We start from the raw sequence: 245,294 nt of genomic DNA on the forward strand, positions 1-245,294 counted from the left end.
GCTTATTTAACTTATATGCAGAGTACATCATGCAAAATGCTGGGCTGGATGAAGCACAAGCTGGAATCAAGATTTCTGGGAGAAATATCAATAACCTCAGATATGCAGATGACAGCAACCTTATGGCAGAGAGTGAAGAAGAACTAAAGAGCCTCTTGATGAAAGTGAAAGAGGAGAGTGAAAAAGTTGGCTTAAAACTCAACATTCAAAAAATTGAAATCATTGCATCCAGTCTCATCACTGCATGGATAATAGATTGGTAAAGAGTGGAAAAAGTGAAAGACTTTATTTTCTTGGGGTCCCAGATCACTTCAGATGATGACTGCAGCCATGAAATTAAAAGGCGATTGCTCCCTGTAAGAAAAGCTATGACAAACATAGACAGCTTATTAAAAGGCTGAGACATTACTTTGCCAACAAAGATCCATCTAGTCAAGGCTAGATGGTTTTTCCAGTAGTCATGTATGGATGTGAGAGTTGGACTATAATGAAAGCTGAGTGCCAAAGAATTGATGCTTTTGAACTGTGGTGTTGGAGAAGACTCTTGAGAGACCCTTGGACTGCAAGGATATAAAAAACCAGTCAATCCTAAAGGAAATTAGTCCTGAATATTTATTGGAAGAACTGATGCTGAAGCTGAAACTCCAATACTTTGGCCATCTGATGCGAAGCAGTGACTCATTTGAAAAGACCCTGCTGCTGGGAAAGATTGAAGGCAGGAGGAGAAGGGGACGACAGAGGATGAGATGGTTGGATGGCAAAACTGACTCAATGGACATGAGTTTGAGTAAACTCTGGGAGTTGGCGATGCCAAGAAAGCCTGGCATGTTGCAGTCCATGCGGTCACAAAGATTCAGACACTACTGAGCAACTGAACTGAATTGTGTGTGTGTGTGTGTGTGTGTGCGCGCGCACTAAGCTGCCTCAGTTGTGTCCAACTCTGTGCAACCCTATGGACTATAGCCCACCAGGCTCCTCTCTCCCTCGAATTCTCCAGTCAAGAATACTGGAGTGGGTAGTCATTTCCTCCTCCAATCTTCTCGACCCAGGGGTTGAACCCGTGTCTCGTATGTTTCCTGCATTGACAGACAGGTTCTTTACCACTAGCACCACCTGGGGAGCCATGGGTGTGTATATACATGTTTAACTCAGAACATTTAGGACTGTAAATTCAGATCTTAATCGAATGGAAACCCACAAAGACTCCTTTAGCTGAAAGTGTTATATATTGGTCAAAAGCACTTAAACATGCCCTAGGAGATACATATCGTTCCTTCTTGTAGCAGCCTTCAGTCTGATTTTAAGGAAAAACAATTAAAAATGGCTCAGTAAACTCGGAAAGAATTCCATTTTATGGATGATTGCACCACTAAATAAGAAACCATTGCCTGTGAAATAGTCTAATTGAATTTCTGATGCCATGGATTAGGTTTATTATTTTTCAAAAGAAAACTACATTTAAGATAAACTGAAGCTTTAAAATGGTTATTAAGCTACCAAATATTTTTGCTTTTTTGTATAGTGAACATAAAATATTTGGAAAACTAATAAAATGGTTGGGAACTCAATCTAATAAGAAAATACATTAAAATATTTTAAATGATAGATTAGTAGATTCTTAAACCACTTGTATTATGACAGACTGGAAACCTTATCCCTAACCCTTTTCAGTATTTCAATAGAATCTACTTTAAAAATTATTATTGGTTCACTTCCACTGCTATCATTTTTCTGATTTTATTCTTGACTACTATGAGACATAAAAGATATGAATTTCTTAAAGTATCAATTCTCAAACTTTTAAAGAAAATTGTTAGCATTTTCCAATGGAAATTGAACTCATTGATAACAAGGAATCAGTGATGAACAAAATGGTACAAAAGTTCATACACAATGGATTTATTAAAGGGTTTGTCCTTTGGTAGGATTTGTGGTATATAAAATCAAAATATTTGGAATTATAGATTATTCTCTTATAGTGACAAAGAAAGCACTTTCATTTTTAGATTAGTTTTCAGTTCAAAAGAAAGACCCTCATCTCTTCCTAGCAGGTTGTAGGCTGTGATTTTTCAAGTCACTAAAGGAACAGAAGTAATTCCAGTGTCAGACTTGTTCAGTTCAGTTCAGTTCAGTTCAGTTCAGTCACTCAGTCATGTCCGACTCTTTGCGACCCCATGAATCGTAGCATGCCAGGCCTCCCTGTCCATCACCAACTCCCGGAGTTCGCTCAGACTCACGTCCATCAAGTCAGTGATGCCATCCAGCCATCTCATCCTCTGTCGTCCCCTTCTCCTCCTGCCCCCAATCCCTCCCAGCATCAGAGTCTTTTCCAATGAGTCAACTCTTCGCATGAGGTGGCCAAAGTACTGGAGTTTCAGCTTTAGCATCATTCCTTCCAAAGAAATCCCAGGGCTGATCTCCTTCAGAATGGACTGGCTGGATCTCCTTGCAGTCCAAGGGACTCTCAAGAGTCTTCTCCAACACCACAGTTCAAAAGCATCAATTCTTCAGCACTCAGCCTTCTTCACAGTCCAACTCTCACATCCATACATGACCACAGGAAAAACCATAGCCTTGACTAGATGAACCTTTGTTGGCAAAGTAATGTCTCTGCTTTTGAATATGCTATCTAGGTTGGTCATAACTTTTCTTCCAAGGAGTAAGTGTCTTTTAATTTCATGGCTGCAGTCACCATCTGCAGTGATTTTGGAGCCCCCCAAAATAAAGTCTGATGCTGTTTCCACTGCTTCCCCATCTATTTCCCATGAAGTGATGGGACCAGATGCCATGATCTTCGTTTTCTGAATGTTGAGCTTTAAGCCAACTTTTTCACTCTCCTCTTTCACTTTCATCAAGAGGCTTTTTAGTTCCGCTTCACTTTCTGCCATAAGGGTGGTGTCATCTGCATATCTGAGGTTACTGATATTTCTGATATTTCTGATATTTCTGATATTTGATAAATATACTGATATTTCTGATAGTTCTGATATTTCTCCCAGCAATCCTGATTCCAGCTTGTGCTTGTGCTTCTTCCAGCCCAGCGTTTCTCATGATGCACTCATGATGCAGGGTGGCAATATACAGCCCTGACGTACTCCTTTTCCTATTTGGAACCAGTCTGTTGTTCCATGTCCAGTTCTAACTGTTGCTTCCTGACCTGCATACAGGTTTCTCAAGAGGCAGGTCAGGTGGTCTGGTATTCCCATCTCTTTCAGAATTTTCCACAGTTTATTGTGATCCACACAGTCAAAGGCTTTGGCATAGTCAATAAAGCAGAAATAGATGTTTTTCTGGAACTCTCTTGCTTTTTCCATGATCCAGAGGATGTTTGCAATTTGATCTCTGGTTCCTCTGCCTTTTCTAAAACCAGCTTGAACATCTGGAAGTTCACGGTTCACGTATTGCTGAAGCCTGGCTTGGAGAATTTTGAGCATTCCTTTACTTACGTGTGAGATGAGTGCAATTGTGCGGTAGTTTGAGCATTCTTTGGCACTGCCAAAAGACTTGCTCAGTACTTAAAAAAAGAACAACAGGACTGAGATGGGAAGGCATGCTTCTGTTCCAGAAGGACCGTGGCAGTTTGGGGAACATGACTGGTAAGCCCAGGATGTAAGACTGCAAGTGAGTACATTATTAAATGGTCTTTAAACATTGACGGCCAAGAATGGTTTCCCTTCTATCCTGTGCTGATTTATTTATGCGTGTGGGTTTGGGGAAGAAGGGGGAGGCATTGAGCAGAGGAAGATGGAAGAGATGAGGAGAGGATAAGGAATCTCCAGGGAGACAATCAGATCATTTGTCAATAATATTATCTTCTCTTTTTAAAATTATCATTTATATCTTTCATTTTTTAACTTATTTCAGAGGTAAATAACAGCAGAGTAAGCATTTTCCTCTAATCCCTGATTGGGAAATGCCTCTTAGTTTTCACCATAAAGTGAAGAAACAATTGCTCTTGCTTTAAGGTAAATATTCTGTATCAAATGACAGAATCATTGTTTATGCAATCATATTATAACTTATTGGATGCTTATATTGTAGGCACTCTGCTAAGTGCTTGAAATAGCCTTTGGGGTCCAGTTTACTAACAGTTTTTAATGTACATATTTTTAATACCATCAGTGAATGCTGTTTTATTAAATATATTTACTTGTTTCAAAAGATTTAAAGCTTTATTTCAAGTTCCAGTATGTAATAACTTACATGAATGCATCTCATATTAGAAGTAATTAAAAGGTGTGTATCAATGCAAATATACATGAGTAATGTACAATTTCCACACAGAGAATATAGCTAATAACACTATCACAGCTTTGCATAGTGATGAGTGATTAACTGGTCTTATGGTAGTCTTTTATGGTGATCATTTATCCTTATTCTTATTTTATAATGTATAATTATTGAATCACTGTTATACATCTGAAACTAATATAATAGTGTATGTTAATTATAACTTAATTAAAAAGATACCAAAATATATCTCATATTAAACAACAGACTGGTTCCAAATCAGGAAAGGAGTATGTCAAGGCTGTGTATTGTCACCCTGCTTATTTAACTTATATGCAGAGTACATCATGAGAAATGCTGGGCTGGATGAAGCACAAGCTGGAGTCAAGATTGCCGGGAGAAATATCAGTAACCTCAGATATGCAGATGACACCACCCTTATGGCAGAAAGCAAAGAAGAACTAAAGAGCCTCTTTATGAAAGTGAAAGAGGAAAGTGAAAAAGTTGGCTTAAAACTCAATATTCAGAAAACAAAGATCATGGCTTCCAGTCCTATCTCTTCATGGCAAGTAGATGGGAAAACAATGGAAACAGTGAGAGACTTTAGTTTTTTGGGCTCCACAATCACTGCAGCCATGCAATTAAAAGATGCTTGCTCTTTGGAAGAAAAGCTGTGACTAACCTAGACAGCATATTAAAAAGCAGAGACATTACTTTGCCAACAAAGGTCTGTCTAATCAAAGGTAGGGTTTTTCTAGTAGTCATGTATGGATGTGAGAGTTGGACTATAAAGAAAGCAGTCCATGGGGTTGCAAAGAGTCAGACATGACTGAGCGATGGAACTGAACTGAACTGAAACACTCTAACATTTCTGCAATACATTGATTTGACTAGTTTTTAAAAAACATTGTCCTAGATTTGGCTTGATATATTTTTATTTCAACTTGATGAATTTTGTGAATTATTGAACTGTAAGTATGGAACTGTATTTTATTTTTATTGAGATATAATTGACATATAACATTATATTCATTTCAGATGTACAACATAATGGTTTGCAAAATGATGACCACTGTCAGTTTAGTTAGCTTCTATCACCACACAGTTACAAATTTTTCTCTTATGATTAGAACCTTTAAGATCTCCTCTTCTAGTAGAGTAGTCTACTACTCTTTACTAGACTTTAAAATGTACTGTACATTATTAACTATAGTCATAATGCTGTACATCACATTCTCATGACTTATTTATTTTATAACTAGAAGTTGTAACTTTTGACTTCTTCACCAATTTCTCACCATGGCTTCCCCGGTGGCTCAGACAGTTAAGAGTCTGCCTGCAATGTGGGTGATTCCTGGGTCAGGAAGTTCCCCTGGAGAAGGAAATGGCAACCCAGTCCAGTATTCTTGCCTGGAAAATCCCATGGGTGGAGAAGCCTGGTGGACTGTAGTTGGGGTCACAAGGAGCGGGACACAGCTGAGTGACTGCCATGTACACACCCATTTCACACACATTTCAACCCCACCTCTGACAAGCACCAGTTTGTTCTCTGTGAATTGCATTTTTGTTTGTTTGTTTATATTATCAATATAACTGAGATAATAAGGTATTTGTCATTCTCTGACTCATTTCACTTAGCATAATTCCCTCAAGGTCCATTCATGTTGTTGCAAATGGCAGCATTTCCTTCTTTCTCATGGCCTCATAATATTTCATTGAATATATATGCCACATTTTCTTTATCCACTTTCCATTGATGGACACTTGTTTCCATGTCTTGGCTTTTGTAAATAATGTTTCTTGAACACCAACTTTATTTTAAATGATTGAACTCATATTTATAGGGGAGAGAGATATAATTTTCTTTTTCATGCAATTTTGTCAGATTTTTCCATCAGGGATTTTCTACTTTTGTATAGTTCACTGGGGAGTTTTTCATCTTTCCTGTGTTCTGAAGTAATTTATATGGCAAGAGCATTATTTGCTCTTTGAAGGAATAAAGAGCTTACCTATAAAACCGGGTCTAGTGGCTCTTTGTGGAGACAGTATTAGAACATCATTTTAATATTTTTGTCTTGTTTGCAAGAAAGCAAAGTGGTTTTTGTTTGAGGAGGCTTTATGAATAGGGGAGGAAAGAAGAGTGGCAAAGGCAAGGGAGAAAGGGGAAGGTATTCCCAACTGAATGCAGAGTTCCAGAGAATAGCAAGGAGAGGTAAGAAGGCCTTCTCAAATGACCAATGTAAAGAAATAGAGGGAAACAATAAAATGGGAAAGACTAGAGCACTCTTCAAGAAAAGTAGAGATATCAGGGGAATATTTCATGGAAGGATGGGCATGATAAAGGACCGAAATAGTAAGGAGCTGACAGAAGCAGAAGAGATTAAGAAGAGGTGGCAAGAATATACAAAAAAAAAGGTCTTAATAACCTGGATAATCATGGTGGTATAGTCACTCACCTAGAGCCAGACACCCTGGAGTGTAAAGTCAAGTGGGCCTTAGGAAGTATAACTATGAACAAAGTTAGTGGGCGGGAGGAGTGATGGAATTTTAGCTGAGCTATTTAACACCCTAAAAGATGAGACTGTTAAAGTGCTGCACTCAATATGCTAGCAAATTTGGAAAATGGAACAGTGGCCACAGGACTAGAAAAGGTCAGTTTTCATTCCAGTCCCAAATAAAGGCAATGCCAGAGAATGTTCACATTACTGCATAATTGCACTCATTTCATATGCTAGCAAGGTTATGCTCACAATCGATCAAGTTAGGCTTCAGCAATATGTGAACTGAAAACTTTTCAGTACAAGGTGGATTTTGAAGAGTCAGAGGAACAAGAGATCAAATTTCCAGCATTTGTTGAATTGTGGAGAAAGCAAGGGAATTCTACTTCTGCTTCATTGATTACGTTAAAGCCTTTGACTGCATGGATCACAACAAACTGTAAAAAAATTCTTAGAGGGTGTGGAGAAAAGGGAACCCTCTTACACTGTTGGTGGGAATGCAAACTAGTACAGCCACTATGGAGAACAGTGTGGAGATTCCTTAAAAAACTGGAAATAGAACTGCCTTATGATCCAGCAATCCCACTGCTGGGCATACACACTGAGGAAGCCAGAATTCAAAGAGACATGTGTACCCCAATGTTCATCGCAGCACTGTTTATAATAGCCAGGACATGGAAGCAACCTAGATGTCCATCAGCAGATGAATGGACAAGAAAGCTGTGGTACATATACACAATGGAGTATTACTCAGCCATTAAAAAGAATACATTTGAATCAGTTCTAATGAGGTGGATGAAACTGGAGCCTATTATACAGAGTGAAGTAAGCCAGAAAGAAAAATACCAATACAGTATACTAATGCATATATATGGAATTTAGAAAGATGGTAACAATAACCCTGTATACGAGACAGCAAAAGAGAGAGTGATATATAGAACAGTCTTTTGGACTCTGTGGGAGAGGGAGAGGGTGGGATGATTTGGGAGAATGGCATTGAAATACATATAATATCATATATGGAATGAGTCGCCAGTCCAGGTTTGATGCATGATACTGGATGTGTGGGGCTGGTGCACTGGGACAACCCAGAGGGATGGTATGGGGAGGGAGGAGGGAGGAGGGTTCAGGATGGGGAACACATGTATACCTGTGGTGGATTCATTTCGATATTTGGCAAAATCAATACAATATTGTAAAGTTTAAAAATAAAATAAAAGTTAAAAAAAATAAAATTCATTGCAAAACAAAAAAATTCTTAAAGAGATGGGAGTACTAGACCACCTTACCTGTCTCCTGAGAAACCTGTATTCAGGTCAAGAAGCAACAGTTAAAACCAGGCATGGAACAACTGACTGGTTCAAAATTGGGAAAGAAGTACGTCAAGGCTGTATATTGTCATCCTGTTTATTTAACTTAACATGCAGAGTACATCATACAAACTGCTGGGATCAATGAAGCACATGCAAGAATCAAGATTGTCCGGGAAAGTATCAACAACTTCAGATGTGAAGATGATACCACTCTGATGGCAAAAAGCAAAGAGGAACTAAAGAGCCTCTTGAGGGAGAAAGAGGGGAGTAAAAAAGTGGCTTGAAATTCAGTGTGTAAAAAACTAAGATCATGGCATCTGGTCACATCACCTCATGGCAAATAGAAGGGGAAACAGTGGAAGCAGTAACAGATTTTCTTTTCTTGAGCTCCAAAATCACTGAGGGTGGTGACTGCAGACTTGAAATTAAAGGATGCTTGCTCCTTGGAAGAAAAGCTAAGACAGACCTGGACAATGTATTAAAAAGCAGAGACATCGTTTTGCTGACAAAGGTCTATCTAGTCAAACATACAGTTTTTCCAGTAGTCATGTACAGATGTAAGAGTTGGACCATAAAGAAGGTTGAGTGCCGAAGAATGGATGCTTTCCAGTTGTGGTGCTGGAGAAGATTCTTGCGCTTCCCTTGAACAGCAAGGAAATCAAACCAGTCAATCCTAAAGGAAATCAACCCTGAATATTCATTGGAAGGACTGATGCTGAAGCCCCCATACTTTGGCCACCTGAAGTCAATAGCCAACTCATTGGAAAAGCCCCCAGTGATGGGAAAGATTGAAGGTGAAAGGAGAAGGGGAAAACAGAGGATGAGATGGTTAGATACTGTCACCGACTCAGTGGACATTTATTTGAGCAAACTCTGGGAGATAGTGAAGGACAGAAGAGCCTGGCATGCTGCAGTCCATGGGGTTACAATGAATCAGACACAACTTAGCGAATGAACAACAATAACATTATTACTGATACATGTTCTTGAAACAATTTTGGCAATTTCTGTTTTTCTAGAAAATTGTTCTGTTCAATGAAAAATTTCAAATTTTTATTCTGTATTTGGCCAGAGACAGAGAAGAGGGAATTTTTAGAGTAAAAATGATAAGCCTGACTTAGAATTTGAATATATTGCTTTTGCCAGTTGAGTTAAATATTATATGAGACTTTCTTTAAATTTAATACTCAATAAATTATTATCACCTCTGATTGATCAAAATTTGTAAAAATTTTTGTACTACAATATATATCATACCATTGTGCAACTTGGCTTCCCTTCCCTCTCTTACTATATCAAGGGAATCTTTCTTTGATAGTCCATGTAGAGCATGATTTCTTAAACTTGAACATTTGGGGCTTGATAATTCTTTGATGCAGGAGGCTATTTGGTGATTATAGGATGTTTATTTGTATCTCTATCTTCTACCTACTAGATGTCTGTAGCCCACTGGTTCAATGAACATGAGTTTGAGAAAGCTCTGGGAGATGGAGAAGGACAGGGAACCTGGCGTGCTGAAGTCCATGGAGTTGCAAGAGTCAGAACGATTCTGTGATTAGTTAATACCTACTGATGAAGCTTAATTTCTTTTCAGTTTTCTACTATTACAAATATGTCAATATTCTTTCACTATTTTCTAAGTATTTTTATGGGATAAATCCTAGAACTGGAATTTTGCACACAATTTTCACCTTAATATTGCCAAATACCACCCAAAGAGGTTATTCCAATAACTCTGACAACATTGTTATCAACCAAGTATTACATTATTTTTTCCCTTATATTCTCTGTGAAATAAATCATTAATCTTTCCAATTTAAATTAATTTTACTGCTTTAATTTGCATTTCTTTGCTTAATGTACATTTATCAAACTTCTGCATCATTTCCTGTAATGTATCTGTTGTGTTTTTTGCCCCTTTTTATACTAGATTCTTAATCCATTTATTTTACTTTATACAAGTGTTAATATGCTCATTTGTTGAATTTTCCTTCAGTTCATTGTCTTTTATTCTTATCAAATTTATTTTTGCATAAATAATTTTGCTTTTTATGTAGTCAAATTGATGTCAGTCTTTAATTACTTCCCTGCCATGCTAGGAAAGACTATCTACATCCTAAGATGATTAAAATATTTACTCTTTTTCTTCTAACACATTTATTTTCCTATTACTTATATTTAAATTTTTGATCCCTCTGGAATTTGTGCTACAAACTGTTATATAAAATAAACTTATTTTTTTCCACAAGTGGTTACTCCATTTTTTCCATAGTATTTATTTACTAGTTTGTCCTTTTCTTTCTATTTAAAATATTACCTTTCAGATCAGATCAGATCAGTCACTCAGTTGTGTCCAACTCTTTGCGACCCCATGAATCGCAGCACGCCAGGCCTCCCTGTCCATCACCAACTCCCGGAGTTCACTGAGACCCACGTCCATCGAGTCAGTGATGCCATCCAGCCATCTCATCCTCTGTCATCCCCTTCTCCTCCTGCCCCCAATCCCTCCCAGCATCAGAATCTTTTCCAATGAGTCAACCCTTCACATGAGGTGGCCAAGTACTGGAGTTTCAGCTTTAGCATCATTCCTTCAAAGAAATCCCAGGGCTGATCTCCTTCAGAATGGACTGGCTGGATCTCCTTGCAGTCCAAGGGACTCTCAAGAGTCTTCTCCAACACCACAGTTCAAAAGCATCAATTCTTCGGCGCTCAGCCTTCTTCACAGTCCAACTCTCACATCCATACATGACCACAGGAAAAACCATAGCCTTGACTAGACGAACCTTTGTTGGCAAAGTAATGTCTCTGCTTTTGAATATGCTATCTAGGTTGGTCATAACTTTCCTTCCAAGGAGTAAGTGTCTTATAATTTCATGGCTGCAGTCACCATCTGTAGTGATTTTGGAGCCCAGAAAAATAAAATCTCTCACTGTTTCCACTGTTTCCCCATAAGTGGTGGGACCAGATGCCATGATCTTAGTTTTCTGAATGTTGAGCTTTAAGCCAACTTTTTCACTCTCCTCTTTCAGTTTCATCAAGAGGCTCTTTAGTTCCGCTTCACTTTCTGCCATAAGGGTGGTGTCATCTGCATATCTGAGGTTATTTATTATCTTCCACTTATTTGTGTATTTCAAATACCATACTGTTTTAATTCCTGAATCTTTAGAGTAAAATTTGGAATTTGGTAGAAAATTGGTCTTTTGTTTTTTTTCCCCTAAATTGTTAGGTAAGAATATTTTTGCATATTTATTCTTCTAAGAATTTTGTGATCAATTTTTTATATTCCATGAAAAATCTTGCTGGAATTTTATTTGGATTATATATATTGTTTGGGGGAGAATTGAAAGGTTGCAATATCCCCTGCCCTTCCATTATCATGGTTTATCTCCCCATTTGTTGAGCTCTTTAAAAAAACCTTTAGTAGAATTTTTCTTCAGTAGTTTTGTTTAGTTGGTATCTCTCTCAGGTTACTTTCTCTAAATGACTGGTTATTTTCCGTTTTACATTTATTTTTGTGATGATTATAATAGGCAGCTGATATTTGTATGCTCACCTCAAATGCTGACCCTTTGCTCGAGCATGCACACTAGGTACCCTTGTAGTTGGTTAAGTGCTGCTTCTAGGTGAGCATCCCTCTAGTGTGTGCAGAAGGTCCCCTGTACAGGTCCTGTACAGTTGGGTGTGTTTCACTCCTGGGGCAGCTGGCTTAGGCTCTAACTAGAAGTAGACTAGCCAGGTGCCCCTTCCCTTTGTTTAGACTTGGGCAGTATCAACAGTGCTCAGCATTCTGGCCTAGGGCAGGTGCTGTAGGCCGCTTCTGTATCCACTGGGCAGAGAATGGACTGCGGGATCCAGCTGTCAAAGGCAGTCTGTACTTAATTACCTTTAATGGTGCTTCACTGCCCATCTGGCTTCTGTTCCTGCCAATTCTGAGCCTAGAGCTTTCCTGGAAGGAATAACCTCTACTTCTGCTGAAGGCTTGCCCTGTGCTTACTTTGCATTTTGGTTTTCTCTGCTCTGGTTTATCTGTAACTATAATCTGTTGTGCTTTTTATCTTTCAGAAAGCCATCCATATTTCTGATAAAAGCAATTCTTACTTTCATAATTATTATGTTTTATCTTTATTAGTATGGATTTACTGCTTTTTAAATGGAAATTTTGTGTGTATGTATAGTTGGGGAGGGAGTATTCAAATCAGAAATTTGGAATTAAAAAAATATGTTTTCTAATAAGCTACATTTCCTAACAGGAAAGTGATTTGAGTAGATTATGTAAGTAACTAGGCACATTTCCGGATGTTATTTTTATTTCTAATGACTTTATTAGTTCATTCTTTTGTAGTTTTGGAGTTGCTTTCTGTTAATTTAGTCATCTTGATCTATAGACTCCAGACTGTCTTCTTCTCCAAAGCAGTTTCTTCTGACACTGCTCGTGCCTCATCTATTATGTTGCCCCTGTCTGGGGGAAAAAAATACACATACACACACACACACACACATATAAATGCATACCTATATTTTATATCTTTTATTCTCTTATTATTTTGAACTCTTTTCATATTCTGCATTCTGGGTACACAGCAGACATTTATTGAAAAGAATATATGTAGTAGCTACCACAGCAATTTTTCTAAGCAGCAACTCATGCAAAATCTTGACTATTTTCCAAAATCAATAAAATCCTAAACATGTAGGTAATTGATTGCTAGGTAATTTGAAAATATCACAGTAATACTTTCTAATATCATTGTTTCATTTCTCTTTTCCATCATAGTCACTTAAAAATCATTTGTTGTTTCAATTATTCAGTCTTCTAGGTTTTCTCAAAAGGATTCAAGAGGATAATTTATTAAATGGTCACTCATAACGTTTTCCAGAAGAGGAAAAATAGGGCAGAGCAAACCCGTCTCTCCTTCAGTCCCACCATTGCATTAATTTCTGCCAGACCAAACTGTGTATATATAAAGTATTTTACTGAAGGGTTCGACATACTCAAAGACATACTCAAAAGGGTATTGCATGGTAGGAGAGTCTACAGTTGATGTATTAGCTGGATAAATGTTTCTTTTTGGAAAATGTTATGTGCTTACTTTTAGCCTGTGCCGTGTCTTCGCTGCACACGGGCCTTCTCTAGCTATGGTGAGTGGGGCTACACGCTCGTTGTGGTGCATAAGCTACTCAGTACAGTGGCTTCTCTTGTTGCACAGCGTGAACTTCAGGGTGTGTGGGCTTCAGTAGTTGGGCACATTGTCATTGTTGCTCTGCGGCATGTGGAATCTTTCCAGATCAGGGATCTAACCCATGTCCCCTCCATTTTGCAGATGAATTATTAACCACAAGCCACCAGAGAAATCCCCAAATGTTTCCTTTTTTATAAAAGGGAACATATTTTTAGACTTTTGGCTTTCATATGCTCAGTGTTGCTTGTATATTTTTACTACCACTGACCTCACTTCTTTTGTATGTGACCCTCTGCTGTAATACACAGGTTTCTCAGTTAAACAACTTTAACATCCCTGAGGAAATACTAAGCTTTTCCAAGGAAGCCTTTATGCTTTGATCTTTCCCGGCTGAGAGGAGCTACCCCATGCCCGAGGTCAGGGGCTGCGGCCGAGAGGAGCAACCCCATGTCCAAGGAGTGGTGGAAAAACATCTATTTCTGCTTTATTGACTATGCCAAAGCCTTTGACTGTGTGGATCACAATAAATTGTGGAAAATTCTTCAAAAGATGGGAATACCAGACCACCTGACCTGCCTCTTGAGAAACCTGTATGCAGGTCAGGAAGCAGCAGTCAGAACTGGACATGGAACAACAGACTGGTTCCAAATAGGAAAAGGAGTACGTCAAGGTTGTAGATTGTCACCCTGCTTATTTAACTTATATGTAGAGTACATCATGAGAAATGCTGGGCTGGAAGAAGCACAAGCTGGAATCAAGATTGCCAGGAGAAATCTCAATAACCTCAGATATGCAGATGACACAACCCTTATGGCAGAAAGTGAAGAGGAACTCAAAAGCCTCTTGATGAAAGTGAAAGTGGAGAGTGAAAAAGTTGGCTTAAAGCTCAACATTCAGAAAACGAAGATCATGGCACCTGGTCCCATCACTTCATGGGAAATAGATGGGGAAACAGTGAAAACAGTGGCTGACTATTTTTTTGGGCTCCAAAATCACTGCAGATGGTGACTGCAGCCATGAAATTAAAAGACGCTTACTCCTTGGAAGGAAAGTTATGACCAACCTAGATATCATATTCAAAAGCAGAGACATTACTTTGCCAACAAAGGTCCATCTAGTCAAGGCTATAGTTTTTCCAGTGGTCAAGTATGGATGTAAGAGTTGGACTGTGAAGAAAGCTGAGCACCGAAGAATTGATCCTTTTGAGCTGTGGTGTTGGAGAAGACTCTTGAGAGTCCCTTGGACTGCAAGGAGATCCAATCAGTCCATTTTGAAGGAGATCAGTCCTGGGTATTCATTGGAAGGATTGATGTTAAAGCTGAAACTCTAATACTTTGGCCACCTCATGCGAAGAGTTGACTCATTGGAAAAGACTCTGATGCTGGGAGGGATTGGAGGCAGGAGAAGACGGGGACGACAGAGGATGAGATGGCTGGATGGCATCACTGACTCGATGGACATGAGTTTGAGTAAACTCCAGGGGCTGGTGATGGACAAGGAGGCCTGGCGTGCTGCCATTCATGGGGTCGTGAAGAGTTGGGCACGACTGAGTGACTGAACTGAAAGTGCACAGCGTAAGCATAGGTGTTCATCTCTGGGGCTTGTGACCAGGGGCTCTAGTTCCAGGAGGAAGAGTATGTTCTCTCATTCTACTCAGTTCTACTTTATTCTCTTTGTTAATGAGTGTGTTAGTCCAAGTCCAGTTAGGCAAATGGCATGACATCATACATTTTAACAGAATCAAAAAGTACCGGGAACTGGTATTGGAGAATTGAAGGGTGATATGGGATGTTGTTGTTGTTTTTCAGTTGCTCAGTTGTATATGACTCTTTGCGACCCCATGGGCTGAAGCATGCTAGGCTTCCCTGTCTTTCACTATCTCTTGGAGTTGTTCAAACTCATGTTGATTGAGTTGATGATGCCATCCAACCATCTCATTCTCTGTCACAACCCTTTTCTCCTGCCCTCAATCTTTCCCAGCATCAGGGTCTTTTCTAGTGAGTGGCTCTTCAGATCAGGTGGCCAAAGTATTAGAGCTTCAGCATTAGTCCTTCCAATAAATATTTAGGGTTGATTTCTTTAGAATTGACTGGTTTGATCTCCTTGCTGTTCATGGGATTCTCAAGAGTCTTCTTTAGCACCACAGCTTGAAAGCATCAATTCTTCAGCACTCAGCCTTTTTTATGATCCAATTCTCACATCCACACATGACTACAGGAAAAACCACAGCTTTGACTAGATGGACCTTTGTCACCAAAGAGATGTCTTTGCTTTTTAATATGTTGTCTAGGTTTGTCATAGCTTTTCTTCCAAGCTTTTCTTTTAATTTCATGGCTTCAGTCAATGTCCACAGTGATTTCTGAGCCCAAGAAAATAAAGTCTGTCACTCTTTCCATTTTTTTCCCATCTATTTTTCATGAAGAGATGGGACTGGATGCCATGATATTCATTTATTGAATGTTGAGTTTTAAGTCAGCTTTTTCACTCTCTTTCACCTTCATCAAGAGGCTCTTTAATTCTTTGCTTTCTTCCTTTAGAGTGGTGTCATCTGCATATCTGAGATTATTGATATTTCTCCTGGCAATCTTGATTCCAGCTTGTGCTTCATCCAGCTTGCCATATTGCATGATTTGTAAGTTCAATAAGCAGGGTGACAATATACAGCCTTGATGTACTCCTTTCCCAATTTTGAACCAGTTCATTGTTCTATGTCTGTTTCTAACTGTAACTTCTTGATTTACATACAAGTTTCTCAGGAGATAGGGAGGGTGGTTGGGTATTCTAATCTCTTTAAGAATTTTCCTCAGTTTTTTGTGATCTACACAGACAAAGGCTAAGCATAGTCAATGAAGCAGAAGTAGGTATTTTTCTGGAATTCCCTTGATTTTTCTATGATCCATTAATGTTGGCAATTTGACCTCTGGTTCCTGTGCCTTTTCTAAATCCAGCCTGTTCATCTGGAAGTTCTTGGTTCACACATGGTTGTAGTCTAGCTTGGGGGATTTTGAGCATTACCTTGCTAGCATGAGAAATGAGCACAATTGTGGATGTGAATGTTGGAACATTCTTTGGCATTTCCCTTTTTTGGGATTGGAATGAAAACTGACCTTTTCCAGTCTTGTGGCTACTGCTGAATTTCCCAAATTTGCTGACATATTGGTGTAGCAGTTTCACATCATCAACTATTAGAATGTTAAATAGCTCAGCTGGAATTCCATCACCTCCACTAGCTTTGTTGGTGGTCATGCTTCCTAGGGCCCACTTGACTTCACACTCCAGGATGTCTGGCTCTAGGTGAGTAATCACACTGTCGTGATTATACAGGTCATTAAGACCTTTTTTTTGTACAGTTCTTATGTGTATTATTGCCACCTCTTCTTAATATCTTCTTCCTCTGTTAGGTCCACACCTTTCTGTCCTTTATTGTGTCCATTTTTGCATGAAATCTTCCCTTGGTATCTCTAATTTTCTTGAAGAGATCTCTAGACTTTCCCATTCTATTGTTTTCCTCTGTTCTTTGCATTGTTCACTTTAGAAGGCTTTCTTATATGGGATGAATGAGGTAATGCAGAGATAGGAACTTCATGAAGCGACTGTTATCCTAAAGCAGAGGAAGTAGAAGAGTGTGAGGTTAATGGGACTCTGAAGGTTGATGTTGGGGTCCCCAGAGCTGACACCCAGGCCTACAGATGGCAGCTTCTGCCTGGTGCTGGCATCTCTGAGGGATTGCACTGAAGCCAGCTCTGGGAGTGAGGAGATAAAGGTGAAACTTGAACCAGCAGTTAACCGCTGCTGCTGCTAATAGGAACCATGGCTGGGCAATGCTGATGGGAATGTAGATGGCAGGTATGAAGAAGAAAGTTCTTTGTTCTTCCTCCAGCTCACAGTCTCCCTGTAGTGACCTCTATTGGCAGAAACTAACAGGAAGCTGCTGGGATAGGAGAGCTGTCTATGGAGTCCCAGTCCCAGCATCACATAACTGGGCAGAGAAGGGAGGGTTTGGAGGTGGAACAACAGTGAGTCAGTGAGGGTTTATCATGATGTGAGGTACCTTGCGTTCATCAGAGACGCACAAGCTAGTCTTGGCTTGTGGAAATCACATTTTGGTGCAAGGATGGTTGACAAATAGAGCAGTGGAGAAGATAGAGGCCTGAAATGGAAGGGTGGTACATACATGGTAACATGATTTGATAAAAGTACCTTGCCTTCAGTGGACAAATGATTACTTTTCAATAAATGGTGCTGGAGAAAGTAGTATCTATTTGGGGAAAAATGAATCTTGAATTAACCTCACCATAAAAATTAATTCAAGTGGGCCATAGATCTGAATGTGACTGGTAAAACAAGAAAGCCTTTAGAATGTAACAAAGGAAAATTACCATGGATTAGGCAAGATTACTTCAATAAGACTCCCAAAACACATTAAGGTATAAAAGAAGAGAAAAGAAGATATATTAAACTTCATTAAAAGTAAGAACTTCTGTTCATCAGAAGATATCATTAAGAAACTGGGCAAACCTCACATTGAATAAAGACATTCATTGTGTGTGTGTGTGTGTGTGTGTGTGTGTGTGTGTGTGTATAAATATATATATATATGAAGTCACTCAGTAGTGTTCAACTCTTGGTGACCCCATGGACTGTAGCCTACCAGGCTCCTTTGTCCATGGGATTTTCCAGGCAAGAGTACTGGAGTGGATTGCTATTTCCTTCTCCAATACACACACACACACACACACACACACACACACACACACCTGACAAAGGACTCATATCCAGCATGTATAGATATTGAGCATCAGTAAATCAATACAGGTAAAGCATATAACTCAAGTGAATGCCACAATGAGAGAATAGAACAAAACCATAGAATGTCTGTAATTAAAATACTGAAAACATTAGGGGGTAACAGAGCAGCTGGAGTTGCTGAGGGGAGTATAAACTGGTTCAGTTACTTTGGAAAACTTAGTTGGCATCTGTTAAAGCCAAACATACTCTGATCTTGTGACGCAGCAATTCTATTTCCACGTATATTTCCAAGAAAAATGAGCATCTGTATTTACCAAAAGGCATATAAAATGCTTTTTGAGGCTTTGCTGCTGCTGCTGCTAAGTCACTTCAGTCGTGTCCAACTCTGTGTGACCCCATAGATGGCAGCCCACCAGGCTCCCCCGTCCCTGGGATTCTCCAGGCAAGAACACTGGAGTGGGTTGCCATTTCCTTCTCCAATGCATGAAAGTCAAAAGTGAAAGTGAAGTTGCTCAGTTCTGTCCCACTCTTTGCGACCCCATGGACTGCAGCCCACCAGGCTCCTCTGTCCATGGGATTCTTAGTTAGCCCCAAACTGGAAAGAGTACAAATGTCAAATGGTAGGAGAATGTAGGAGCAAGCTGTAGTATAATGTATTATTGGAGTGGACTACTGCTATGCAGCCGTGGAAAGAAGGGGTGCATAAACACAGAAACATGGCTCAATCTCAAAAGCATTCTTTCAGACAAGCGAAACCAGGCCAGACTGTGTACACCCTGTGTGATTCCATATATGTGAAGTTAAAGGCAGATAAAAATAATCGATGATGATTCAAGTCAGTGTAGAGGGTGTCTTTGAGGTGAGTATTGCACTGGGAAGAGGTGAAGGGAATTTTCTGGAGTGACATAAATGCCTATATCTTGATCTGGGTGATGCATACACAGGTAAAAAGTAAATAAAAATTTACTTAGCTGCTGAGTTAATAATGTACACTTAGCAGTATGAAAATCATACATCAAAAAAAGAAAGACTCTAAAAAGGGAAAAAATATTTCTTTTGTTAGCACATTCCTGGCTTTGCGTATTTGGAGTGGTAGATTTCCGTGATCGTGCTTTGGAGTATTTGGCTCTTTTCTGTCCTAAGGAAAGCCTAGCATCACACAACAAAACAGAAATCGTAACAGCTCTTAGGTTGACCTTTTTGTATCCTGCTAGGAGTGGCATCATTTTCAAATTGAATTCTTTGATTTTTGGACACTTTCTGAGAGAGACCAAGGGGATGGGGAGTTTGTTCATCACACCCTGTATAGAAGGATGTAAAAGGCTCACTTACAAAGGCTTCACAGCACATGGAGAATCAAGTGCAGAGAGCACCCTGGAGACGTAAAGGGAAAGCCGTGAAGCGATACAGAGAGCAGTGCTAAAGGGCTCAGGTGTGTCGTGAGATAACCTTGCGCAGAAAGCTCTTGACAAGTATTAGCTATTGATGCAAATCTTAGGCTTTTAATAAAGCCAATAAATGCCATATCTGGCAACTGGTGAAGAGTTGTCTGCCTTTTTAAAAATCTTTGAGTGTGTGTATAGAATGTGTGAGTGTGTGCATGTGTATGTACTCAAATGTACACTGTGGGAAGAGAACTCTCTTTGTATTAAGTCATTGACCCTTCCCTATGAGAGATCACTTCTGTTGCAATAAATAGCCTGTTTGTATGTATACCTAACGCTTGTCAGCAAGTAGCCCAGTGGAGAGTCAAGCCCTTTTGTTGAGGAAGTCATGGGCATTCTGCCAGAGAAAGTCAGGCGCTCTGGGGAAAAGGTGACTGTAACTGAAGTGTAATTAAAGAAGCAAGAAGACCGGAATGACCATCATTTGGAAATGAGGGGAAAATCCAAGAAGGAGCGAATGAAGACTAATGGTGTAGTGCTAACCCAAAGCTAAGTTTCTAGCATTGCCTGAATAATACATAAACTTGTAATTAAGATTTAAGATGATCCCCTGTGGGAAATGTACTTTTGGGCCAGAAGAATTCAATATTTCTTGTACCCATTAAAGGCAAAATGATAAATCATCTTTTTTCTTTCTCTGTTGGAAGTAGGAGCATGGTAACTTAAATCACAAAGAAAGTGCTGATGTGTTTAGAAGGAAGAACAAGTCTGGGGTGGTGCCAGGAGGATGGAAATTCAGAGGAGTCTTGGTGAGTCTCATCAGCTAAATGTGGCAAAACTCAGAAGAGTTATGACTTTTTGGTGTAGGCATGGGGTGCAAGATAAGGGTAGAATTGGCTTGAAATTTGAAATTTTAGGAGTTTTTCTTTTGAGAAGTTGATATGAAGTTAAGTGAAGTAAAAGATGTTTAGTCATGTCCGACTCTCTGTTACCCCATGGACTGTACTGCTAGGCTCCTCTGTCCGTGGAATTCTCCAGGCCAGAATACTGGAGTGGGTTGCCAACTCCAGGGCAGAAGTTGATATAAAGAGTTTCTAGTCTGCCACTCTGTTGGTGAAGGAAATGGCAAACTACTCTAGTATTCTTGCATAGAGAATCCTGTGGACAGAAGGGCCTGCTGGGCTGCTGTCCATGGAGTTGCACAGAGTCAGACACGACTGAAGCGACTTAGCATGCATGCATGCATTGAAGAAGGAAATGGCAACCCACTCCAGTATTCTTGCCTGGAGAATCCCAGATACAGAGGAGCCTGGTGGGCTGCCATCTATGGGGTCGCACAGATCTGGACATGACCGAAGTGACTTAGCAGCAGAAGCAGTCTGCCACTCTGTATTTGTTGGCCTGAGATTTTCAGTTTGATATTTTTGCAGTGAAAGTGTGAAACCCATCTTGATGGTTGGATGACATCGCCAACTAAATGAGAATGAGTTTGCACAAACTCAGGGAGCTGATGGACAGGGAGGCCTGGCATACTGTAGTCCATGGGTTTGCAAAGAATTGGACATTACTGAGCAACTGAACAACAACAATCTTGATTACATTTTGTGAAATAATCGTGTGTGGTCCTTGGGTAGATGCCAATTCACATCAATCAGGAAGGTGCAGGGAGAAATACAGAGAAATAGAAACTGGAGTTGTAAAGGTAAAGAGCTCACTTGCTTCTTTTTATACACAAGAAACCAGAGTAAATTGTCCAAAATCCCATGGCCACTTTTCAGTAGGGCTAGAACTTGGATGCAAATTTCCTGACTCAGCACCTAAGATCCTGTTCATCTTCCACAAAGCTCCACAAAGGGGTGATTTCCACCAGAGACACTGCTCAGTGTAGGAGTCATCATTTTGTCATCAGAAGGCATTTTCTGGTATCTTGTTGCCTTCTAATCAGTGCTGATACTGTTCACGGATGGAGAGAATCATAGACACTTTTTAAACTTTTAGGTTACAGGATTAAGGGATAGATCTCCAGGCAAGAATACTGGAGTGGGTTGCCATGCCCTCCTCCAGGGGATCTTCACAACCCAGAGGATGATGCCAGGGGATGATCCCAGGGCTCGAACCCCCATCTCTCATGTCTGCCTGCATTGGCAGGTGGGGTTTTTACCATCAGCGCCTCCTGGGAAGCCCTGAAAGTGAATTTCACTCTTTTGAAATTATGGTTTGGCTGCATTTAAAATTTTGGAATGATGGCTCATTTTCCTGAGTACTTGGAAGATGTTGAATTGTTTTCTTCTGTTGTTATTATTGGGAAGTCTGTTGTCAGTCTAATAATTAGTGTCCCTTGATAAATAATTGATCATTTTACTCTAGCCTTTTCACTTTTTGTTGTTGTTTTCTTGTGGTTTCAGGCTGAGGGCTGATGTATATAGATTTAGCTGTATTAATTCTACTTGAGACTCATTAGGGTTCCTGTAACTAAGGATTCTTTAATCACCTGTGAAAAAAGTCACAGCTATTATCTTTTTCAATATTGCCTCTTTCCTGTTTCCTCCTTTCCCTCCTGCCACCCTCTTTAAAGATACATGCTGGACCTTCTCATTATCTCTTCTGCTCTCCTGAAGCTCACTTTCCTGGTTTGCATCTCTATTTATATTGGTTTCATCCTTAGTCCTTTCTTCACATCTGTCTTCCTCTTCAGATTTTGAATCTGCCTCTCTACCTATGCATTATGTATCCATTCCCTAAAGTTCTAAACTTCAACAAATAGGTTTGTCCTTTAGATGGTTAAAATGTTCTCTTCCTGATCCAGTCTTTCTCAAAAGTGGATCCCTTTGAGGATACCCTCTTTGTGTGGAGTCTGTTTCAGCACCCTGACTTTCCCAAGCTAAAGTTCATCACTGTATGGCTCTTAATATGCTAATCCTTCTAGAACCACCCCTCATTCTCTATTTCCTGATATCAACAAAGCTTTAGCTCCATTTACCATTTCAGCATCTACTGAATTTCAGTTTTTTAGTTTTCCTCTTCATTTTGGAGCTTTTCTTTTACTTTAGGTCCTCGGTCATGTGTGTAAATGGAATGTTGTTACCATGCTACTCTGGATGCTTTGGATGGAAGGGCTTTTAAGGTTATTCAGATCAGGGTTTCTTAAATTTAATATTCATATATATCACCTGGCAAGCATATTAAAATGCCAGCTCTATTTCAGTAGATCTGGGAGAGGGCCTGAGATTTTGCATTTCTCACAGGCTCTCAGCTGATGCCATTGTTTCTGCTACATGGACACCATCTCAGTAGAAGTATCCTAAATCATATGTTTTTGTAAACAGAAACCCATGAAAATTTTATCTCTTTTCCAAAGAGGCAAAGGACTAGAAGATAGAGAAAAAAAATTCTAATTGTTTTGTTAGTCAGACTTGTTTGCCTGCAAGTTATATCATACAAACACTAGAGAATTTCTTGGGATCCTAAAACAGAAACTTTTTTTTTTGTCTGCAGAATGACTAGAAACAGGAACTTAAATGTGATCTACTTTGTCTGTTTCCTGCATTATTATGTTTTCTCTCTCTCTTATGTTCCTTGTTACATGCAGCACATCAGCCATCGAAGAACTCTCTCCTCTTCTGTCTCTCTCAAGATCAAAGAAGTAGTATACCAGGCTGGACAAAGGAATGGCTTATTAAACCATCTGGTTTGAGTTATGACTTTGCCATTTACTAGCTGTTTAAGTTTGGGCAAGTAACTTAACCTCTGTGACTCTTAGTACTCTTATATGTAAAATGGGAGTATTAACAGCTCCTACAGAATGGGATTAAATGAGTTATTATATAGACAATTCTTAGAATAGCCATTGAAATAGAGTAAACATGCAACAAATGTTGTAATTTTTATATTTTCTTCTATTTTACTTCTTGTTTGTCTTCTGAAAAATGACTCATTGGTTCAACTTGGTTTCGATACACAGACTTGGACCTATCAGAGATGGCCAGGAGTTATGATATGTGTTATATTGTATGAAATAGCTTATCTTGTAGTAGTCACGTGATTGAAAGTGGTGGCCATTCTTTGTAAAGAGCAGGGTTTGATCTCATGGACTATTAGTAGAGCTCAGTCAGGGGTTCACAATACAGTGCTTGTGAACTAATGTAAACAAGTATTTTATTTCTTCTAGGTAAATTATATTAATTACATAAACCATCATTTTTAAAAGCAATTAGGAGCTAGTTACTAGAAACTGAGAATCATTATTGATTTGTTGTTGTTATTCAGATACTCAGTAGTGTCCAGCTCTTTCTAACCCCATGGACTACAGCATGCCAGGCTTCCCTGTTCTTCACTATCTCCCAGAGCTTGCTCAAACTCATGTCCATTGAGTAGGTAATGCCATCCAACCATCTTGTGTTCTGTCGTCCCCTTCTTCTCCAGCCTTCTGTCTTTCCTAGCATCAGGGTCTTTTCTAAAGAGCCATCTCTTTGCATCAGGTGGCCAAAGTATTGGAGCTTCAGCTTCAATATCAGTCTTCCAATGAATATTCAGGATTGATTTACTTTAGGATTGACTTGTTTGATCTCCTTGCAGTTCAAGGGACTTTCAAGAGTCTTCTCCAACACCACAGTTCAAAAGCATCAATTCTTTGGTGCTCGGCCTTCTTTATGGTCCAACTCTTATATCTATATGTGACTTCTGGGAAAACCATAGCTTTGATTATATGGAATTTTGTTGACAAAGTAATGTCTCTGCCTTTTAATATGCTGTCTAGGTTGGTCACAGATTTTCTTCCAAGGAGCAAGCATCTTTTAATTTCATGGCTTCAGTCACCATCTGCAGTGATTTTGGAGCCCCCAGAAATAAAGTCTCTCACTCTTTCCATTGTTTCCCCATCTATTTGCCATGAAGTGATGGGACTGGATGCCATGATCTTCGTTTTCTGAATACTGAGCTTTAAGCCAGCTTTTTCACTCTCCTCTCTCATTTTCATCAGAAGGCTCTTTAGTTCTTCTTCACTTTCTGCCATAATGATGGTGTCATCTGCATATCTGAGATTATTGGTATTTCTCCTGCCAATCTTGATTCCAGCTTGTGCTTCATCCAGCCTGGCATTTTGCATGATGTACTCTGCATATAAATTAAATAAGCAGAGTGACAATATAAAGCCTTGATGTATTCCTTTCCCAATTTTGAACCAGTCTGTCCTTCCATGTCCAGTTCTAACTGTTGCTTCTTGACCTGCATACAGGTTTCTCAGCAGGCAGTAAGGTGGTCCAGTATTCCCACCTCTTGAAGAATTTTCCACAGTTTGTTGTGACCCACACAGTCAAAACCTTTAGTGTAGTCAATGAAGCAGAAATGATGTATTTCTGGAATTCTCTTGCTTTTCTATGATCCAACGGATGTTGGCAATTTGATCTCTGGTTCCTCTGCCTTTTCTAAATCCAGCTTAAACATTCAAAAGTTCTTGGTTCATGTACTGTTAAAGCCTGGCTTGGAGAATTTTGAACATTACTTTGCTAGCATGTGAAATGAGTGCAATTTTGTGGTAGTTTGAACATTCTTTGGCATTGCCTTTCTTTGGCATTAGAATGAAAATATTGTGTTTGTATAATTTAAACTGGCGTGTTTCTCAGGGCTAGTTTATATGACATCATAGTTGTGGTCCATGTATATTTCCAGAGGGTGTTATTTATATGACTCCGGTATGGATGGTCACCTGGATGTCTGCAAAAACTCTGGCATTTCTACAGTTGACTCAGCATGATTTTCCAATATTCTTTAAGAAACTTGGGTCCCATAAGGTTTAGCACAGTTGCAAAGGTCCTGTTGCAGAGTGCAAATGCAAACATTTGGATTTTTAAATGTTTTCAGGAAGGACTGTCTTATCAAGGCGGCTATCAGTCACCAGTGTGGTCTTGAGTGGCCCACTGCTTTGTATCTCTCTTACTCTAGTTTTTTAATTATAAATCATGTTTAGCTTATCTTTGTACATCTGTTAAAATTTTATGTGGATTTATTGGTTAACCTTGTTTGTGTTGATGCAATAATTTTCTAAAAACTAGGTATTTAAATATGAATATAATTCAGATACAAATCACCCACAGTCCTATTGCTAATGTAAATTTGTGTGTAATTTTCCTAAACTCTATATTCACTCTTATTACTGGCTTCATTTGCCACTTATATATGGGAATAAATGAAGCCAAGGGGCTGTGGTTTCTCTTTAACCTGCTAACATGGGGCTTGATGAGAAAAGTTGGAGAACCTTGCATTGGACAGAGTGTCTCCCCAAAAATGTTAAAGTCTTAATCCCCAGTGCTTGTGAATGTGACCTTATTTGGAAATAGGGACTTTACAGATGATCAGGTTAAGACAAAGTCATTAGACTGGACCCTAAACCAATGTCCTTATGAAAAGGAAAAATTTAGACACAGAGACAGACACATACAGGGAGAATGTCATGTGTAGGTGAAATAAGAGATCAAAGTGCTGTGTCCATAGGTAAAGATGTCAGTGATTGTCAGCCAGCCAGAAGCTAGGAGAGAGGCAGGTCAGATTCTCTTTCATAGCCCTCAGTGGGCTATAGCCCTGCTGAAACCTTGATTTCATACATCTAGCCTCTAGGACTGTGAAAAAATGTGTTTATTCTAAGCCACTTAGTCCGTGGTATGTGTTACAGCATCCCTAGGAAACCAATACAGAAAGGAAGTTGTATAAACAGGAATATAGATAGATAGGAGATATGTAGATACGTGCATGGGGAGATGGGCGAATGGATGGACGGATGGATAAATTGATAGGTAGTTAGGCAGATAGGTAGATGATACACAGATAGGTAGATGAAGAAGAAATCAGGAGATGAAGAAGGTGAGGCCATGTTCTATAGGATAAAAATGAATGCTAAGGCTGTATCATTAGCTATGAGCTGTGGACTTGTTTGCAAAGTCTGTTGCAAGTCATCCAACTTGCACACAAAGCAGGAAAATCACAGTGGCCCTTGATACCAAAAAGACATCTTGTCTGACTTCATTCTGTTAGGGAGCTCGTGTCTGGTGGTCCAGAAGTTCAGTCAGACCATTTGGACATGTAGAGTGGCAGTTTCTGGCTGGGTGTGAGAACAGCAGATGGTTTCCATTTTCTCAGCAGTATTAAGAGTTTGCTACTAAAACATGCTGAACTGGGCTGTCGCTGGTTCTGGTTGCTGGTGAGACTGACGGTTCAAGTGCTGCCTTTTGGTATGTGCTCAAGAGCAGGAATGGCCAGTGTTGGAGTATCAGTGGGAAAGAACGGGTTGTGAGGATGGAAACATTCTTTCCAAGGAGGTTGGCTGTCACAAGACTTTATAAAGCTGGCAGCTCCTGGGGTTGGGATTGCTGCTCTCGTATGAGGGGGAGGAGGCAGTGCTGGGACTCTCTCTGTTGTTTAGCTTATGGAAATCTCTGGGGGCTTCTTGCAATTTCTAGAGAATTTGGTTGAGTGTACCTTAAGCAGAGAGCTAACTTGCTTTAGGAAATTAAATAGAGAAAAAAAGTGCAAGGTCTCTGGCATAGGTTTTCCATCTCACTTAGGTACTGGAATGCCTCACTGAAATTGTTCCAAATCTCATTGATCCCTAAGTTGCTCCTGTCCCAACGTTGGTCCAGATTCTGAATCCTGATTCTGTTTCCCATTTCATCATGCCACTCCTGCCTTGTGCCTTGCTCACTATATGCTGTCTTAATTTTCTGACTTTTTGACTTGGGCCCTTTCAACACAAGGCCCTTTTGTATCTTTGGCTCATTCTGCTTCAGCATCCTTTGTATAGGACCCCTGACTCTCAGGGGACCAAGCCCTGGCCCTCTGACTGGAGACCCAGCTGGCCTTGCCCAGTCTTTTATGTAACTGCATCAAAAAGGATGATCCCACTGAACCCTGAGATAGGGTAAACATGAAATTCCAGACTGTGCTACCACATCACCCTCGAGCAGACTTTCAGAGGAAATGTCTTGAAGTGACTCTGTGGCTCTGGAGTCCCTGACCCACTTCAAGAATCGAGAAAGTAGAGGAGGTAGTGGTGGTATGGAGGTTTCTTTGGAAAACACCATTGCTGTGAATGCTCCTTTTTGCACAAAGCCCCATGAGCATGGATGGCCTCCACAGACGCTCTCTTATCCCAGGACCTGGCTGCCCCAGACCTGGTGCCAAGCTGTGGTGTGGAGGAGGTGGAGGAGGGGTGTGCTCATGGAGAGGTGACTGCTGCACGCTCCTGCACACTGCCTGACTGTGCTGCCTTTGGGCTCATGGTGTTTAAAGTTTCACTTCTGCCTTAGTGAAGATATCTCTATGAATCCATGTATGATGCTGTCAGTGGACACTATCTCGAGTCATAAGTACTCTCTTGTGTAACAGTAAAAAATATTTTTAAAATTTATTTTCAGTGTGTAGATGAGATCAGTACAATGTAACTAATCATTGGGTTGCTTTCAAATTATCTTTAAAAGTTTGTTTACAAAAATTTTTTAAATTTGAACTTGTGTTAAATTTATTATTTTCCCTTTTAAAACACAGGCTGTCAGCTGACCACTATTTCACTTTCCAAACAAAGACTGACATAGGTTATGTCAAGTTAATGGAGCAGAGACTATAAAGCTCACCAAATATTGCATTCCTTTCTTATACTTCCCAGCCCCCTTGCAAGTAGGTGAATTTAAGTGGAGAGTTTGGCCAATGCAATATGGGGTAGCATTTGGGTCTCTTCCTACCTAAGGTAGGGAACAATCTGTGCACGAGTTTGTAGTACTGTCTATTGTTGACGAGACATATTCCACATGGCGCGATTACAATACAGTGGAGATGCAAGCATCCTGGATTCCTGGGTGACCACATGGAGCTGAGGTCTGTGAACCTGTGAGGGACAGGTCGTGTGAGAGAAATAAGCGAGTTGTGTCAAGTCACATGGACTTCGGAGCTAATTTATCATCACAGCATGGCCTTGCCCTCCCTGGCTAATTATATGTCTTCTCTAAATGAGTAAAATAAAACAATAGAGAGTTTCACTATCATATAAGTCATTGTCTAGACTTGGCTATACAGTCACCCCCATTTTAATAAGGAATAGTTTGAGAATATACCTCACTTTATATTTGACATGTATTGTATGTCTCTTGCTGAAACAGATTGACTGTTTCCTTAAGGTCATGTCTTTGAAGAGCCCCAAATTACTGTCTTTTGTCATTATTCATTTTACTCTAAAATTTATATTGACACTGATAACATTTTCAGCGTGTGCACCATTTCTCGTGTGGCAAATAGTATCAACAGCTGGTTAATATTGTCACTTAGAGCAGATTTAGTATAGAACTCTGAAAAATAATAATCTCTCTATTGTTGGCAGTGGAAACCCAGAGTTTCTTCAGTTCAATTCAGTTTAGTTCAGTCACTCAGTCATGTCTGATTCTTTGTGACCCCACAAATCACAGCACACCAGGCCTCCCTGCCCATCACCAACTCCTGGAGTTCACTCAAACTCACATCGATCGAGTCAGTGATGACATCCAGTCATCTCATCCTCTGCTGTCCCCTTCTCCTCTTGCCCCCAATCCCTCCCAGCATCAGAGTCTTTTCCAATGAGTCAACTCTTCGCATGAGGTGGCCAAAGTACTGGAGTTTCAGCTTTAGCATAATTCCTTCCAAAGAAATCCCAGGGCTGATCTCCTTTAGATTGGTTGGATCTCCTTGCAGTCCAAGGGACTCTCAAGAGTCTTCTCCAACACCACAGTTCAAAAGCATCAATTCTTCAGAGCTCAGCTTTCTTTGTAGTCCAACTCTCACATCCATACATGACTACTGGAAAAACCATAGCCTTGACTAGATGGACCTTTGTTGGAAAAGTAATGTCTCTGGTTTTCAATATGCTATCTAGGTTGGCCATAACTTTCTTTGCAAGGAGTAAGCGTCTTTTAATTTCATGGCTGCAATCACTATCTGCCAAGAGAACACACTGGTTATAGCAAGCACCCTCTTCCAACAACACAAGATAAGACTCTACACATGGACATCACCAAATGGTCAACACCGAAATCAGATTGATTATATTCTTTGCAGCCAAAGATGGAAAAGCTCTATATAGTCAGCAAAAACAAGACCGGGAGCTGACTGTGGCTCAGATCATGAACTCCTTATTGCCAAATTCAGACTTAAATTGAAAAAAGTAGGGAAATCCACTAGACCATTCAGGTATGACCTAAATCAAATCCCTTATGATTATACAGTGGAAGTGAGAAGTAGATTTAAGGGCCTAGATCTGATAGATAGAGTGCCTGATGAACTATGGACTGAGGTTTGTGACATTGTACAGGAGACAGGGATCAAGACCATCCCTATGGAAAAGAAATGCAGAAAAGCAAAATGGCTGTCTGGGGAGGCCTTGCAAATAGCTGTGAAAGAAGAGAAGCAAAAAGCAGAAAAAAGGAAGGATATAAGCATCTGAATGCAGAGTTCCAAAGAATAGCAAGAAGAGATAAGAAAGCCTTCCTCAGCAATCAATGCAAAGAAATAGAGGAAAACAACAGAATGGGAAAGACTAGAGATCTCTTCAAGAAAATTAGAGATACCAAGGGAACATTTCATGCAAAATGGGCTCGATAAAGGACAGAAATGGTATGGACCTAACAGAAGCAGAAGATATTAAGAAGAGGTGGCAAGAATACACAGAAGAACTGTACAAAAAAGATCTTTATGACCCAGATAATCACAATGGTGTGATCACTGACCTAGAGCCAGACATCCTGGAATGTGAAGTCAAGTGGGCCTTAGAAAGCATCACTACGAACAAAGCTAGTGGAGGTGATGGAATTCCAGTTGAGCTATTTCAAATCCTGAAAGATGATTCTGTGAAAGTGCTGCACTCAATATGCCAGCAAATTTGGAAAACTCAGCAGTGGCCACAGGACTGGAAAAGGTCAGTTTTCATTCCAATCCCAAAGAAAGGCAATGCCAAAGAGTTTCTTAGGAGGTGTCTATAACATATACTCAGGTTCATGTAGACTTAGAATTTGATGGTTCAAAAGCTAGAATCAGGCTTACAATAGGCCTGGAAGCAGGCCTGTATATACCAAGGGCTTCCCTGGTGGCTCAGTAATAAAAAACCCGCCTGACAATGCGGAAGATGAGGGTTTGATCCCCGGGTTGGGAAGGTCCCCTGGAGAAGGAAATGCCGACCCACTCCAGTATTCATGCCTGGGAAATCCTGTGGACAGAGGAGCCTGGTAGGATACAGTCCATGGAGTTGCAAAAGAGTTGGACTTGACTTAGCAACTAAACAACAACAACATATATTCCAAAGACATTGTAGCATCAGATAATACTCCCGCCACACATTAGCAGAATCTCATTTCTCCTAAAAGTATTTACCAATATTTCCCCAGAAGATGCCTCATGTGTATCCCCACAGCAGTTTGTCACCTGTGAGCACCGTGTCACATCTGGGTTCTTTTCCTGCTCTTGTTCTAGCCCTGTCTATTCCTCAGAGCTGCTAGCAGAAGGAAGAAGGCCACCCCTGTGACTGCCCATCAGGAAGACAGTTCTGTCTGTGCTTGCTAATGGTCTTTGGTCTCTGAAATCCTTAATGCTGGATTTGTTTCAGAAGCTCTGAGGCATATGGTCACTTAAGCCTTGATGCAACTCTGCTTATCTTGAAAATGTCACCAAAAAATCTCTAAAGAATATTCTATATTATAATCCTTAGTCTTCCAGTAGGGGGGTCAAACCTAGAAGATCTGAAGAGAAATAGGGAGCATACCATCTTCTTCGTACTCCTTGGCAAATTTTGTTATAAGATCCAATGAAAAATATGTTCCTTCTTTAAATATAAAATAGAACCTAACACGCCTTTCACCAGACATCAACACAGGGTATGTGTGTGTAGTGTGCATGCATGTAGCAGATGGAAGTGTGCATACCAGCAGAAGAAGCTGTGCCTTGGTAAAGCTGAGGCCCACTCTACACACGATTTTACTTCTCTGTGACTTGCTTTTCATTGTATAGAGCATTGTATCCATATCAAAGAGGCTGAGGACACTTGAAAAAGACTGATCTGGGTTTCTCAAACTAAACCAAATATAGAGATTGTAGAAATATAAAAAAGATTCCCTTAATAAGAAAAAAAAAAGTCAAAAGTTACAATGACTCATGTCCATCAACAGATGAAAAAAATAAATAAATAATGCATATGAAGGAATATTACTTGGCTTTAAGAAGGAATGGAATGACAATATATGCTGTAACATAGGTAAACCTTGAAAATGATATGCTAAATGAAAGAAGACAGACACAAGGGACAAGTACCATATGATTGCTCTTAGATACCTAAGATAGACAAATTCATAGAGACAGAAAGCAGATGCTGGGGGTGGGGGTTGGGAATTCATCATTTAATGGGTACAGAATTTTCTATTTGGAATGATGAAAAAGTTCTGGAAATGGATAGTGGTGATGGTTGCACAATTCTGTGACTGTGCTTAATGCCACTGAATTGTACACTTAAAAATAATTAAAATGGTAAATTTTATGCTATATTTGTTTTACTGCAATAGAAAAGGAAAAAAAAAATTCTGCAAAGATTCTAAAAGTACATACAATAATATTATAAAATACCAGGTAAGCTGTGAAATTAAAGGATGATGATTTAGTTTTGGTAGATTGTAAACTTCTTGAGGACAGAAACATTATATTATTGTAGATGTTACAGTATCTATTTGAATGTCTTACACATCTCAAGACTCAATGAATCCTAGATGAATAGAATTAGATGATGGCCTACAGGACTTTTTAAATTTAATTTGTCCTCAGAGGAGAGGAATAAGTGGGTTTCCTGATCAAACACAGGGAAATGCTTTTAAAGGCTTGTTCTCTTAGAACAGTTTATTTAGACCTCCTGGTGTAGGCTGGCTGCTCAGAAAGCTTGGCAAAGAACCAAGCAAAGCAATAAGAGAGGACTGATAGGTTGAGGGGAGAGTGATCAGAGTTCAGTCTGATGTGCAGCTCTAGCAAAGGGATGCTCAAAGGTTAATAGCACAAGATACTGGCTTTGAAAAAAGAACATTCTTTGAAAGAATCCAAAAGGACACAGGAACAAACTTGACTGGAACTGATTGTACAGAATCTCTACTATGCAGAAGGAGGGGTTGAGTAAAAAGCACTTAGGATGGATCATATTCCTCTTTCATGGCAGCAGAATACAGGTGACGAAAGGAGCCAGTGTCTATAGCCACTGAACTTTTCTAAGCATTTATTTAAAAAAAAAAAACAAAAACTCTTTTCTTAGATTATTCCATTTGATACCAATTATATCTCTACATCCAAAAAAAAGTTTTTCTGAGAGGTTATATTCTTAGGGGAGTACAATTAAGCATCTAAATTTTGCGGTGTAGACTGAAATTTTATTTTATAATTTAAATTTAATCAGTAAGTTTTATTTTAGATCATTTCTTATAAGTAATATATAAATACATTATCACTTCATTAAATATTTGAAATGAAAAATATCTCTCCCTTCCAATTATCTCATTTCTTTTAACAGAGGGAAATACTGTCAAGTTTCCAGACAGTTCTCTTCTGTTTACATACATATATGTAAATATATACATAGCTTTTATTTCCATTAATTTATTTAACATAAATTGAATCAAATTTTCCTGAAATCTGCTTTTTGCTGCAGTGGAATGGCTGAAGTTAAGGAAGAGACTAAGACCATGTCATCTACATACCAAAAAAAAAACCAATGTTTGTATGATGAGGAACTGCCCATATTAATTAGATATTTAAAGGAACAAAACCCTACAAGGTGATCATCAAGCTATTTGTATGAAAGGTGTGGAAGTTTATGTGACCATAAAGTAATAGGAAAAGTTTCACACACCACATATAAAAAAGTCTCACAACTTCAAAGTCACATCTTTATATTCATGTACGAAGAGTGCAGGCAACTTATTTGTTTTATCTTTGGTTGGATGAAACTTTAAGAAATTAACAACTTTTGTATATGTGTTAAATTCTGCATTTCCCTTCGTCTTCTGTTCACCAAAGTGAAGAATCACAGCTAGTTGAATTAATTATCCAGACTAGAACACGTATACTATTAGGCCAGATGTTTTGGAGGTCTAAAACCTGGAGCAATATAATTTAGCTACAGAATCCTCATTGAAGTCATAACCCTCAAATTAGAACTTGGCACTATGTCTGGCTTAGTGGGTAAGGAAAAGAGAAGACGTTTTGCCTCCTGATTTTTCTCTAATTACTATGTATTGGATTAAAAAGCATTTTGTTAGTTGTGTAGGTGTTTGTGTTTCATTTGCAATAAATGAGGTCCTTTAGGTTGCTGCTCGTTGTGTTGTTAGCACAAGACAATCTCTCTTTTTGAGTATTTGATCTATAGATAGGCAGGCCTCTGTGCCTGCCTCTGCCATGAGATGCCTTCCCCACTTCAGTCATGGAACACCTCTTCATCTTCTGTGTCTCCCTGCATGTCAGTCCTACTCAGGGTTCAAAGGGCTCATTGGAGACTTTGCTGTGGTCTAGTGGTTACGACTCCACACTTCCACTGCAGGGGCCATGGGGTCGATCCCTGGGGAGCTGAGATCTCACATACTGCACAGTGCAGCCCAAACAGCAGCAATAACAACAAACAGAGGGCTTACTGGGGACGCTCAAATGCATTTGGGGCCTCCACTCCAACTGGGACCTTTGGAGTCTGGCGAATCAGTCACCAGACAATCCTCTTGCCTTCCTTTTCCCTCCTCCCTGTAATTCTAGTACAGGTGGTTGCCCCAGCTGGAGATGCCCCATTTTTTAAACAAATGTTCATTGCTAATAGTGAGGTGTATGGTCTTTTTAAATTGTTTTAAGGACAGACCTTATTACCAGCTAACATTTTCTAAATGCCTCCTCTATGTAAAACACTCAGTATTTATTTCTAGTTCTTTTGGATCCAGGAGAAATGCATGCTTTGTACCTTTAACTTTGGACTTAGCAGAATCAGATAATCAAAGATGTTTGGATATGGCAGGAGACCGGGTGTTTTATGGCCTTTTGGGTCCTTTAGCCAAATTATTATCAAGGGAGTTGATTCTTGATGAACTGATCTAAAACAGCCAAGGTTTGGGAGGCCAGACAGAGGCAGATCAAGCAAACAAATAAGCCTGTTAATGATCTGTGCATATGGGGTTTTACAACTTCCAAAATTAATGTAGTGGCTTTAATTTTTGTGAGCTAAAGGATGATGCCAAACTAACCTGGATGGCAGGAGATGGAGACTGTATTAAACCAAGTAGGTTCTTAAAGTCTGAAAATGCAAATTACTACTGCATTTGTTAATGAGGTTGCTATTTTTAAAGACACACACTAATACAGCCAATCTGTCTCATAGCACAAGGTGACTCTTATGTTATTGCCCCTTCATGGATTTTTTTCCTTATCTTCCACTAAGCATTTTTTTCCCTCTTTTCCTTCCGGTGGGATCCACTTTGTTATTTCAACTGGGTTAGGAGGTGCAGATTAGGGAATGCCCTTGGGCTTCCCAAATTGGACATTAATCAAGAGATTTCGGAGATCACCCAGTTGTATTCTTGGAGATCAGCACTGGCCAACCTCATATTCTGAAAAATTCAGGAAAATAGGAACCTTGGAGTGGGATTTATGAGATTTGGGTGTTAGAGCCTCACGTTCATTAACAGATTGGGTGAACTAAGCAGGTGATTTGATCTTTCTGGGCTGCAGTCTGAGTGTATGAAATGGGAGCTGGTAGGGAGGTGAATTGGTATAAGCCCTAGGGAAGTCAACTGAAAATATTTGTCAGAAATTACACATTTAGATACATTTAGATCAATCCCATTTCCACAGTTTAATCCTTCAGATTGTGAATGAGAGATTCACCAAAGACATCCATTGCTGCGTTGTTGTATTATTGTAAGTTTGGCAGCAACCCGGTAGGGGATTGGTCAGATAATGTTGGTACCTCTGTATGTTGCACAGCTGTACTCCATTATTGATATGGAAAGTTGTCCAGTATATATTAAATCAAAAAAGCAAGATTCAGAAGAATGTGTCTAATGTGCAATTTTGTTTAAAAGAAGAGGAGATGAACAAGAATGCATACTAATTCTTAAGCTTATTTGCATGCAGAAACTTTGGAAGGAGACACAAGAAACTAATTGAAAACCAAGCCCATCTTTTCCCATACTCAGCCTGGACCCTGAGGTGGGAACCACATTTTATATCTACACTAATATGCCTTTGCTTTTCCACTGTTTCCAATAGCATTTCCTTCCTCCTCTGGGACAGTTATGCTCAAGCAGATGTCTTGGTTGTTCATTACAGGAACTTGCCCAAAGACTTGCCTACTCTTCACTGGAAAACATCAACCATTTGTGCCTTAAGATTCTTTGAATTATTAGTTCTTAAAATCCTCATGATGATTTCATTAATCCTGGACTGTTGTGTGGAGATTCTTTTTTTTTTTTTTAATATATTTAATTTTATTTTTAAACTTTACATAATTGTATTAGTTTTGCCAAATATCAAAATGAATCCACCACAGGTATACATGTGTTCCCCATCCTGAACCCTCCTCCCTCCTCCCTCCCCATACCATCCCTCTGGGTCGTCCCAGTGCACTAGCCCCAAGCATCCAGTATCGTGCATCAAACCTGGACTGGCAACTCATTTCTTACATGATATTTTACATGTTTCAATGTCATTCTCCCAAATCTTCCCACCCTCTCCCTCTCCCACAGAGTCCATAAGACTGTTCTATACATCAGTGTCTCTTTTGCTGTCTCGTACACCGGGTTATAGTTACCATCTTTCTAAATTCCATATATATGCGTTAGTATACTGTATTGATGTTTTTCCTTCTGGCTTACTTCACTCTGTATAATAGGCTCCAGTTTCATCCACCTCATTAGAACTGATTCAAATGTATTCTTTTTAATGGCTGAATAATACTCCATTGTGTATATGTACCACAGCTTTCTTATCCATTCATCTGCTGATGGACATCTAGGTTGCTTCCATGTCCTGGCTATTATAAACAGTGCTGCGATGAACATTGGGGTACACGTGTCTCTTTCAATTCTGGTTTCCTCAGTGTGTATGCCCAGCAGTGGGATTGCTGGATCATAAGGCAGTTCTATTTCCAGTTTTTTAAGGAATCTCCACACTGTTCTCCATAGTGGCTGTACTAGTTTGCATTCCCACCAACAGTGTAAGAGGGTTCCCTTTTCTCTGTGTGGAGATTCTTAGGCAATTCCAATCAAGTCATTGTGTTAAAAGACAAGCCTTAAACTAAGTTTCCAATTTTCATTAAATTTTGACCTAATACTACAAACTTTTGCAATGTAGTATCCTCTTTTACTGCAGTAAAGAGTATACTCAGCTTTGTCTTATCAATAGCTTGTGTTGGTGAATTTAGGGGAACCAGTGTTTGATAGAATAAAAAGTCATTACTTAATGGGGCAGGCATAGTGTGTAAGGAAACTGGAGAGATGATGAAAGGGAGGCAAGACTCTTTCCAGATTTTTTTCATACGGTAAACTCATATGAATTCATTATCCATTTAAAATTAAATGGAGTAAAAGTAGATCTTATTTTGGATAAATAAAAATGTAAAATAAAGTCAGGGCTTAACTATTAAATCACTAAGCTTTCTTTCAGTGTTCTGTTTCTATTAAAATTTCATAAATTGGTGTGTTATTGAAGAAGGCTGCTCAGTTTATATACCCATTATAATGGGGTAGCTTCCAAACACCCAGTCCGATGATTCACCGGTATTTCCAATGCTGATTTCAATTAACATTTGTCACAGCTAAAAATACGTTTTTTTTCCTAGAGCCCAGGTCTATTTTGACAGAGTGATTTTCAACATTGTGACTTTTTAGCATAGGACACTGTGGTTTTAATTGGAAAACCAATTACTTTAAAAACTATTCAGCTCCTGCTCTTTACCATGATTTATATCAAAAGAGGCCTATATTTTTGGCAGCAATAATGATTATTAAGATTAGTGACTGGCAGAAAATCCAGTGTCCCAGAGTGAACTGGATCTAACTTCAGAGAACTCTGAAAGTATTCTCAGAGCCTCAGCTGACTGGGGTTTAAAGACTTGTTGTTTTTGAGGAGTCAAAGTAACATTAAAAGGAAAGAAAGAAAGAAAACTGGCAGAAAAGAAAAAAGAAATTTTAAAAGCAGTAAGAATGAGTAGCAAAACTAACTTTGGCAGGCTTTTGTGGGATTATAGTTTGTTTCATCTTTTTATTCCCTTTAAATAATATATGGAAGGAACAAGGTAAATTAAAAGAAGATGAAGACAAAGGAGAAGAAGGAGGAAGAGAGAAGGAGAAAGAGGAAGAAGGAGGAGAAGGGAAAAGGGAATAGGAAGAAACGGAAATAATACTCTGTGAAGATGTGCTAGGGTTAAGCTTTATGAAAAGTAAATCTAAGTGCTAAAAGAAGGAATGATTAGGCAGAGATAATTAAAAATGACACTGGAGCACTTACATTTATTCCTGAGCAGCCACATTCTTTAGGTACTTCCTTTTTACTTTATTAAATCTGAATATAGAAAGAAGTCATTAATTTTCAAAGTATTATACCATAGCTTTTACATTTGCATAATAATATGTTTTGTTTGAATGGAATTTACAATTTAACAGAGACTCTCAAATATGTTCTTATTCTTGATATCATGTAGTATTCACTATTCTCTATGTATGGCACATTGAACAAAGAATATGTTCTTTCTTTCTATCAATGGTATTTTTTTATTCTATTAATGTTACATGATGTTTACTTGCATCTTTCAGACATAAGTTATGATATTTATCACTCAATATTAAAACAAATTACATATTCAAGAGAGTTTTTTGAAGCTGGTGTCCATCTGTTAAATATAGCCTCAGTTGACTGCACCAGCTTGATTATTTGCTTGAGCCTTTTTCTTCACTCATAATCATTTTGTTTTTTTCTCTGTCAGTTGACAAAGGCTGACATTTTTGTGTTGGCATATGGGACTGAAATTTCTAAAACTTGGGTAACAAATTTTTCTTTGTGGTTAGAGAAGAGGTTGGATTGAAATTCTGTTTATCCTGTCACTTCTTCTGACGAAAACGTGGAGCACTGCCCCAACTTTAGATGAGAGAATACCCACTGCTGGTTGGCTGTAAGCATGCCTGGGAACAGGTAGGGCAGCCTGCCAGGACAGCATCTGCATGAAGGACTCAGGTTTACTCTTGGGAGAGACTCATACTAAGGTGGACTTGAATACTCCCTACCATCTGTCTACCAACTCTGTTTCCTCCCTATCCCCATGAATATATAGCTGTGTCTTTGTTAATAGGAGAAAGGTTGGTAAAAGCACAGAAAGAGATACGTGGTACAGATCAACACTGCAGCTCTGCTCCTTGGTGGACTTGTGGGAGACAGTGGAAGTGACTTGAGAATACCCCAGGTTTCACATACTTAGGTGGCACTGCCTGGGGGCTACCATGGTCTTGACTAGAAGCTGAAGTAGTGTTTGTAGGGCACTTGAGACTCAATCTTGAGCCTTGGGAGAAGGCTCACCAGACCCAGAGCAGACTCCATAGCATATGGGATTTCCACTGTATAGAACTACAGTGAGCAGTCACTGAGATTCTTTAATGAGAGACACTGATTCTAACTAACTTTAGCAAAACTATATACTTCAAATACTACAAAAATAGCTGCTCACTTTTTAGATTGAAAGAACATAGCATCTCTTTACTATAGACCTTTCTCACGTCACAACTGAAATTTTCAGCTCTTAAAAAAGGCACTTAGCTTTTATATTCATGAGAAAAAGTATTCAGAGCTCCCAATATTTGATGAGTAAATGAATGGCTGTTGATCCCTGAGGGTCTCTTCCAACTTTGTCTGACACAAAATTGTAAATAGAGGCTTATCTTTGCTGGCCTTCTTGTATTAAGTTGCTTTTCCTTAGACTCAAGGTTCTGTATTGGCTGAGTTAAGTGTTTCTGTGTTTGAAGCTAGGAGGTGAGCTAGATAACACTGAGATTTATTCTGGTGCTGTAAGTCTATTGTTTCTAATAAAACCCAATTTCCATGCAACTCTTAATCCCCAGGGTCCAGAGGCTCCTTCCTTTTTAGTAGTTGTGGAATTTTGGCCAATTTTGGGTTCTTTTATTCATGTCTTACTATGGCTGGGAAAAAATAACTCCAGCTTTCCTTATGTATATATTGAAAACCAATAGAAGTATGGGAGCTGAAAAATTATCATCAAAATAAAAAATAAGAATGGCTAACCAAAGATTTATTTATGGTTTCTTAGTCTTTCTACCCCGGAGAAGGCAATGGCACCCCACTCCAGTACTCTTGCCTGGAAAATCCCATGGATGGAGAAGCCCGGTAGGCTGCAGTCCATGGGGTCACTAAGAATCGGACATGACTGAGCGACTTCACTTTCACTTTTCACTTTCCTGCATTGGAGAAGGAAATGGCAATCCACTCCAGTGTTCTTGCCTGGAGAATCCCAGGAACGGGGGAGCCTGATGGACTGCTGTCTATGGGGTTGCAGAGTCGGACACAACTGAAGCGACTCAGCAGCAGCAGCAGCAGCAGTCTATCTACTTTCAAGATAATCTTTTTTCCCCTTTTTCTTCTGTTTAGTCCTTCAGCAGGTATTAACTGGACATCTACTGTGTGTCAAGAACTGTGCTGTGTGTGTGTTTACTAAAGGTCATGTTTATAACTGGAAACAATGGGGAAGTGGTCTCTGATCTCATGGAGTGTTCAGCCTAACAGGTCAGACAATTAAGGACCTCTCTGCTATCTATTAACCTAAGCTTGTGCTTTGGTTTCATTTAGTGCACAACAGATGAAATAATGCTTAACTTATACTGTTTAGATTACTGTAGCTTTGTAGTATAGTCCAAGCCAAGCTTCAACAGGACATAAACCATGAACTTCCAGATGTTCAAGCTGGATTTAGAAAAGGCAGAGGAACCAGAGATCAAATTGCCAACATCCGTTGAATCATAGAAAGGCAAGAGAGTTCCAGAAAAACATCTAATTCTTCTTTATTGACTATGCCAAAGCCTTGACTGTGTGGATCACAACAAACTGTGGAAAATTCTTCAAGAGATGGGAATACCAGACCACCATACCTGTCTCCTGAGAAATCTGTATGCAGGTCAAGAAGTAACAGTTAGAACTATATATGGAACAGCAGACTGGTTCCAAATTGGGAAAGGAGTATGTCAAGGCTATATATTGTCACCCTGCTTATTTAACTTATATGCAGATTACATCATGTGAAATGATGGGTTGAATGAAGCACAAGCTAGAATCAAGATTTCTGGAAGAAATATCAATAACCTCAGATATGCAGATAACACCATCCTTATGGCAGAAAGCAAAGAGGAACTAAAGAGCCTCTTGATGAAAGTGAAAGAGGAGAGGGAAAACTCTGGCTTAAAACTCAACATTCAGAAAATGAAGATCATGGCATCTGGTCCCATCACTTCATGGCAAATAGATGGGAAAACAATGGAAACAGTGACAGACTTTATTTTCTTGGTGCAGATGGTGACTGCAGCCATGAAGTTAAGACAGTTGCTCCTTGGAAGAAAAGCTGTGACCAACCTAGACAGCATATTAAAAAGCAGAGATATTAGTTTGCCAACAAACGTCCATCTAGTCAAAGCTATGGTTTTCCCAGAAGTCACATATAGATATAAGAGTTGGACCATAAAGAAGGCTGAGCACCAAAGAATTAATGCTTTTGAACTGTGGTGTTGGAGAAGACTCTTGAGAGTCCCTTGAACTGCAAGGAGATCCAACCAGTCCATTCTGAAGGAGATCAGTCCTGAATATTCATTGGAAGGACTGATACTGAAGCTGAAACTCCAATACTTTGGCCACCTGATGTGAAGAACTGACTCATTGGAAAAGACCCTGATGCTGAGAAAGATTGAAGACAGGAGTAGAAGGGCACGACAGAGGATGAGATAGTTGGGTGGCGTCACCGGATCTATGGACATGAGTTTGAGTAAACTCCGGGGGTTGGTGATGGTCAGGGAAGCCTGGTGTGCTGCAGTCCCTGGGGTCACAGAGAGTTGGACACAAGTCAGCAACTGAACTGACTGTTGTCTAGTCTGAAGTTAGTGAACGTGATGAGAAAAAGTGTGTTAGTAGCTCAGTTGTGCCTGACTCTTTGTGACCACATGGATCTGCCAGGCTACTCTGTCCATGGAATTCTAGGCAAAATTACTGGAGTGAGTAGCCATTTCCTTCTTCAGGGGATCTTCCCAACCCAGGGATCGAACCTGAGTCTCCCATATTGTGGGCAGATTCTTTACCATCTGAACCACTAGGGAAGCCCCATACTTCTTCCTTATTTTTTTTTTTTTTAAATAATGCCCAACTCATAGAACTGGTAGATGTATAAAAATGAGACAAAATATATAAAGTACCTAGCAAAATGTCAGCGAGAAAGCTCAATAAATGGGGGAAGATCTGTGTATGGTCCCTTTTCTATGTCCTTTGAACTAAAACAAGTTGGATAGAACAATAACATTATAAATAAATCTGAAGATAAATTACTTGGAAATGTTAATAAAGTAGCCCCATTTTCCAGTCATCGTCTTGCAGAAGACTGTCTGTATATTTCTTAAAAAGCCATGATAGTTGGGGTGAAGGAATGAGGAATGACACATACCCAAGTCTTCCATTGTACTGTTTTACTTCACTTGTTCAGTAATTGCAGGCCCCCCCCTGCAGGGCTAAGGAATGAATTAATAATAATAATAATACAGTCTGGCCTCCTACTCATCACACGTCTCAGAAGGGCTATTTCTCCCCCATGTAGCACTTGCTTTTTGTTGTTTTCATTTCCTGGGAAGTTGGTCATCAATGATGACTAGTTTAGTTTAGTTTCTGGTACACAGCAAAGTGGTTCAATTTTATATATGTACGTGTGTATACATATGTATGTATATGTATATGAAGTGAAGTGTTATTTGGTCAGTTGTGTTTGACTCTTCGTGACCCCGTGGACTGTAGCCCGCCAGGCTCCTCGGTCCATGGAATTCTCCAAGCAAGAATACTGGAGTGAGTAGCCGTTTCCTTCTCCAGGAGATCTTCCCTACCCAAAGATCAAACCTGAGTCTCCTGCACTGCAGACAGATTCTTTACCATCTGAGCCACCGGGAAAGCCCATGTATATGTATATATATTCATATATACATACATTGTTTTTCATATTCCCTTCAATTATGGTTTATTGTAGGATATTGAATGTGGTTCCCTGGGCTATACAGTAGGACCTTGTTCTTGTCCATCCTATATATAATAGTTTCCCTCTGCTAATCCCAAATTCTCAATCCATCCCTCCCCTAAAACATTGTTCTTTGGACTTCTCAACTCAAACACTTTCTCCCAGTTTTGAAAATGTAACGTGCTTTGTGCCGAAGAGCACTAGGACGTGGGGGTTGACTTGCCTACTTATACAAAAATATATTGTACCTGCAATGATGGAGCTGAAATTTTAAGTTTGTAGAAGAAGGAATTCTATTCTTAGTTTCCTTCAGTAGCATAGAAGGCTGTGTCTATACAGAATCAAATGAAGATCTGCCCATTATACAACTGTTCCGATCTGTGTAGATAATCAAAATACTGAAAACCAAAAGGCCAAAAATCCACTTGTAGTTTTATTACTGGAATATCCTGATTGTTGCTTGAATCAATTATCTTCAACAGATCAGTAAAAACTCTCCTCCTCTTGTTTTGTGATACTTATAAAGTGGGTTACACGACTTCTTTCTTTCTGCATTTCAGATGGATGTGGGCAAAAGTTTCATTTAGGCACTAACAAAAGGACGGTCGTTTATCCATCCAGGATTTCCTTCGGTTTCTCTCTTGCAGTTCTGCCAGCTTGAGAATGGTGGTGCTACTGCGCTATTCTTGTTTCCCTGTTGAAAATGACTTCGCTTAGGGCTTTCCCTCCCCAGATCATTAACAGCAATTGGCAGTGAGGTAAAGAAGAAAGCAGCGCTCAGCACTGTGACTCAGAGCACAAGCCAGGGACTTCTGAAGGTCAGGAACAGCCTGCCAGCATCCTCCTGGCTCCCGTGCCTGGTGTCCCACAGGTTGCCAGGTGCCTTGGCTGGGTCACTGTCAATTTTACAGAGAAGCATCACATACAGGCGTTGGCTGAGGAGGCAGAGCTGATTGCAACAGACTGACAATCTGATCTGTGGAGGCAAACCCGAGGCTGATGGTGTGTGTTTCAGAAAGCTCTCCAGTATTCCCCAAAGCACAAATCAGGTCAGAGAAAACTTGAATTAACTCTTGAAGCAAAGCACAAAGAAAGCAGCGCTTTGCTGGTGGGTGGAGAGATTTCTGTATCCCCAAAGCCAAGCAGTAGGGAAGCTAATAGGTGTTTTGCACAGAAGCCTTCCAAAGCAGGCTAGAGATACATATGCCTGCCTCTAGGTGATGACCAAATGTGTCTTGGGTGCCCCAACCCTGAGACAATTCTGCATTTGTCCCCCTCCAAGGACTCTGGCTCCCTCTCCTCCTTCTTTCTGGAGCCCGAGGGAGGGGGGAGTCCTCCCTGCTCAGGTGCCCAGGGCTGTCACTTCAGCTCTAGGTCCTTGCAACCTGGCCCTCAGCAAGACAGGTGACTGTGTCAGCAGTCTAGCCAGCAGCCATAGGGGTGCTGTTTCTATGCAGTTCACTTGTCTCAGTGATCTTTGGAGGGTCTCTGCTTAAGCATGGACACAGCTTTGATGAGCTTCCCCCTCCCGTGAGCTTGTCCACAAGATGCCATTCTTAGCCATATGTATCTCTGAATCGAGGCAATCATTGCCATTCTAGGGTTAAAATAATAAGAAAAATTCTTGACAACTTTGAAGGCAGACCCTCCTGCTACTTTTAAATCACAGGCGCTGTTCTCTGGAGCAATAAAAAGGAAAATTACAAAAAGGCAGGCTGGGAAGAAGCGTGCGCTCCTGCGCGTGGGCAGAATCGTCTGGGGAGTGTTTCCAGGGATCTCTGGCAGGAGGCTTCTAGTTCGTGAAGGATTTCCCCGGCACTGTGCCGGGGCAGGATAACAGATGGGCTGCTTGCTGCTGCGGGAGGGAAAATACCTTTTGTCATCGCCAATGCCCTTCACTGCAGGCCAGCAAATAGCAGAGCTATGCAGGCACCTCTTCTGCTCCTGGATGCAGTCATGAGGCTTTGGAGTTTGCTGTGTAAGAATAGAAATTGTATTTTCACACTGTTTGACTCCTGAAAACTGTCAGCTCTGAGGAGCGCCTTGTTCTTCTTCAGAGGCGCAGCTTCTGGAATGCTCCAGCGAGTAGCTAAAGGCGTTTTTATTTTTAGAGATTATGAGACATTTTCAAAGGCTTCCTGTTTATGACCCCCCACTCCCACCCCATGCTTTCCCAGGTTGCTGATCTCATTTTTCTCTGTCTTCAGGCTTGTACCATATGTGGAGACCAGAAGCCCCAGGATTCCAGATCACAATTTGAAAAGGTTTCCCTAGTTAGAACTAGACTCTTAGCACCCTGAGCATACAAATTAAGAAAAACTCAGCTACTGCTGCAATTCTCTAAAGTAGCCTGCATTTGGCTGGCCATTCTGTTATCATCTTGGGTTGTTTTGTTTGTGACCCCCAACACAGTGTACAGGAAAGAGTAAACCCATCCAGAATTCTTCATTGACTTCTCACAATAACCCAATGAGGTAGACGTTGTGAGTTTCCTAATTGTTTCCCCAAAAGGCCAAATCAAAGAGGAATTAGTATAGTTCAGATAATGCAGACCCTGTTTGTCTTCTGCTGGGTGAGGCCCGAGGGGAGTGTTGGTTCCACTTCCTTCTCATCTCCAGCCGCCTCCAGCCTGGCACAGTGCCTTTCCTTCCCGGGGAGGTGGCTCTTGCTCCTCTGATGCTCCTGTGCAGACTCCAGTGAAGAATTCCAGCTGAACCTAGTTGTTCTGAGTGCAGATTTTGGACCTGTAAGTGTGCTGTGTACACACACCTTTTGTCACTACTATTTCATTTTGAGAGTTGTGATCCTTTCATACCTACTCTTCTTCCTTTTCCTCTTTTCTTTCTCTACTTCTGGCTCCTTCTCTTTCTCGTCTATTTCTTTGAGGACAATGGACTATTTTTAATCTATCATATGGGTTTTAAAATCAATGTTGACTCACTTTTATCTCTTGTTGCTATTTCTGAGAGATGTTTATGCAAATTGGGCCCCCAAATGCTAGGCTTCATTCTCAAACTACCTGATCTTGCTGCTGCTGCTAAGTCGCTTCAGTCGTGTTTGACTCTATGCGACCCCATAGATGGCAGCCCACCGGGCTCCCCTGTCCCTGGGATTCTCCAGGCAAGAACACTGGAGTGGGTTGCCATTTCCTTCTTCAATGCGTGAAAGTGAAAAATAAAAGTGAAGTCACTCAGTTGTGTCCGACTCTTAGCAACCCCATGGACTGCAGCCCACCAGGCTCCTCCGTCCATGGGATTTTCAAGGCAAGAGTACTGGAGTGGGGTGCCATCGCCTTCTCATCTGATCTTGAGAGTCTTCTAATCTCTAGTGTGAAAAGCAATTTTGGCCCTAAAACAGGTGATGAAAAACAGCTTCCCTGTGTTGTCATTTGTTACCAATGACTTAATGTGCTTATGCCTTTCTGATTGCTGGGCAAACCGCTGAGTTACTGTCCTCTCCTATCCTGCATGCTTCTTGGTGGCAAGGATGATGTCACTCATTCATGGTGCCTAGAAGACAGATTGGGATTTCAGCTAATTTAATTTAATCCTTGTAAAAAGTCTGTATGTGTCAGAGAGCTGGAGGAAATGATTCATGTACAGCTGAGAAGGGCAAAGCCTTTTCATTATGGATGTCTAACTACTAAACTATTGATTGAAAAAAATTAATCTTTCCAGATACTTATAAACTAGATAACTAGATACAGAACATGATCCAGAAAATATATCCAAAATTCTGTTATTTCCACAATGCTGCCAGGCATATTTGGAGAATTTTTAAAATCTCTTGGAAACCTACTAGCTTGTGAAAGGAAAAGCCCAGAAAAAAATGTTTTAAACATTTAAAAACTTTTTCTTAACTCTTGTAAAGCCTAAATAGAAAATAATGTGTTTGCTCCAGAAATGTTTACTAGGAACCATGATAACATAAAAGCAATCAAGTTAGTTTTTGAGAAGGACAGAAATAAGAATTCATCTTTGTGAAATTCTATAATTTATATGGAGTCTTTTGATGAAGTGGGGGATTTGTTTTTTCCAGCTTCTTCAGAGGACAATACAGGGCTTCCCTTGTGGCTCAGATGGTAAAGCGTCTGCCTACACTGCGGGAGACCCTGGTTCGAGCCCTGGGTCAGAAAGATCCTCTGGAGAAGGCAATGGCACCCCACTCCAGTATTCTTGCCTGGAAAATCCCATGGACGGAGGAGCCCAGTAGGCTATAGTCCATGGGGTTGCAAAGAGTCGGACATGACTGAACGACTTCACTTCACTTCACTTCACTTCACTTCACTTCAGAGGACAAGTTGTTCAGGACCGTGAAGAGAGGTAGAAACAATGATTCATTCACCGTCAGGATTTTATTATGAACATTGTTATTTTATTTAGTAGCAGATTCCTTTTTAGGAAGAGCTGTGTTGGTCAAGTGAACAAGCTGATACACAGTTGGAGCTAAGACAGCAGAGGGCTTGCTCAAGATCGGATGGCTTTTTTTCAAATTACTTTGAGGGTGGCAGGATTAGATAACTGCAGGGATTTTGCTTTGCTGACTGAAATTTGCAAGCTTGGTGCAAGAATTGAGTTGCTTGTGACAAGAAGATTTTCGAAGAATAAAGGAGACAAGGATGGTGAAAGGCTTAGTGACTATAGCGGCAACTGCAGGAGGGGAAAAACGTTGCCTTGGGAGGAATTGTTTAAAATGAAAATGTGCTGTGTGTTGCTAGTTATGTTTTCCACTCTCCTTCTACTTTCCCCTCCCCTCTTCAGTTTTCAGTAAATTTTCTGTTATTCATTGATGAAATTGGCTGGGAGTGTGACAGAAGCTTGGGTGTAACCTCATAGTGGGGTCATGAGCCAAGGCTGCTCAGGGGGGATGAGATGTATCTGTATATTCAAGGAAATCAGTACTTTTAATCCCCTGACATGTATCAGAGATCAGGAGAAAACCAACTTTGATCTATAGTCAGCTGCTATTGGATTCCAGTACGCATCCATTACTTGAACCATTCAAAGTTGTCTTAGTTTATCTATACTTTTGCAGAGATGTGGTAAGCTGAATAATGACTCCCCAGAAGTACCAGGTAATGCCTGGAATCTGTAAATGTTGCCTCATATGGAAACACCGTTCTTACAGATGTGATTAAGTTAAGAATCTTGGCGTGGGAATGTTATCCTGGGTTCTAAATTCTATCACACATATGGTTGTAAGAGGGAGCAGAGAGGGATGTTACAGAAACACAGAGAAGAAGGTGTAATGGAAACAAGGTAGAGAGATCTGGCTGGGAGATGTGGTCATGAGCCAAAGAATGCCAGCAGCCACAGCAAACTGGAAGAGACAAGAAATAGATTCTCCCCTAGAAACTCTAGAAGGAGCACAGTCCTGCTAACATCTTAAATTGGCCTGATTTCACACTCCTGGCCTCCAGGACTGCGAGAAAATAAATTTCTGTTATTTTAAGCCACTAAATTTGGAGTAATTGTCACTGCAGCCAGACCTTGGTATTTTGATGGTTGGCCTGAATTTAGTGACTTCTTATAATTTTTTACATCTAAATATGCACGACTCAGAATAGTGTCAATAATATTAAGTACTAAGAACCAAACATATGCTCTCCCACCAGTGTGGACCGTGTGCTGACTGCAGATGGCTTCAGTTCAGTTCAGTTCAGTTGCTCAGTCATCTCCGACTCTTTGCGACCCCATGAATCGCAGCATGCCAGGCCTCCCTGTCCATCACCAACTCCCGGAGTTCACTCAAACTCATATCCATCAAGTCGGTGATGCCATCCAGCCATCTCATCCTCCGTCGTCCCCTTTTCCTCCTGCCCACAATCCCTCCCAGCATCAGAGTCTTTTCCAATGAGTCAACTCTTCACATGAGGTGGCCAAAGTACTGGAGTTTCAGCTTTAGCATCATTCCTTCCAAAGAAATCCCAGGGCTGATCTCCTTCAGAATGGACTGGTTGGATCTCCTTGCAGTCCAAGGGACTCTCAAGAGTCTTCTCCAACACCACAGTTCAAAAGCATCAATTCTTCGGCACTCGGCTTTCATCACAGTCCAACTCTCACATCCACACAGGACCACTGGAAAAACCATAGCCTTGACTAGATGGACCTTTGTTGGCAAAGTAATGTCTCTGCTTTTGAATATGCTATCTAGGTTGGTCATAACTTTTCTTCCAAGGAGTAAGCGTCTTTTAATTTCATGTAGATGGCTGCAGTCACCATCTGTAGTGATTTTGGAGCCCCCCAATATAAAGTCTGACACTGTTTCCACTGTTTCCCCATCTAGTTCCCATGAAGTGGTGGGACCAGATGCCATGATCTTCGTTTTCTGAATGTTGAGCTTTAAGCCAACTTTTTCACTCTCCACTTTCACTTTCATCAAGAGGCTTTTTAGTTCCTCTTCACTTTCTGCCATAAGGGTAGTGTCATCTGCATATCTGAGGTTATTGATATTTCTCCCGGCAATCTTGATTCCTGCTTGTGCTTCTTCCAGCCCAGCGTTTCTCATGAGGTACTCTGCATATAAGTTAAATAAGCAGGGTGACAATATACAGCCTTGATGTACTCCTTTTCCTATTTGGAACCAGTCTGTTGTTCCATGTCTGGTTCTGACTGTTGCTTCCTGACCTGCATATAGGTTTCTCAAGAGGTAGGTCAGGTGGTCTGGTATTCCCATCTCTTGAAGAATTTTCCACAGTTTATTGTGATCCACACATTCAAAGGCTTTGGCATAGCCAATAAAGCAGAAATAGATGTTTTTCTGGAACTCTCTTGCTTTTTTGACGATCCAGCAGATGTTGGCAATTTGATCTCTGGTTCCTCTGCCTTTTCTAAAACCAGCTTGAACATCTGGAAGTTCACGGTTCACGTATTGCTGAAGCCTGGCTTGGAGAATTTTAAGTTCAGTTCAAATGTTTAGAAGTATTGTGTTAGTTGAAAGTGGCTCCCCTGTGGAGTATAAAGTGTATAAAGTGAGAGGCAGGCAGGAAAAAAAAAGGGTCAATTAAAGGGGAGAATTTGAGGCTATACTACCTCAGTTAGTTCAGTTCAGTTGCTCAGTCATGTCCGACTCTTTGAGACCCCATGGACTGCAGCACACCAGGCCTCCCTGTCCATCACCAACTCCCAGAGATTACTCAAACTCATGTCCATCGAGTTGGTGATGCCATTCAACTATTTCATCCTCTGTCATCCCCTTCTCCTCCTGCCTTCAATCTTTCCCAGCATCAGGGTCTTTTCCAGTGAGTCAGTTCTTCACATCAGGTGGCCAAAGTATTGGAGTTTCAGCTTCAGCATCAGTCCTTGCACTGAATATTCAGGACTGATTGCCTTTAGGATGGACTGATCTCCTTGCAGTCCAAGGGACTAGCTGTTTGGTATTTAAAAAGTATGGTAGCAAATTTACAGCTCTATTGCATATTAATCAAAACATGTATCATTTTAGGCAAAAGGAGTTTCAGAATTCTTTCTTGAGTCTGAAGAGATATTTGGCTTACATTTAGGCACCATCATAAAATTATACTTTTTAACTTTTAGGATCATAGCTGGTAAGAATTGAAGTAATGGAGATAGGTAGGAAGATCAGGGTAACCTATCTAATGTTATGTTTGCTTGTAGGATGTGCTCATTGTGTGAATGATGGCTGGGATCTCATGCCATATGTGCATTGTGGTCTCTGTCTTGACTTTTTGGCAGGTGTGTCTGGTGAATCTGAGTTAAATGCTATGAGTTGGGATGCCACATTTTGCCATTTATTTGTTCATTCCTTCAACATTTACTAACAGCTAGTGGAAAGGGCTTCCCTGGTGGCTCAGATGGTAAAGAATCTGTCTGCAATGCAGGAGACCTGGGTTTGATCCCTGGGTTGGGAAGGTCCCCTGGAGAAGGGAGTGGCTACCCACTCCAGTATTCTTAACCTGGGAAATCCCATGGTCAGAGGAGCCTTGTGGGCTACAGTCCCTGGGATTGCAACAGAGTCAGACACGACATCGAGACTAAACGACAGCAACCTTAAGGGTAGGAGTCGAAGTTGTGGGGAAAGGTGGTGAAAGGTTGTTGTTGAATCATGCAAAGATGCCGGGATTCATGGCCCCCGGAGGAGAAGAATTCAATCCGGGGACAGAGATGAGGCTTGATTGCTCAGAGCTTTTGTGTAATAAAGTTTTATTAAAGGAGATAGAGATCGCTCAGAGCTTTTGTGTAATAAAGTTTTATAAAGGAGATAGAGAAAGCTTCTGACATAGGCATCAGAAGGGGGCAGAAAGAGTACCCCACTGCTAGTCTTCAGCTGGATGTTATATAGTCACTAGCAGTCTGTTAATGAAAGAAAGGAATGTCTTAAAATTCAGAATGGCACCAGGCCCCTCACCCATAAGATGCATTTTGGGATAATCTTGGCACCAAATGGTTTATCCTGGGCCATAAAATGATTAACTTGAATCTTGAAGAAGGGTAGACCACCATACAAATAGTTTCACTTACATAGATTAGGGGAACAATATCTGAGTATAACATACTGGTTTGTCAAGTAGATTCTGAGCCAAGAGGAGGGACAACTTGAAGAAAGAGTTTGGGGTAAATGCATAGCACATTAGCATAGCTTAAGACAAACATTTCCATAAGAACATTGGTTATCTCTAGGTTAGAGAATAGTTAACTTCAGGTGAAACCAGGTGTCATTATGGCAACACAGTATTTTAAGAGAAACCTCCTTTTGAATTTGTATAGAGAAGGAAAAAATATCACTAGTTTCTTTCCTTCTGGTGCTTAAGAGAGATAAAAAATGTCTGACACTTGCAGGCTATTTCCTCCTTTTGGAGACCCCTGGCCTTCCTGCCTGTTACCCTGCCATTGGGAAATAACTTTCTAAACAGAGATACATTGTGAGGAAGGCACAGAATGCCTGTAAACTTCAGGCTTTCTTAGGAGATAGCAGTTTTTAAGAGAGAAGGAAAAGTGTTCACCTCTGTTCAAGGTTCAGTAACAGATTACTTGTGTGGTGGACATGTTTCCTTGTTAATGAAATGGATTAACGTTCCCTTCATTTATTCTTGGCTTCTGCTTCTCTGCAGAATTTTATAAGAAACTGGCCAATGGAGGTGCACTCCAAAAAAGGAACATTTAATTTACTAATTTATCAGTCCTGGGGATGATGGTATAGCATTCTCATTTTCTTTTATTATTCCAACTTTACAAGCATGCAAACCATCTGTCTTCACAAGCAAAACTTAATGTAGAAGCCTGAACAATTAGGAAGTAATGAAGATCTTGTAAAACAGCTATCAGTAAAACACAGGAGAGGCAGCACTTGTAAAATTGGAATGAATATGAATCAACAAGCCTGCAGATGCGGGCTCGTCAGGCCTGAAGATGCTACTTAGCTAATTTACAGACTTGTTGCCAGTTCATTTTGAAAATATTATGGAAGAGAGAGCAGTTTGAAGTAGTTTTAAGTAGAATGGTTCTTGACAGTAGGTTCTAATAAATCTAACTCCATTGACTCTGGAAACACATGAACAGACATTGAGATAAAAAAGAGGTGAGATACAGAAGAGTTAGTTAGAACACAGTTAATCATGAGTCCAGTCTGGCTTTGAGTCCTTCTACTGTCCTTTACTGTGTGATCTTGGTCAATTTATTTAATCCTGCTAAGCCTCAGTTTCCTCCTCTGTAAAATGAAGGCAATAGTATCTATCTCAGAGTATTATTATTGTAAAGACTCAAGTGATACTACAAATAAAGCACTTAGCAGAAGCCCTTTAATAAATGTGATCTAATGATTAATTATGGAGAAATCATATAAATCCATATTAACTGATATTTTTGCATGAAATTATAAAAATAAAAGATAAAGGGCCTCAAATAGTGTCTCATGTAATTTACTGACATTGAACAATTCACATTCTCTTGGTATCTGGCTTTGTTACACACACCATTATAAGCAGCCTGGAATGGGTAAATCTGTTGGAAATGCTTTCCTTAAATCTTCATTGATTTGTTTTAAAAATTTCATCTTAAAATGCACCCTGTTGGTGAGTAAAGCAGGTGAATGGTCCATGTTTTTGGCCAGTAGAGGTCCAGGATATGCTTGTTTGGGCTTGTTTTATTCAAGAGAAATACTTGTATCTGAGGAAGATGAGCCGTCACAGGTGCCAGAGTGATATTTCACCAGTAAATTCTACCCAGGCCATGACTACAGAGAAGTGATAATATGAGATTTTACTGAACAAACAAATCTAGACTACCGCCTCTACAAAGATTCAGAATCTACACTTTCATGAGCAAGAACTGAAAAAAGAAAACCAGATAGGCCAGAGGACTTGACCTGAGGGGTAGCAGGTAAGTCATCGGCTGCAAATGTCCTGTGGCATGGAAATAGCTAAGTTAGATCTGGTTGGATCTCAATATGATTTTTGGAAGCTGGTGTAAAAGCTTCTAAAAATTAGGCTAATTAATTACTTGATATTCCTGGTTATACTTTCTTTGTTCTTTAATATGAAATGACATACCTGGCAGTTGAGGGAAGGTGACCTTTGACCTTTCCCTATTAGTAATTAAAGAAGGTTCCAATGTATCACCTTGAATGGAATCAAAAGTGACTGCTTGGCAGCTTGCTTCCAATACTTCAACGTGACTGAAAAGAGCTTCTGAGAAAAGCAATGGGACTCTGGGAAATTAGGAAATTAGAAAGATTGGCTTGTAAGGACAAAGGAAAAAGATGATCTATTTATAAGTTGTTAACAAAAGATTTATAACTTCTCAAAGTAAGGGAGAGACATGATTTATCTTGCCAAACTCTGAAAAGTAGGAGTTTTCAGGAGAAAGCGTGGATTAGCAGACCCGAGGCTGATGAGAGAGCCTTGGAAATCCGTGACCCAGAGTACGATTGTGCACTTTCAGGAAACCACTGAATTGGTAACAGAACAGGTTTGGCCAGATGGGCTTTGTCAGCTGTTTAGTGATGCAGAGAAGTTCATTTTGTCTGAGAGAAGCAGGCATAGTAAGTCTGTAGTATTGAGGACTAGAGACTAGGGGTCAGAGAGATTTGAAAAGAGCAGCACAGGGACAGCCGACACTGAAATAAAGACCTGCTCTGAAAGCAGAGGCTGTGTCCTCCCTGGGTCCTGTTTACTGCTTCCTATTGGTCACGGGAACTCTGGGCCCACACTGTTAACCATGGCCAGGCCTGGGTCGGGACCCCCAGAAGAACTTCACGCTTCGTCAGTACAGAGGGACAGAGCCGCATCGCTGCCGTCACCCACAATCCCGGAACTTGTAAACAGCTTTTGCTTCAAGACCCAGTTAAGGTGTAAGAGTTTAAAGTTCATTCTCCTGTGCTTGTACCTAACTTGAAACCAACTGACCGTTTTTATTTATTTATTTTTTTTAAATTTTATTTTATTTTTAAACTTTACATAATTATATTAGTTTTGCCAAATATCAAAATGAATCCACCACAGGTATACATGTGTTATTTTTAGATCTGGATTTTGGTGTTTGTAGGGGAAGTGGTAAGAAGTATATATTTGTTTTGAGTTCTAAGTTCTCCCTTCTCTGCTTATTAAGGTTTTAGGACCAGAACATTTCGGGTCCACGTATGTCACTCATGTTTTCCTATTGCTGCTATTGATTGTTGAAAAACTCACCCTTTCCTTCTAATTTCTAGGGATCTTTAGGTGGGAAACAAAGTGCGTGCCATTTAATCCAATCTGGCCTAACTACTTAAAGACTTGTTTTATTTAGAAATAATTTCAAACTTCAAAAGTTATAGACATAGTACAAAGAAATGCAGTACACCCTGTACCCAGATTTTAGCCCCATTTGGACCTATTTCTGAAGCAACTTAGCAGCAGCAGCAGCAGCAGCAGCAGCTCAATAATTTCTTCTCTCTTTCATATATTCTTTCATGGGAACCATTTGAAAGTTGAAAACAATATAATTGTGTACCCCTAAATACTTCAGTGTAAATTTCCAAAGAAGCAGACTATTTTCTTCATGACTTTAATACATTGATCAACGTCAGTAAAGTTAGCATAGGTATAACACTTTTACCTAATCTACTTCATTATAGACCCGTTTTAGACCAATTTACTCTATACAGCCTTTTATAATATTTCTGTACATGTGTGTGGATTTTTCTCCTGTATTGCAGGATCCATTTAGGATCAAGTACGGCATTAACTATTAGGAGTTTTAGTCTCCCTAAGATGAAATAATTCTCCAGATTAGGGAATTGTTCCAGATTAGGAAAAAAAAATTCTTTATCTTTTATGCCGTTGACATTTTTGAACAATGTAATTTCTTTTTCTTTCTTTTTTTTAATTTAATTTTATTTTTAAACTTTACATAATTGTATTAGTTTTGCCAAATATCAAAATGAATCCACAACAGGCATACATGTGTTCCCCATCCTGAACCCTCCTCCCTCCTCCCTCCCCATACCATCCCTCTGGGTCGTCCCAGTGCACTAGCCCCAAGCATCCAGTATCGTGCATCAAACCTGGACTGGCAACTCGTTTAATACATGATATTTTACATGTTTCAATGCCATTCTCCCAAATCTTCCCACCCTTTCCCTCTCCCATAGAGTCCATAAGACTGTTCTATACATCAGTGTCTCTTTTGCTGTCTCATACACAGGGTTATAGTTACCATCTTTCTAAATTCCATATATATGCGTTATTATACTGTATTGGTGGTTTTCCTTCTGGCTTACTTCTTTTTAAAAGAAGAATGTTCTTCATTTTTGGTCTATGTATGTTTCGTGATGATTTGTTTTTTAGTCGTTAGGTTGTGTCTGACTCTTTTGTGACCAAGTGGACTATAGCTCACCAGGCTCCTCTGCCCATGGGGTTTTACAGGCAAGAGTACTGGGAGTGGGTTGCCATTTCCTTCTCCAGGGCATCTTCCCAACCCAGGGATTGAACCTGAATTTCCTAAGTTGGCTGACAGTTTCTTTACCACTGAGCCACCAAGGAAGCCCCTCTGTGATGATTCCTATATACCCTCAGTCAGAATGGTACTATACATAAGTGACATTGTATTCTTCTTAGTGTGTGTTGTTTGGAGGTATATGATTTCCACTTGCCTGCCATCTGTGATGTTAATTTTGCCAGATTTCTCCACTGTGTGGATGCTGTCATTTTCTCTCGCTACTAATAAACAGCCTGTGGTGAGATGTTTTAAGACCTTGCAAATATCCCGCTCCTTATCAAAGCTTATTCTTCGAATGAAAGTTAAAACTACCATGAGATGTACTACCATCCACCCACTAGAATGGCTAAAATTATGAAGACTGATCATAACAAGCATGTGAAGCAACTGTAATTCTCATGCTTACTATGGGAATGGAAAGTGGTGCAGCTGCCTTGAACAATATCCGACAGTTTCTTATGAAGTTAAACATGCACTTCTCATATGACCTAGGAGTTTTGCGCTTAGTTGTTAACCCAAGAGAAATGAAAGCACAAGTCCACACAAAGACTTGTGCATGAATGTACACATCATCCTTATTCACAATAGTCCCAAACCAAAAACAACTCAAATGCCCATCAAGAGGGAACCACATACAAGTTATAGCATGCTGATATACCATGGAATACTACTCAGTAGTTAAAAAAAAAGAGTGGCATTCTTATACATGCAACAGAATGGATGAATCTCAAAAATGTTATGTTCTGAGAAGGAAACCAGGCAAAGAATAGGTACTGTATGATTCCATTTATGTGAGATTCTGGAAAAGGTAAAACTAATATCTAGTAAAAGAAGGCATTATTGGTTGCTAGAGACTAAGGATGGTGGGGATGTGTTGACTGAAGGGGGGCACGTAGGAATTTTGAGGAGAGAGAAATGTTTCTAATCTTGATTTTAGTGGTGGATACAACAGTGAAAAAATCTGTTGAAACTTCTAACTGTACAAATAAAGGGTACCTCTTATTAATACTATGTGTAAATTTTGCCTCCCTATAGTTGGTAATTTCCCTCCTATATTTAGTATCTGTTTATGATTCTACCCTGAACCAGTCCTTATTATAATGGTTGCAAAATGATGATTTGCCAACTCCAGCATTCAGTCCACTTTAGCAGTTGGTACTTGACATTCTCTTGCATCAAATGTGTACCCTTATCTTGTATCTTTCTTTCCCTATTTGTTTTCATTACAGACTCACAGAGTCCCAGTTTTTCCTCAAAGCCTTATACTTTACTAATCCTTTAATTGTTTGGCATTTAAATTGTTTGGTATTTGTCTTGGGTAGCCATCTCATGTAACCTGGTAGCTGTGACCTTGTGACACGCCTCATCATTTATTTTTGAGCACTTCCTTGCTCTGAAGCAAACTGAAGTTCCAGGCGAATCTTGCATCTTCTCTGTCCCCACCCTAGAACAGCCATTTCTCAAGATGTCCTGGTTTCTATTAATATTAGCAGGAAATCTTAATAGATCCTTTCAGAGCTGATTAGTTTGGTTTTTGCCAGAGTCACTCGAATGAAAGGAATAGGGATTCAATTTTTGGAACTGTCTTCAGAGAGTTTGAGGAAGAGGAGTGAGGCTGAGAGGGGAGAAAACTATCCTTTAAAAAACTTGTTTTTTTTTCTTATAAAATAATGCTTTCATTCTTTTTTTTTTTTTTTTTTTATTGGCTCCTTTATCTTTATTTATTTTTTTTTCCTCTAATTTTATTTTATTTTTAAACTTTACATAATTGTATTAGTTTTGCTTTCATTCTTAAGACATGGAAAAATCAGAACTGGAAGTCATCCAAAATCTAAACTGAGAGCAGTAGTCATGTTGTTATTTGTGGGTCTAGATTTGATTTAGCCCATTTCACTAGCTGTCACCACCTTGCATTCCTCATTTACATTGTAGAATTTTATGTCTATTCTCTTAACCATAAAAAATAGCATATTCCCACTGGAGCTCTGTCGGTTACTATGCTTCTCAGGAAGGCAGCCCCACGAGTGGGATGTGTATGTGGGTCTGTGGGTATGTGTGTGTGTGTACGGGCTTGTGTGTATGCTTAGGAAGGAGAAGCAAAGTAAGTTCAAAACTGAGTAGACTTCAGAATTCTATTTCCACATAAAGTTGGGCAGGGCTAGAATCTCCTTTTCTTAAATGACCATTTATAATTTCACAAGCTTTGACATAGGGTTAGCAAGGCATCGTGGCCAAGAATATACGAATACTCAAAAGCGGGCCTCAGGTTTTCTTCTTGTTACTGAAAATACCCATAATAAGTCTAATTTATAGTGTCATAGCTGCTTAATCAGAATCTAGTGCCTGTGGCGTGACTAGAAGGTCCTCAGGCAGGGCCCTGTTAGAACTCAATAATGAGGTGTAGTCTTCCCTCACATTTTTAGGAGCCGTTGTCATCTTGTGGATGTAAGAGAACAGTTGGTTTCTGTAATGGGAAATAGATGAAACCCTGACACTTGAGTCATTTAATATGAAACTAAAAGAACCCAAGAAAATACACCACAGGAAACACAGGAGACGGGAAGGCCTTATCCAGCTCTAATTTCTATTATTGAATAAGAGAAAGGTAGGGATGCCCATTAAGTGTTTGGAATGGCTGTCTCATCTCATGTTTCCTGTTGTAAAGTTTGATTTACAGAATTGAAACTCCGTTATACTATTTTCTTTGACTCATTCAGCAGATACACCAAAACATTATGGTTATATGATTTTTTTTCTCCTTTTTTCTTATTTCCCCCTATTTTTATTTTGTAAACAAAGAACTGTATGGGCTTTATAGAAAAGGATATAAAATTCCTTTGTAGAAAAGGATATAAGAGATTCAAGTAATAAAAGAAACTAGAATCACTCAAAAGTTCATTCAGAAATAACATTCTTAATATTTGATGAACTCTATTCTATAGGTATTTTAATCTATACATTCAAACAGGATAGGTAAAAATAATTTAGAAAACTGAGCTCTTATGAAACATGCTAATTTAAATAAAATATATTAAATAGAACCTTCCTTGACTTTCACTTGATTTTTGAAAAAAAAAGATACTGAAAAAATTTTAAAGTTATAATTGATTTATAATGTGTTGGTTTCAGGTATATGGAAAAGTGATGTAGCTATATATATATATATATATATATATATATATATTCTTTTTCAGATTCTTTCCCTGTTTATGTTATTACAGAATATTGAGTAGAGTTCTATGTGCTATACGTAGGCCTTTCTTGATTATTTTATACATAGAAGCCCTTATATATAGTAGTGTGTGTGTATTAATCTCAAGCTTCTAATTTATCCCACCCCCCTTTCTCCTTTGTTGTGGCAGTTCAGTCACCCAGTCGTGTGTGTTAGACTCTTTGCAGCCCCATGGACTGCAGCGTGCCAGACCTCCTTTCCCTCACCATCTCCCGCCCCTTTCTCTTTTGGTAACCTTTTATTTGTTTTCTATGTCTATGAATCTATTTCTATTTAAAAGACCCTAAAATTAAACTGAAGGAGTTGCTGAAATACAGTAAATAATTTTCACTGTATGCTGCTAAGTCACTTCAGTCGTGTCCGACTCTGTGCCACCCCATAGACAGCAGCTCACCAGCTCCCCCGTCCCTGGGATTCTCCAGGCAAGAACACTGGAGTGGGTTGCCATTTCCTTCTCCAATGCATGAAAATGAAAAGTGAAAGTGAAGTCGCTCAGTCCTGTCTGACTCTTAGTGACCCCATGGACTGCAGCCTACCAAGCTCCTCTGTCCATGGGATTCTCCAGGCAAGGGTACTGGAGTGGGGTGCCATTGCCTTCTCCGTTTCACTGTATATTTGTACTTAAAAATCCCCCTACAGTTAAGAAAAAGGATTTAGAAAACAAAATGTGCACATGTGCATGTCTGTGTGCATGCCTGTGGTGTGATGTATTTGCTTAAATGCCTATTTTGTATGTGTGCACATCTGTGTGCCAGTGTGTAAGTGTATTTCTTTGTATGTTGTGTGTGCAGGTATACACACGTGTGTATTTGTAAAAAATGAGTTTTGGGGATTGCAATCCTTAAATTCTTACTTCAGCTGAGAATGTCAGTCTTGCAAGAGGAAGTCTTGAATCAAACTTTTTTTCCTTTGGAAATGTGGAGACACCACTGCACTTTTCTGCCTTGAGGTATTATACAACTATTGGTTGTGAGTTCCCCAACATGAACTCAGAGATGGGAGTAGCAGATTCTTCTATAAGTAGTCCTGGTGGCTTAGATGCTGAAGAATCTGCCCTCGATGCAGGAAACCCGGATTTGATTCCTGAGTTGGGAAGATCCCCTGTAGAAGAGAAAGGCTACCTGCTCCCTATTCTTGCCTGGAGAATTCCATGGACAGAGGAGCCTGGTGAGCTACAATCTGTGGGGTCTCAAGGAGTTGGACATGACTGAGCAACTTAACATTTTCACTTTCATTCACTTTCACTTCATTGTTATAAAGAAATCTAAGAAAACTGATTTTTTTGCCCCATATGACATGCTTTATTGGTGTAAATGTCTATATTTTTAAAATATACTCAAAGCTCAGTAACTTCTTTAATATACGTTTTGGGGTTAATCAGTCTTTTTCGTATCATAATGGCATTCATTGCCTTTTGAGTTTCCTAAAAGAACTGCCTACATTCCTCTAAAGAAATACTTCTTGGTCATGGTGTGTTATTTTTTCAATATACTGTGCACTTAATTTGCTAATATTTTATTTTGAATTTTTGTATCTATATTCATGAATGGAATTTGCATACTTTAATTAATATTGGTGTTAAGGTAATATTAACTTTGTAAATAACTCTCTCTCTTTTTGTTTTTGCTGTGGTCTGCAGCAGTTTAACTATCATGTGACTTGGAACTATCTGTTTTATATTGACTTGTCTGTAAAGCCCACAATAAAAATGTCTGGGGAAAGTGTCTTTTTAAGACGGCAGATTTTAAAAATTGGTTTTTTAATATTTACTACCAATTTTTTACCTGTTGGTATTTTAAATTTTTCTCCCTTTTCTTGGACCAGCTTTGGCATCTATTTTGTTAGAAAACCATCCATTTCCTCTAGTTTTTCAAAAATGTTGATATGGAATTGAAGATGATATTCCCTTAAGTCCTTTGATCTCTTCTGTATTTAAATCTTTGATTTTATTTGTAATATTATTAACTTTTGTTTTTTCCCTTCTCCAGGGCTTCATCTATTTAAAATTTTTAGAAGCAGCTTTTGTTTTATTCCTTTTTTCCTTTTTATTATTTGTAATTTTTTTATTAAGTTTATCTTTTAAAAACTGTATTAATTTCTTCTTATTTATTTATACTTTTTTGCTTATTTTGTTGATCTATTTTCCAGTATATTATTTTCCATACTTAAATTATGCTTATTGTTTTTTAAAATTTTTCCCATATATTCTAACTGATGCCTTGATTAATGAACACAAGTTTGGCTTCTATTGGATATGGTTTATGTGTGGCTTATCCTTTACCTATTTTATCTTTTTTCTTTTATTTTTTAAATTCTGCCTGTTTAATTTTCATTCATTCATTCATAATAACTCATAATCTCTCCTTTGAACCATTGAATCTCTTTGAGATTTTTTAAAATAATTAATAAGCTTTATGCAATTTCTTTGAGGCTACAGTTGACTATGACTGTGAATTCTTTCTGTGTTTCTTTTTGATGATTCCCCTTTGCAATGTGTTGTCTATTTGCCCATTGCTCGTATTTTATTATACGTCCCTCTTTTTGTTGGTAGATTTTTGTGCATACGTTCTAAATTGTTGCTTATCTTGGAGTTTGCTTGGCCACCTTATAGAATGTGGGATGGAATGAATTGGTGGAAAAGAGAAGAAAGAGTGATCATGATCATCCTAAACTTCTGCTTTGGTTTTCTGTCTTAAATCTCTTCCCTTAGATTTGTTAGTTCCTTTTTCTCGTGAGTCCTGTAGGTATAGACTTCCTGAGTCATGATTTGCAGCTCCTGACTGGTGCCCGTCTTCCCCCAGCCTTACCAGTGGGAGCTTCCTTGGTTCAGATGCTCATCACAGGTAGCAGGAGCAGCCTGGCAACATGGTCCTCCTACAGCCCCACCTCCCCTGCCTTGTTTTGCGTTGTTGGGACGATCTGTAGAGGAACACTCCAAGTTCCCCAGGATACTGCATGACCCTACATCTTAGCAGGCAGTCATAGGGTAAGTAGCAACACATCTGATGTCTGTAAACTTTTGAGGAAGTCTGTGTCCTGCCCAAGGCATGAGGCAAGGGCTCTGCATACCCCCAGACTTCACAGAATCTGGCTGCAGGGCCTCAGAGTTTGTTGCATGGTTCTATGTTCTTTCCCATTGAAACTCTGAAAAAGCAGTGGAGAGAGCAGCTGAATGAGTTCACTGGAAATTCACTGAGTGGATTCATTGGAAGTTCACTGCTGCATTTCCTTTCTAGAAGAAGTGCTGAAGAGAAAGGTACCAGTGAGAAGAAAGGAAAAAACACAAAAATCTATCAACAAGCCTGTCAGTCCTTGGCTTACTGAGAAATCCACATTCACTTTAGAATAGAGAGGAGAAGCAGACCTGCGTATTCGGGTAAAATGACTTATGAGGATTGATTTTGTTATTCTGAGAGATTTGGGGCCAATTTGTATTTATATTTCACCAGTTAAGATGCTTCACACAATCAAGGTTGCGTTTATTCATCTCTGGCGTCAGTTTCATTGCTTCTGTTAGTGGAGATTTAGTGGGTGACTTGTGTGCTCTGTTTCAACATTAATAACAAAAACCCGTATCTGTTTCTGGAGGAGACAAGTTGGATTTTTCAAATGAACAGCCCCGAGTTGTTGCCAAGAGGCGGGTGAAGTGAACACACTACTGAGCCCTGAGGTCAGGTGGGATCCCTGAGGTCAGGGATGTGCTGCTGGTTTTCAGTTTCAGATCCACCTGTCTGTACTCAGTTTGTAATGCTGGGACTGGGACTGTGCAAAACACGTTTCTCTTTTGCCTGCTGGGTTTCAGTGAGGATACCTGTAGGAAGCACTGGAGAGTGCCTCAGAAGGCTGGAAGGAGAAGAGACACACTCTGTCCAGTCTGCACCCTGCTCCTGCCAGCAATACCTCTTTATCCTGGCAGTGCATTTGGTTCAGGTCTCCAGATTTGACTTCCACATTCTATGAACCAACCTCATTATGCCTTCTTGAATGCAGTAGTACCAGCGAGGCAACCCTCTTGCCTCAGAGGTCTAAGTAAACTTGACATTGTGTGTACACAGGAAATACTTGTCTTAACCACAATTTATCATTGTTTAAGAAAGTCAATCAAAGGCCGGTAATTTATCTTAAGCAGTTATGTGTAGAGAACTCTAAAATAGAATTAAATTAGTAAATATTAAGGGAAAGAGGCAACCTACTCCAGTATTCTCACCTGGAAGACTCTATGGACAGAGGAGCCTGGTGGGAGAAGGGGGAAGAGGGTTGTAAGATTCTGTATTAAAATTCCTCTCTTTGGATGCTCTTCACCTGGTTGTGATACAAATGTGCTGAATACAAGTTTTTAATATATGTATTTAATTAATATATTTGCTGATAGCTACCAACAATTGTATGGCCGGCTTCTTGGCTTATATTTAATTATGTGTGTGTGTGCTGTGTGCTCACTTGCTCAGTCATGTCTGACTCTCTGTGGCCCCATGGGCTGTAGCCCACCAGGCTCCATTGTCCATGAAATTTTCCAGGCAAGAATACTGCAGTGGGTTGCCATTTCCTACTCCAGGGGATCTTCCGAACCCAGGGATCGAAACCAGGTCTCTCGTGTCTCCTGCATTGGTAGTCAGATTCTTTACCACTGCACCACCTGGGAAGCTGTTAATTCAGTTCAGGCATTTAGTCACGTCCAACTCTTTGCGACCCCATGGACTGTAGCACGCCAGGCCTCCATGTCCATCACCAACTCCTGGAGCTTACTCAAACTCATGTCCACTAAGTCGGTAATGCCATCCAACCATCTCATCCTCTGTTGTCCACTTCTTCTCCTGCTTTCAATCTTTCCCAGCATCAGTGTCTTTTCCAGTGAATCAGTTCTTCGCATCAGGTGGCCAAAGTGTTGGAGCTTCACCTTCAGCATCAGACCTTCCATTGAATATTCAGGAATATTTAGGATTGACTGGTTTGATCTCCTTGAAGTCCAAGGGACTCTCAAGAGTCTTCTCCAACACCACAGTTCAAAAGCATCAATTCTTTGGCGCTCAGTTTTCTTTAATGTCCAACTCTCACATCCATACATGACTATTGGAAAAACCATAGCTTTAACTAGACAGACCATTGTTGGCAAAGTAATGTCTCTTTTTAATATGCGTCTAGTTTGGTCATAGCTTTTCTTCCAAGGAGCAAGTCTCTTTTAATTTCTTGGCTGCAGTCACCATCTGCAGTGATTTTGGAGCCAAAGAAAATAAAAAGTTGGTCACTGTTTCCATTATTTTCCCATCTATTTGCCATGAAGTGATGGAACTGGATGCCATGATCTTCGTTTTTTGAATGTTGAGCTTTAAGGCAGCTTTTTCACTCTCCTCTTTCACTTTCATCAAGAGGCTCTTTAGTTCTTCTTCACTTTCTGCCATAAGGGTGGTGTCATCTGCATATCTGAGATTATTGATATTTCTTCCAGCAATTTTGATTCCAGCTTGTGCTTCATCCAGCCTGGCATTTCGCATGATGTACTCTGCATATAAGTTAAATAACCAGAGTGACAATATACAGCTTTCAGGTACTTCCCCCCCGCCCCGGACAATTTTGAACCAGTCCATTGTTCCATGTCCAGTTCTATTGCTTCTTGACATGCATACAAATTTCTTAGGAGGCAGGTAAAGTGATCTGCTATTTCCATCTCCTTAAAAATGGTCCACAGTTTGTTGTGATCCACACAGTCAAAGGCTTTAGCATGGTCAATAAAGCAGAAGTAGATGTTTTTCTGGAACTCTTTTGCTTTTTCAATGATCCAACGGATGTGGCAATTTTATCTCTGGTTCCTCTGCCTTTTGTAAATCCAGCTTGAACATCTGGAAGTTCACAGGTCACATACTGTTGAAGCCTGGCTTGGAGGATTTTTAAAGTTTCTTTACTAGCATATGAGATGAGTACAATAGTATGTTAGTTTGAATATTCTTTGGCATTGCCTTTTTTGGGATTGGAATTAAAACTGGCTTTTTCCAGTCCTGTGGCCACTGCTGAGTTTTCCAAATTTGCTAGCATATTGAGTGAAGCACTTTAACAGCATCATCTTTTAGGATTTGAAACAGCTCATCTGAAATCACCTCCACTGGCTTTGGAGGAAGCTATTATATTTGATTATACTCTGAAACACATGCAGCATTACAGCTGAAGGTGAGTGCAAACTGACTGAGAGGAAGAGGATCAAGATTTGGAAACAGAACCCTCATGTCCTAAAAATACGAAAAGCATCAGTGATTTCACAGGTTGACCCCCATGTATGAAAGACTTAACTAAGACTCTAGGGTCCTCGATCATGCTTCCCTGGGAAGCACCTGTGTGGCAAAGGTCATCGCTTTGCTGTGGGTCTGACCACCCTGAGACTCACATCCATGATGCCGGCGGCAGAAACCGAGGCAGGTGAGCAGAAGGACCTTATGTGCCTTAGAGTTTAAATTATTATTTATACTTTTTAAAACATTTTAAGCATTATTTTTTATAAGCCAGTTCTTTTTTTTTTTTTTTTTTCAACTTCCAACTTTTGTGAATTTGACAACTTTGTAAACCTAGACTTTGTTTTGTGCTTTTCTCTAATAACTGGAATATACAGCTTTTTATTTTAAATATTGAAGTTTATCAGATGATAGGGTAAGGTTTTCATATAATTGGTGTATCTTTTCTTTCAGTATCTAGACTGCAGTTGTACTACAGTGTTGTGTAATAACCTGGAAATGCTTTAGTCTTGTACATATATAGGTACATATATATGTTTATTTAATGTTCAGTTAATGAGTTTTCCAATTGCCTTCCTTTGTCAATACATTGTTATTATTTAACTTTCCCACAAGATGTGTTGTTTACAGAAGTCTTTAGAATAGTTTCCACTTTATTTCTTTATAATTTCCACTTGGTGGAAGTGATTTATAAGATGTTCACTTTTGCAAAGAGCATACAAATTCAATTTATGCTGATACAGAAAGGGGACTGTTTTATGTTATTTTGCTGGATCAACTTGTAAAACACAGACACACTACCTTTCTCTGGCAAACTAGGTCATTTGTATGGTGTATTCAATAATGTCAGTGTATCTGCTAATTTCTATGTCCTGCTCCTTTCAGAGTTTAGGAACTGATACTTTGGCTTCTGTATATTGACTCAGGTCATGTGATACTTTGGCTTCTGCATACTGGCTCAGGTCATGTGATTTCACATTTGAAATTTCTGGAAGAAATAGTTTGAATGATCTCTGCTTGTGGAAAATGTCTTGCTCATATGGACTTCTTTTTTTTAATTAATTATTTTTTAATTGAATGATAATTGCTTTACAGAATTTTGTTGTTTTCTGTCAAACCTCAACATGAATCAGCCATAGGTACACATGTATCCCCTCCCTTTTGAACCTCCCTCATCTCCCTCCCCATCCCACCCCTCTAGGTTGATGCAGACCCCCTGTTTGAGTTTCCTGAGCCATACAGCAAATTCCCATTGGCTATCTATTTTACATATGGTAATGTAAGTTTCCATGATACTCTTTCTATACATCTCACCCTCTCCTCCCCTCTCCCCATGTCCATAAGTCTGTTCTCTGTCTGTTTCTCTATTGCTGCCCTGCAAATAAATTCTTCAGTGCCATTTTTTTAGATTCTTCCTTCATTAATGCAACAAATGTGGTCAGTCACTGTCACATGCCAGGTACTGTGAGGCTCTGGCAGCAGTCAACAACTGCAGGTAAGATTCCTGTGCTCAGGGAGCTAGCCTTCTGGTGGTGAAAGACAGGCAATATGTAAAAAGCATCCTGAAAAGATTAATGATAATTGTAAAGGGTGCACAGAGGGAAAGGAAATGGGCTCATGTGAAAATAACTGGTGTGCAGGTGAGAAGTGGTCTAGGGAGGTTTCTTTAAAGAGGTGGCACTTGAGCTGAGGCCTGAGAATAAGAGTCAGCCATGCTGCAAAAACTTAAGGAAGAGTGCTCTAGTGCAGGCTGAAGAGTGAGTTCCAAGGCACTGCAGCAAGAAAGAGGTTGGAATGTTTGAATGACAGACAGGAAGTTAGGGACAGGGAGCCCAGGGTGCCAGGAGGAGCAGGGGAAATAACAACCATCACGGAGGGACTTTTATTATTAATTTTTACTTTATATGAATATTTTATTGAGTGAGAGAGAAGCTGTTTGCAAAAAGGAATACTTCAAACTTAAAATATTGAAAGTGGTAAAAAGATCAGAGGCATGATGTCACAAGATGGCATATAAAGTGAAAATGAAGAAGCTGTTTAACCTTGACAGGGGGTTGGGGATAGTTGTCTAGACAGCCAGGGAATATATGTGATTTTCTTATACAATTTTAGGTGGATGACTTAACTTTAATTTATGACTATCAGAGGCATTTACAAGAAACAACCTAAGTTAAGTTTTGCTTACATAGTTTAACTGATTTTGTATACTCAGAGGATTCATCTCCATTTTATTTTATTTTAACAATTTTGACACATTTATTATCTCAGATATGGAGGGGCAAGATTTACTCACATTATTGGTCTTTAAAAAATAATTATTTTGCCTAGATGGATCTTTAGAAATTTAAATTTTATTCATAGTGCAGTAAGATGCCAATAAAGGAGTTTAAGCTGATAAAAGACTAAATCTAATATATAGTAGTTGTTACATTCTTAATCAAAGTAGAAATGGTATAAGGTGGATATTTGTCTCTTTTTTACATAATCTAGTAACATAAGTCTTTAAATTTCTATTTCCTAGAAAGTGTTTAAGATTATTGTCATTTCATTTAAAACCTAAAATTAAAAATAAAATAAAATAAAATAAAACCTAAAATTAGATTAAATGCCATCTTGGACAATTTAGGTTTGCAGGTAATACATGAATTGATTTTTTTTTCACCTCTTATATTCTGTCTTTTATAAAGAAAAATATATTTATTATAGAGCAATCATTTCTAATGCTTAATAATCATGAATCTGATCAGGACCTCAGGGACTCATATATTTGAAGCCTTGGAAGAATCTAGAATAATCTAGTTTACCTGTGGGTTGAGTGGGAAGGTGGGAAATGACAAACTTATCTTCTCACTGGCAGCTGTCCTGGCCTCAGAGTGTCCCATTGAAGTGTCCCACTGACGTGACTTGTAGGACTTTGGATCAGGATGTTATATCATTATATCAGCACCCCCTTTCTTTCTTCCTTTTTCTTCTACTAGGTGATACCCCCGCCTTGGACTGCAACCCTTGAACTGATGTTGCAGTGTGGAATGTCAGGCAAGAGAGACATGATATTGTCCCTAAACAGTCTCCCAAGAATCTTATAAAAAAGGAAGCTTATTCCCTGTTCATAGTTGTCAGGCACATAAATAAGGACATTGGGGCTAGGTTGTATTAGAGAATTAGATTGTACTGGGGAGTTAGGAAAAGAAAGAATGTGCCTAGTAGTCTACCACCCAACTTTGGCAATAGGAAAGCATAATGCTTTGTGGAATATATTTTCATTTTGAAAAACCTAAAAGGTAAACATTTCCAACATATTAAGGGGATGCTGAAGAGACAGGAACAGCATACTGATTGTTTTAGAACAGGGTTTCTCAGCCTTGACACTATTCTTTGGGGCCGTATCATTCTTTATGGGGGTGAGGCTGTCTCATGCATTGGAGCATATTCGGCAGCATCTTTGGCTTGTACCCACTAGATGGCTGTAGCATTCACTTCACTTGTGACAATCAGAAATGTCTCCAGGCACTGTCGAATGTCCTCTGGAAGCCCACATCCCAGTTCATGGAGAACCACTGCTTTCCATTCTCAGCCAGATTATCCTTAGGCCCACCCTTCTTTACTCCTTTACTCTTTACTTGCTTCTTTACTCCTTAAGTCATCACTTTTATGTCGGTAAACATCTGGAATCTTTCAACTGTTTTCATCTATCCCTTTCCTATCTTCAGTTAAAATTTTAAAATGTGAAATGTGTATGTGCACTCGAATTTCTTCCTATTTAGTTTGTTTTAGATGTTCAAAGACCTGAATTTGCTCTGATTATCAGCTCAGAGGACTTAGGAGAGATTGCTTAGAAAGATGTTGAGTGTTATCAGTGGTAAACACAAGGGGAGAGCAAAGATACCATCAAGAAAATAGGTAGGGATGAGTCCTTTTCATCTTATCATATAGCGCTAACATTTGGTCAAATAATTTCTCAGTGTGAATAGAACCAAAATTTTATTCTTGTAGACTTAAGTTCAACAAGGGAGAGAGGAAACAAACAAATTAAAAGACATAGTATTTGAAAGTTCTAAACTATGTTGATAAAATGTCCTAATTTAATAGCAACAACAAAAATTAGTCTATGAATATGTTTAGAAATTTATGGTATTCAACTGATGACCTTAAATTTGTGATTTGAGCTTAGTAGCTGAGTGGCCTTGGGCTTTCATTCTTTGATTTAGGGGAAAAATTACATATACACATAGCACTTTCAATTTGGATAACCATCAGTCCTCAATGGAAATCGTATATATGACCCAAATGAACTCTTTGGCCAACCTGGTAATAAGATGGAGACAAATATACCACCTCTGGCCACCCCGGTAATAAGATGGACAGAAATATACCTCCTTTGTGTTTCAGAAGAAGTCCAAGGATTTAGTATCCCAACAGATTTAACCAAAATCAAACATTCCTAGTATCATAGACACAAGTCTTATTGGATCAATTCAATCAGATCAAACTAGTTTTTCAACCACATAATGTTTTAACTTAGTATCTTAACAGGTGTATAGATTTGACTGATAAGCAACTCAGGTGAAAGTGATGAATTTTTGCTGGTTTTAAACTAGATAAAGAAAGTGAAAGTTGCTCAGTTGTGTCCAACTCTTTGTGACCCCATGGACTATATAGTCCATGGAATTCTCCAGACCAGACTACTGGAGTGGGTAGCCATTCCCTTCTCCAGGGGTCTTCCCAACCCAAAGATTGAACCCAGGTCTCCCTCATTGCAGGCAAATTCTTTACCAGCCAAGCTATTATCAAACTAGATAACAAATTTTAAATAAAGTCACTAGGTTGCTCTTACTTCATTCAAATATTTAATTTCTCCTTTCTTAAGAGGATAATTAGCTTTGTAAATATGGAAAGTGAGGCATTTTTGACTCATGTCCAATTCTTTGCATTTCTAGTTGTCTTAAGAAACTTAGTTTTCCTGTAGGGTCACACTGCTTTGTGAAGCCAGTGAAATCAAATGGAAGTTTGAGCTCTTGTTAACTTGTCAGCACTAGTGCTGTTAAAATAGCCCCACTTGGCACTGTTAAGAAGTGACCATTGGGTATGTGAAGCTTGCCTTACCTCAAGCATTCTGCACTGTATACTATTCCCTCTCAAGATGCTTGGCTTCCCAGTCATGGCTTGTTAAATGTTTGCATCAGAGCTGTTCCAGTGCCCCATTACCTTGACAGATGATTTAGTCTCTTAGCTATCACTTTTACACTCTTACTGCCTCCCTCCTCCACCTCTTCTCCCTCTCCTTCCTTAGTCAGCTCTGATGCTACCTTTCATCCATGTCCTATTCTGGTGATTGTGTGAAAGGAATGAGAATTCTCACCACAGTGGCCTAGCTAGTCATTCATTTATTAAATATTCATGGGTTTGTACCTGTTTTAAGCCCTGCAGGTTATTTAGTGGTGAATAAAACTGAGTTTATACCTGCCCTCCTGCACCCTATAGGTAGTGGCGGGGGGTGGAAGTCAAATGAGCAAAAATAACATATATAATTAGAAAATATGTGGGAAGAGCAGGGGAAAGAGCACAAAAATGGCCTTGAGGTGGGGTAGAGTATGGCTTGACTTAGGATAAGGACAAAGGGCAACTTGTATGTTGTAGCCAATGGGGGAAAGAGAGCCCTGCTCTACTGTAGACTGCTCCCCCCCCCCCCCCCCCACCACCACCCATTTTCCCTTGCTGTCAGTCAAACAAACCCAATCAACAAAGCAAGGAGGTTTTAAAGCTTGGACCAGTACCTTATGAGATGTGGCATATTTGGGGAGCTTTCTTGATCTTTACTGGGCTCTGCTTTGTCAGGTTTAATATAATCTTAAAACTCAACATTCAAAAAACTAAAATCATGGCATCTGGTCCCATCACTTCATGGCAAATAGATGGGAAAACAATGGAAACAGTGACAGACTTTATTTTCCTGGGCTCCAAAATCACTGTGGATAGTGACTGCAGTCATGAAATTAAAAGATGCTTGCTCCTTGAAAGAAAAGCTATGACAAACCTAGATAGTGTATTAAAAAGCAGAGGCATCATTTACCAGCAAAGGTCCATCTAGTCAAAGCTGTGGTTTTTCCAGTAGTCATGTACAGATGTGAGAGTTGGACCATAAAGAAGGCTAAGCACCAAAGAATTGATGCTTACGAATTGTGGTGTTGGAGAAGACTCTCGAGAGTTACCTGAACTATAAGGAGATCAAAGAAGTCAATCTTAAAAGAAATCAACCCTAAATATCCATTGGGAGGACTGATGCTGAAGCTGAAGCCCCAATACTTTGGCCACCTAATGTGAAGAGCTGACTCATTGGAAAAGATCTGACTCATTGGAAAAGACCTTGGTGCTAGGAAAGACTGGAGGCAAAAGGAGAAGGGATTGACAGAGGATGAGATGGTTGAATGGCATCACTGACTCAATGGACATGAGTTTGAGCAAATTCTGGGCATAATGAAAGACAGAGAAGCCTGGCATCCTGCAGTCCATGTGGTCGCAAAGAATCATACACGACTTAGCAGCTGAACAGCAACAATGTGATCTTGGCTACATCTTCTCAATGATATGTTTTGTACACTTTGTACTACACATGTCATTTCCATTCCTCTACTTTGCCCTCTAACTTGATTGTCCATTCTGCAGGTATTGTTTGCTCAGCTCAGCATGCTTTCTAGGTCCCTAGATGTGACCTTGCTTTTCTGGACTCTTCCCTACACATTTGTGTCTCTCCTCTCTAGTGTGGTACTCTAATGGACTTCCCGGGAGAGTACGACTCTCCCCCACACTGTTCCAAGGTGTCATCTTGACATTATCCAAACTCTGACGGTAACCTGGTTCTAACATTCTTGAGATGTTACACAGACATGTGCTCTGTCTTTCTTTTCCTCCTTTTCCTTCCTGCCTCCTTTCCTTCCTGCCTCCCTCCATATTTCTTTCTTTCATTCTTTCTTGTGACAATAGCTGAGCATTTTCTAAAATTAATGGCAGAAACCAAACCACAGATCCAAGAAGTTCAGAGATCAAAGGGAATAAATACTAAAAAAAATAAATATGCCTAGACATATTTTCAAACTTCAGAAAACCAAAGACAAAGAGAGAATCTTGAATAAGGTTAGAGAGGAAGGAACCTATGGAGGAACAAAGTTAAGAATTTCATGAGACCTCTAATCAGAATCTATTCAAAGATGACAGAGGAGTGAAGTATTTAAAGTGTTAAAAGAAAACCCCCCGAACTAGAATTTAGTATCCAGCAAAATTATCCTATAAGAGTGAAAGAGAAATAGAGGCTTTCTCAGACAAGCAAAACCTGGGGGAATTTGTCTCTGACAGACTTGCCTTACAAGAAATGTTAAAAGAAGTTCTTCAGGGAGAAGGAAAATGATATAGGTCATAAATTAGGATCAACATGATGAAAGGAAGCACATCAGAGAAAAAATAAGTGCCAGTAAAGTGTGGGTTCTTTTACATTTACAGCTTGTTGGGAGCTGAAAGTGATGCACCTGGTTGTGGACAGAATAGACTCCTGTCTGAAAATTTCTTTTTGTATGCTGTTCATTGTCACTTCACCTCTCTGAGCCCTGTTTCCTCATTTCCAGTGTGGACATAAAATTACGTACTTCACAAAGCTGTTGCCAGCTTCGATGAAAGAACAGATATTTAAAATTTTGGGAATCTCGAAGACTTATTTCAATTCCTTAATTTATAAATTTAATTTTATAAGTCCATAATTCCTTTTTTTTTTTAGTTTTTTTTTTTTTTCAAGCAATGGGAAACCCTCCACAAATAAGCACCAAGCTTTGTAATTTTTATGGATGCTAAACAAATATCAGTTATTACCCTTAGAATGCTAAATATGGAAGCAATTTTAATGGAGGAAATGAAGTATTTTGCCTCAGTGTTTTTGCCACCCATTAGTCCCTCAGGTTAAAGGTCTGACACTCAGGGTCCTAAGGTCTAACATTCAAGTTATTGACTTATCGTAAAAAGTTTTGCTCCCATTGGCTTTTTAGTGAAATATGTAATAAGAATTCAAATGGGATCTAAAATATCTTAACTGTCCAGTGAGATTTCAAAGACAAATTTCTCACCTGACAAAGTGAATCAGGAGTAACTACTCTCATTGTTTGCAAGGGAAATAAAACATTTAGGGAGGACATGTTAGTCATCAACACACAGCCACCTCCACCCCATTAGAAATGTACTTTGTTTCTTGACTATTGTCATAACATCACAAAGATGATTAGGTCCTCAAAGAGTTTAAATCAGCCTTTCTAAGCAGATGAGGCCATTGAGAATTTCACAGGCTCTGCACCTTGCAGTTGAAGGGAGGACAAAGTAAGGTAGGCAAATCAGTTAAGCCTTTTGCTTAAGTGAGTGAAAGTCATTCAGTCGTGTCTGACTCTTTGCAACACCATGGACTATTTAGTCCATGGAATTCTCCAGGCCAGAATACTGGACTGAGTAGCCTTTCCATTCTTCAGGGGATCTTCCCAACCCAGGGTTCGAACCCAGGTCTCCCGCATTGCAGGCGGATTCCTTACCAGCTGAGCCACGAGGGAAGCCCTTAGGCAGCTTTAAAGTCAGAACTTGTGGGCCTCCAGCCACTACGTTAGTCCCATCTCCATATTCCAGTGAACAAAGTGAAGTGGACAGTGACCCTGAGCAGGGCAGAGCTGCTCTGCTGCTTTCCCCTGCTATAGGCAGGCAGAGAACTGCCGGTGGAGGGGCGCCCAGAGATACCTGGAGACGCCAAGTGCAACTGGAGGTCATGGTCTCCAGGAGGGAGTCTGACATTCCACAAAGGAAATGGATATATAAAACTGCCCCATTCAGAAGCCCTGGGGATATCAAGGTATCCTGAGGGGAGGAATGTGAAGAGTTGGGGAATGTCTGAGGCCAATCTCGTAAAACAGAGCTCAGGTGAGAAGAGCTGTGGGGTCTCAGACAATGCACAGGGAACAGAGATAGGACTCTAATTATTTCTTATTTCCTAGTTTTGAGTTGTACATGTTAAAAAAAACTGTTTCATTAACTAAATATACACCTCATTTTATAAAATGCTGAAGTGACTTAAGTAAGCCCATGATTTTTAATGTTCAGTGTTGGAAGAAGTTCAAGTTAACAGGCCTTCATTATAGGAGAAATTACAGCTACAGTCAGAGACCTAGGACGTAAATACAAATTCTGTCCATGATATTTCCTGAAATCAATGGGAAAACATAGTGTCTGCGTGATGCATTCAACTTCATTAACAGAGAAACCATTCTTTGTTATGAACACAGACCTGAGTGTCACAGCATGAAATAACTACAGCTTGCCCAACCCTCGTAGTGACTACAAGGATTACATAATCCCCAGAGCTCTAGTCCATGATCCTAAACATTAGGTGACTCATGAGATAAGCTGCACAGTTTTTAAAACAATCTCCCATATACCTGGAGAACTGTCTGGACATAGGACATAAGCAGGCTCATGACACAGTGCCCTTACTGACAGTACTTTAAATTCATAGGTGCATGAGTGTGGCCTGAATACAGTACCCCAGAAAACGCAATGATGAGATTCTCCCTTGGAGGCAAAGAAAAGTTCAAAGTCAGCTGATAGGTTTGGTCTTTCATTTCCTTTTTGCATCTGAGTACTTGAAATTTAAAATGGGCAGCTGGTGCTGGCCCTCGTCCTCACCATCTCCTCCTTGCTCAGCCCTGATTTTGGGGGGAGAGGGCAGCTGGCCCACTGGCTTCTCTGGACTTTTACTTGAGCATTGCTCCTTTTCTGACTCCTCCTTGGAGCGAGAAGTCCCAGTCTCTTGGGAATCAAAATAATTCAAAATCTTCTCTGTACCTCTTTTCTTTTGTTCCCCAGGGCCCAATCAACCTCCAGTTGTCTAGCTGACCGGTGCTGTGCTCTGTGGTCCTCATTCCCTGCACCTTCTTGCTTTCCTGTTCCCTCTCCTATTTTAACCTCCTGTCAAAACTCAGGTCTGCCAGTCAAGTCCTTTCCAGCTTATTCTATCAGTCAGCTATTCTCTTCTGTAGTCTGGATGAAATCTAATTTGTGTCTGAATGCAGATCTTGTAGAACGTGTATTTTAAGGACCCTCCTCTTTCTTTCTATAAACCAGATCCTGGAAACGCCAATTATCTATAGGCACTCATTTAGCTATTTACAGTCGAACCAATAGGAGCCAATGTGCCTATCATAGTTGTTTTCAAGAAAATGATGTATCAGTAGCTTGGTGGAAAAGTTTTTTCCCATCTTGTTAGTTCAGTTTTCTGATGAAGGTTTGGATTTATATTTCCTGAACTCCTATTTACAGATTTAATTGCAAATAAACCCTGTATTATTTTCTTTGTCTTGCTTGTAGGAGAGTGATGTTTGCTGTATGCAGCCATAAAATCACAGAATTTTTCTCTGCTTTGAACAGCAGCCAGATTAGGAAAGGAACCCACAGGTTTCTCCTATCTCAGGAAAGAGAAAGAGGGAAATTTTACCAGATGAAGCTTTTAAATCAATGTTGGTATGGAATTCATTAGAAAAAAGGGGGTTTTAGTGGCGTTTTTGAAGTTATTTTCCTCTTAGTATGATGTTGAGGAAGGTATCGTGCACACAGGAACCTGGCTTCTTTCTCCTCAGGGTTTTAAGCTATGCTAGTTGCTGTGATAGTGATCTTAACAACACTTCCCAATATGTAGACTATTAGATGATGTCATGTGGGAAATCAGCTGTCAAGAGACTATTTTTGGCATAGCTTTTTAGGCCATAGTGTAGAAAGAGCAAATGACAGAGAAGATCGGAAAAGCAGTCTCTTTCTTACATCTGTCACTAAAATGCTATGTAACCTTGGGCAAGATATTGATCTTATTTAAGACACAGGTTTTGTATATGTATGAAATTCAAGGTTCCCAAGAATTCCAAAATTGCTATGACATTTGAAAGAGTTAAATTTGTTCTTCATATCATTTATGGAGTCTCATTTGTTCAGCAGACTTCAAGATGGAAACTACCTTCAAATAAAAATGCCTATCTAAATATATATGATGCTCAAATTTGGGGGAACCCCTCTCCCTTCCCTGGTGGCTCAGATGGTAAAGAATCTGCCTGCAGTGTGGGAGATCCAGATTCGATCCCTGGTCAGGAAGATCCCCCGGAGAAGGAAATGGCAACCCACTCCAGGATTCTTGCCTGGAGAATCCTATGGACAGAAGAGCCATGGGGTACAGTCCATGGGGTCACAGAGTCGAACACAACTGAGCAACTGACACACCTCTCCCTGTGTCAGACTGCTCCAGTTTTTAAAAATTCCATTGGAGATTGACAGAGGGAGGAGCCAAGATGGTGGAGGAGTAGGACGGGGAGAACACTTTCTCCCCCACAAATTCATCAAAAGAGCATTTAAACATCGAGTAAATTCCACAAAACAACTTCTGAATGCCGGCAGAGGACATCAGGCACCCAGAAAAGCAATCCAACTCTTCGAAAGGAGGTAGGAAAAAATATAAAAGACAAAAAAAGAGACAAAAGAGGGAGGGACAGAGTTCCGTCCCGGGAAGGGTCTTAAAAAGAGAGAAGTTTCCAAACACCAGGAAACCTTCTCACTGCCGAATCTGTGCCGAGCTTTGGAAGCACAGAGGGCAACATAACAGGGAGAAAAAAATAAATAAACAATTAAAACTCGAAGATTGCGAGTCCTACGGTAACTCCCCCAGCGGAGAAGCAGCGCAGACGCCTGCACTCGCCATTAGCAAGCGGGGGCTGGGCAGGGAGGCACAGCGCGGGCTGCATTGCTCAGAGTAAGAATCTGGCCTGAATACCCTGAGCACTATCTGAGCGAAATAATTTGGGCTAGCAAACCAGACTGTGGGATATCTACCATGCAAAAAGCCATCCCCAACCTAAGACATCGCCAGGCCCGCGCATGGAACAAAGGACTGAACAGAGATAGCCAGCTGCAGACCTTCCCCCTCCGGTGACAGGCAGCCAGAGCCGGAAGGGGGCAATCGCAGCCCCAGAGAGACATTATCTATAAAACTGTAAGCAGGCTTCTTTGCTAACTAAAACTTCTTGGGGGTCTGGATGGTCAACATCTGCTTGAGAAGGTGCGCCAGTTTTACACCCAGATAACCGAGTGCCAGGGAGGCGATAAGTCACAGCATTGGCGCTCGCCAAACACCTCATCACTTGAGCTGCTCGGACCTGGGAAGAGCACAAAACTCAGGCCCAACTGAGTCTGTGCCTCTGAGGACTACCCGAGTGCCTGAACCTGAACGGCTTGGACCTGGGAGGTACATGCAACCCAGGGCCAGCCTCGGATTGTTCTCGGCGGAACAACCTAGAGCCCGAGCAGTGTGGGCAGGGAGGCTACACGCGCCGTGAGCGGGGGCAGACCCAGTGTGGCTGAGGCACTGCGAGCGCACACCAGTGTTATTTGTTTGCAGCATCCCTCCCTCCCTCCCCACAGCGCGACTGAACAAAGAGAAGAAATACAGCTCCACCCATCAGAACACAGACACAAGCTTCCCTAACCAGGAAACCTTGACAAGCCATCTGTACAAACCCACATACAGCGAGGAAAAGCCACAATAAAGAGAACTCCACAAACTGCCAGAATACAGAAAGGACACCCCAAACTCAGCAATTTAAACAAGATGAAGAGACAGAGGAATAGCCAGCAGATAAAGGAACAGGATAAATGCCCACCAAACCAAACAAAAGAGGAAGAGATAGGGAATCTACCTGATAAAGAATTCCGAATAATGATAGTGAAATTGATCCAAAATCTTGAAATTAAAATGGAATCACAGATAAATAGCTTGGAGACTAAGATTGAGAAGATGCAAGAAAGGTTTAACAAGGACCTAGAAGAAATAAAAAAGAGTCAATATATAATGAATAATGAAATTAAAAACACTCTGGAGGCAACAAATAGTAGAATAACAGAGGCAGAAGATAGAATTAGTGAATTAGAAGATAGAATGGTAGAAATAAATGAATCAGAGAGGATAAAAGAAAAACGAATTAAAAGAAATGAGGACAATCTCAGAGACCTCCAGGACAATATTAAACGCTACAACATTCGAATCATAGGGGTTCCAGAAGAAGAAGACAAAAAGAAAGACCATGAGAAAATACTTGAGGAGATAATAGTTGAAAACTTCCCTAAACTGGGGAAGGAAATAATCACTCAAGTCCAAGAAACCCAGAGAGTCCCAAACAAGATAAACCCAAGGCGAAACACCCCAAGACACATGTTAATCAAATTAACAAAGATCAAACACAAAGAACAAATATTAAAAGCAGCAAGGGAAAAACAACAAATAACACACAAGGGAATTCCCATAAGGATAACAGCTGATCTTTCAATAGAAACTCTTCAAGCCAGGAGGGAATGGCAAGACATACTTAAAATGATGAAAGAAAATAACCTACAGCCCAGATTATTGTACCCAGCAAGGATTTCATTCAAGTATGAAGGAGAAATCAAAAGCTTCTCAGACAAGCAAAAGCTGAGAGAATTCTGCACCACCAAACCAGCTCTCCAACAAATACTAAAGGATATTCTCTAGACAGGAAACACAAAAACAGTGTATAAACTCGAACCCCAAACAATAAAGTAAATGGCAACGGGATCATACTTATCAGTAATTACCTTAAACGTAAATGGGTTGAATGCCCCAACCAAAAGACAAAGACTGGCTGAATGGATACAAAAACAAGACCCCTACATATGTTGTCTACAGGAGACCCACCTCAAAACAGGGGACACATACAGACTGAAAGTGAAGGGCTGGAAAAAGATTTTCCATGCAAATAGGAACCAAAAGAAAGCAGGAGTAGCAATACTCATATCAGATAAAATAGACTTTAAAACAAAGGCTGTGAAAAGAGACAAAGAAGGTCACTACATAATGATCAAAGGATCAATCCAAGAAGAAGATATAACAATTATAAATATATATGCACCCAACACGGGAGCACCGCAGTATGTAAGACAAATGCTAACAAGTATGAAAGGAGAAATTAACAATAGCACAATAATAGTGGGAGACTTTAATACCCCCCTCACACCTATGGATAGATCAACTAAACAGAAAATTAACAAGGAAACACAAACTTTAAACAATACAATAGACCAGTTAGACCTAATTGATATCTATAGGACATTTCATCCCAAAACAATGAATTTCACCTTTTTCTCAAGCGCACATGGAACCTTCTCCAGGATAGATCACATCCTGGGCCATAAAGCTAGCCTTGGTAAATTCAAAAATATAGAAATCATTCCAAGCATCTTTTCTGACCACAATGCAGTAAGATTAGATCTCAATTACAGGAGAAAAACTATTAAAAATTCCAACATATGGAGGCTGAGAAAACACGCTGCTGAATAACCAACAAATCACAGAAGAAATCAAAAAAGAAATCAAAATTTGCATAGAAACGAATGAAAATGAAAACACAACAACCCAAAACCTGTGGGACACGGTAAAAGCAGTCCTAAGGGGAAAGTTCATAGCAATACAGGCACACCTCAAGAAACAAGAAAAAAGTCAAATAAATAACCTAACTCTACACCTAAAGCAACTAGAAAAGGAAGAAATGAAGAACCCCAGGGTTAGTAGAAGGAAAGAAATCTTAAAAATTAGAGCAGAAATAAATGCAAAAGAAACAAAAGAGACCATAGCAAAAATCAACAAAGCCAAAAGCTGGTTCTTTGAAAGGATAAATAAAATTGACAAACCATTAGCCAGACTCATCAAGAAACAAAGGGAGAAAAATCAAATCAATAAAATTAGAAACGAAAATGGAGAGATCACAACAGACAACACAGAAATACAAAGGATCATAAGAGACTATTATCAACAATTATATGCCAATAAAATGGACAACGAGGAAGAAATGGACAAATTCTTAGAAAAGTACAACTTTCCAAAACTTGACCAGGAAGAAATAGAAAACCTTAACAGACCCATCACAAGCACGGAAATTGAAACTGTAATCAAAAATCTTCCAGCAAACAAAAGCCCAGGTCCAGACGGCTTCACAGCTGAATTCTACCAAAAATTTAGAGACGAGCTAACACCTATCCTGCTCAAACTCTTCCAGAAAATTGCAGAGGAAGGTAAACTTCCAAACTCATTCTATGAGGCCACCATCACCCTAATACCAAAACCTGACAAAGATCCCACAAAAAAAGAAAACTACAGGCCAATATCACTGGTGAACATAGATGCAAAAATCCTAAACAAAATTCTAGCAATCAGAATCCAACAACACATTAAAAAGATCATACACCATGACCAAGTGGGCTTTATCCCAGGGATGCAAGGATTTTTCAATATCCGCAAATCAATCAATGTAATACACCACATTAACAAATTGAAAAATAAAAACCATATGATTATCTCAATAGATGCAGAGAAAGCCTTTGACAAAATTCAACACCCATTTATGATAAAAACTCTCCAGAAAGCAGGAATAGAAGGAACATACCTCAACATAATAAAAGCTATATATGACAAACCCACAGCAAACATTATCCTCAATGGTGAAAAATTGAAAGCATTTCCTCTAAAGTCAGGAACAAGACAAGGGTGCCCACTTTCACCATTACTATTCAACATAGTTTTGGAAGTTTTGGCCACAGCAGTCAGAGCAGAAAAAGAAACAAAAGGAATCCAAATTGGAAAAGAAGAAGTAAAACTCTCACTATTTGCAGATGACATGATCCTCTACATAGAAAACCCTAAAGACTCCACCAGAAAATTACTAGAACTAATCAATGATTATAGTAAAGTTGCAGGATATAAAATCAACACACAGAAATCCCTTGCATTCATATACACTAATAATGATAAAATAGAAAGAGAAATTAAGGAAACAATTCCATTCACCATTGCAACGAAAAGAATAAAATACTTAGAATATATCTACCTAAAGAAACTAAAGACCAATCCCACTGCTGGGCATACACACTGAGGAAACCAGAAGGGAAAGAGACACGTGTACCCCAATGTTCATCGCAGCACTGTTTATAATAGCCAGGACATGGAAGCAACCTAGATGTCCATCAACAGATGAATGGATAAGAAAGCTATGGTACATATACACAATGGAGTATTACTCAGCCATTAAAAAGAATACATTTGAATCAGTTCTAATGAGGTGGATGAAACTGGAGCCTATTATACAGAGTGAAGTAAGCCAGAAGGAAAAACACCAATACAGTATACTAATGCATATATATGGAATTTAGAAAGATGGTAATGATAACCCTGTATACGAGACAGCAAAAGAGACACTGATATATAGAACAGTCTTATGGACTCTGTGGGAGAGGGAGAGGGTGGGAAGATTTGGGAGAATGGCATTGAAACATGTAAAATATCATGTATGAAACGAGATGCCAGTCCAGGTTCAATGTACGATACTGGATGCTTGGGGCTGGTGCACTGGGACGACCCAGAGGGATGGTATGGGGAGGGAGGAGGGAGGAGGGTTCAGGATGGGGAACACATGTATACCTGTGGTGGATTCATTTTGATATTTGGCAAAACTAATACAATTATGTAAAGTTTAAAAATAAAATTAATTAAAAAAAATTCCATTGGAAATAAACTTTCTTCTTTAGTAGTGGAACAGCTAAACAGTACTTAGATATTATTCCTTTGCTTTCAGTCCTTATCTGAAGTGGGAAGTTTGAATGCTCTCAGCTTCTAGCTGAGCCTCTGCAGAGTATCTCTCTCTCTCCTTTTATTTATTTATTTTTCCTTTTATTTATTTACTTTTTCCATGGAAAGGCATTTTATTTTAAGTAATAGCAGTGTGTACATGTTAATCCCAAGTGAAAGTGAAAATCACTGTCGTGTCTTTTTGTGACCCCATGGACTGTACAGTTCAGAATACTGGACTGGGTGGCCATTCTCTTTTCCAGGGGATCTTCTCAACTCAGGGATCAAACCCAGGTCTGCCACATTGCAGGTGAATTCTTTACCAGCTGAGCCTCCAGGGAAGCCCAAACTCCCAATCTATCCCTCCACCCAACCCTTCCCCCCAATAACAATAAGTTTGTTCTCTAAGTCTGTGAGTTGGTTTCTTTTTTGTCAATAAGTTCATTTGTATCATTTTTTTATTCCATTTTTTAAAGATTCTATTATAAGCTATACCATATAATATTTGACTTTCTCTCTCTGACTTACTTCACTTAGTATGATAATTTCCAGGACCATCCATGTTGCTGTAAATGGGATGATTTCATTTTTGATGGCTGAGTAATATTCCATTGTATATATGTACCGTTATCTTCTTTATCTGAGTGTTTCTGATCATGGATCCTCGTGTCTTCTCATGATCTTTCTGGGCATCAGAAGGCAGGGTTGGCAGTTTAAAGCTGAAATCTATTACTGTTCTCTTGGGCTTAAATCTGTTAGACAAACATTATTCAAGGCAATCTTATGTGAGAAATAAAGGAACATACCTTTTCCTAAATAGTGTAGTTAGCAATGTTCACTAGGGCATTAGTTTCAAATTTTTATTCTCCCATACCTACTCAAGGAATTTTGAAAATTGTGTAACTCACCCCCCCCAAAATTAAAAGTGGGTAACTATGTTTCAATGTAAGTTAAAAATATTTGCAAAGAATGATAATTTCTGTTGCACTTAATTGTGTATATTGGTCTCTCAAATGTTTCAAGGGAAATCCAAATGCCATTTAGATTTGATACCCTACTTCATCAGCTTACAAGATAAATAAGTTTTTTGAACAGAAATTTTATGTCACTCCATTTATTCTTGGACTTAAATTTGCATGCCAGATAACTATGCTTAGAATTCTTTTTCTGATCATGACCATATGTCTCTGCAACAGAAATATTTAGGTAAATTGAAATTTATCTTTTCTAAGTTTGGCCTTACCATGAAACTCTTTCTAAATTATTTTTGAAAGAAACTATTTTCCAGATTGAGTTATCATCATAATGACTTTTTTCTGCACAATTAATTAAAATATAATAGATAATTAAAATTCTTGATGAGTGACTTTTAAACATGATGTAAAATTTTAAGGAAATTTATCTCCTAATAAAACTAATGGATTTTTTTCTGTTCAGTTAATTTGTGAGTCCATGAATTAATGTTGCTCATGCTAGAGTAAAATAGGACTGACATCACTTTAGGGCTTCCCTGTTGGTGGCTCAGGGGGAAAGAATCCACCTGCAATGCAGGAGCCACAGGAGACATGGGTTCGTTCAGTGGGTTGGGAAGATCTCCTAGAGGAGGGCATGGCAACCCACTCCAGTGTTCTTGCCTGGAGAATCCCCACGGACAGAGGAGCTTAGTGGGCTACAGTCCATGGGGTTGCAAAGAATCTGACCCAACTGAAGTAACTTAGCATGCATACATGCATGAGCATCACTTTTATTTATATTTTTATTTTCTAGATATAAGCACCCAAAGTCATGTCCCCATATAAATATGTAAGAATGGAAGGAGTTTTGTTATATGAATTTTTGAACTTCTTCCAAGTTATACCTCCAAATCGTACCCTTGTCAAATATTTGATAACATAGTTTTGTGTTATCACAAATGATTTTTAATAACATCTTTTAAGCTAATAACTTCAATTATGTTGAAATTAAGGAATGGAAAACTACCTGATTACCAAATAAATGTATTATCTAGTCAGTAGAGCAATTTTCTTTCCCAGTTTCTGGAATGTATTTTAAAAAAGCTTTATCAAAACTTGCCAATGGATAATTAATTATTCCCATCACTTTTTACTTTTGTGGATTTTGTTGAATATGATATATTCAGAAAGGGTTGGAAAACAGAAATATCGTTAATTTTAAAGTTTTTTTTTTTTGTCAACTCAGTACTTTTTATTAAAATGCTTTAATTTCTTCCCCTCACATTTGTGTGTACAGATAGAGAGAGATGGATATGGATATGGATATAGATATAGATGTGTATGTCACAACCTTGAGGCTTTAGATTTAGCTCCTGCTATTTATGGAAAATGTGTTGGCTGTCAAATTTGCAAAGCCAGCGTTGACTGTTAAACCTGTCCAATGAGGCTTTTTCTCAATAAAAATCTTTGGTTCAAGTACACTTTTCATTCAGATACCCATCCTAGGGACAACTGTCTTCTTTTCTACCTTCTAATTGTAAAACATATATGTGTTTAAGGCATGAAGTCTTGCCAAAGGTTAGTGCTCAGATGAAATAAGGCTCTGGGCTTTGCCATCTTCTGTACCATTATGCTCCTGGCTTTGATCTCTAGGGATTCTCATTTAGGAGTGATGATTATGCAGAATGGAAATGATGATGTCCTTTGGCATCCTGGAGCTTTATAAATCCTGAGACAGTGCACCATAGTAGGACTAGGGTAAGTGAAAGTTGATCTTTCTTTCTTTAAAAATTTTATTTTATATTGGAGCATAGTTGATTAAAAATGGGTTAGTTTCAGATGTACAGTAAGGTGATTCAGTTTTACATATATGTGTATCTTATTTTTTTTTCAAATTATTTCCCCCTTTAGATTATTACATAATATTGAGCAGAGTTTCTTGTGCTATACAGTAGGTCCTTGTTGATAATTCTAAATATAGCAATGTGTACATGTCATTCCTAAAGTCCCAATCTATCTCTCCCACCCACCTGTTTCCCCTGGTAACCATGAATTTGTTGTTTAAGGCCTGTGAGTTTCTTTCTATTTTGTAAATAAGTTCATTTGTATCATATTTTTTAGCTTCTATAAATAAATAATATTATATATTTGTCTTTCTCTGTTTGACTCACTTTACTTAGTATCAGTTCAGTTCAGTCACTCAGTCATATCTGACTCTTTGCAATCCCATGGACTGCAGGATGCCAGGTTTCCCTGTCCATCAACAAACAAGCCCCAGAGCTTGCTCAAATTCATGTCCATAGAGTCGGTGATGCCAGCCAACCATCTCATCCTGTGTTGTCCCCTTCTCCTCTTCCTTCAATCTTTCCCAGTATCAAGGTCTTTTCAAATGAGTCAGCTCTTCACATCAGGTGGCCAAAGTATTGGAGTTTCAGCTTCAGCATCAGTCCTTCCAATGAACACCCAGGACTGATCTCCTTTAGGATGGACTGGTTGGATCTTCTTGCAGTCCATGGGACTCTCAAGAGTCTTCTCCAAATACCAGAGGTCAAAAGCATCAATTCTTCGGCACTCAGCTTTGTTTATAGTCCAACTCTCTCATCCATACATGACTACTGGAAAAATCATAGCTTTGACTAGACGGACCTTTGTCGGCAAAGTAATGGCTCTGCTTTTTAATATGCTGTCTAGGTTGGTCATAACTTTTCCAAGGGGCAAGTGTCTTTTATTTTCATGGCTACAGTCACCATGTGCAGTGATTTTGGAGCCCCCCAAAATAAAGTCTGTCACTGTTTCCCTTGTTTCCCAATCTATTTGCCGTGAAGTGATGGGGCCAGATGCCATGATCTTCGTTTTCTGAATGTTGAGTTTTAAGCCAACTTTTACTTAGCATGGCAATCTCCAAATTCATCCATGTTGGAGTAAATGGCATTATTTCATTCTTTTTAATGTCTGAGTAATATTCCAATGTATATGTACCACATCTTCTTTATCAGCTCATCTGTTTAGGTTGCTTCCACATCTTGGCTGTTGTAAACAGCACTACACTGGAGAAGAGAACAAAAGGAGAATCAGCATAATGTCTCTATGTCAGTGACATTCTCAACTGGCGTATATTTTTTTATTGAGATATAATTGACATATAATGTATTAGTTTCAGGTATTCAACATAATTCTTTATTTGTATATGATGTGGTCAGCTGGTCCATTTTTGAAGAAAGAGTTGAGTCTCAAATTGATTCCCTCAAAACCAACCAAGCTTTTATTCTTTTGGAAAACTTGGTAGACCCTCAGGAAGTATGCATTTTTAAATTTGGAGGCTACTGCCCTAAACCAAGCCACCAATATCCTTAGTGTCTTTATTTATCATGTGTTTTCCTCAGTGTAAATATGTAATTGTCTTTCATAAAATGTTTTGCATGACCTTGGGCATACTTTGCTTTGGAAAAATGACCAGTGCTTACAGAGTTTGTTTTATGGGAAGGAAAAATGGTCATATTCCTGATACCAGAGGGATTTAAGGTTTCCAGCGGGGAATTCACCCTGAAAATGCCCCCATAACAACATCTGAACCTGCCTCCTGGGTGAATGACCACAGTTCTAAACATGAATCTCTAACCAGTCCCTTTTCAACAGCTCTGATCCTCAACTTTATTAGCTCCTCAGAAGAACTGTACAAAAAAGATCTTCACGACCCAGATAATCATAATGGTGTGATCACTCATCTAGAGCCAGACATTGTGGAATATGAAGTCAAGTGGGCCTTAGAAAGCATCACTATGAACAAAGCTAGTGGAGGTGATGGAATTCCAGTTGAGCTCTTTAAAATCCTGAAAGATAATGCTGTGAAAGTGCTGCACTCAATATGCCAGCAAATTTGGAAAACTCAGCAGTGGCCACAGGACTGGAAAAGGTCTGTTTTCATTCCAATTCCAAAGAAAGGCAATGCCAAAGAATGCTCAAACTACCGCACAATTGCACTCATCTCACACGCTAGTAAAGGAATGCTCAAAATTCTCCAAGCCAGGCTTCAGCAATACGTGAACCGTGAAGTGCCTGATGTTCAAGCTGGTTTTAGAAAAGGCAGAGGAACCAGAGATCAAATTTCCAATATCCGCTGGATCATTGAAAAAGCAAGAGAGTTCCAGAAAAATATCTATTTCTGCTTTATTGACTATGCCAAAGCCTTTGAATGTGTGGATCACAATAAACTGTGGGAAATTCTGAAAGAGATGGGAATACCAGACCACCTGACCTGCCTCTTGAGAAATCTGTATGCAGGTCAGGAAGCAACAGTTAGATCTGGACATGGAACAACGGACTGGTTCCAAATAGGAAAAGGAGTACGTCAAGGCTGTATATTATCACCCTGTTTATTTAACTTATATGCAGAGTACATCATAAGAAACACTGGACTGGAAGAAACACAAGCTGGAATCAAGATTGCTGGGAGAAATATCAATAACCTCAGATATGCAGATGACACTACCCTTATGGCAGAAAGTGAAGAGGAACTAAAAAGCCTCTTGATGAAACTGAAAGTGGAGAGTGAAAAAGTTGGCTTAAAGCTCAACATTCAGAAAACGAAGATCATGGCATCCGGTCCCATCACTTCATGGGAAATAGATAGGGAAACAGTGGAAAGAGTGTCAGACTTTATTTTGGGGGGCTCCAAAATCACTGCAGATGGTGATTGCAGCCATGAAATTAAAAGACACTTACTCCTTGGAAAGAAAGTTATGTCCAACTTAGATAGCATATTGAAAAGCAGAGACATTACTTTGCCAACAAAGGTCCATCTAATCAAGGCTATGGTTTTTCCTGTGGTCATGTATGGATGTGAGAGTTGGACTGTGAAGAAGGCTGAGCACTGAAGAATTGATGCTTTTGAACTGTGGTGTTGGAGAAGACTCTTGAGAGTCCCTTGGACTGCAAGGACATCCAACCAGTCCATTCTGAAGGAGATCAGCCCTGGGATTTCTTTGGAAGGATTGATGTTAAAGCTGAAACTCCAATACTTTGGCCACCTCACGTGAAGAGTTGACTCATTGGAAAAGACTCTGATGCTGGGAGGGATTGGGGGCAGGAGGAGAAGGGGACGACAGAGGATGAGATGGCTGGATGGCATCACTGACTCGATGGATGTGAGTCTGGGTGAGCTCCGGGAGTTGGTGATGGATGGAGAGGCCTGGTGTGCTGCGATTCATGGGGTCGCAAAGAGTCGGACACGACTGAGCGACTGAACTGAACTGAACTGAACTGAGCCTTTCTCAAATGCTCCTGACAATATCTTAGCCAAGTTTATTTCAATAAACTCCTGACTTAGGACTGTCAAAACTGTTCATTTTAGAGCAGTGAAACCCTTTTCTTTCTTTTTAAATGACTATCTGAAAAGATAAAAGCATAGCTGCTTTATTGTAATTATGGAAGTAAGAGTCTTGCCTCCTTGTCGGTCCCTGAGTTCTGGGAAACCAGGTTTGAGAATCACCATCTCAACTAGCCTCTCACTTGCCTCCAACACTGTCATCACAGATCACCAAATGGATACCTTTTGAAACCACCTATCAGTTTTAAAAAATGCTAATACCCAGGTCTACCCTCAAGAGTTTTTGTTTACTTACTCTGATGTCTTCACACCTAGGTCATTTCAGTGTGCAGCCAAAGTGGAAAACCACTGCACCAGGTTTCCTTTAGTGTAAATTTGATTGTGTTACATTTAATCTTAACATTTTTAAGCTTCTCAGTGGTTCTCCAAGTGTGTACCCCAGACCAGCAATTTCAGCAGCACCTAGAAACTTGTTGGAAATACAACTGACCTAGCTTACACCCAGACCTATTAACTCAGAAATGCTGGGAGTAGGACTCAGCAATCTGTATTTTAACACATCTTCCAGGGGACTCTGATTCATGCTTACGTTTGAGAAACACTGACCTACAGAATAAAGTCCAAACTTGGGAGCCTAGTAAGAATTTTCCCTGTCTGAACTTTACCTGTTCTCACTTTACCCTACTCATACTAATACAGTACCTACTCTCTAGTCTCTGTGTTATGTTAATGATTTCATGTTTATTATAAAAATATTTAAAATCAGATAATTTTATGTAAGGACATTTCAATATATCCACTGACTAGGAATTCTAATACAGTGTTAAGTAGGAGTGGTGAGAGCAGGCATCATCCTCTTTCTGCCCTTATGGGAAGAGTATTCAGTCTTTCACCATTAAGTATATTAGCTATAAGTTTGTGTGTGTGTGTTTCTGAAAGTTTTTTTTTTTTTTTTTTTATCAGATTGAGATAGTTCCCTTCTGTTCCTACTATGTTGAGTGATTTTTACCACTAATGGATATTGAAGTTTGTCAAATGCTTTTTCTGCATCTTTTGAGATGATCATATATTTTTCAGTGTATGTATATTTACTGCTGGTATTGATCTAGCAACTTTATTTGGGTAATGTGGGGAAATTTTAAAGCCTAAACTATCATTTATGATTCTAAAAAACACCCTCTGTGTCTTAGGGTATTTCCCTCTCATATGTGTCATGGCATTAGACTATTGCAATGAGTAGAGAAATAGTTGATTTTTCCTTTCATCCATGCTAATCCTTGAGCTTCCCAGGTGGCTTAGTGGTAAAGAATCCACCTCTCAGTGAAGGAGATGCAGGAGACATAGGTTCGATCCCTGGGTTAGGAAGATTCCCTAGGAGGAAGAAATGGCAACCCACTCCAGTATTCTTGCCTGTAAAATCTCATGAACAGAGAAGCCTGGCGGGCTACAGTCCATGGGATTGCAAAGAGTCAGACGTGGCTGAGCACATACATACACATGCTAATGCTTTCCATTAGGTATCAATGCGTTTGGATTATACAATTCAGTACTTGACATTTTTTCTAGGCAAAATTATGACATGTCATCTTTCTTAGGAAAGGAAAAGATCATTAATGTTGATTAAGAATTCACTGTCCTTAGACTGTGTGCAGTTTATTATTTAACATTTTTCTTACACATATCTCATTGCTAAGAGTCTTCATTTTTCAAATGAGATAGACTCAGAATTTAGTTATTTACTTCTACAATGAATCTTATTCATGCATTGTTAGTTTCAAAAACAATATTTCAACATTACAGAATGAGAAAATGGAGGTGTGAATCTCTCATCATCCCAGCACTCTATGCAATAAGTATTTTGGAGAATTAGATGTTGGCTATTTTTGTCAAAACGTCTATGACATCATTATGAAGAGCCATTATATTAAGTGCTTTTATATACTCTTTTAATAGTTACTACTTGCCTTAGTGAGCATAGAGGAGAATGTAGATAAATAACTGCTACAATACCTAACACTTCATATGCACCAATAAATGCATATGCATTTAGCTGTTGCTAAATGCAAATAGCTGTTGTTATCATTATTGCGTTGCCATTTGTGTCCTGACCACAGTATTAGATTACGTTCTCAATACTTTCTGTAATCCCCAATGCTAGTCATCAGAGTGGTGAACATGAGCAAGGATTTTAAGAAAACTTAGGGGTTGATGGCCTAACCCAGGACCTTAGTTTGGTACAGTGGGAACTTAGTCTGTCCAGATTAAGCATTAAGGAAGAGGAGCAAGAAGGGGCGGGGGTTAAGAAAGAATGATGATGGCAACAAACAGAATTTTGGAGCACACAGCATCACCTCTTTTTCCAAATGTCAAATTCAGGACAAGGGAAATGCTCAGCTGGAGTAGGAACAGAGCATTAGAGTGTGGCTTCACACTCTCACCTCGTTCTGAGACCTTAAATTCTCCCACACCACAGGCATCGTCCCCGCTCTGCTTCAGATTAAGTTCACAATCTTGACCTATCAGTGAGAGTCTGATTTGTTCCCAGGAGAAAGAAGAGTAACGTTGGTCAGTAGGAAACCAAGTGGAACCCAAAATCCGAAGGCTTGTATTTGAATTACAGTTCTGTGTTTCAGGGTACTTTTAGGATGCTTTTAGTGATAAGTCAAAATAAAAACCAGAACACACCTGAACCCTCTTAATTGGTTCTACCAACAAGTTAACTCCATATCTCACATGATGGAGCTTTTAGAATAAGACGGGCTTCTGAAGTGATTATTAGCTCCTCAGAGATGCGTAGAAGAATAGATGGCAGGCTCTTTCTGACTGCATCTTTGAGGAGCTAACAACCACCTAGGAATCACAAACCCTTTTTCAGGAGTCCCGTAATAGGCATCACAACACAACTGGATCAAATTGGGTAAAGAGTCTGTTCCTAATTTAACTGCCAGCAAGAGAAATGGGTTTCCTGCAAACCTCTGGTCTACTTTGCACCTGGGGTGAGGCTGGATTTCCGTAAGGCCCATCTATGTACAGAATCCTGGTTTTAAACAAAAAGTGGGCGATGGATGCTCGATAGGAATTCTGTGTGTTTACCATATATTTCCTCTTCTGATCTAGGTGTACTCAGGCTACATTCAGAGTCCTGAGGGCTTTTGAGTTTCAGTTTATCACCTCACTGCGGATAATGATACACTTCTCACAGGATCTCGTGTAGGTTAACTGAGGCTACATATGTAAAAGAGCTAGGATTAGAATTTTTATTACTGTCTGATCTCTTTAGCTCACACTGACTTCCTATGGAGTTTAATAATTCAGTAATGGTTTTATGTGCATTAGTCATATCTCCAAGTAATCTGTAAACATTTTGTAGGTAAGAACCATGATGCTTCTTTGGTTTTTTATATTCTCTAGAACATTGGGCACATACTGTGTTCTATATATTTAATTGACTATAGTGCTCTATTTGAAAAACGTGTTGCAGATTTTTTTGAAGTTATTCTTGTTTTAAAAAATCACTTATTCTAGAGTATATTTTTTTCTTTTTTCCTTATGTTTCATAGCATATTGATTCATTTATTAGCACTTTTGCAAATAAATTTAAAATACATTTCATTTTTCCATGATTTTAATGGCTCTGTATAATTTCTACTATGATCAGCAATAAAGTCCTAGATGGAAGTGGCAATCTATAAAGGCCTGATATGTTATCCAGCCTCTTCTCTAACATTTTAATCCTGGTAAAATTAATGATAAATATGATTAATGGTAAACCTGATATGTAGCAGTGGAGGGAAAGTGAGCTTATATGGAAACCCACCTGGTAGGGGAATGTATGTGGTAACTGAGTTGGTTGTGAAACTCAATTTATTTCTTGTAGTCAAGAAGTAAATTTTACTTCTTGAGTAAAATTTTTAGGCCTTATCTCTTAAGCTTTTTGTATCAGTGGAAGCATTTCTCCTCCCTACCCTCAGAGTTACTATCCTAGTCCAGAGTCACCACCTCATTTCAGTTTATCTAATATCTTCTCAACTTTGGATCCTTTAAAAATATCTGAATTATTTTAATCTAATATTATACTTATTTTTCATGGCTACTTCATGATACCTAGTGAGTTACTAGGCACATGTAATAATAACTGCCATCATAATTAGTGGAGATCCTGTGCCAGGCTCGAGGTTTAATGTTTACATATACTTTAAAATGCCTTTCAAGTTGACTTCTATTAAGCCCGTCTTATAGGTGAGGAAACTGAAGCTGAAAGCTTTTAAGTAACTTGCTTAGGTTAAGTGTTAGGTGAAGGATTTGAATCCATGTACTTTTGGGTTTAAAGCTTCTGCTTTCATTTAACTATATCTCAGATGAGATCTTCCAAATCTCTCCATGTCCTTTTATGTTAAACTAAAGTTGGACAACATGATACCAAGATTTTTCATGCCTTAAGTTTTTGTAAATGTTATGAATCCTAAGATCAGTTAAAATCTTATAGGGAATTATAGTTCTTGATATTCATATTCTCAATTCAAATACACTGATCAATGTAGATATCTTTGGAAGACAAAAGGCTTTATTTACACATGTTTTGTGCATAGATGTGTATATGAATATAGATAAATATGATCTCTTCTTTAGTATTTAATATTTAGAAAATTAACAAAGATTTTAGAAGTTGTGAGATAACAGAAAACCCCTCAAATGTGCCATTAATAGTAGCTTTCCTTGAAAATAAAATATTTTGACTCTTGTTTGATAATTGACCTTACAAATATTAGGTACATTTTCTAAGTGCTAGGACTCTCATTAATGATTATTTCTATTAATTGAGTTGATGGAATTTCCTAAGGGCCAAAATTTAAATTCTCATAATTAAAATATTTTTTTCAATATACCACTATTAAATGAATCTCAGTTTTTCTCTAGTTTGCATAAAACATTATCATGAGCTGTTGCATTTACTTTGGTGGCAGAAGGCAGTGTATCCTGCTAACCCAAAACCTTATCTTTAATTTTGAAAAGTAAGTTGGTGAGTAAAGCCAAATTTAAGCTGGAATAACTTCTGTAGTCAATGAAGAAGAAAATACAAATCCTATCTAGGAGGAAAGTATATTTAGTGATGACTCAGACGAATGCTGGGGCCTGATAAGAGCACTCCTTCAGGTTTTTAATTGAAATGTGACTACAACAAGGGATTGACAGAAATCACCTCTGATTTCCAGATAAATGCACAAATCCAATGTCACTGAAAGCTGATAAGACAGATTTCCAGAAAAACGATTTTAAAAGTACCTCCCGCCCTGCTTATTTCAAAATAGGACAACTCTAATGCAACTTCGTTTATCTGACAACTGAATTTTTAATGGCTGTCCGGGTGTCACTGGCAGTAAAGTAGGATTATTTCCATTTTCTCAGACTTTTTAAAGCCTCTTTGCTCCCTGTAGCTATCTAAATGCCAAGTAATAAGATAATATCAATAGCTGGCATAAGGGTTTTACATTTTAGTTATTACAGCAGAAAGCTCACCTCTAAGGTTGTTAGTTTCCTAGTGTGCTAAGAATGTATCTTTCTGAGCAAGATATTTCCATGCATCTCACCCTAACCCCTACACCTCAGGGCAAATGTTGCACAGCATGACACACACATTAAGAAGGAAATAGAATGGGTTTCTCTACTTACTAATTTATTCCGCATGAAAGAAGCTTCTGGTTCTTGCTGCAAATCAGTACTAAGTGTATCCATGGTATTCTGCCACTTCCTCTATTTATTGTGGCCACTGAGACTACTTTGTTTGCAGCTGCAGGAAGGAAAATACCCAGTGGGATTTAGTGGGAGGCTCTAATTAACTATGGAGGCCTCAGAAGAGGATCTTATATTGGGAAAAGAAGGCCCAATGGCTGCAGAGCCATCTTCTACTATAAACTGGGTTCTTCGCCCATATCTCAGCAGATTCTCAAATCAGTATTGTTATGTGGGAGTTTCTTAGGGAATACTCTCAGGATCAACATCTGGGGAAGGGAAGGGAAAGGAAAAGAGGGAACCAGGACTGATCAGAGGAAGTTGGGTAGTCTCGAGGATATTCTCAAATAACTTGATGGAAAGTTCTGAAACTGGTATTACCCCACATTGCAACAAGGGAACTTGATTTTTATGTTCTTGTGTTGATTGTCACTGGATGCAGGCTGCCCCCAGGAACGAGGTGCAGCCTGGGGTAAGAAGCTGTCTTCAGCTGAAACAATTTCTGGAGAGAGGTGACAATTGAGAGCTGTCAGCCATGGTGATCCCCAGAGGATCAGATCCTTCAGTCCTGGAGGAATACCTGTGGAGCACACCACAGTCTTTAGTTCTCTAGGTGATGGTGAGACCCCAGAGCCATGAGTTTTGGACTGAGCCTCAATGTGGGAGCAGTGGGTAAGAAGAATATATTTTTTCCAGAAGATTCTGCAATAAAAATCTGGAGATAAGTATATATATGTGTGTGTGTGTGTGTGTGTGTGTACAATTATATATATATATTACTCCTTGGAGAAGGCAATGGCACCCCACTCCAGTACTCTTGCCTGGAAAATCCCATGGACGGAGGAACCTGGTGGGCTATAGTCCATGAGGTCGCTGAGTCGGACACGACTGAGCGACTTCCTTTTCACTCTCATGCATTGGAAAAGGAAATGGCAACCCACTCCAGTGTTCTTGCCTGGAGAATCCCAGGGACGGGGGAGCCTGGTAGGAGGCCATCTATGGTGTCCCAGAGAGTCGGACACGACTGAAGTGACTTAACAGCAGCAGCAGCATATGTTACTCCTAATTGTATTCTATATTGAAATGAAATTACAGAACTGCTTTTCCTTGTTTCCTACCTATTTGATGGCATATTATTATCCTTTTATGACTTCTTTACTTTTTCAAGTCTAAGCTTGATGTTTTTTTTTTTACCCTAGCTTTACCTTTATGAAAATATTGAGAAAATAGAGAGGTTTCTATTGGGCTTCCCTCCAATCCTTAGAGATGTTCTGAGGCCCCTTTGAAGACACTTAGAAGATCTTGGAATAGTTTCTCAAAAATTTATCGTTAAATCACCAGAATCAGAAATGGTAGTCAATAATGCTAGGAGCTTGTGCATATTATTGGCTTGTGATTTAACACATTTTGTAGGGAAATCTTATATGTGGTAAAGTTTTTAAGCCTAAAAGAATATTGTGTCCTTATGCATGTAATGTCTGATTTTGTTTCAACTTGGGTATGCAAAGGTACACAGATATTTGGTTGAACATTTCTCTAGATGTTTCTGTGGAGATAATTTTTTGATATGATTAAATAAGTGAGCTTTCACTGGAGCAGATTACCATTCATAATATGGGCAGAACTCATTTAGTCTATCAAAGGCCCTAATAGAGAAAAAACTGGCCTCCCCAATGAAAAGTGAATTCTGCCAGCAGACTGCCTTTAGGCTGGAACTCTAATTCCTCTCTCATGTGTGTTTCTGTACCTCATGTCTTTGTCCATTCGTCTGTTGATGGGCAATTATATAGCTGACATATTTTGGGCCATTGATATTTTCTGTTGTGTTTTTTTTCCCCCTATTTTGTCTGTTCTTTATTATTTCCTTCCTCCTACTGACTTTGGACTTGGTTTCTTCTAGTTCCTTTACATGGTAGGTTAGTTGTCTATTTGAAGTTTTTATTTGTTAAAATAGTCCTATGTCACTATAAACTTCCAGTTTAGAACTGCTTTCACTGTGTCCCATCGATTTTAGACAGTTGTGCTTTCATCTTTATTTATCTCAAAGTTTTATGATTTGCTTTTGATTTCTTTATTGACCCTTTAGTGTTTTAGTAGCATGTTGTTTACTCTCTGCATGTTTGTGTTTTTCCCATTTTTCTTCCATAGTTGATTGCTAGTTTCACTCCATCTTAGGTGGAAAATGGCTTGATACAATTTCTATCCTTTAAATTTTGTTCAAACTTGCTTTGTGGCCTAGAATGTGATCTATTCTGGACAACTTTCCATGTACAGCTGTAAAGAATGTTTTCTGCTGTTTTGGATAGAATGTCCTGTATCTGAACTTAATGTCTCTTAAGTTCAGCTCACCTAGTGTGTCATTTAAGACAACTGTTTCCTTGTTGATTTTCTGTCTGGCTGACCTGTCCATTGATGCAAATGGGTGTTAAAGTTCCCTACTTTTATTGTATTATGTCAAGTTCTTATTTTATGTCTGTTACTATCTCTGTGTTATATTTAGGTACTTCTATATTATATGCTTCTATATCATGCATATGTACATATGTTATAATACATTGAGTTGGTCAAAAAGTTCATTTGGATTTTTCTGTAGCATCTTATGGAACCCAATATACCAATATATATTAAGCACATATATGTTATAATATATTATGTTATGTATATTATGTAATAACAGATAACAGATGTTAATGAATGTTATATTCTCCCAGTATTCAATCCTACATCTCTTGATTGGGGCATTTAGTCCATTATTATTTTGGGGGACAGAGGTAGTTTTTCTTTTTTTTTTTTTTGGAGGATTATTGCTTTACAATATTGTGAGGTTTCTGCCATACATCATCATGAACCAACCACAAGTATACACATGTCCTGCTCCTCTTGAACCTCTCTCCCATCTCCCATCCCATCCCACCCCTCTAGGTTGTCACAGAGCACTGGGCTGAGCTCCCTGCATTACACAGCAAACTCCTACTGGCCATCTGCTTTACACATGGTAATGTTTATATTTCCAGGCTACTCTCTCAATTAGTCCCTCCCTCTCTTTCCCACCCTGTGTCCACAAGTCTATTTTTTATGTCTGCATTTCCATTGCTGCCCTGCAGATAGGTTCATCAACACCACCTTTCTAGATTCCATACACATGCGTTACTATGCAATGTTCATTTCTCTTTCTGACTTACTTCACTCTATATAATAGGCTCTTGGGCTCTTTTTTTATAGCTCAGTAATATTCCATTGTATATATGTGGCAAAATTTCTGTATCCATTCATCTGTCCATGGACATCTAAGTTGCTTGCATGTCCCACATACTGTAAAAAGTGCTGCAACAAACACTGGGGCGCAGGCATCTCTTTCAGTTATGGTTTTCTCGGGGTATATGCCCAGTAGTGGGTTTATTGGGTCATATAGTAATTCTATTCTTAGTTTTTTAAAGAATCTCCATACTGTCTTCCATAGTGGTTATGACAATTTACATTCCTCCCAGCAGTGCAAGAGAGTTCCCCTTTCTTCCACATCCTCTCCAGCATTTATTGTATGTAGATATTTTAATGATGACCATTCAGACCGGTGTGAGGTGACACCTCATTGTAGTTTTGATTTGCATTTCTCTGGTAGTGAGCGATGTTGAGCATCTTTTCATGTCTTTGTTGGCCATCTGCATGTCTTCTTTGGAGAAATGTCTGTTTATGTCTTCAGCCCATTTCTGATTGGATCATTTGTTTTTCTGCTATTGAGCTGCTTGTATATTTTGGAGATTAACCCTTTTTCAGTTGTTTCATCTTCAACTATTTTCTCCCATTCTGAGGGTTGTCTCTTAATCTTATTTATTGTTTCCTTTGCTGTGCAAAACCTTTTAAGTTTAATTTAGTCCCATTTGCTTACTTTTGTTTTTATTTCCATTACTGTAGGAGGTGGGTCAAAGAGGATCTTGCTCTGATGTATGTCAAAGTATGTACTGCCTATATTTTTCTCTAAGAGCTTTATAGTTTCTGGCCTTACATTTAAATCTTTAATCCATTTTTTTGGATTTAAAAAAAGTTTATTTTTTGTGTGATGTTAGAAAGTGTTTTAGTTTCATTCTTTTACATGTAGCTGTGAAGTTTTCCCAGCACCACTTATTAACAAGTCTGTCTTTTCTCCATTGTATATTCTTGCCTCCTTTGTCAAAAATAAAGTGTCCATAGATGTGTGGGTTTAGTCCATTGATTTTTTAAGTGATAATTGATAGGTACATAGGTACATACTCACTGCTGTTTTGTTTCTGGTTGTTTTTGTAGTTCTCTGTCTGTTTCTTCTGTTTGCTTTTTCTTTTGTGGTTTGATTATTTTATTTAGCAGTACCCTTGTGTTCCTTTCTCTCTAGTTATTGTGTATCTGTTTTAGGTCTTTGACCTGTGCCTACCATGTGTTTCATATATGTTAACTTACAACTATATCCAGTTTTAAAAACTGTCATTAAATTCAAACACACCCTAAAAGGTCTGCATTTTGAAATCTTCTCCCCTGTGTTTTTTTTTTTTTTTTTTTTTCTATCATTACTTATGTCTCCTACATGTCTATTTCTTAACTGGTAAGAACATACAATGCAGTGTATTTTATAATTTTCTTCATTTACTCTTCATTTTCAATTATTTAAGTGTTTGATCCAGACTTTACTATATACTTGCCTTTACTAGTGGAAGTTTTCATTTCCTGTAAATTCTTGCTTCTTGTTGTAGCCTTTTCCACTTGGAGAAGACTCTTTATCAATTCATGTAGGGGTGGTTTATTATTGATGGAGTCTTTTGTTGTTTCCTTGTCTGAAAAGTTCTTTATCTCTCTTTCATTCTCCTTCTAAATGACAACCTTGCTGAGTAGATTTCCCTAGGTTGTAGGATTTTCCCTATTATCACTTTAAATATATCATGCCAGTCCATTTTGACCTAAATTCTAAATTTTTTTCTGCAAAAAATCAACTAACAGTCTTATGGGGAATCTCTTCTATATGACTCTGTGTTTTTCTTTTGCTTCCTTTAGAATTCTCTCTTCATCATACATTTTCCATCTTATGATAATTGTATATCTTAGTGTGTATTTCTTTGGCTTCATGTTTTTTGGAACTCTCTTTTCTTTCTATACCTGTATATCTGTTTCCTTCTTTATGTTTGGGAAGTTTTCAGGCATAATTTCATCAAATACATTTTTATCATTTTCCACTTCTCTTCTTCTGGAACTCCTGTAATACAAATGTTAATACGCTTGATGTTTTCTTCAGATCAGATCAGATCAGTCGCTCAGTCGTGTCTGACTCTTTGCGACCGCATGAATCACAGCACGCCAGGCCTCCCTGTCCATCACCAACTCCCGGAGTTCACTCAGACTCACGTCCATCGAGTCAGTGATGCCATCCAGTCATCTCATCCTCTGTCGTCCCCTTCTCCTCCTGCCCTCAATCCCTCCCATCATCAGAGTCTTTTCCAATGAGTCAACTCTCCGCATGAGGTGCCCAAAGTACTGGAGTTTCAGCTTTAGCATCATTCCTTCCAAAGAAATCCCAGGGCTGATCTCCTTCAGAATGGACTCGTTGGATCTCCTTGCAGTCCAAGGGACTCTCAAGAGTCTTCTCCAACACCACAGTTCAAAAGCATCAATACGACTGTGTGGATCACAATAAACTGTGGAAAATTCTTCAAGATATGGGAATACCAGACCATCTGATCTGCCTCTTGAGAAATTTGTATGCAGGTCAGGAAGCAACAGTTAGAACTGGACATGGAACAACGGACTGGTTCCAAATAGGAAAAGGAGTTCGTCAAGGCTGTATATTGTCACCCTGCTTATTTAACTTATATGCAGAGTACATAATGAGAAATGCTGCACTGGAAGAAACACAAGCTGGAATCAAGATTGCCAGGAGAAATATCAATAACCTCAGATATGCAGATGACACCACCCTTATGGCAGAAAGTGAAGAGGAACTCAAAAGCCTTTCTTAGAGGACCCTTAATCTGTTCTCATTTTTAAATTTTATTTTTCCTCTTGGCTTTCTGATTAGGTGATTTCTATTATTCTGTCTTCCAGATCACTTATGTGTTCTTGTCTATCACTAAATCTGCTTTTAATTTCTTCTAGTGTGTTTTTCATTTCAGTTATTGTATTCTTCACATCTGACTGATTCTTTTTTATGTTTTCTAGTTCCTTGATAAAAATGTCACTGTATGCATCTTTTCTTTCCCCTAGTTCAGTTAGCATTCCTTTTACTAATGATTTGAACTCTTTTTCTGGTAACTTATTTATCTCTGTCTCATTAATTGCTTTTTCAGATATTTTTCTTGTTCTTTCATTTGAAACAAGCTCCTCTATTCAGCTTGCTTGCCTTTCTCTATGAAATAAGGTAAAATAGTTCGCTATCCCATTCTTGAAGGGATGTCCTTATATGGGAGCATTCATATGCAGTCTCTGTGTGCCCAGTGGCTTTGGTGGGAGAGGTGGATCTGAGATGAACACAGGTCATGTCTTCCCCAGGCTGTGCTGGAAGCTATTTTCTTGGTGAGAAGTGGAGTTGGAGATGGAGGTTCTAAGTCATGAACCAGTTGTGAATTGGGGCCTCTCTGATGCTCAGTGACCAACATTGCCCTATTGATGGGTAGAATTGTGTTACAAGGTTCTAGAGTAGAAGCCCTGAGGATTGGGTCCAAGTTTCTCCTGTTCCGTTTAAGTGTGCACTCTCCCCCATCCCAGAAATGGCACATTCACCCCAAAGGGGAACAGCAGTTCAGCCAGAGTGGCTGGAACAGGTGCTTGGTGTGGGCCAGGCTGCATTCTGGGACGGTCCTGGCACACAAGCCAGAGCTCCAGACCTCTCTCAGTCAGCTGACCCTGCAAGCACCAGCAATGGTTGCTTCTCCACATTCAGACTCAGTATCAGGTCTGAGAGCCTTGGAACTGAGCACCCTCCTTGGCAGTGGCAGGCTTTCACCCTAGTGAGGAGCCTACTTGCACAGCAAGAGGGGAGTTGTTTGGTGTGGGCCAGTGTGCATGCTTGGTAGGTTGCAGGAAATTAGCCAGAGTCCCAGGTAGTTTCAATTTACTTTTTTTGCTTTGCCCCAGGAGTAAGTAAGTGAGTGCACAATCTTCATGAGTGAAACTTTTGATTTTCCCCAGCCCTCCTATTAGTCCCACTGGTTTCCAAACCAGCTAAGGGGCTTGTCTTGCCAGTAGTTTTCTCCAGGCTAGGGGGCCCAGTGTGTAGTTTGAACTGCTCAGTCTCCAGGGAGAATCTCTGTGCCTATGTAATCCCCTCCTCTTCTGGGTCCCCTTCAGGTGTACAAGTCCCAAAGCCATCACTTCTGTTTTCTTCCTAACTGCATCCAGGTGAATCTTTACTTACAGCCTTGGGTGTATAAATCTGTCTGCCAGTTTCCTATTTGTTTTTAGTGAGAATTTTTCCACACTGTAGATGCATTGGAGAAGGAAATGGCAACGCACTCTAGTGTTCTTGCCTGGAGAATCCCAGTGATGGGGGAGCCTGGTGGGCTGCCGTCTATGGGGTCACACAGAGTCGGACACGACTGAAGTGACTTAGCAGTAGCAGCAGCAGTAGATGTATTTTTGATGTCTTTGGGGGTGGGGGAAGTGAACTCAATTTTCTTCTACTCTGCCATGTTGATCCCTAAGTAGTTGTAAACTTTTAACAAAAAAGAAAGAATAGGAATAAATTAAGCATTAAATTCAAGAAATTTGGGGAAATATACCATGAGTATCTAAATCCCTTGTGTCCTTGAAGTTGTGGATGGTTAAATCTGGCATGGCAGCCCTGTTGTTGTGTGTGGTAATTGCTACATTTTTCCTAATCATAATTCTCTTAATTATATTTTCTGGGTCCTCATTGACTATGACATTAGCTGTCATTTTGTCACCTTAATTTTGAAGATTTTATCTTCAGAGCATTGCTTCTGTGGTTTCCTGGTGCTTTTCCAGAAGGCTGAATGGAGCCTGGGTGGTGTAGGTGCAGAGCCAGGCTTTAGCCCTCCTAGAGATTTGGTGGGTGGCCTCCTACGTGTAGGGGAGGTTGCTCCTATCTTTGTACTTAGAAATACTTAATTTTTAAATGAATAAAATTAAATGTACCCAACTTAAAATTAGCCAAGATGATTCTTTTAGAGTAACACGTCACAGAAATGAAATTCTGAGAGACAATTATAACTTGCACCATGCTCCAGCCAAAAACAGATTTTTATTTTTTCTAATATTTGTTATTGCTTATTTATTATTAAGATTAAAGTTATTTTATTATTATGCTAATATCTTAAGTGAATTAATAAAATGATCAATTATTTCAATCATAGCCTTTTATATTTGTGTATGTATCTGAAAAGGGAAGCTAGTAGGCTTTTTGTTTCTTCACCCATGAAATCTCTTTTAGCATTGTGTTTATCTAGCTAGGTTTCTGGGCAAAGCAGGCATAAGAAATAATCCTTCTGATACACATCTACTCTGTCTTCCAGAAAGGGACTGTGTCAGGGTATTTTACCTACATATGTCTTTGCTATTCATCGTCTGTTCCTCCGGAAGATGAGTAAAGTCCTCAGGATCATATTAGAGGTGACCATAAATCTCCAGAGTCTTCTGTGAATCCTAACGAAGAATTTTACTCTGTTGTCTTAAATCCTTTTTAACCTCTTTGAAGGGAAATCATTCTCAATCTGTACAGTCGGGTATTTTACTCATTTGTTTACTTATTTAACATATATTTTCCAGAGCTTATTAAATGTCAAAACTGTGCTGGATGCCAAGTTTTTATTAATAATAATACAAGGTGATATGAGACTGGATACTGTGGGATCTAACAGACTGTTCTTGAGCTAAACTATGTTGTGGTGAAAAAAATCTCAAGGTTTCAGTGGCTTAATTCCACAAAGTTTCATTTCTCACTCATGTTATAATCTTACAAGTCTACCATCATGAAATTCTCTGCTTTCAGCTGCATAAGCAAGTGAGAGAATTTGGAGATGTTCTACTCAGTTGTAAATCCTTCAGATGAGAGTGATGTCATTATCCCCAGCAAGTGGACTGAAGCTAGTCACAAAACCCTGTCTAACAGCAGGAAATTCTGGAAAAATATTGATGAGCACCGGGAGTATGTGGTGGTTACTCTTGTCTTTGCCACACTCAGTGCAGGGATCAAGAGATATTTTTTTGAGGAAGAGACATTTATTCCAGCTAACACATTAGACAAGAGTAACAGTAATCAGAAAAATAGGTGGGAAAGCATTTTAGGTAGAGGGAGCTATGCATATGGAGACTATGAGATGGGAAAGAGCCTGATACATTTGAGAAATTGAAAGATGACCAGTGTGGCTGTAATGTAGAAAGAAGAAGGGCTGTGAGACCTCATGTTAGAAAACAGGCAGAAGGTAGATCAGGCAGGATCAGGGCTTGCAGACACTGTTAAACATTTCTGATCCTTCATACTAAATAGAAATCCACTGCAGAATGTTAAGCAAGGCAGTGACATTGTGACCTTTGTATTTTAAAACATCACCCTGACTGCAAAGTGAAGATATTATTGGAGAGGATAAGAATAGGGCTGGGAGACCATTTAGGGGTTTTTCAGAAGTCCAGGAGAGAGGTGGTAGTGACTGGAATAAAGAAGGGAGCCATGAAAGTTAAAACACATGCATTTGAGAAGTCTAGGAAGTCGAGGTGGTTGATTGAATGTGGAGGATGAAAAAGGTCTTAGTGATGGCAGTAGGTTTCTTTCAAGAGCAACTATTGAGCCAGGAAATGTAGGGAGCACAGCAAGCAGATTTTTCAGGTGTAGGAGTAAGCAGTGGGAAGTGAGTAATTATATATTCAGTCCTAGACACAAGGAGTTGGAGTTGCTTGTTAGATGTTTAAAAGGAGATATTGATGAGTAAATTAGATATATTTTTATGAAGTTTCAAATAAAGGCCTGGACTGGAATTACACATTGGAAGTCCTTGATTTATAAGTGGTAATTAAAACTATAAAGGATGCTATGAATGCTTCAAAGGAGACAAGATGTCTTGAGATGACTCTGAGAAACTTTAGGAGTTAAACTTTAGGAAGAGGAGGAGTAGGCCAAAGAGAATGAGAAGCAATAGTAGAGAGGGAAGAGGAAAACCAGAGGGTGAGGCTGCAGAAAGAAAGGGGAGAACACTTTTCAAAGGAGGATTCCTTTGTGAGGACGGTGATCAAGGCTCAAGTCTGATGTCAGGAAATGTGATTTGATCAGGCAGATAGAGGTCCTTAATGACCTGATCAGAGAAAGAATGGCTTTGACCGAAAAAAACTGTTTTCAGTGTCAAGGTGAACTTTCAGGTGTGCCTGGTAGATTCCCTGAGCAACTCCTCTAATAACTGGATTTTTCTTAAATATAAATTTATTTATTTTAATTGGAGCCTAATTACTTTACAATATTGTATTGGGTTTGCCATACATCGACATGAATCTGCCACAGGTATACACGTGTTCCCCATCCCGAACCTCCCACCCTCTCCTCCCTCCCTGTACCATCCCTCTGGGTTGTCCCTTTAAACTAAATGTTTTAGAAATCTTTCAGTAGAGCAAAGCATTGTTTAACAGAATTGAAAATGTCACTGCTTCAGCACACAGCAGATTGACACAATGGATACAGGTTTCCAAAGTTGAGTGCATAATGACATTTTAGAGAAAGTTTCAAAATGACTATGCCATCAGTACAATTATGCTATGAAAGTGAAGTCATCTATCTTCTTAGTCTGCTTTTTATTGGTCTTAAATGTACTGTTTCTGATTTGCTTTTCAATTTAACATGAAGATGCAGAAAGCCAGAGAAGCTAAAACAGTAGAAACTGTGAAGGGGATGCATTGGAGAAATGGTCCGGGAGGCAAAATTAGCGTTGTCTAGCCTGTGTGAGAAAATGAGAAGGGGTCACGCTGTGACTCTTTAGTCACAGCTGTAGAGAAGTTCAGAGAGTGCTGGCTAGTGGCTCTTCTTTTCCATGGAGAGTCAGAGGAAGATGGATTGAGCTAGGATTGCTGTACGAGATAATTGGTTTGATGATAAGAGCTCTTTGACTGTAAGTGATTTAAAAACTGGAGAAGGCTATGAAGAGAAGTACCAGATTTCCCATCTTGCACGACATTTAGCAGAAAAGTTGACAATCCTTTGGGTTTCTGTCATGAATCTTCTCTGGGAATGGGAGGTCTTCATGCATCTCTGAGGACATCCCTGATATGAGAAATAAACAGGAGAATGAAGCTCCTGACTAGGATTGTTGAACTTTGCTGATTTCCTTCTCATAGCATCTTTCAACCATGTCTTTATGAAGGTTGAAGACCCTTAGAAACTCTCTTTGGGGAGGGAGGCCTGGGATTTGTGACCTTTTGAGTTTTTGCTTATGCCCTATTGAATGAAGTAGATTCAGTATGCAGTAGGTTGCATTCTGACCTTCTCTTATAAACCTGGCTCATTTTCTTCTGTAAGAACTTTCCTTGTGTGCAAGTTTCCCCAAGATCGCTAGCATTTCTCAGTTACTTCTTTACTTTAACATCCAAAAAACAATCATCTGAGCCTGTAGCTTTTGTGAGCCTAGGAAGTCGACTCCTCCTTGCAAGGATGGCACTGCCGAGTCTCTTTGTTGGCCACACTTCCCTTTGAATCACTGCTCTGGGCTTCTCTGCCTTTTCTTTTTTGCCTGCCTGCAGGAAGCTTTTCCACATTATTGAGATGCTTCCCTACCCCTCTTCATTCACCTAATGGGTGCAAACGGTTTTAAATAGACTTTACTGAGTTTTAGGGAGGCAAAGAGGGTGAGAAACGTGGATTATACTGCAGAAAAGGCAAACAACTCTGGAAGCACATGTTGCTGCCTCTGGGGTCTATCCATATGCAACATATGTACCACATACCCACCCTGTTTTCTTCTTGGCTCTGGGCTGCAGCCATGTTACTAGGAGGCACTGATCTTCCAGTATAAACATTTCCTTTCCTATCTTTACTTTCTCATCCCTATTTTCCCGGATCTCACAACCCCATCCCCTTTCCTTATGTGCCTTATAAGGACACAGTAAGCAAGTCATCTCCTAGCTGTTAACCTTTTATATTATTTTTGCAGAGCAATTTTAAGTTTAGTTGCTTGTTGACTCAACTGTGCAGTTCCAGAATAGCCTTTGCTTTCCTTTGCAGAGTGAAGCACATTCAGTGAGGCTATTTTGTATTTTTCATCAGTAGAGCCCTGGCTCTTAAAAGACCTTCACAACTTTGAGATGAAAAATTATTCTTAAAGACTCTGAAGGTCCCAAACCATCTTATTAATCTTGTATTTATGTACCTAAGTTTTGCTTTCCATGAGTCAGTTTCTGCCTATTTCAGCTAGAAAATTTTTTTCTAAAAAAAAAAAAACAAAAAAATTTTTTTTCCATGAAAATACATGTGTGTGTGTGTCTGTGTATTTTCAGAAGCTAAAAGTGTCTCCCCATTATGTTAATACTCCTTATAGTGGTGCTTGGTAGAGAGAATATTCAGACAAAAGCATATTCATACACAACCTCTTAAAGGAACTTGGGGAGGAATTTAAGAGTGAACTTTGCTCCTAGCCTGCCACATCCATCAGTCTCAAGTCCTGTTGATTTTGACTCCTTAATGTCTTTCAAATGTGTCTCTTGGATCCATCCTGCAGTTACCTGTTTGAAGGCAGTTTCTGCTATTTTTGTATTCCCAGCTCTTAACCAAGATTGGCAAATAAGAGATGCTCATTCGAAGATTATTGCATAATTGGAGGCACAGAGGAATGAATGAGAAGTAACTAATGATGCTAGAAATTTGAGGGTGGACTCCTAGGAAAGTAGAACTCAAGGGACTGCCTTTTTTTCCTCTACAGAAAGATTGGACAGAATAAGGGAAGTACATGCAGGACTCAAGAGAACAAAGTAAAATTGAAAAAGGTAGAATATAAAGACTGTAATGGATTTTTATAAATCAGTTGAGCAGGAGAAGGGAAATGTGGTTCAAGTTCCTGTGTAAAGATAGATTTATGTATCTATCTATTGAGCTATTAGCAGAATGAGGGACTAAATATAACCAGAGCCATACTCTTTGCAAACTCATAGACTGTAGTCCACCAGGCTCCTCTATTTATGAAATTCTCCAGTAAAGAATACTGGAGTGAGTAGCCATTCCCTTCTCAAGGGGATCTTCCCCACCCAGGGATCAAACCCGGGTCTTCCACATTGCAGACAGATTCTCTACCATCTGAACTACCAGAGAAGCCCATTAGATGCTCACTTTAACATAATACTAACCATGTCATGAACATTTTAGTCTTTACCTCAACTCTGTACAGGTAGTTATTAGCATTATCCCCATTTTATAGATGGAGAATTTGAGACATAAAGAAATGAATTAACTTGCCTAGGGTCATGTTACTAGAGAAGGATGGAATCAGGATTTGAACCCAGATCTGTCTGAATCTAGATATTGTGCTCTCAGCTTCTATAGCATGTTGAGTATAAATACTGCTAATACTCTGTATTTCCCTAATCTTAGTGTGGCTAAATTATGCTTGGGAGAAGGAAATAGCATAAAGGAAGGGGTGTAAGTTTAAATAAAAGTAAAAAAAATGTGGGGAGAGAAGGGGTTCTAGGCAGTCTCAACTCATTTCACAACCTTGCCTAGGGATGTCTTAATTTTTGTGTGTAGGCTAAGTGTTTTACAATTGACTGTATACCAGGTAAACACTTAATCCTCCCCTCTTGTCACCAAATTCATTTTATAGATGAAGAAGCTATGGTTCAGAGAGCTAGAACCTTGTAAAAGACTCATGCAGCTAATACCTTAAAGCTGAAATTCAACCCCTGACCTAAGACTACATTCTTGCCTTAACTTGTGTGTAATAGCAAACATTTATCATAGGTATGATGATCTTAGATCTAGTCAAAGCTATTCTAGGAGCCACTGTTCTTGAGTTTCTTTGAGTATTCTTTTTGCCACCAGAATTAACTGCCTTTTTACATTTCGGGGACATTCTTTGAGCAAGTCTCTCTCCATACCTGTATACCATTCAAGGGTGAGCCTTAGGGCTGCTCTGTCTTCTGGGGAAAGAGCATCACAAAGTTCCCCACCTTGGACTCTGATCCATTTTCTTTGGTGGTGCCAGGTGTGTGGACTTGGCCACTGTTGACTTGCCTGCAGGCTTTCTATGAGACTTTTGGAAAAACTGCCTGTCAACTGCATTAAAATGAAGTCTAATTATTCTCCATTCTGCTGTGACAGACATCACAGTGATGGTATATTTGCATTTAAATACTGCAAATATTTAACATGAATTACATACTAAATATTTGAATTTGTGCATGCAAAATGTCTGTCTCTGGGATAGCTCATATCTGCTGAATTGTAGAATTCTGGGGTTTTATGAAACACAGGGAACACTGACGAAATTAAACTAACTTAGGAACAACAGTCAGACTGTCTAAATTATATATATATTATTGTCCCTCATTTGCATGACCAATTATAGGGAAGTTCCTTATTGTGAGATGTAATAATTTTATATAATTGCAGCAGCTTCAGCAGTTTTGAAGGAGGTTTCCCTAGCAGAACACAGTCTCAGGGAAAACAAATTATGTTGATTTACTAGCAATTCTGCAAATGGGTTGTCTGGGGGAATCAGGGGGAGTCTTTATGGAGCACAGAGAAATGGCTCACTATTTGACATTTTAAATTGCTTGCTTGGAATATGCAAAACTGCAGACCTCTAATTGCATGTTGTCGCCTCTGAGGAGCCACTGTTTTTGCACTTGGATTTGGAGACTTGCTGTGTGATGATTAAGAGGGGAAAATAATACCCATTTACCCAAGTTGTAGAGGGCAGGGCTCTCTATGAACATCCAGGAAAAGCGAAGAAGAATGAGTCTGTAGTAAATTCCTATTTAAGACAGCACTAGCAGCTCTACAGTTTTGCTGAGATTAGCTTATGTGAATGTTCTCATTAAATGAGCAGTGTGGCACTTGGCAGTTTAGAAATCTCTTAGTCTCATAAAATCCAGGACGAGATGGGCTTTAGAGATAATCTCTGCTGTGCTGCTGTTCACTGTGCAGGCAGGAACCCTGAGAAGTGAAATTCCTGTCCAGGAGGCCTCAGCTGTGTGCTGGAAGAGCCGAGGCTGAATCTCCCTGGCCAGGGCGTCAGGTCCCATCAAGGGGGTGATTCCTGGCTGTTGGATGATGTTGAATGGGGCTTTGTAGCTCTGGATAGCATTTTGTTTCTTTTCTATTAGATCCAAGAAACTGAGATTGGCATTTTAGGGGTGGCCAGCTGTGACCAGCTGCTGAAGCAGATCAGGGAGCTGCTTCCTTGACAGAGCATCGTATGCTGAAGCTGCCCATGAGGAGGTGTGGCCTCTCAGACGGTCTTGTGTTCCTGACACTGAGAGTGCCCTTCTTCTGTTTTACGCTGAAGACGTAAATGGGGATGACAGGCTTGGGGCTGCTTTTTCTCTGACTAAACATTTGAGAAAACTTGAGCGTCTTCAGGGAATTCCTGGCCTGGAGTCAGGAAGTGCTAGTGCTCTCGGGTAGTCTCAGCCTGCAACAGCTTGAAGCGTGATTTTGGTCTCTGGTCAGAGACTGAGGTCGGGCCATGTCAGTGAGACCGCTGAACCCTAGTTGCTAGACTACGGCGAGGTGTGGACCAGTGACAAGGACCAGTGGGCAGTGACAAGGCTCTTCCTGCCAGCTATGTGATAAATCTCCACATTGAGATGGCAAGTTAGTGTGAAACAAGGAAAGTGCTTATTAGGAGGGAAAAGGGCTCATGTGGATAGACCCGTGGGAGGGATCAGAGAGAGCCGTGCCCACCTAGCAGTTTGAATCACTTCTGTGGACATTTCCTGGGTTTCTGGTTCTGAAGCTATATTTGGTTTATCTCAGGATCCTCCCATGTGTGTGTGTGCATCTCGTAGCCAAGGTGGATTCTAGTGAAAAGGTCTGAGGGTAGGTTGGCATCACTTACTCCGGGGGGGATGCCCCCTCTCTTTTTGACTTCCAGCAGGTCTTTCTGTTTATGTGTAGTCAGGAGGGTCTTCTTGACTTTGAGAAAGAGAAATACGTGGTCTTTTTACCTTTTATTTGGGCAGGGTCCAGCTCCTTTCTCGATCCTGCTGTTACGGGGTTTCTGTCCACAGGGAACATGCTCCAGGGGCTCACTCTAGGGCCCACCCATCTCCTGCCTAACTGGTAATAAACTTTTACTTATTTATTTAACCAGAAGTAGGTTTTTAAAAACTGAAAAAAAAATTTTTTTTCTATCTCCTGGATGTGTTTAACTTTTTACTGTATTACTCATGTGGGACTTTGATGTGACATTTTATCCTATTTTTGTTTTATACCAGATTAGAAAATTTTAGAGGATAGAGGATTCATCTGAAATAGCTTTCATCTCCTTCCCTGCTCAGCACAGCAGTGCCGTCCATGAAGACGGTTCTCATGGATTATTGCTAAATGAGTGGATACAACGCTAACCATCTCTACCCCTGCACTCCCTCCATGTTTCCCAGTATGTGTGGCTATGGGAGTAGGTTTCTGCGCCCAGTTTCTCTCCCTCATGGATGTTGTGGGTAATGGCATGGAGATCTCTGCTTTGTCCCTACCATCCCTTTACTAGCTGATTTCATTTTCCAAGACTTGTATAATAAAGAGAAATTTCAAAGATATCCTCTAGAACTGTGTGCACATCAATTTTCTCATTTCTAAATTCAGAAACTCAGTTTAAAAAAAAAAACTTTTTTTTTTCGCTGTTCACATAGAGCTATTTCTAGTGAGTTTACTTAATGGGAAATACAGTTACCATTAATTTTAGAGAATTAGGCCCCTTTTTTTTGACCCTGCAATTTTTTTTATTGATACTGTTTTATCAAGAATCTTGTCAGAAAAATGAACCATTTTTAGTTTCTCTGGAACTACACCTTTTTTGGGGGGCTTCCAAGGTGGTGCCAGTGGTAAAGAACCTGCCTGTCAATGCAGGAGATGAAAGAGAAGCAGATTGGATCCCTGAGTTGGGAAGATCCCCTAAAGGATGAAAATGACAACTCACTCCAGAATTCCTGCCTGGAAAATTCCCTGGGCAAGAGCAACCTGGGGGCCTATATTCCATGGGGTCACATGACTGAGTGACTGAGCCCACCATTCTTCTACCCCAAGTTTAAATGTTTGTTGAACCATTATTGTTGGTTTTTGGCAATTCTTCTGTTAGGTAGATTTAAGGCCAATATTCTGAAGGCCAATTTTGTTATTTTTATTCTTCATAAAACTTAGTCTCAGATTCATGAATAAATTTTATAATGTGAAAAATCCTCCCAAATGCTGTGTATAAACTGTGTGTGCTCCCATTTGAGATCAGAGTCATTTGAGCACACCCTTACTTTGTAACTCAAAACAGGATTGTAGTAAGTCATTCCAGTGCACATGGAGGAGGAGGAATTTGAGGAGGTAGAGCCAGAGACCAAATTGGATTAACATGTTACCAAAAGGAGGGGAGTGAAGGGCAAAAGCTTAAGATGGAGAAGAAGAGAGAACAGAAAGAAAGATGACTATGTAGAGACTGATTCTGACTGTGTGCTTAGGATACATTAGGAATTACAGCTACTATAAGACACGTTATCTGGGAGAGGGGAGGAGCAAGTTTGTCTTAGTTAGATAACTACGGAGGGGTGCAGTTGGACTGGAACCTGGGCTTCTGTCCAGAGGTAGCCAAAAAGGACGTGGCATCCTATCAGGTCCTTAAAAATGGTGCCGAACTGTTGAATCTCCTTATTCTCTAGGCATCGAAAAGGCTGAAATCATTTCATGCTAATAATTTTACAAACTAGAAAACATAGGAATCCCAAGGAACAAATATTTAACCTTGAAGATGAACTCATGTTTAAAAACTACATATTATATATCAAGATTGAGCAGATACAACCAACAGAATACTTAGTATTCTAAGATCTAAGCATTATATATCAGAAAGAAACTATAAAATAAGAAAATTTAAAGTAATTGGAAAGATAAAGAATAAATACATAGCACAATGAAAAAATAAAATTGTATAAAAATATTAGATAGAATACAAAAGAGCAAAGCAGACATCTGTGAATAAAGAACATAATCCTTGAAATTATAAGCATGAGAGATGAGTGCAATAGATTATTAGGCATAGAAGAGAGAATTCGTTGAACTACTATCATTAAAGTAAAATTCCTAGGGGGTCTAACAGATAAGATAATTGGAAAGATTCAGTTTAGTTCAGTCACTCAGTCATGTCCGACTCTTTGTGACCCCATGAATCACAGCACACCAGGCCTCCCTGTCCATCACCAACTCCCGGAGTTCACTCAAACTCATGTCCATCAAATTGGTGATGCCATCCAACCATCTCATTCTCTGTCATCCCCTTCTCCTCCTGCCCTCAGTCCCTCCCAGCATCAGGGTCTTTTCCAATGAGTCAACTCTTCGCATGAGATGGCCAAAGTAGTGGAGTTTCAGCTTCAGCATCAGTCCTTGCAATGAACACCCAGGACTGATCTCCTTTAGGATGGACTGGTTGGGTCTCCTTGCAGTCCAAGGGACTCTCAAGAGTCTTCTCCAACACCACAGTTCAAAAGCATCAATTCTTCGGCTCTCAGCCTTCTTCACAGTCCAACTCTCACATCCATACATGACCACTGGAAAAATCATAGCCTTGACTAGACAGACCTTTGTTGGCAAAGTAATATCTCTGCTTTTCAATATGCAATCTAGGTTGGTCGTAACTTTCCTTCCAAGGAGTAAGCGTCTTTTAATTTCATGGCTGCAATCACCATCTACAGTGATTTTGGAGCCCAAAAAAATAAAGTCTGACACTGTTTCCACTGTTTCCCCATCTATTTCCCGATGAAGTGATGGGACCAGATGCCATGATCTTAATTTTCTGAATGTTGAGCTTTAAGCCAACTTCTTCACTCTCCTCTTTCAGTTTCATCAAGAGGCTTTTTAGTTCCTCTTCACTTTCTGCCATAAGGGTGGTGTCATCTGCATATCTGAGGTTATTGATATTTCTCCTGGAAATCTTGATTCCAGCTTGTGCTTCATACAGCCCAGCATTTCTCATGATGTACTCTGCATATAAGTTGAATAAACAGGGTGACAATATACAGCCTTGACATACTTCTTTCCCTATTTGGAGTCAGTCTGTTGTTCCATATCCAGTTCTAACTGTTGCTTCTTGACCTGCATACAGATTTCTCAGGAGGCAGGTCAGGGGGTCTGGTATTCCCATCTCTTAAAGAATTCTCCATAGTTTGTTGTGATCCACAGTCAAAGTCTCTGGCATAGTCAATAAAGCAGAAATAGATGTTTTTGTGGAACTCTCATGCTTTTTTCAATGATCCAACAGATGTTGGCAATTTGATCTCTGGTTCCTCTGTCTTTCTAAATCCAGCTTGAACATCTGGGAGTTCATGGTTCACACACTGTTGAAGCCTGGCTTGGAGAATTTTGAGCATTACTTTGCTGCATGTGAGATGAGTGCAATTGTGTGGTAGTTTGAGCATTCTTTGTCATTGTCTTTCTTTGGGACTGGAATGAAAACTGACCTTTTCCAGTCCTGTGGCCACTTCTGAATTTTCCAAATTTGCTGGCATAATGAGTGCAGCACTTTCACAGCATCATCTTTTAGGATTTGAAAATCCTCCCTGCTCTACTCATTATCTAATATTATCATCCTCGTCATAATGAACCTCACCTTCAAAATATATCCATGATATTGTAAATAATGTACCATGAATAAAATATGGACTAAAATAGCCCCATCCTCGAGAAGTTTACAGTCATCATCAGTATTCAAAGCCATCCTCATTGTTATTGGTTACATAACACATATCAAGGGTCAGAAACCAAACTAAGTATTACAGGTCAATTACTTCCTTTACTATTAAAGTTTACTTTGTGACTTTACTTGACTAACTAGAAGATGGCATCCTATATGTCTTCTTTTGAATAAATAAAGGCCAAATTAATTTTTCTGTGAAACCTTTTATCTTTTCTGATATTCTGTTAGAAAAGCTTTTTACAAATATACAATTCAAATGGATGACCAGCACAATTAGATTTATTTAATTTAATTTATTAAATAATTCACTAAACATTTATTGGTCATCTACTGTGTAGGCTAAGGTGTGTAGTTGTTCTAAAGTCTTAAGAGTTATGCCAATTATAGTTTATTATCTACCAATGTAGCTCAAGAATTAGTGCCTCAAAACAACATCCATTTATTTGCTCATAATTCTTTATCATGGCAGTATGGGTTGAGCTCAATTTGGTAAATTTCATTTCTGCTTCACACGGTGCTGGTGGGACTCATATGTGCATTTGGGCTTTGGCTGCTGCTGCTGCTAAGTCAGCTTCAGTCGTGTCTGACTCTGTGCGACCCCATAGATGGCAGCCCACCAGGCTCCCCCGTCCCTGGTATTCTCCAAGCAAGAATTCTGGATTGGGTTGCCATTTCCTCCTCCAATGCATGAAAGTGAAAAGTGAAAGTGAAGTCGCTCAGTCGTGTCCAACTTGTAGCGACCCCATGGACTGCAGCCTACCCTGATCCTCCGTCCATGGGATTTTCCAGGCAATAGTACTGGAGGGGGGTGCCATCGCATTCTCCGTCAGTTGTGTCCAAGGATGTCTTAAATAGCTGGGGTGGCTGAAACAGCAGGGACTTGACTCCATAAGCTCTTATATCCTCCCAGAGCTTTTCCACATAAAGGTGGAATAGTTCCCATTAGGCTAGTGCTTTACAAGCCTTTGTTGTGATGTTTGATAATGTTCCATCGCCCAAAGCAAGTCATATGGCCAAGCTCAGAATCTGTGTGTGTGTGTGTGTGTGTGGGTGGGTGTGGTGGTGGTGGTGGTGCTTTAGTTGTTAAGTCATTAAGTTGCTAAGTCTGACTCTAGTGACCCCAGGGGCTGTATTTAGCCTTCCAGGCTCCTCTGCTCATGGGATTTCTCAGGCAAGAAATTGGAGCGGGTTGCCATTTCCTTCTCCAGGACATCTGGCTGACACAGTGATCCAACCCAGGACTCCTGCATTTCAGGCAGACTCCTGTAACACAGGTGGATTCTTTACTAACTGAGCCACCAGGTAAGCACAGTGTGTGTGTGTGTGTGTGTGTGTGTGTGTGTAATACCCAGTGTGTGTGGATATGGAAAGATGTAATTCCCTGGGGTCATTACTATAGCAGTTTACTTCAAGGGTAATTAAAAATCTAACTGGAGTTGAAATCTGAGTTAACTAAAAATTCTATGACAAAATTTTAGTCTTATTATCCCTTTAAGATAAGAAACCTTTAGTCATTTCTTAGATCATAATACTCCATCTGATTTAGTCCATAGGGGAATTTAGTCTAAATGGCTAGCTAATCTGAATTCTTCAGGTAAAAGCAGATGATCATTAAAACAGCTTCTAAGAATCTGTCCATTTTAGATGAGAAGACTGGTTTTATATAGTCCCTCAAATGTGCTTCCTTGGAAAGCTCTTCTTGGAGGCAGTGAATTATTGCTTCTGTGGAAAGATCAAGTGACTAACCTTCCATTCATATCTCACTGCCACAGGCAAAGAATCTTTTGGCCTCTTTAGAAACTAGAAGAAAGATGATGCCCTCTAGTATTAATACATTGGACAGTTCAGCCTGAAAGAATATAATTAATCATTACTTTCTGGGTCAGCTCTTGAAACAGCTCCTTTATCATCATCCATCTTTTTTCTAGAAGAGGTCTTTAAATTCTACTTTGTTAAAGAAAGAATAATGTGACTGCTTTTTGTGGGGGTGGGATAAGAGTTTGGGGAAGGTATCATTTTCTTTAAGAGAGAGAAAGATTTTAAAATAATCATATTTGTGAAAGTCCTAATGTTTTGAGAATACTTATATCTTCAGAAAAGGATCACTTGTACAGAACGTAATGGACATTTGTGCCAACAACTGCTACCGCTCTATTTCTTTGCAGCAACCCTATGGTTCCATGTGGGAATTTACATGTTTCCTGGAAAGTGGACTCTGTCTCTGTGTTCTAGCTTCAGTGTTAGAACTTAAGATTGTAATTAGTCTTTCCATTTTATTCCACTAGCCTCGGTTCAGATGTGATCAGGTAACCTAAACTATTATTAGATTGAATTTGTGGGAATGAAGGGAAAATTATATTCTTTTTTGAAATATGAGGAATAAAAAGTATATAGTGTGTGGAGATGCTGATAGCTCTTTTTCTCAAGACCATGAAAGGAACCAGTGCTGCATGAATAAAACCACACTGAAGGCAGAAGGACAAAATAAGGAGAAACTAGGTTCAAAATGGCATCAGTGAACTATTGAGTCAAGCTTTAGCCGAGAAACTTTTCAGTTACATAAATCAATGAATTACTTTTTTGTTTAATTGAGTTTGGGTTGCACTCCTATTATTTATAACCTAAGCCATCCTAACTAATGACCACAAAAAGCAGGTGAAATGCTCATTTTGTAAAAATCCCTGGAAGGTTACACAGAAGAGGACACCTTTAAATTGTGCCTTGTCACTCAGTGGTGTCCAGCCCTTTGAGACCCCATGGGCTGTAGCCCACCAGGCTCTTCTGTCCACAGGGATTCTCCAGGTAAGAATACTGGAGTGGATTGCCATGCCCACCTCCAGGGGATCTTCCCAACCCAGGAATTGATCCCAGGTCTGCTGCCTTGCAGGAGGATTCTTTACCATCTGAGCCACCAGGGAAGCCCATGCCTTTAAAGGATGGTGATAAAGGAGAAGATGATTATAACCTATGGGAACATTGCTTGACATTTTGTTTAGCACCTTGTGTGAGAGTGTCTCACAGATGACATTACATGGTGCAGGAAATATCAATAATAAGAAACATCTGGAAATGGAACTATGCTTGTGCTCAGTTGTGTCCAACTCTTTGTGGTCCCATGGACTGTAGCCCACCAGGCTCCTCTGTCCATGGGATTTTCCAGAATACTTGAGTGGGGTTGCCATTTCCTACTCCAGGAAATCTTTCTGACCCAGGGATTCAAACTGCACCTCTTGTGTCTCATGCAGTGGCAGTTGATTCTTTAACCAGAATGACAAGGAAGATTTTGGGGACTGGTCTGCCTTGGCATACCTTCTACATGCAGAGCCACTGTATGAATATTAATTTAGCAGATATTCATAGAGCACCTATGATGTACCAGATGCTTAGAATATGGAGAATAATAATGATAATCCCTATACTCAAAAATTCAAAACTCAATGAGAAGAGAGTAAAAGAGATTCAGTAAAATTTCAACTCAGTATAGCAAATCAGTATGAAGTATTGGGTTGGCCAAAATATTCGCTAGGGTTTTTCATAAGGTGTTATGGAAAAAACTGAAGAAACTTTTTGATCAGTCATTGGACATTGGACATCAGACATTAGAAGACAATTAATGAAATAATTCTATCCACAGTCTCGGACAGTTCCCAAATGTAAGTCCATGGCTTATTTGTTGGTTTGTTTGCCTGTGGCAAATGAGAAAATTAAGAAAAACCTAATGAGTGAGATTTTTATAAAAACAAAATTTATTAACTTGAAAAGGTCATTTATTCTGAGATTATATGCTTCCTTTTTGTTTCTAACTTGCCCTATATATTATGATAGGTGTGTGTGTGTGTATTTTTACTTGACAAAGTAAAACTGAGCAATCCAATATTAAGACTCCCTTATTTATGTTTGTATTTCAAAACTTGGTAGTCACTTGTCTAGGTTGGAAAAGGCTTTAGTGTATAGATTATTCTGAAATGCATCTTCAAGAATAAATACAATTTTGAGGCATAATGAACAAGACAGGGACCTCAGTGTAAGCCCTTGATGTGACAAGGTGAGGCCTGTTTGGGGCATGGCACCTCTTTTGGCCTATTTTAAAGGATAGATCATGCAGGAAATGGCAAGCACTGAAGATGAAGTAATTGGCCTGATTCAGATATTAAAAGACCTCGAATGTCATCTTGAGAACTTAGATTTGATCTACTAGGTGGTTGGAACTACTGAAGCATTTTATTTTTATTATTATTATTTTTTAATATAAATTTATTTATTATAATTGGAGGCTAATTACTTTATAATATTGTATTGGTTTTGCCATACATCAACATGAATCTGCCACAGGTGTACACGTGTTTCCCATTCTGAGCCCCCCTCCCGCCTCCCTCCCCATACCATCCCTCTGGGTCATCCCAGTGCACCAGCCCCAAGCATCCTGTATCATGCATCAAACCTGGACTGGCGATTCATTTCACATATGATATTATACATGTTTCAATGCCAGTCTCCCATATCATCCCACCCTCGCCCCCTGAAGCATTTTAAAGTAGGGGAATAACATGACCAGATATGTGATTTTGAAAGATAATTAAAGTATTAGGGAAATGGATCCACTTCTTTGACAGTTACATTTTTCAGTGGAGCTAAAAGTAAAAAGAAGCTACTTTTAAAATATGAAGAATAAAACTCTTAAAAAGGTTCTGATATTTGTCAGCAGAAGGAATTTGTTCACAAGCTTGGCTGTTGCTGGTGGTCTTTGAACAGTAAAAGGAGTGCCTCTCTCTCTCTCTCTCACACACACACACACACACACACACACATGACTTCAGAATACAACTCCCTATCCAGCAGTTTGCTTTTCCTCCACTTTATCTTCGAGTAAGGAACAGTTTTGTCCTCCTGATTTGCAGCACTGAGACTATCTGTTGGTACTCCTAGAAGCCAAAGGAGCTTCCAAGGAGCACCTTGGGATCCTTGGGAAAGCATCTCATTACTATTACAAGGAACTTGGAAAAGACATGCTCGTAGAGTCTGGGTCTCTCCAGGAGACACTGCTTGGACAAGGAGGCAGTTGTTGGTTCATTTTCCCCATTCTAAATGAAAACGAAAGCGAAGAGCAGCTAAGCTGCCATTTTACCTGCATCAACACTGGATTAAACTGAGGCATAACTAGTAGAAAGAAAATGCTTTGCGGTTGGAAAGATTTTGTTGGAGTTCCAGGCCTTTGCTTATTAGCTATGTGATCCTGGCCAAAGATGTTAACTTTTCTGATCCTCAGTTTGTTCATATATCTGTTGAACCTCATAAAATCGCTGGGAGATTTAAGTAAAATGACAATTTAGAGTCAGTTTCTGGCCCATCATGGATGCTCACACATTGGCACTTGACTTCTTACACAGGAGAACACCTGGATATTCTCATTTTATATTTTCAGGGTCCAGGCAAGAGTGCAAATGGAGGCCTATGTACCATATGTCTAAATGCTTATTATTAATATAAATCAGACCAACAAACTTTCAAATAAATATTCTTCTGGATTAGCAAATATACCTTCATAGTGGAAAGTTCAAAACTATGTGTAAAGCAACAATTCATAACAAGTAACTGTGGATCGGGCATGATCAAATTCACATATCTGCCAGAGATCATTGTTCTCTCCATAAATGCTCACTGGCAGTGGCCACTGGTCTGGGCAGGAGGAGACAGTGTCTTTTCTGAAGGCACAGCCTGGGCTTTGCCATTTTCTTGCCTGAAAAAGTCAGCTTATCTAATTCTATAAGATGTCAAGAGAAAATTAGAAATGACTATTAACTTTTTACCTTATCCTTAAATTTTAAGTTTTCTTTGTTTTTAACAGAAATCATAATACTTTAATGGGCTTCCCCGGTGGCTCAGTAGTAAAGAACCCACCTGCCTGTGCAGGAGCCATGAGTTGAGGGTTCGATCCCTGAGTCAGAAAGGTCCCCTGGAGGAGGGCATGACAACCCACCCCAGTGTTCTTGTCTGTAAAATCCCATGGACAGAGAAGCCTGGTAGGCTACAGTCCAAAGGGTCGCAAAGAATCAGATATGACTGACTGAGCATGCACACACATATAGTACATTAAATATGACAAACAAAGGTACAGGTTTTTTTGAGGTGACCACTGATTTAAGGAGACATTTGTTGGCCTGAACCCTTAGAATCCTTTAATTGGTAATTCAGCATTGGCCTACCACAGAGGAAAATCTTACAGTTTTCCACAAACTTTTTGGAAATAATTTATACCTATTCGGGAGGTGAGTGGGAAAGAGTTATCTGTCTGTTCCAAAACATTTAATGGCTTGCTTGTTATTGTTTAAAATATAAACCTTTACTCCTGAAACATTTTCTTATGATTCTGTAATGTTTCTGAACTGAGAGGGACTGGTGGAGTGCTTGGGGGAACAGTTCTCCCTGGCATGGCACTTCCTGGGTATCACAGTGAGGTTAGCGTCCCCAACCTCTACCCGTTGAAAGGCAGGAGGGCACACCCATTTTGGGGGATAACCCAAGTTCCCCCAAGTATTTTCTCAGGCTCCTGGGGACCATCATTATCTGCCCTTTTAAGAACAACCTTCCCTGATGCTTTGTCTGCCCTTTCTGGATGTTTTGCAACCATCTGAATTTCCCAAATCTCCACCATGATCTTCCCTCCCGCTACCACCATATTCCAACCCACAAAGACCTCTCCCTCCTGTGAATGTACAATACCATATTATTTGCCCATATATATAATCTTGTGATATATATTATATTGTTGCTTTATGTCATTATTTAATATGCATATGCTTTATAAACTTTTATAGTTCTATATATTACTTTCCCAATTAGCTTATAGGCTGGGAGACCTGAAAGGTGGGAGAGGGGGAAGAAAAATCCTCTACAATATTCCCTGTGCTGATCAATGCCTCTCTTTAATTGGGTTCCAATAAAAAGCCTGGAATATTGTCCCTAAGCAATTTAAGAATGACAGTAGACATTTCATCATGAATTATGAGCTTTACATGTCTACTGGGGACTTGAGTTTAGCTTTGGACCATTTTGGTAATATGACCTTCAGTGAATATGCTTTGGATAAATGAATTAAAAGTTAGAGCGACCAATGACTTGTGAGAACTTGGTCAGAACAGCTTCCTTTTCTCACTAGGGTAATTGGAAATTTTCCATTCTCATGACAAGAGAGAAAAGACTGTTCTCTCCATTTAAGAATGGCTGTCTTACCACTGAAAATCACCCAGGATTTTGGTAGCATTTTGCTACCAACAAAAGCTCTTTGTCCTACTTTGATAAGTGAAGAGAAATACAGTGATAATTCAGATGTACCCTCTCCACCTCCTCTCCCCAAAAGGAGCATCTTGGAGGAACCTGGCCTTGCTTTGAATGACCTTTCTACAATTTCATGCTTGTTACTTCGTCTAACACCTGGCCTTGCTTTGAATGACCTTTCTACAATTTCATGCTTGTTACTTCGTCTAACAGCCAATTAAATTTGCATGGGGAAAGAGTCTATGGAGATCTTCTGGTTGAAAGAACAGAAATGCTAGGGAATATTTTAAGCTGTCAGTATATAAATCATTACAGACCCGGCCTTAAGAGCTTGTTAAGCTTAAAGCAGAATCAGCAAGATTCTGCAGGACTTAGCACCTGTATGTATGTGAAAGGCAAGGATCTGAATTGATAAAGGTATAGCAACAAAGTGGTAGGATTTTGTTTTCCATTCTGCTTGTATAAGGAACCAGAAATGTGCTACCCTCAAATATGCTATTTGACATGAAGGTTATTTTGAGCTGGAGGCAAATGAAAATCAACAAACACAGAAAGGCATCTTCCTGGAACTTCCTTTATCTGACTAAAGGCAAAAACTTCTGAAAAATGAGAACTGATGACTGCTCCAATAACACTTCATTTTTGCTGTTTCTCAGTGTCACAGTCATACTGTACCTCAGGGCCTTTGCACTCTTTGTTTTCTCTGCTTTGATGCTATTTCCCCAGATAATGATATGCCCCACCTATTTGCTTCTTTCTGATCTTTACTAAAATGGCACTTGCTTAGTGAGGGCACTTCTGGACACTGAATCTAAAATTGCTATCTTCTCTATTTTTCTACTAACTACATTGATTACTTAACAGATGTGTTAATAAATGTGCCCATTATTCTCCTTTTTACCACTCTGCACTCCAATCCACAACATTAGCAGCCTAAAAGGGAAGTTTTTGTCTGCTTTGTTCACTGCTCTACTCTCCATGCCTAGAATGGCACTGTGTGCATGGTAGGGTCTCAGTAAATGCTGGTGGAAGGAGCCGAGTGACTGGAGCTCCGTGCGGTCCCCACTGGCCCACTGTTCATGCTGCAGGCCTGAAGTTCAGCCTCCACCCTCTCCTCACATCCTCCTTGCCCCCTCTATCACCTGGGTTTTCAGCTCATCACATTGACCTCTTTGACTTGAGATGCATGTTCCCCAGCTCTCCTACCTGTTTGTCCACTTTAAAGAAACTTTGCTGCAGGTAACTACATAGAAGCAGACAGGGTTAGCTAAAGTAACAGTGAAGTCACCAGTTACAGCAAATCTCATAGAGAATAAACAAATATTACCCCTGGTTTCTAGCAAAATTTAGAGGATCAAGGTTTGCATCTGTTTTTCTATCTTCCTGTATTTCCTTATTAGAGGAGCCTATAAAAAATCTGGCATCCAGTCCCATCACTTCATGGCAAATAGGGAAACAATGGAAACAGTGACACATTTTACTTTCTTGGGCTCCAAAATCACTGCAGATGGTGACTTCAGCCATGAAATTTAAAGACACTTGCTCCTTGGAAGAAAAGTTATGACCAACCTAGACAGCATATTACAAAGCAGAGACATTACTTTGCTGACAAGTTCCATCTAGTCAAAGCTATGGTTTTTCTAGTAGTCATGTACAGATGTGAGAGTTGGACTATAAAGCTGAGGGCAGAAGAATTGATGCTTTTGAACTGCAGTGTTGGAGAAGACTCTTCAGGGTCCCTTGGACTGTGAGGAGATCCAACCAGTCAATTCTAAAGGCAATCAGTCCTGAATATTCATTGGAAGGACTGATGCTGAAGCTGAAACTCCAATACTTTGGCCACCTGATGCGAAGAACTGAGTCGTTAGAAAAGACCCTGATGCTGGGAAAGATTGAGGGCAGGAGGAGAAGGGGAAGACAGAAGATGAGATGGTTGAATGGCATCACTGACTCGATGGACATGAGTTTGAGTAAGCTCTGGGAGTTGGTGATGGACAGGGAAGCCTGGAGTGTTGCAGTCCATGGAGTCACAAGGAGTCAGACATGACTGAATGACTGAACTAAACTGATGAAAAATCTCTGTCCTTTTAATTTATTTTGGTTTTATATTTTATTACCTGAAATATTCCTAATTTGGTTTCCCATTCTCCCTTCTTCTACACAATCCCTGATAGATTTCTGATTATCTTGTCAGGTGAGAATACTAGATGAAAACAGCTCAGCGAAACATTCCTAGTAGTCATCTCTAATGTGAACCCCCGTATCTTATCCACCTTCTTGGAGCCAGCAATTTGACTTCTTGGAATTTGACCTGAGAAAGAAATACCACAAGGACATGGTTGAATGCACAAAGATGTTTATGGCAGAATTACTTACAGTTGCAAAAACCTAGAAATAATCTAAATGTCCATTAAGAGGAACTGATGAAATAAATGATGCCACATTATAGAATTCTATATGCCTGGTTAAACAATGAAGCAAATTTTCAAGGAATAGTTAGATATCTAGTCTCATAGACCTGTATCTGTAGAGAATAGGTCTGGAAAGTTGGGGGGTGGGGTGGGGCTTTGCCTCTGAGGAAGAGTGCTAACTGTGCATTTCTTTTGTTCATCTTCTTTTGTATCCTTTGAGATACTTTTGCAAATTTCTTAAAAGTTTGTGGCTCAGGCAGTAAAGAGCCTGTCTGCAATGTGGGAGACCTGGGTTCTATCCCTAGGTTGGGAAGATCCCCTGTAGAAGGAAATGGCAACCCATTCAAATATTCTTACCTGGAGAATTCTGTGGATGGAGGAAACTGGTGGGCTATAGTCCATGTGGTCGCAAAGAGTCGGATACGACTGAGTGACTAACACTAATAAAAGTTTGTGCATGGATGCTTATGTTTATGTTTAAGTTCCTAAGATTTTTTTTTATTATTTTGTTAATATCATTTATTTTCTTTTTATCTTTTATTATCGGTGGGCTGTTATATAAGAATGTTATCATATAAATTTGGTTGGTCTTTAATTCAGCACCTTTGCTGAACCTGGTTCTTAATTCTAATAGATTAGCTATAATGGAATACATGATATTCTTGTAGTCAGAGTCTGTTAAATTTTGAATGTAGCCAATCATATTGTATGTAAGTGATAATTTAACCACTTTTTTCTCAATCCTTCTTTTTCTTTAGTACATTTTTATTTTCTATTTTGCAGCTGAATTAATCAAGTCTTCCATAGCCCCTATACATTTTCCCTTTCTTGGCCTGGAAATAGTTATTGCTAAGGTTTTAATCTGTATACTTTATTACAAAATTTCCTTAAAAAAAAAAAGAAACCCAAATATATTTAATATTTTCTTTACAATCACTCAACAAGAGATTTACTTTTATTTTTTATTTTTTTAATATAAATTTATTTATTTTAATTAGAGGCTAATTACTTTACAATATTGTATTGGTTTTGCCATACATCAACATGAATCCACCACGGGTATACACGTGTTCCCCATCCTGAACCCGCCTCCCACCTCCCTCCCTGTATCATCCCTCTGGGTCATCTCATTGCACCAGCCCCAAGCATCCTGTATCATGCATTGAACCTGGACTGGCAATTCGTTTCATATATGATATTATACATGTTTCAATGCCATTCTCCCAAATATAATTTAATTTTAAAACAGAAACAAATAAAAATGGCAGTACACCTTAAGATAGAGGATCCTATACAGAAATCAAGGAAAGGATGGACCAAAGAGAAAATGATAAAACAACATAGTGAGAGAGGCTGGACAGCTGGTGCCAGGGCTCTTGGAGAATCTGCTTCAGCTGGACTTTGTTGCAGGTAGTTAAAGGTTTTATGGGTGTTTCTAGAACTTAGCAGTGTGTGTGTCTGTTCAGAGGGCTATTGCTGGATGTTGATTTCTAGCAGGCAGTGCATGGAGAGCATGTGGCCCTGATGTCACATGGGTGAGCCCACTCGCCCTCCAAGATGTCCAGGCCGACAAGCTGCAGTGCCCACGTGCTGCTGGGGAGTCACAGGGACCTGAGACCTCAGATCTTCACAGGCTGTTCCCACCGCACTGTGGATGAGCTCCACCCATTAGGCAAGGTCTGATGCAAGCTATGCAGAAACTCCCTTGTCTCCAGGTATCCTGGGGTCAACAGGCCCTGCTCAAGCCCTTGACTGTGGGCCGTCAGCACCCCCTCTAGGTCTTACTCCCTTAAGGGTGGGAGCCAGTCATGGTTGTGGGAGGCCCTGATGGATGCTGGCAATCTAAAATTATTTTGTTCAAAATAATAGAGATTCAGAGGCAACAGTGGAAGGAAGGGAGCCTCCATTAAAGAGATAGGCTTTAAAGAATAAAAAAAAAAAATTGGTTTGTGCACATTGCAGACTCTTACATCATTTAGGAGGGTAATGTCTCTCTTTAGGAAATATATTACTAAGGAGGAAGTAAGTCCATGAACAAACTCATCTGGATGGGTCAATGAAAGTGGGGAAACCAGATGAAGTAACTGAGGCAGGACACAGCTCAAACCCGTCTTTTCCACCTCTTCTAGCCAGAAGAATCCCTTTATTCTGATGTCCTATTTTACTCAGGGCTCCACAGTTAAATCCTTAGCTGACTTCTCATTGTCTTAAATATATTAGTTTGTTTGTTTTTTTCCAGAGCTTATTAAGGTTAGGGAACAAATCCTGAGCCAGTATCTGTCTGGGACACAGAATCAGAATCTGTGGAATCAGAAAGTGGATTGTCCTTTGTTTCAGAAGAAAACTGGGAAATGAAATTGTATATAAATCTCTTCTTACTTAGCCTTGATTAGACGCCAATATAGGTATTGCGATTTGCAAAGAAAGCAATGGCCTTGGGCTCCATCACTTTGTGTATTCAGATCGTGGGCTTTCAATTACCTTTCTGTGCACTGATAAGGATGCGGAAGGTTGAAGGGTGTCTTTGACTTAGTAAGCTAAACCCAGAATCATATTAATTAATTAGACTGACAAAGACTTAGATAAGATTAAATTTGTCTTCTCTGTGGTGTTTTCCTGACATTCAGTGCAAAGACATAAAGACTCTTAAGGTCAAATTGAGATCCTGTCTCAGCTAGAGAATCTAGCTCTTAATCCCAAGGTTTGTTTTAAAGCTAAAAGCTTATAGAACATATGAGGTTAACTTGGATTAATAATGTCACGCGAGTGTATGTTCCTTGGTTCTTTGTTTCGTCACAACAAAGATTTGGAGTGATGGACCATTAAAGCCCTCTGCACATCACAGCTCTTGGGTCTTGGACAAACTGTGCTACAGCTCTTAGGCAAATCAGTGTTACAGCTCTATTTTATTTAGAAGATAGCAGGAGAATCCAAGACTTGACGAGAAGAGAGTGGAGGAGTGCGTGGGGAGGGAGAGAGAGAGAGTGAGAGAGAGAAGGAGAGAGAGATAGAGCGCATGCACGTGGGAGAGAGAGTCCGAGAGAACGCGCTTTGGCTCCTCCTTTTATATGTTTTTTCCTCCACCTGGGCCTGCCGTATGCAAATTGGCCTTAGCCAGGAGTGCTGTTTGTTCTGTTTGTTCTGCCTGAAGTCTTCACTCTGGTCCTCGGACCTTCCTTATCTTCTAGCCACCGCCATTTTGGGCTCCTTTTCCCTATTCTACCTACCTAACAGTAATATATGTTTTTTATAAGAAATAGTATGATAGTATAATAATACAGATGCCATATTACACGTAAGCTGTAAACAACCTACCTCTCCAGCTTTTTCCCCTTTCCCTTTGTTCTCCTAATATAAAACTATATTCCATAAAACTTTGGGAGGAAAGAAATCAGTTCTGCTTGCTCTTTTCCCCTGCAGCTGCTGGTATTGGAATAAAGATGCCCCTGGCTGTTTCTGATTCAAGTCCAACTCAATGCTTTGTTTCTTCCAAATCCTCAAGTTCAATACATAGCAGATGTACAGTTCATACCTGTTGACTGACTGCATGGAAATTGATTAACTCTAATAAGAAACATGGGGACCTGTAGGCATATTCCTCTGTGTTTTACATGAGAATGTGCCTACCCCTGCATTTGGGATCATCACTCTGCTGGATGGAAACTCTGAAGCATGTAGTGAAGATACAGTTTCTTGGCCCCCTCCCCCACCATAGTATATGCTAGATAAGGTTCCATGTTCTCATTAAACTCTTTTATGAGTTGAAATTAAAGCAAATTAAATTCAGGTGGTTAAAAAAATTAAAAGCAATTACCTTACAGGCTTTTTTTTTTTTTTTACATGAAGTTTTAGCCAATAATCTTATGAGAAAGAATGCCACTGAAATGGAGGCAGCTGCCACCTCTGCTCTCCAGATTCTTGTTTGTTTCCTTAGGGGTGACATTTGGTATGGCCCGGAGTCACTCCTGACAGCAGGATCCTTCAGGGTGGCAGGGGATTGTCTGACTTGTTTTGTCCTAAAATTATTCTATACCCCTGAAGACTGACAGCAAATAGACTTCTGGCTGAATAACAAGCGAGGGTTGGATGACAGGCTGACATTCTTCAGAATTTCTGCAGTAACCAGTCAATCTGCTGTACCTTGGGCACTGCTCAGCCTGCGCTGAAACATTTAGGAAAACCGCAGATGCCTCTATCCATGCCCAAATGAAGCAGAAAATCTTGCTTTCAGGACTGGCAGACAGTTAAAAATTCTCCCCCAAAGAGGTACTTTTGTGAAGTGTGTATACAAAAGCAGCTAATGTCCATTACTGAAATGACTATGTGAAGGAACCAATTTGTTTCCGTTTAGAAAACACTTTCTCTTTAGAGTTTTAAAATTAAGCCTGGGAAGTGAAAGAGTTTTTTTTTTTTTTTTTTCTCTCTCTCTCTCTTTTTAAGAGCTAGATGTGTCAATGGAGAAGGCAATGGCACCCCACTCCAGTACTCTTGCCTGGAAAATCCCATGGAGGGAGGAGCCTGGTAGGCTGCAGTCCATGAGGTCGCTAAGAGTCAGACACGACTGAGAGACTTCACTTTGACTTTTCACTTTCACGCATTGGAGAAGGAAATGGCAACCCACTCCAGTGTTCTTGCTTGGAGAATCCCAGGGACGGGGGAGCCTGGTGGGCTGCCGTCTGTGGGGTCGCACAGAGTCGGACACGACTGAAGTGACTTAGCAGCAGCAGATGTGTCAGTTTTTGGTTATAAACCCAAGAAAAGGTAATTCATTGATTTGAAAGTGAAAGTGAAGTCGCTCAAGTCGTGTCCGACTCTTTGCGACCCCGTGGACTGCAGCCCACCAGGCTCTTCTGTCTATGGGATTCTCCAGGCAAGAATACTGGAGCGGGTTGCCATTTCCTTCTCCAGGGGATCTTCCCGACCCAGGGTTCGAACCTAAGTCTCCCTCATTGCAGGCAGACACTTTAACCTTTGAGCCACCAGGGAAGCAATGATTCATTAATTTGGATGGAGTTAAATAGAATTTATTTGAAATTGCTAAGATGTAAATTAGTTGAATCAATCATGTATCATATATTCAGTCATATAGTTAAATTAGTGCTCATGGTAAAGAATCTGCCTTTCAATACAGGAGACGTAAGAGACACGGGTTTGATCCCTGTGTGGGGAAGATCGCCTGGAAGGGCACAGTAGCCCACTCCAGTATTCTTGCCTGGAGAATCCCATCAACAGAGGAGCCTGGAGGGGTACAGCCCATAGGGTTGCCCAGAGTTGAACATGACTGAATTGACTTAGCATGCACCCATATATATATGAATGAAATCATATACGTAGTTTTGATGGTGGAGGGGTAGAAAAGAAAGGCACCAGGTGAAGAGAGTGTGCCCCTGGTTTCAAGAAGAATCACCTGTTGATGAATATCACCTGGATTACATTGTGGCAAAGGCACCCCACTCCAGTACTCTTGCCTGGGAAATCCCATGGACGGAGGAGCCTGGTAGGCTGCAGTCCATGGAGTCTCTAAGAGTCGGACACGACTGAGCAACTTCAGTTTCACTTTTCACTTTCATGACTTGGAGAAAGAAATGGCAACCCACTCCAGTGTTCTCGCCTGGAGAATCCCAGGGACGGCGGAGCCTGGTAGGCTGCCGTCTATGGGGTCACACAGAGTCGGACACGACTGAAGTGACTTAGCAGCAACAGCGTCAGGGAATACTAGCTCTCAGAAAGGAAGGAGCTGCCCTGTGTCTCTTTCCATTTCCTGACATTCTTTGTGTATGCTCAAAGAATGGAGAGACTGCAGCAAGAAGGTTCTGAGAGTCAGGCTCCAGGAACACTGATGAATGAATGGAGGAGACCCAGGGAATGCCCAGCGTGGGAAAAAGGAAATCACTGGTAATGCCATGAATTTCAAAGAACTTCTCCAGAGGTGATAGCATTTTTTTTTCCAGTTTTTGTTTGTTTTTTAGTATTTAGTGAGAATTTATTGCACATACAAAACAGTTCACAAACTGAGAGCTCGCAAACCAATAGTTAATGAAGTACAGAGGTCTATTGTTATAAAACAGCTTATATAGTGAAAATGCAGAGACTATTAATTCTTTACAACGATTGGTTATAGGATTAGAGTTCCTGATGATACAGGATTGGTTACAAGTCATTACTTTATGCCATTTTAGGGGAGCAACTTAAGTTTTGATTATGATTTTCAATGACCAAGTTAAGTTCCACTTGTTTTAAAGAGTAGGCTAAATTGTTTCACCTATTTGCTTTAAACGGTTTTGTCTGCCTAGGGAATTTTGAGATTTGGTCAGTTTGCATTTAACATGAACAGTGTGTATATACTGTCGGAGAAGGCAATGGCACCCCACTCCAGTGCTCTTGCCTGGAAAATCCCATGGATGGGGGAGCCTGGTAGGCTGCAGTCCATGGGGTCGCTAAGAGTCAGACACGACTGAGCGACTTCACTTTCACTTTTCACTTTCATACATTGGAGAAGGAAATGGCAACCTACTCCAGTGTTCTTGCCTGGAGAGTCCCAGGGACGGGGGAGCCTGGTGGGCTGCCGTCTCTGGGGTCGCACAGAGTCGGACACGACTGAATCGACTTAGCAGCAGCAGTGTGTATATACTGTATTTTGCTTAGCCATTCATCTGTCAATGGACATTTGAACACTTGGGTTGTTTTTCCCTTTTGACTGTTGTGAACAGTGCGGCTATTAACATGGGTCTGCAAATATCTTCTTGTGATCCTTCTTTCAATTCTTTTGGGTATATACCTAGAAGTCAAATTGTTGGATCATATGGTAATTTTATGTTTAGTTTTTTGAGGAACTGCTATACTGTTTCCATAGTGGCTGCACCATTTTACATTCCTTCCAACAGTGTACCAGGGTTGCAGTTTCTCCGCATCCTTGCCAATACTTATTTTCCATTTTTATTTTTATTCTGATAGTAGCCATCCTAATAGTTGTAAAGTGTTTCTTGTAAAATGGATTCATTTAAGCAATTCAGGGCAAAGAAAGCAAAAAGTAAAAATTTATTTTAAAAGTCTCATCACCTAGATAAAAGCACTAATTTGTCATTGTTAGAGATGGGAGATATCAGAGCATGTTTATATGCTAGGATTGACCTAGTAGAGGGTAAGAAATTGGGCAGTTCATCTGCAAAGACAGAGGTATAGTAGTCAGCCTATAAGATACTGTAAAATAATCAGCAGTGTATTTCTTGTTCATACCACAGTCCTCTGAGGACAGACCTCTGTCCTGGGCCGCACTCTTCCAAGTGGTGATTCTGGAATTGGAGTTTCTCCCGTCGTGTGGCTCTGCAGTCCTGGACTCCAGCACTTCCAATCATGCAAGGGTCAGAAACAGTGTGAGCTAAGAATCTCAAGGAAGACTTTAGGGGCCAAATGGAGAAATGGCCTTCATTAATTTCACCCCTATTCCTTTCATTTCCATTCGTGCTGTAACCCAGTGAGAAGGAAGGCTGAGAAATGCAGTTTTGTGCTTTTAGGAAGGAAAAAGAATGGATGAACTTCTAGCCAATCTTTGTCATAGAAAGGAAGGCAGAACATTTGGGTGATCTTTTATTAGATATAGTTATGTGGACTTGTGGAAGTTCTCTCACTTCTCAGTGAAACAGGAAGTGATGGGGTAGAGAGGCAGGAGAGTTCAGGGTTTGAGGGAAGAGGGAGTGGTGTAGAATGGTCATCTAAGCGGGTGGAGAGTAAAAATGCTCAGGGGTAGTAGCAGAATGCCTCCCAGGGCATTGTGGTGCAGTGCTGGGGCTTGGGTCATGGCTGCTGTCTGTCTGCAGGTCCAGTAGAGGGGTGACAAGCCAGAAGCTGCAGCCTACGGGTGTATGTGTATCTGCCAGTCACTGTGGCGGCCATGGCCCTTGGAGAGCACTAGCTGCTGCTTCATTTCTGCCTCCTAAACATCATTCAGGTTCCCTTTTAGGTCTGCTATTAACCAGCGGCCCTAGAGGGGAAGGAATTCTGGGAAATGTAATTCTTAGCCTCAGTCAAGGTGGCAAGAGTGCAACCCAGCATACTTGGCTTTATTTCTCATCAAAGCACCTGTTCACCACTATTTGAAATATTTGCTGTGTGCTTCCTTTATTTGTTTTTTTGTTTTCTTGCTAGTATAAAATTTAACTTCATGAAGATGCTGATTTGGTTTGTCCTCTGTAATTATTGTCAGCACGTAGAACAGTGTCTGGCATAGAAAGTATTTGTTGAATGAATGAGTTTTTGGACATCCTTCTGGATGTCTTTCTATATACGTGTACACACAGCCACATACAAACAAGTGAAATTTTATAAGAATGGGGTCATACTCTCCAATTACAGCTCTATACCTTTATTTTTTAACATTGGAAAACCATAGGCAATACTTCAGTGGCAATAATTGTTGGTCACTATCACACTTTAAAATTGTTGAAGAATAAGAATATGCCTATCTTTATATAGGCATATAAATATATGCCTATCACAATATAATTAATAAATTGAATTAATGTAATTAATTGGTCACTGATTGGTAGGCATTGTGCTTGCCTGGCTCTGGATTAGTAAGGCAGGCTTGATGAAAATCACAGAAGGGATTCTTTGAAATAAAATCAATACAGTATGACTTTTTCAGTATAATTTCAGACTCATTGATCTATACTCATTTATCTATAACTTGAACTTTTTCCCAACCATGGGGTGCTCTTCAAGGGGTACCTGTGGGCTAGTGTCTAGGGTGGGTAGAATATGGAATATATTTTCCAGAAGGTCCTTTTCAAATGCTAGACTAGGCAGAGAGAGTGAGACAACTTGTGCTTACTTAGCAATATGATCCATGAAACTTAAAACTTGGTATGCTCAGACTCACAAATCCTCAGAGGTCTGTGTGCTTTATTCTTATACATTTTCTCCATTCCTTTAGTACTAGGATATAAAAGCAGTAGAACAATAAATAAAAAGCAGGAGAACAAAACATGCTTATGGTATGTTTTGGAGTAACCATTTGGAGCCCAACCATACCCAGTCCCCTATTGGGGCTCCAGGCTGGTGGTCTAATTTGGGGAAGTGATGATATATGTAAGCTCAAGGAGGGTTTATGTGAGATGCTCTGAATCCAGGCCTGGGAAAATGCAGAATGTCTTTGTAACTTATGAAAATATCATGAACATTCTTCAAAATCAAGGATTTTTTCTTATAACCCTTAACATGTATATGAACCAGCTAGTCCTCACCATAGACCAGTTAAAACAAGTCTTTGGGAAGAGAACCCAGACGTTGGCCTTTGCAGAATCTGAATAAAGTGAGCATGAAATTCACAAGTGGATACATTGCTCCGATTTCCATCTGTGCTTATAATCAGGGGGCCTGGGTACCTGTGACCATGTGAGGCAGAGGAGAGCTGTTTAAACACACAGTCAAAAGTGATGTAAGTAGCAGCCCGGCCAGAGGGTCTAGTTATCGCCTACCAATGGGGACCTGCTGTCACTCACAGTGGGCAAAGAGTGAACCCCACAGTGTGGTGTGGCCTGAGAGCTTGTGATTGTGGTGCCATCCACTTAGACTCTGAAGAGTCTCATATTTCCACTGTCACAGATGGCAACTGAGACTTAAATTTGCAAACATTTCTAGCAGATAATACATTACAGGTATGGTGCTTATTCTCTAGCTGGAAGCCACTGAGAGATTTTGTGAAGCTCATCTTGTAATGAGTTTACAGGAATATAATTATTTGTATGTTTCTTTGTAATTGTTCTAAGTCTTCTTTTTATTATTTTGTTCCCTTAAGTGAGAAAAATACATTGTAGTAAATATATATAGTGTAAGTGAAATTTGCTCAGTCGTGTCCAGCTGTTTGCAACACCACGGACTATACAGTCCATGGAATTTTCCAGGCCAGAATACTGGAGTGGTTGGCCTTTCCCTTCTCCAGGGGATCTTCCCAACCCAGGGATCGAGCCCAGGTCTCCCGCATTGCAGGTGGATTCTTTACCAACTGAGCCACAAGGGAAGACCAATATATATAGTATGATCTTATTTTTTAAAAACTAAGATTACCAATGCTTAGAAAATTACTAACTCCCTGCATTTTCATAGGGAAAAGATGGCATAAGACACATCACTTTTAAACTTTGATGTCTTGAGTTAGGGGTGTGAAGTAAGAGTGAGATTGGAGAGGGATAACATTAATTTTTTTTAAATTATATTATTCACAAAGAGCACATTAATGTTGTAATTTTAGAAAAGGAATTTCAGACCAAAGTGTTTAAATATACAATCAGAGAGATTTTTTTAAATCCCTTTGTGCTGAATGAAAAACTTAAATGGGAGGAAGTCTCAAAGAAAAAGATGATGGAATCTTGCTACTGATGTTACTGCAAAACCAGAAGCTATCCATTTGTCCATTCATTCATTGAATGTTAACTGAGCCACCACCACATCACAGGTACTGTTCTGGCATTATTCTATGTACAGCAACTAATGGAGCATTTTGTTACCTTCTCTCGCAGAAGAGACATAAACAAATGATACATAAGTTTTCTAGTGAAAAGTGGTGGTGAGGATAGCTAATGAACGATATAGAGGTAGGGTGGGATGTGGATGGTGTGCCAGGGAAGATTTTACTGAGAGGTGGCACTTCAGTAGAAATGTAAGTCAAGCAAGGAAGCAAGCCATAGAAAGATTGGAGTGGGGGTAATACATTTCCAGAAAAAGGGAACAACATATTCAAAAAAAAAAAAACAGCAAGAAGGCACGGGTGACTCAGGAGGAATGAAGGAGAAAGATAAGGTCAGGAAGCTGATCATGGCCCAGATGAAACAGGTCTTATTGGCCAGTGGTAAGCACTTGAGGTTTTATTTAGAAGTAGCGGGGACCAGTCATTAGAGGCTTGTGAGTGAGGCAGCGTGGTCTGATACACACTTGAAAATGATCATTTTGGATGTTGTGTGAATAGATTATTGAGGCATGAAAGTAGAAGTCATGAGACAAGTAGGAGATTGTTTCATTAGACTAAACAAGGGGATCTGGGAGAACGTTGACCTCTTTAACTTTCTGGTGCATACTATCATTTGTTTAGGTTCCTTCTGTTGTTGTTGCTCTTGGATATAAGGAAAACAAATTCAAAGGAAAGCCCCTTTGAGGTCCTAAGTGTGGACTGAGTGAAGCTATTGCAACTGAAATAGATTGCTTAAGAGTCTGAGCCACTCAATCATGTAATTGATCCTTGCCTTCTTGCCGGGATCCAGACCCGGTGGATCCAGGGAAATCGAAGCGGGGACGGCGTCGGCAAGGATCAGGAAACAATTGCTTAATTAAACATTAATTAAGGATATAAAGAGTAATATAATAAGGATAGCTCAGCAGGAAAATTCAGTGGAGAAAAGAGGCTGAATAACTTGGTTTACGTGGAAAGCTAATAAAATTCCAAAGCAAGGAATTTACGTCACCTACGTAGGCCACAGGCGTCCTCCCATTCTCCCGAAGGAGAGGAGACACTAAAGCCTCCCTGGTCAGATCTTAGAAGCCCAGGCATAATTAGTAGGCTTGACGAGCCTCCATGCTCCAATTCAGCCAGAAGGTGAGAGAAAGAACGACATGGGGAGACCAAGTTTTGGTGAACTTGAAGCCCACACTTTATTTTCCAAAGTAGTTTTTATACCTTAAATTATGCATAGAGGATAATGGGGGAAGGGGTAGAGTCATGCAGTAAGCCAGGCTTTCTTCCTGCAAACTTATCATATGCAAAAGTTTAGGTGATTTGCATCATCTTCTGGCCTGGAGGCCTGTTAACATTTTAAGACCCTTTCTTCAGAAAACTTATTTTTCTCTAAAGGTGATTGGTCAAGCGCCACCCTCCAAAAGCATTAGATAAAGTTGCATTCCTATAGGACAAAGGTGTGGTGGGCTATAACAAGAAAAAGAATTAACTCAAGGGTCCAAGGTTACAAACATTAAAGCTACTACTTACACCAATTATATTAATCAATACACTGCCAGGGACACAGCAGGTAAGGGATATGGAAATTTAGCAGCAAACATTGGCCCAACAAGTGAAAAACCCTTCACCAATACAATTTCTAATCAATCTTTTAACTGCTCAAAGGAACTTGTATTCAGACAGTTTAGAACATCTCATGCCTCTCATGGTTGTGAACTAAAACACTCTTGTCATGCCCAGGAACTTTATTAACTGGAGCTGTAATTTAACTCTTTTTCAGAGAGAGGTGGTGGGGGACAGCCCCCCGTAAAGTCAGAGGTGTAGGTGAGAGCACAAAACAGTAAAGTAGGAAGATTTTGGTTTTGGGGATAGATGCTCGAGAATTTCCAGGGGGACTCCTGAGGCTCGATCCCGCCTTTGCGTATGCTGAGCCTCCTTCCTCATGACCTTTGCCACGGGTGGAGTTCCTCACGCTGGCTCCCAGCACCTTCTAAACACGTTTAGTTCCGAATGCATCACTTCTCTGGTACTTTGGAATGCTACTGACCTTATGACTTGATGTAGCAGATAACACAAAACATTTAGTGAACAGCTCAAGTTGTGTACTTAGTGATGTCCAGTGTTCAGGACCACAATCTCTATTGGGGCCTGTTAGCTCTTCAGGAGCTTTTGTTGAGTGGTGAGTAGTCCTTTGCTGTAAGGGCAAGCCCCTGCTCTAAAATCCCAGGAACTGTACTGTAAGTCTTCTAGGCTTCCCTGGTGGCTCAGACAGTAAAGTGTCTGCCTGCAATGCGGGAGACCCGGGTTCAATACCTGGGTCGGGAAGATCCCCTGGAGAAGGAAATGGCAATCCACTCCAGCGCTCTTGCCTAGAAAATCCCATGGACGGAGGAGCCTGATAGACTACAGTCCATGGAGTCGCAAAGAGTCGGACACAACTGAGCGACTTCACTTCACTTTTTAGAGACTATATAGCAACTTCATCATTCACAGAGAACTCTGATATAGCCATACCTGCTGGGTCAAACAGCCCAAGAAAATAAAGCCCTTGTATTCAGTTTGGATCTGCTGCAGAGCTTTCTTTTGAATTGGACCCCACAAGGAACTGGTAGCCTTTAGTTGCTTACTTGATTGATATGTGGGATCAGTTTTCCAAAGTCCAACATATCTTGCCTCCAAAATCCAAAGAGCCCTACTAAGTGCTGAGCATTGTGCTTAGTGGTAGGAGGTATAAGGTACAATAAGTTTTATCTTTTAATTTAGAGGGAGTACCCTAGGCTTTTGGATCCCTGAAAACTTTACAGAAGTGGCAGTTCCCTGCTGTCAGGCTTGTTGACAATCCTCTGGCATACATCTCTTACTAGAGCATCTCGGGTACATGACATGTCTGCCCATCAAGTTCAGATAGCATGACATTGTCAGTACAGTGAACCAGCATGATGACACGTAGGCTGTGAGGATGCTGAAATTCTTTAGAGACTATACCTTAGAGGGTTAATATAGCCCTGAAGAAAGAAATGCATTCTTGCTTGAAAAAGTTGATTTTTATGCCTTCAGAATATTAGAGAATGGGTATCTTTGGGGAAACATTATTCTTCCTTTTACAATCCTAATCCAGAGACTTCTAGCTAAGAGCATTTTACAGATAAGGAATGTCTTCCTCATCAGTTCAGGTCCGTTCTGTCACTCAGTCATGCCTGACTCTTTGTGACCCCATGGACTGCAGCACACCAGAATTCCTTGTCCATCACCAACTCCCAGAGCTTGCTCAAACTCATGTCCATTGAGTGGGTAATGCCATCCAACCATCTCATCCTCTGTCATCCCCTTTTCCTCCTGTCTTCAATCTTTCCCAGAATCAGGGTTTTTTCCAATGAGTCAGCTCTTTGCATCAGCTGGCCACAGTAGTGGAGCTTCAGCTTTGGCATCAGTCCTTCCAATGAATAGTCAGGATTGATTTCCTTTAGGAGTGGCAGGTTTGATCTCCTTGCAATCCAAGCAATTCTCAAGAATCTTCTCCAACACCACAGTTCAAAAGCATCAGTTCTTCAGGACTCAGCCTTCTTCATGATCCAACTCTCACAAGTGTCCATGACTACTGGAAAAACCATAGCTTTGACTACATGGAATTTTGTTTGCAAAGTAATGCCTCTGCTTTTTAATATGCTGTCTAGGTTGGTCATAACCTTCCTTCCAAGGAGCAAGCATCTTTTAATTTCATGGCTGCAATCACCATCTGCAGTGATTTTGGAGCCCAAGAAAATAAAATCTGTCAGTGTTTCCATTGTTTCCCCATCTATTTGCCATGAAGTGATGGAACCAGATGCCATGATGTTAATATTTGAATGCTGAGTTTTAAGCCATATTTTTCACTCTCCCCTTTCACTTTCATCAATAGGTTCTTTAGTTCTTCTTTGCTTTCTGCCATAAGGGTGGTGTCATCTGCATATCTGAGGTTATTGATATTTTTCCTGGAAGTCTTGATTCCACCTTGTGTTTCATCTAGCCCAGCATTTCTCATGATGTACTCTGCATGTAAGTTAAATAAGCAGGGTGACAATATACAGCCTTGACATACTCCTTTCTCAATTTTGAGCCATTCTGTTGTTCCATGTCTGGTTCTAACTGTTGCTTCTTGACCTGCATATGGGTTTCCCAGGAGGAAGGTAAGCTTGTCTGGTATTCCCATGTCTTGAAGAATTTTCCAGTTTGTTGGTGATCTACACAGTCAAAGGCTTTAGCATAGTCAATGAAGCAGAAGTAGATGCTTTTCTGGAATTCTCTTGCTTTTTCTATGATACAACTGAGGTTGGCAATTTAATCTCTGCTTCCCTTTCCTTTTCTAAATCCAGCTTGAACATCTGGAAGTTCACGATTCATACTATGGAAGCCTGACTTGGAGAATTTTCATCATTACTTTGCTAGTGTGTGAGATAGAGCAATTGTGCAGTAGTTTGAACATTCTTTGGCATTGCCCTTCTTTGGGATTGGAATGAAAGCTGACCTTTTCCAATCTTGTGACCACTGCTGAGTTTTCCAACTTTGCTGGAATATTGAGTGAAGCACTCTCACTGCATCATCTTTTAGGATTTGAAATAGCTTAACTGAAATTCCATCTCATCCACTATCCTTGTGGTGATGCTCCCTAAGGCCCACTTGACTTCACATTCTAGGATGTCTGACTCTAGGTGAGTGATCACACCATCATGTTTATCTGGGTCATGAAGATCTTTTTTGTATAGTTCTTCTGTGTATTCTTGCCACCTCTTCTTAATATCTCCTGTTTCTGTTAGATCCATACCATTTCTGTCCTTTATTGTGCCCATCTTTGCATGAAATGTTCCTTTGGTATCTCTAATTTTTTGAAGAGATCTCTAGTCTTTCCCATTGTATTGTTTTTCTCTATTTCTTTGCATTGATCATTTAAGAAGCCTTTCTTATCTTTCCTTGCTATTCTTTGAAACTCTGCATTCAGATGGGTATATCATTCCTTTTCTCCTTTGCCTTTAGCTTCTCTTTTCTCAGATACATGTAAGGCCTCCTCAGAGAACCATTTTGTCTTTTTGCATTTCTTCTTGAGGATGGTTTTGATCACTGCCTCATATACAATATTACGAACCTCCTTCCATAGTTCTTCAGGCTCTTTGTCAGTTCTAATCTCTTGAATCTATTTGTCACTTCCATTGTGTAATCATAAGGGATTTGATTTAAGTAATTACTGAATGGTCTAGTGGTTTTCCCTACTTTCTTCAATTTAAGTCTGAATTTGGCAATAAGAAGTTCATGATCTGAGTCACAGTCTGCCCCTGGTTTTGTTTTTGCTGACTGTATAGAGGTTCTCCATCTTTGGCCGCAAAGAATATAATCAATCTGATTTCGGTGTTGACCATCTGATGGTGTTCATGTATAGAGTTATCTCTTGTGTTGTTGGAAGAGGCTGTATTCTATGACCAGTGCATTCTCTTGGCAAAACTTTGTTAGCTTTGCCCTGTTTCATTTTGTACTCCAAAGCCAAACTTGCCTGTTACTCCAGGTATCTCTTACTTCTTACTTTTGCATTCCAGTCCCCTATGATGAAAAGGACATCATTTTGTTGTTGTTGTTAAGTTTTCAGTATCATATATGTTTGCCTTTTCATACTGTTCATGGGGTTCTCAAGACAAGAATACTGAAGTGGTTTCCCATTCCCTTTGCTAGTGGACCACATTTTGTACAACTGTCCACCATAACCCATCCATTTTGGGTGGCCCTGCACAGCACGGCTCATAGTTTCATTGAGTTAGACAAGGCTGTGATCCATATAGTCTTCCTCATAGCAGATAATATTCATCTCTCTACCAGAAAGATGGTCATCAGCATGATTACAGTTATTCTGGGTCACCTGTCTTCTTGCATTTCAGTAACTAGGATGAAGCGAGCTGCTGTAACTCCTTCTTTCCCTAGATTGGTTAGCTGTACTTCATAGAAACCAGAAACTGGGGACTTAGCTCTCAGCTGAGGCATCTAATGTCTTTCTGTTGCATTCGTTACTTCTCTTCTCTATAAATCTATTAACCCATCCATCATCTCTTCATCCATCCATCCACCCACCCATTCTGTGCTGTGCTTAGTCGCTCGGTTGTGGATGCCTCTTTGCCTGCTGGGCTCCTCTTGTCCATCCATCCATACATCTACATAAACTTGCACTTGAAAATTATACAGATGCAAAATATACCAAAAATAGAATTAAAATATACAAAAAAATTTAGCTCAAATATGGCATAAAATATCCATAAAGTTAAGTAAAACCTGTCAAGAGAGGCAAGATGGTGTGCAGAGAAGTTCAGAAGGGATGAGGGAGCAGTGAGGAGCTCCATCCTGGGAGAGACTCTGAGGGCTGGGACTGGCGGGGCCTGGTCTGTCCCCTGTGGTCAGAGTGCGCCTCATGGGGGGATGAAAGCAAGGCTTCTAACGAGGGGTGCTCACCGCCCACTTCCGTGACGAGCATCTGTGCTGCTTTGCTGTACCCCTGCGGATGTGAGGTGCTCTTGCCGTTTAGGAGTCTCCATCTTTCCATCTGAGAACCATGCAAGCCGGGCTTTGCCTTCCTCTTTCTTTCTTCATCTTTTATTATTTCTGTTGCTTGCCAGGTAAACATAGATGTAGGAAGGATGAATAAATCAACTTTGTTAAAGGCCTTTCCTTTGTGTTTATTTTTGTTCTTTTGGCAATTTTATTTGGGAAATTCGTTTATTAAAAATAAAATAATTAAGAACTTCAATAATAAAATTTGAAATTAAAACTTTATATATTGATTCCAGGCTCCTTTAAACATTAATTTCAATTATGGAAAATTTCAAATATATGAAAGTCAAAAGAAATACGGTACATACAATATGCTTAGTTGCTTAGTCATGTGCAACTCTGCTACCCTTTGGACTATAGCCTGCCAGGATCCTCTGTCCATTGGATTTTTCAGTCAAAAATACTACAGTGCGTTGCCATTTCCTTCTCCAAGGGATCTTCCTGACCCAGAAATCATATTCATGTCTCTCGTGTCCCCTGCATTGCAGGCAGATTCTTAACCCACTGAGCCAAAGGATGCCCGTCTATACCATATACCCATCACTAAAATTAAACAAATATTAAACTCTTGCTGTTTTCCTTCAAGTTTCTCTTTCTCTTTTAGTTCTTACTTTGTAGAAAATAAAGCATTATGAATGGATAAAAAATCTACCCCTTCACTTTCCATCTTCCTCTTACTCCAGAAGTGTATTTTTATTATTCCTAAGCATGTTTTTGTGCTTTTATTATACCTTACATATTTATGAATACTGATTTTTTGTTACTTTTTTATGCATCTCACATCGTGCTTTTTAACTCTGTTCTTGTTGACTCATGGAGTTCTCTTTTAAACGTTTTTAGCTATTAGAATTTATTCTACCCTTGAATTAGTTTGTCACCCTGCTTATTTAACTTATATGCAGAATACATCATGAGAAATGCTTGGCTGGAAGAAGCACAAGCTGGAATCAAGATTGCCAGGAGAAATATCAATAACCTCAGACATGAAGATGACACCACCCTTATGGCAGAAAGTGAAGAGGAACTAAAAAGCTTCTTGATGAAAATGAAAGAGGAGAGTGGAAAAGTTGGCTTAAAGCTCAACATTCAGAAAACGAAGATCATGGCATCTGGTTCCATCACTTCATGGGAAATAGATGGGAAAACAGTGGGAACAGTGTCCGACTTTATTTTTTGGGGCTCCAAAATCACTGCAGATGGTGACTGTAGCCATGAAATTAAAAGATACTTACTCCCTGGGAGGAAAACTATGACCAACCTAGACAGCATATTCAAAAGCAGAGACATTACTTTGCCAACAAAGGTTCATCTAGTCAAGGCTATGGTTTCTCCAGTGGTCATGTATGGATGTGAGAGTTGGACTGTGAAGAAAGCTGAGAGCCGAAGCATTGATGCTTTTGAATTGTGGTGTTGGAGAAGACTCTTGAGAGTCCCTTGGACTGCAAGGAGGTCCAACCTGTCCATCCTAAAGGAGATCAGTCCTGGGTGCTCATTGGAAGGACTGATGCTAAAGCTGAAACTCCAGTACTTTGGCCACCTGATGTAAAGAACTGACTCACTTGAAAAGACCCTGATGCTGAGAAAGTTTGAAGACAGGAGGAGAAGGGGACAACAGAGGATAAGATGGCTGGATGGCATCACCGACTCGATGGACATGAGCTTGACTGAACTCCGGGAGTTGGTGATGGACAGGGAGGCCTGGTGTGCTGTGATTCATGGGGTCGCAAAGAGTCGGACATGACTGAGCGACTGAACTGAACTGAATTAATTTATCTGTTCTTTGGTTTATTGACATTTAGATTTTTCCAGTTTTTCTATTATAAGCAGTACTGTGATGAGTATAAACAGCCCGTTTCTTTGTGAATATTTGTAAACAGTTTTCTAGGATAGGCAACAGGAGTATATTTCTGCTCATTGTGGATCATAATCTATTTATCAATCTATCACCTATCTATCTAGACATACATATTCAGCTTTGTTAAATATTATCCAGTTCTTTTTCAAGGCGGTTTTTACCAATTTACACTTCACTGATAGCATAAAAGAGTTGTTCTTATGAGCCTGGTAAGTAGTTTGTATCAAACCATATAGAATGTGTGATAGGCCAAATTTGTCTGCCAGTGGCCATTCTTTGGAGAATTTCCATTTTCTCAGCAATCACACTTTTTGAAGTGTTTAAAACCCTCTGTATATGCTAAGTTATTTCAGTCGAGTCTGACTCTGTGAGATCTCATGGACTGCAGCCCTCCAGAGTCCTCTGTCCATGGGGATTCTCCAGGCAAGAATACTGGAGTGGGTTGCCATGCCCTCCTCTAGGGGATCTTCCCAATCTAGGGATTGAACCAACATCTCTTATGTCTACCCTTCATTGGCAGTTGGGTCTTTAACCCTAGTGCCACCTGGGAAGCCTCTAAAACACTCAGGGAATGACATGAAGTTATATCTCATAAAAAATGTCCTGCCTTCTTATACATCAATCACTAGATTTATTCAGCATTTTAATATTTTGCCACTCTGATGCATATAAATTGTATTTCATATTGCCATTTAATTCATTTCAATAACTATATGGAATTTTCAGTGAATAAAATTTCTCATTAATGAGGTTAATCATTGTTGTATACATTCATTGGCCATTTGGATGTTTGTGATTTCTCAGTTCTTATCAATTATACGTCTTTCTTTTGGATTGTGTGTCTTTTTTCACAAACGTTTATTTGATTTATGCGTTATTTAAGTCTTCTTACAGCCTGTTATTAGTCTTTTTACTTTGTTGTGCCTTTTGTAATAGCTTTAATTTTAATGTAATCAAATAATAATTTCTCTTATGGTTTTGGGGTTTTGTGTCATGTTTCAGAAATTAATTTTTATCCTGAAATCAGAAATTAATTTTTGTACTGAAGTTATAAAAATATTTCCCCAAATTTTAGAGATTTGCTTCTTTCACTAAAGATATTAATTTTTTATTCACGGGTTGGAGACCTGCTTTTGTGTTTTGCTATATGGATTACCAAAATGTTCGGCACCAATTATTAAAGTGTATTTTTTTCACCATTTGATTAGTTGTATCTTCTCTGTCATATACTAGCTCCCCTATATATATATATATATATATATATATATATGGGCTTGGTGAGCCAATATAGCACTGTTTATTATAGTCTCAAAGTAAGTCTATACCTATGAAAAGAACCCTTATTTTTAGAAATAGCTTTGGCCATTCCTGGTCTACTGAGTGAATTCGAGTATCAACATGACAAGTTGCTTAAGAAGCTGTTGAGTTTTTGATTAAAACTGTACTAAATGAATTAATAGATGGTCTAAATTAGATAACTTTTTTTTAATATAAATTTATTTATTTTATTTTATTTTTTATTTTTTTTCTAATTTTATTTTATTTTTAAACTTTACATAATTGTATTAGTTTTGCCAAATATCAAAATGAATCCGCCACAGGTATACATGTGTTTCCCATCCTGAACCCTCCTCCCTCCTCCCTCCCCACACCGTCCCTCTGGGTCGTCCCAGTGCACTAGCCCCAAGCATCCAGTATCGTGCATCGAACCTGGACTGATAACTTTTTAACTCCTGGGACAGTCCTTATTTCATCATGTTGCATTATCACCTTTCTGTATTGTTATATTCAGTTTAGTAATGTTTTAGGTAGGATTTTTACTTCTGTATTCACAAGTAGCATTGACCTTTCTTTTTCTTTCTTTTCCATGTGTGATTTTGGTACTAAGGTAATAGTAGTCTCACTAAATTAATTGAAGAGATTTTCCTCTTTTTTTCTATTGTCTAGAATAGGCATTGGCAAACTATGGCCTGTTTGCTGAATTTGATCCATTGCCTATTTTTGTAGGTATAGTTTTGTTGAAATATAGTTTTGCCCATTTGTCTGTGTATTGTCTGCTTTTATGCTACAAAACAGAAGTGCATCAGAGATCATATAGCCTATATATAAAAATAGAAAAACGGATTAAATCCCAAATAAGTAGGAGGAAGGATATAAAATTGAAAGCCAAAATCCATGAAATAAGAAAGAGAAAATAGAGAATTCCAGAAGAGCCAAGAGCTAATTCTTGAAAAATATTAATAAAAAACAAACTTTTAGTAAAATTAACCATGAAAATGAGGGGGAAATAAACATCTTTAAATAGGGAACAGGGGACATAAAAGTCAATGCTACAGTTCAGGGATATAAAATTATAGTAGAATATAAACAACAGAATTCTATTCAAATCTGAAAACTTGAACTAAATATATATTTTATTTAGAGAGTAAAAATTAACTGAAAATATTGGTTTTGACTCAAGAATGAATTTATTGTTGTTGTTCAGTCACTCAGTCATGTCCAACTCTTTGAGACTCCATGGAGTGCAACATGCCAGGCCTCTCTGTCCTCAGCAATCCCAGAACTTGCTCAAACTCACCCATTGAATCGGTGATGCCATCCAACAGTGTCATCCTCCATTGTCCCCTTCTCCTTCTGCCTTCAGTCTTTCCCAGTGTCAGGGTCTTTTCCAATGAGTCAGCTCTTCACATCAGGTGGCCAAGGTGTTGGAGCTTCAGCTTCAGCATCAGTCCTTCCAATGAATATTCAGGAATGATTTCCTTTAGGATTGATTGGTTTGATCTTGCAGTCCAAGGAACACTCAAGGGTCTTCTCCAACACCACAGTTCAAAAGTTCCAATCTTTGGAGCTCAGCCTTCTTCTTTTCCAACTACCACATCCATACATGACTACTGGAAAAACCATAGCTTTGACTAGATGGACTTTGGTGGCAAAGTAGTATCTCTGCTTTTCAATACGCTATCTAGGTTGGTCATAACTTTTCTTCTAAGGAGCAAACGTCTTTTAATTAGATGGCTGCAGTCACCATCTGAAGTGATTTTGGAGCCCAAGAAAATCAAGTCTGTCAGTGTTTCCATTGTTTCCCCATCTATTTGCCATGAAGTGATGGGACCAGATGCCATGATTTTAGTGTTTTGAATGCTGAGTTTTAAACCAGCTTTTTCACTTTCCTCTTTCACTTTCATCAAGAGGCTGTTTAGTTCCTCTTCACTTTCTGCCATTAAGGTAGTATCATCTGCATATCTGAGGTTATTGATATTTCTTCCGGCAATCTTGATTCCAGCTTGTCTTCATCCAGCCAGGCATTTCACATGATGTACTCTGAATAGGTGCTGAATAAGCAGGGTGACAGTATACAGCCTTGACATACTCCTTTCCCAATTTTGACCAGTCCATTGTTTCATGTCCTGTTCTGACTGTTGCTTTTTGATCTGCACAGAGATTTCTCAGGAGACAGGTAAGGTGGTCTGGTATTTCCATCTCTTGAAGAATTTTACACAGTTTGTTGTGATTCACACAGTTGAAGGCTTTAGTGTAGTCAATGAAGCAGAAGTAGATGTTTTTCTGGACATCTAATAGATATATATAGCCATTAATGAAATTGAAACTGTAAAACTGTACCCAACCCATGCGTGCACGTGCGCACACACACACACACACGGACCAGATGATTTTATAAGCAAGATCTTCCTCATTTAAGGAACAATCTTATATAATGTGTTCTGGACAATGTGTGTTAGTCACTCAGTCATGCCTGACTCCTGGGACCCCATGGACTATGTCTAGGCTTCTCTGTCCATGAAATTCTCCTGGCAAGAATACTGGAGTGGGTAACCATTCCCTTTTGCAGGGGAGCTTCCCAACCCAAGGACAGAACGCAGGTCTCCTGCATTGCAGGCAGATTCTTTATATCTGAGCCATCAGGGAAGACCTGTGTTCTAGACTAGAGGTTGACAAATTAAAGGTATTCATTATCCAATCACTTTTCAAAACATTATTATTATTAATCTTTAAGTTATCTGCTTTTATGCTACAGCACGAATATGAATAGCTCAATTCCGAAGCTCAAAGCTTCTCAGGTCATACTGGCATTATCAAATTTCTCTCCACACCAGTCTGAGGTTCTGGGTTTCCCTGGTGGCTCAGGTGGTGAAGAAATCACATGCCAGCGCAGGAGACACAAGAGATCAGGGTTCAATCCCTGGGTCAGGAAGATGCCCTGGAGAAGGAAATGGCAACCTGCTCCAGTATTCTCGCCTGGGTAATCCTACACAGAGAAGCCTGGTGGGCTACAGTCCATGCAGGTAGCATAGTCAGACACGACTGAGCACACATGCACACATGCATAGTTTGAGGTATAGACAGACTCCTGGCTACACGTCCTTATGAAGCCATCCCTCCCCTTAGCCCCCCCAAAATCCAGGTTGAGCTGAGCTTCCTTGTCTCCGAGTGATAGTGAGTGGATCATTTCGAGCCCCTGTTCTCACTGAGGGTGCAGGCATTTGAAGACATTGGTTCTAACACTTTGTCTTGCTGAGGCTCAAAACCTTATCTCTTGTCTCCAGTGGGGGCTCAAGTACTTTGTTACTGAGACAGTCGTTCCTCCAGCCTGCTCAAGGCATCCACCACAATAGCTCAAACACACTAACAATTATCAGTTCATCTCTAGTTAGTTTTGGAAACAAGTAAATCACTGTTTGGGGCTGCATTTCATCTCCCCCTGTAGCCCGCCCACCACCTGCACATCTCACAGTCATGTTGAAGTCCTAGTCCTCTAGTCTTCAGACTGTGATTGTATTTGGGTTTAGAGTCGTCAACAAAGTGATTAAGTTAAAATGATAGGATCCATTGGGCTGAACCCTTTCCAGTAGAGCTGGTGTCCTTGTACGATGAAGAAATTTGGACATGGATACCTACAGAGCAAAGGCCATGTGAGGACGTGGTCATTCATGAACCAAGGAGAGGGGCCTCAGAAGAAACCAACCCTAGCAACACATTGGTTTTGACTGCCTTCAGAACTGTGAGAAAATGAATTTCTATTACTTAAGCCACCCAGCCTGTGTTACCTTGTTGTGGCAGCCCTAACAAACTAAAGATTTCACTGTTTCTTGTGAGCTCAACTTTGCACTTAAAACATTTGCTATATCCTACCCAGCATTTCTAGTTGTAGCTGGAGGGGTGTTTAGATTAGCTAGAAAACATATTATGGGAACTCAATTCCCAGGCTCATTTTAAAGAGCCAGACTGTGCCTTCTGAAGTCTGCCAATCTTCATTAAAACCGTCACCGGGTGTCTAACAATGATCGTTAGACCAGAGGTCAATGGCCCTATGTTCGTCACAGGTTTCCATTAACTAGCTGCAAGCCAATTAATTACTCCCTCTCAGCTTCAGGGCTGTCATCTGTAAAAGAGTGGTTTCCAAATGGTTCTAAATCTCCACCTCCTCAAAGCCCCCTCAGGAGCTCCTGAGGCGTGAACGAGGAGGAGGAGGACAGGTGGGTTCTGTGCTGTCAGCCCATTTACTCTGTGTGTTTTTGCTTTTGCATTCTGAAAAATACCTCATGAACAAAGCATTGTGGGACCAAAACAAGCTTAAACCAGCTTTTTAAAAGATAAAATCTTCAGTTCCTATAGCATCCTGGCAGCCTGTTATTTTCCAACAGTAGCCTCACGTCCACTGTCTGTAGATAAAACAAGGAATCAAGCCCCAGAGGTCAAATGATTTTTCTGGGTCTTGCCGGGAGTCGGTGGCAGACTTGACACAAGATGCCGACCCCTGATTCCTGGGCTTTGCCTCTCGGCTACAGAACAGCGGGCACGTGTGGCTGAGGGCATTGTCTGCGAGACAGTGATGGACATAACACTCACGACCTGTTCAGGGCTTCCGTGAGAACTGTGGAGGGTATGATACTGATTCTTTTAAAAGTGCTGCATGTTTTTCATCCATTCACTTTTCTCCCACTTGCCTGCACTGGTGTCGGCTGGCAGGGTATCTGTCAATGGCTTAACAAGTCACTGGAAAAAGAAATGGTATCTGGCCACCCACAGGGAAAGGAGGCTGCATGATCACAGTGGATCAGAATCACAGTGGACATTCATTGTCCATCATAGAAGTCATGGTGCAGGCATTTCACTGACCACATCTCCAGCTGTGCCCTCTACAGAAGATACCCACCTCCCCACCCGCCCTCCCCCGACCCACTTCTCAAGCCCCGTGTGTAGCCCTTTGGTGTTCCTGGGTCCTAGGAGCCCCTGGGGATCAGCGTCCAGCAGAGGCACAAGCTGCAGACAACAAATGCTTATCTTAGCAATTTCTGTTGAAGCAAAGGTTTTTTTTGTGTTTGTACAGGATCCAAAAGCAAACAACAACAAACAGATAAAATGAATGCCATGGACCACTTTTGATTTCTGAACATGTAAAAAATATATTGGTCTCCTTCCTTTAATATTAATACATGCCTCAATTCTTTTTTTAATTACCCTGTTTTCCTCCCCAGTAACAATCAGTACCTACTTGCTTTTGACAGCTTTCCTACTAGAAAGTTTCATGTTATCTTAAGTTTGTTGCAACTGTTTCCACAATAGTAAGAGGGGATATTCCCTTACATCTTTGTACGTCATGGAGTTGGCCTCTCGGTATCACAGTAGCACTAAGAATTTTGCCTGATTTGTTTTTCCTAGAAGAATAGATACATTTGCTGTGAAGTTTTTCTGGAGTTAGACTATTTGTAGCCATGCTTTCATACCTTATCTCTATTCATCAATCACAAAGCATTACTTTAAACTGTTTTTCCCATGATTAAGAATCCGAATTTATTTCAATGAGATTTATAATGCCAAACAAAATATTCAACTTTATTTCTGATTTTTAAGGAATTTTTCATGGAGCCAAGCAAATTTGGAACCAGAAGTAACCTTAGCTGTCATAGTCTGCTTGGAATATTTCTTGTTTGTTTTTGAGTTTCCATTTGGGGATTCATCTTGCCCCAACTCTCAACCCTTGTGATTTGAGTGAAGTTGACTTTCATTCTCCCTTGCTCTGGGGAGATTAGGGGGTGGAGGGAATGACTTGGGCCTGGCTGATTAACATGTTCTATTTCTCTGATCTCATTGATTGGCCCAAGGATAGGTTCAATAATCATGCTTTCACTGTTTTAGTAGAGAAAGTTCTTTTTGGCTTTTGACTTGAACCTGGGAGGATGGGATAGGGTTGAAGCTGCTAGCAGTCATCCTGCCCCAAGTTGGAAACTGACAATGAAGCCCCTGTGAGTAGAAGTGAGCCAAGGAATGGGAAGAGACCAGGTCCTGGTAATTAATACAGGGTAAGCTGAGCCTAGACATGTGTGCTCCTGGACATTTTAGTTACACAGGACAAGAAACTACCCTTCTCCCTCCCCAACACACACTCATATACTGTTATTTTTTCTGAATCACCTTGATTTGGATTTTCCTCCATCTACAACTGGATGATTCTAGGAGCCAAGGTCAATTTGGAGTTCTCAAACTCTTAATGCTGAAAGTTCAGCTTCTCTATATATCTGTGCCATGTCAAATCTTGGAGACCAAGTTTGGGGTGAGGTTGAAAAGAACAGTTTTATTGTTTTGCCAGGCAAAGTGGAGTACAGCAGGCTAATGCCTTCAAAACCAAGTGTCCCCACTTGGGGAAGATAGTGCCAAGTTTTATAGTAATGGTTCAGAGAGGACTTGACTGGCTCATGGACTTCCCTCTGATGGGTTGGTGGTGAGGTTAGTGGGAGTCTGCGTCATCAACCTTCAGGTCCAGCTGGTCTGGAGTCTACATGCTTGCGGGCAGCACACCACTGTTAATCATTAACTTCTCCCACTTTGGGGAGGGGCTCACTATCTACAGATGGCTCAAAATCTGTTGGTAAGGAAAAAGGACCTTGCCCCAAGGCTGCTCTTGACTGCTTCTCCTTGGTCTTTCATGTGCCCCCTTCCCTAATTAACAATTGCTTGAATCTGCCCTTTGGAAGTCAGGGAGGGTCATGGAGGCTGAATGAAGGCTATTCCCATAATCCAGGAAATGGACACAAAGGCCTCGTGCCCAGGAGGCCCACAGGGCCCTGCATGGTATCACCCTTGGAAATTCCATGCCAGAATGTGGTATCATGCGGCCCCTGGTTCCCCAGATTTTAGCATCCCCCAGCCAATACTGCATGCTGGATATCGTCATATCCCCAGTTCTCACACTGGAGGATCTGCTTGCATGCATATATGGACACCCAGTCTGTGAATCTAAGCTCTGTCCTAAAAATCCCTGGAGTCACCCTCAGTCTGATGCTTGGGCTGAGAGATATGCCCTTTGGTGGTGTGGTTGCTTCTTAGGTGACAGATCTGAAGAATATGTCTATATAGTCCCTGCGGGGCTTCCTTGGTGAACCAGACAGTAATGAATCTGCCTACAACAATACAGGAGACCCGAGTTCGATCTCTGGGTCAGAAAGATCCCCTGGTGAAGGGAATGGCTACCTACTCCAGTATTCTTGCCTGGAGAATCCCATGGATGGAGGAGGTCTCAGAGTCTGACACGACTGAGTCTCACACACACACTCACTCACTCACTTCCTGCAAACAGGCTCAGCAAGAAAGATTTCTGGATCCAGGAACATAGTCTTGAAGGAAGAAGGCCCAGAGCCTGGGGCACTCACCCTGACTCCTGGTTTCTCAGCCCTGTGGAGATAAGGTTGGCCAGAGCTTGGGGTCCCTCTTGCTTGGGCCTCAGGGCGATGCTGGCTTTGCTTCCTCTTCTCCACTGTCTAGTTTTATAAGAGCTGGTTCTTAGGGAGATGGGGAACAATTGGCGGCTGTGAGTTGTGTGGCAATTATGGCAATGCTGACAGCCTCCCGATGTCACTAAATCTTTCTCCTGTGTCTGAGGGCTACCAAAGAGGGTGAAAAGGAGTGAGAAAACAGACACGTTACTTTGATACTTCTGCTGCTTTTTGTTTGCATAATATCTTCTGTTTCTAAAAATAGGTATTTGTAATTAAATCACAGCAGTAGGCAGTATCCTTCTAGGATTTCCCTCACTAATTACCCTGACCATTGACTTCATGTGGCTGCACCATCCTCACCTTTGGGCTCTTCTCTCTTTCCCCACCCTGGCTCCAGTGTCTGGGCATCTGCATTTTCTATGACCTTTGACTGCCTTGTGATAACCTTGAAATCCGCCTTTGTATTACAGCAGTAACTGTGGTCTTCTTTGAGCTACTTACTCTTCTACCTTGGCCAACCACCTTATTATATGCAAAGAAGTCCCTGAATACCTTTCTGCATCCCCAAGCTCCTGCCCACACCCACCAGCCCAGCAGCCCCAGGACAGCTAACCTGTTTTTAGCTCAATTCAGTCTCCTCGCTGAAGAATAAAATATGGATTTATAGATATAGACACATACATATACTTGTAGAAAAAAGCATTAGAAGTCATCTCTAAGATTACACAAACATTCTTTGGCCCACGTATTATATTTTATACAACAGGATTCTGTGCCCTATTAAGGTCTTGTGAAAAGTCACACAGCCTACCAAGGGCTCAGCTGGAACATTACCCAGGCCTCTTAACCCTCACTCCATGGCCCTCCCCATCCCCTCATGGTGACACCCTCTGTCACATACAAGATTTTTCCTTCTTTCTGCCATGCTGAAATTATTGGAGCTAACAAAATGTAAGAAATTTTTATTTCAAACATTATATTTTTGTTTTATTTCTTATTTATTAGCTCAGGTTTCTCTTATGTTTATCATTATAATACCTTTTAGTCTATGAATATTAATACAGATCTCTGAGTTGGTTTGTATTTCTCTTTCCTCTTTTTTAAAAAAATTATTTATTTTTTAATTGAATGATAATTGCTTTACAGAATTTTGTTGTTTTCTGTCAAACCTCAATATGAATCAGCCATAGGTATACATATATCCCCTCCCTTTTGAACCTCCCTCATCTCCCTCCCCAGCCCACCCTTCTAGGTTGAAACAGAGCCCCTGTTTGAGTTTCCTGAGCCACACAGCAAATTCTCATTGGCTATCTATTTTACACATGGTAATGTAAGTTTCCTTGTTACTCTCTCCATACATCTCACCCTCTCCTCCCCTCTCCCCATGTCCATAAGTCTGTTCTCTATGTCTGTTTCTCCATTGCTGCCCTGCAAATAAATTCTTCAGTACCATATTTTTAGATTCCATATATATGCATTAGTATATGATATTTATCTTTCTCTTTCTGACTTACTTCGCTCTGTATAATAGGCTCTAGGTTCATTCACCTCATTAGAATGAACTCAAATGTGTTCCTTTTTATGGCTGAGTAATATTCTATTGTGTATATGTGCCAAAATTGTGTTCATGTCGATGGACATCTAGGTTGCTTCCACGTTCTAGCTATTGTAAACAGTGCTGCAGTGAACAATGATATACATGTGGCTTTTTCAGTTTTGGTTTCCTCAGGGTATATGCCTAGGAGTGGGATTGCTGGGTCATTTGGTGGTTTTATTCCTAGTTTTTAAGGAATCTCCATACTGTCTTCCATAATGACTGTATAAATTTACATTCCCACCAACAGTGCAAGAGCATCCCCTTTTTTCCACACCCTCTCCAACATTTACTGTTTGTAGACTTTTTGATGATGGTCATTCTGGCAATTATGAGGTGATATCTCATTGTAGTTTTGATTTGGATTTATCTAATAATGAGCAGTGTTGAGCATCTTTTCATGTGTTTGTTAGCCACGTCTACGTCTTCTTTGGAGAAATGAGGTTTTTTCCCCACTCTTTGATTGGGTTGTTTGTTTTTTTGGCATTGAGTTGTATGAGCTGCTTACATCTTTTGGAAATTAATCCTTTGTCAGTTGTTTCATTTGCTATTATTTTCTCCCATTCTGAGGGTTGTCTTTTCACCTTGCTTATAGTTTCCTTTGCTGTGCAAAAGCTTTTAAGTTTAATCAGGTCCCACTTGTGTACTTTTGTTTCTATTTCCATTACTTTAGGAGGTGGGTCATAGAGGATCGTGCTTTGATTTATGCCATCGAGTGTTCTGCCTGTGTTTTCCTCTAAGAGTTTTATAGTTTCTGGTCTTACATTTAGGTCTTGAATTTTGAGTTTATCGCTGTGTATCCTGTTCCACTCAGTTCAGCTGCTCAGTCATATCCGACTCTTTCCAACCCCAAGGATGGCAGCACATCAGGCTTCCCTGTCCATCACTAACTCCCGGAGCTTACACAAACTCATATCCACCAAATTAGTGATGCCATGAAACCAACTTATCCTCTGTTATCCCCTTCTCCTCCCACCTTCAGTCTTTCCTAGCATCAGGGTCTATTCCAATGAGTCCGTTCTTTGCATCAGGTGGCCAAAGTATTGGAGTTTCAGCATCAGCATCAGTCCTTTCAATGAATATTCAGGACTGATTTCCTTTAGTATGGACTGGGACCCTCAAGAGTCTTCTCCAATACCACAGTTCAGAAACATCAATCCTTCAGCACTCAGCTTTCTTTATAGTCCAACTCTCACATCCATACATGGCTAATGGAAAAACCATAGTTTTAACAAGATGGACTTTTGTCAGCAAAGTAATGTCTCTGCTTTTTAATATGCTGTCTAGGTTGGTCATAACTTTTCTTCCAAGGAACAAGGGTCTTTCAATATCATGGCTGCAGTCACCATCTGCCGTGATTTTGGAGCCCCCAAAATAAAGTCTGTCACTGTTTCCATTATTTCCCCATCTATTTGCCATGATGTGATGAGACTGGATGCCATAATCTTAGTTTTCTGAATGTTGAGTTTTAAGCCAACTTTTTCACTTTTCTCCTTTGCTTTATCAACAGGCTGTTTAATTCTTCGCTTTCTTCCGTAAGGGTGGTGTCATCTTCATATCTGAGATTATTGATATTTCTCCCAGCAATCTTGATTCCAGCTTGTGCTTCATTCAGCCTAGCATTTCTCATGATGTACTCTGTATATAAGTTAAATAAGCAGGGTGACAATACACAGCCTTGATGTACTCCTTTCCTGATTTGGAACCAGTCTGTTGTTCCATGTTTGGTTCTAACTGTTGCTTCTTTAGGAGAAGGCAATGGCACCCCACTCCAGTACTCTTGCCTGGAAAACCCCATGGATGGAGGAGTCTGGAAGGCTGCGGTCCATGGGGTCCCTAAGAGTCGGACATGACTGAGCAACTTCACTTTCATTTTCACTTTCCACTTTCATGAATTGGAGAAGGAAATGGCAACCCACTCCAGTGTTCTTGCCTGGAGAATCCCAGGGACAGGAGAGCCTGGTGGGCTGACATCTATGGGGTCGCACAGAGTCGGACATGACTGAAGCAACTTAGCAGCAGCAGTAGCAGCAGTTGCTTCTTTACCTGCACACTGATTTTTCAGGAGGCAGGTCAGGTGGTCTGGTATTCCCATCTCTTTAAGAATTTTCCAGTTTGTTGTAATCCACAGTTAGGAAGTGTTCTAATTTCATTCTTTAACATGTAGCTGTCCAGTTTTCCCAGCACCATTTATTGAAGACGCTGTCTTTGCCCCATTGTATATTCTTGCCTCCTTTGTCAAAAATAAGGCACCCATAGGTGCATGGGTTTATGTCTGAGCTTTCTATCTTGTTCTATTGGTCTATATTTCTGTTTTTGTGCCAGTACCATACGGTTTTGATGACTGTTGCTCATCAAGTCAAAAAGGTTGATTCCTCCAGCTCCATTCTTCTTCTCAAGATTGCTTTGGCTATTTGGGGTCTTTTGTGTTTACATAATGAATTGTGAAATTTTTTGTCCTAGTTCTGTGAAAAAATGCCATTGTTAATTTGCTGGGGATTGCATTGAATCTGTAGATTGAGTTTGGTAATATAGTCATTTTCACAATATTGATTCTTTCTACCCAGGAACATAGAATATCTCTCCATCTGTTTATGTTATCTTTGATTTCTTTCATCAGTGGCTTATAATTTTCTTTGTACAGTCCTTTTGTCTCCTTTGGTGAGTTTATTCCTAGATATTTTATTCTTTTTGTTGCAATGGTAAATGGGATTGATTCCTTAATTTCTCTTTCTGATTTTTCATTGTTAGTATATGGAAATGCAAGTGATTTCTATGTATTGATTTTGTATCCTGCGACTTTGCTAAATTCACTGATTAGCTTTAGTAATTTTCTGATAGTATTTTTAGGGTTTTCTATGTACAGTTTCATGTCATCAGCAAACAGTGAGAGCTTTACTTCTTTTCTGATCTGGATTCCTTTTATTTATTTTTCTTTTCTGATTGCTGTAGTTAGAACTTCCAAAACTACATTGAATAATAGTGAAAGTGGGCACCCTTGTCTTGTTCCTGATTTTAGGGGAATGGTTTCAGTTTCTCACCATTGAGAATAATGTTTGCTGAAGGCTTATCATATATGGCCTTTACTGTGTTGAGGTAGATTCCTTCTATGTCCCTTTTTTGAAGAGTTTTAATCGTAAATAGGTGCTGAATTTTGTCAAAGCCTTTTTCTGCATCTATTGAAATTATCATATGGTTTTTATCTTTCAATTTGTTAGCATGGTGTATCACAGTGATTGATTTGAGTATATTGAAGAATCCTTGCATCCCTGGAATAAACCCAACTTGATCATGGTGTATGAGTTTTTGATGTGTTGTTGAATTCTGTTTGATAAAATTTTGTTGAGGATTTTTGCATCTGTGTTCACCAGTGATATTGGCTTGTAGTTTTCTTTTTTTATGTTGTCTTTGTCTAGTTTTGGTATCAGAGTGATGGTGGCCTCATAGAATGAATTTGGAAGTGTTCCTTCCTCTGCAGTTTTTGGAAAGAGTTTTAGAAGGATAGGCACTAGCTCTTCTCTAATTGTTTGATAGAATTCTCCTGTGAGGTCTTCTGGTCCTAGGCTTTTGGTTTGGGGGAGATTTTTGATCACAGCTTTGATTTCAGTGCTTGTCGTTAGGTTATTCATAGTATCTATTTCTTCCTGGTTCAGTCTTGGAAAAGTGAACTTCTCTAAGAATCGGTCCATTTCTTCCAGGTTATCCATTTTTTTGCCATATAGTTATTCATAATAGTCTCTTATAATCCTTTGCATTTCTGTATTGTCTGTTCAGCAGCGGCCACAGGACTGGAAAAGGTCAGTTTTCATCCCAATCCCAAAGAAAGGCAATGCAAAAGAATGCTCAAACTACTGCACAATTGCACTAATCTCACACGCTAGTAAAGTAATGCTCAAAATTCTCCAAGCCAGGCTTCAGCAATACGTGAACCATGAACTTCCTGATGTTCAAGCTGGTTTTAGAAAAGGCAGAGGAACCAGAGATCAAATTGCCAACATCCGCTGGATCATGGAAAAAGCAAGAGAGTTCCAGAAAAGCATCTATTTCTACTTTATTGACTATGCCAAAGCCTTTGACTGTGTGGATCACAATAAACTGTGGAAAATTCTGAAAGAGATGGGAATACCAGACCACCTGATCTGCCTCTTGAGAAATTTGTGTGCAGGTCAGGAAGCAACAGTTAGAACTGGACAAGGAACAACAGACTGGTTCCACATAGGAAAAGGAGTACGTCAAGGCTGTATATTGTCACCCTGTTCATTTAACTTATATGCAGAGTACATCATGAGAAATGCTGGACTGGAAGAAGCACAAGCTGGAATCAAGATTGCTGGGAGAAATATCAATAATCTCAGATATGCAGATGACACCACCCTTATGGCAGAAAGTGAAGAGGAACTCAAAAGCCTCTTGATGAAAGTGAAAGTGGAGAGTAAAAAAGTTGGCTTAAAACTCAACATTCAGAAAATGAAGATCATGGCATCTGGTCCCATCACTTCTTGGGAAATAGATGGGGAAACAGTGGAAACAGTGTCAGACTTTATTTTTCTGGGCTCCAAAATCACTGCAGATGGTAACTGCAGCCATGAAATTAAAAGACGCTTACTCCTTGGAAGGAAAGTTATGACCAACCTAGATAGCATATTCAAAAGCAGAGACATTACTTTGCCAACAAAGGTTCATGTAGTCAAGGCTATGGTTTTTCCTGTGGTCATGTATGGATGTGAGAGTTCAACTGTGAAGAAGGCTGAGCGCCGAAGAATTGATGCTTTCGAACTGTGGTGTTGAAGAAGACTCTTGAGAGTCCCTTGGACTGCAAGGAGATCCAACCAGTCCATTCTGAAGGAGATCAGCCCTGGGATTTCTTTGGAAGGAATGATGCTAAAGCTGAAACTCCATTACTTTGGCCACCTCATGCAAAGAGTTGACTCATTGGAAAAGACTCTGATGCTGGGAGGGATTGGGGGCAGGAGGAGAAGGGGACGACAGAGGATGAGATGGCTGGATGGCATCACTGACTCGACGGACGTGAGTCTGAGTGAACTCCGGGAGTTGGTGATGGACAGGGACGCCTGGCGTGCTGCGATTCATGGGGTCGCAAAGAGTCGGACACGACTGAGCGACTGATCTGGTCTGATCTGATCTGATTGTCTGTTGTAACCTCTCCTTTTTCATTTCTAATTTTCTTGATTTGATTCTTGTCTCTTTTTTTCTTTGTGAGTCTGGCTAAAGGCTTGTCAATTTTATCTTCTCAGAGAACCATCTTTTAGTTTTATTAATCTTTACTATTGTTTCTTTCATTTCTTTTTCAGTTATTTCTGCTTGGATCCTTATGGTTTCTTTCCTTTTGCTAATTTTGGGGTTTTTTGGGTCTTATTTTTCCAGCTGTTTTTGGTGTAAAGTTAGGTTGTCTATACAATTTTTTTTTAATGTTTCTTGAGGTAGGATTGTATTGCTATAAACTCCCTCTTAGGACTGCTTTTTCTGCATCCCATAGGTTTTGAATTGTCGTGTTCTCATTGCCATTTGTTTCTAGAAATTTTTTTATTTCCCTTTTGATTTCTTCAGTAACTGGTTGATTATTTGGAAATGTATTGTTTATTCTCCACGTGTTTGTGTTATTTACAGTGTCAGGAGCCGCATTAGGCATTACTGACAAAATAGAGGCACTGCCCTAAACCCCCTCCCTTTGTTCTGTAGGCACAGACCCAGAATGAAGGAGTTAGGCTTTGTGATTCTGACTTGTTTTCCCCTTTCCTCGGGCTAAGTTGACTGAAGAGAATATTAAGGTGCTTATTGTTTTTGAGAGGATCATGAGAAGGCATAAAGCCTTCTGCAGCTGTGCTCAAAGAATAATTCATAAAGTTAATCACTGACATTTGTTCAAGGACTTTTACAAAAAAGTGTTCTAGGGTGAGCACACAGGCTGCAACTTGAGACCATGGGAGGGATTGCTATCTGAAGCCCATTTGTGAGAAAAGTTTATGGCAAAGAGTTTGCTGAATTTAGGGCTTAGGAATAATTAAAATAGTTAGAAGCTAAAGATTTAAGGATTGCTGTAATGTTAGCATATTCTACTATAGCTTATAGAAATTAGGGACTTTAGAGATATTATTAGGTAGAAGCCCTTTCTAAGAAATAGTGAGCTTAGGATACTAGGGGCAAACAGGACTTAGAAAGATAAGAATTAAACTGAGGAATGTGGTATGCAGCCCAGACATTAGCATGAGTTACAGTGTATTCACAAGGACACATGAGAAAAAGTAGATAAGAGAATCGCTGAGGAAGGAACTCCTTTTGAGGGGCAACAATGATTTTTGGAGAAAAATAAATCTGGGTCCATGGGAACTAAAAATATCAAACCTCTGACTAATGCTTTTGTAAATGTATAAAAGAGAATCATAAGCTTGAAATAAACAGGCAGTCCAAGTAAAATGAGAGGCTGCCTCAGTTTCTCACTGACACCACTCACCCCTTCAGGTTGAATCCCTGGATGCTGGAGCTGGACTCCGGAATTACAGTTTGTTTCTGTGATTTATATCTAGTCCCATAGCATTGTGGTTGGAAAAGATGCTTGATATGATTTCATTTTTCTTAAATTTACTGAGGTATGATTTGTGACCCAAGATGTGGTCTATCCTGGAGAATGTTCCATGTGCACTTGAGAAGAAGGTGTATTCTTCTGCATTTGGATGAAATGCCCTGAGGATATCAATGAGATCCATCTCATCTAGTGTATCATTTAATACTTGTGTTTCCTTATTAATTTTCTGTTTTGATGATCTGTCCATTACTGTGAGTAAGGTGTTAAAGTCTCCTACTATTATTGTGTTACTTTTAACTTCTCCTTTTATGTCTGTTAGTGTTTGTCTTATGTATTGAGGTGCTCCTATGTTGGGTGCATAGATATTTACAATTGTTATGTCTTCCTCTTCGATTGACCCCTTGATCATTATGTAGTGTCCTTCGTTATCTCTTGTAATCTTCTTTATTTTAAGGTCTATTTTGTCTGATCTGAGGATTGTTACTCCAGTTTTCTTTTGCTCCCCATTTGCATGGAATATATTTTTCCATCCTCTCACTTTCAGTCTATATGTATCTTGAGGTCTGAAGTGGGTTTCTTGTAGACAGTATATATATATATATATATATATATAGAGAGAGAGAGAGAGAGAGAGAGAGAGAGAGAGAGAGAGAGGAAGAGAGACAGTATATATACAATTTTTGTATCCATTCAGCCAGTCTGTGTCGTTTGGTTGGAGCATTTAATCTGTTTACATTTAAAGTAATTATTGTTATATATGTTCCTATTGCCATTTTCTTAATTGTTTGGTGTTTGATTTTATATATCTTTTTCTTCTCTTGTATTTCTAGACTATATAAGTCCCTTTAACATTTGTTGTAAAGCTAGTTTGGTGGTACTGAATTCTCTTAATTTTTGCTTGTCTGAAAAGCTTTTGATTTCGCCATCGATTTTGAATGAGATCCTTGCTGGGTACAGTAATCTTGGTTGTAGATTTTTCCCTTTCTGTACTTTAAATATATACTGCCATTCCCTTCTGGCCTGCAGAGTTACTGCTGAAAGATCATCTGTTAAGCTTATGGGGTTTCTCTTGTATATTATTTGTTGCTTTTCCCTTCCTGCTTTTAATATTCTTTATTTGTATTTTATCTTTGTTAGTTTGATTAGTATGTGTTTTGGCATGCTTCTCCTTGGGTTTATCTTGTATGGAACTCTTTGCATCTCTTGGACTTGATTGACTATTTTCTTTTCCATGTTGGGAAAAGTTTCAACTATAATCTCTTCAAAAATATTCTCATCCCCTTACTTTTTCTCTTCTTGTTCTAGAACCCCTATAATTTGAATGTTGGTGCATTTGATATTGTCCCAGAGGTCTCTGAGGTTCTTTTCATTCTTTTTTACTTTATTCTGCTCTTCAGAAGTTATTTCCACCAATTTATCTTCCAGCTCACTGATTCAGTCTTCTGCTTCAGATATTCTGCTATTGATTCCCTCTAGAGAATTTTTAATTTCAGTACTTGTGTTGCTTGTCTCTGTATGTTTATTCTTTAATTCTTCTAGGTCTTTGTTAATTTATTCTTGCATTTTCTCCATTATGTTTTCAAAGTTATTGATCATCTTTACTATAATTATTCTGATTTCTTTTTCAGGTGGTTTGCCTTCATTTATTTGGACTTCTGTGTTTCTAGTTTGTTGCTTCATTTGTTCAGTATTTCTTTGCCTTTTCGTTATTTATTATTATTTTTTAAATTTATTGTGTTTGAGGTCCCCTTTTCCAAGCCTTCAGGGTTGAATTCTTTCTTCCTTTTGGTTTCTGTCCTCCTAAGATTGGTGCAGTGACTTTTATAAGCTTCATATAGGGTGAGATTTCTGCTGAGTTTTTTGTTGTTGTTGTTGTTGTTGTTTTGTTTTTCCTCTGATGGGCAAGGCTGAGTGAGGTGATAATCCTGTATGCTGATGATTGGGTTTGTATTTTTGTTTTTTTTTGTTGTTGCTTGGATGAGGCATCCTGTAACAGGGTGCTACTGGTGGTTGGGTGATGGTGGGTCTTGTATTCAAGTGGTTTCCTTTGTGGGAGTTCTCACTATTTGATACTCCCTGGGGTTAGTTCTCTTAGTCTAGGGTCGTGGAGTTAGTGCTCCCACTCCAAAGGCATAGGGCTTGATCTTGAGTTTTGTGTGGTTCTATATATTCTTTTCCGCTGGGCAGGTACTCCTGTCTGCTCTCAGCTGGTGTTCTGCATGTACTTCTGTGTCTGATGGTATGTTCCTGATGTATCTGTGAAGAGAGATGTACTCCATGTCCGCCTACTACTCTGCCATCTTGTCAGCTTCTCTTTCTCTTTTCAAAAAAGGTGACTTAAAATTTTAAATTTCAGAAGCTAGTGTGTCTAGGATATAGACATTCAGTTCAGTTCAGTAGCTCAGTTGTGTCCGACTCTTTGTGACTCCATGAATCGCAGCACACCAGGCCTCCCTGTCCATCACCAACTCCCGGAGTTCACTCAGACTCATGTCCATCAAGTCAGTGATGCCATCCGGCCATCTCATCCTCTGCCGTCCCCTTCTCCTCCTGCCCCCAATCCCTCCCAGCATCAGAGTCTTCTCCAGTGAGTCAACTCTTCACATGAGGTGGCCAAAGTACTGGAGTTTCAGCTTTAGCATCATTCTTTCCAAAGAAATCCCAGGGCTGATCTCCTTCAGAATGGACTGGTTGGATCTCCTTGCAGTCCAAGGGACTCTCAAGAGTCTTCTCCAACACCACAGTTAGAGTAACCCTAGAAAGTTTAAGCTGTTTACCCCTCATTAGCCTCAGGAATTGGGAACATGGTTAAAAAAAAAGAAAAAGAAAAGGTGTATAGATGTTTTCCTCTAGTTCATCCACTAGCAGTGTAATTAATCACATCCTGAGACCATCTGAGGTCAAGGATATTTTCTATGTTCCTCTACCCAACATGAAACACATACACATGCACACTAAAAATGACTAAAATCTTTTTCTGAATAATCAACCATCTTTGCAAAGAATTATGTTTTCTGAGAATGAGAGAAATTCATAACATATAAGATAATAGTTTCTAGCATAATTCAGTTCCTGTGTGTGTGTATTGTACTATTGGGGAGGGTACACATTTCATATGTAAAGATTTATTCATATCAGCAATTAGGAAGGAATTTTTTCTTTGCCAGCTATGTGACTCAGTGGTTACCCATATTCTGTGGACTTTATTAGATTTGGTTTTGCTCTCATGGGATTTGCAGTCTGGTTCATTTATATTTTAGTCTTTTCTTCAGATATATAATATGGATTGAATAGATGAAATCAGTAAATAAACACATGATAAATTCAGTTAATAAACCTAGTAAGTGAATAAGATGAAATATTTACAGGCAACATAGTATATCAGTTGGTAAACTCATTAGTGAGGTAGTCATTGTAAGAAGAATTAATGTGATTTCCAAATTTAGATAATGTAAAAATGGAAGAATTTATACATGGTAATTTTTTCTTTATTATTTGTATAATTCTGGGATAATTGGTTAGAAAAATCTTTACTGCTCTATATCTCATTTCAAAATTTCTTAGCTACATTTGGTCATAATTTGTGTCTTTGTAGAATCTTATTAAATGTTAGAGCACAAATGGGTATGCAATCTGTTCTTGATCGTAACATCTGTTCAATAGTAAATCTTTGTGTTCTGCTGCCCTCACCAAAGGGAATATTGACATTTACTGAGCACCTGTGTTTCACATACATTATTTAACAAAATCATCACAGTTACCCTGCGGGGCATGCATGTGTGTCTTATTTTAGAGATGTGAAAACTTTGATGTGAATGGTTCAGAAAAGATGTGTTGAGTCACAAAACTAAAGGATGATAGAATTAGGAGTTGGAACTTGATCTGACTGCTAACAACATGCTTCACAGCACAAAATAATACAACCACTCTAAAAGGCTGAAGTTGGTGATACTCTCAGTTAATGGCCTAATAATTCTTTTTACTTCTCTATTGATACTCGCTTTAACCACTGTAGAATCCTCTATTGCATCTTCATTGAGAAAGAGAAAAAAAACCAAAATGGTCTAAATTAGGTGTAATATTTCCATAGAGTGTTCAAGCTCCCAGAAATGTTCTTTAAACTGACAACTTTTCATTAAAGTCCATCTTCTGGAACTTTGGTGAAAGCTCCATGATTGAAAAAAGAGCTCCACAATAGAAATAAGACTTCATCTTGCATTATTATTTGAACAGAGGCCCTTAAGTGCCTGGCACTTATAAATATAGCTGATAATATCAAAGAGAATACCTACTTTGTACCAGGCATCATACTTTGCATTTGTTTCATAATATTAGTCATAATAGTACCTACTTATTAGGTACTAATAAAAATAAATTTATTATTTAGGTAAAAATAAATCATCTTTTATTTATTTCAATATTTCAATGATGTAGAAACATTATCTCCATTTTACATATGAGGAAACATCTTCAGTGAGGTTGTCTAAACTCACATAGCTAGTTAATAGCAGAACCTAGAATTGATTTTCCAGCTAGGTGACTTATCAAAACTGGAATATTATAACTGACAGACTTTAATTGTCATCTAAAAGGAAGGGAATGGGGATAGTCCTGTTGAATGCTTTTTACCAGATGGAATCTCACAGGCATTATTCCCCGTCCTTCCAAAGTAATTTCTGAGCATCCCTTCTATGTGAAAAGCTCTCTGCCAGTGAAGGACTTTGGAAGATAGACAGTAACCTTGCTGTAAAGGAACTTACAGCCTGCACAGTAGAGATTGGACAAGCACACAATAGCTACATTACAACCTAGACAATACCCAGGGAAGGACACAGTGGCAGTCCAAGGAGAGGGTCCTTCTTTCTCTCACTGGCATCTAGCCAATAAAAAAAAAGGAACTAAAAAAAATTTTTTTTGGATGAATAAAACAAAATGGCAAAAGCTTTTGAAAACCAGTTTAAGATTCTTATTAAGTATTTTTTCTGGATTAAAAAAAAAAAAAGCCAAATGCTTTACAAGCTAGTGTTCCAAAAAAATGGAAATGTGAGAGGTTCTGAATAAGACAGAAAAGGAAAAGAAAATAAGAAAAGGTGGGAGAAGAGGAGATAGGTTGGTGACAATAATAGGAAAGATCACAACTATTGTCCCTAGTTTTAGAAGCAGTAGAGATAGAAACAGTTTGGCGTTCTGAAGGGCATACTCTCAGAATGGCTAGTTTCCTGTGAGCAGTAGGCGGCAGTCTTAATATCTTCTGCCTTAACTCTAAAGCACGGTTCAAGAGATGGACTGTAGCCTTGGAGAAAAGGTCATGATATTTGGAAACTGGAAACCGACCATGTTAACAACTGACCTGCAAGATCCATTGCTACTTTTCCTTTCATTCAACTGTCAAATAACAACTGATGTCTGTCTTATTTTGTTCTCAATCTTGTGTGTTTCATTACTTAAGGATGGTAATAAGACAGAAACAGAGTTCTGAGTTGAGCTTTCTGCCATAGCTTCTGTGACATGTGGAAAGACAGCAGGTTGTTTTGGGTAGAGTCATCCAAGTACACTTGGAATTTGGATTGACATAATTAAAATCACATGTGTATGCAGAAACATGTATGTAAATATGTTTATATTTTATATATCTATCAATATACTCCATAGATAGTTAGAATTGGAGAATTCCCAAGGCTTATTGATTCCAAATTCCCTAACATCCCAGTTAGTGTTATGAATTGCTTTATCTCATCTTCACATGAAAATTTCCATTTCAGAAAGCTAGTGTGTTATATACTTCTCTACCAAAGTTGCTTTGCTAATGATGTTCAGAGCCTTCAGAAGATGGCCAGTCCTTCCAGTAGCTTCAGTGATGAGTGATTGAGCTTTAACTATTTACTTAATTGACTTTTGTCTTGATTTCATGTTGAAAAAAAAATGATCATTTTTGAGGTCTTTGCATTATCATGGTTGAGGTCTTTGCTAATAGCAGCAGTGTCGTAGTGGTGTGGACTTATTATTTGTGTTATACATGTCTATGTGCTGGTTTAGAGGGTGGATTTCTAACTCCTTAACAGTCAAAATCCATTGAACCCTGTAAATACGTGAGGGTATAGCATCAGGACAGATGTCTAATAGCATAGGACCTGGAGCATGAACAGTTTGGGCAGCCATTCTTAAGAAAAAGTGTGCACAAATATTTAAATTTTGTCACCCACAAAAGCTTATGTTCATGGGAACATGTTGCTAAGATCCTCCCTTCTCAGAAGGGCCTGTGGATACAGAAGCCTGGGTTTCATCACCATCGCAGTAAATTTGCCTCTGATCAGTACTCTCCACACTACCTTCAAAATGCCTTTTCCCATTTCTCTTGCTTTCACTTAACTCAAGTCTTTGGGGGCAAGACCTTGGGTCTTTTTAATCAGCATATATTTAAGTTGTTGTAAAAAATGCTTGTTAAAATGAGCAGAACTAGAAATTGCATTAGAAACTGGTGTCCTTGATATGTTCACACCTCGTCCTGCAGAAACTAGATCAAAAGATCTTAGTTATGTGAAGAATCCTCACTCATTAGCCTTTCTGTGTTTCTTCCCTCGACAACACAGGGCATGATCTTTTTCTGTGAGGTGTTGTGGGTAAAAATATAACAGTGATTATTGTCATAGCAGTGGTTAACATTCATGTAGAAGTCAAATTGTGAGGATGCTAGCAGAGTAATTATTTTACACATAAGAAGTAACTGTTAGTTGGCATTTGCTGGTGAAACTATTAGGAGGAGTAGAATAGAGAAGGAAGAAGGAAATGATTTATGAAGAGCTGGGGCTTGCTCGTGTGTAGTCATCTCTAGCTAAAGCCTGAAAACCCGATGGGCTTTTAGAGAATCAGGCCACCAGTCCAGGATGAAGCAGATGTTCAGTTAGGCTACACGTAAAGGCCTTTTCTTCCTCCCCACGGGTTTTATGTTGATCTCACTTTCTGGGCCTTTTGGATTTTGATCCGTGGAAGGGTAACCTGGGTATGAAGTTCTAAAGGTAAAAAGTACTGTTTACTTTAGAAAAATCATATGGACTATATCCCAAGATTAAAAGCCCCCAAACCTTATTAGACTTGCACATCTCTGCTTATTGATTGGTTAACAAGTTATTAAAGGAAGATAGGAAGCAAATCAAGTGTACAATCAAACTTGCTTAGCTGTTTAAAAGGATTCTGAATCTGGAATCTCCTGAAGATACTTTGGTAAAACCACAGAATGTGAAGATGCTTTCTGTAAATAATACCAGTGTGGACTCCGCTGAATAGATTTAGCTGAACTATGAATTTTTAAGAAGGTTTGTGGATGTAGATGAGTATATGCAAGTAAAAGCTTACATTAATTAATGCATATGTTGGAAAGTACAGCCTCATGTCCTATGATATTTAGTCTTTGTCCATAATCAGTCAGTTCAGTTGAGTCGCTCAGTCCTGTCTGACTCTTTGCAACCCCATGGACTGCCGCTTACCAGGCCTCCCTGTCTATCACCAACTACTGGAGCTTACTCAAATTCATGTCTGTCGCATCAGTGATGCCATCCAACCATCTCATCCTCTTTCATCCCGTTCTCCTCCTACCTTCAATCTTTCCTAGGATCTGGGGCTTTGCAAATTCATCAGTTCTTAGCATCAGGTGGCCAAAGTATTGAAGTTTTGGTTTCAGCATCAGTCCTTCCAATGAATATTTAGGACTGATTTCTTTAGGATGGACTGCTTTGATCTCCTTGCAGTCCAAGGGACTCTCAAGATTCTTCTCCAACACCACAGTTCAAAAGCATCAATTCTTTGGTGCTCAGTTTTCTTTATGGTCCAAGTCTCACATCCATACATGACTACTCAAAAAACTATAGCTTTGTCAAGATGGACATTTGTTGGCAAAGTAAGGTCTCTGCTTTTTAATATGCTATCTAGGTTGCTCATAACTTTTCTTCCAAGGGGCAAGTGTCTTTTAATTTCATGGATGTGGTCACCATCTGCAGTGATTTTGAAGCCCCCCAAAATAAAGTCTGTTACTGTTTCCATTGTTTCCCCTTCTATTTGCCATGAAGTGATGGGACCAGATGCCATGATCTTAGTTTTCTGAATGTTGAGTTTTAGGCCAGCTTTTTCACTCTCCTCTTTCATTTTCATCAAGAGGCTCTTTGTTTCTTCTTCATTTTCTACCATAATGGTGGTGTCATCTGTATACAGATGTGAGGTTATTGATATTTCTCCTGGAAATCTTGATTCCAGCTTATGCTTCATCCAGCCCAGCATTTGTCCATAATACTTATTCCTTTTAATTCGGCACACCATTTTTGAGCTTTGCTCTCTCTTTTTCTGCTTTGATCTGATTTAATGATCTAAGCACACATAAGATATATTAGAGGTGGTTTTTCAAAGTCAAGTTGGAGGGTACAAGGTAGGAAACATTGTTCTTCCTCTACTGTCTTTTGTTCAGTCATTAGGACCTGCTAATTAAATTGATGAAAACCAGATTAACAAGAGAAAGGGCATATAGTTTTTGTGATGTTTATATTTTAATGTTTATGTGCACAGAGGTCTTCATAGATAAGAAATGAAGACCCTCAAAGAGGTGGTTAGTTTCAGGGGCTTATATACCATTCTAACAAATTTATGAAGAAGTAACAAGAAAAAAGAAAAGGATATAGACTTCGAAGGGTGGTCAGTTGTGGGAAGGTAGATATTTGGGAGAAACTAATGAAAGATAAGGGTAATTTTAGTAAAGTCTATTCTTGCATATCTACCTTAGTACTGATTTTCTATGACATAAAGTAAGGAGCCTTGTCTGGAAATCTAGAGGTGTAAGTTCTGGCCATCATTCTTCCTTCAGCCATGTGAAAAGAAAAATTGCTTTATTTGGCTTGTGTGTTGGTGGTGGGGTGGAGATCAGGATAGACTGCTGCTGCTGCTGCTAAGTCACATCAGTTGTGTCCAACTCTATGCGACCCCATAGACAGCAGCCCACCCAGCTCCCCCATCCCTGGGATTCTCCAGGCAAGAACACTGGAGTGGGTTGCCATTTCCTTCTCCAATGCATGAAAGTGAAAAGTGAAAGTGAAGTCGCTTAGTCATGCCCGACTCTTAGTGACCCCATGGACTGCAGCTCCCCATCCATGGGATTTTCTAGGCAAGAGTACTAGAGTGGGTCACCAGTGCCACCTCTGCAGGATAGATTATCATTCTCTAATATATATTCCATGGAACACTAGTCTTGGAAACAGTTACTTCCCAATGATTCCATGGACAATTCAGGAAGCAACATCTCCTTATCAGAGATTCACAAAGTACATGAACTGTGAGAATTGCTACATTAAAGAAATCTGCCAAATACCATTTTATCTAGCATTGCCAAAAATTATCTGACCAGAAGAACTTTCCATTTTGCTTTTAAAAAATAGCAACTTTTAAATACTCCTGGAAATATAGGTCTGTAAAAAATACTCAAGTAAAAACTTGAGCTTAATGCTCTTTAGGATACCTTACTGGTCTTATCCTTTATAATTTTAATATTTAATTCATTGTAAGAATCCATTTGTAATATATTGAGTGCTGTACAGAAGGTGTCAAAATTCATTTGCTTTTTTAAGACATATATACTTACACACAAAAGTAAAAAACACACCTGACAATATACAGGAAAGACATGGTAATATAGACAGAAAAGTAAATTCAGCTTATAAGCAAGATATATGCATATGTGTGCAATTGGCATGAAATGTGTACTTCAAAGGGAAGAAGCACAAGAGAAGTATAGTTGTGAGGCATGTGGAATGTCAGTGGAAATATGCAGCGTTATGTGGGAGAAACTAATGGACGATGAAAATGTGCAAGGGAACTAAGGAGCATATTAAAGAGGCTGGGAGGACGGTCATTGAAGGGATGAGTCCAGGGAGTACAATGGGCAAGAGGCATGGGAGTCTGCTTGAAGATGTGTAGTAAAGGGAGAGGTCATTTATGTCACTTAGGACTTCCCTGTCCTGAGATAGGGACTTTTGTGGAGATGGATGCAGGCAACATGGTAGGATAGGGTATGTGTTAGAAATAATGGATCAAGAGGAGTTGGAATGGTCCAAAAGCTAAGTTCCCTGATGCCAGCCAGAGGACTTCCTACCAAGGTGTCTCTTCTAAAGAGAACAACCTTGGTCCTACTAGGTTAACCATTTTCCCCAGTGGAATCTCTCATTCTATTTGGCTGATGGTTAAAATTAGTTCATGGGAAATAGATGGGGAAATAGTGGAAACAGTGTCAGACTTTATTTTGGGGGGTTCCAAAATCACTGCAGATGGTGGTTGCAGCCATGAAATTAAAGATGTTTACTCCTTGGAAGGAAAGTTATGACCAACCTAGATAGCATATTCAAAAGCAGAGACATTACTTTGCCAACAAAGATCTGTCTAGTCAAGGCTATGGTTTTTCCAGTGGTCATGTATGGATGTGAGAGTTGGACTGTGATGAAAGCTGAGCGCTGAAGAATTGATGCTTTTGAACTGTGGTGTTGGAGAAGACTCTTGAGAGTCCCTTGGACTGCAAGGAGGTCTAACCAGTCCATCCTAAAGGAAATCAGTCCTGGGTGTTCATTGGAAGGACTGATGCTAAAGCTGAAACTCCACTACTTTGGCCACCTCATGAGAAGAGCTGACTCATTGGAAAAGACCCTGATGCTGGGAGGGATTGGGGGCAGGAAGAGAAGGGGACAACAGAGGATGAGATGGCTGGATGGCATCACCGATTTGATGGACATGAGTTTGAGTGAACTCCAGGAGGTGGTGATGGACAGGCAGGCCTGGTGTGCTGCAATTCATAGGGACACAAAGAGTTGGACACGACTGAGCAACTGAACTGAACTGAACTAAAATTAGAAGCCCTTGGTAGTTATGGAAATTCTTCATATACTTTTTTTTTGGCAGAAGTCATGCATAAAAGAGAGCAAAAACACAATTAAGCATACTGAACATGTGAAAACTGCTTTCCTAGGAGTTCTTGCTTTTTGGAGTGTGTGTTCTTTTTTTTTTTTTTTTAATGTGGTAATTTGTCTGGTACAGAGAAATTTAGGACTGATTATCTACCAAAATCAACTTTGCACTTCCCTGCTTTCTCAGTTGTTTCCAGGCAGGAATAATGATCTGTGGCTTTTCTCTTCCTGGCCTTTCTCTTCTCTATTGAATATACAGGTCCTGTTATTTTGCAAATCTGTGTCTCATGAGACTTAACTTCTCTTAGGGCAAAAGGTATGCCTCAGTTATTCTCATATTCCTCCAGCACTTTGTAGCGTGATAGCCAGAAGTTATTCATGTATGGATGTGACAGTTGGACTATGAAAAAAGCTGAGTGCTGAAGAATTGATACTTTTGAACTGTGGTGTTGGAGAAAACTCTTGAGAGTCCCTTGGACTGCAAAGAGGTCCAACCAGTCCATCCTAAAGGAGATCAGTCCTGGGTGTTCATTGGGAGGACTGATGCTGAAGCTGAAGCTCCAAAACTTTGGTCACCTGATGAGAAGAACTGACTCATTTGAAAAGACCCGGATGCTAAGAAAGACTGAAGGCAGGAGAAGAAGGGGCTGACAGAGGATGAGATGGTTGGATGGCAGCACTGATTTGATGAACATGAGTTTGATCAAGCTCCAGGAGTTGGTGATGGACAGGGAAGCCTGGTGTGCTGCAGTCCATGGGGTTGCAGAGTTGGACATGACTGAGCAACTGAACTGAACTGAACTGATAGAAATATTTAAGTGAATTAAATGAAATTAACATAAATTTTACTGGACATATTTTATAAAAATTGAAAATTTGATTTTTATTTATGTAACAACATGGAAGTTATTCAGTAAGCCTTTGGGATATTAGACATCTGACAAAATTTTATGCACAGGCAGGAATAATTGCTATTACTGAATTGATTAATGACATTGTTAAAAATATTTGATCATTAATTAAACTGTAATACATTTAAACTCACAAACCTTATGTATCTAATTTCCTTAAACCTCGAACACCGATTCATTGAAATTTTCTTAAACATTTCAATAAAGTTACAAATCCAAGAAGATGATTTTTCTTAAATGTTTTATTCACCTTTAAAACACATATCATTATGGCAATAATTACAGAAGGTATGATTAAAATAATTAACAACTGTTTTAAAATATCCACATCGTGAGTGTTGTTCATTGCTTCATTACTTGTATATCTATTTCTGTGGCTAACATTAGCAAGTCACATTTGCTCTCAAGGGAAGCCATCCACATACCAAAGCGGAAAATGCCCTTTCTGGATTGATGCTCTGTGGGGTACCGGACCTGGTTGTGGTCATTTGAATGAGCATATTTTGGAGTAGGTTCTCTCTGTGTTAAGGTTCCCCTGCTGTGAGGCTTGTGAAGCCATACTTTTCCATGCAACCTGGCACTACCCGCTTTTGCTCCCGTGTTCATCGTGCCTTAGTTTCAGGGCGTTACTCCTGGTTCCCTGTTTACTTCATTATGTGGTATTAGTATTAGACTTTTTATTTTTCTGTGATTGGTGTGCAGAATTGCCTGTTTCTACGTACCATCACCCTCTTTCTGAAACCCCTTCACATGGAGAGATGACTAGGGTTTCAGAATATGCTCCAGATCACTGGTAACTCTTATTTCTGGGACAACCGTATTTATTCTTCTAACTTCAGAGAGACAGGTGTTTTTTTTTTTTTTTTTCCAGAGCCTCAGGAGATTAAAAACTGTGAGTTGCACAAGCTGTTTTGTTTCCTATTACATGCAGCTTCTAGACATAACCTGCACAGCCTTCAGCCCTCCTAAAGTGGGAAGTATCTCATTCCAAGGTCCTGCATCTGTGTTGGCAGAGTGACAGCAAGGACACAGGAGATCCTGTTGGCTCTTCTCAACAAGCTGTCTTGGTTACTTTCTGTAAATTAAGTGTAAAGTTTGTAGCTGAATGGTGAAATCTACTCACAGCCTCCTTAGGTTTAACATACTAGACCTGGCTGGCAAAGTGCATACCAGGATGATACCTTTCTCTTTAAATGAAGAAATGATGTGAAAAGTCAAGGCAGCAGGATCCTTAAACAAGTCTTGGTGTTTGCAGGTGTCATGTCCTCCCCAAAAAATAAAAAATAAAAACATGTAGAAGTGATTTATTCAAAAGGCTGTTACTACCTTTGCTGTATCTCTCTTAGAAACATTTATAAGAACTACTAACATTCTCTATCACAATAAAAAGGGAATGTGTTACATGGCTAGTTTCAGGGGAATTCCAGACCTTGCTGGGTGCAGAAGAGTGGGAGCTTCCTGAGATTCCCCACAACATCCGATATTCTGTATGTTTGTCCCTTACTTGCCTTTTTAAAAGGATTTCTGTTAGAGACTTCCAGAGGCTTCTCTTAACTTCCTATCTCACTCAGTCATTTATCCTTTTGTTCATTTATTCATTGATTCAGTCTATCAGTATGTAACTGATAGACTCTGTACATTTACAGAGTGGAATCTAGATACTAGATACAGTACTAACAAAAGAACAAAATGTAATCAGTTTAAAACAAAACTTTTCCTTACAAAAGTTTCCTCTGTTATCCGAGAGAGGGGATTACAAAGCTTGGCCTCAGTATTACTGATCTCGGGACCAAAAGGAAACTCAGAATGGCCTCTAGGTTTAGGAGACAGAAAAGAGCCTGAGGTTAAACACAAGAGCTATTTGCCATTAGCAACAGGGCAGCAGGCACCAGTCATCCTACGATTGTTTCAACTAGACTCTAATTACAAAAACTTTGAGGACTGCCTTCGATGGGGTCACACGGAGTCAGACGCGACTGAAGCAACTTAGCCGCAGCAGCAGCAGTGTTGGGCTGACTTTATGACAATAAAAGCATTTAAAGTTAAAATGCTTTTATCAATTTGTATGTTGTCAGCTTGGCAAGCTTGTTTTCTTTTCTTTTTAAGAAGATTCTTCTCGCAAATACATAAGCAAAGAGTTAAGGAAACTCAAGAATAAACTAGCACAGAAAGATTGTCGTGTTTTACTGCCTTCTCTGGAGAATATCTGTAATGTACACATTACTTAGTCTTTAATAAGTCAAGTAAGCCTAAGAATGAATTGTCCTGTATTCATAATTAATGATGTTAACAGTAGATGTGTCACATGGGTGATGTGTGGGAATGCAGGGGGATGACATACTGTCTTTATCAGATAATCAGTTTAATAAGAGTATAATCTGCCTTGGAGTATGTCTTTGAGCTTTCATGGAGAACCATCTTGAGTCCAGGCCTAACTACATCATTTGTGGGACTTTTTTTTCATTTTGCACCAGTGCAAAATAAAGATGTGGGATCTCTTTTCCAAAAAAAAAAAAAAAAAAACAAGAAAAATATACAATTAAAAGTGCTAAAATGTAATGAAATATATAGATAAAATGCCTAGTTAAAAAAATTAAATTTTAAATTATTAGCTTGAATTTTAACATTCATTTTATATCATACAAAATGCCAGGTTTAAATAGAAGCCTTTAACTTTTATGCAGAATCACTGAAGTTACACAATTTGTATTTTGCATTTTAATCCTGCATATGTATAAAAATAATTGCTTCTGACACTTGGATGAGGTCTGACATTTTTTTAAGAAATTTCATGTATATAACTTTATATACAAATTAAGATACTAGCTGCTATCATCATTTTATGGGCAACTCTGCAGGGGCTCAGAGGCTTTGTTGATGTTGTCCAGTTACTAAATCACCTTTGACTCTGCAACCCCATGGACTATAGCACACCAGGCTCCTCTGTCCTCCAGTGTCTCCAGTTTGCTCAAATTCATGTCAGTTGAGTCAGTGATGCTCTCTAACCATCTTATCCTCTGCTGCCTCCTTCTCCTCCTGCCTTTCCCAGCATTTTCCCCAGCATCAGGGTCTTTTCCAATGAGTTGGTTCTTTGAATCAGGTGGCCAAAGTATTGTAACTTTAGCTTTAGAATCAGTCCTTCCAATAACATTTAGGGTTGATTTCCTTTAGGAATGACTGGTTTGATCCCCTTGCAGTGCAAGGGACTCTCAAGAGTCTTCTCCAACACCACAGTACCAAAGCATCAATTCTTCGACACTCAGCCTTCTTTATGGTCCAACTCTCACATCTGTACATGACCACTGAAAAAGTGATAGCTTTGTCTGTACTAACCCTTTGTCATAAGCTATATCACATGTTTAATGAGTCTATCAAAATAGAGAGTCTTTGTTAAGATAATCTATTCTATTTATGTTATATTTCTACCTCTTAAATTATGTTGCTATTATAAAAATTTTGAAATCTGTAAACAGCAGTTTTCCTTTATTTAGCACTCACCCAGATCTTCTTTTCTTGTGAGGTATCATAAAGGATGGGAGTTTTTCTGATGAGGAGTAGTAGCATGGTAAGAGCGTTGAGCACTCCAGTTTTCAGCTCTGCTGTTTACTATCTGCAAAGCTTGGACAAATCATTGAACATGGGGATAATGAAAACGCCTAACTCTCTTCATGAAGATGAAATGAAGCACTGCATGTCAAGCACTTAGAACAGTGCCTGACTGTGTTATGCAGTCAGTGCAGAAAACCTGTTGTTATTACTGTGTGTGTGTGTGTGTGTGTGTGTGTTAGTCACTCAGTCATGTCTGACTCTTTGCAATCCCATGGCCTGTAGCCCACCAGGCTTCTCTCTCCATGGAATTCTCTAGGCAAGAATACTGGAGTGAGTTGCCATTCCCTTCTCCAGGTATTACTGTTTAGGGGAATCATTTTGTTGCTCATTAGCACTTGTGTGGCAGAAGGAAGAGGAGGCAAAGGAAATATATCCCGTGTTTGTTAGTTTTTACACTTTCCTGAAATGTGGTGAAAGATTTAATTTGGGGTCTGATTGAAATAAAAGAATATAAGACCTTGTATCAGTAATTAAAAACTGCATCTTCCTGGTGAAACATCACAGGTTAGCCAGATTCATCTGTTGCAATGTCCCCAACTATACCCCAGTTCATCCAGTAGTTAATGTACCTCTAAGTAGAAGCGTTAGCTGCCTGTGAACTCTGAGTGTCAGAGAGATCAAAAAAGAGCCCATTAGTGAAAATCTCTCCTCCCTGGCAAAGAGACAGTGACTTTGAGTGTTTATAGCCCTAGAGTGAATGGTTAAGCTGTCCCTGTGCAGTTTGGGAAATTTAGAAAGAGACCCAGCTCTACTTCCAAGCCCCACCCAAGTCCCTTAACCTGGAATCATAAATTCTAAAATCTGCCTTCGTGCTTCAAAGCTCCTGTTTTATAATGCAGACACCCGGGGGAGCTGTGCCACTTTTAGCTGCTAATTTATCCTTCAAAGAAATGAGTTCCTGAGCTGCTTTTCTTTCAAGCTGAAGGGGTTCTGCACTTGATCATGGAGAAGGGCTTGGAGCACGGGGTAGGGTCCAAAATAGGAAATGTACAGTTTGAGGGAGAGCAGAAGACAGGTTTTAGTCTGCTTGAGGAGAGTCGGTTCAGGGGAAGATCAGCTGGCCGAGTCCGGAGACCTGGATCTGCTCTTGTATTGCCTCTGGGTTGCTGAGCAGCCTCGGAAGGTCAGAGGGCAAGCTCTTTGAGCATAAGCCCTGCTCTGATACTCTGTGATTCCCTGTCCCTTCTGTATTTGTTCTGCTAGCTGGTTTGTCTCAGTCCTTAAGTGAAGAACAAAAGATAGATCTCAAGAGATGAACAGTTTCAAACCTTCCCAAATGTTCTGGAAGGTTTCCTTTGCATGCTGTCTATTCATTTAAGCCCTCAGTGTTTTCATCATAGTTTATTTCTAAATTCTCAGTCTGATAATTCCAGCATCTCTACCTTGTATGGCTCTGATACTTGCTCTGTCTTTTCACAGTGTTTTCCTTTTGATATGCCTTGTAATTTTATTAATAGCCAGACATGATGACTGGGTAAAGGTACTCCTGTACACAGGCCTGCAGTGATGTGGTAGTGAGCCCCACGAGCAGGTCTCTATTAGGGAGCCTGTGCCTCTTGACTGTGAATTTCACAGTGTTTCTCAGTTATATGTCTCCTATTTTAGGTGGGACAGGATGGTTATAGGGGGCTGGAATTGGTAGGTGGATTCTGAAAATACCCCAGCAGCTTAGGCTCTGGTTCACTCGTTTCTCCTGAGGACAGGCCTTACTCAGAACAGAATGCTCTGGTGCGTTTATTAATTTAGTTTTTGACCGTGCCAAGGTTTAGTTGCAGTACACAGGATCTTAAGTTGCAGCATGTGGGATCTAGTTTCCTGGTCAGGGATTGAGCCTGGTCCTCCTGCTTTGGGAGTGCAGAGTCTCAGCCACTGCACCATCAGGGCAGTCCTGCTCTTCAGCTTGAAAAAAAAGAGGGGCATTAAGAATGCTTCCTTTCCCTCTCCTCCTATTGGAGGAGGCATAAGGAGATTTTTCTCCAGCATTCACCGTGAGAACCAGGTCGAGCTTCTAGAGGTAAAACTCACAAAGGTGTGCTTCTCTCTGACTGGACCCTCCTGGAATTTTTAGCTCTCAGACTTGTCCACACTGAGCCTCCAGCAGCTAGTTAATTACAGTTCAGGTTTTCCTGCCCCAACACTGGTTCCCATGGAGTCTTCTGCTCTGGTGTGTTGTGATTCTTTGTATTTATTTGCCTGTCTGTTTCTTCAGTGTAGGGTCAGAAGTTTGCCCTGTGACCTTAGTTCTCTAACAGGTCTAAGAAGAGTTGATGATTTTTCAGTTTGTTTAGCATTTTACTTGTTAAGATGAGGTGGTGACTTCTAAGCGCCTTACATGTGGAACCAAAGACCAGAAGTCTGAAAAGTTTACTTTTACATACCTTGTGTCTGAAAGTGTTAGTTGCTCAGTCGTGTCTGACTCTTTGCAACCCCATGGATTGTAGCCCTCCAGGCTCCTGTGTCTGTGGAATTCTCCAGGCAAGAATACTGGAGTGGGTAACCTTTCTTCTCCAAGAGGATCTTTCACCCAGGTCTTCTGCATTGCGGACAGATTCTTTACTGTCTGAGCCACCAAGGTGTTGTATTTACAGAAGAATCTGCCACTCCCATCTCTGGGTTGTTGTTGGAAAACTCACAATTTTTAGTTTTACAGTATCTCGGGGAATCTCTAGTTTCTTGAGGGGCTATAACTAATTTTTCAAATTCTCTAAACAAATACAATAATATTCAGTTTCATGTTTTGAAAATAGTATTTGTGGGTATTACTAACCACAGCTTTGTTCTAGGTCTTAAACTAACTTGCTTCAGCCCCTCAAGAGCAGATATAGGGCTGTCCTTTGATGATCTCTAGGCTTACAGCTATTTGGGGGCATTTAGGGATATTTTCCTGACATCTAATAGGTTCAGGACAGACCCAGGACTTGTGAGTAGATGAAAAATTGCTACCTCCAAGTGTGAGCTGCTGATGTACTGGTGCAGATGAGCAGAAGCAGAGTAGACAGTCAGTCTTCTGGAGGCCTGTGGATGGCTGTACGAAAGTGTTCGGTGTGACAGCTCAGTGGTTGGCAGTCCAGGGCTGGGGTAGTTTGGCTTTTGCTGCTCACCAGGATTTCCCAGGCGTGCTCCAACCTTATTCTCAGTGCCAGGCAGGGAAGGGCTGGTACAGGTACAAGACCTCACAAAGCCATTGCTTGGGTGAATTCCTCTCAGTCTTCCCAAGATCCTGTAACACAGCCTGCCTCCCCAGAAGACTTCTTCATTCTTTCCCCCAAAAACATTGATGTTTTACAATAGAGCTTAGCAGTCCATTAAAACTGGAGCTGAGATCATCAGTAAAGAAAAACCAGTCATCCTTTCCCTTTCTTGAAGATAGAAAGGGCACAGACTCTTCAATCATTCCTAAAGGGGAGTATGGGTGATTTATTTATATTTTAGGTCTCTTCTCCATGATTTCAGGTCTCCCAATAAAGAAGGGGAGGGAAATTAACTATTTGTAGTGAAGTGATTAAAATTAAAAACTCTTGTCACTCACTGCCTCAAGGAGTCATAAAAGTCAAGAAGAACTAATATGTGGTTAGAATATTTTAAATATTGAGAATTATTGCTCAAAGACCCGCTTATCTGTTTTGTACTTTTGGTACTCCCCTACTTACCCGTGGGGTGATTTCTGCCTTCCAAGAATTGGTAGCAGGAAAATGAGGCTGCATTTTCAGCTATCCAGTATATTTTACGTATGTTTAGTTCAATAAATATCTATTAAGCATCACTAAAGCTAGATTTTATTGGATAATTGGAAAATGGAGAGATAAATAGAACATAGTTCTTGTCCTGAGGCTTATAGGCTAAAAGATAAAATAGATTCTAAAAATACATGCAGCATGAAAAGTATAGAACAGAGGTGGGAAACATTATACTTTACTTAGTGAATAAGAAAAGACTCTGTGAAAAGAGGTAGCATCTGAAGGAGTAAACAATGAAAAACATTTTTTGACAGCTATTGATACAGTCCATGGGGATGCAAAGAGTCTGAGCACACACACACACACACTTAGTAGATGTTATGATTTTCTCCTCAGCATCAAGCCAATATGTTGGTTAGGTCACAGCAATGTAGTTTGAATGATATTGACCCTATGGCTTCTCCATGGAGAATTTTGAGCATTATTTTGCTAACATGTAAGATGAGTATAATTGTGCGGTAGTTTGAGCATTCTTTGGCATTGCCTTTCTTTGGGATCAGGATGAAAACTGACCTTTTCCATTCCTGTGGCCACTGCTAAGTTTTCCAAATTTGCTGGCATATTGAGTGCAGCACTTTCACAGCATCATCTTTCAGGATTTGAAATAGCTCAACTGGAATTCCATCACCTCCACCAGCTTTGTTCGTAGTGATGCTTTCTAAGGACCACTTGACTTCACATTCCAGGATGTCTGGCTCTAGATAAGTGATCACACCATCATGATTATCTGGGTCGTGAAGATCTTTTTTGTACAGTTCTTCTGTGCATTCTTGCCACCTCTTCTTAATATCTTCTGCTTCTGTTAGGTCCATACTATTTCTGTCCTTTATTGTACCCATCTTTGCATGAAATGTTCCCTTGGTGTCTCTAATATTCTTGAAGAGATCTCTAATCTTTTCCATTCTATTGTTTTCCTCTATTTCTTTGCAAGAAATAATTCTTCAAGCCAGGCTTCAACAGTACATGATCTGTGAACTTCCAGATGCTCAAGCTGGATTTACAAAAGGCAGAGGAACCAGAAATCCAGTTGCCAGCATCCACTGGATTATCAAAAAAGCAAGAGAGTTCCAGAAAAATATCTACTTCTGCTTTATTGACTACTCCAAAGTCTTTAGCAGAGTGGATCACAACAAACTGTGGAAAATTCTGAAAAAGATGGGAATATGAGACCACCTTACCTGCCTCCTAAGAAATGTGTATGCAGGTCAAGAAGCAACAGTTAGAACTGGACATGGAACAACAGACTGGTTCCAAATCAGGAAAGGAGTACGTCAAGGCTGTATATTGTCACCCTGCTTGTGTAAGTTATATGCAGAATATATCTTGCAAAATGCCAGGCTGAATAAAGCACAGGCTGGAATCAAGATTGCTGGGAGAAATATCAATAACCTCAGATATTCAGATGACACCACCCTTATGGCAGAAATCAAAAAAGAAATAAAGAGCCTCTTCATGAAAGTGAAAGAGGAGAGTGGAAAATTTGGCTTAAAACTCAACATTCAGAAAACTAAGATCATGGCATCCGGTCCCATCACTTCATGACAAATAGATGGGGAAACAGTGGAAACAGTGACAGACTTTATTTTGGGGGCTCCAAAAATGACTGCATATGGTGACTGCAGCCATGAAACTAAAAGATGCTTGCCCCTTGGAAGAAAAGCCGTGACCAACCTAGACAGCATATTAAAAAGCTGAGACATTACTTTGCCATCAAAGGTCCATCTAGTCAAAGCTATGGTTTTTCTAGTAGTCATGTATGGATGTGAGAGTTGGACTATAAAGAAAGCTGAGCGCTGAAGAATTGATGCTTTTGAACTGTGGTGTCAGAGAAGACTCTTGAGAGTCCCTTGGACTGCAAGGAGATCAAATCAGTCCATCCCAAAGGAAACCAGTCCTGAATATTCATTGGAAGGATTGATGCTGAATCTGAAACTACAATACTTTGGCCACTTGATGCGAACAACTGACTCATTGGAAAAGACCCTGATGTTGGGAAAGATTGAAGGCAGGAGAAGGGAAGGACAGAAGATGAGATGGTTGGATGGCATCACTGACTCAATGGACATGAATTTTAGCAAGCTGCACGAGTTGGTGATGGACAGGGAAGCCTCGTGTGCTCCAGTCCATGGGGTGGCAGAGTCAGACACGACTGAGCGACTGAACTGAATTGAACTAATCTTCTCACTGGATATGCCTTAATTGGTCCAGTCTATTTAGGGAATCCTGCTTCCTTTCCATTGTAATTAATTCAGGTAATCCAAGCTTAATTCATTTTGCCAGACCACAGACATCTGTCAAATTTTCTGGGAATTGCATGACATTTGTACTGTCTTTCCTTCTGGTTGCTAGTTTCTGTAGTGTATAGATATGAAACGGTGAACTATAGTCTCAGCGAGGGAAGAAAGCCTAACATTGATCCAGGCAAGGGGCACAGAACAGAGAGAAAGGCAGAAAAATGGAACCTCAGTACTCAGCTAACCTATACATGAAACTTGAAATCCTTCAAGCGTTTCCTTTCACAAACTGACAGCTTTACTTAACCATTTAGGCTAATTCAAATTAAGATTTTTGTACTCGGAAACAAAAGTGTTATAAATGATACAAGATGAGGGACTGTTGGGGGACTGGTGATACAAGATCAGGGAAGCATAGTTCAGACTTAACGGACAGAATAATCAACAAAGATGAAATGTATCATAATTTGGGAGCACAAGGGTCATGAGTGGTAGGTGAAATTTGAGGATTAGAATTTTACAGCTGAACAGAAATGCAAGGATTGTACATTTAGTACCTTCCTTTGTCATGTGAAGAAAAGCCAGATTGGAGACCTCCTGACATTTCTGGGGTAGAAATGGGCAGTGGCAAGATTGGTAGTGAATGCCACCAACCTGTTCCTTAGATCCCATCTGCCTCTTCACTTCTTGTTTGGTCACAGTACATCATTTTCAGACAAGTCTAATTGCCTACTGAATAGCTCTTCCCCACAGTGTATTCAGATTCAATTAGGATAAGACAGAGCTCATGATTTTTTCCCCAACTCTTGTTATTTCCCCTATATTTCCAGGCTTCAGTTGTTCAAGATACATATCTTATTTTTTCCTTTTTATCTAAATGTTCTTTTTGTATGATCCACCCACTTTCCATTACACCTGTATCTCTTCTTCGAGGATGGATTCTCCTGCTATCTTCTAAATAAAATAGAGCAGTAACACTGATTTGTCTAAGAGCTATGACACGGTTTGTTCAAGACCTGAGAGCTGTGATGCACCGAGGGCTTTAATGTCCATCGCTCCAAATCATTGTTGTGATGAGACAAGAACCGAGAAGCATACACTCGCCTGACAATTTGCTTGACTATGATGACTCAGCCAAAGTCCCACACAGTGCACAGCCTCTGATGGCTATGCACAGACTTGCCCCCTTGTTTTTATCTTCTAGTTTGGCTACCCAGAGTTCAGTATGTTGGTCAATGTCCCTTAGCCAGTTGAATTTTGAGCCTTTACTAGTGTGTAAGGCTTGCTGCTATCCAGTTGAGGGAATTTATGCTGTTGCTTTTGTTTGTTTTGCCCCATGTTTGGATTAGAACCAGTAGCTCGGAGTTTCCTTCTCCGATGGCTCCTGAGAGGGCACAGCTTGGACACACACACAGTCTTTTGTCTGCAGTGGAAGGAATGGCTGTGTTTAGAAATAATATATAAGCCTGGCTTCCTAGGAGTCATCTCTGGGGCAGAGCGGCTCTTTGTTCAGATGGTATTTAGTCACAGGCTGTGCTCAAGCCTCTTGTGCCAGTGCATTCTGACCTGTGTGTTGATGGGTCTATGTGTGGATTGGGGTTTCTTTCAAGTTTGCCTCCATCCACTATGACCACTCATGAGTGGGTTCAGCTTAGCAGAATTGCACAGCCTTTCCAAAACCCAGTGTTAGCCCTGGTGCAGTAGGGCTGCTCTTCTTGGCTGTCTCTTTCCCTTGTTCTCAGTGTTAAACTGGCTGCTCTGATATTTAGTTTGTGGAACTACCATACATTCTCTTATCCAAGATATCTATTGCTTTGGACAATGGCCTTAGGCATGGAGTTTGCCACTTCCTATTCCAGATAAATTAGTCGCTTCAGGCATATTGCAGGACTTTTTATTCTCATGGCCTTCTTCTATATCAGGAAAGTCCCCTGGGCACCCAGTGTGAGCTGGGAGAAATGATCTTCTTTCTAGGCGTAATACTCTGTGAGTGAGTACTGGAGAAGGGATGCAGTCCCTGGTCTTCTCAGGTTCCCCTCCTTCCAGAGTACTTCTACTCTGGGACATCTGCAAATGGTGGACACAGTGGAGAAGGAAGATGTGAATGAAGCCATAGGGTAATGGTGGTGTCAAAGAGCTCTCTTCTAGGTGACAAAAGGCAAATAGTTAGTGAGAGAGTCAATTCCTAGGCAGATTGATAAGAAGTCTGGGGGTCCCCAAAGGGGACCTAAAATTCTAAAAGGGTCTAAAATTCTCAAGGAGGAGGAAAGGACAAACGGTTTTTCCCTTCTATATGCCTTAATATTATATAACAATATGGGCTTCCCTGGTGGCTCAGATGGTAAAGCGTTTGTCTGCAATGTGGGAGACATCCACTGGAACATTGAAAAAGCAAGAGAGATCCAGAAAAACATCCATTTCTGCTTTATTGACTATGCCGAAGCCTTTGACTGTGTGGATCACAGTAAACTGTGGAAAATTCTGAAAGAGATGGGAACCAGACCACCTGACCTGCCTCTTGAGAAACCTGTATGCAGGTCAGGAAGCAACAGTTAGAACTGGACATGGAACAACAGACTGGTTCCAAATAGGAAAAGGAGTACGTCAAGGCTGTATATTGTCACCCTGCTTATTTAACTTCTATGCAGAGTACATCATGAGAAACACTGGGCTGGAAGAATCACAAGCTGGAGTCAAGATTGCTGGGAGAAATATCAATAACCTCAGATATGCACCCCACTCCAGTACTCTTGCCTGGAAAATCCCATAGATGGAGGAGCCTGGAAGGCTGCAGTCCATGGGGTCGCTGAGGGTCGGACACGACTGAGCGACTTCCCTTTCACTTTTCACTTTCATGCATTGGAGAAGGAAATGGCAACCCACTCCAGTGTTCTTGCCTGGAGAATCCCAGGGATGGGGGAGCCTGGTGGGCTGCCGTCTATGGGGTCTCACAGAGTCGGACACGACTGGAGCAACTTAGCAGTAACATGCAGGTGACACCACCGTTATGGTAGAAAGTGAAGAGGAACTAAAAAGCCTCTTGATGAAAGTGAAAGAGGAGAGTGAAAAAGTTGGCTTAAAGCTCAACATTCAGAAAACTAAGATCATGGCATCTGGTCCCATCATTTCATGGCAAATAGATGGGGAAACAGTGGAAACAGTGTCAGACTTTATTTTGGGGGCCTCCAAAATCACTGCAGATGGTGATTGCAGCCATGAAATTAAAAGATGCTTATGCCTTGGAAGGAAAGTTATGACCAACCTAGGTAGCATATTCAAAAGCAGAGACATTACTTTGCCAACAAAGGTCTGTCTAGTCAAGGCTATGGTTTTTCCAGTGGTCATGTATGGATGTGAGAGTTGGACTGTGATGAAAGCAGAGCACCAAAGAATTGATGCTTTTGAACTGTGGTGTTGGAGAAGACTCTTGAGAGTCCCTTGGACTGCAAGGAGACCCAACCAGTCCATTTTAAAGGAGATCAGTCCTGGGTGTTCATTGGAAGGACTGATGCTAAAGCTGAATCTCCAATACTTTGGCCACCTCATGTGAAGAGTTGACTCATTGGAAAAGACTCTGATGCTGGAAGGGACTGGGGGCAGGAGAAGGGGACGACAGAGGATGAGATGGCTGGATGGCATCACCATTTTGATGGACATGAGTTTGGGTGAACTTCAGGAGTTGGTGATGGACAGGGAGGTCTGGCGTGCTGCGATTCATGGGGGTCACAAAGAGTTGGACATGACTGAGCTACTGAACTGAACTGAACTGATATAACATTAATGTATCCTGCTTGAGGACAGTTTCTGGAAAAAACTTCTGGCTAATCCTGTTATCTTAAAATGTAAATTATGGGAGTGGGTCTAGTAAGGTCTTTACAACCTCCAGACATTCTTTTGATTCACTGTAATAAGTAATTAAAAAGTATATAACTCCATTGCTAATACTAGCGAGGGAGCACTCTTTCTGCCTCTTCTGATGTCTATGTCAGAAGCATTCTCTATCCCTTTTATACTTTAATAAAACTTTGTTACACAAAAGCTCTGAGCGATCAAGCCTTGTTTCTGGCTCCAGATTGAATTCTTCTCCTGCGGAGGCCAAGAATCCCAGCGTCTTGCGTGGTTCAGCAACAACCTTTCATCTTGGGGGCTCGTCCAGGATTCTTCAGGACAAGGTAAGGATGCTTGGAGCTCTGATTCTTTGTTCTCCTAGTGAACAAGTTTTCTGCTGTACTTTACTAACTCTACAGTGTTCTTGTATGAATGAATGACACGCCCTAAATGAAGAAAGTGAGGAGCCCTGCTCTACAGTTCCATGGTGACCTCATACGGCTTATGGCAGAAACCTGCCAATGCCAAGAGGCACTCAATGTCTCCCTCAGGGACCAACCAGAAATGGGCAAAGTGTGTGGACCAAACTCTCCGTTCTCGGTCAAACTTTCTGGTCTCTTTGACCATTTCATAACTTCTTGGGAATTCGAACTGCTAACCTATCTGCCGGATCATAGAGTTTCAAGGGACTTGTGATCTATGCTGTTACTGTGTACTGTTACTTAGGTCCCAAACTTGCATTGGTAGTCAGGAAGCACCTAGCCTCGCCAGGAGTCAGAAGTTCTGAAGCTAGATGGAGCTCTAGCTCCAAGAACATCTCTGAGGTTAAAGGTTACTCAGATTGGAAGTACAATGAGTTTCTTCCTTTGGTAAAGCTAGCTCTTAGTGGGCCAGAGGAGGCTTTCCAGTGGCTTTTGTCCCAACTCCTTAGATATTCTTTCTGTGGAATCTGTGGGAATGAACTGGAAGGACTGGCCCTAATAACTCGAGGACAAAAATCACTTTTTCCTCACTGGCCAGCCCTTCACCGTCTCTTTCTATGGCTTACTGGTGTGGTGATGGTTGGAAGGAACATCTTAGTTTTATGTTCTTATTATGGTCAGGAATATACTCAGGGTCATGCACAGGCACTCAGCTGATGAATGTTTCCCCCAGCAGTCTTAGATTGGGAGGCATTCTGGAAGGTTACTCTGATTGCACCCTAGGTGGCATCAGAGGCAAGCGAGGTTTTAATGGTGAAGAACTGGACATCAGTCTGGGATGCCATCAAGTCTACCCCTGGTACATCTCCACCTGTCTCAGTGGTAGAACAGGGAGGCACAAGTTCGGTGCCTGTGTCAGTAAGAGACAGACTAAGTCCAACCAGGAAAGGAAAGCTTTGGTGTAAAGTCTGTCTACACCCCCATTTGGAGCAGGGAGGGACGCCTCTGGTAGAAAGATGGTGCTTGTCACTTTTTCTCTCTCTTACAGATGGTAGCTAACAATTCCAGCCTTACTCCTTTGAACTATATCCTGAAAGACTGGGATGGATTTGATCCCCAGGGCTTAAAGAAGACACACCTAGTCTTCCTATGTGATACTGCATGGCCAGGGTATCCATTGGAGGATGGCAAACGGTGGCTGGTTGAAGGATCTCAATTATTACTGTTTTACAATTGGACCAGTTCTGTGGAAAACAAGGGAAATGGATAGAAGTAGCATATGGGAATTCCCCATTGGGAATTAGGCGGTCCCAACTATAGAACCAGACTGGGACTATAATACAGCTAAAGGAAGATGGAATCAGAGTCATTTTGTCAGATGTATTCTTGAAGGACGTATTCTTAGCAAGCGCGTGTTAAGACTTTAAACTATGCCAAATTGGCAAACATAGAACAGGAGGAGAAGAAAACTTCTGGTAAATTCCTAGATAGACTGAGGAAAGCCCTTTACAGATTCACCGAGATTGATCCTAAAAGTGGAGAGGGAAGAGTGATCCTAAAAGATAGATTTCTCACTCAGTCGGCTCCAGATATCCGCTGTAAGCTATTGAAACAGGCATACGGGCCAAATCAGTCTTTAGATAATCTGTTGCAACTGGCTCAAACAATCTATTATGGTAGGGAATATGAGGAAAAGAAAGAAAGGCAGAAAAAGACAAAGGAACAGGCAGAAGCCCTTGTAATGGCTGTCAGAATCGTTCTTAAACAGCCTGAGAAAAATGCCCAGAGAGACCCAGGTGAAAAAGGATGGGCTTGCTATTACTGTGGAAAGGAGGGGAACTTCAAGCAGGATTCCCTCAGGCATCTAAGCCGCCCCTGGCTCCAGAACTGGTCTCCAAGAGACCGCCCTAGAGGAGAGACTGCCCTCAGAAGTGTAGGTCTCAGGGGTTGGACTCTCAAAACAATCAGGACTGAAGGTGCCCCGGGGTACCCACACAAGCTCCCATCCTAATTACACCCGAGGAACCCCAGGTATTAATAACTGTGGGGGACCAATCCGTTGATTTCCTTTTAGATATTGGGACAACTTACTCTGGGCTTACTGAAGCCCCTGGCCCACTTTCTTCCCGATCTGCTTCCGTAGTGAACTGTCTGGACAAGCTGAAAGGTATTACTTTAGTTGTTCTTTAAGCTGTAACTGGGGCTCTGTTCTATTTTTACATGACTTTCTAATCGTACCAGAGTCTCCCTCACCCGTTTTGGGGAGTGATATACTGAGCAAGGTCCATGCCTCTGTTTTAATGAATATGGAGCCCTCCCTTTCTCTCCCTTTAATTGAACAAAATGTAAGTTAGAGTGTGGGCTGATGGAAGATCTGTGGACCAAGCAAAAAATGTTATTCCTATAGTTTTCAAGCTCAAAGACCCAAACTTATTTCCACATAAGAAGCAGTATCCACTGAAACCTGAGATTTAGGACAGGTTAAAGCCCATCATTGAGAATTTAAAGGAGCAGGGGCTATTAATTCCCTGTAACAGTCCATGCAACACTCCTATTTTGGGTATAAAGAAATCAAATGGTAAAGGGAGACTAGTTCAAAATTTACAAATAATAAATGAAGACTTGGACTGCCCCCCAAAAAGGAGGGACTGTCCCCCTTTGAATGTATTTATGGAAGGCCTTTCTTATGCACAGACATAAGACCTGGAGCCTTAGAATTAGCTAATTATGTAACTCAGCTCTCAGCCTTTCAATAGGCATTAATGGAACTCCAGGAGGTGACTCCTGACCCAGCCTCTAAATCAAGCAAGTCTCTGTTTGAGCCAGGAACTGAGGTCCTGACAAAAACATTGGGATCTGGGGGCCAATCTCTCGAGACCCTCTGGGATGGCCCTTGCCAGGTTATTCTTTCTTCTCCCACAGCTGTCAAAGTACCAGGAATTGATTCGTGGGTGCATCTCACTCGAGTTAAGAGGTGGCACCCTGACCAGAACTAAGCAACGTCATTTTATGTCTTTACTTTCTATGCTCTGACTTTGTACTTTTCAGATGGGCATGATAATCTATGTGAGCCTACTTCTGCTGACTCCAAAAATCCTGAGTCTACTGTTTGACCCACAAGACAATGCCTTCCTGTCCTGGCCTCATTCCTATGCCACATTTCACGATCAGTCTAATCGCTGGGTTTGTGGAGCACTCCCCTCCTCAAGTGGAAGACTCCCTCTGGTGGGTTTCTCCACTTCAAGGAAAGGACTCTCTTCAACTCTGTGATGACATCTAACAACTCTAAGATGGACTAGTGCAACACTTTGTACTTTAACTATGGACATAATGTGACTTTTAATTTTGATTATACATTGTCTTGGTTTAATGACTGTTTTGCCTTACATCTGTAACTGTAAAACAGGGTTTGTTTCTAACCGTCTGAAAGCTTTTAAGTTACAAATAGTTGTCCAAGCTCCTAGGAGTGGCACAGCCCCCTCCAACCCTGATCAGAGACCAGGGTTAGGAGAATATGTTGCCTCAGTAATTTAGGGACCATGTCCCTAAACAGCAGGAAGTAGTTATGGAATGAAAACAATGTCTCTTTCCCTTGGCAACATAATTCTCCTAAAAGAAAAGGGGGGAATGAGAGAGTCAATTCCTAGGCAGGTTGATAAGAAGTCCGGGGGTCCCCAAGGAAAGAGGGATCTGGAATTCTCAAAAAGACAAATGGTTTTTTTCCTCTACATTCCTTAGAATGTATTCTGCTTGAGGACAGTTTCTGGAAAAAAAATTCTGGCTAATACTGTTATCTTAAAATGCTAATTATGGGAGTGGGTCTATTAAGGTCTTTACAAACTCCAGACATTCTTTTGATTCACTGTACTAAGTAATTAAAAAGTATACAACTCCATTGCTAATACTAGTGAAGGGGCACTCTTTCTGCCCCCTTCTGATGTCTATGTCAGAAGGGTTCATTATCCCTTTTATACTTTAATAAAACTTTATTACACAAAAGCTCTGAGCGATCAAGCCTCATCTCTGGCCCCGGATTGAATTCTTCTCCTCTGGAGGCCAAGAAACCTGGTGTCTTGCGTAGTTCAGCAACAACCTTTCAGTAGGACCTAGAGACCAGCAGATGTGATTTTTGCTACTATCTGTTGGTCTCAGAGGACCAAAGTTTTCACTTTTTCAAAGCAGAGCTTCTCTGCATATTCTGTGACTTTATACCTTCCCAATTCCAGGCAGCTCTAGATGAGCAGGAGGAGTTAAACATCTGGCAGGTCAATACTGCCTGTACATGGATCACTTTTGTTGAATTCCAGCCCCTGTGAGACTCTGGTGTCTACTCCGCATGCTCTGGTAATCCTCCTTTTTCTTTAGAGGTCTAATGCTGCCCTTGAAGGGAAAGGAAGAGATCTTCTTTTTCCCATGTTGCATTTTTTATTCCTTTTGCTAATAAAGTGTTTGTGGATCCTTTTCATCCCAACACACACCCAAAAAGCCTCTTACAAATGAGCTGAAGTGGGGGTGATGATTGGGGTGCAGCATTTTGTTTCTGTTGTGCCTGGGGTATGGTATCTACCCCAGAGATGGGGCTGGATGGGGGAGGAGAGACCTCATTTTCTTGGCCTAAAATAGAGTTTCTGCATCAAGGGGTTGGGGTTGAAGACAAACCACCAGTAGACTATTCCTTCCAGGATAAAAGCATAGCCACAGACTACTACGAGCTGGAGGAAGGAGTAGATCCAAACTTGTCCCCCATCTTGGCTGCACAGATCTGGGGTAGAACTCTCATGACAGAAACTGATTGGGGATAGGTGGGAATGGATTGGCCTTGGCTCAAATGCCACAGTTCCTACTGAAACACAGTTCTTAGTTGATTTTTTTAATGAATATTTTTTTTATTTGTTGTATCTCCATAGGACAGTTTTCAAAACCTCTAAAAGATTTTTTAAATTTTATTTTATTTTTAAACTTTACAATATTGTATTAGTTTTGCCAAATATCAAAATGAATCTGCCACAGGTATACCTGTGTTCCCCATCCTGAACCCTCCTCCCTCCTCCCTCCCCTACCCTCCCTCTGGATCGTCCCAGTGCACCAGCCCCAAGCATCCAGTATCGTGCATCGAACCTGGACTGGCGACTCATTTCATACATGATATTATACATGTTTCAATGCCATTCTCCTAAATCTCCCCACCCTCTCCCTCTCCCACAGCGTCCATAAGACTGATCTATACCTCAGTGTCTCTTTTGCTGTCTCGTACACAGGGTTATTGTTACCATCTTTCTAAATTCCATATATATGCGTTAGTATACTGTATTGGTGTTTTTCTTTCTGGCTTACTTCACTCTGTATAATAGGCTCCAGTTTCATCCACCTCATTAGAACTGATTCAAATGTATTCTTTTTAATGGCTGAGTAATACTCCATTGTGTATGTGTACCACAGCTTTCTTATTCATTCATCTGCTGATGGGCATCTAGTTTGCTTCCATGTCCTGGCTATTATAAACAGTGTTGCGATGAACATTGGGGTACACGTGTCTCTTTCCCTTCTGGTTTCCTCAGTGTGTATGCCCAGCAGTGGGATTGCTGGGTCATAAGGCAGTTCTATTTCCAGTTTTTTAAGGAATCTCCACACTGTTCTCCATAGTGGCTGTACTACTTTGCATTCCCACCAACAGTGTAAAAGAGTTCCGTTTTCTCCATACCCTCTCCAGCATTTATTGCTTGTAGACTTTTGGATCGCAGCCATTCTGACTGGCGTGAAATGGTACCTCATAGTGGTTTTGATTTGCATTTCTGTGATAATGAGTGATGTTGAGCATCTTTTCATGTGTTTGTTAGCCATCTGTATGTCTTCTTTGGAGAAATGTCTATTTAGTTCTTTGGCCCATTTTTTGATTGGGTCATTTATTTTTCTGGAATTGAGCTGTAGGATTTGCTTGTATATTTTTGAGATTAGTTGTTTGTCAGTTGCTTCATTTGCTATTATTTTCTCCCATTCTAAAGGCTGCCTTTTCACCTTGCTAATAGTTTCCTTTGTTGTGCAGAAGCTTTTAAGTTTAATTAGGTCCCATTTGTTTATTTTTGCTTTTATTTCCAATATTCTGGGAGGTGGGTCATAGAGGATCCTGCTGTGATGTATGTCTGAGAGTGTTTTGCCTATGTTCTCCTCTAGGAGTTTTATAGTTTCTGGTCTTACGTTGAGATCTTTAAACTCTCACTATTTGCATATGACATGATCCTCTACATAGAAAACTCTAAAGACTCCACCAGAAAATTACTAGAACTAATCAATGGTTATAGTAAAGTTGCAGGATATAAAATCAATGCACAGAAATCGCTTGCATTCCTATACACTAATAATGAGAAAACAGAAAGAGAAATTAAGGAAACAATTCCATTCATCATTGCAACGGAAAGAATAAAATACTTAGGAATATATCTACCTAAAGAAACTAAAGACCTATATATAGAAAACTATAAAACACTGGTGAAAGAAATCAAAGAGGACACTAATAGATGGAGAAGTATACCATGTTCATGGATTGGAAGAATCAATATAGTGAAAATGAGTATACTACCCAAAGCAATTTATAGATTCAGTGCAATCCCTATCAAGCTACCAACGGTATTCTTCACAGAGCTAGAATAAATAATTTCACAATTTGTACGGAAATACAAAAAAACGTCGAATAGCCAAAGCTATCTTGAGAAAGAAGAATGGAACTGGAGGAATCAACCTACCTGACTTCAGGCCACAGTTATCAAGACAGTATGGTACTGGCACAAAGACAGAAATATAGGTCAATGGAACAAAATAGAAAGCCCAGAGATAAATCCACGCACATATGGACACCTTATCTTTGACAAAGGAGGCAAGAATATACAATGGATTAAAGACAATCTCTTTAACAAGTGGTGCTGGGAAAACTGGTCAACCACTTGTAAAAGAATGAAACTAGAACACTTTCTAACACCATACACAAAAATAAACTCAAAATGGATTAAAAGATTTTTAACATATATATTTTTTCAATAGTTAATTGTCTGTGTGTGAGTAGGCTCACTACATTCCTTATTCTATCATTCCAGAAACTTCACTATTCACTTTTAACATCCCAAAATTTTAAAAATATGAAACTAATTTAGTTCTCTCTCAACTTTTGAGAGACCCTGGTTGCTACCATATAGAAACTCAATTTTTAATTAATGAGCAAATGAATAAGTGGGAACTGATGGTATTACGAAAGATGGATAGAAGTGGAAATTTAAGAGACTGTTGCAGTAGTTGAGTGTACAGTGCCCTCATTTTCTGCTTACTTCTCCTCCATTTTCTTTTCAACCAGAGAATTTAGAAATTTAGACAATTTAGGAATACAGGATTTTCAAAATCTTAAATCTCCAGGCACTAAAAGCAGTAGCTTTTCTCCCAAAGGGGCCAAGATTAAAAGAATAGGAAGTGTAAATCTAATCTACCTCTGCACCAACTTCTACTTCAATCCATTGTTCACACACTTTTTTCAGTATAACTGCAATGATTTAGTGTCTTTGTATTAACCCTGTGTCCCATAAGAAGGCAACAAGATTGGAAATGTGTGGAATGAGAACAAGCAAAAATACCTCTACCAAATCTGAAAATCACAGGTCTTTGTAGGTACTTGAAACTGAAAATGAAGTCACTCAGTTGTGTCTGACTCCTTGCAACCCCATGGACTGTAACTTATGAGGCTCCTCCATCCATGGAATTTTCCAGGAAAGAGTACTGGAGTGGGTTGCCATTTCCTTCTATTAATTTCTGTCCTGGCATGGATGGAGGAAAAGATGGATGGCAAAAGGATCCCATTGAACTTTATAGAAACTCTATTGCAGAAAAATATACAGTTGATATGTATGTCTATTTAATATGGCTTGATCCTATCCAAGTTGTCCTTGATTGATGCACAAGGTAAGTGTGTGACATATGCATCACTTTCCCTAACTAAAACCACCAAATTAATTAATCATCACATAGCAATCTGTTACAAATCTAGTGGTTTGTTCATTTCCATTTTATACCAGTTATAGATGTTGAGAGACATTTATATGTGAAAATAATGGACTAACATTACTATTGGAAAACATTCAAAACTCTTCCTTCCTCTCTCCCCTCCTCTTTCATTGTTGCTTATTGAATAGTGAGGATGAACAGTGAATGTATGAGATCCACATATGGAAATTATTGTCAGAATTGAAAATGGTCATTTACTCATGACTGAAAAATTACACAACTTATTTTTTCAGTTATTTACCTCCTGTGTAAATCTGGGCCTACCAGTTGCCTTTTAATATCTATTCTCCCTCTCTTTCTCACTAATGACACATCAGATTTTAGCTGGCCCTAGTGGCATCTAGAGTAAAGACTACATTTCCCAGCCTCCCTTGCAGGTATATGTGGCCTTGTGACTTACTTTGGGTCTATCAAGTGCAGGTAAAAGTGTCCAGTTTTATTTGTGGGAAATGTCCTTAAAGGGAAAAGCATGTATATCTTTGTCCCTGTGTATTTCCTGCTACTTCTTGTTCAGTCACTCAGTCGTTTCTGACACTTTGAGACCCCATGGACTGCAGCATGCTAGGCTTTCCTGTCCATCACCATCTCCCAGAGCTTGCTCAAACTCATGTCCATTGAATCTGTGATGCCATCCAACCATCTCATCCTCTGTCATCCCCTTCTCCTCCTGCCTTGAATCTTTACTAGCATCAGGATCTTTTCTAATGAGTTGCCATTTCACATCAGGTGGCCAAAGTATTGGAGCTTCAGTATCAGTCCTGGCAATGAATATTCAGGGTTGATTTCCTTTAGAACTGACTGATTTGATCTTGTAGTCCAAGGGACTCTCAAGAGTCTTCTCCAACACCATAGTTCAAAATTATCAATTCTTTACCATTCAGTCTTTTTTATGGTCCAACTCTCACATCCTTACATGACTCCTGGAAAAAACTATAGATTTGAGTATATGGATCTTTGTCAGCAAAGTAATGTCTCTGCTTTTTAATATGCTGTCTAGATTTGTCATAGTTTTTTTTTTTCCCCAAGGAGCAAGTGTCTTTTAATTTCATGGCTGCAGTTACCATCTGCAGATGAGTGCAATTGTGCAGTAGTTTGAACATTCTTTGGCATTGCCCTTCTTTGGGATTGGAATGAAAACTGATCTTTTCCAGTCCTGTGGCCACTGTTTTCCAAATTTTGCTGGCATAATAAGTGCAGCACTTTCACAGCATCATCTTTTAGGATTTGAAATAAATCAGCTGAAATTCCATCACCTCCACTAGCTTTGTTCGTAGTGGTGCTTCTTAAGGCTCACTTCATACTCCAGGATGTCTGGCTGTAGGTGAGTGATTACACCATTATGGTTATCTGAGTCATTAAGATCTTTTTTGTATTGTCTTCTGTGTATTCTTGCCTGGAGAATTCCATGGATAGAAGAGCCTGGCAAGCTACAGTCCATGGGGTCACAAAGAGTGAGACACGACTGAGCAACTAACGCTTTCTGTGTATTCTTGCCACCTCTTCTTAATATCTTCTGCTTCTGTTAGATCCATACCATTTTGGTCTTTTATTGTGCCCATCTTTGCATGAAATCTTCATATCTCTCATTTTCTGGGAGAGATCTCTAGTCTTTCCCATTCTATTGTTTATTTCTTTGCATTGATCACATAGGAAGGTTTTCTTATCTCTCCTTGCTATTCTCTGGAACTCTGCATTCAGATGGGTATGTCTTTCCCTTTCTCCTTTGCCTTTCACTTCTCTTCTTTTCTAAGCGATTTGTAAGACCTTCTCAGAGAAACATTTTGCTTTTTTGCATTTCTTTTTCTTGGGGATGGTTTTGATCATCCTATACAGTGTTACGAAATTCCATCTATAGCTGTTCATGCACTCTATCAGATCCTAGTTCCTTGACTCTGTCACTTCCACTGTGTAATTGTAAGGGTTTTGATTCCTGCTACTGGAATGGCTTTAATAATGCTTATTCTTAAAGAGCTACCTTAACTTATGATGCAGTCAAAGTTTTAGAATCCTGGGTTCCTGACAACTCTATAAAACTGCTATTCTTCCCTGGACTGCCCACTTGTGAGCACTTTAAATGAGAACATAAAATCGTATTTTTAAGCCAATATTATTTTGCCTTTACTTTTATGAGTTTCTGAATCTATTACAAATCTAATCTCATCTATGCATCAGTAAATCAGTTTTTAGTTAGAAAGTGATAAATGTAGTATTAGCTGATGTTTGTAAAAGCACTATGCATATCTGTGATGAGAGTGGATAATCAAAAATCACTGATATACTGCCTAATAAAAGAGATTTGAGGTATAATTGACATAGAATTTAAAACTTCATGTATTTAAGTTGTTCAGTTTGTTGAAGTTTGACATATGTGCACACCTTTGAAACTATGATCTCAATTAAGATATTAAATATCTCCATCACATCCAGATTTCCTCTTGCTCCTTAAAAAATTCCTCTTTCTCCTGCTTCTTCCTGTCCATACCTAACTCCAACCCCAGGCAGTTGTTGATCTGCTTTCTTACACCATGGAATACTGATGACTTATATTTATTGCTGAGTACTATTGCATTGTAAAGGCGAATCTATCATAATTTGTTTATCCATTCACTGGTTAATATATATTTAGGTGGTTTTCAGTTTGGGGTATTATCAGTTCAGTTCAGTTCAGTCACTCAGTCATGTCCGACTCTTTGCGACCCCATGAATTGCAGCACGCCAGGCCTCCCTGTCCATCACCAACTCCTGGAGTTCACTCAAACTCACGTCCATCCAGTCAGTGATGCTGTCCAGCCATCTGATCTTCTGTCGTCCCCTTCTCCTCCTGCCCCCAATCCCTCCCAGCATCACAGTCTTTTCCAATGAGTCAACTCTTCACATGAGGTGGCCAAAGTACTGGAGTTTCAGCTTCAGCATCATTCCTTCCAAAGAACACCCAGGACTGATCTCCTCTAGAATGGACTGGTTGGATCTCCTTGCAGTCCAAGGGACTCTCAAGAGTCTTCAACACCACAGTTCAAAGGCATCAATTCTTCGGTGCTCAGCTTTCTTCAGAGTCTAACTCTCACATCCATACATGACTCCTGGAAAAACCATAGCCTTGACTAGATGGACCTTTGTTGGCAAAGTAATTTCTCTGCTTTTGAATATGCTATCTAGGTTGGTCATAACTTTCCTTCCAAGGAGTAAGCGTCTTTTAATTTCATGGCTGCAATCACAATCTGCAGTGATTTTGGAGGCTCCAAAAATAAAGTCAGCCACTGTTTCCACTGTTTCCCCATCTATTTGCCATGAAGTGATGAGACCAGATGCCATGATCTTAGTTTTCTGAATGTTGAGCTTTAAGCCAACTTTTTCACTCTCCTCTTTCACTTTCATCAAAAGGCTTTTGAGTTCTTCTTCACTTTCTGCCATAAGGGTGGTGTCATCTATGGCAGAAATACTAACTCTTGTGTATAAAATTTTTGTGAACATCTACTTTCACTTCTCATAAGTAAATAACTAGGAGTAGAGTGGCTGGTCATGGTAGGTTTATGTTTAATATTTTAAGAAACTGCCAAACAATATTCCAGAGTTTTGCCATTTTGTCTTCCCATTAGAAGTATAGAAGAGTTCAGCTCCTCCACATCCTAGCACTTAATATGGTTAGTTTTTTAAAATTTTAGGCACTGTAATAGATTCTAATAGATTTTTATTTGTATCTCACTGTGGTTTCTGTTTGCATCTCCTTCATAGTAATAATGTTGAGAATCTTTTCATACTTTTCCTTGATACATGTTTCTTTGATGAAATTTATGTTCAGATTTCTTGCCTGTTTTTTGTTTGATTTGCTTTTTTCCTACTATTGAGTTTTAGAGTTCTTTTGAGATTTTGTTTACAATTCCTTTGTCAGGTATGTGAGTTGCAGATTATTTTCTCAGGTCTGTGACTTGTTTTATTCTTCTCTTAACAGCATCTTTCAAAAAATAGAAGTTACTGATTTTGATGAAGTTCATCTTATCAATTTTTTAAAAGAGATCTTTGTCTAACAAAAGGTCACAAAGATTTTCTCCTATACTTTTAAAGTGATTTTAATGGCTTTAGAGTTGTTTACTTAGGTCTTTGGTTCATATAGACTTAATTTTTATATTATATAAGGTTTGTATATGATCAATTGAAGTTCTTTTTCCTTTTCTTTTTTTTTTTAAATTTTTTCAAGTACTTCTGTATCACATGTAGACCTAAAAAACTCTCAATCTGTTCACCAGGAAGCTCTATCCCAAAGACTGCTTGATAGAGTAGTCTTGGAAATAGCCAGATCTGCTTTCATGGTATGAGGGCTGCTTGGGAAGAACATGGCCTTGGTAGAAAACTTAAGGCAGATCCTGGAGATTCTAGGCATTATAGGTTTTGAAGATAAGAAGGAAGTTCTTTTTCTAAGGGAGATCAAAACAGCACACCTCTATATGACTGTCAGTTATATTCTGCACAGGTAACTACAACCTTTATTAGTGAATAGTTAATTTAATAATTATCATAACATATAAACTGAGTTTTAGTGGTAACATAACGTATGTTCTTTGTTGATTAAACCAAATAACACTTATCCAGTAAAGATTTACTTAGTGCCTATAACATGTTCAACACTGTTTTAGGCCGTGGGGATACTGTGTTGAATAGATATTGTACCTCTTTTCATGGACTTGACATTCCTGTGGGGACATATTCAGTTGAGCTGTGAAGTTATTGACTTTAGATAGACACAACCTAACAAATTACACACACTAAATCGGGCATTCAGCAAACTTGATGTCATTCACCCTACGGATAGGCAGGCTAGCAAAGACTGCTGGCAGCAAATACGCATTACTTCTTTCTCCCTCATTTTACTGCTCTCAACCCCAGAGCTGAAGAGTTGACTCTGAAAAAATAAAACCTACCAGCAACTGGAGGCTTCCATTCCTGGATCATGAAGAAAGGCATTCTGGCATTTGCTAATGTAAGCTTGGCCCCTCTGAGAATCTATATTTTTGGTCTTAGAACAAATCCTAGGTCCTGTCCCATAGGCTAGGATAAGATTTCTTAACAAGTACCAGATGCCAATATCTTAAGAGGTCAGCCTGGGCCCACACTCCTCACATTCTCTGGTATATATTGCTTTACAATGTCAAGCTGCCTCTAATTCCATTCCAAAAGGCAAATATTTAATGATTTCTTATATTCCTGACCCAATCATATACACACAAAATCTGTGGTTTAATCAAATTGTTTCTATTTGTTAAAAAAACAGTATGACTAGAAATTATAGATGATAAAAACTTATAAAAAGGTATATGAAAGCATGAAAAAGGGCTTTGTAGTTTCATATTGCTATTAATTGTCCAACTCACTATAAAGTAAGGCACAAAAGGAATTGCCTATCTGAGAAGACAAAATTCTTTAAGAATGGGAAGCTATTTTCAGTAACTATGTAAAATCATTACCATGAAAATCAGCTTTTGAGGGATAGGATAACTTGGGGACTAATTTCTAATGGTAACAGCTAGTAAAGCCTAAGGGATGTGTTCCTCTCCTTAAGTCTTGAGACTTCTCTCAGTCCCTCACCTCCTAGAAAGAGGTGTCAGTGGATGATAAAAGCTCTAGCAATGCAATTTTCTACCAAAATCTAGTTGCACACCATTCACAGCAGAGACAATATAACATCACCGGAGGACTGGAGATAGTCTGGGCTCTGTGGAGAGGCAGGTGCTCTAAGATGCTGATCTACAGCAGAATCAAGAATAACTCAGGATCTGGAATATTCAAGTGGAAAGATCTCTACCTCACCTGGGCGTTCATCTCCCACTCCTCCCCCACACCCCAGACAATAATGCGAATATTGATTTGCCCCATTCTTCATGCAGGTTGGGGGCACTTCTACTGAACCACAGTTTAGTATTCAAAAGAAGGCTGAACCCCTTGAGTAGCAAACCTATGAGGAAATTTTAGTCTCCAAACAAACTGCTGAGGCAGAAGAATTTATTCTCTGTCCTCTGGAACTCTCCTTGTAGTTTGACATGATTTGTATTATTTTAAAGCATATTCATTTATGAGGATAACAGATTTCAGGTTATTTTTGGGTCTTTAGCAGGAAGATAACCTTCTATTACATTAATATAATAAAACACAGCAGATCCTGACAGATTTATGAATTCCATTAGCCAGAGCATATAATAGGGAAACCTAACCTCGTATGGCTTGTGTGAGTGGGTTTGGAAGGTTTCACTGAAGAATAGATAATTTATTTTATTTTGTAATTGAAGCAAAGTTGATTTATAATGTTGTGTTAATTTCTGCTACAGCAAAGTGATTCAGTTATACATACACATACATTCCTTTTTAATGCTCTTTTCCACTGTGCTTTTTGATAGGGTATTGAATATAGAGGGTCTGTATGTACAGATCCTCTACTACACAGTAGGATCTTGTTGTTTATCCATTCTCTATATAAAAGCATACACCTGCTAACCCCAGACTCCTACTTCTTCCCTCTCCCAACCTTTTGCCCCTTGGCAACCACAAGTCTGAAGAAGAGATACTATAAATACAAGTTATGGTAGTGGTGCCTTGTACTGAGAGCAGTTCAGGTGGAAGGAAAACTTTGTGGAAGGCTCTCAAGCTACAGAAACCTTGACATTTTTGAAGAACTAACTAAAGAGCAACATAACTGTGAATGAAGAGAACAGGACAAGGTGAAGGTGAAGGGTGAAAGTGAAGAGGTCATTCAGATATGACCTAAATCAAATCCCTTATAATTAAACAGTGGAAGTGACAAATAGATTCAGGGGACTAGATCTGATAGACAGAGTGCCTGAAGAACTATGGATGGAGGTTCATGACATTGTACAGGAGGCAGTGATCAAGACCATCCCCAAGAAAAAGAAATGCAAAAAAGCAAAATGGCTGTCTGGGGAGGCCTTACAAATAGCTGTGAAAAGAAGAGAAGCAAAAGACAAAGGAAAAAAGGAAATATATACCCATTTGAATGCAGAGTTTCAAAGAATAGCAAGGAGAGATAAGAAAGCCTTCCTCAGTGACCAGTGCAAAGAAAAAGAGGAAAACAATAAAATGAGAAAGACTAGAGATCTCTTCAAGAAAATTAGAGATACCAAGGGAATATTTCATGTGAAGATGGGCTCAATAAAGGACAGAAATGATATGGACCAAGACTTCCTTGTCTCTCAAACAGTAAAGAATCTGCCTGCGATGCAGGAGACCAGGGTTCAATCTCTGGGTTGGGAATTTCCTCTGGAAAATGGAAGGGCAACCCACTCCAGTATTCTTGCCTGGAGAATCCCATGGACAGAGGAGCCTGGCAGGCTACAGTCCATGGGGTCGCAAAGAGTCAGACACGACTGAGCGACTAATGCACACACAACAGAAGCAGAGGATATTAAGAAGAGGTGGCAAGAATACACAGAAGAACTATACAAAAAGGACCTTCACAGCCCAGATAATCACGATGGTATGATCGCTCACCTATAGCCAAACATCCTGGAATGCAAAGTCAAGTGGGCCTTAGGAAGCATCACTATGAACAAAGCTAGTGGAGGTGATGGAATTCCAGTTGAGCTAATTCAAATATTAAAAGATGATGCTGTGAAAGTGCAGCACTCAATATACCAGCAAATTTGGAAAACTCAACAGTGGCCACAGGACTGGAAAAGGTCAGTATTTATTCCAATCTCAAAGAAAGGCAATGCCAAAGAATGTTCAAACTACTGCACAATTGCACTTATCTCACATGCTAAAACTGTAATGCTTAAAATTCTTCAGGCCAGGCTTCAACAGTATGTGAATTGTGAACTTTCAGATGTTCAAGCTGGATTTAGAAAAGGCAGAGGAACCAGAGATCAAATTGCCAACATTCTTTGGATCATCGAAAAAGCAAGAGAGTTCCAGAAAAACATCTACTTCTGCTTTATTGACTGTGCCAAAGCCTTTGACTGTGTGGATCACAACAAACTGTGGAAAATTCTGAAGGAGATGGGTATATCAAACCACCTGACCTGCCTCCTAAGAAATCTGTATGCAGGTCAGGAAGCAACAGTTAGAACTGGACATGGAACAATAGACGGATTCCAAATTAAGAAAGGAGTATGTCAAAGCTGTATATTGTCACCCTGCTTATTTAACTTATATGCAGAGTACATCATATGAAATGCTGGGCTGGATGAAGCACAAGCTGGAATCAAGATTGCTGGGAGAAACATCAGTAACCTCACATATACAAATGACACTACGCTTATGGCAGAAAGCAAAGAACTAAAGAGCCTCTTGATTAAAGTGAAAGAGGAGAGTGAAAAAGTTGACTTGAAACTCAACATTCAGAAAACGAAGATCATGGCATCTGGTCCCATCACTTCATGGGAAATAGATGGGGAAATAGTGGAAACAGTGGCTGACTTTATTTTATGGGGCTCCAAAATCACTGCAGATGGTGATTGCAGCCATGAAATTAAAAGACACTTACCCCTTGGAAGGTAAGTTTGACCAACCCAGACAGCATATTAAAAAGCAGAGACATTGCTTTGTCCACAAAGGCTATGGTTATATCTAGTCAAGGCTATGGTTTTTCCAGTGGTCATGTATGGTTGTGAGAGTTGGACTATAAAGAAAGCTGAGCATTGAAGAACTGACGCTTTTGAAGTTTGATGTTGGAGAAGACTCTTGAGAGTCCTTTGGTCTGCAAGGAGATCCAACCAGTCCATCCTAAAGGAAATCAGCCCTGAATATTCATTGGAAGGACCAATGCTGAAGCTGAAACTCCAATACTTTGGCCACCTGATGTTAAGAACTGACTCTTTTGCAAAGACCCTAATTCTGGGAAAAATTGAAGGTGGGAGGAGAAGGGGACAACAGAGGATGAAATGCTTGGATGGCATCACCAACTCAATGGATATGAGTTTGAGTAAACTCCGGGAGTTGGGAAGCCTGAGGTGCTGCAGTCCATGGGGTCACAAAGAGTCAGACATGACGGAGCAACTGAACTGAACTGATTGAGGAATTTGATAAACTTGCTCTAAAATTCATGTGCATGTGACTAAGTTATTAAAAAGAAGAAAACTCTAAGGAGGAACTAGGCCTAACAGATATTATTGCTATAAAGCCACCACAATAAAATATTTTGATGTTGACACAAAATGAGACAAAGCAGACCGAGAGATGAGAAGGGAGGACTGAGATTCAGAGCTCAATCCCCAGGCTGCGATCCTCCAGCCTGAGTCTGATCTGGTTCCTTCTTCTGGAGCTGCTCGTTTTTTCTGTGTGTCCTTGCTATTCTCTTGTCCTTTCCTGGGCTAGACTTCAGCAGATTCTCTGTGTCTATGCCAGCTTGCTCTGCCTGTGAGTGCTTGTTTAGTGATCTCTAAAGTGAGGCTTTGCTTCCCAGCAATGGTTTCTAGAAGATGTCTGCCACGCTTGTTACCTTGGGTGCAGCAGGTTCTTAGCCTGGATGCTTACATATCTAAGCATCTGTGAGAGACAGAGCACAGCTCAGAACTGCTCTGCCCTGGAGACAAAGAAGCTGGGGTGTTACCTACCAATTCAGGTCACCGTTGGATGAGGGAGGCTCCCTGTCCCTTCCTCTCACACTGGTAGTTAGTTACTTCTGCGTGGGCTGTGTGCTGTGCTGAGTCACTTTTGTCACATCTGGCTCTTCGTTCCCCCATGGACTATAGCCCACCAGGCCCCTCTGTCCATGGGGTTCTCGAGGCAAGAATACTGGAGTGGGTTGCCATGCCTTTGTCTAGGGGATCTTCCCAATCCAGGGATTGAACCTGCCTCTGTTACATCTCCTGCATTGGCAGATGGCTCCTTTATTACCACTAGCACCACCTGGGAAGCTCAGCCACGTCTGCAGTCGGGGCATTTGTTGTTCAGTTGCTAAGTGGTGTCCAATTTTGCCACCCCATGGACTGTAGCATGCCAGGCTTCTCTGTCCTTCACTATCTCCCAGAGTTTGCTCAAACTCGTGTCCATTGAGTCGGTGATGCCATCCAATCATCTCATCCTCTGTCTCCCCCTTCTCCTCCTGCCTGAGATTTTATACTCCCACTGTTGGAGAAAACCCTTAGTCTGAGAGTCATCATTGTTGGTTGTAAAATGCTGTTTGTTAGCTCATACGGGAAGTGTTTCCGCTATCTTTTTTGCATATATAGGGAACTTACAGAGTCTTAAGGTCTTAAAGAAGCTGGTTAGAAAAACCAAAGCTATATTTAAGTAGTGGTGGTATACTTCTATTACTTGGAACTCTCTGGAAATGTCTTGATTTGGAGCTGTCTCTAGGCTAAAGATACAAATTGTTTCAAAAGTAGAGCATAGTGGTTTTTCTTTGTGGAAACACCTCATAATTGAATACCACAAGCTTTAAAGTAATTAATTTTGTCCCTGTGTTGAGGCTGAATTAATCAGCTTTTCAGAAAACTCTTGTCTTCCTGTTTTAGAGATCAAGTTCCTACTCAGTTGCCAACATCTCTTATCCAGGTGAAACAAAGCACACCACCCAGACTCCTAGGAGAATGGTCAGCCTCACAGTTACTCTCTTGACCAAGGAGAGTCGCTGCAGCCAGAGCTGCTTGCAGAAGAATGCTGATGGCTAGAGGAAGTGTACTGCATTTCCCCTGGGGACCTAGTGGCTGAAATAATGGCCTCAGTTTGCAAACAAATAGCTTAGTGTTAAAGCCCCGTATCCAGTGGAGAGCAGTACAAGTACTGGAAAAGGTATTAGACTGCCAGAAGATTAACACTCAAAATTCCACCTGGCCATTTATTAGTTGTGTAATATTAGATGTGTAATTTAACCTCCCAAGTATCAGTTTCTCCTTGTGTAAAATGCCGGTTAGCTTAATTCCCAGGGCCATTTTGAGAATTAAATAGAATAAAAATAAGCAATGCCGGTATCACAAAAGATATTATTGATATAATAAGAAGAAAAAAGCTCTTTTTACAGGAAACAGAATTTATTTGGTTAGGAAATTAGTTAGTTATTGGTTTTGACCTTTTCTGTGGGCACTCCAGAATGTGCTAATTTAATTCCAGGTTACTTCTGTTTTGGGCTTCCCCAGTAGCTCAGCTGGTAAAGAATCTGCCTGCAATGCAGAAGACCCCAGTTCAATTCCTGGGTCAGAAAGTTCCCCTGGAGAAGAGATAGGCTACCCTCTACAGTACTCTTGGGCTTCCCTTGTGGCTCAGATAGTAAAGAATCCACCTGCAATGTGGGAGATGTGGGTTTGATCCCTGGGTTGGGAAGCTCCCCTGGAGGAGGTACATCTGTTTCATGTGGTCTTCAGTTCAGTTCAGTTCAGTTCAGTCACTCAGTCGTGTCCGACTCTTTGTGACCCCATGAATTTCAGTATGCCAGGCCTCCCTGTCCATCACCAACTCCTGAAGTTCACTCAGACTCACGTCCATTGAGTCAGTGATGCTATCAAGCCATCTCATCCTTTGTCGTCCCCTTCTCCTCCTGCCCCCAATCCCTCCCAGCATCACAGTCTTTTCCAATGAGTCAACTCTTCACATGAGGTGGCCAAAGTACTGGAGTTTCAGCCTTAGCAGCATCATTCCTTCCAAAAAAATCCCAGGGCTGATCTCCTTCAGAATGGACTGGTTGAATCTCCTTGCAGTCCAAGGGACTCTCAAGAGTCTTCTCCAACACCACAGTTCAAAAGCATCAATTCTTCGGTGCTCAGCCTTCTTCACAGTCCAACTCTCACATCCATACATGACCACAGGAAAAACCATAGCCTTGACTAGACGAACCTTTGTTGGCAAAGTAATGTCTCTGCTTTTGAATATGCTATCTAGGTTGGTCATAACTTTCCTTCCAAGGAGTAAACGTCCTTCAATTTCATGGCTGCAGTCACCATTTGCAGTGATTTTGGAGCCCCCAAAAATAAAGTCTGACACTGTTTCTACTGTTTCCCCATCCATTTCCTATGAGTGATGGGATGCCATGATCTTCATTTTCTGAATGTTGAGCTTTAAGCCAACTTTTTCACTCTCCTCTTTCACTTTCATCAAGAGGCTCTTTAGTTCCTCTTCACTTTCTGCCATAAGAGTGGTATCATCTGCATATCTGAGGTTATTGATATTTCTCCCAGCAATCTTGATACCAGCTTGTGTTTCTTCCAGTCCAGCGTTTCTCATGATGTACTCTGCATAGAAGTTAAATAAGCAGGGTGACGATATACAGCCTTGATGTACTCCTTTTCCTATTTGGAACCTCTTTCAGAATATTCCACAGTTTATTGTGATCCACACAGTCAAGGCTTTGGCATAGTCAATAGAGCAGAAATAGATGTTTTTCTGGAACTCTCTTGCTTTTTCCATGATGCAGCGGATGTTGGCAATTTGATCTCTGGTTCCTCTACCTTTTCTAAAACCAGCTTGAACATGTGGAAGTTCATGGTTTACATATTGCTGAAGCCTAGCTTGGAGAATTTTGAGCATTACTTTACTAGCATGTGAGATGAGTGCAATTGTATAGTAGTTTGAGCATTCTTTGGCATTGCCTTTCTTTGGGATTGGAATGAAAACTGACCTTTTCCAGTCCTGAGGCCACTGCTGAGTTTTCCAAATTTGCTGGCATATTGGGTGCAGCACTTTCACAGCATCATCTTTCAGGATTTGAAATAGCTCAACTGGAATTCCATCACCTCCACTAGCTTTGTTCATAGTGATGCTTTCTAAGGACCACTTGACACATTGCAGAATGTCTGGCTCTAGATGAGTGATCACACCATTGTGATTATCTGGGTCGTGAAGATCTTTTTTGTACAGTTCTTCTGTGTATTCTTGCCACCTCTTCTTAATATCTTCTGCTTCTGTTAGGTCCATACCATTTCTGTCCTTTATTGAGCCCATCTTTGCATGAAATGTTCCCTGTATCTCTAATTTTCTTGAAGAGATCTCTAGTCTTTCCCATTCTGTTGTTTTCCTCTATTTCTTTGCATTGATTGCTGAGGAAGTCCTTCTTATCTCTTCTTGCACAGGGCTGCGACTGGCGCACTAAGCTCAGCTGAGAGGAGCTACCCTACTCCGGAGGCCAGGAGCTGCGGCCAGGAGGAGCAACCCCACATCCAAGGAGCGGTGGCTGCGCGGGTGCAGGAGGGCCTAGAGGAGCTATCCCACGTTGAAGGTCAGGAAGGGCGATGGTGTGGAGATACCCCTCGTCCAAGGTAAGGAGCAGTGGCTGTGCTTTGCTGGAGCAGCCGTGAAGAGATACCCCATGCCCAAGGTAAGAGAAACCCAAGTAAGACGGTAGGTGTTGCAAGAGGGCATCAGAGGGCAGACACACTGAAACCATACTCACAGAAAACTAGTCAATCTAATCACAGTAGGACCACAGCCTTGTCTAACTCAGTGAAACTAAGCCATGCCTGTGGGGCAACCCAAGACAGGCGGGTCATGGTGGAGAGATCTGACAGAATGTGGTCCACTGGAGAAGGGAATGCCAAACCACTTCAATATTCTTGCCTTGAGGACCCCATGAACAGTATGAAAAGGCAAAATGATAGGATACTGAAAGAGGAACCCCCCAGGTCAGTAGGTGCCCAATATGCTACTGGAATCAGTGGAGAAATAACTCCAGAAAGAATGAAGGGATGGAGCCAAAGCAAAAAGAATACCCAGCTGTGGATTGACTGGTGATAGAAGCAAGGTCTGATGTGTAAAGAGCAATATTGTATAGGAACCTGGAATGTCAGATCCATGAATCAAGGCAAATTGGAAGTGGTCAAACAAGAGATGGCAAGAGTGAATGTTGACATTCTAGGAATCAGTGAACTCAAATGGACTGGAATGGGTGAATTTAACCCAGACGACCATTATATCTACTACTGTGGACAGGAATCCCTCAGAAGAAATGGAGTAGCCATCATGGTCAACAAAAGAGTCAAAATGCAGTACTTGGATGCAATCTCAAAGATGATAGAATGATCTCTGTTCATTTCCAAGGCAAACCATTCAATATCACAGTAATCCAAGTCTATGCCCCAACCAGTAACACTGAAGAAGCTGAAGTTGAACGGTTCTATGAAGACCTACAAGACCTTTTAGAACTAACAGTCAAAAAAGATGTCCTTTTCATTATAGGGGACTGGAATGCAAAAGTAGGAAGTCAAGAAATACCTGGAGTAATGGGCAAATTTGGCCTTGGAATATGGAATAAAGCAGGGCAAAGACTAATAGAGTTTTGCCAAGAAAATGCACTTGTCATAACAAACACCCTGTTCCAACAACACAAGAGAAGACTCTATACATGGACATCACCAGATGGTCAACACCAAAATCAGATTGATTGTATTCTTTGCAGCCAAAAGTGGAGAAGCTCTATACAGTCAACAAAAACAAGACCAGGAGCGGACTGTGGCTCAGATTATGAACTCCTTTTTACCAAATTCAGACTTAAATTGAAGACAGTAGGGAAAACCACTAGACCATTCAGGTATGACCTAAATCAAATCCCTTATGATTTATACAGTGGAAGTGAGAAGTAGATTTAAGGGCCTAGATCTGATAGATAGAGTGCCTGATGAACTATGGAATGAGGTCCGTGACATTGTACAGGAGACAGGGATCAAGACCATCCGCATGGAAAAGAAATGCAAAAAAAAAAACCCAAAATGGCTGTCTGGGGAGGCCTTACAAATAGCTGTGAAAAAAAAAAAGAGAAGCAAAAAGCAAAGGAGAAAAGGTAAGATATATAAGCATGTGGTCTTAGAGGTGGCCATATCCCAATTCATATTGTAAATGTTCATTAGCTTTTCAGGACATTAGGAAAAAATTGTCTTTGTCTCCTTCATTGCAGGCTTCTATACTCTTTGTAAAAGTATCACAGAGAACTAATAATATTTTTTCAAGCATTATGCTATTAGTTAAAAAAATACATTTAAGTGACAGGAAATCCTTATTGAGTTATCAAGACTTGGAAAAAGACCAGTTCAGAATGCCTTTGGCACAAAGATTACATAAGTAATGCATTTCCAACCTTCTAGGAAGGTGAAACAGACTGCCCAGGGCCGAGTCCACTCTGAATGGGTGGGTGTAGTGATGCCAGCATCAAATACAAAGGAGTAGGACTGGTCAGGGTTTCAACAGGAAGACTGCTGGCTCTGTGAGCAGGTTGAATCTTGCTAGAACTGTAACCAAGCATGTTCAAAAAGAACAAGAGAAAGATTCTTGAAATACCTGTTAATGCATAATATGAATCAAGTAGGAATACAGACATTGCAGGATGCAGTGTTTGGGAAAGGCATTTAGAAGTGGATCTCGTGTTGACTTGAAGATGGTAGGGGTCGAAAAGCCCAAGAAGAGAGATAAGAAATTTAGAGATGAGGGAAACAGTGCACCAGAACTGAATTCATGGATGAGCAGGGCAAGAGGCAGAACAGCTTGGCAGAAGCTAAAGCTGTTTGCGGGGGGCAGTGGGAAACTAGGTTTTGGGGGAGGAGGTGGGAGAGGAGGTTGATGTAGCAGTTTGCTTCCCTAGAAAGCACACTTTGAGACAGATATACATGCAGGAAATTCATAGGAGGATGTTTTTGGAATGAACATCTGTTGGGAACTGAAAGCAACAGGATTGAACAGAGGGAAAAGATGAGCTTCTCTAGCTTTCATTAAAGCTACATTCATTGGTATAGTTCCTTTTACTTTTTAGCAAACACAACTTGCATTTTTCACTTATCAATCTTCTTGAATATCTGTTAGTATTAGTACCCATATCATTAAAAAAAAAAAAAAAAACTGCCACATGTATTCCATGATATGGTTGCTTCCTTAAGAGAAAATTTAATTTAAACATACATACTTGATGGACATTTGTTTTAGTTTTGTTTTCAAGTTTTCCAGTACTGCAAACTATACTGCAGTGAGCACAGTTGTATTTGTTTCTGTACACTGGAGAATAATATGAAACAAAGATCAAGAGATCAAATATTTATTTGAATAAATGAATTTGTTTCAGCATTTTAGTATCTGAGTTCTTTTTTCTCAAAAGGATAAATTTCATAATCAGATCAGATCAAATCAGTCGCTCACTCATGTCCGACTCTTTGCGACCCCATGAATCACAGCATGCCAGGCCTCCCTGTCCAACACCAACTCCCGGAGTTCACTGAGACTCACTTCCATCGAGTCAGTGATGCTATCCAGCCATCTCATCCTCTGTCGTCCCCTTCTCCTCCTGCCCCCAATCCCTCCCAGCATCACAGTCTTTTCCAATGAGTCAACTCTTCACATGAGGTGGCCAAAGTACTGGAGTTTCAGCTTTAGCATCATTCCTTCCAAAGAAATCCCAGGGCTGATCTCCTTCAGAATGGACTGGTTGGATCTCCTTGCTGTCCAAGGGACTCTCATGAGTCTTCTCCAACACCACAGTCCAAAAGCATCAATTCTTCGGTGCTCAGCCTTCTTCACAGTCTAACTCTCACATCCATACATGACCACAGGAAAAACCACAGCCTTGACTAAACGGACCTTTGTTGGCAAAGTAATGTCTCTGTTTTTGAATATGCTATCTAGGTTGGTCATAACTTTCCTTCCAAGGAGTAAGCGTCTTTTAATTTCATGGCTGCAGTCACCATCTGCAGTGATTTTGGAGCCCCCAAAAATAAAGTCTGACACTGTTTCCACTGTTTCCCCATCTGTTTCCCATGAAGTGGTGGGACCGGATGCCATGATCTTCGTTTTCTGAATGTTGAGTTTTAAGCCAACTTTTTCACTCTCCACTTTCACTTTCATCAAGAGGCTTGTGAGTCCCTCTTCACTTTCTGCCACAAGGGTGGTGTCATCTGCATATCTGAGGTTATTGATATTTCTCCCAGCAATCTTGATTCCAGCTTGTGTTTCTTCCAGTCCAGCGTTTCTCATGATGTACTCTGCATATAAGTTAAATAAACAGGATGACAATATACAGCCTTGATGAACTTCTTTTCCTATTTGGAACCAGTCTGTTGTTCCATGTCCAGTTCTAACTGTTGCTTCCTGACCTGCACACAAATTTCTCAAGAGGCAGGTCAGGTGTTCTGGTATTCCCATCTCTTTCAGAATTTTCCACAGTTTCTTGTGATCCACACAGTCAAAGGCTTTGGCATAGTCAATAAAGCAGAAATAGATGCTTTTCTGGAACTCTCTTGCTTTTTCCATGATCCAGTGGATGTTGGCAATTTGATCTCTGGTTCCTCTGCCTTTTCTAAAACCAGCTTGAACATCTGGAAGTTCACGGGTCACATGTTGCTGAAGCCTGGCTTGGAGGATTTTGAGCATTACTTTACTAGCATGTGAGATGAGTGCAATTGTGTGGTAGTTTGAGCATTCTTTGGCATTGCCTTTCTTGGGATTGGAATTTCATAATACCAATGATTAAAGTCTATTCTTTCCCCCATGATGTGAAATGGTAACTTTTTCATAAATTGTATTTCTATATACAATTATGTCTATTTCTGGATTGTTAAAATTATTAATGTCATCAATATTATAATATTTTACCTCCTTTCAATATGTTTTATATCTGGTAAAAATACACTTTCAACCTTCTTCACACAATCTGTTTTCATATTTTCAGAATTTATTTAACTCTAGCTTATTTACTATTCCTTATGAATTTTAGAATCAACTTGTCAAACTCCGTGTAACATTTTTTTTTGAGATGGCATTGATTTTAGATGAATTTGGAGAAAAAGTCATTTTCTTCAAGACTTCTTTTATGTCCTTCATTAAAACTTTGGCCTTTTCTCTATGAAGATCTTGTCTATTGCTTATAGTGTTTAATTCTAATTATGTTTTAGTTTCTATTTTGAAAGGTATCTTTTTGTTTTCTTACTACGTTTTCTAATTGGTTTTGATAGTGGATATTGATTTTAATAGATTGGCCTCCTAACTGGAAACATTGCTAAACTCTCTTAAGATATAATGTGACATGTGGTTCTATGAATTTTCCTGTTCTTTGAGATCTGAGCATTTTCCAGTCTTCCTGGATATTTATAACCCCTATGGAGACCCTCTCTCCAAACTGAGCTCTTGTAATCTGTTATCCTGGCTGATGGCAAACACTTTCATTGTTGCTTAGTCTAGCTGGGGTGAGGGAAATATGTGGCTATCTTCTAACCCGGATGATCCTGCTACAGCATGGCAACTAAGAATTCTGTCAGATCCCTCAGCTCCTTCTTGTACTTATCATCTCTAAAGGTGAAATACCCTTGGTAATGCTTCCAACTTTTGCAGCATTAATCTTCTAAACATGTTCTGAACTGTGATTAAAATGTTCAAACTGATCTCATCAGTTTTCTTCCATATCTTCACCACCCCTGCCAATTTCTTATCTGTCAAGAATTCGACTTCATTTGTAAGCCCAATAGTATATATGGATAAAAATAGAAATATCAAAGAGTCAGACTATAGCAAACATTGAAGCCTATTTTTTCCCAAATGGACAGTCAATTGTTCCATTACTGTTCATTAAATCCTTCATACTTTCTCACTATTTTTTAAAGATTGTTTTTCATAGATTTTTTGTACATACAGATTAATTTTGGTAGAATTTATGTATTTTAATATTACAATATTAATTCTAAATCCTAGTGTCTCTAGCCATGGGCATGATATATATCTCACCATTTATTCTTGCCGTTTTTATTCTCTGACCATAAGAATACTTATGGCCTTTCTCCACAGTTCTTGCAAATTTCTTCTATGGTTTATCCCTACATGCTTTATTATTTATGTTGTGATGTGAATGGGATCTTTAAAAAAAAACCAACTTTCTCTAATCAGTTATTGCTATTAAATGGGAAGTTAATTATTTTTTTTCCCTCCCTTTTCTTGTTGCAGTTCAGTTTGGGTATCTTTATTAAGTTGTTTTCAAGTTCAATAATCTTTCTTCTACTAGATTCAATTTTTAATTAAACTTATCTATTTTTTTTTTTTTTCCATTCTAGGATGTCCTTTTGATTCTGCTAACTCCAGGATCTGGATCATCTATGAGTTTTCTTCTATTGGATATTTTTTTCTTGGCATGTGTCATATGGGTCCTGTGCCTTGTCATGCCTAGTAATTAGTTACTGAATGAAGGACATGTTTATTATAAGGAAAAAAGGAGAGAGTTACCAGCTGACGCTATTTCCACCAGAGAGGTTCACCCTTTCCTCTATAGAGTATGGAGATGATCCCTTGATTTAGCCAGAAAGTAAATGAGTCACATCTGAGCTGCACTGTAAGTGAGATCCAGTCTATCTGCTTCACTCTGATTCCAAGGCTTTCACTATTCTTGCCTTTCTCTTGAGAGTGTACCAGTTATTTGTACTTCTGTTCTACTTTTAGAGATTTAAAGCTTAGCTTCCCCCTCTTCTATTCCATATAACTATAGACTGTAATAATTATTCTACGGGGAGACCAGCAGTGTGTTTTTGTCCCTTCAAATCTCCACTTGTATCATTCTAGCCCCCATATAGCTGCCCAAAACTTCTGTGTTTGTTGTTGTTGTTCCTATACTGGGAACCAGATCTGGATTCTGGATTCCAAGCCTCTATGCAGCCCAAGTTGGCATATTCTCCTTACCAAAAATAAATAAATAAATAAATAACAGTTGCAGCTCATCAATGTGAACGATTTATTCCATCTAAAGATGTTTAAACTTAGGGGCTCCTCTTGTTGGCAGTTACTTTTCTCTAAAGCATCAAAAGAATGCAGAAAATTATACTTTGCCTTCAGATTTTAGTCTCCACCCCAGCACAGTTGTGGAATTCTGCAGATGTTGGGGGAAATCATCCATGTATTTGAAGCCCCTCGAGTTTGCAGCTTTGTCACCACTTCACTGTAAACTCTGCTGGCTTCTCTGCTCCCCATCTGTGGATCTTCTGCCAGGGACGAGTGCTGATTCTCCAACCTGGGCCGTAGTCAGAGTCAGCCACTGCCTGTGACTGATCTTTAGTTCACTCTCAAAGTGTCTCTTCTTTCTAGAATTTTAGTCCCTGTAGTTCCAAAGCCCAGGATTTTCAAATTACTTTTAGTGTGAATGTCAAGCTTCTTACTGTATCTTCCCCAGTACTAGGAATGTCAGGCCATTTATTGGTATGTTTTGGCCCTGATTTCAGCACAACGTTTTCTTTACTTGCCATCACCACCACACCACCCCTAAGCTCAGTGTTTCTCAGCATCTTAGGTTTGGTGGACAAACCAGACATACGTGAGTAACCTTGGGTTGTAAAGTGACCGATATCCCTGGATATGAGTATTTCCACAGTTGAGACTTGGCCTACTAGAATTACTTTCAACAGTAGAAAACTGTAGGTATTTTTATACAGTATCTTTCCAATTTGTGAACTCTCAATGCAAATTCATTTATTGATTATCTAAGCTATTCTTCGGGTTTCAAAGCATTTGGAATATTTAGTATATTTTATACATGATGTATTTTCTGAGCCCTGTGCATTTGAATTTTTTCTGTTGCCTTCATACATGAATGGTTTGATATCAAACTCTTGAATAATAAATGCTTTATCCCTTTCCCAGGACTCGGGGGAATTTTTCTTCCTCAGAAGGAAACCTGTCTTTTCTTCCTAGATGTTGAGGCTTATAGACATTTTCTATACACTTCAACTGTTTCTAACTTTTGGGTCCAGAAACTTTCTCTAACTTTGCCTATTGACTTTAGAAGGGCAGGCATACCTCAGAGATATTTTGGTTCAGTTCCAGACCACTGAGATAAAGTGAATATCACAGTAAAGCAAGTTACACAAACTTTTTGGTTTCCCAGTGCATGTAAAAGTTGTATTTACACGGTACTGTGCTCTGTTAAGTGTGCAACAGCATTATGTCTAAAAAGATTACCAATCATAATGTAAAGTATTTTATTGCTAAAAAATGCTAGCCATCGTTCAGCCATCAAGCAGTTGTGGTAGTAATACCAAATGTCACTGCTCGCAGGTCACCATGACTAATATGATAGTGATGAAAAGCATGGAATATTCTGAAAATTACCAAAATGTGACAGAGACGTGAAGTGAGGAAATGCTGTCAGAAAAGAAATATCAGTAGACTTGCTCTACCCAGAGTTGCCACAAACTTCCAATTTGTTTTAAAAAAAAAATCTGCAAAGCAAAATAAAATGAGGTATGCTATAATATCTTACTTTTTAAATTAAATAGGACACATGTTTGCTACAAAAGTTTTCCAGCACAATTTAAAGAATATTAAAAAATCATAAAAGTCACCCTAAATCCCACCATCCTGAACAAATATTAACATCTTTTGATCATCAGTCCAGACTCAGTGTATATATACAAATATAAAGATGGACAGATAGATAAGTAAATGTAAATAATTTCATAAGAAAAATATTGTATTCTTATTCAAAACCAAATATTAGATTTTATTGTATTTTAACTTAGAATAAAAGAAAACTAAAGGAAAACAAAAGGAACTATTAAACTTCAGAATAATGTGTCTTTACTTCAAGACATATTTATTTCTAAAACATTCCTCTAATATTAAGGAAAAACCCATAATAGACATGTTTCTGTTTTATTCATTGACTCCTAGCTATGAGTCAATGCTAACAATGAGCGCTAACGACGAATCAGTCAGCACTCTTTTATTATTCCTTTTCATTTCCTGTCACCTCTGCATTTTCTGTTGTTCAATTTTATTTAGCATTTGTAACATTCAAAGTTTTTTACAACCATATTCCTTCATTCTTTGTTGTCTAGATGAATTCAGCGTTTTCTACCAGGTCACAATTTCTTGCTTGCTCTAAACATCATTACTACCCTTTTCTTGCTGTATGGGGCAATTTTTCAAAAAGTTCTTTGGGAATTATTGCCATCCTTGGATGTTTTCACATTTGATTGTGTCTTCCTCTTCCTTTTATAATTGAATTTTCATGTGTCTGAGCCGGGCACTGCCCATTTCTGCTTGTTTTCCCTGAGCCATGCAGACATGTCCCCTAACCTTCAGCATTGTTACTGCTGTGGGGAAAGCTGAGGCTGGGGTGGTTTCTTACCCCTCTGTGTCTGCGTATCTAAAGAATCATTTTTTATTATTAAAGTTTATTTCCCAGAAATCTTGATATTGACCCATTTAAGGCAAAAGATGACATTTTTGTTTGCAGTTTCGGTTCTGCCTAAATACTTACAAATATTTTGGGTGTCACTTTTGGGGTTCTTCAAAGATTTTGATGATCCTTATATTGTATTGTGTTTGCCTTCCACGTACCTTTGCTTTAGACTGTATTCTTGCTTTTCTCTTCTTTCTTAATGCCATTATTTTGCTTGTCAACCCTATTCTATTTTTTGCTATTTAATTTTTATGTCAGTAATGAGCAGTATATTGTGCTGCTGCTGCTGCTGCTAAGTCACTTCAGTCGTGTCCGACTCTGTGCGACCCCATAGACGGCAGCCCACCAGGCTCCCCTGTCTCTGGGATTCTCCAGACAAGAACACTGGAGTGGGTTGCCATTTCCTTCTCCAATGCATGAAAAGTGAAAAGTGAAAGTGAAGTCACTCAGTCGTGTCCAACTCTGTGTGACCCCATAGACAGCAGCCCGCCAGGTTCCCCCGTCCCTGGGACTCTCCAGGCAAGTGTACTGGAGTGGGGTGCCATTGCCTTCTCTGACAGTATATTGTATTGGTTATCAATTGGTTGCATTCTTTCTGTAATCTCCTTTTAAATTTTATTCTTTACTCCATGGTCTTTTTTTTTTTTTTTTGAGCTCTTGTTAGTTGAATTAAATTCAACAATTCTTTGCAAAAATATATAAGGAATCTTGTCACACAGATTATGTTTTCTTCAATTCTGAGCTGTTTCTCTCCCTTTTGCATGCTATTTCTCTTACTTTGTTTTACTTTATTTATTACAATATATGTTTCAGTTAAGGTCCTGGCAGGAAGAAAATGGTACATGAAAACCCGGATTACTGAGGAAAGTTTAATAAAGAAACTTTACAAAGGTACTGGCAGGCTTCCAGGATGCCCAAATCAGCAGCATCCCTAGGCCAGCAACACACGGGAACCAGCCATTACCACCCTCAAGCCTAAAGGGATGAAGAGATGGTTTACCTCCTGGAGCCTAGGGAAGGCAGCTGTGGAGAACGCTGCCTGATGGAAACTGTGTCCTTCTAAGAAAGGGTCAGGCTTCTCCATGGTCACATGAGGTCAGATGAGAGAGAATAAACTCCCCAACCTCATTCCTCTCCTTTCTTCTAACCTTTTGCAAGCGTCTTCCAGTAGGAAGCCAGCAGGTAAATGTGGTGAACATCAGCCTTCCAGGTGTTAGTGTAGGAGGGAGATGTGTGCAAAGGGGCTGGAGAGAAGGGCCGACGGGAGCCATCCGGGATTCAGAATACTGGCAGAGTTGCCATCCCTCCGCTTTTCCTCTTGCTTATGTTTCAGTGGTTCTGCCGAGATCTTCTTATACTCTAACGTAATGTGGGTTAATTCTCCGTAGTGTGCATCACACCTAGTCTGAGTCTGTTTTCTCTTTCCCTCCAAATCATTCTCTGAGAGTGAGGTTGCTTCCCTTTTACTTTTCTAGTGCTGGGGGCTACAGTTATAAGTATGGGCATATGGGGAATGGTAGAGTTTAGATAAGATATGTGATCTGGATTTTACTCTCTTTGATTTCCGTTAAGTTTCTGATTTCAGTGCTCCACCAAAAGCTATTCATGGGTTTTGGACTCATTTCCCCAAGATATTTTTCTACATCTATGATTTTAAATTCTGATATAACATTTCTGCTTTTCTTTCCTTTGAACTTTCTTTCCTTTAAACTTTATCTAGTGAAATTTTAATTTCTTTATACTCTTTTCCAATGCATTAGGCTCATTTTTAATCTTAATTTAATATCTTTGCAACTTGTCCTGTTATATTTTTACCTTGCCATTTACTTCTTGTGATTTTCTTTATATATAGACAGTTGTTTCTTGGGTCCTTGAGGGACACAAGTTTTCCAAAAATACTTATTTCTTGTAAGAAGTGATTTCACTCATCTGCTATTACTCTGAATGTGTAGGATAATGTTCCTTTCTCCTTATTCTGCAAATACTCTCACAGGGCCAAAGCTTTTCTCTCATTTTGATTGAAACAAGGCAGGAAATATCTATATACTCTCTTTGTCAAAGGACTGGATGTGTGGAATTCCCTTGGCTTTTCTCAGTGTCAGCTTGGGTATTGGTCAAATCCCCTTGTCAAGTCTACTGTTTAGAGACAAGATTGAAATGGACAGCATCCAGACAACTTACTAGTGTTCAGCAGGCGTTTGTCTAACACATCTTGGCTGTACTGAGGTGGGAGCTTCCCCTGCTCCCTCTTTTTGGCAGTCTGACATTTTGAACAGATGCGATCCATGAGAAGCTATAATTATAGTACAAACCACTGCCAGGGTTTTTTCTGCCGGGGAATTTCTATGCCCAGCTAGAGTACCTCTCGGTGTGATCTGTATATCCTAGATTAGACTGTGCCACACTCAGTTCAGGCCTGCTTGGTTTATTGCCTCTTGATGAATACAGAGAAACTATAAAGGGAGGCATGATCTGCTTACTTCAGGAACACCAATCAAGAACTGACAGATTATATTTAAAAATTGTTTCCTGAGTTAGAGTCTCCACATGGGGACTCAGTGGGTGGAGGAGGAACACAATATCCTTCTATCTGCTTTCAGACAGGTGGCAAATCAGAATAGCTTTTCTCAGTTTTACTCTATAACCTTTCAGAGTTCATGGAAAGTCCTCAGCTTCTGCAGTGGTTTTTGAGAAAATCTGAGGTTTCATCTTTCAGAGGGCTCTTCACCATGGGAAGTTTTGAGTGTACATCAACGTGGCTGGAACGATATCATTTTCAATTGGGGGCCATACTGTCCTGGTTCCTGAAAATACAGAACATGTGAGAAAATTGGACATAAGGTATGTAATCATTTTTTCTTGGTTTCATTAAGTCTCAGAAGTTACCTCCTTGTCTAGACTGACTTTTCCTTGATGTTGTTGCTGTTTTTAGTTGAAAGGCAGTGTGTAATTTTATTTAAATTTGCTTCATGTGTGAGTTTAGAGGCATTATTTACTATGTGCAAGAGCATGCTGAGTAAATTTAGTTTAATAATAAATTATCGCTAACCAAATGAATCAGTAAAAAGAAGTATGAGAAGTAACTTGAAGTTCCTTGCTTGGCTGTTTTGTAATAATGAGATGGAACTACCTGCTTAGATTCTCTGTAGTGTGACTGACAGGAGCAGATTCTAGTAATCATGGGGCTTCTGCGACCTTTGATTGACTCCACTGCTAACAGATGTTTAATACACTAACCAGAGATACCAGAGTGGCTCCCCAGAGAACCATCCAGAGATTGCAGTCAGCCCTCAGGATCCATGGGGAATTGATTGCAGAACCATCAGTGATGCCAAAGTTTGCAGATGCACGAGTCCCTTATATAAAACGTAGTGTTTGCACAAAGCCACATGCATCTTCCCATACAGTTTAAATAATCTCTAGTTTACTTATAATCTCTGATACAATGTAAATGCTATGTAAATATCACCAGCATTGGACAAATTCAAGTTTCACTTTTTGGAACTTCCTGGAATTAAAATAATTTTTTTTCAATCTGTACCTGGTTGAATCCATGGACATTGAACTCATAGACACAAAGGCCCACATATTATTCTTTTTTTCTGTTTCTTCCTACCAATAAACATTTAGCTAAATTTCACCAATAATTTTTCTTTTGCTAGCTAATTTATCTTTATTTCTGTGATACTAAAAATGCAATTTTCCCTCTCAGCCTCCATATATATCTATGTATGTGCCTGTCCTTTCCTTTTGCCCATATAACACAGGCCTAATCCCTGTTATATATAACCCCTGGTATATGTTATAAGACTCTCAAGTGTCTTCTCCAACACCACAGTTCAAAAGCATCAATTCTTCAGTGCTCGGCTTTCTTCATAGTCCAACTCTCACATCCATACATGACCACTGGAAAAACCATAGCTGTGGCAGTGTCATCACCATTTCCTGCACACCAGCTACAGCACAGGTAATATTTCCCTTTTGTTTTGGTGATAGTAGAAGGTGTTTATTGAACTATAGCTTATTTTTCTCTGGTATTTGTGGATAGTAAAGCTCAGACTAGGGTGGCAGTGATAAGTGATAGTTTGGGATGTATTTTTAAGGTAGAACCAATAAATTTTGTTAATTCATTGGATTTAAAAGCTTATGTAAAGTTTAAAAATAAAATAAAATTAAAAATAAATAAATAAATAAAATAAAAGCTTGAGAGAAAGAGTTGAATGAAAGATGATACTAAAATGTTGGACCTGACTCCAACAGAAAGGGACAGAGTTGTTATTGACTGAGATGCAGAAGGTCACAGGAAAAAAAAGCTGGGTAGCAAGGTGGGTATGGGGTTGGAATCAAGAATTCAGTTTATGATACATAAAGTCTGAGACATCTATTGGACATCCAAGTTGGAGAGGTTGAGTAGGCAGTTAGATATCACAGATAAAGGTTCAGTGAAGAGATTGGGCTTGATACATAAATTCATGATTACTAAGTATATTGTTTATATTCAAAACATTAGGATTAGATGGGATCACCTAGGAAGGGAATGTAGAAAAAGAATGGTTCTGAGAAATTATTCTCAAAGACTCCAATCTTTAGAGACCCAGAAGGTAAGAAGAATCCAGTAAAGGAGAGAGAGAAGGAACAGCTATTGAGGGAAAGGAGATCTTGGAGAACACGGCATCCCAAAGTGAAAAAGTGTTAGTTGCTGAGTCATGTCTGACTCTTTGTGACCCCAAGGATTGTACCCTCTCAGACTCCTCTGTCCATGGGATCCTCCAGGCAAGAATACTGGCGTGGGTAGCCATTCCCTTCTCCAGGGGATCTTCCCAACCCAGGGAATGAACCTGGATCTCCTGCACTGCAGGAGGATTCTTTACCATCTGAGCCACCATGGCATCCCAAAGGACAAGAATAAGGTGTTTTAAGGAAAAGTCTGGGGTCATATATGCAGCTGCTATTGGTGGTTTATGTAGTTTGGGGACTGTGAATCAACTGCTTGATTTAGCAACTGAAAAGTCATTCATGATTTAACAAGAGCAGTTTCAGTGGAGGACTGAAAGCAGAAAGCACAATTGGAGGAGGTTCAGGAGATAGCAAGTGGTAAGACTACAGACAACTCTCTCAAGGACTTATGTTATAAAAAGGATCCAAAAGCTGGAGCAGTAGCTGAAGGGATACAGGGTTTAGAGGAGAAAGGGAATGAGGCAGAGAAGAAAGGGACAACCCCAGGAATCATGTTTTTGAGCTGGCAATTGAAAACAGGATCTAGTGCCCAAGAGATGGAGTTGGCCTGAATAGGAGTCCAGAAACTTAGAAAACCTGGCGAATGAAATGATATAAAGTTCTAAAGTCATACCTTTTCAAGAAGGGCTTTGGATGATATTTTTTGAAAGTTTTGAGTTCATTATATAGGATATAAGGTATCGTATAGGATATTGTATATTTTGAGCAAGAGAAACGTATGATTAGAGAATGACATGCTTCTGACAATGAATGGCTCTCAGGCTAAAAGCTCTAGAAATGAGCAACTCACACTGCTGGTCCTTTCCTCCAAGTGACTTTCCTCCAGACTCAGTCTTCTTTTAGTCATCCTATGGTGGTAGAACATTTCTGATTTGCTTTATGTTGTTTTCGTCCCAAGTTCGTAGAGTTGTCTGCAAAGATAAGATTCAGGATGTATTGCATGGCTATACTGGAAATAAAAGTTGAAGCTTTTATATTCTTGGCAACATATTCAATTGTATGAATTGTTCCACTAAAAACATGGTTAGACTCTTTGGCATGTCCAATGGCCTTCCTCCACATGCCAGCTGTTGATGGCCCTCCCATGTTGGGGTGCTTTAATTAGACCAAATTATCATGATGGTATTACACTTCCCAACCAGATGGCATTATCAGAAATTTTACTGTACTCTTACAAGTAGATTAGACATTGAAAGGAAGGTCCTAGGTAGTAACAATAAATGTTTTTTCTAAATCATCTGGTCTAAGGTAGGCTTTGGCTCTGATACTTGATTATATCACTTTAAAATTTCACAGTACTTGATTTTTCGTTTGCTATTTGACAAGGTCACTTTGTTCACACACATTAGATAACCAGTAATTCTCTAATGAGTATGACATTGCTTCGATTCTGTTTCTTGGTTTCTCTCCATAATAACTATAGATATAAGCCACATAGAGATCTAAATGATCAAAGCATCATTCTTGAAAAAAATCAATTTATATTTACTCAGCTTGCTCAATCAGTGTTAAATTAAACTGAGTCATGACATAGAAAATGAAAGTTGGATCATACCAAGCTACTGACTCATTCAAGGCAAAGCTATTTAAGTCCCTCTTTAATGAGAGAGTGATTTTTGGTGTTAGATACTCAAATGATAGCTTGAGAATCATGTTGTTCATTATACAATTTTCTGAGCTTCCTGAATGCTTAACATAGCATGAATACAAAGCATCAAGTCTGTGTAGGTTTTGACAATTAATAGACTAGGCTTTCCAGAATATGCTGAGTAAAGAATTGAATAATTATTAACTAAGAACTCAAGAGAAAGATAAAAATGATAGGCTCCTTATTAGATAGGACTTAATTTGACTATATGGAGAGCTTGGAAGCATTATCTTAATATACTAGGAAGTCAGCAGTAGGGCTGAAGCACCAGTCAAACCTCAGCTCCACACTTCCAAACAAATAGAGCCTTTATTGGCATTATCAGCTGAGCAACATAGTGTGCTTGTTTTGGTTCATAACAAGGAACAGAATGTAAAGTGTGTCCTTCTGTGGAAACTGACTCATTAATTTAGTTATTCATTCAGAAAAATGTGTGTATCAGACCATGTGCTAAGATGGGTAAGACATGATCTGTGGTATTAAGGAGACTTAGTTGGAAGTGACAAAATATTAACAAAACATGCCATCAAATGTCATAAGTAGCTTCATAGCAGTGTGTACAGCCTCTCGTGGGCTATTCAGGGAGTGGTCAGTGTACCTGCAGGAGCAGCAGGACAGGCAGAAGTTCAGGAAGATCATAGGATTAGAATATAATTGAGATGAGTAACTGTTTATGAGGCGTAAATGGGAAGAAAGGGCTTTACAGGCATAAGGAGCCATTAGAACAGCTAGGATGATGTCTCTGAGGATAATAGAATATTGGTAGCAAGAAATGAGACTAGAGGAAAAAATAAGGGTTGTATCAGGTGGCGTTATTTAAGTCATAGAGAAACAGACTGGAATGTGAAGGACACCACAGGATGACCACTGCCGTGGTTGAAAGTAGGGACTCTGGAGTAACTAGAGTCTAGACTCGGCCACCTCACCCATGTGTGAATTTGGTCTACTTACTGAGCTTGTTCAAGTTTTAATTTTACAATTGAGCAGAGATATAATGTGATCCCTGAGCCTGCTCATCTCTTGTCATCTCACTCTTCCCTGTCATTAGGCTCTAACTATACCAGTTCTCTTATCTGACCTCCAAGGAATGAAACTTACTCCTGTATCCAAGCTTTTGCCTGTGTTGTTCTTCACATTAGTATGCTCTTTATCCAGCTCTTCGGATTGCTGGCTCCTACTCATCATTGAGTTTCCAGCTCAAATGTCCCCTCCCTCGAAGGGCCTGTCCTGTCTGTTGTTGGTGAAGTAGTGTCTCCCACCCTCCATCTCATACAGTCGGTCTCTATCTCATAACTCTGGCTCATTTCTTTCTTGATATTTATCATCATCAGAAATTATCTCAATGTATGATGTACTTGTGTATTGTTTATTTCATGCCACTGGAATACAAAATGCAGAACTCTGTCTCTATATCTACATATTTATTTTGTGGGGGATGCTTTCCACAACTTTCATTCAAATCTTAAATATGTATTCTTAATATAACACAGAAGTCACTGATTTAAATCCTGATTATCCACTCTTTTATCCAAATAGATTCCTAATGACACAAACATTTGGATATTTTAGAAAGTAAAAACAAAGATTTTATAATTGCACTATCCAACGTAGTAGCCATCATCACTTGTAACTATTTACATTAAAATTAAATAAAATTGAAAAATCAACTCCTGTGTTTTACTAACTGCATTTCAAGTACTCAGCCCCTTGGGGCTAGGTGGCTACCATACTGAATAGTGCAGACATAGAACATTTATACCACTGAGAAAGTCCTACAAGACAACTGGGTGGATTTATTTATAATGTTACAGAAAAAAAGCCTCTCAAAGCAGGTTATAAAACCTAAAAAGGGAGAATTTGACAAATTTTATTATATGAAAATTAGGAAGTTCTGCATAGTCAAGTATATTACCAACAAAGTAAAACAAAATAACAAAGATGGAAAATACTTGCAACTGTAGTGACAGATTAAAAGGTAATTTCCTTGGGTGTATAAAGATTTGTGTAATTGAGTAAGTAAGAGAAACACAACTTGATTGAAAATGTTAAATAAAAGTCAAATGTCAAAAGAATATGAAGAGATGTTTAATCTCACTTGTTAAAAAATGTCTAAACAATAGTGGCATCCCTTTTAAAATCTATTAAATTGGCAAAAATGTGTATGTTTGGTACTAGTGAAGGCATAGGAACTTGCCCTATTCGTCAAATAAATGTGTTTTGTTTTTTTTTTTTTTTAATAAAATAGAGATTCTAAAGGAAGTGATGAGAAACAAGGAATTAGAATATACTGTTTTGGTCAGTTTGAGCTGCTTTAATAAAAATACTGTAGACTAGAAGCTTAAACATTTATTTATTTAAAAATAAATAAACATGTATTTCCCACATTTCTGGAAGCTGGGAGGTCTAAGAGGAAAGCACCAGCAGATCCAGTGTGTAGGGTGGGCCTGTTTCTGGCATATGTATGGTTGGGTACCACCCTCATGACCTAATTACCTCCCAGACTCCTTACCCTCTAATCCCAACACCTTGGGGCTTAGAATTTCAGTGTGAGTTTTGAGGGGACTCAAACATTCAGTTCATAACATGAATATTGCTTGTTATCCTTTTGAAAAATCTTCCCAATAAGCATTATGTGATATATATGCTTCTATAACTTGTTTTTCCATTAGATTTTTGAGGATTTTTTATCAGCCCATAAATATCTAGTTCCTTTTTGTGGCTGTATGATATCTTGTTGTCTGTGTGTACATTGATTTAACTCTTACTTATAGCCATCCATTTTCTTTTGAAACCTCTGGAGTTGATCATGCTTGGTCTACATCAATCATGGTGGTTCCATTCTGCATTCCTCTCCCACACCCCAACACCCCCTCCATCTCCCCTAGCCCCAGCATTTGCTTTAGGAGTTGGCATGTGACCCTGCCAATGAGACATGAACAAGAGCTATCAGAAGGGCTTCTGGAAAATGTTTGCCTCCATGATTATTAATAAAAGAGATACTAATAGGAAATGGTCCCTCTACCACTGGACGTGATAACTTTTAACTTTGATAGCCATCTTGGGGCCATGGTACAAGCTAGCCTAAGGAACACACTTATTTGCTAATGATGACAGAGCAGAACTATGGAAAGATTCTGCATTCTTGATGATTTTGATGAACACTTAATTACTTAGTCCCTGAGCTAACCTAAAAGCAGAGACATTACTTTGCCAACAAAGGTCCATCTAGTCAAGGCTATGGTTTTTCCAGTGGTCATGTATGGATGTGAGAGTTGGACTGTGAAGAAGGCTGAGCGCCGAAGAATTGATGCTTTGGAAGTGTGGTGTTGGAGAAGACTCTTGAGAGTCCCTTGGACTGCAAAGAGATCCAACCAGTCCATTCTGAAGGAGATCAGCCCTGGGATTTCTTTGAAAGGAGTGATGCTAAAGCTGAAACTCCAGTACTTTGGCCACCTCATGTGAAGAGTTGACTCATTGGAAAAGACTCTGATGCTGGGAGGGATTGGGAACAGGAGGAGAAGGGGATGACAGAGGATAAGATGGCTGGATGGCATCACCGACTCGATGGATGTGAGTCTGAGTGAACTCCAGGAGTTGGTGATGGACAGGGAGGCCTGGCGTGATGCGATTCATGGGGGTCACAAAGAATCGGACATGACTGGGCTACTGAACTGACTGACTGAACTGACAGAGCTAACCTATCTCCATACTTCTTGTTGGATTAGATAGTAAGATATATTTCTACTTTTTAAGCCAATTGAATTAGAATTTTCTACCACTTGTAGCACCACCCTTATAGCAGAAAGTGAAGAAGAACTAAAGAGCCTCTTGAGGGTGAAAGAGGAGAGTGAGAAAGTTGGCTTAAAGCTCAACATTCAGAAAACTAAGATCATGGCATCTGGTCCCATCACTTCATGGCAAATAGATGGGGAAACAGTGGCTGACTTTATTTTGGGGGGCTCCAAAGTCACAGCAGATGGTGACTTCAGCTGTGAAATTAAAAGACACTTACTCCTTGGAAAGAAAGTTATGACCAACCTAGACAGCATACTAAAAAGCAGAGACATTACTTTACCAAAAATGGTCTGCCTAGTGAAGGCTATGGTTTTTCAAGTAGTCATGTATGGATGTGAGAGTTGGACTATAAAGAAAGCTAAGCACCAAAGAATTGATGCTTTTAAACTGTGATGTTGGAGAAGACTCTTGAAAGTCCCCTGGACTGCAAGGAGATCCAACCAGTCCATCCTAAAGGAGATCAGTCCTGGGTGTTCATTGGAAGGACTGATGATGAAGCTGAAACTCCAATACTTTGGCCACCTGATAGGAAGAGCTGACTCATTAGAAAAGACCTGATGTTGGAAAAGACTGAAGGCAGGAGGAGAAGGGGACAACAGAGGGTGAGATGGTTGGATGGCATCACTGACTCAATGGACATGGGTTTGGGTGGAATCTGGGAGTTGGTGATGGACAAGGAGGCCTGGCATGCTGTGGTACATGCGGTCGCGAGTCAGGCATGACTGAACTGAACTACTTGCAGCCAAAAGTATCCTAATTTTACAGCTGATGTATCTGTAACTTAAAAAACACACACACACACACATTTTTATGTTGAAATCATCATAGACTCACAAGTAGCTGCAAAAATAGTGTAGAAATAGCTGCCTATATTTCATCTTGCATCCCTCAAAGATAATAACTTGTATAAGCACAGTGCAATATCAAAACCGCAAAACTGATTTTGGTGCAATACTACAGATCTTACTGAGTTTTCACTGTTTTACATACATTCCTCTGTGTGTGTGAGTCTGTGCATTTTTTTTCTGTGTATAGAGTTCTGTAGCTACCACCACAATCAAGAATTGTTCCATCAACTCCAAGGAACTCCTTTCTGCTATCCTTTTACATCCCACCCACTCTAACAACCACTAACAACTAACAACTCCCGCTAGCCGAGAATTTTATCATTTTGAAGATGTTATTTAAATGGAATTACTTTTGAGACTGATTTTTTCCCTAAGCATAATGCTCTTAAGAACAGTTTGTTGCATATATAAGTAGGGTGTTCATTATGTGGATGTGCTAGAATTTGTTCTGATCTGAAAGGACATTTGGGTTGTTTTCAATTTTTGCTTTTATAAATAAAGCTTCCATGAAGATTTACACACAGCTTTTTATTTTATTTAATTTTTTGGTGTGTGTTAATAGAAGTTTTCATCTCTTTGGATTAAATGCCCAAGGATGTGATTTCTGGGTCATATAGTTAATGTTTAACTTTTTAAAGAGACACCAAACACCTTTCCAGAATGGCCATACCATTTTATATTCTGACCAGCAGTGTACAAGAGTTACAGTTTCTCTGTAACCACCGGCATTTAGAATTATACAACATTTTAAAGCTCTTCTAATAAGTTTATTAGAAAGTTCTTCTAATAAGTGTACTGGTATCTCATTGAAATATCACATTTTCAAAGGATGCATAGAAATGATCAACAAGGGTTATATTGAGGAAAACAATATGAAAGCAAGAGGAAAAATAGACATTTTCCTTGTAACTTTCTATTATGTATTTTTTAGGTGTATATATATTACATTTTGGAGAAGACGATGGCACCCCACTCCAGTACTCTTGCCTGGAAAATCCCATGGATGGAGGAGCCTGGTAGGCTGCAGTCCATGGGGTCGCGAAGAGTCGGACATGACTGAGCGACTTCACTTTCACTTTTTACTTTCATGCATTGGAGAAGGAAATGGCAACCCACTCCAGTGTTCTTGCCTGGAGAATCCCAGGGACAGGGGAGCCTGGTGGGCAGCCGTCTATGGGGTCGCACAGAGTCAGACACGACTGAAGCGACTTAGCAGCAGCAGCAGCAGCAGCAGCATGTTGCATTTAACAGATCAGCAGGATTATGGGTCATTGTCTTATTTTTATCTTTATATTTTTGTTTTCAAATCCATAATCAATGTTTAACAATTCTGATATTTTAAGTTGTCAGAAAACGTCAGCATACCTGTCTCTGTGTTATCATCAGAATTAATGTCAAGGAAACGCTGCAGGCTTCCAATAATGTTGGATGTCCTGGTTTTACATTTCACTGGCTTAACACTCATTTACCCAAACTGAATATAATCATTCCCTTGTGCCTACAAATTTGCCAGACTACATCCTGTACTGGACATGATTCCATTTGTTGTCTTCTGAAGTCACACAAAGCAGAATATATTTTCCTGTTAAATGTCATGCTTAATAGCATTTTGGAATTTAATTGCTTGTCTTTTGTGCAACTGAAAGAGAATGTAGAAAACAAAAAATGTACATTGCCTCCCTTGAAGTCTGTTTGTTTTCCTCACAACAATAATTTTACTTTCAATTTGATCATTTTAAGAGGAACTGGCTTTTTGAGTAAGGTCACATAAGAGTAAATGTGTAGACACTGGTTATTTGTTACCTGAATAATGACTCTTAGGGAGGCCTGCAAACCCTCTCCATCACCAGAGACAGAAAAAAATGAAAATGCTTATTCAAGAACATGAAAGGAGCAGAAATAGAATGAAGTAGGGCCTGACCTGGCAGGGAAAGTGTGTTCTGCTCAGCAGAATCATTTCAGCCACCTTCAGCACCTTTTGACCTGAATGGATTGGTTGTGTGGTAAACCACGCTGATTGTTCACCTGTCAGTGCCCTTCGGGCAAAGACCAGCAGGAACACTCCTAATAATGAAGAGAGAGTCCATTACCCATTGTGACAATGGAGAGCAGTCACCACAGAGAACTACTGGTGTCTTATTAAGAGGATATTGTTGTTGTTCAGTCGCTCAGTCACATCTGACACTTTGCAACCCCATGCACTGCAGCACCACAGGCTTCACTGTCCATTATCAACTCCTGGAACTTGCTCAAACTCATGTCCATCAAGTCAGTGATGCCATCCAACCATCTCACCCTCTGTTGTCCCCTTCTCTTCTTGCTTTCAGTCTTTCCCAGCATCAGGGTCTTTTCCAGTGAGTCAGCTCTTCACATCAGGAGGCCAAAGTATAGGAGTTTCAGCTTCAACATCAGTCCTTCCAATGAATATTCAGATTGATCTCCTTTAGGATGGACTGGTTGGATCTCCTTGCAGTCCAAGGGACTCTCAAGAGTCTTCTCCAACACCACAGTTCAAAAGCATCAATTCTTCAGCGCTCAGCCTTCCTTATGATCCAACTCTCACATCCACACATGACAAAAACCATAGCTTTCACAAGACAGACCTTTGTCGGCAAAGTAATGTCTCTGCTTTTTAATATGCTATCTAGGTTTGCCATAGCTTTTTTTCCCTAAGGAACAAGTGTCTTTTGGTATCATGGCTGCAGTCACCATCTGCAGTGATTTTGGAGCCCAAGAAAATAAAGTCTGTCACTGTTTCCATTGTTTCCCCATCTATTTGCGATGAAGTGATGGGACTGGATGCCGTGATCTTAGTTTTTTGACAGTTGATTTTCCAGCCAGCTTTTTCACCATCCTTGTTCACCCTCATCAAGAGGCTTTTTAGTTCTTCTTTGCTTTCTGAAGCATTCTGACACCATAAGGGTGGTGTCATCTGCATATCTGAGGTTATTGATATTTCTCCTGGCAATTTTGATTCCAGATTGTGCTTCATTCAGCCTGGCATTTCACATATTCTGCATGTATTCTGCATATAAGTTAAGTAAGCAGGGTGACAATTTAGAGCTTGACATACTCCTTTCCCAATTTTGAACCAGTCTGTTGTTCCATGTCAGGTTCTAACTGTTGCTTCTTGACCAGTGTACAGGTTTCTCAGGAGGAAGATAAGGTGGTCTGATAGTCCCATCTCTTGGAGAATTTTCCACAGTTTGTTGTGATCCACACAGTCAAAGGATTTGGCACAGTCAATGAATCAGAAGTAGATGTTCTGGAATTCCTGTGCTTTTTCTATGATCCTACGGATATTGGCAATTTGGTCTCTGGTTCCTCTGCCTTTTCTAAATCCAGCTTGAACATCTGGATGTTCTCAGTTCATGTACTGGATATTAGAAAGAGCATCTTTAGGAAAAGGTTTGGGAGAGGGTCTAAGGAAGCTGGGTTTTTCTATAAGCTGGCTGTCAGAAAGCAGAGACCAATTCTATGGGTATCTAAATCTTATCTGTGGGGAGGGGGAAATAGAATGAGCACAGAGATATGACTGGTAAAGTAGCCATCACTCATCTTAACCAAGAAATGGAGGTGTTTGACATTTTATGGGTGACATTTAATTTTGCCCAGCATCAGGGTCTTTTCCATTGAGTCAGCGCTTCCCATCAGGTGGCCAAAGTGACCTTGATTTTTGTTTCTGCTTTCTGCCTCCCTCACTATCTCCTAAAGTTTTCCCAAGTTCAAATCCACTGAATCGGTGATGCTATCCAACCATCTCATCCTCTGCCTCCTTCTTCTCCTTTTGCCTTTGATCTTTCCCAGCCTCAGGGTCTTTTCTAATGAGGCAGTTCTTTGCCTCAGGTGGCCAAAGTATTGGAGCTTCAGCTTCAGCATCAGTCCTTCCAATGAGTATTCAGGGTTGGTTTCCTTTAAGACTGACCGGTTTGATGTCTTTGCTGTCCAAAGGACTCTCAGGAGTTTTCTCCAGCACTGAAATTCAAAAGCGTCAATTCTTCAGCACTCAAGCTTCTTAGAGTAATCTTGTCTGAGAATTATGAGATTTTGAGATTGTTAATATTCAGTGAATCAATATTATAGACTAAGTGTGGGTACCAGAGCAGCTTCTGAATGTCTATGATTGCTTCTCTGCTTTCTTTATCACATTAATGAAAAAGTTGAAGTCCCCATATCATCATTTGCCATAGGTACCATAGCTTGGTATATGTAATACTCCTATGGTCTAAATGGATTTCATTTACATGCCATAGCTTTTTGACCTGATTTTCAAATATGTTATCATTATTTCAAGGTAAAATGCAAACATAACTTTCCCATCAACCTGGAAGTCAGTCTCTAGAGTCTGTATGATCCAGCCTTCTGCCTCCAGGCTAAGCTACCCATGATGATTGTGAAAATTTGATGCCTTTTCAGCTTCTAATGATCTAACTGAAAGGAAGAAAATTTCCCTGTTGCCCTCAGAAGTCAATAGCCTTCACTCTGACCCACTGAAAATGTTTTCTACTTTATTCCCCATGGAGACACTCTCTCTCTTGCGCAACTGAACTCATTTCCTGAAGCAGGCTTTAGAACTGAGCACTCAAAACCAGAAAAACCTGACCCAAATCTGGCCACCTAACCTGTTTTATTTTGTATGCATTCTGTTTTACAAAGGGGAGGAATTTTATATAAAATTCTCCTTTCACCTGCTTGATGAATCAGAATATTTGGCCACACTGGGCAACAGACTAACTGAATTTGAGCAGCAACTGTTGCTTTAGGTTATCCAGAGAGCGACATGTTCCCCACCACAGCCTACTGCACCACTGCCCTGAATCACTCATGTTTCCTGCTCAGCTTCTTAACGTTTGAGGTGTCAACCTTGGCGTAGAGAACTTTTTTTCTGCTGGTGGTATTTATTTCTCAAAACAGGATATGGATTATAAGGTGGTCTGTGGGGTATATTGTGTCATTCAGTAAACATAATAGACCTTGCTAGAGTGTGAATTGTGCCTTAAGTTTTATAAAACACATTATTTTTATATTAAGGGCAACTTGGATATATTATGAAATGCAATGTGGAGTGGATTTAAAGATCAATCTAGAAATTTTTTAAAAATCCTGCTTCATGTAGCTGCCTCAGGCTACACCCAAGACCAACCCATGAGGTAGTTATGGAGACCTTGATATCTGCCACTGGAGTCACTTTGGTGGAAAAGTTACAGAAAAGCAGTACTAATATAATCATTTCAAGTTTGTATTTTTGCAGACTTTCAGAATGTCATGGAGTTTCTGAAATGTAAGGAAATTTAATTATTAGATAACCTTTAGTTAGCTAGTTTATTAGGGGTATGAAAAATACTAATACATAAAGCGACTCTGGGCAGACAGAACCCAGATAACCAGATTTCCAGTTTTGTTCTATTTGAAATGTATAATTGCTGACCATAATAGCAAAAGAATTAAAGCTAAATTATATAGTATTGCTACCTTTTTGGTTTAATACTTCTCTTGTTACTTACAGAATAGCAGATTGAAAACTTATCTCTCAAAGAAATTCAAAAGTCTTCCTTGCTGCTGCTGCTGCTGCTAAGTCACTTCAGTCGTGTCCGACCCTGTGCGACCCCATAGACGGCAGCCCACCAGGCTCCCCTGTCCCTGGGATTCTCCGGGCAAGAACACTGGAGTGGGTTGCCATTTCCTTCTCCAATGCATGAAAGTGAAAAGTGAAAGTGAAGTCGCTCAGTCGTGTCTGACTCCTAGCACCCCCATGGACTGCAGCCCACCAGGCTCCTCCGCCCATGGGATTTGCCAAGCAAGAGTACTAGAGTGGGGTGCCATTGCCTTCTCCGAAAGTCTTCCCTAATGTAATATAAAAATAGTTTCTAATGACATAGAAGATAAATAATCTCAGGTAAGACTCATATGAAATTTGCAGGCTACACTAGTTTATATAGACTGACACCTTTAGACAGTTTTAACTCTACAATGCTTTGAAGCACAGTAGTTGTGGCAGATGGAGAGAGACAAAATATTGCAAGTCAAAAATGAATCTTAGTTTTCAAATGTGACTTGTGATATATTCCTCATCTTTGTATAATGAAAATGGCATAATTACAGATCAAACATCATGCTTCTGATTTAATGCATTTGTGTTTCCCTTTATTAATAGTCTCTCTTTTTTGCTTTTAATTGAAGTATAGTTTACATATAATACCATATTAGTTTCAGGTGTGTAACTGTGAGTCAACATTTGTATACATTACAAATGACCACCACAATCAGTTTAGTAACCATCTGTCACCATACAAGTTATTAGAATATTACTGACTGTATTCCTTTACTTTACATTAGATCCCCATGACCTATTTATTTTATAACTGTGGGTTTATACCTCTTACACTCCACCTATTTCACCCAAGTCCTCAAACTGCCTCTTCTGCAACCACCAGTTATTCTGTGAGTCTTTTTCTGTTTTGTTTGTTCTGTATTTTAGATTTCACATATTAGTGAGATCACATGGTATTTGTCTTTCTCTGGCTTCTATAAGTCCATCCATGCTGTTGCTGTTGTAAAGATTTCATTGCTTTTTATGACTGAGTAAATATTCCATTGTATAATGTAACCACATACTCTTTATCCATTCATCCATCTGTGGACACTTGGGTTGCTTCTGTATCTTGGCTATTGTAAATATATTGCAGTGAACTGGAGGGTGTACATATCATTTCTGATTAACATTAGGGGTCTACTCTGTGTGGGCTGCCTGCACACACCTGGTATGGTTGCTGCTGGTAGACGTGATCGGCTCCCAGGTTGGCTGGCTTTGAAGCTTGCACGTGATTGTGGCGGGTGTCCTGGTGGGCAGGACTTGTCCTCAGTCTGGTTAGCTAGGAGGCCTGGCCAAGACTACTGCAGGTGCAGGGATGCACAGGGCCGCTACTCCGTGTAAGTGGCTGTGATGCCTGGCTGCAACTGTTGTGGTGGCCTTGCTGGAGTGCGAGGCTGGGCCCCGGAAGTGAAAGCTGTTTTAGAGGCAGTGCTGGTCAGGACCACCTGCTGGGTCGGGCAGAGCAAGTTTGGAGGAACCTTGGTGCTGGCTGAGATGCACTGCGGAGTGAGGCTGGGTAGAAGTTGCTTTGGAGGGGTTAGCCCAGGTGGATGGGTTAAACCTGGGTTAACCCAACTGGATGGGTTACATCCAGCTTTCCTGGATGTAAGCTCTGCTAATTTTCATAGCCAGACTTTATGGGGGCTCATCTTCCTGGTGCAGGTAGGCCTGCACATGGGCCTCAGACTCCTCACTCCTCAGTGGGGACCTCCAAGCTTGTGATATCCCTCTAGTGTATGGGTCACCACACCACAGGTGTCAGTTCAAACTATACCACATCTCTGCCTTGTCCTACCCATCTCGATATAGCCTTTTCTTTATATCCTTAGTTGTAGAACTGTTTTGGTAGTCTCCAGGTTATTTGGGCTTCCTAGGTGGCTCAGTGGTAAAGAATCCACCTGCCAATGCAGGAGATGCAGGAGATGTGGGTTCAATCCCTGTTTTGGGAAGATCCTCTGGAGTAGGAAATGGCAACCTACTCCAGTATTCTTGCCTGGAGAATCCCATGGACAGAGCAGCGTGGCAGGCTACTGTCCATAGGGTTGCAAAGAGTTGGACGCACCTGAGCAACTGGGCATGCTCACATGCAGTCATTCACACAGATAGTTGTTCTATGTGAAGTTGTGGTTTGGTGTGTCCATGGCAGAAGGTACACTCAGGATCTTCCTACTCTTCCATTGTTTTTCTTTTAACTGAGGTAGAGTTGATGTCAGTACCTCAGATATGCAGATGACACCACCCTTATGGCAGAAAGTGAAGAGGAACGAAAGAGCCTCTTAATGAAAGTGAAAGAGGAAAGTGAAAAAGCTGGCTGAAAACTCAACATTCAAAAAACAAAGATCATGGCATCTGGTCTCATCGCTTCATGGCTAATAGATGGGCAAACAATGGAAACAGTGACAGGCTTTATTTTCTTGGGCTCCAGAATCATTGCAGATGTTGACTGCAGCCATGAAATTAAAAGACTCTTTGGAAGAAAGGCTATGACCAACCTAGACAGCATATTAAAAAGCCAAGACATTACTTTGCTGACAAAGATCCATAGAGTCAAAGCTATGGTTTTTCCACTAGTCATGGATGGATCTAAGAGTCGGACCAAAAAGAAAGCTGAGCATCGAAGTATTGATGCTTTTGAACTGTGGTGTTGGAGAAGACTCTTGACAGTCCCTTGGACAGAAAGGAGATCCAACCAGCCCATCCTAAAGGAAATGAGTCCTAAATATTCATTGGAAGGACTGATACTGAAGCTGAAGCTCCAATACTTTGGCCAGCTGATGCAAAGAGCTGACTCATTAGAAAAGACCCTGATGCTGGGAAAGATTGAAGGTAGGAGAAGGGGGTGACAGAGGATGAGATGGTTGGATGGCATCACCGACTTGATGGACGTGCGTTTGAGCATGCTCCAGGTGTTGGTGATGGACAGGGAAGCCTGGCATGTTGCAGCCCTTGGGGTCGCAAAGAGTTGAATACGACTGAGCAACTGAACTGAATCACTTTGCTGAATAGCAGAAATTAACACAGCATTGTACATCAATTATCAGTTCAGTTCAGTCATATGTATTTGTGGTTTTGTGTGTGTGCATGCTGAGTCACTTCAGTCATGTCTGACTCTATGTGACCCTATGCACTATAATTGATGAGGTCCTCTGTTCAAGGGGTTCTCCAAGCAAGAATACTGGAGTGGGTTGCCCTACTCTCCTCCAAGCAGTCTTCCTGACCCAGGGGTCAAACCTGAGTCTCTTACATCTCCTGCACAGTCAGGTAGGTTCTTTACCACAAGTGCCACCTGGGAAGCCCTACACACACAGACATATACACTTATACACTTATGTGTACATATATATGTATGACAACATATATGTGCACACTTATGTATACATATGTGTATATGTATGACAATATATAGTATATGTGTGTATATATATTATATATATATTCTTTTTTATATTCTTTCCTATTGATTGGGAACCTATTAGTTATCTCCTGAAACCTATTCCTGTTACAGTTGATTAGATTGCATTTGCTTACCTACAGTTGAATAGTAACTGGTAAAATTTTGCACAAATGTTACAACAGAAGGAATTTTATAGCATATTTGAGTCTTTGGAATCTGAAGTTTGACTTATAGAAGGAGTTAACTGATCTCAGAGGAGCAACTGTGAGCCATACTTGAATAATTTATTTTTCAACAAATATCCAATGGCGGCTTCTTTTCCAAAAGCCTTTAGTTATTTATATCAGCTTCTGTGGTGGATCATAATTTCTTTAATTTGTTTCAAAATAAAATGATTAATAACTATTGCCGAAAATATATGATGCATAAATATATTTCACATCGTATGCAACTTTGAAACTTACATATTCTTTGTTACTGGTTCTACATTAAAAGTGTAGTTGCTATAATAATTTTGCTTGAAGAATAGTCAGTGTTTGCTTTTTTTTAAAAAAAAAAATGAAGGCAATGGTATCACTCTTGGCTGGATAGGAGCTCTAGGAACTTACTAGATCCAAACATAGAAGTTACCTTTTATAGGTCACAGTGGTTCAATATTAGTATTTTCATATGGTTTAACCTCAACTCTCCAGTTGCCTTACTTGTCATATTTGTAGCACCTGGAGGAAAACTTTCATTCCACATATATAAGAACAACCTCATGATCTCTTGCAAAGCTGCTTTCCCTCGTTAGGAGATGCACCTTGTCCATTCCATTCAGTAAGCTGGAAACCTGCGCCCCCTCTTTTACACCCGAAGCTGTGAAATTTTGTTCATGTCTCTGTTTGGCATGGCATTCTGTGCCCAGCCACTGTAGCTCCCTGTCATTTTCCCAGACCAGGGTGTACGGTATTTCCTGCTACCAGCAATCCTCTGTACGTACTTCACTCTCTACTTCAAACACTGTGTACATAATCACTTCTCTCCTTTACCACTAATCATTCAGTTTTAGTACCTTGGGAAAGCCTTTATGTTTGCATTGACATATATCAGACTCTTTTTAACATCTCTCTGGGAACTGTGTTTTTTTTTTTTTTTTTAATTTCTGTTTGCCTCAATTTTTAAAAGGTATTTAGTGGTATTCTTCACATAAAATAAAATTTGTTCTTCTCATTTGACTGGTTTGTTGAGTTTTGCCAAATGTATAACCACCACTGTAATCAAAATATGTAACGTTTTCATCAACACAAAAAGTGACCCCTTTGCAGTCAGTCTCCTCTCCTGTCCTTCAGCCTCTGATAATCATTGGTATGATTTCCATCCCTATGGTTTTGGTTTTTCCAGAAGGTCACATAGAGAAAGCATATAGTATATCACTTTTACTGTCCAGCTTCTTTTACTTAGCATAATAGTCTTGAGATTCATTTGTATTTTTACATGTATCAATATTTCATCCTTTTATTTCTGATTAAAATTCCATTGCATGGTATACTACAGTTTGCTTATCCATTCAATTCATTTATTTGTTGTTACACATTTGGATTGTTTCTAGATTCCAACTGTTAGAACCAAGCTGCTGTAAGCATTCACAAAAAAGTATTTGTATGGACATATGTTTTCATTTCTCTGGATAAATACCCACAAGAGGAATTGTTGACTCATATGGTAAATGTATATTCATCCTCATGTGAAATTAGCAATCTCTTTTCTATACAGGTTATACTATTATCCTATTTTGTACTTCTACCAACAGTAGATGAGAATTCTAGTTGCTCTGCACCCTTACCAGTGACTGGCATCATAGTTCTTTTAAAAATTTAGCCATTTTAGCGGTGTAGTGATATTTTGTTGTGGTTATTAATTTGTGTTTTCCTAATGGGTAATGCTGTTCATTAATTTTCATGTACTTATTGGCATTTGTATCACTTCACTAATGGGTAATGATGTTCATTATTTTTCATGTACTTACTGGCCTTTGTATACTTTCTTTGGTTAAGTATTTGTTCACATCTTCTGTTCATTTTTCAGTTGTTGTCTTCTTACTGATGCATTGTAAAAGTTTTTAAAAAATATATTCTGGATACAGGTTTATATTTTTAAGTTAGATATCTGTTTTTTCAAACTCTTTTACAAAGTTGTCTATTTTACATCCCTGCCAGTAGTACATAAGAGTGCTTATAACTCAATGTCTTCATCAAAACTTGCTATAGTCACTCTTAATTTTAACCATTCTAATAGTTGTGTGTGTGTGTTTAATAGGCTTCATTTTTTAGAACAGCTTTTGATTGACTGAAAAATTTTGATTTACTGAAATACAGGAAGGTTCCATATACTGTGCACCCAGTTTCTCCTATTAGTAATGCCTTATACTAGTATAGCACATTTGCTACAATAATGACTATATTGAATATATTATCATTAACCAAAGTCCATAATTTATGTAGATTTCCTTATTTAGATTTATTTATTTATTATCCCTTTATTTAGATTTTCCTAGACTCTTTCCCAGAATCTTTCCCAGATTCTAGGATGCTGTGTAGAATAACAAATTATATTAAGTTGTCATAAATCCTTAGGCTCCTTTTGGTTGTGAAATTTTTTTCCATTGTGTTTTTAGTTTGTACTTTTCTAATAATTAGTGATATTGAACATATTTTCATATGCTCACTTGCATATGGGTATTTTCTTTGGTAAAGTGTCTATTCAAATCTTTTCTGATTTTTGTTATTTTTCTGCAGTTTTGAGAGTTTTGAGAGATTTTGTTAAATATTCTGGCTACAAGTTTTAAATATATATATACTGCTTAGTCACTTCAGTTATGTCCAACTCTGGGCTCCTCTGTCCATGGAGATTCTCCAGGCCAAGAATATTGGAGTGGGTTACCAAGCCCTCCTCCAGGGGATCTTCCCAACCTAGGAATTGAACCCAGATCTCCCTCATTGCAGGCAGATTCTTTACCATGTTCAGTTCAGTTCAGTTCAGTTCAGTCCCTCAGTCATGTCCGACTCTTTGCAACCCCATGAACCACAGCACTCCAGGCCTCCCTGTCCATCACCAATGACAGAGTCCACCCAAACCCATGTCCACTGAGTCGGTGATGCCATCCAGCCATCTCATCCTCTGTCATCCCCTTCATCTCCTGCCCTCAATCTTTCCCAGCATCAGGGTCTTTTCCAATGAGTCAGCTCTTTGCATGAGGTGGCCAAAGTATTGGAGTTTCAGCTTCAACATCAGTCCTTCCAGTGAACACTGGTTGGACCTCCTTGCAGTCCAAGGGATTCTCAAGAGTCTTCTCCAACACCACAGTTCAAAAGCATCAATTCTCTGGTGCTCAGCTTTCTTTATAGTCCAACTCTCACATCCATACATGACTACTGGAAAAACCATAGCCTTGACTAGACGGACCTTTGCTGGCAAAGTAACGTCTCTGCTTTTTAATATGCTGTCTAGGTTGGTCATAACTTTCCTTCCAAGGAGTAAGCGTCTTTTAATTTCATGGCTGCAGTCACCATCTGCAGTGATTTTGGAGCCCAGAAAAATAAAGTCTGACACTGTTTCCACTGTTTCCCCACCTATTTCCCATGAAGTGATTGGACCAGATGCCATGATCTTAGTTTTCTGAATGTTGAGCTTTAAGCCAACTTTTTCACTCCGCTCTTTCACTTTCATCAAGAGGATTTTTAGTTCTTCTTCACTTTCTGCCATAAGGGTGGTGTCATCTGTGTATCTGAGGTTATTGATGTTTCTCCTGGCAATCTTGATTCCAGCTTGTGCTTTCTCCAGCCCAGTGTTTCTCATGATGTACTTAGTCTGCATAGAAGTTAAATAAGCAGGGTGACAATATACAGCCTTGACGTACTCCTTTTCCTATTTGGAACCAGTCTGTTGTTCCATGTACAGTTCTAACTGGACAGTTCTAACTGTTGCTTCCCGACCTGCATACAGGTTTCTCAAAAGGCAGGTCAGGTGGTCTGGTATTCCCATCTCTTTCAGAATTTTCCATGGTTTATTGTGATCCACATAGTCAAAGGCTTTGGCATAGTCAATCAAGCAGAAATAGATATTTTTCTGGAACTCTCTTGCTTTTTCAATGATCCAGCAGATGTTGGCAATGTGATCTCTGGTTCCTCTGCCTTTTCTAAAACCAGCTTGAACATCTGGAAGTTCACAGTTCACATATTACTGAAGCTTGGCTTGGAGAATTTTAAGCGTCACTTTACTAGCATGTGAGATGAGTGCAATTGTGGGGTAGCTTGAGCATTCTTTGGCATTGCCTTTCTTTGGGACTGGAATGAAAACTGACCTTTTCCAGTCCTGTAGTCACTGCTGAGTTTTCCAAATGTGCTAGCATATTGAGTGCAGCACTTTCGCAGCGTCATCTTTCAAGATTCGAAATAGCTCAACCGGAATTCCATCACCTCCACTAGCTTTGTTCATAGTGATGCTTCCTAAGGCCCACTTGGCTTCACATTCTAGGATGCCTGGTTCTAGGTGAGTGATTACACCATCGTGATTATTTGGGTCATGAAGATCTTTTTTGTGCAGTTCTGTGTATTCTTACCACCTCTTCTTAATATCTTCTGCTTCTGTTAGGTCCATACCATTTCTGTCCTTTATTAAGCCCATCTTGGCATGAAATGTTCCCTTGGTATCTCTAATATTCTTGAAGAAATCTCTAGTCTTTCCCATTCTATTGTTTTCCTCTATTTCTTTTCATTGATCGCTGAGGAAGGCTTTCTTATCTTTCCTTGCTATTTTTTGGAATTCTGCATTCAGATGCTTATATCTTTCCTTTTCTCCTTTGCTTTTCATTTCCCTTCTTATCATAGCTATTTTTAAGGCCTCCTCAGACAGCCATTTTGCTTTTTTGCATTTCTTTTTCTTGGGGATAATCTTGATTCCTGTCTCCTGTACAATGTCACGTACCTCTGTCCATAGTTCATCAGGCACTCTGTTTATCAGATCTAGTCCCTTAAATCTATTTCTTCAGTTCAGTTCAGTTCAGTTGCTCAGTCGTGTCCGACTCTTTGAGACCCCACGAATCGCAGCACGCCAGGCCTCCCTGTCCATCACCAACTCCCGGAGTTCACTCAGACTCACGTCCGTCGAGTCAGTGATGCCATCCAGCCATCTCATCCTCTGTCATCCCCTTCTCCTCCTGCCCCCAATCCCTCCCAGCATCAGAGTCTTTTCCAATGATCAACTCTTTGCATGAGGGTGGCCGAAGTACTGGAGTTTCAGCTTTCGCATCATTCCTTCCAAAGAAATCCCAGGACTGATATACTTCAGAACGGACTGGTCGGATCTCCTTGCAGTCCAAGGGACTCTCAAGTGTCTTCTCCAACACCACAGTTCAAAAGCATCAATTCTTCGGCACTCAGCCTTCTTCACAGTCCAACTCTCACATCCATACATGACCACAGGGAAAACCATAGCCTTGACTAGACGGACCTTTGTTGGCAAAGTAATGTCTCTGCTTTTGAATATGCTATCTAGGTTGGTCATAACTTTCCTTCCAAGGAGTAAGCGTCTTTTAATTTCATGGCTGCAGTCACCATCTGCAGTGATTTAGCCCCTGGTAAAGAATCTGCCTACTAATGCAGGAGACACAAGAGACACAAGTTTGATCCCTGGGTAGGGAAGGTCCCCTGGAAGAGGAAATAGCAACCCCCTCCAGTATTCTTTCCTGGAAAGTCCTATGGACAAAGGAACCTGGTGGACTACAGCCCTTGGGATCGCAAAGAGTCACACATGACTTAGCAACTGAGTGCACGGGCTAATGCAAACACACACGTATATATATACATATATTTATATGTATATATACTTTTTTACAAATCTTTACTCCCAGTCTGCGGTTTGTGGCTTGTCTTTCCACTTCCTGAACAGTATCTTTTAAAGAGCAAAATTTACAGTTTTGGTGAGGACCAGTTTATCACTATTTTCTTTGTATGGTTTATGCTTTTTGTGACTTTTCAAGAAATCTTGGTCTAACTTAAGGTTAAAAACAATTTTCTCCTATGTTTGTTCTATAATCTTTATAGTTCAAATTTTTACATTTAAATTTTTGGAAGTTTATTAATAATCTACATAACAGTTTGATTTTGACTTTTTGCAATTGAACATTTTAGATTAATTTTAAAATCACTCAAATAAAATATATAAAATATAACATATACATTTAATATATTTAAATTTTTCAGTGACTCAGTATTCTTTCTTTTGCACCTCTCAGTTATTGGATTGCCTATAATGCTAAAAGTTATTTGCATATCAACATTACAATTCAATTTCTTTTTGAAGTGTGCATATATTGTTTCTTAATCACAGTTCCTTGGTTGAAAGCAATAGAAGCCAGAAGCCAACTCTGCTTCTATTAGCTAAACAGGTGACTTACTGGAAGACTATGAAAGAGCTGAAGAACCTGGCTTTATACAGAAGGAACTAATTAACTTTAAAAGGTCTTGGAGGTAAGAACTTGCTTCATCATTTCCACTGTAACAAATGACCTGAAACCATCTCATTATCTGGGTGGGGTAGGATTGGAGGAATCATCTTTTGGCTGCTGGTTCTGCTGCTAAGTTGTTTCAGTTGTGTCCGACTCTGTGAGACCCCATAGATGGCAGCCCACCAGGCTCCGCCATCCCTGGGATTCTCCAGGCAAGAACACTGGAGTGGGTTGCCATTTCCTTCTCCAATGCATGAAAGTGAAAAGTGAAAGTGAAGTTGCTCAGTTGTGTCTGACTCTTCGCAACCCCATGGACTGCAGCCTACCATGGGATTTTCCAGGCAAGAGTATTGGATTTGGGTGCCGTTGCCTTCTCCGATCCCTTGGCTACTTGCCTCAAAATTAAAACTGAAGTCTAGCAGGGGTCTGGGAATGAAAATTGTCAATTGGCTTAGCTTGTTGAGTGGGTCATATGTTCACTTAATGACTGGGAAAGATGTTCCAATCAATAGCTCTATCAGACTGTATTCAGTGGGCTAGGGTCCTTTCCTACAATGAATTTTGGGTGCTAATATTTAAAGGAGGCTTGGATTCTGGGAAGCCTCCAGCAACAGATGTTCTTTCTATATGACGTGTTGCCTTGAAACTCTCCTTGCAGCTATGTATGTGTTTGTATGTATTTTATCCCATATGCAGAAACAAAAATGATGTGTAAATAGGTGTATCTGTCTGAATGAAGTCATCAGTCTGGCCCAGATTTGTTGCTGAAAAACCAATTAGTAGTTCAGACTTAAGAGAGAAAATATATAGTGTTAGAAAGAAATGGGATCCAGGACAACTGTATTCTAGTTTTCTCTGAATATTAACTAGCTGTGGGATTTTGACAAATCATTTAATTTGTTTGCATCTCAGTTTGCTTAATTATAGAATAAAATTATTAAACTACATTATGCCTATGGATCTTCCTGCTCTAAACTCTGTAGTTCTAAGGATATGATCTATGTAAATATTAGCTGTTCTTGTGTTAAAAAAACAGTAGTTACAACAAGACAACTGCATACACAGAGACATACATACATAGGTGTGCTAGTTTGGCAGACAAAGTATAGGAAGCCTAGTTAAATTTGAATTTCAGATAAACAATAGATAATCTTACACATAATAAATTTTATCTGTTTTTATCTGAAATCAAATTTTACTGGGTGTTCTGTATTTTTACTTGCTAAATCTGGCTGCCCTAAGACATACACATGCACACAGAACAACAAACAGGAGGAATTACTTGGATTAGCACTGTGTATGCAGCTCATTCTTTTTTTTTTTTTAGTTTAATGTTTATTTTATTTTTTTGTTTTTTAATTTAAATTTATTTATTTTAATTGGAGGCTAATTACTTTACAATATTGTATTGGTTTTGCATTCTTAATTTAATCTATAGCAGCTTCAGTGTATTTTTTCAACTGAACTCAAGAGGTTTTCTAGATGAGATAAAACCCTGTTCTTCCATTAAAGGACAATTTTGATTTAGTTGCTTTCGAGAAATAATTTTCTTATTGAATGTCATGAATGAATTTGTTAAATGTGCTATCATCTACAAGCTCATGCTAGTTTTTCACCTGGGCAGAGAAGTATTTTTCTAAGCAGCTTACTGGGTTGCTGATTAAATGAGTATTTTGCCTTGTTGAGAGTTGAGGTTGACTCTATCAATAAAACCCATTGGCTTTTTAAATCTCCTTTGCTTTGTACTCCTGTACCCATTAATCACACAGAAGTTGCTTATCAATCATCATCTTGGCTTTGATAGATACTTTATGTAATAAGTCTGGACCTTCAGCACTGAGTAATCACTTGGGAATTCCTGCTTACGAAGGTTCAATAACTATACAACAGTGAGACTGTTGATATATGATCTCTTTTGCTTTCATACTTTCCCCACTACCTGTACCAAAATGACAGAATATCTTTATTCTGTCTTTGTAATTTGCGATTGCTTATTTTAACTTTGACACATGATGCATGCAGCTTAATTTGAACAAGGACTTCTCATTTGTAAGCCCTATTGCAGGTATTCGAGGGCATACATGCTTTGAAAGGCAGAACTTACTGATGAGAGTACTTTCTCTTTTGTTATAGCTCTAATATGGAAAATTAGTTTAGTAGTATCTCTTAACAATCTGTGGCTTTGCTGTCAGAAAAGGTACTAGTATAAAACTAAAGTGGTAGAGTGATAAAAGAAATGACCACAAATGAAAACCACTTGTTTGTATTGAAATTCAAGTGAAAAGTAAATAAACTTTGAGAAAGTGATGTGAAGATTTTATGAATCATATAAAATAAAATTTCCTAGTAGTTTGATAGGTAAATTGAAAATCCTACAATTCTGTCATTAAATTTATTTCTGAAAATCATGCCTGGGGTAAAATGCTGAGTCTCATATTCATAAATTTCCTAAATATATTGAGTAAAATAGATTTCTTACTTATCTAAACTTCTTCCCAGTCTAGGAACAGCTTTTTATTACATATTCTTTGGAGGCCTAATTTTTTTCCTGCTCAGTTAGTAATGTCTACTTAAGTCTACTTTTTCTTAACTTTAACACTGAACTTTAATCAGTTCAGTTCAGTTCAGTTCAGTCGCTGAGTCATGTCTGACTCTTTGCAACCTCAGGAACTGCAGCACACCAGACCTCCCTGTCCATCACCAAATCCCAGAGTCCACCCAAACCCATGTCTATTGAGTCTGTGATGCCATCCAACCAGCTCATCCTCTGTTGTCCCCTTCACCTCCTGCCCTCAATCTTTCCCAGCCTTATGGTCTTTTCCAATGAGTCAACTCTTCACATGAGGTGGCCAAAGTACTGGAGTTTCAGCTCCAACATCAGTACTTCCAGTGAACACCCAGGACTGATATCCCTTAGGATGGACTTGTTGGACCTCCTTGTAGTCCAAGGGACTCTCAAGAGTCTTCTCCAACACCATAGTTCAAAGGCATCAATTCTTCAGCACTCAGCCTTCTTCACAGTCCGACTCTCACATCCATACATGACTACTGGAAAAACCATAGCCTTGACTAGACAGACCTTTGTTGGCAAAGTAATCTCTCTGCTTTTGAATACACTGTCTAGGCTGGTCGTAACTTTCTTTCCAAGGAGTAAGTGTCTGTTCATTTCATGGCTGCAATCACAATCTACAGTGATTTTGGATCCCAGAAAAATAAAATCAGCCACTGTTTCCATTGGTTCCCCATCTATTTTCCATGAAGTGATTGGACCAGATGCCATGATCTTAGTTTTCTGAATGTTTAACAAAAAAAATGTTGGCTTTAAAGCCAACTTTTTCACTCTCCTCTTTCACTTTCATCAAGAGGCTCTTTAGTTCTTCTTTACTTTCTGCCATAAGGGTGGTGTCATTTGCATATCTGAGGTTATTGATATTTCTCCCAGCAATCTTGACTCCAGCTTCTGCTTCCTCCAGCCCAGTGTTTCTCATGATGTACTCTGCATAGAAGTTAAATAAGCAGGGTGACAATATATAGTCTTGATGTACTCCTTTTCCTATTTGGAAACAGTCTGTTGTTCCATGTCCAGATCTAACTAATTGTTGCTTCCTGACATACAGGTTTCTCAAGAGGCAGGTCAGGTGGTCTGGTATTCCCATCTCTTTCGGGATTTTCCACAGTTTATTGTGATCCACAGTCAAAGGCTTTGGCATAGTTAATAAAGCAGAAATAGATGATTTTGTGGAATTCTTTTGCTTTTTCGATGATCCAGGAGATGTTGGCAATGTGATCTCTGGTTCCTCTGCCTTTTCTAAAACCAGCTTGAACATCTGGAAGTTCACGGTTCACATATTACTGAAGCCTGGCTTGGAGAATTTTAACGTCACTGGCGTGCTGCGATTCATGGGGTCACAAAGAGTTGGAGATGACTGAGCGGCTGAACTGAACTGAACTGAACTGAGATGAATGCAATTGTGTGGTAGTTTGAGCATTCTTTGGCATTGCCTTTCTTTGGGACTGGAATGAAAATTAACCTTTTCCAG

General features: G+C 39.8%; 2 long non-coding RNA genes across 2 annotated transcripts; one reads left to right on the top strand and one right to left on the bottom strand.

Moving 5' to 3' along the window:
* Nucleotides 1-53,584: 53,584 nt before the first annotated feature.
* LOC139185181 (uncharacterized) lies at nt 53,585-240,760 on the top strand. The gene is made up of 3 exons (XR_011568701.1): nt 53,585-53,934; nt 205,694-218,719; nt 231,287-240,760. It is a non-coding gene; the product is annotated as an uncharacterized lncRNA (long non-coding RNA).
* Nucleotides 217,365-231,353, bottom strand: LOC109564441 (uncharacterized). The gene is made up of 3 exons (XR_002181494.2): nt 231,285-231,353; nt 220,280-220,400; nt 217,365-217,556 (listed from the first exon to the last, which is right to left on the bottom strand). It is a non-coding gene; the product is annotated as an uncharacterized lncRNA (long non-coding RNA).
* Nucleotides 240,761-245,294: the final 4,534 nt, after the last annotated feature.

Source organism: Bos indicus, chromosome 10 (genome assembly GCF_029378745.1).
Source record: "Bos indicus isolate NIAB-ARS_2022 breed Sahiwal x Tharparkar chromosome 10, NIAB-ARS_B.indTharparkar_mat_pri_1.0, whole genome shotgun sequence".
Classification (NCBI taxonomy): Eukaryota; Metazoa; Chordata; class Mammalia; order Artiodactyla; family Bovidae; genus Bos; species Bos indicus.